Source organism: Lontra canadensis, unplaced genomic scaffold (genome assembly GCF_010015895.1).
Source record: "Lontra canadensis isolate GAN:19392208 unplaced genomic scaffold, GSC_riverotter_1.0 scaffold3, whole genome shotgun sequence".
NCBI classification, from domain to species: Eukaryota; Metazoa; Chordata; class Mammalia; order Carnivora; family Mustelidae; genus Lontra; species Lontra canadensis.
Genome location: NW_022630997.1, coordinates 1,034,394 through 1,293,731, shown reverse-complemented (window position 1 = coordinate 1,293,731; position 259,338 = coordinate 1,034,394). Strand labels below are relative to the sequence as shown.

At 41.7% G+C, this 259,338-nt stretch overlaps 3 protein-coding genes, 1 non-coding gene and 1 pseudogene across 7 annotated transcripts; 4 read left to right on the top strand and 1 right to left on the bottom strand.

Annotated features, from left to right (window-relative positions):
* The first annotated feature begins 26,500 nt into the window (after positions 1 to 26,500).
* INPP5F (inositol polyphosphate-5-phosphatase F) lies at positions 26,501 to 108,327 on the top strand. Of its 2 annotated transcripts, XM_032878500.1 has the most exons (20): positions 26,501 to 26,646; positions 48,154 to 48,234; positions 66,884 to 67,020; positions 76,470 to 76,598; positions 76,825 to 76,992; positions 77,095 to 77,151; positions 79,627 to 79,825; positions 80,372 to 80,551; positions 81,457 to 81,524; positions 87,623 to 87,747; positions 88,501 to 88,578; positions 89,694 to 89,814; positions 91,032 to 91,160; positions 94,409 to 94,526; positions 96,251 to 96,449; positions 101,805 to 101,876; positions 102,866 to 102,939; positions 103,378 to 103,506; positions 104,060 to 104,147; positions 106,053 to 108,327. In XM_032878500.1, exons 1-20 carry the CDS (start codon positions 26,550 to 26,552, stop codon positions 107,203 to 107,205), a joined length of 3,402 nt encoding a protein of 1,133 aa, XP_032734391.1. In that variant the 5' UTR covers positions 26,501 to 26,549; the 3' UTR covers positions 107,206 to 108,327. The 2 variants fall into 2 exon arrangements, with proteins under 2 accessions (XP_032734391.1, XP_032734393.1); XM_032878502.1 differs by lacking the exons at positions 26,501 to 26,646; positions 48,154 to 48,234; positions 66,884 to 67,020; ... (10 more) ...; positions 94,409 to 94,526; positions 96,251 to 96,449 and adding an exon at positions 100,366 to 100,612.
* Positions 108,328 to 110,141: 1,814 nt separating this feature from the next.
* MCMBP (minichromosome maintenance complex binding protein) lies at positions 110,142 to 157,830 on the bottom strand. Of its 2 annotated transcripts, none has more exons than XM_032878506.1 (16): positions 157,514 to 157,830; positions 138,219 to 138,304; positions 137,449 to 137,589; positions 137,286 to 137,327; positions 135,228 to 135,329; positions 130,777 to 130,921; positions 128,063 to 128,214; positions 126,018 to 126,118; positions 122,040 to 122,218; positions 121,539 to 121,662; positions 120,265 to 120,382; positions 116,889 to 117,054; positions 115,830 to 115,963; positions 114,743 to 114,907; positions 111,591 to 111,679; positions 110,142 to 111,232 (listed from the first exon to the last, which is right to left on the bottom strand). In XM_032878506.1, the coding sequence occupies exons 1-16, from the start codon at positions 157,569 to 157,571 to the stop codon at positions 111,106 to 111,108; spliced, it is 1,929 nt and encodes a 642-aa protein (XP_032734397.1). In that variant the 5' UTR covers positions 157,572 to 157,830; the 3' UTR covers positions 110,142 to 111,105. The 2 variants fall into 2 exon arrangements, with proteins under 2 accessions (XP_032734397.1, XP_032734408.1); XM_032878517.1 differs by having other exon boundaries at positions 122,046 to 122,218; positions 157,514 to 157,828.
* On the top strand, positions 132,219 to 132,416 carry LOC116858518. The gene has a single exon (XR_004380935.1). It is a non-coding gene; the product is annotated as a U2 spliceosomal RNA (small nuclear RNA).
* Positions 140,082 to 140,707, top strand: LOC116858432 (annotated as a pseudogene).
* A 13,760-nt stretch (positions 157,831 to 171,590) lies between the features above and the next one.
* On the top strand, positions 171,591 to 205,517 carry SEC23IP (SEC23 interacting protein). 2 transcript variants are annotated; one of them, XM_032878498.1, is made up of 18 exons: positions 171,591 to 171,822; positions 174,873 to 175,402; positions 178,504 to 178,726; positions 180,385 to 180,578; positions 185,158 to 185,247; positions 186,754 to 186,874; positions 188,209 to 188,298; positions 189,412 to 189,553; positions 190,871 to 191,079; positions 191,420 to 191,538; positions 192,078 to 192,230; positions 194,230 to 194,325; positions 196,875 to 197,072; positions 201,521 to 201,676; positions 202,085 to 202,187; positions 203,920 to 204,105; positions 204,787 to 204,946; positions 205,430 to 205,517. In XM_032878498.1, the coding sequence occupies exons 1-18, from the start codon at positions 171,660 to 171,662 to the stop codon at positions 205,509 to 205,511; spliced, it is 3,015 nt and encodes a 1,004-aa protein (XP_032734389.1). In that variant the 5' UTR covers positions 171,591 to 171,659; the 3' UTR covers positions 205,512 to 205,517. The 2 variants fall into 2 exon arrangements, with proteins under 2 accessions (XP_032734389.1, XP_032734380.1); XM_032878489.1 differs by having other exon boundaries at positions 204,784 to 204,946.
* Positions 205,518 to 259,338: the final 53,821 nt, after the last annotated feature.

The window sequence follows — 259,338 nt, the reverse complement described above, 5'->3', positions numbered from 1 at the left end:
TCCTGCTCACACTTTCCCCTTCTTCCACTAACAGAAGAACCTCAGTTTTACTCTGAGAAAACTCTGACCTTCCACTCTCAACCCACGTGACTCAGGTGACGTGAACTCCTTCCCCTACCATTTCTCAGGCTTGGCTAATCAGAGCCCCAGCATTAGCTCCATGGCTTTTGCTGAAGCTTTGAGAATCAGTCTTTTTCTGGAGAATCTGGAGTTTCCAGGGGCCACCGTGCAGAGAAAACAGGCCCCCCAATGAAGTCGATCAGAGGAAAACAAAGCTGAGAGGTGGAGTGAGACCCAGTTCTAATGACATAATTTGAATCCCTGGATCTAACCATGCCTGATGGCTATCTACTCCTGGACTTTTCAGTGTGTAAACCAATGCATTTTATTTTTTGTGTTGTGTGTTACTTCAAATGCGCTGGAACTAAGACATTTCTGACTCGCATTTGTTTCTCTTTCTGACCCACAAGTGTTAATCCTTGGGCTTGTCTGGCAGGCCACTTGAGTTGGTGACATAATTTCTTTCCTTCCCCATCTATAACTGCCTCCTGCTATGGAGACCCTACCAGCAAGATGATGTTGGCAACAGGGTGTATGTGAAGGGGCAAGCCATGGTTCAGCAACATGGAAAGGAGGCTTGGTTTCTAAAGACTCTGGCCCACATTTAACCATAAATATGAATGGATTTCTATAGTGACATCAACATTAGTGGGAATACAAACAACCCGTTCCAATGAGAAACTAATCCGGATGTACAGATTCATCATTTCTGCCTCTTTTTTTTTTTTAAAGATTTTATTTATTTACTTATTTGACAGACGGAGATCACAAGTAGGTAGAGAGGCAGGCAGAGAGAGAGAGATAGGGGGAAGCAGGCTCCCCGCTGAGCAGAGAGCCTGATGCCGGTCTCGATCCCAAGACCCTGGGATCATGACCTGAGCCGAAGGCAGAGGCTTTAACCACTGAGCCACCCAGATGCCCCCATTTTTGCCTCTTGTTTTCAAATATATATGTATTTTATATGTGTATTCAAGGGTATGTATGCGTGTGCAAGTATATTATAGATCTATGAAAATATGTATATGTATCAATTATCCATACACGTATATGTATATTCATATATATACTGATTTTAGAAGTAATGTACTTTTGTTGCAAAAAAATTTAGAATACACAAAATATATAAAAAGAAAAAACTTTTCCATGCTGTTAACACTCAGGGATAATCGCTATTCGCCTATATTTCCTTTTATTATTTTTTTATGCATATATACTCTACACAATTACTAGGCCATCTCTTTACTTCTGAGTATTGTTAAGTGAAAAAGGATGCGGAGGAGAAGGTTCATGACAGCATTTAGTTTGCATTTATGTGTGTATCTTATGTTTGTCCTCTCAGGTCTGGGAAAAACAAATGTCAGATTATAAATAGACGTTTTCTCTGGAAATGAAATGCAGAAAAGTTTTACATTGTAAGTTCTACATTTCAGTACTCTCCCAACTTTGGGGGAATAAATAAGGAGTGGTATTTTCTTTAGCATCAATCCCTCCCTCCTTGTTTTATATCACATACCCAGATGAACATTGCTGTTTATCCCCCAACTCATCTGTTAAAACCAGTGTTTATAAAGTTTAAGTAAGCTGGATCACAGAGCACAGATATTGAAAGATATAGCTAGAAACAACCAGAATATAGCACTCTGCCTTTGAAGCAGAGTGATACAGGTGATACTAATACCTGTATTAGTATCACCTATATTAGAGCCAGGTGCTACTGACATCGATGGTAAGTAATCATATACAGCACCCAAACGCCTGCAGGCTGTGACTTAGCGAGTCCGTTGGGCATTTGACATGATACACTGAACCCGAGCAGCTACAAGCCTGATAGAAAGGCACCGTGGACTAAGAGATAGCAACAGGGTAATAGCGACTCCCTCCTACTGAGGAGCCATGAACACAAGGGCAGTGGGCAGGGGACCCACCCCGTCCTGGGGTGCGTAGGGCCCCATGCATTGGTGCCAAGGACGCTGAGCTCAAGGGCTCTGTTTGAGGGTGATCTTACCGAGTACCTCTCCTGAGACCCCGCTTTCCCATTTTCCCAGCTCTCTTATGTATTCAGCAACTCTCTTTCTCTTGCTTTCCCTGGCACCATTAGAATATCCTCAGGCTACTCTCATCACGCTATCCAGTTCTTGCCCCACGCCACTCCTCCCTTGCAAAACCATATTTCTTGAAAGAGTCATCTACACTCACCACCTCTGCTTTCTTACTTCCTGTTTCGCCCAAGTGTTTTGGGAGTAGAAACCCATCTGGATGGCTCGGGGGAGCTGCCCCAGCCATTGGAAGCCACATGCAAGTCTAGAAGCACATGGTGTCATAGCTGACGCCCAGCTGGTCTCAGAGCAACTTGGAACAGCGACTGCAAGTCCATCAGGATCAGATACTCCTCGTCTCCCCTTCCCTCCCTTCCCTTCCTCTCTCTTTCTTTGTTTCTCTCTGAACATCTTTTCCTTTCTGCCCCTCTCTCTACTTAACCATCTAGCACCATCCCATAATGGCCACTGCAGTGCCAGTCAGCCTCAGGATTTCGGCTTCCACTATCAACAGACGAATGCCTGAGGAGATCGGACTTAATTTGCCTGATAATTTCCTCAATCGAGACAAGTCATAGGTCACTGGCCTCATATTACAGGATACAGCTATTTTGGGACCACTAGATCATGGACAGAGCAACCTGCCTTAGAAGGGACTGCGGGGAGAAGAACAGGCCATGAGAAGCATCTTTGTTTCCTCCCATGCTCCTCTTTAACCCAAGGCGATTGGTGCATGTGCTTGGCCGCCCGAAATCTGCTCTCACTGAGGTCATGAACAAGGTCTTTGTTGTTGAATCCAATGGAGAGTTTCAGTTCCTTCTGTATGTGGACGTTTAGCAGCTTTGAAACTATTGACCTTTCTCCTGCTCCCTTTTCTATGGCCTCCATAAAATGGACAGTCCTTCATTCTTCTCCTGCTTTGCTGTCTGCTTCCTTCCAGCCTGTTTTACGGGCTCCCACCTCTCCTCTCAGCGCTGACCTTCCTCTCAGCCCTGATTTTCCTTCCTTCTCCAGACTCCTCTCTTCCTTTCTAGTCCCTCTCCAGGCAGTCTCGTTCTCCCACATGATTGTAATCACCTGCTCGGCACAAATAGGTTCTAACTTCATCTGCCTGACCTCCTTACAGATCTCTTCACCACCTGACAGCTGCCCTGGATGTCCCACAGGAATGTTGAAGTCCTTGTGTATACACTTGAACTCACCACCTCCTCCCTCAGACTTTCTCCTCTCCCGCTGTTTTCCACTTCTGCAGATACTGCCACCTCCTCCCCCAAGCCGGAAATTGGACACCATAGTCAATGTCTATCTCTCCATCACTCTCCACACCAACCAAATACCCAACACAAAAGAATTGACAATTTCTTAATATACCAAACACTCAGTGGTCTACTTTCTATGTACTTTTCTTTCTCCCTCCTGCCTCCACCATCATTCCTGGGGTCATTCGAACAGCCTCCTAACTTGTCTCTGTACCTTCAGTTTTTCAAACCCAAACCCAGATACTCCCACAAATAGCCAGAGTGTTCTTTTCCTTCATCCTTTTTATTACCCATTTATTTATTTATTTATTTATTTATTTTAAACCCAATATTCAGCTATTTATTTTTTTTAACTTCAGATTTGACCCTTGCCTCTTCTAGCTGCCTGTGTGGAATCATCACATTATTAATTTCTCTGTCTCACCATAAGAGTCACATTTGACAGTGACACAGAGTTGGAACCTTCGTGTGGCTGTTTGTTACCTTGCTCCATTGATTCATTCTTGTGATCTGGGTTTTTAGCAATATGTAAGAATAACCCATTTATTTATTTTTATGTAAGCTTTATGCCCAGTGTGGGGCTTGAATTCATGACCCAAGGTCGAGTCACATGCTCTACTTACTGAGCCGGCCAGGTGCCCCTCCTTCCTCCTTTTTAAAAGAAATATAGTTTTAATACTTTTGTGTATGCACAAAGATGCAAACCATTACCAAGCAGTGAAGGCAGTCTTCCTTATCCTGTTGCTTAAGTTAATGAGAATGCCTCTAGTATTTCATGGATAAATATGATGGCTGCTTTAATAGCAGTATATACTTTGTTACTTTTTAACTTCTTGTTATGCCGAATTTTGAACATACACTAAAAGGGACAAATTATAATGTTCTTGTGTTCCTTCCCCTCCAGCCCCAACAACCATCAACCCAGGTTAGGCTTGCCCCATCCCTATCCCAACCCACTCCCCCCTCACATAATATTGTGAAGAGAAGCCCATATATCCCTTCATTTCATTCATAAATATTTCAGTAAGGATTTCTAAAAGAGATTTTAAAATACCATTACCACACATAAAAATAATTAATAATTATTTACATCATTAAATATCTAGTGTTCTGTTTTCAACTGTCTCATAAATGTCACACATTTTTAAAAAAATTAGGAGCTAAGTAACGTCCATACATTGTGATTAGTTGCTGTGTCTTTTGTTTCTTTAAGATTTTGTTTATTTATTTGAGAGAGAGAGAGCATGGGTGGGGGCAGTGGGAGAGGGATAAGTAGGCTCCATGGAGCAGGGATCCCAACACGGGTTTTGATCCCAGAACCCCAAGATTATGATTTGAGCTGAAGGCAGACACTTAACTGAACCACACAGGTGCCCCAACTGCTGTGCCTTTACAAGTCTTTTCATCTGTTGGTTCTCCATCTTTTTTCCTAGCAGTGTATTTACTGAAAGAAAAACAGAAACTTGTGGTCTGTGGTGTAGGGTTTGCTGATCTGGGTTTTCACTGATTTCATCCCCACAGTGTCATTTCATTAGATCCTGTCTTCTGTATTTTCTGTATATTGGTAACTGGATTTAGAGAATATTCTAGTTAGGTTGGGCTCCATAACAAAATACTGTGGATTAACCAATAAAATTTATTTCTCACACCTCTAAAGGCTGGGAAGTCCCAGAACCAGGTGCCAGCATGGCTGGGTTCTGTGAAGATGCTCCTTTCAGCTTGCGAACAACTGTCTTCTTGCTGTGTTTTTGTGTGGTGGAGAGGGAGTTCTGATCTCCCTTCCTCTTCTTAGACAGACATTAATCCCATCATGGGGAGAGGGGGCACGCTTATGACCTAATCTAACCTAATTGTGTCCCCAAGGTTTTACCTCCAAATAGCATCACATGGTTGGGGGGAGGGTAAGGTTTCAACATGTGAATTCTGGGGGGACACAAACATTCACTTCATTACAGAGCATATCTTTTTTTATTAGTAGCATCATTGAGTCAGACTCTTAGTACACTGGGTCTAAAGGTTAATTGATTTTCCTTAGTAATTTAAACTCCTAAGTCAAGTAAATGTTTCTAAATCTGACTTTGTCCACCCCTGTGTAAAATCCTTCAGTGATTCCCTCATTTTTCTTAGGCTAACATTCAAAGCAGTGATCATGTGACTAATCCGGGCCACCATGTTACCCAAGCCGGCCAATCTGAGCCCTTTACCGGCTTTTTCTGCAGGAGCAGCTGGGAATCTCTTTTACTATGGGCTCACCCTAAGGGAGACTCAGAGAAATTCCTCTGGAAGTTCTGTCCTTTCTATGAGAGGACTTCTGCTAGCCCAGTGGTGCTTAACTCCAGCTGTATGTTAAGCAAGATTCTCCCCCCCAAAAATTACGCAAGCCCATGAAAAAAGCCATACACAGAAGGCTGCATGTTGTATGATTCCGTTTTTGTTTTTTTTTTAAAGATTTTATTTATTTATTTGACAGAGAGATCACAAGTAGGCAGAGAGGCAGGTAGAGAGAGGGGGAAGCAGGCTCCCTGCTGAGCAGAGAGCCCGATGTGGGGCTCGATCCCAGGACTCTGAGATCATGACCTGAGCCGAAGGCAGAGGCTTAACCCACTGAGCCACCCAGGCACCCCTATGATTCCGTTTATATTAATGTCTCCCACAGACAAATCTCTAGAGAAATAAAGTAAATTGCTGGTTGCTGGGGGTAGGGGGAAGCAGGAATGGGGAGTGACTGCTGAAGGGTCTGCGGCTTCCTTACAGAATGATGAAAATATTCTGGAACTATATATCAGTGATAGTCACAGAACTTTAGAAAGGTATATTTTGTGGTATGTGAAGTGTATCTCCATGGAAAAAAACGTACCCAGGCCCAGGCTCCCCCAGACCAGTTACCTAAAAAATTCTGTGGGCGGGGTCCTGGAGTTTACAACTGTAAAGCTCTCCAGGTAATTCTAACGAGCAGTCAGCCCCGAGAACCCGCAGGGAGGGTAACACACCTGCTCCCTTTCTTTCCCACTTGCTCTTCCCAGGACAAGTAGAGAGACTGGCGGGGGGGTGGGGAGTGCTTCGCCTGCTTGCTCGAATTGGGTCTCTGTCTCTCTCCCAGTCTCACCGCTCTCTTTGATCAGTTCAGGAGAGAAGATCTCCAGAAGCCCCGTTATGGCCATAGACCTTAGTCTCTGCTATGAACTGAATGGCATCTCCCCCAAATTCATACATTAAAGCCTTAATCCCCAGTGTGACTGTCTTTGGGCATATGGGGAGATAATTAAGGTAAATGAAATCTTAAGTGTGGGGCCCTTATGGGGTTTTCCATTAGAAGAGTAAGAGACACCGGGGATGAGCTCACACACAGAAAAGGCCGTGTGAGGGCACAGAAGGCAGCCAGGAGAGACGCCTCGGGAAAACCCAAACATGCTAACGCCTTGACTGTGGCCTTCCGGCCTCCAGAACTGGAGAAAATGAATTTCTTTTGTCTAAGCCCCCTGTCTCTCTTATTTTGTTATGGCACTAATAGAGTCTCCAATTCAGCCGTTTCTGTCCTAAAACAAGAGATAGGCAATCGCACCTGTAAATGATGATAAGCTTGTCTTATCTTTTCTAATTGTTATGCCTGTTCTTTTTTTTTTAATCGTGTTTTGTATTATCTAGAAACTCCAGAAAAATGCCGACTATCAGGAATCACAGGCGTCCTTGTCCTGTCTTAAGTTAATGAGAATGCCTCTAGTATTTCATGGATAAATAGGATGTCTGTTTCTCATTTTTTAATTCTGTCTCAGTCCATCCAGGCTGCTAGATAACAAAGTGCCTCAGACTGGGTAGGTTATAATTCACAGAATTTTATTTCTCACAGTTCTGGAGGGTGGGTGTCCTAAATCAGGGCCTGGTTGGATGAGGACCCTCTTCTGGATTACAGACTTCTTGCTGTGTCCTCACAGGGTGGAAGGGGCTAGAGATCTCTCCGGAGCCCTCTTTTATAAGGCACGAATCCCATTCGTGAGGGCTCCGCCTCTCGCCCTCCTCTGCTCTCAAAACCCCACCTGCTAATACCATCACATTGGCCGGGGGGCGGTCAGCATTGCAACACATGAATTTGAGGAGGACACAGATATTGAAACCATAGCAGACACATTTCTTTAACTTAGTAAGTCTTGACACGCTGTCTTGTTCCTGCCCAACTGTTAAGACCATTCTGTTGCTTCCTCTGCACACTCACTATGCTTTCAACAAAATTCACTACAGACTGTTTTCTGGACTTGCCACACTCACTGACGACTCCATACCTGTGTATACCCTCTTCTTCGCCCAGGAACCTCCTCCCCAACCTTCAATGCCCGGCAGCTTAGAGAGAACCGGATAAAACTGTAGTTCCTCTTGAGACCCAGGACGTAAGGGAGAAAATTCCTGCTTCTCTCCGCCTTTGGGAAAATATTGGAGGAAACAATCTCACCACTGTTCTCCTCTGCTTTGATCGCTTCCTCCTGGGGAGATGGCCAGTTTGACAGCACTGCTCACTTCAGCGGGGAGGTGTGGGTGTGTGGGATGGTAACTCGTCTTAAAGGCAGGGCCCCAGGCTCCTCCCTTCTTTCATTTCCTGAATTTGCATGTGATGCTCTTATATGGTTAGCTCTCCGTGACATGGCCACCCTCCTGAGGAAGAGGAGAGTGGGGATCTGTCATTCTCTCATTCCAAACACCTCCACGGTGGCAGGGAGGGTAGGTCCAGGGACCCTTGCCCTGTGGGCCCCGTCGGTTCAGTTCAGTGGCAGAGAGGAGGACTACATCTCCCTTAGGCCTTGGGTTAAGCCATGGTCAAATCCAGTTTTGACTGGAGCTTTGCATTAAGGTTGGTTTTTGGTTTCCTCTCTGGCTAGAGATTCTTGGACATATATCCCACTGGTGTGCATCCTGGAGAGGAGTAAGGTGAATGACCCTCTTACAGACTCACTTGGGGCTCTCATGAAAAATTTGCCAGATAAAAAGTGAACTGATTTATGTACCCCAGCCTTTCCCTCCTCTAGTAATGGCTGCTGTTGACTGGGTACCTTTAATGAGCCAGACAATATGATCTCATCGCTTCCACCCAACATTCTACCAAATATGTATCATTATTTCCGTTATAAAAGAAGAAATCCTGTATACCAGTACCATACTATCTTAAAGCAAACCTTAAAAAAGTAACAGACCCCGCTCCTCACAAAATCTGGCCTGAGTTTCTAGTTAGTCTTCATTCTGGCTAGCTCCTTAACGTGCCTCTGTATTGGTCCTATGCCTTCCTGATCTTTCCGAAACATGCAGTCTCCTACCTTAGTCCCCACAGTCATTCGATCACAAATATTTGTTGAGCACCTACTGTGTGCCAGGTACTGAACTAGGGGCTGGGGACATGGTGAGTGATCAAGGTGGACACAGTCTCTGACCTTAACGAGTTTTTCCTTTACCAGGTCAACACACTTGAATAAGAACAGTGAGTGCTACAAAGGAGAACTTCAGACTGATGGGTGTGAGACAGAGGGAGGTAAACTAATTTGGGGAACCAGGCCGGATTTCCTGACAAAGTGATTAATTTAAGTGAAGGTCTCTGTGTGCTTGCTCAGGCTGCCTTTTGGGCTGGAATGCTTTTCCCACTGATTTTCTCTGGCCCCGGTGCATTATTCAACATCCAGATGCAGCAAAATTTCCAGAAGTCTGTCCTTGATTTTTTTGTTAAAATATAAAATAAGAGACTAGGAAGTCAACAAACAAAACCCAAAAACCTTTAGAAATATTTCATCGCAGGGGTAGAAACTGTTCATTGCCTATCAATATCTCTTCCCCTCCTCTTCCTTGGTAATAGCAACCTAAGTTTTAGCTGAGCCGTTGCCCACCCAGAGTAACTTCTGCAGCTAGGCTTGGCTATGGAATGCAAGTGGGTGCTACCACAAGATATGTCCTTAAAAGGAGGGAGTGAGCTCCTTTTGCCCTCCTTCCCATCCTAATGCTCAGTGACTATGAAGACTGGTGATCCACGCTGGACCATGCTGATGAGGGCTACCTCCTGGGGATGATAGAAAGGAAGCTGGAAGTAGCGTGGGTCCCAGATGCTCAGAGAAACACTGAATTAGTTTCCTGGGGCTGCCATAACAAATCACCACTATCCATGTGGCTCAAAACAGCAGAAATTTATTCTTTCACAGTTCTGGGGTCTATGTTTTCTCTGAAGACTCTAGAGAAGGATCTTTCCTGCCTCTTCCAGCTTCTAGATCCCCAGCTGTACCTTGGCTGGTGGCAGCATTGTGTCACTCTCTGCCCCTTTGTCACATGGCCTTTTGCTCTGTGTTTCCTGTGTCCTCTCCTCTTATTACCTTTTTAAAAGATTTATTTATTTATTTTAGAGAGAGAGGGGGCGGGGAAGGGGCAGAGGGAGAGAATCTTCAGGCAGACTCTCCGCTGAGTGTGGAGCCCCACGTGGGCTGGATCTCAGGACCCTGAGACTGTGACCTGAGCCAAGACCAAGAGGCGGACACTTAACTGACTGAGCCACTCAGGTGCCCCTCCTCTCCTCTTATTATAAAGACACCAGTCATTGAATATGGCGCTTACCCTAAATCAAGGATGATTTCATCTTTAGATCCTTAACTGATTACATCCACAAAGACCCTATTTCCAAATAAGGTCATATTCTGAGGTTCCAAATGGACATGAATTTTGGGAAGACACTATTCAACTCACTATACCCACTATACAAGTCCTAAAATGCCTTTTCAAGGGAAGAGAAAAAAAACCTGTTTTCTCTTCTTTATGCCATTATTATTTTGGATCGTTGAACCCATACCCTAACCATGAGAGTCATTCTGCAGGGCTTGCCTTCTGCAGGCTGCTGGAGACTTCTCTTGGGTGACTGCTTGCCCCAGTCACAACAGGGGCGAGAGGAGGGTGAGGATGAGATCCTCCCCCAGTGACCGTATTATTAGACCACAAACAAACACTTGACCCAAGCTAAGCCAGTAGCATCCTTTCTTCAGGGGACTCAGGACAGTATCTGAACTTGTCTCTTGACTGGAGGAGATATAAATGTCTGAATTGTGGGCTGGTTAGATCCTGTTTATCACGCAGAGAGAGAAAACTGGTCTCTAAATGAAAAAAATACAAAAACAACAGAAGTTCAAAGAGAGGAAGAGATATGAGTCTGACAGGAAGTCTAAATGGTTTTTAGTCCTTCTTGGTTCCAGGGCTGTAGGAGGGTGCCTGGCTGCATCTGTGCCCTCCAGGTTAGAGACAAACCGAGCAACAGGTCCTGAGAACGTAGCATGGTCCAGACCATACTACATCAGCTGCTATATTGGTCAAAGCACTCTACCCTAGTTTCCACAGCATTTCGGTGCCTTTTTTTTTTTAAGATTTTATATATTTATTTGACAGACAGAGATCACAAGCAGGCAGAGAGGCAGGCAGAGAGAGAGGAGGAAGCAGGCTCCCCGCTGAGCAGAGAGCTTGATGTGGGGTTCTATCTCAGGACCCTGGGATCATGACCTGAGCCGAAGGCAGAGGCTTTAACCCACTGAGACACCCAGGCACCCCAGCATTTCAGTACCTTAACCCAAATTTATTTCTTGCCTCCCTTTGAAGTCTTAAGCAGTCTGGCAGCTCCTTCTCTTATACCTACGTCATCCGGAAGAGGTGGCCTGCAAGCTTACTGGAGTAGAGGAAGAGAGAGAGAGAGGAGATGCTGCCATCTTTTTTTTTTATTGTTAATTTTATTTTATAATTATGTAACATATCTGCAGAGTTTCAAAATCCAATCTACAAAATATATTTAGATAAATCTAATTTGTTGCCCTGTTCCCGCTACCCTGTTCCCTCCTTTCCACTAAAGTTAACAATGAAAAAGTTATGTTTATTTTCCTTTTAAAAATGGAAGCAAATATATGCGTGTAATTTCCTCTCCCTCTTGATTCGGTGCCATACAACTTATCTCCACCTTGCTGTTTTTTTTTTTTTTATTGTGGTGAGAGATATATAACATGAAACTCACCCTCGTAGCCATTATTGGGTGTACTGTCCAGTGTCATTGAGCACAATCACATTATCATGCAACCATCACCAGCATCATCTCTAGAACTTTCCTCATTTACCCAAACTGAAATTCCATACCCCTTACCCAATAACTCCTCATCTCCTCCTCCTCCCCGAGCCTTGGCAACCAAGTGTTGACCATTTTATGTACTTCATAGAAGTGGAATCAGACAATATTTGTCCCTTTGTGACCGGCTTATTTCACTTCATGTGAGCATAATGTCTTCGAGTAGGTAGAGTCACTCGTAACTGCCTCAGTCCAAAAGTGAGGCGTGTCACAATCTATTGGTTAGGTCCAGTCTCATGGCCCCAAATGGACTGCAAGGGAGGTCGGGGAATGTGGAGGAACACATGGAATATTTGGTGAGTACCAGGTTCCATTTAACACACTCATGTCACATGAGAAACTCTCTTTTTTGCTGAAGCTAGCTTGAGTTGGTTGCTGTCCTTACACCCAAGGGATTCAAATCATATCCATTATATACATGCATCTCAACATCTGATAAGTGGAAGAAGTTCATAACTGCAGATTCTTTATTGCTAATTGGTAACATTTTGGGACTGCTTTTCAAAATTAGAGTTATGGAATCTTGCTGTTAAAAGAACCCCGAGTCCAGCTAAGGCAATCTTCTGACCTAGCTTTCTGTAGACTATGTATCTCCTTCAACCAGCATGTATTAGACAAGTGCACTGAGCACTTATGATGATGCATCAGGAACTGTGAGGACCATCGGGGACACAACACAGGCTAACATTTGGTCCCATTCTAGTTCATGGAAAACAGTGCTGTTGATTCTAGTTACTTGCTTGACCTATGACCTAAATGTTTATTATTAGGTTGTGCTCACAAGGGAAATTTATGAGTATACCATGAGTATATTTTTGAGTCATATAATTTCACTTCCTCTTACTTTCTCAACACTTTTGCTGTTGGTATTACTGTATCAAGATTTCCCCCCATTTTTTTCTCCTTTGTAATTCTCTTTTTTTGTAAAGAATAATAAGGATGTCACATTTTACAAATTTTTGTGACTACTTTTGCCATCTACCTAGGAATGACTCAAACATTTTAAGTACAGAATAACTTTCCAAAATTGGTCCTTTAGGACCCAGAGCCTATGATTTGACATTATTGCACAGCACAAACGATCAGTACAGATGACAGGGATATGCAGATTTCTTATATGAATGTGGAATTAGGTACGGAGAAAGAATCAGTGCTGCATTGTAATCAAGGCACCTAAGTTGTAGGGCTTGGTCCTTCCACAAATTAACTGTAGCACTTTGGAGAAAATCTCTCTCTCTCTCTCTTTTTTAAGATTTATTTATTTATTTATTTGACAGAGAGAGAGAGAGAGAGAGAGAGTGCATAAGCCAGGGGAGTGGCAGACAGAGGGAGAGGGAGAAGCAGGCTCCCTGCTGAGCAGAGAGCCAGCTGTGGTGCTCAATCCCAGGACCCTGGGATCATGACCTGAGCCAAAGGTAGACACCCAGCTGACTGAGCCACCCAGATGCCCCACTTTGGGGAAATGTCTTAAATTCCCTAGATCTTAACCCTTCATCTGTAAAACAATGCCATCAAACCACCTGAAAATTCCTTTTTTCCCTTAAGTTCTCTGTTTTTATGATTCTGCAGAGAACCAGAAGGAAGAGAGAGTCAAACATCTGGCATGATTTAGAAACTGTTTGAAGAGAGAAAAAAGAAAGTGAGGATACAGGAAAACTCCACAGAGAAAGAAGGCAATATAAAATAGTTCGGAAGAGCAGAAAGTGAGGAAGTAAAGTAACACAAGTTAAAAAGGAGAAGTGGGAGATAAAAAAAAATTTGGGTTTTAAGCTGCTTTAAGCTGTCATCAGCTTGTGAAAACCACACATAGTAGCTATTGAGAGAATAGATGCTTTTAAGGAGAAGGTGGACAAAGAATGTTATGGGGTAGAATGAAACAATGTGGGGTCACCCATGAATGAATCATTCAATTTTGCTGGTTCTCCTCCAGACTAAGAAAGAATGATTACATTTCATGATTTTCTCCAGCCTCACAACAAAGCATGGCACAGTCGAGGAGAATAATGCTTAGGTCACAGTCACGTGACTCACATGACAATGGGCCCCTATTGTAGGGTGTTGCGTGAGTGGCTTACTCTGGTTCTCTTCGTCAGTGGCCATACTGCACAAACAGAGACAGCAGCTCCTAAACAAACCATTGCTTGGTTCAGAGGGAAGGAAGGATACTTCCATTTCAGGCCCTTCCCACACCATCCTCTCTCTTCTTCTCTCTAGTTCCAGTTGTCTTGCTCCTAGGGTCAAAGGAAGGATGCACCTGTCTTTAGCTCACTCTCTACCTTCTTAGGGCCTATGAGACCTTGGCAAGGTCTCATGTGCTCTGCCTCTCATCTGCCATATCCCTTAATGGGGATGGTTGTGTACATGACATTAAGTAGACTGATGGAGCGATCACACAGTCTTACGCTGAATAGAAGCTCAAAATATCCATTTTATTATGTTTTTTCTTCTATAGACATTCTTCTCCTTTCATTCTAAAGAAGAGATAAATAATTTAGAGCAGACCATCCCATTCTGGAAGAAGTTTCCTAGGAAAAACACTGATATCAGCTTTAGGGATAGGAATGTGAATTTTTTGTAATGGAAAAGTCACATAAGACATTATAGACAGATTCTATCTATCTATAGACAATAAATTACAAGTCACAGAATCATGAATATTAGAAAAGGGAAGAACTCCTAGAGTTTATTCAGAGAGAGAGATGCTGGGTCCTTTCACCAGTAAACACAGTGTTGTCTCCCTTTTTGCCTGGAGAGACATGGCCCTTGGTGGCTTTGAGTATATTTACCCCTGGATACCAATGTCCTGTTCTTAAAATGACTGTTGTGGGTTGAATTATATCCCCTCAAAAGATATATTCAAGTCCTGACCCCTCGTACATGTGAATATGACCTTATTTGGAAGTAGGGTCTTGGAAGATGTAATCAAGTTAAGGTCATACTGAAGGCCTAATGCAATGACTTGTGGCCTCATAAGAAGAGGAAAATTTGGACACAGACGTATGGGGACAATGGAGACAGAAAGTGGAGTGATGCGTCTTACAAACCAAGAAACACCGAGGTTGCCAGCAACCACCAGAAGCTAAAAGAGGCAGGGAGGGATTCTCATCTAGAGACTTCAGAGGGAGGGTGGCCTTGCCAACAACTTGATTTTGAACTTCTAGCCTTCGGAAGTTGTAAGAGAATAACGTTCCATTGTTTTAAGTTACCCAGTATGTGGTACTCTGGCAGCCCTAAGAAACTAAAATGCTGACCAAATGACCATATCTTTCTGTCCCCTTTCTTATTTTAACCTACAGAATAGGACTAATTATTGCTCTCAGTAGCTTTGAGATTTTTGATGGAAATTTTAATATAATTAATAATTTTATGGTATTTTACATAGTATTTTTATGTTAAACTAATATATATTTGGCTGGGGAGATGCTTCCAGGACAAAGAGAGACATTCTCTCTATAGGTGCTCTCCTGTGCTGCTCCCTCCAGGACTGGAGATCCTGCCAGGAGAACCCAGGCATCACAGAAACCATCTGTACATGCTGCTAATACTTACCTCCTATTATCTCAGAATAAAAATAGGTCTTTTAAGTAATTTGAGCTCTCGGGGCTGCTGTGGAAAATCATCAGAGGTAGCGTTATTATCTCCTTTGCCTCCTTTTTTTTAACTAAAGATATTATTTATTTACTTGACACAAAGAGAGGGAACACAAGCAGGGGGAGTGGGAGAGGGAGAAGCAGGCTTCCCACCAAGCAGGGAGCCCGATGTGGACCTCCATCCTAGGACCCTGGGATCATGACCTGAGCCGAAGGCAGATGCTTAACGACTGAGCCACCCAGGCGCCCCCCGCCCCCTTTTTAAAAAATGGACTTTCCTCAGAACTTGTTCGTATCTTTTCTCTTAACACCTCTTCCTTTTGGTACCTGACAATAATTCTTGCTCTAATGTCATGGGTGTCACCTAGGCAAAGGCGTTATTTTCCCATTCTATCAGGAGCTCAGCTGTTTTCTTTCAATCCATGCACAGACTTAGAACAGAGGAAGATATTTAATTGACTATATTCTCTCACTGGTTGGGTTGCAAAGATGAGTGTAAATGGCATGCATCCCTAGCACTGTGGGGTTTTGTGTGTGTGTGTGTGTGTGTGTGTGTTTATTTTAATTCCAGTATAGTTAACATACAGTGTTATATTAGTTGCGGGTGTACAATATAGTGATTCGACAATTCTGGAGATTATGGTTTTTGTTGTTTAATCTGTGAAGTTGATATAAATCTTGTCGACCTCATGGGTTTTCTGGTTTTGGGTTTTTTTTTGTTTTGTTTTTTTTTTTACATCTCTTACTGCTACAGGCACATACAGCCTGGAATTGACATTGAGCTGATGACCCGAGAAAGGATCCATGGCTTAATTACATCATCATTAGTGATAAGCTTGCCTATCTCATACTTTCTACCTCCAAAAATTTTTTTGTTTTACCTGCTGAAATAGGAATCCCGTGTCCTGGGTGCCTGGGTGGCTCAGATGGTTAAGTGGCTGCGTTCCGTTCAGGTCAAAATCCCAGTGTCCTGAGATCAAGTTCCGCATCGGGCTCTCTGCTCAGCAGGGAGCCTGTTTCTCTTCTTCTCTCTCTGCCTGCCCCTCTGCCTACTTGTGATCTCTGTCTGTCAAATAAATAAATAAAATCTTAAAAAAAAAAAAAAAAGAACTCCTCTGTCCTGGTGCCAGGCATGTTTTTTGCATGCCTACTTTGCAGCATCACTGTTCACTCCTTCTAGAGTGAATATGGTTAGCTGTTATGTCTTTTTCTTCTAGGCATACAACCCTTTGGCTCTCATTCTGTCTCTGAAATTTGAACTTTTTATTGCCCTTTCCTTACCCTTTTTGAATACTCTAAGAAGAAGACTCTTTCTCATAAGTCTTCATTATGATTGACGCTTTTATGATTTTTCTAAAAAACTGATTATTCTCAGTCATCTGGCTCACTCAGACATGGGTACTATTTTTAGCACACAGCAAACCTATTGTTTTCAATTAGATTAATAATGAAACTAAATTTCCCGACTCTTGTTTTTTTCCATTTTCTCAGTTAATAAAATATTTGCAATATGCCTCTGAAATGATCATTTTAATAGGTATTCTCAATGATCCAAGAACTTCACAGAATACATTAGTCATGGGTAGATTATTGCAAGTATCTGGTTTATATCTATCTATCTATCTATCTATCTATTTATCTGCTTAGAGAAAAGATTCCATATCTTGTAGGGTGATTGGATGGACCCCCGAGCATGGCTAGGATTGATGGGAAGAGGAGTATGTAAGCTGAAGAAATCTTTGACTGTTATTATGGGCTGAACTGTGTCCCCTACAAATTCTTACAATGAAGTCCTCAGACTATGACACTATGACTGTATTTAGAGATAGGGTCTTTAAGGAGGCAGTTAAGGTAAGATAAGGTCATATGAGTGGGCTCTGATCCCATATGACTGGTGTCCTTATAAGAAGAGGAGATTAGGACAGTCTAACACATGGCAGAGAGATAATCATATGAGAACACAGTGAGAAGATGGCCAATTGCAAGCCAAGGAGAGGGGCCTCAGAAGAAATCAACCCTGAGGACATGTTGATCTTGGACTTCTAGCCTCCACAACGGTGAAGAAAGAAATTCCTATTGGTTAAGCCACGCAGTCAGTGGCACTTTCTTGTGGAATGCTGAGTTGCTAAGACTGCTGGGTACCAGCCATAGCCCTTCCTTACTCTGGGTCTCAGCTTCAAGGGCCGTGGGTGGGCAAAGAGGAGAAGGATGGGTGGCAAAGCCATCAGTTTGGAGATCTGCTCTAGGTACGTCACCATGGGACCCTCCTTGAGGGCAGGGAAGGAGAAGCAGTTCAGGGAACAGCCCACTTCCAACAGAGACTCCTGGAACAGAGGGAGTCAGCTGTCGATATTCACACTTTAATAATGTGGCTGCTGTCATACTCAATGCCCTTATGACTGATGTTTTACCTTTCCTTAAGAGAAAAATCTTTTTTCTCTAGAAACAGAAGAAAACGAGACAATTAATTCATATAGGTTTCTGTTACACTCTTTATGGCTTTTTCTTCCCACGACATAAGGAATTGGTTGGTGTATTAAAAGAGGCAGTGAAAGAAAATCAAGCCATCCAAAGAGACCTACAAATGTTCCTTGGGCAAATGTACTTGGTTGAATCGTGTCTCCCCAAAATTCATGTCCATGAGGAACCCACGAAGGCAATCTTATTTGGAAATAGGGCTTTTAGCAGATGTAATTAGTTGTTAAGATGATGTCACACTGGATTAGAGTGGGGAGGGAAGGACATGTGACAGTGATGGCAGAGATGGCAGGAACACAGCTGCCAGCCAAGAAGTGCCAAGGACGGCCGGAAGTCACCGGAAGCTAGGAAGAAGCAGGGAAGGATCCTCCCCTACAGCCTCCAGAGAGACATGGCCCTGCCAACACCCTGATTTTGGACTTCTGACCTCCAGAACTATGAGAGAATAGATTTCTGTTGTTTGAACCGCCCCTGTTTGTGGGAGCTGGTTACAGCAGCCCCAGGAAAGTGACACAAGAAGTGAGCGGGGCAGGGAGAAGCACAGTGCTTGACACAGGCTCCAAGGCTTGTCAGTGCTATAGAGTAGGGACAGGTCCAAATAAGAGATTTCAGCCCTGTGGCAAGTATGACACAAGCAGCGGTAGCTACACAGACCTCAGAAAACGGATCTCGCCTTCCAGGATTAGGATCTGATACCTTTGAGGGCTATTACTCAGCTGGCTTGGGGTAGGGGGAGGTTCATCTGTGCTTTTAGTGAAAAGTCCAATATGGCATCTAAAGCAGTCCTGTAGAAGGGCTGGAAGCTCTGCCTTCATCTGACTTAGTCTTTTCCTCCTGCCACTGAGGGTGGGGTGGTGTGAAGTCTAGGCCTTCAGAGAATATAGAATGGATACTACCTGTGTCCTCAATTCCTCTCCAGTTTTTCAGTGTCTGCCTCCTGCCTTCATTCAATCTTCCCACCCAGTCTGATGTCTCCCAGTCCCTCTTTTGAAAATTCCAACCCTGGAGCGCCTGGGTTGCTTAGTCAGGTAAGGTCATGATCCCAGGGTCCTAGGGTAAAGACCAACACTCAGTGGGGAGTCTGCCTCTCCCGCTCTTCTTCCCCGCACCCTGCTTGGGTTCTCTCTCTTTCCCTATCTCTCTCATAAATAAATCTTAAAAAAATAAAATAAATAAAATAAATCCTAAAAAGAAAGAAAAAGAAAAAGAAAATTTCAACCCTTCTAACAGGTTAGGACCTACATCTACCCTCTTGTCTCCCCAAGTATTTACTACTTTGGGCTTCAGCCTGTGTTCCTAAGAGTGTTCCTCTCTTGGCTCTGGAGTGTGTGTGTGTGTGTGTGTGTGTGTGCGCACGTGCGTTTTGGAGCTTGGGGGGTGAGCTTGGGTTTCATGAATTAGGAGAAGACTGGGGTGTCTGGCGTACTTCCTGAGAGTTCCTGGACCAGGAAAGGGTGTGACCAGGTTCCTTCTGAATCACTCAAGGGCAAGCACACCTTGCCTCAAGGAATGTTCCATTTTTTCCAGAGACAGCCTAGTCTGATATCACATGATGAAAACACTTACTTCCTATTAATAGCACTTTTGAATCCTCTCCTGGAAAATCTATAAGCCTAGCATTATCAAATCAAAGAACTCTTCCTAGCTCCATTTTCACCAGAAAGGCTCCCCATGAACTGGAATATCTCCGTCTGAGTCATTTGGGATGAATGGTGCTATTCTTGAACACGCTGTTTCCGATCTCCAAATTTATCTCTTGATGGAAGTGAGTGTGTGGGTGCATGTATACATGTGTTCCCCCACCACGTGATTGTTAGTGGCTTAGAGAGTTGGAGGTGGCAGAAAGAATATCTGAGTTTAGAAAGGAGAGGAGAGGCTCAAATGATACCAGAGAAATATCTGAAGACAGAAGGACGGATCAAGAGAAGACAAAGAGGAGGCACAAAATTCTCCTGGAATGCAGAAGCACAGAATGTTCTTTTATGCTAGTGTTGGGAGGAAGGTTTGTGGTGCCTATTGCTTTTTAAAATATGGAGGGTCCTCTTTAGAAAGGAAAATACAAAACAAGTACAGAATTTGGTACAGGGCTTTGGATGAAATCCAAAAGTCCCAAAGCTTATGTATCATTAGCCTCAGGGCGAATTCTGTCTCTAATGTGAATTAAGGCCAACATCCACCTTCTAGTTATATGATTAATATCAATCACTCCTATTCCCCAATAATGTGATTTGAGCTAAAATATCTGAATCATGTATATATCAACATATTTCTTCTTTTTATTTTTTTTAATTTTTGAAGTAATCTCTACACCCAAGGTGGGGTTTGAAATCACCACCCTGAGATCAAGTGCCCCATTCTCTACCAATTGAGCCAGCCAGGTGCCCCTATTTCTTCTTTAATAATATATATTATACTATACATATAACATATATATTATATAAAAATATAAATATAATATATTTTAATATTTATTAACATTATATGTAAATATATATGTATATTTTGTAGGTTCCTAACAGGTAATATTCTGTATATATGACCTGTTAGGAACCTATGAAATAAACTGAAATCTAGTGGGGACACTTTACACATAAAGTAGATTTTTACAAAATTATAAAATGACATTTCTATAACAGTTTATAGCTCAGAACACCCTTTCAGACTTCATTGAATCCTGCTGGGAAACTTGTAAAGAAAATTTTATATTTTCTCCACATTTTACATGAAGAAAGCCAGGCTTGGAGACAAGTGAGAGATTTGCCTGCCCACACAGCTTTGGTGAATGGAGGAGGTGGCCAGACAGGGGCTCCCCACTTACCAGAGCTGATGAGGTCACATGCAACTGGAAAACACTTCGGCATACTGGGCCTAGAGCAGGGTGCAGGGCTGGTAGGAGGGTGGGCAGGGGAGAAGAGAAGAGAGTCCATCAGAACTGCCTGCATCACACTGTCTCTCCTGCCTGTCTCTCTCCATCTCCATCTCCCTTGGATTTCTCAGCTCCAAGGTCAGCAGGCAGATCAGTAAGTACTGGACTTCATAGTTAGGGCCAGCAGGAAACGGGTCTGGTGGTGAATTGCGAAGTGTTTTCAGATCCGGAGCTTGTCTATTTCTGCAGGTGGACGCCCATCCCTGAAGCTTGCTATCCTCCTCAGAGCCAAACTCTTGAGTTCTCATCATAAACTCACAAGGGGAGAAAAGTCCACATCTTGGTCTTTGGACTCTGAATGTAAGCCCTGCCCCCACCTCCAAATTGTTTACAGGGACTTTTTTTTTCCAGTTCAAAATGAAAATAATTATGCTGAGTCCCAAGGGAGTAGCAGGCTCCTACTGCAGGACAGTGTGGTTAGTCTGAGTGTTCCCAGCCTGCCCTCTTTGCCCCACAGCTGGAGAGCTTTCTGGCTTACCCTTGTGCTATTTCGTTCCCTCTCCCATCCTCTAAGAAGGAAGGTATCTTTAAGTGGTCAGATTTCATGGCAAAGAGCTGAAAAAGAGGAAGGAGCCTGGAGAGGAAAGGGACAGGGGTATCTGTGCGGTATGAGGACAATGAGGAGAAGAAAAGTAAGACTCAAAAAACAGTTTACAGAGGGCTTTATAACAACTGAGAAATATTCACGAAGGATTGCATTTCCTTAAATTATTTTTAACTGTATGGAATGGGTCCTTTTTTAAGTTCGGTGCTGCCCTGGACGGAGTCCCGTGGGCTGTAGCTTTATAAGCATCACACCTACAACCTAGAATCTTGATTAATTCATAGAACAGTGATGGGAAAAACCGTGAGAAATGATGCACTGCTTATGGGCAACTTAAATGTTAGGATCTCACCATATTTGAGATCAGCAACAGCATAACTCTAATCCTAAAATTAGATGAGGACCGGATTTTGAAAGATGTTTGCCACATCTGCAGCTGGTCTTGGGTTACTCATCATGGGCCTTGTTAAAAACATCATCTTAGAGACTTTGCAAATCTCATTCCACTCTTGGCTTCCCCCAGCTCTGTACCCCACCCCCTTGCCCATCAAGGGCAATGGGAGCCCTACAAACACCCATCCCCCAATACACACCTTCTCTGCTAACTCAGGCTCAATGAGGAATGACTAGAAAATTGAGGAAAAAGGATGGAACAGTAGTAGGAAAACTGCAATCCTGTATTTCCTTGTTGCCAAGTACTACCCTTACAAAATGGTGGTAGACTGGGAGATTTTCTTTTTCTTTCACCAGGAAAAGAAACAGTGGATTTAAAATCTACTGGGCAAGGTGCTTGGGTGGCTCAGTGGGTTAAAGCCTCTGCCTTCAGCTCAGGTCATGATCCCAGGGTCCTGGGATCGAGCCCCACATCAGGCTCTCTGCTCCATGGGGAGCCTGCTTCCTCCTTTCTCTCTGTCGGCCTCTCTGCCTACTACTTGTGATCTCTGCCTGTCAAATAAATAAATAAATAAATAATCTTAAAAAAAAATCAAATAAAGTCTACTGGGCAGCAGTTCCAAATGTGTACCAAGTTTCTCTAGGAGCAAGTCCCCCCATGTTATTTCCTGGGGCAGTACAAAGCATTCTTTTAAAAAAATCTCTAATATGATTATCTAACAGACAGCATTTTTGACCATTGTTATTGATTTATGATGGTACCAACCTAATAGGTCATCCACCTGAGAGTTATAATTGGTAGAAGGAAAGAACAAGCCACGGTTATTGCTGTGGTTTCGAAAATGTGCTTAAGAAAATCTCTGTTCCTTATGCTCTGTTTAAAAAAGTATACAGTGCAGGAAAATGGCTTATCTACTTAATCATACCTCACTCTGACAGCATTTAAGATGTTAGGAAAGCTCAAAAGTACTAAGCAGCATATGAAAAATAAAAAGACCCATGCCGGGGCGCCTGGGTGGCTCAGTGGGTTAAGCCTCTGCCTTTGGCTCAGGTCATGATCTCAGGGTCCTGGGATCCAGCCCCACATCAGGCTCTCTGCTCAGTGGGGAGCTTGCTTTTCTCTCTCTGCCTGCCTCTCTGTCTACTTGTGATCTCTTTCTCTGTGTCAAATAAATAAATACAATCTTTAAAAAAACAAAAACAACAAACCCATGCCTTGGATTTCTGGTTGTCCAGACAAAGGTTCCAGACCCTTAGGCAGTAGATTACCTAAAAATGTTTTTGTGTGTGGTGGAAGGACTTTTATACACACACATTTAACTAGTGTTGTTGTTGTTTTTTATTTAAAGCATTAAAAACACATGGTTCAAAAACCAAACTGTATAGGAATATAAACTGAAAAGAAGTTTCTGCCCTCCTTGCATTTCTCATCCACTTCGCTTTCACATTGCTCTGAGGTAACTATACTTCTTCATATTTTATTTCAGAAATCTTCTGGGCTTATAAAAACATCTTTCTCTCTCATTCTCCCCTTTTAAAAACCCAAATGGCATACTTTAAAATACTATTCTGCAATTTGGACATTTTCTATTTAACAGTATATCTTAGACATTTTTTTCAAATTAGCTTTTTTAGAACTAATTTTTTAACCATTTTATTTAATTGAAAAATAAATGCCTAACGGAGAGGAAGTGAGAGAGAGCTGGCTTTAGACAAATATGAAATGATCACTGTAAAGGGTAATTATCTTCCCTCTGGAAGGAGATTAGATGCAGAGAGATTAGATTCATTTTTTTCTCTCTTAGACACACATGAAAGAATTATCATAGCTGGTTAAACAATGACTTGGGTGGACAAATTTATCAGGCCAATTAAACACTGAGTACTTTTTAACCCCCTAAAGTATAGAAATTAAAGAGATGGTCTTCTCCAGTGAACAAAGCAATCTCTTTCTTTTAGACCAATGTGACAGTCTCCTGAGAGGCCTTTCCCCTTTTGTCAAACAATTTTATATATGTCAAAGTGCTCCAGAATGGCTGTCACACTTTCCAGTTGTCCCTGGTGAAATTATGGGAGGAGGTAGCAGAAGTTTACTGGCACGCAAATCCATGAGAAATTGGCTGAGCATTGGTCAAATATAAACATTTGGCTTATAAGTGCCTGGGGCCTTTAACCACCTCCGCTGCGGAGCTAAGAATGAGCAGCCTCCTGGCAGGCAGAACATGTATTTTGTTAAAAGTCCCTCCTTCGGGAGATTTCTCATATACAAACAAGACTGAAGAAAGTTCTCATAGACAGCATACAAGACTGTGGACAAGAAGACAGGAAATGATGTTAAAAGTCAAATTTCACCAGAGGACACTAGAGTCCAATCAGAACCTCAAAATCTCAGAGACAAATAATAAACTTGATACTGAAGGCCAAATCAATAATCAGAGTTGAGTCATTTACCATCATTATTTGCGGAGGTTTAACTATGTGCACACGTTTCCTCACATTCATTGATTTCAGGGCTGGAAGAGCCCTTGGTAATCATCTCTTTTAATAAATAAACAGACTAAAAAAAGATTTCTGACTTGACTGGGATCACACAGAGCTGGATAATACAACCTACCTCCCTAGTGAATATGCTTAAATGAGTATAAGGACACCATACACGGAAAAGAAGATAGGGTTGTCCCTGTTTAAAAAGCAGAACAGCATCCCATGGACTTTCGGGTACAACCTGGGTGACATCATTCAAGGGCAGAAGGGCCTCGAATTTGGAAGCTGGAAGAGAGTGATGGAGGCTAGCAGGTAGCCACAGGCCAGAGACGGGGAGGCCAGCCACAGAATGGGGAAGCTGCAGGGTCTGAGGTTCAAGAATTCTGTAGCAGGAGCAAGGCAGGGCGGGTGTGGCAGGAGACGGGGGACCTGAAATCTGCTAAGGACAGAGTATTTCCTCTTTTCTTTCTTTCTGCTCAGCCAGGCATGCATTTAGAGAGAGAGGGAGAAAGTCCGTTTCCAGGAGCAACTTTTCTTCAGGTTTTCTCTCTCCTAAAGATTCTGCTTGTTAACTCTGGATTTATAGGTAACCGACCCCATAGAATGGTATTAGTTAATGATTGACTGCTGTTTTCAGCTAAGCTGCTATCAGACAGGTTTTTTCCAATTAATTTCATTTTTAAAAGTGTTGCTTAACTCTGGCTGCACGTTAGAATCCTCTCGGTAGCTTAGGAAAAAATGCCGACGCCAGAGCCTCACCCAGTTAGATTCTGATTTCATTGGTCTGAGGTCTTAGCATTGGTGTGGTTGGAAAAACTCCCCAGATAATTCTAATAGGTAGCTAAGGTTGGAATCATTGATTCAAAACACCAGGAAAAGTTTCAATCAACCAGCCAATTGTTTTCAAACAATTACAATAGCATTGTTTTCTTCACATCTGACAATGCGATTAATTAAAAAAAAAACAGAATAATTTGTAGAACATACAGTCATCACAGGACTTTTTCATTACCTATTCATTTTTGCTGAGGAAAGTCAACATATGGTTGAATTCAACAGTAAAGCTGAAACTGATGGTTTTACTGAATCTTGTCTCCATTATCTTCTGTGTCCAACTCACATCATAAAGCTTTGATATAGTATCACTCCTCTTGATTTTTATGTTTAAGATATCTGGGCAGCCCAGGAGGCTTGGTACTTATCAGAGATTGCAGGACAGTTTGTCATCATGGGTCTTTCTGTGCTATGGAAATTCAGCAGAGAAATCAGTGTGGGCTAATATGGAATTCCTTGCTGCTTTGGGGGCCCTCTCACTTTTATCTAAGCAGAAGGTTTAAATTATTGCCTTCCTTTTCTTGTGTCCTACCTTATTTTCCCCCTTCCCTTCTAAAACATTACAGAATGCAGGAGACAGAAGTAGCAAGACTCATTGGTATATAAAACTGAGAGTGTAATTTAAAGACCATTTAGTTCAACCACCATCTGAGACCAGGAGAGTTCCCCCAGATCACACACTAGATCATGGAGCTGGACCTGGAACCAGGGACCTGACTCCCAAGCCATATTCGGTTCAACATACCAGCTGGACTTCCAAAATAGCTCAAAGATTTTGGGGTTGGGGGAGCTTTGTCAGACTAGATCCCTTCTACTTCACTGATGACTTATTTTTTTGATGTCTAATCAGACCCATCTTACTTAATTCGGGACACGATAGCTTCTGAATTTTGCTCCCTTCTTCCTCGCTAGTTAGAGCCCTGTGCCAATACTTGTGTGTTTCTCACTGTTACATGCTCCTGGATGTGTATTTGTTGAATACCTGCTGTTGTCAAAAGTCACAAGCTTCTGAGAGTAAATATCAACACAGAGGACGGCCCTGCTCTGGGGCTAGACCCCAGGAACCAGCATTTCCCGGCTCTCCTGGTCTGGGTCTCTGAGGGCAACTCAGGCCCCCGGAGGAGGGGGTTTCAGGCTGGATGTAAGGAGTCGGCCGGGCTTTCCTCAGGGCTGGTGAAAGTAGTTAATAACCCGCTGGTATGGGAGGGACGATCCCACGAGAGAGCTTCTGCTCCCGAAGTTACACAGCATGAGGACGGCTGGCCCCTGACTCAGCCAAGCCAGCCCTCGCCTCTGGAGGGAAGGAGGGCCCGTCAGGGGCGGGGCCTAGGAAGAGCCGAAGGAGGGCTGCGGGAGGAGGAGAGCAGGGAGGAAGAGCCTGGGGGAGGAGCCAGGAGGAGAAACCCGGGAGAAGCTGGAGGGCGGCGGGAAACGGCGGAAAGGGGCACCGAAAGGAGAAAGAGGCGCGCGGAGGCGACAGGGAGGGGGAGGAGCCTGGTTGAAGCCGGGGCGGAGCCACGGAAGGGGGTGGGGCCGGGAGCTGTGCCAGGGGCGGAGCCGGGCAAGGGGCGGAGTTGGGGGAGAGGCCTCTAAGGCCGCCGCCGCTGCCGCCGACGCCGCGGTCGCCGGTGCGCGTTCTCCTCCCGCGGGCCTGGCCGCTGGGGCGCTCCCTCAGTCGCTGTTCCTCGAGGCGCGGGCTCCGGCGGCCCCGGCCGACTAGGACGCCCCGAGCGCCTCCCGCGGGCAGCCGCCGCCGCCGGGGCCGGGGGCCGCGGGGACAGGGGCGCGCCTGGCCGCCGCCGCCTCCTCCCTCGGAGCCCGGAGCCGGCATGGAGCTCTTCCAAGCCAAGGACCACTACATCCTGCAGCAGGGCGAGCGCGCGCTGTGGTGCAGCCGCCGCGACGGCGGCCTCCAGCTCCGACCCGGTGAGGCTGGCGGCGCGGGGTGGCTCTAGGCCGGGCCCGGCGCGGCGGAGCCGGGCGAGGCGGGGGGCGAGGAGGGGGCGCGGCCGCCCCTCAGCGCGGGCAGCCGGGCGGGCGGGCGCCGCCTGCGGCCCAGGCGCCCGGGGCGGGGTGGGGCGGGGCGGGCGCGAGCCGAGGCGCTCGAGCTGTCATTATTTCCTGACGGGAGGGAGCGCCTGTCTCGCCTCTGCCGCTCCGCGGGGGACAAAGGGCCGGCGACCCTCGTTCCTCCGAGCGCGCCTCCGCGTTGAGATCCGCTCTGCTGCCCGGGCGAACGGACCGGAGCCGAGCCGGAAAGTTCGGGCGAGGGGCGCCTGGCCTTAAAGGCCTCTTCCACTCCGGAGCGGCTCTGGCACGTCCTTTGAGACAAGTTCTGGGTTCGAATCCTGGCCCGATCTTGGGCCAGAAACGATCGCGCCGGTTCAGTGGAACGTCCTGCGGGAGGGTCACTCCCTGTTGACATCTGTGTGTTTCTGGTCCCTTCTTGTTAGAGGTGTGACTTCGTTCTGGTTACCTCATTGGCACCCGATTTTAAAGCTCCTTTTCTTTGACTTTAGTATTACAACTGAACTGCGTTATAATGTTGAACTTTTAATAGTTTCGTATGACTCAGTGTTGTCATACAGGATGTATCGTGGGGGCCGTGTCTGGGTGTCGCGTAAGCTGGTAGGAGATGCCTAGGTCTGCCCGGATTAGTCTGCGTGAGGAAAACTAGTTGACAGCCGTGAGTCAGACAGCAGCCCCTGCCCTCAGAGAGCGGACAAGGGTCCAGGAGGCGGCTTCCTTTGTGGGGGGGACTCGGTAGCACCTCCCCGTTTGAGGTTGCCTGTTCCTTTTCCTCGTCACCTCAGAGAGCTTTCACTTTAGAAGTGCGAGAATAGAGTTCTAAAGAAATAGCCAGAACATTTAAAAATTTATGTGTAATTCTTGTGTGTGATGTAGACAAGGATTACATGGTATGAATTGAAAGGTAGAGAAAGTCCAAACGAGCGTTGCTTATCACAGCTGTTACTGTGTAGAAGAGGGTGTCCAGGGACCTTTTCCCTTAATGTGTTATTCCCAGTCCCCACAACAGCCTTACAGAAGCAAGTGCTGGCATCCTCTTTTTCAGGTGAGAAGACAGGTGTGAAGCTTGAGTAACTTGCCTGAGCTCACAGAGAGAGCCTCCAGAACACTTTCCGGCAGGTTCTCCGGCTTTCCTAAGAAGACCTAGCTGATTTGTGAGAGCGGTGAAGGAGAACTTGTTTTTCCCGAGGCTCTGGGTGTATTTTCCAGCTATTACATTTTATTTCCTCTATTCAGAATAGAAGAGAAATGATTACACCCAGAGAACGTTCCTGATGATCTTGGGACCAGAGTTGTAGATAGGATAATTGTGACCAGTCTCCAGTCATTCTGGTCTCTGTTTTTCCTGATTTGACCATTTGCCTGGCACCCCCCACCCCGCACCCTGTTCCCAGGTTGGGGTAAGGCTTCAGTTGTTCCTTGAGGAAAGGTAGATTGCAAAATTCTCCAGGCTGCCAATGAGCCAACTCTTCAGACTCCTAGGGCTTGATGATTACAGCTGCACGGAACTTGAGATCATCTCCAGTTCATTGGACAGAACACTTTTCTGTGCCTCATTTCCTCAACTATAAAATGAGGGTTGGGCTTTTGAGTCCTTGTACATCACAGAAATGTTTTTTAAAACAAGACCAACAACAACAACAAAACACCAAAACCAACTGGGGCGCCTGGGGGGCTCAGTGGGTTAAAGCCTCTGCCTTCAGCTCGGGCCATGATCCCAGGGTCCTGGGATTGAGCCCGGCATAGAGCCCGGCATTGAGCCCCGCATGGGGCTCTCTGCTCAGTGGGGGAACTTGCCTCCCTTCCTCTCTCTCTGCCTGCCTCTCTGCCTACTTGTGATCTGTCTGTCAAATAAATAAATAAGTAAGTAAAACAAAAACCAATACCAACTTGTTCAGTGTTTGTTCAGTGTACATCTTGGAGGACCAGAATTAATGTATTTTGTAAAGGAACAGGAGCTCTCTAGGCGGTCACCTGTGAATTTGGGCAGTTGATTAAGACCTATATAAATAGGGAAGTCTTGGTTTTATTTCCATTTCTAGTGCCACTCTCCTTTCTCTTAGCCTCTAAGATAGACAGAGGTGAACCAAGCTAGTGGATTACATGCAGTGAGGTAAGGTCACAGGAGTCCTCAGAATAGGAGGGGTTTTAAGTGAATTATTTGTCTTTTCTTTGGTTTGTGTTTGTTTCTTGTACCAGGAGGCTCTCCAGTCCTAATGGTTGCTTGGGGATAAATTACTCCCCTCAAGTGAAGTAAGTCAACTCTTCTTGGATGCTGGCTAGCAGCTTTCAGTGGAAGGCTACTGAGACGCATACTTCTGAGCTAAAGAAACTGAGATGAGTCACAGGATTAAGCCTTTAAGGAATATTCACAGGGTAATCTGGGCCTAGGTTTTTGGAGTAAGCCATGTGATTTGTATTACTGTATATATATCTGAAGTCCATATCAAAAGGCAAATTAAAAATTTTTTTTCAGAATAAAATGTCTGTAGTCTTTGCAGTTAAGTTTATATCACTTCTGAGGATATAGGAGACCACAGAGAGAAGGAGAACAAAAATCTAGAGGAAGGAAGAGGCCATTATGTTTCTGAAGTAACAGTCTGTTTTGATCTTTAGGTGTTCAAGGGTACCCAGTGAGTAAGGGGTCCCATGCATTAAACTTCACCAAATAGTTTTTCCTATGCAGTGCTCAAGATCCTTTCTAAAGAATGGCTATTAATAATGGTATTTTAATTGGATAAGTGCTTTTCAGATCTCTTTCTATAGGATCATTTAATATTGTTTTCATTTTATTAGATCTTTCCCTCTGCTTTCATGGACAGTTTTGCTGTTGTTTGTAATGACAGCATTTAAAATCTCATTGCTTCCTATTGGCTATTTAACTGAATAGATTACTGACCAAGTCCTTTTCTTTTCCAAAGGGCAGTATTATATAAAACCAAAAAAACCTGTGGGCGTAGTGGTTTTTGTTTGTGGCTATTGAACAACCTGAAACAGTACTTTTCTTTTTCCTGGAGACATCAGAAGAATCACTATTGATATTTAAAGTTAAAATGATCATTTCCTGAGCCTGGAATGCTTTCAGCCCCTTTGCCTGCCTAATTTGTTAGGCACAGCTCAGATACTCTGCTCACCCTAGCCCACGTTCCTGGGGTAGAATTATTGGTCACTTTTATTGTGTTTCCAGGTGCTTTTTATGCCTAGTGCACACTTCTCTTATAGCCCATAATGCATCATCATATGAAAATAGTTTGCTTGCTTCTTCCCTAGTGGACAATGCATTCCCCAAGGCAAGAACCGTACTTACTCATCTTGGTGTCTGGACTTTAGAGTAATTAGGACGAGGAAGGTCTTTTTGGTTGAGCTGAGGTAAAGTGCAAGTTTTTTTCTCCATAATATCATTGCCATAAAAATAGGATGTTGTGTTATGCTTAATATTAATTTTAGGCCCTGTTTTAGAATATCTTCTAATTGGAGCAGAAAATCTCTGTCCAGCTGGGTGAGGAAGTAAATATGAGGAAAGTGAATTTCCACTTATGTTTTTCTTCTATCTGATTTAGCATCACCTTTTTTTTTTTTTTTTAAAGTCTTTGTGGTAGTATTCCTTCCTTTGTGGTAGTATTCCTTCTCTTCTTTAACATTATTTAAATTTTTTCAATTTTTTCTTTTAGCTAAACACTTGAGTACTGTTATTTTTTTTCTGGTCTTTCCAGTTTCTTAAGGGTAGTGAGGAGTCTGCATTCATACCTAGCAACTGCTTTTTGGTGGATGCTTATGTCTTTTGCAGGGTAATGACTACCAGAGATTGTTTTATTTTCTACTAGGAAAAATGATAAAGCTCTGTGTGAATATTCAGTAATCTCCTGAGAGTGGTGTTTTACTATCTGAGAATAAAGATTATAATTTAAAGACTTAAAAAGGACTATAATACAATCTACTATTGGGGAAGGGTGATATAGTCTTATCTCTTTAGTCTTAAAATTGCTTCCACTAAGTCCTTGTGGCTTTGTCTGATATGATGGTGTTATGTAATTTCCTGCTGAGTATTGCTTCATTCTATTCTGAGACTGACCATAAAAAGATGGCAAAGCATCTGTCATATACATAACATTCATAAGCATGTAAACTATATTTATAGATATGATACTCTAAATGATGAATACCAGAGAACATTTTTTTGGAGGGGATAGTAGCTCTCAGTTAGAATTCACAGAAACCTTAAAAAGTGTTCCTGTTCTTCTTAGAGATTTGTGTGTGTGTGTGTGTGTGTGTGTGTGAAAATTATTTTTAGTATGTCCTATGAAGTTAACTTCTTTTGAATGAGAAATTATAGTTATGGAATTAAAATCCACATAGAACTTTTATCTCTTTTGAAGAATCATATGAAACTAGATTCAGTTTATTTAGAGTTTTCAGTGTCATTTGGTATTTACTTTGGAAAAAAATGATTTTGAACTTTATCTTTTTTTTTTTTTTTTGAAGATTTTATTTATTTATTTGTCAAAGAGCAAAAGAGCAATTGAGCACAAGTAGGGACAGCAGCAGGCAGAGGGAGAAGCAGGCTCCCCACTGAGCTGGGAGCCTGATGTGGGACTCGATCCCAGAACCCTGGGATCATGACCTGAGCTGAAGGCAGACACTTAACCAACTGAACCACCCACGCATCCCTGAACTTTTATCTTTAAAAAAAAAATCATGTTTTCTAAAAATCACAAATTACCATGCCAAACATAATAGGGCATTTAAATTTATTTTTTTAAGATTTTATTTACTTATTTGAGAGAGAAAGAGTGTGTGAGAGCATGAGCAGTGAGGGGCAGAGGGAGAAGCAGACTCCCTGCTGAGCAAGGAGCCTGATCCCAGGACCCTGAGATGGTGACCTGAGCCCAGGTGCTGTAGGGCATTTTAATTTAAAAATTGATTATTTGGGCACCTGGGAGGCTCTGTTGAGTGACTCATTCTTGATTTCAGCCCAGGTCATGATCTTGGGATTGTGGGATCAAGTCCTGCGCTCAATTGAGGAGTCTGCTTGTCCCTTTCCCTCTGCCCTTCCCCCTGCTAGTGTGCATAGGTGTGTGCTTGCTTGCACTCACTCTCTCTCTGGAATAAATAAGTAAAAACTTTTTAAAAAACTGATTATTAAATCTATTGTAGAAATCTTTTTAACCATTTGGTTGAATAACTACGTTTTTCTCCTGGTGTCTTTGGTCTTCTTTTGAATCGCTTAGCAGTTTTATACCCCAAACCACTTTTCTCCCATTTTTTATATATTATATTTTATATTAATATTTTATATTTCTAACAGGCTAGTAGTTAGGTTGATTGTACATTTGTTTTTATGAACATTGATGCATGCAAAGTAGAAAAGACCCCTCTTTCTAAAGTAACCCCCCACTTCTTTAGCTTCAAAAAAATAGTCTAAAGTGAATGATGACATTTGCAATCAAGTAGTACAGATTTGGGGAAGTTTTTATGCATATTTTGTTGTCTACTTTGTCAACCAAGTTTAATAGTAGTAATAGCAACAGCTTTTATGTATTGAGCATTTTTCTGAATCAGATACTGTTCTAAGCCCTTGATAGGTTCTATTTCATTTCATCCCCACCATAAACATCAGGAGGAGAGTTTTGTTATCCTCATTTTCTAAGTGCGGAAGCTGAGGCACAAAGAAGTAACATGTCCAGATTCACAGAGTAAGAGGATGAGGCTTCTAATTCAGTATATGACTCCAAAGTCAAATTTTCCTCAATAATGACAAAAGCGTTTTACAAACCTTTCTACTTTTTTTTTCCCTGTTTTTTTTTTCTTTTACCTTTCTGCTTTCTTGACTACAGTTACAGGATTTATATTTTTATAGGTAATACCTGAAATATATCTTTAGCTATCATAATCATTGTAGGGCAGCATATGGAGAAAATAAAAAAGCCTCAAATGTCAAAGCATGCATATTGAGAAAGGATCTATATGGAATGAAAGGCTGATAATGGGACTACTGGTTGGTTCTTCGATCCTACCCCTGCCCTGACCCCTTGTTGCTAAATTCGTTTATGTAGTTGCAGAGAATGTTGTCATAGAATAGGTTGCCAAGTGCTTTTTCCAAGTTATGGTCAGTTGATCAGGTTTCTCTTAAGTTTTCAGAACATCTGCAGTTTGGGAAGGGAATAGATACAGGTAGATCTTGGAGCAGAAACACTGATATGTACTGACTGGGAACTAGTTCAGCCAGTGATGAGCAACCTGAAGCCTTTAGCAGTCTATCAAGAGTCCCAGATCCAATTTCACAGGCATCCTTGCAGAGCACATAGAGCAGAGAGGGAGTGGAAGAGAGAGGTCTCCAGGAAAACCACCTTTAAAGCGGGCTAGAACTTTTGTAGAATCACTGTTTCCTAGATGCTTATGTTCTCAGGCCTGAGCCAGCAGATGCCAGGACTTGCCAAAGGCTGGAGTCAGAGAAGAGGCAGTGTCGAGGCCTTGTAGGCTAGAGCATTTAGGTGCCAGAGACCAGGGAGCCCTGACAGCTTGGTGTTTCAGAAATTTGGATGCATTCATGCAGCTCCCAGATGCCCAGCAGCATGACTCCCCTTTGTCCTAACTGCCTACCTCAGCCCCAGTAAAGAAAAGGCAGTATAGATGTATCACCATTTCCCTAGCACCTGGCCCATAGCAGGTATTCTGTAAAAATCCTATTGAATGAATTGAAATGATTCTAGTCCCTGGTCGACCCTGCATATCTTCAGCAGCAAAGGGTCTGTTGGGAGGATTAAACCGAGAGTATAAGAATAGAAGACCAGAACATTGCCTCTCTTGCCAACCAAAAAAAAAAACAAAAAAAAACCACAAGAAACCAAAACCCATTCTTGTCATTTTACTCATAGAGGGGGGAAATCTAACTTTTAAGTCTGGGATTCAATAAATCTCTTCTCGTTTTGAATGAAAATAAATGGGATACAAAGACATTTTTATTTTTCTTGAACTGGCCCTTATGCAAAACAAAACAAAAAAATCACTTGTTGCTGAATTTATAACAAAATTAGGTGACCTATTTGCAGATAGATACTAGACTATTGGAAGATCAGACTAGTTTTGCTGTTGGTTGGTGGTTTGGTGTGGTTTCATGGGGATTTAAACGTGTTAGATCTTTGTAAGCTATATTACTATCTTTGTACAAATAAACTGCAAACTGGTCTATTTCTGTTCAAATGTTTTAAAATATAACCTTTAAAGATTTAGTCTTGCAAATACAAGCCCTGAGAAATAACAGCAATGTCCTAGAACCTCTAACAAATAATTACTCATTAGCTAGCCTAAGTTATAATCATTATGTATTAACTGACCATATTGAGCTGAGAAGAACATTTGGAGTATATTTAACAAAATAGAGAAATAATACATGTTAAAAATTATCAGTAGCTGTTGATAATATTAAGTAGTATTTTAGAATTGATGATAAACACCGAACATTTAGCATTATAGTACTATCACAACACATACTGGTAGGATGTTAATTAAATCCCATGCTCTGTTAGGATGACTCATTTTCCGGTTGCTGTGAGACCCTTACAGAAACTGCTCTCATTCACAAAAAAAGCATCCACTCCTGCCTGCTTTCTTTGGTAAGGCTGGTTGAATGAAATACAGGTTGATTTTAGGTCTGTGTTCCTTGTTTTTTCTTTTAAGTTGATTCATTTTATTTCAGAATCCTGCATTTCTATAACTTGATAGTGGGATATTTAAAAGTACATTTTCTTTATGAATCTTTTTTTTTTTTTTTTGAAACAACTTTTCACTTACATTGAACTTCAAATTTCACAGTTTCTGCAATGGTCAATATATACAATTTGAAAAAGTCACAAGATCTGAAATAATTGGGAAATTTTAAACCCTGCCTTAATGCTTTTAGTTTTAGTAGTTTGCAGTATAATATCACTAATGCTCCTGAATATCATTATGCATTGTTTTTATGCCAGGTGTATACATTCTTCTCCCTACTTCAGGCACATAGACCTCCCGCACCCTCAGGGTACAGAAGTTGTTGAGCAGAGTCATAGTTTGCTGCTCTTTCTCCTGGGCCGCTGTGCTTCCTGACTCCAGGATTCATTTCTAGCAGCTATTTCATTTGTTCCCCTTTACCTCTTTCCAGTGCACATCTCCCTTGACTTATGATGGAGTTGCACCCTGATAACCCATTTTAAGTTGAAAATATCGTTAAGTCAAAAGGGCACTGAATACACCTAGCCTCCCACACATAGCTTAGCCTAGCCTGCCTTGAATGTGCTCAAAACACTTTAGTTAGCCTACAGTGTGGCAAAATCATCTAATGCAAAATCTATTTTAGAGTCAGGTGTTGACCGTCGCCTGTAATTTATTGAATACTGCACTGAAAGTGAAAACAGAATGGCTGCAGAATGGGTGTTCAATGTGTGGGCTGTTTACCGTTGGGATCACATGGCTGGCTGGGAGCTACAGGTAGCCGGGGCTGCCCGGCATTGTGAGCATATGATATTGGCATAACACTAGCCGAGGAAAAAAATCAAAATTTAAAATTCAAAATACAGTTTCTACTGCATGAATATTGCTTCTGTACCATTGTAAAGTCAAAAAGTCAGACCATCAAGAGGGGGGGGACCATCTGAACTCCCTTTTCGCAGAGAAGCCTCCTCATTTTCCCCCTGTAATTTTGTGTTCTGTTTCTTTCTCCTTCCAAATTCTACTCAGTCTGAAATTCTGTGAAGTCACTTATTTATTCTTTAAACATTTATTGAGGACCTGTCTGCTGGGCATTGTGTCAAAGAAAAAGGTGGCTAGAACGCTGTACCTTGTAGCTGAGGCCGAGGTCCAGTGGGGGAGAGACCGACACAGGATTCTAGAGTGACAGATGCTGTGACAGAGCTTAAGGCCCAGTTCTGTTGGGAGGCTTGTGTTGGGTATTAAAATTTGAGGATTTAGTGTTGTCTTTTTTTCAAGGTAGTGAAAATCTGTTTTCAAGGTAGTGAAGAATCTGTTTTTCTTCCTAATAAAGAAAATGGGAAGAAAGGTGCTCTTTTTTTTTTTATTCTGTAAAGTTTCTTCCAGCTCTAAATAGTAGGGTTGCTTCTGTCTGTAATAGTGGAAAGCCCTGGAAAAATAGCTGTATACACTGGTAGACTTTTAAGGACTTTTTTTTCTTGGCAGACATAACTCTCTGTATGCATAATGACTTCATCCTAATTGGGTACTCAAAGAAAGAAAAAAAGGGTTTATGAGAATGAGTAGTGCCTAATGGCCAGACTGAAATCTTACAGGCACTCCCCCTTACCTCCCACTCACAGGGCACTGTGTTTGATCTAGAAGCATCTTCATTTGAGGCCAATTAAAAGGGCAAATTCTAGACCTGGTGTGGGTTTGAAGGCTGAGCTTTTCGTTGGGGACATATGGTGGCAGAATAAACAACACAAGCCACCCTCAATGGAAGAGAGTAAGAGTTTTGAACAGAGTTTTGGGAAAGGCTAGGAAATCATTTGAACACCAGCTGGGAGAAAGGTTGCATCTATTTAATTATTGAAGTGTTAATTTTATGCATCTTGGTTGAAAGCTCTAAAATGAGGAAAAGAAATACCAATTGTTAGCTCTGATTTAGCGTTCAAGATCCTATTTCTGAAAGATACATCAAAGAACAGTTTTGGGGAACACAGAAGGTGTGGGGTATATCCCAACCCTTGGGTAATGCATTAGGAGTTTATTATTTGATGATTTTATCTAATCCTTATTTGAACTGACTATAGTGTCAGCTTCTTAAAGTAATGAGTTTGGAAAGTTGTAATTTAAGCTGTACTTGCCTTCATTTATTCTCAAGCCATGTCTTTTAAACATGTCTCCTATGCAGTATTCTGAATGCCCTGTGAAGTCCATACCTTCCATAATTTTGTACGTTTCCATCTTCAGCAGGTCCTCCCAGAACCTGATTACATCGTCTGACCTTTCACAAAAGTATTTTTTATTTTATTGTCCTCTGTTCTTTTTTGAGTTGCATTGGCCTTTTCTTGAGATGTGACAGTTGGGACTTTGCATGTCAGAGAATCATAACAATTTTTAGATTGGTTATTGTAGAGTTTAAAAAGCCATTTCTGATATCCTTTATGATCATAGTCAAAACTTTGTGGCTCTGTTACTGTACCATAATTAGATCCCCATCTTAATAGAAAAGTCTAGAAATTCTTAAGATCCCTTTCCTAAGTAGTGTCTCATCTTTTAAATATTCTTAAGGTTATTTTTTTGAAATATTTCTTTATTCTAGTTTAGATCAGCTTTTATGCCAACTAACTATGTTATGTGATCTTTATGCAGTTCCTAGTACTTTATTTCATGGGAGTGTTTCCGGGTCCTACATGGCGCAGTCATCATCTAGAATCAAACTGATAGGATAAAATTACTAATGCAGGTTGCACCCAATAACCCACAATCACTTAGACCAGCAATTCTCAATCTGCTGGTACATTAGAATCACCTGGGGGAGATTAACAAAATACCTGTGCCAGGGCCCCACCCTACTAACCAGCTGGCTCAGACTCTCTGAAGGGGTGGGGCCCAGGCATCTGCATTTTCTAAAGCTCCCAGATGATGATCCTGAGAAGCCAGGATCATCAGCAACCATTGAGCTGGAGTTCACCCCACAAAATCACCAGCTGCTGGAACTTTTAAACTGGGTTAGCTCTTTAGCTTGCTGAATGCTGGAAAATAATTAAATAACTAAACTGTCTTCCTGTGTGATCTCCTCTGCTTCCCCTCCTTCATCCTCTAAATATAGTTTATTACAGTTTTTGATTAAAGATTCAATTTTTACATTATCATGCCAATACCTCTTCAGAACTGAGCACTGAACTGGACCTATATTTTAATTTTTTCAAACTGTTCCTTAAATTAATATTTGCTTAGTTTTACAATTGCTTCATTCTTTATCTGTTGCTTATTATTCTTAAGTTAGAGAGTTCAAAAAAATATATATCAAACTTTGCAATGATAAGATAGCACCTGAGTCAAATTATTCCCTAACATTTTTCCTTGCTTCATTAAATTTTGAGAACTGAAGCGTGAGCTAGGATTGGGAACTTTCCGTTCCTCATGTTAGAAGCCTTGTCCTCATCTGTTTGAATTTGGTGTTGGTGATTGTCTTTTCAGAGCAATAATATCCTTTGTCTTTAGCAGGAAATGAAACTTGGTCTGATTATTTATGCATACTCTTATTATGCACCTTTTTTTTTTTCTTAAAGATACAAGTGTAACTGCCTATAAACTTCAGTAGATGTGTGAGACCCAGGCTTATCTTGGGCTGAGGGAGCTCCAGTCACTCTGGGCTCTTGGAATGAATGACTCATGGGCTGTGCAGGCACACCGTATTTAATCACTTGTTTTCTGTGTACCAGGAAGAGGAGGGCATGTGAAAATAGAAGCCATGTACTGCCCGATGGGTCTGAAATAAGCGTGGAAATATTGACCTAATGGGTCAAACAATTGAGCTATGACAAAATACCCAAATGTCTTTGGGTATATGTTACTTTAATTATTTCACTAATTTAAATTTGGCATTATTTCTAAAGTGCTGTACTTTAGTAATTTGTAAGCAACTCTACCAGATAAATTTGAAATTCCTAAATTTTAAAACCTATTTGCAAATTTCAAATGTTTCTCTTTCAAATTCGCATGACACATGGGACTGTACTTTTTGAAGGAAAGATTAGGAAGCAATATGTTGGCTGGAGCAGATCCATTACACGGCTGCTCTCTGTGGAAGGATGGTAGAAGCCCACTGGTCACGCTGTCTGCAATGCCATTGTCTTCTGCTTCCAGAGTAGCCGTTAACATTGCTGACAGGGTGTCTGTTACCGAGTGTAGTTGCCACATATGCTCAGACTAATAGCTGCGTGTGTCCTCTGTACCCACAGACTCTGCTAAGGCCACTTCTTATTTCCTTGGTGAAGAGTAACAGGTTAAAAAGGTATATACATTTTGAGGCGAACTGTGTGCAAGGTGCTGTACCCAGCAGTTTAGAGAACACCACTTCCTAGGCCTGCCAGTTCCATTGCCTGTTTAGGACTTCCTCTGTTGTCTTGTCTTGTCTTTACATGGGCCAGGGAAGCTATGTGCCCCTGCTAACCCTTTTAAGATAATTTAAAGTGTCCTCGAATTTTCAGGTAAGTCTTCCATTGTGAGAAATCACAACTGCACTATTATATTTATTGAAAGATAAATGCTTTTAGTATTAAAAGCGCCATATTGGAAAAGACTGGTCTTTGGGGGCTTCTTTTAAAGACAGTAAAAATGAGATGTTAGTCTTATTAAATATCATTGAAGATAAGCAGTTGGTAGGAGAAAATCCATTTTCCATTTCAATCTTTCATGTTTACTTTTACTTAATTATTCATTCATTTGGTTCAATAACTATTAAATGAGTATCTGCTACCAGTGGCAAGTAAAACAGGCATAGAATTAAATAAACTGAAAAGCTGAGACTTAAGTCTCTCCTTTAAGTGGTTAATTGAAACTGTACATTTATTATAATCATTAATATATTAGTAGTTATTTCTACCTTTTATTTATGTTTTCCATTTATTGTGTATATGTGGGAGGTTTTTGTTGTTTTTTCTTTTTCCTACAACTTTCTTTGTCTTTCATTGGATAGCTTAAATTTTCATCAGGTGTCTTTCTGTTGCTGACTAAAAGTTATACATTCTATTTATATTTTTCTGTGGTTTCTCATGATTTAGGACCCAGTACTTATTTTCACATGTATAATATTTGTGTCTTTTCTCTAAGTATATTTTTACCTCCTTTTAGATTTTACCTCTTCTAGAGTCTCCCTCTCTCTTGTGTGTGGAGGATCATAGGAAGGGAGAAAGCTGGCTGTTGTGCTCAGTTTTGCCATTTGGACCCAGATGGGTTCCTGGGACGGAGACCAGATGCCTAGTTGGGAGGTGCATCAGAGCTATAGGTCTGTGTTTCATGATTTAAGGGAACAGGATTCTGGGGCATATCTAGACATTGAGATATTTTCATAAAACATCTATTACTCTGAAAGGGCTTTCAGGAATTATGGTCCTACCATAAGATTTAATAAGTAAAAACATATTGAAGTTTTTTTTTCTTCTGTTCTCTTTAACAAAATCCATATGTAAGACCCTTGAAATAAAAATCATGGAGATATTTGAGTGGTAGAAACCTGGAATTCTAAACACATACACATTTCCCAACTTGAGCTAAAGGTTATTGAGTGTGCCAGACGTGTTGGGCACTTGCATAATTTCTCATTTGATGCTTATTACAAACTCTGCAAGTTAGACGGCATTTCCATTTACAGCAGAGGAGCTGTTGTGAGAGGAGTTCGGGGACTGCAGTGGAGATGACAGTCTTCACCTGGGCCTCAGAGAGCAGGCGGTACCCTCATTGTGCCCACATCCCCAGACTGTCTGGTCTCATGGTCCTCACATTCTGTCTCCTATGCAGATCTGCCTCATCTGGATGGAACAGCTCCTGCGTTTACTCTTGGTTGTCCGCCCCCAAGTGGTCCCTGTGTAGTTCTTCAGCCTCCTCCTTATAGCTAGCTCTCCACACCACAGGACCAAACTGTCTGGAGTTCTCCGTGCATTCAGTAAATATTTGCATGCCTGTTATGTGTTGAGCAGCCTGCCAGATGTAGGGCTGACCAGAGCGTTTTGAATGATCTGAATGGGGGAGGTCTTGGCCTGGACAAGGGTAGTGGTAGTGGGGTTGAAGAGAAGTGAGACATTCATCAGATATTTAGAAGATCAGTAGGACTTGGGGAGGAAGAAAAGCATTTTGGATGTCTCCCAGGTTCTGGCTTGTGCAACTGAAATGATGTTGCTGAGCTGAAAGCCCTGTACAAATATGAAATGAGGGTGTTACACTCCAGTACTTTTTGTAGGGAAACTTATGGTGATAGAGGTACATTAAAAAGAATCCTCCACTAAGTGGGAAATGGTGTTCTGATTTTGACAAGCCTTTGTCGCACTGGGCACAGCCAGCCCTGATGTCTTTATCTGAAATAGACCAAGTGACTGCAACTTTGCCACTGTTAAGTAGTGAACCCTTCTGTGTGATTCAGTGTTAATTACCGGACCTCAACTTCCCTCTCCATTTCCATGCCGTACCTTCATTTGTCCATTCAGCATTTTGGAACCTGCTGTGTACCATGTACTAGGGACATCTAAAGCTCAATGAGACTAGGTCTTGATGAGCTTACTGTTCAGTCAGGGAGATAGGGAAGTCAATAATGCCAGTAATTAGAAACCAGAATAAGGTGCCATGATGGAAATACAGGCAAGGTTCAGGAGGGCCACAAAAGACTGCCTGATGAATTCTACTGGGTGGGTGGAGTGGGGAATAGATCAGGGCACACCGGTGACTCTTGTTCTGAGTCTGGAATGAAAAGCAGGCAGAAGTGGGTGGGGAGCAGCATTCCAGACCCAGCGTGCTCACACTTCTGGATGGTTGTAGGAAGGCCAGGATGCTGGGGGTGGGGGAATGCAGGAGGAGGGTGGACAGGACCAGCCCATGCAGACTTTTCCAAGGAATTTGGACTTTGTGCCTAAGGCTCTGGGGAGTATCAGTGATACATTCAGATTAGCAATGTTCATATTTGTCCTTTTCTAATGCCTACTGTATTTGTTTCACAGTATTAATGTTAGACAAACTTGAATTCAGGACAAAGAGCACTATTTAAAAGCAGTTATTACATCCTAGGAAACAGCAGTTCTCCAGAAGGGTATATTAATCCTGAGTGTGTATGTGCCTAACAACGCAGTCTCAAAATCTCAAGCAAAAATTAAGAAGGAGAAATGGAAAAATATACACAAGGTGTGAGAGTAAAAAAGAAAAATAAGCCCTCTCTCAAAAACTTTAAAGTTAAGCAGTTGAAAATATTAGCCAGTACATACAAGTGTTGTTCAAAATAATCAACAAAGTTGAAATAATGAGCCCCAAATTTAAATAGCATGTTCAGATGTTTGAGATCCATAATAAGGAGTACTTTTTAAATCATGTCCTGGTGAACATATGGACCTGGAAGCAAGAAAATTTCATGGAACCTTTCTTTTTACCTGGTGCAGTTTTCCAGTTTTCTGTTCTATTCTGTTTCATTGATGTTAATGCTGATCTTGTTATACAAAATAGATTTCATGACCCGCTAATGGATTGACACTTTTCTTGAAAACACCAAGTTTCCAAGCACACATAGAACTTCTAAAAATTGACTTTCTGGATTTCCCTCACCATACCAAGCCTCTGGTGCCCTGCTCTGTCCCCCTCAGTCCTACCTCCCCGCAAAGGAAAGAGATCTTCCACTCCTGTTTTTACTGAGTCAAGGCCATCTGATCTTTTCCTTTGCTGCTTTTCCATTGCTATATTTACAGCCTTTCACCTTCCCGACCTGGAAAAGGTAGTGTCATTCCTTTCCGATGGCAGCTTTTACACCTGTACTTTTGACTTCATCATCTTCTGTTTTCCTCCTTGAATATCTCTTCTGCTTCATATTTCTCCTTGATCATCCCATTAGGAACACAGTCTTTTTTTTTTTTTTTTTAAGGTTTTATTATTTATTTGACAGAGAGAGAGAGTACAAGCAGGGTGAGCAGCAGGGAGAGGGAGAACCAGGCTCCCTGCTCAGGAGAGAGCCTGACATGGGACGGGATCCCAGGATCCTGGAATCATGACCTGAGCCCAAGGCAGAAGCTTAACCACCCAGGCACCCCAGGAACTCAGTCTTAATGGGTTCAACTGGCTATCTCTGGACCTCAAAGATTATCTGTGACTGTTCTTTTTAGTCATTAGAGGACAGAACTTGGTCGTCTTGATAGTTTCTTTCTAGTTTTTATTTATTTTTTATTTTTTTTAAAGATTTTATTTATTTATTTGACAGACCGATCACAAGTAGGCAGAGAGGCAGGCAGAGAGAGAGAAGGGAGGAAGCAGGCTCCCTGCTGAGCAGAGAGCCCGATGCGGGGCTCGATCCCAGCATGCTGGGATCATGACCTGAGCTGAAGGCAGAGGCTGTAACCCACTGAGCCACCCAGGCGCCCCTAGTTTTTATTTTTAAAGTTTTTAATTTTTTGAATGGCTGATGTATTCCCCTGGCCCCAATTGCCAAAGATGGGAAAGAATATTGATTTAGGAGGTTCTCACCCACCTTCACTTTCAGCTGCTGTATACCCTGTCCCTTCTGTTCCTTCTCCCACTCTGGAGAGAAGAGATATTTCAGTGGCATTTTTTATTTTACTTATTCCCTTCCTGTCCTTTCCTGGCTTCCTCTGTGGTGATTCATGTTAATCTCCTATGCATTCCTCACTTACTGCCCACCCCACTCCCCTGGGCTATGTAGCTCCAGGTCGTTTTAGGCCTGCTGTTCCTTTCCCTACTTTCAGGCTCTACCTCCTGTCAATGCTGTCAGCCAGTCCGTGGCTGCAGTCTTGTTTTATTTATGCCATTATCTGCCTGTGCTGGCCTCCAGGAAGCACATGCTCATTAGTTTTTTATTCACATCTTCGTATTTGGCCTCAGTTTACTTTTTCCGATCTTATCAATCCACATCTCCACCGCAGTCACTGGTCTTCTGTTCCAGGCAGCTTGCTCCTTAATTTTTATATCTTCTTAGCCCCGTACAGCGCCTGGTTCCTGGCAGGTACTTGCTAAGTGTTTGACCACTGAAGGGACAAAGTTGAGAACAAACTTTGCACTTTCCTCCGCACTATTTTTCTTGCTGCTTTCCTTCTGCCTAAAGTTCCACTTCTGTGTAACTGTTCTTGGCTGCTTTACCTCTAACGTTGTTTTCCTCTTCCATGTTTCTGGGCTCATTTGGTACCCAAAGGGTAGAGTCCTCCAACTATGGTCTGTTCTTCTGAGGTCAGGGTACAGGGTTATGGGTAGTTGGAGCGATTTCCATAGAGGGGCGTCTGTGCTGGTCGATGTTGAGACGTGGCTTGCCTGATAAGGAGATTCTGGCACGTTTGAAGAGAAATCAGGGTATTTTTAGTCTATACACCAACATGAATTCCAGTAGAGTAGCTAGACTTTTAAAAGTTAACAAGGAAGTAAAATTAATAAATAATTAATACTGGGTAAAGAACTTTTTTTTTTTTTTTTGGAAAGAATCTTTTTTTTGTTTGTTTTTAAAGATTTTATTTATTTATTTGACAGAGAGTGATCACAAGTCAGCAGATAGGCAGGCAGAGAGAGAGAGGGAAGCAGGCTCCCTGAGCAGGGAGCCTGACGCAGGGCTTGATCCCAGGACCCTGAGATCATGACCTGAGCCGAAGGCAGAGGCTTAACCCACTAAGCCACGCAGGTGCCCCAAGAACAACTTTTTTTTTTTTTTTTAAAGATTTTATTTATTTTATTTCATAGAGAGAGATCACAAGCAGGCAGAGAGGCAGGCAGAGAGAGAGGAGGAAGCAGGCTCCCCGCTGAGCAGAGAGCCCGATGCGGGGCTCGATCCCAGGAGCCTGAGATCATGACCTGAGCCGAAGGCAGAGGCCCAACCCACTGAGCCACCCAGGCGCCCCAAGAACAACTTTTTAAGTATAAAGATAATGGAAAAAGGAGCAGTACAAGAATTAAAAATTGAAAATAGGGGCAAACACGTCAGAGTCAACATCTTTAATAGAAAGGGGTTCAAATCAATAAAGAACATACAGGATGCATTAGAAGATATGAATGAGAAAATTCTAGAAGAAGAAACATAAGCAGCCAATTGCATAATTGTTAAATTTTACCTGCAATGAAAAGAAAATAAACATCATTTTAGGCAATGGATACCAACAAATGAGAACAATTTATAAAGAAATCTAAATGGTGGCAAGAGTGCTTTAAAACAAGCATTTTCCTATGTTTCTGGCAGAAGTCTAAGTTGGTATAACCCTGTGGAAAGCAATTTGGTAATGTCTGAAAGCTTTAAATTTTCTTATGTTTTCACCTACTAATTTCATTCCCAGGAGTCTGTCCTAGAGCTCTTAATTACAGAGGCAATAAAATATTACAGGATGTCCATTATTTATCAGTATTTTTAAAAAGATTTATTTATCTTTTTTTTATTAACATATAATGTATTATTTGCCCCAGGGATACAGGTCTGTGAATCATCAGTCTTAACAATTTACAGCACTCACCATAGCACATACCCTCCCCAATATCCATAATCCAGCCACCCTATCCCTCCCCTCCCACAACACAGCAGCCCTCAGTTTGTTTCCTGGGATTCAGAGTCTCTTATGGTTTGTCTCCCTCCCCAGTCCCATCTTGTTTCATTTTTTCTCTCCCCACCCCCCATGACCACCTGCCCTGCCTCTCAAATTCCTCATATCAGAGAGGTAATATGATGATTGTCTTTCCCATATGTCTTTCCAATATGATGATTGACTTATTTCGCTTAGCATAATACCCTCTAGTTCCATCCACGTCGTTGCAAATGGCAAGATTTTGGGGATTTTTGATGGCTAAATAGTATTTCATTGTGTGTGTGTGTGTGTGTGTGTGTGTGTGTGTGTGTATGTATCACATCTTCTTTATCCATTCATCTGTTGATGGACATCTAGGTTCTCTCCATAGTTTGGCTATTGTGGACATTGCTGCTATAAACATTCAGGTGAACGTACCCTTCAGATCACTACATTTGTATCTTAAGGGTAAACATCCAGTAGTGCAGTTACTGGGTCGTAGGGTAGCTCTGTTTTCAACTTTTTGAGGAAGCTCAATACTGTTTTCCAGAGTGGCTGCGTCAGCTTGCATTCCCACCAACAGTGTAGGAGGGTTCCCTAAAGATTTATTTATCTTAGCGGGAGCAAGTATGTGTGGGGAGGGGCAGAGAGAGTCTTTTTAAAATAATTTTTTTTATTTAAGTTCAATTTAGTTGACATATAGTATATTCATAGTTTCGGGGTGGAATTTAGTGATTCATCAGTTGCATATAACACCCAGTGCTCTTTAAATCAAATGCACTCCATAATGCCCGTCAGCCAGTTACCCCTTCCCCCAGCCTCCTCCCCTCCAGCAACCTTCAGTTTGTTTCCTGTAGTTAAGAGTTTTTTATGGTTTATTTCCCTCTCTGTTTTTATCTTATTTTTTTCTTCCTTTCCCCTATGCTCATCTGTTTTGTTTCTTGAATCCCACATATGAGTGAAATATGGTGCCTTTTTCTGACTTATTTTGCTTATCATGATGCCATCTAGTTCCATCTGCATGGTTGCAAATGGTTAAGATTTCATTCTTTTTATTGGCTAAGTAATATTCCTATATATAAGAATATATATTTTCCTACACACACACACACACACACACACACACACACGTGTGTGTGTGTGTGTGTATATATCTCCCACATCTTCTTTATCCATTCATCTGTCAATGGACATCAGGGCTCTTTCCATAGTTTGGCTGTGGTGGACATTGCTGTTATAAACATTGAGGTACAGGTGCCCCCTTTGATTCACTATTTTTCTATCTTTTGGATAAATACCTAGAAGTACAGTTGCTGGGTCATAGGGTTGTTCTATTTTTAACTTTTTGAGGAACCTCCATACTGTTTTCCAGAGTGGCTATACCAGTTTGCATTCCCACTAACAGCATAAGGGGACTTCCCTTTGAAAGAGAGAATCTTAAGCAGACTCCACGCTGAGGACAGAGCTCTACGTGGGGCTGGATCTCATGATCCCGAGGTCACTACCCCAGCCAAAACTGAGCGTTGGCTACTTAACCGACTATACCACCCAGACACCCCATCACAGTTTTTTTTTTTTTTTAAGATTTTATTTATTTATTTGTCAGAGATCACAAGGAGGCAGAGAGAGAAATGAGAGAGGGGAGAAGCAGGTCCCCTCCTGAGCAGAAAGTCTGGTGCGGGCCCTATTCCAGGACCCTGGGATCACAACCTGAGCCAAAGGCAGAGGCTTTAACCCACTGAGCCACCCAGGCGCCCCATGTATTTTTTAATAATACGGGGAAAACTGGAAATTGCTTAAATGTCCAAGAGTAAGGAAGTGCTTCCTTTAGTGGAAAATTATGTAGTCATGAAGTTAAAATTTTGAAGAGTATTTTAAAGACATAAGACAATACTCAAGAAATGTTACAAGAAAAAAATGAGCATACATTGCTATATTTGCGGTCTTGTGATGCAGTAGCACACAGACATATGACCTGAACCGTAGCAAAATAAGTTTTCTGGCTGGAGGATGGGAGTGATAAAATATTTTTTCCAATGTTATACAGTATGACTTTTATAATATGAATGCATATTATTTAAGATGTAAATATTGTCTTATTGGTTGGTTCCACGTATGGGTTCTGTAGCTGAATGGTTAAGAGCACAGGCCATGAGTCATGCAGGCCTGGCTTTGAATTGCAGTTCTGCCCACAGAGAAGTCAACTTTATTTGCCTCCCACTGAATGTATCATTAACAACAAAGACATTCAAGATACAGTAGTCAAAACTCAAATGAATTTGGAGACTATGGATTATTAAGTCTGTAATTACCCCATGAGTTACAGATTGATTATAAATTTCCCTAAAATAAAGTTTAAATAGTAATAATTAAAATGTAATTTTAATTTTCTACTAAGGGAAATACGGTTTTCGTCCTTGGTAATTTTTTCCAGCCATGGAGCTACTACTAGTGTTACATTTATCTCCATGTATATAACAGCCTTTTGCAACCTGGGTTTTACAAGAGAATTAAGCCCTGATGTCCTCATACATCCACTGAGTGTAATGAATTAGGCTCTTGCCTGGTTGATTAGAATGGTATCAGTTATGTGCCGTCTTTGGGAGAATTGCGAAAAGTTACCCAGAGCATTGTGTTCTGTTCTGAGGAACCGTCATTGGGATGTCTGGCACAGAGTAGGCACTCAGGAAATGGCAGTAGCTCTTAGTGGTTTTGCCACAGAAGTCACATAAAAGAGCACTGGTTTTCTGGATTTTTTTTTTTTTTTCTTAGTGTAAGGTTCTCTGGGAAAGGGCGTTTTCCAAGGTGTGATCCAGTAAGTGGCCTTCTCTCTGGCTGTTTCTCAACTCTTTTGTCTTTGAATCTGGGACTGGCTCTGGGCTACAGGACCGCGGAGGACTCCCCTGATTCGCCCTCTTGCAGTGTACCAGCCTCTTTCCTCCACTGCAGGGCGCCCGAGTACTGCCTCCTATCCGAGAAGCGTGTCGGCTTGTCATTTCTCTCCCTGTAATTGTCCTCAGAGCAGAACCTCATTCAGGCCTTGGATTTAATACTTTTCCACAAATTGCTTTATAGTAATGTATTCAGTTCTGGATATTCGTAACTGCCCTTTGGCGATGTTGATCATTTAAAATAGACTGCTGAAGATACTGGTTTAATATGTTTTCTGATGAATATTTTCTCATGATTGCTTCTTATTTTCTTTTAGCTACTGATCTACTCCTTGCCTGGAATCCCATTTGTTTGGGATTGGTAGAAGGTGTTATTGGGAAAATTCAACTTCATTCAGGTATGTTTCCATAAAGTCCTTCAATCTGTTAAATTTAATGGCGCATCCTATGACATTTTCTTCTTTGAAGATGAATGTGGATTTTGTTATGGCTTTGATTCCTTTGCCCTAATTTTAGGTCTGCCCAAAGTAGGTATAAGTATCAAATAACCTGCTATGTGTCAGGAATTATGCTAGTTGGTAGAATACAGCAGTGAGAAAAAACTGACCTCACCCTTGTTTAGGGAGATAGACATCAGTAAGTAAGTAAATCACTGAAATAAATATATAATAATTTGGTAATTGTGGTACATGCTCTGACAGATACACCAACTGCACTGATTTCAAAGGAGAAGGTGGTAGGAAGAAGGCTGGTGAGGTAGGCAGATGGCAGACCATGACTGTCCAACTTTGGGTCAGCTGTCCATTCTGGATAGTCAACTCTGTCTAGGGAAGTGTGTGGTTCTCCTGGCATGCAGTGCAGCCCTTTCCAAGTACCCTCACCAGGGCAGGCAAATTGGTGAAGGGTCTAGGTTGTTCATCAGGCCCTTGCTTAGAAGACAGACACTTGTGTCTGAGGTTCAGAGGGAATTTTGATGATGAGAAAAGAGAGATTATATAGGTAGGTTCTAAAAAGTCCTGAAAAGTACTAACTGAAATATTGTTTTTTAAAGATTTTATTTATTTATTTGACAGACAGAGATCACAAGTAGGCAGAGAGGCAGGCAGAGAGAGAGGAGGAAGCAGGCTCCATGCTGAGCAGAGAGCCTGATGCAGGGCTCGATCCCAGGATCCTGGGATCATGACCTGAGCCAAAGGCAGAGGCTTTAACCCACTGAGCCACCCAGGCGCCCCCTAACTGAAATATTTTAACACTGTATTTAAATATCTGTTTTTCCTTTGGCATCAGTTTTAATGAGTTATGAACTATAGACGACTTTACCATTATCATGTAATTGAGAGTCTAGCTACCTCTATAGTATTCCCTTTCTTACTCTTCTAAAATAAAATTGTTGTGGGGCGCCTGGGTGGCTCAGTGGGTAGAGCATGTGACTCTTGATCTCAGGGTTATGGGTTCAAGCCTGAGATTGGATGTAGAGATTATTTAAAAATAAAATCTTTTTTTTGAGTAAGCACGAGTGGAGGGGGAGGAGCAGCGTGAGAGGAGGACAGAAAGAATCTCAAGCAAATTCCCTGCTGAGCAGGGAGCCCTACATGGGGCTTGATCCCAGGACCCTGAGATCATGATCTGAGCCAAAGGCAGATACTTAACCTACTGAGTCACCCAGGTCCCTAAAAATAAAATCTTTAAAAATAAAATTGTTGTGTATTTGGGAGCTAAGTTGATTTCTGTGTGTTAAAAAGCATGTATTACTGGAGACTAATTTTCCTTTGCTAGATTCTTTGGTTATTTTTTAAAGTTTGCTTTTATTATGAAATATTTCATAGATACAGCTACTTACCACAGATGTACAGTACAGGTTGTTGTAAAACACACATATATCTGCCACCCAAACTAAGAAATGCAACGTAACTAATGTCTTTAGATCCCTCACTGTGCTTCCTCCAAGTGTGTCCTGCTTTCTGCCCTTCAAGAGCGGCTACTATTTTTGTGTTTATTCCCTTGATTTTCATTAGTGCTTTAATTACATATGTTTTCCTAAGTAATATGATGCTGAGGTTTGTATTTGAGGGACTTTACATAATTGATATTAAGCTGTTGTGTTCTTCTCCTTGTTTTCCCTGTCCCCCCTCCATTCAACTTGATATTTTTGAGATTTATCCATGTTGATGTATGAAGCTCGAGTTCTTTATTTTCACCCTCGTATGAATATATCGTCATTTGTCCTTTCAGCGGGTAATTTTTTGATGGTTTATTTTTGCTCTTGGAAATAAGACCACTATAAACATTGTTGTATTGTCTTTGGTAGTTTTGTAATTCTTCTGGTATGAGAAGAAAAGCATTTAGACATTGTATAACCATGCTAAGTATTTTAGTAACACTCTCCTACCTGTCCACATTTACATAAATATATTTTTAATTCATTTATATGCTGACAGGATAATTTCATAGCTGAGTGTTCTGAGCTAAAACTCATTTTCTATTGTTTAAATGAAGCTCATGAAACTTCTGAGTTATTTTTCTTCAGTTTCAATCACATCCTGGAACAATGAATAAATCACTGAAATCAGTCAGGAGATGTGAATCCAAACTTTATTTATTAGCTTTGAGATATAGAGGGGGTTACTTAACATGGGTTTCATTTTTCTATTGCTAAGACCCCAGGAATTCTTTAAAACAACAACATGTAATATTATATGATTCTGTGGATTGACCTAGAGGCTCTTTTGCCCTTTATCTTCTGTTGTGTGAGGTCAGCTGGGACTTTGCCTGGCACATCTCTGTCCATGTAACTCATCTCACAAGGCCTCCCCTTGTGTCCTCTTTCTATACTGGATGCCTGGACATTTTTCCAAGGTGGGGGCTGGGTACCAAGAAGACCAGTCCCACTATGCAGAGTTTTATCAAGCCTCGGCTTATGTCACTGAGCTTGCTAATACTCCACTGGCCAAAGGAAGTCACGTAGCCAACCCCAGAGTGAACATCAGAGTGGGCTTCCCAAAAGCTGTTTCACTGGGGCCACGATGCCCATGAGCCTCTACTTTGTAAGCTGTAAAACTAGAGTAAAAATAACTGCTCTCTTTTTTCCCCTGCAGTATTAGGAGTCTAAATGAGATAATATACTGGAAGGTACTTAATAAATTACCACCGTTTTACCAAGGCTCTTTTGGTTGCAATTATGTGTATCTGCATACACAAACCAGAGTTTTATTAGGAACCCAAGGGACCAAAACCAAGAAGTGGATGCCTTATGGTGTCTGAGATTACATTTTTGGGCGGGTAGTCTCTAAGTATCACTTCTCCTATATATTTCTTTTATTTTTCTACTCTTGGCTTTCTGTTTCTGTATATTATAGGACAGAATTTCTGCTCTTGCATGGTACCTTCAACCCTCAAGCCCCTAACACCGCAGGAGCCTGCCTAGCCATCAAGGACTGAGCAGTGAGTCTAGTTCAGACCCCGGGGAAAGAGCTCCTTAGCTGCCCTGTCTGGGCCAAGGGCATTCCCTGGTCACAAAGTTCAACCACGCTCCAGAGGTCTACTTCTTCAGTCAGAGCAGGAGGCCTTGGACTTGGCAGAGAACCCAAACGTTTCATACAAACAGCAAACAAATATAAGTTGTTGATTGATGAATTTATGATACAGTAAAAGTCTGGTCATTTTAGGTGGTAAATATGGGCATCTCCTGCCGTCAGTCTTTGGTTTACATGTGCTTCCCCTCCTGGCACTGCTTGCCTTTATTTGGACTCTGAGCAAGTGGTTGATGAGCAGTGGGGGTTCCTGTCTGCAGGACATTTTGGAAAAGGGAGAGGTGAAGAAAGAAAATATAAGAAAGGCAGGAAGAAGTAATCTCTGTACTTTTTTTTTTTTCTCCTGTCACATCACTTTTAAGGCTTGGCTCTTAAGAGAGGGAGTGGGGAGGAAACAAAGGAACATCTTTTCTGGGCCCCCTGCTGCTCTTCCTTCCCTCACCCACCACCCACCAGAGACAACTGCAGCCACACCCCAGTGTGTCACTCTGCCTCCACGCAGCCCCCAGCTCCCCGCCCTTCTGCATCCATCTTCCCCCTTCTCCCTTGGCTCCCTGCATCTCTGCCCTGGGATGCCTCATCCCCATCCCTTCCCTCCCTGAGCCCTACTAAAACTCCTGCTCTGGTCACACCATCGGCCTGGCTGGTGGGAGATACGCTCCCAGGATGGACTAGAACTAACACTGTCACTTCAGGTGCGTTCTCCCCTGGGAACATCTTATCTTCTGGGGGTAGAGGTTGGAGAAATAACATGTCTGTACTTAAACTCTTTCTCACTCCCATTTCCCTCCTACTTATTCTCCATATTTCAATGCACGAATTTTTGTTCTTGCCTAGTGAGATGGGAACATAAGTTTATTTGAACAGCTGTCATTGACAGTCTAACAGCGGCGTGGGTGAGCCATGCCACTGTTCCTGATTGTCACTGAACTCTGAGCTCTGTGGAATGTAAGCAAGCATGACTTAGGTACCGGATTAGTTTGTGAGGGCTGCCATAGTGAAGGCCCGTAGACTAGGGGACTTAACAGAAATTTATTTTCTCACAGTTTGGAGGCTAGAAGTCCAAGATCAAGGTGTTGGCAAGTGGTTTCTTCTTTCTTTCTCCTTGGCTTGTAGATGGCTGTCTTCTCCCTGTGTCTTCACATCATCCTGACTGTGTTCACACTGCCCTTTCTCTGAGTGCATCTATGTCCAGATTTCCTCTTCTAAGGACACCATTGCATTGAATGAGAACCCCCCCATAACCTCATTTTAACTTAATTACCTCTTTAAAGACCCTGCCTCTAAAATAGAGTCACATTATGAGGTACTGAAGGTTAGGACTCCAGCATATGAATTTTGGCAAGACATAGTTCAGCCCGTAACAGAAACTTAATGTCTATAAGAATGCTTATTACAAAAGTGTACCAAAGAGAATTCTTTCCCTTTATTTCACGGTGAGATAGGCCATTCACCAGATATCACTGATGAGGCACCCACCCCAGAGTTGGACTAAACTCGAAGATCACATAGTAGCCTTGGGTCGGGTTACTTCACCTGAACGTCCAGTCACCCACTGTAAGACAAAGCTAACACCTCCTTGATATGATCATTGTGAGATTTAATTAAACTCCTTTAAGTGCTTAGCATGGTTTCTGGTACTAGTAAGCATTCAAAAGATGTTGGCTATTAATTTTCCCCCTTAGTTTTAAAGGTCACTTAGAGGTGTCAGATATTCTACTAGAGAACCACTTAAGTCCCGGCTATATAAATTTTAAACTTAGATTGTTTTTTCCAGTAATGTTAATATTGCTGAAACTAATGATATTAACATGTCATTAAAAGACTACATGGTGGGGATCTATAAAAAGGCATGTTTTTAGTGGTTAAATATTAGCATCAGGGTAAGTGATGTTCCATAATCCATGAATCCCTTTTTAAAAAAATGTGTGGCGGAAGAATTTTAAAGTATTATTTAGTTGCATCCATGGCTGATAATTGCCCTTCCTTTTAGCAGGCTCTGCCAGAAAATTGTTGTTAACCCTGGTGTCTAGGAAATACATTTTTAGAACCATTAGCCTTCCTTGGATGTGGAAAGCCTCTCTGGCGGGCAGGTGGACTTTAAGCTAGGGCATAATGTAGTGTCTCCACAATTTGAATGTCTGACTTTGGTTTGATCAGTGGGATTTATCAATATGAAGAACAGAAAATAGAAGGAACGTGTCATGTGCTAAATAGATGAAAGAAAAGCTTCATGAAATATCAACATATTTTATCCATTGTCGGGTCCAGGAGGACTTAAGAATGATAGTTAGATTCTCATCACAACTATAATTACTCATTAATTTTTTATTTTCCTTTTTTCTCTTAGTCGCCTCCTATCCCGTCCCCTAAGGATAAGCTGCAGGGAGCCAGGGGCTGTGTCCCTCTCTGCTGGCCTACAGCAGGGCTATTCATAAATATTCAACAAATACTTATGACTTTAACAAATAATTATGGAATGCCTACTGCATGTCAAGGTCTGTTTTCAGTGATGGGGACTGTGGGGTGAATAAAATTTGAAGCTTCCAGGAGTGTAGTATTGGATTCAAGAGGTAGACCTTACTTACCCGGTCACACTGTGTGATCATTAGGCTTAGGCTTCTGAAGAAGAGTGTGGGATGTTGTAAGTACATGATAGAGGGCCCTGACTGGTGCAGTGGGGGTCCTGGATGGACAGCATCCCTGAGGATGTGATGTCTGAGTCCAGGCCTGAAAAATGAGTGAGATAATCTGGACAAGGCCAAGGTAAGGGCAGAGAGTGAGAGGAGAGATGATTCTTGGCAGAGTCAGCAGCCCTGCAAAAGGCCTACATGATTGATGTTTTCTCTGTTTTCTGTGGGATGTTGGGGAGATTGCTGTTATCTTCACTCAGATATCCATGAAAAGGTTGCATTAGACTGCAGACTTTAAATGGGTCACAAAAACTCTTTCAAATCTATTTTGAAGGTTGAGAAGATAAGCTCAATTAGGGTAAGACGTATCAGAACATAAAAACTGAAAGTATATATTCCATGATATTTTCAGAAGTAGTTTGAAAACTCTCAGAAATCTTGATTAATTTGGCAATAGAGGCTCTTGGTTTAGTGACTGAGTTACTACTCTAAGTGTTGTAGACCCAGAGACACCATTCACCCAAGTAGCTCATTTGTTAAAATAGTGCTTGCCATCTGCTGTTTTTCTACTCTTGAAGTCATGAAGATGTCTCAGTCATTAAAATGGTAAAATGTATTATGCATATGGTTTACAAAGTGTGATTTTAGTCTGCTGGGGAGACTTTGCTGGGATAATGACATAAAATATTTTTTATACTTCAGTGATGAGTGAGTGGTTACTAGCCTTGCTTCAGTACTTTCCTGAAAAGCCATTAGAAAACCCCGGTTTTTGAGGATATTGTAGGGAAAGGGAGAGAAGCTGGCAGGGCTTTTTATGTTTAAATACTAGTATAATTGCTCACAGTTGCATTGTGAGAGAAGTAGATTGTTTTATTGTCTACCTACAACTCACTATTACAGACACGTAAGGATTGGGATAATGGTCGTACAACTCCATACATGTATTAAAATCGTTGAGTTGTGGGATGCCTGGGTGGCTCAGCCGGTTAAGCGTCTGCCTTCAGGTCAGGTCATGATATCATGTCCTGGAATTGAGTCTCACATCGGGCTCCCTGCTCAGTAGGAAGTCCGCTTCTCCCTCTCCCACTGCTTGCTCGGCCTGTTGTTCCCCTGCTTGTGTGTTCTCTCTCTCTTTGACAAATAAAAAATCTTAAAAAAAAAAATCATTGAGTTGTATACTTACAATGGGTGAATTTTATCGTCTATAAATGATATCTCAATGAAGCCATTAAAAACATTTAAATCAGAAGGTAGCTTTTGATGTACTCTGTTGTCATTACTTCTGACTCTGTCTTAATTAAAAAGTTGAACACTTCTCTCGGTAACTTCTGGTGATTTTTTTCACGTACTAAAGTTGCTTTGAGAGAAGTATTCAAAGGCAGTATTATTTCTGACACTATGTTTCTGCCAAAATAGGAACGATTTAAAATGTAATTCAAATCCAGTCATTTTATATTCATTTTGTTATTAATGAGGATCTCAGAATTATTTATTTTGGAGGTAAAAGTTTCATTAGTGACTAGGTTCCTGGCCAATGCTTAAAAGACTCTTTACTTGTAGTTTGGGGCACCTGTTTTATGAGTAGCTTTGGGTCTGGGAATTAGGCAGCTAAGTGGCATCTTCTCCTCACTCTTCTCTGCTTCCTTCCTCTTCCTTTTACTCTCTCCCTGGTACATAGGTGCTGAGCGGCCCCTACTGCCTCTCTTGGCTCCCTTCAGCCTCTTCCATTATTGTACACTTCAGAATTTTCCATTGCCTCCCTTGTCCCTAATCTGAATTCCATTCTCCTTGGTGCAGATGGTTCCACCTTCCTGGCGGGGGCAACCCTTGAACTAGCCACATGACTGTGACCCATAGCTCTGGGCTTTCCTAAGCGTTGGCACACAAGGAAGTTTCTTGTTGCTGAGCCCGTCTGTCATTGGCAATTATGTGTATTTTCAGGCAGAGAAATTCTCTAGAGATGGGCCAGCGTGCCTCTTAGGCTATTCCACTATCATTCCAGTTTCCAGTTACAGACCCATTTGTTCTTTTTTTTTTTTTTTAATATTTTATTTATTTATTTGTTAGAGAGCAAGAGAGAGAGCACGAGCACAGGCAGACAGAGCGGCAGGCAGAGGCAGAGGGAGAAGCAGGCTCCCCGCTGAGCAAGGAGCCCGATGTGGGATTTGATCCCAGAACACTGGGATCATGACCCCCGCCGAAGGCAGCTACTTAACCCACTGAGCAACCCAGGCGTCCCCAGACCCATTTTTCCTTAAACTCCAGTTCTCCTCAGTGATTTCTGTGGTGGTGATATTAAAAGTTTTTAGCTTTGGGGGGCACCTGGGTGGCTCAGTGGATTAAAGCCTCTGCCTTCAGCTCAGGTCATGATCCCAGGGTCCTGGGATCGAGCCCTGCATCGGGCTCTCTGCTCGGCAGGGAGCCTGCTTCCTCCTCTCTCTCTGCCTGCCTCTCTGCCTGCTTGTGATCTCTGTCTGTCAAATAAATAAATGAATAAATAAATAAAAGTTCTTAGCTTTGGGAAAAGAAGAGGATTGTTACAGTAAGAGTGACTGTATGTATGGACCACCTACAAAGGTGCTTTATATATTTCCTCTCATACTCTTTTTGAACTTTTTATCTTATTGAACTTTCTGAAGTCGTTGCAATCAAATTATTATCAGGTCTAATTGTTGAAGAAAAGAAATCTTGATAAACCTAGTAATTTCTCATTTACTTAGGTGTGGGCCAATGTCAGACAGCCAGAGCAGAAAATACAGATTACTGGTTGAATTGACTTGGTTCTCAAGTTGGTTACAGCCTGTGGGCTTGGGGACCCCTCTTGTAGGTGGCTTCCAACCTTGAAGCATGCTTGTGTCATCTCTCCAACAGTAATTTATCTTCATGATGGTAGATAGTAGACCAATTATGGGGCACCTGGGTGGTGCAGTCAGTTGAACATCCAATTGTATATTTTGGCTCAGGTTGTGATCTTATGGTCATGAGGTTGAGCTCTGCATCCAGCTCTGCTCAGCACGGATCTCTCTGCTTGAGATTCTCTTTCTTCCTCTCCCTTTGCTTCTCCCCACCCCCATTCTCTCTCTCTCAAATAAATAAATCTAAAAAAAAATACCAATTATACTTTATAAACTTATCTGTAATTATACTTAGTAGGCAGGAAAACATGTAACACATTGAAGTTTTTCAAAAAATGTAAGAAAACATAGCACTTTAAGGAGGATAAGCTATAGTTATATAGAAAATGTTTTTATATACAAATTCATTTTGCCCAAGGATACTTTAAGTTTGACTTTTCTAGTTCTCTAAGATTATTACAGACAAAAAAGGGTATAAGAGATTATTTCATTTTATGGGCAGTCATTATTAGGGATTTAAATTCATCATAAGCATTGTGAGCTGACCTGAATATGCTTCTGATTCCACCATTTGTCTATAACAAGCCTCCTGCCCTGGATACTCTCCTTGTGAGTTGTTGTCAATGTTCTGTAAACCCAGACTTGGGGAACCTTTAGTAGGCAACAGAGCAACCAGTCAAGAAATACTGAATAACTGCTATGTCTGAAAGATTAACAAATTAATGATTGGCTTTTTGGTTGGTAAGAGAATTAGAAGCCAAGTATGACGTGCTTTTAGGTACCAGGTACCTGACTAAAAAAAAAAATGGTGCTGGTGTAGTGTTAGTATTATTTGTAACTCCACTTACTTGATGCACGAGGCTTCCTGAAAATATTCAGAGATGTATAGTGCTCTATTTCTATTAGGAGGGACAAAAGCATTTCTGCTAATATAGCTGAAAACAGAAATGGCTTTATTTGTTTATTTACTTATTTATTTACTGAGCTTTATGCCCAATATGGGGCTTGAACTCATAAGCTTGAGATCAAGAGTTGCGTGCTCTACTACCCGAGCCAGCCAGGTGCCCCAGAAATGGCTTTAAATATAAAACAAAACATTATATTAGATATACTATGAATTCATATCTTTAGAAACTTAAATTCAGGTATGAATTTGCATAAAACCTACCCTACAGATTCATGCTTATATTCATATAAAAGTAGTAATTGGAATCAATGAAGTAGGTTTTAAACTTTTTTTTTTTTTAAGATTTTTATTGGTTTGAGAGAGAGTGTGTGAAAGAGCACAAGAGAGCACATGGGGGCAGTGCCCCAGAGGGAGAGGGAGAAGCAGACTCCCTGCTGAGTGGGGAGCTGGATGTGGGGCTCAGTCCCAAGACCCTGGGATCATGACCCTACTTGAAAGCAGAGGTTTGACCATCTGAGACACCCAGGCGCCCTAATGAAGTAGCTTTTAGGCATACATCAAACTGAATTTAAATTCCTACCAAAGATTTGTGTTTAAAAAAAAAAAAAAAGGCAACAAAACAGGATCTCTTGAATTGAAACATAATTTATCCTGAGATAAACCATTAAGATTTCCCAATTATTAGCTTCTCTTATAATGTATAGTGTGTTAATATATAATGGATCATTTAAAGAGACTTAATACATTCAAAAAACTGAGATCAAGAGAAATTAGTCTGTTTCTGACAGCAAAAGACAAGCAATATTTGAAGAGATAATAGCCAAGAATTTTCCAAAACCAATTATGAATACAAGTCGCAGCTTTAAGAAGTACTTTGAACCACAAGGGGGAAAGTATTAAAAAAACACACACACTTTGGTGCCTCATAATGAAACTGACGAAAACTGAAGACAAAGAAAACACCCTGAAAACAGGCAAAGAAAAAGTGCACATTAAGTTCAGAAGCATCAGTGAAACTTGAGAGAAACAATGGAAGCCAAAAGATAGCGGAACAATATTGTCAAAGTGCCTGTCTGGCATTTTGTACCTTTAAAATCTAAGGAAAATAAAGACATTTTGAGACAAACTGAAACCGAGAGAACTTGTTACCAGTAGTATCTGCACTAAAAAGAAATACTAAAGAGCGTTCTTCAGGTGAAAGATAAATGACACTCCATGGGAGCATAGAGATGTGAGAAGGGATGGAGATCCATGGAAAGTGTAAATAAGTTGGCAAATTTAAAGGAATTTGGCTTTATATGGAGTTAAGATTAATATAAATACACAACAATAGAAATGATAGGGAGTTGACAGGGGTTGCTGTTCTAAGGTTCTTTCACTGACCAGAAACTGGTAAAATGGGCAAAAACAGGGGCACCTGGATGGCTCAGTGGGTTAAATCCTCTGCCTTTGGTTTAAATCTCTGCCTTCGGCTCAGGTCATGGTTCCAGGGTCCTGGGATGGAGCCCTGCATTGGACTCTCTGCTCAGCAGGGAGCCTGCTTCCCTTCCTCTCGCTTCTCTGCCTACTTGTGATCTCTGTCTGTCAAATAAATAAATAAAATCTAAAAAAAAAAAAAAAAAACCTGGTAAAAATAAAAAATAAGCTTTGGTAAGTCAGGGTTCTTGTCATCATTCCCTTGATATAACCACTAACAGAAAAATAAAAGATTGTAAAATGTGAATGAAGGAGAACATAGATAATTTTTGAAATACCCCCAAAGGCTATTAAAGTATGTATAGAACAGGTAAGACAAATAATAAGATGGCAGACTGATTTCTAAATATACCAATAATTATATATGGATGGATTTAATACTCTGTTAAAGCAAGAGCTTTTCATTGTGGAAGAACAGTCAAATTCATCTACAAGCTGCTCTCAAGGCAGACACCTTAGGTATATCTATAAGGGATGGTTGAAAATAAAAGTATAGGAAAAATAAATCTTGTAAATGCTAACCTACTGAAAACTGATGTAGCTATACTAATATCAAAGCAGACTTTATGACAAGAAGGATAGAGGGATATACATTTTCAATAATTATAAAAGGCTTAGGTTACCAGAAAGATGTAAACAAAACTTCAAGAGACCTAAACAAAACTTCAAAATATATAAAGGGCAATGAGTCATTTGACTGAAATTGGTTCAAGACTGTCACTTTGAAATGACAGAGAAACGTGTATTTTTTTTTTAAGATTTTATTTATTCGAGAGAGAGCACAACAGGAGGAGAGGGAGAGGGAGAAGAGACTCTTGGGGGGAGGGCAGGGAGCCCACTGTGGGGCTCTATCCGAGGACCCTGGGATCATGACCTGAGCCAAAGGCAGACACGTAACCAAATGAGCCACCCAGGCATGCCCACATGTCAGTATTCTTGATGTCAGTTTGACACAGAAGAAAGGAAAGGCGAGCCAACTATAATCCCCTTTCCCAATTCTCATTTTCCTTCTTTACCAGCACGTTTCCATCTTCCAGTGTATGTGTGGGAATGCAGAGCCCTCCCTGAGGCATCATCAGCAGAAGCCCTTTAAGAATTTAAATATCTGTATTTGAATATTATGTTACAAACAACTATGGAGTATAGGGATCCCCTTTTCTCTGGATTCACATATGGCCACAGTTAAAAACTCTAGTGTGCTGGCCCTTCCGTTCACAATGGACCATGTCAAGGCAGCAGGTGCTTTCTGCTTGGCCATTTCCCCCACCTCCTCCGAGAAGCAGACCCTGCAGAGGTGCAGGACATGCTTTGTCTTCGAGAATATAGTCTGCTGTTTGGGGGCATGCTAAAGGAGGTAAATGCATGAGAGTCAACAGCAGACTTCCCTGTGGTCATGACATGAATGGTTAGAGAGAGAGACAGAGAAAGTGGAGGGTGTCCAAAAGAGCAAAATGCCGCAAAATGCTTTTTTTTTTTCTCTCTCTCTCTCTCTCTCAAAAAAAATAAAGTCTGAACAAAAAATCCTGCTGAACCAGTTCCAGTCAGAGCCAGTCTTTGGAACAAGTGAGCCAGAAGAAAAGAAAATAAGAAAAGCAAAATCTTTTTCACACAAATATTTCGTTCACTTCAGTTGTCCGGCATGTATGAGTCTGTATGTATTTCTGTCAGGAGCTCTCTTCATTGAATCTCACTTAATCTATTACCAAATTAACCAGCGTGCCCCACTGCCTCTCTGCAAAGCCTGTTGGTGGGTACCCAGGCTGCTCTGAAGGCTGAAAGCTGCTGGCTGGTGGGGGAGCCGGTAGGAAGCCCCCCTCTTGGCTGGTGCATGGTGGCTTGTGTTTGATCCCAAACATGTTTGTATCTGTTTAACTCATTATTGTAATCACATAATTTAATTAGTCAGTAAGCACATCAGCTCTACGCTCAAAAGGAAGCTGAGCTGAATACTCTGGAAATACTAGATAAAGCTGTGTTGCATTAAAAAGAAAAAGCCTAAACAGCAGCCCCAAATACCCATCAGTGGCTCATCCTCAAAGAAAAGTTCTTGGTAAATCAATGTATATCTGAATGTTTCATAGGAAAAATAAAGTTGAATTTTTTTTCTTAAGTCCTCTTTAAGCTTTCAAGTAGGATTAAAAGGACTAATGCCAAAAATGGTAACTAATTGCTCTCACAAAATTGGGAGTTTGGATTTGATCTAAAGAATATCCATGGAATGGAGAATAATGGTCAAATGGAACTTTAGTTTTATCCGTTAGCATTCACATTTTTAAATAAATAGAATGTATTCATATATTCCCTATAAAATTAACATAAATAAAAATAAGAAGGATTGCTGGACACTCATCGTTGGATCAAATGCTGATCTTTTCTTCATGTCAGTAGGATGGATGGCCATGTTGAGAAACATGTAGATGGAATACTTCCTACACGTGAGGTCATGAGTGTCTCTCTAAAAACAGTTTTTTCTGAAATTGGATGAAAAAATTTTTTTGATGAGAATCTTTATTCCACAATCGTTTGTCCCCCTTTAAGTTAGTCAGTTCTTGTATAGAGCGAGCGATTAAATCTTTTCCGGGACTATTGTTTGAGCTTGCTCTACTGGTCATGCTTTTCAAGATAATGCCTTCCTTCTCAGTTTTCTTATCTCGCTGCGAAGTCAGAATTCCTTGTCTGCCTCTTCCTGGAGAAGCCAGGGTTACAATACTGACTTTTTCTTCCACCGTAATGTGTTTAAAAGGGTGAAAGAATATCTTTATGCCAAAGGACCTTGCTAGCCTAAGTTACCCTTGACTCTTGGCTCTCCCACACATCCGCATCTCAACGTGGCAGCCTTAATTGAGCCAAAAAAAATTTCTTTTCCTGGTGGTTGATATAAATTAATACAATAGCCTGACTTGGTGCTTTTTAAAAATTTAATTATAACATTATGCCTGACACATCCTGGGACTGCTAAACACTAGTGCCTGGATACTTCCACATTTTTGTTGTCTTAAAGTTCAAACTATAAAGCATATATTTGAGTCATTTAAACCTGTTACTAACATGCTCGTTCTCACCAGACTTTCCAGGCTTCTGTGGTTGTTAAGTGCTGTTTTACCTAAAGCAAAATAATTATAGCATAGACGTTGCTATTGTTTTACATGAGGTTTTTTGGTTTTCCTTTGTTTTCTAGAGTCACTGATTTTGCCTGAAGATAACTGTGTCCAATTCAAAAATCTTCATTTTCTTTCCATTATGATAAATTTTTAAAGCTTATTTATTCATTTATTTGACACAGAGAAACAGAGCATAAGCAGGGGGAGTGGGAGAGGGAGAAGCAGGCTCCCTGCTCAGCAGGGAGCCCGATGTGGGGGTCAAGCCTAGGGCCCTGGGATCACAAACTGAGCCGAAGGCAGATGCTCAACTGTCTGAGCCACCCAGGTGCCCTTCCATTGTGATAATTTCAATTCATTTTTTGAACACTAGTGAGAAAAGGTAGCTGTTTGGAATAGTGTTGATGTATTTCAAGAATTAGTAGGCTCTCAGGGCACCTGAATGGCTCAGTTATTAAACCTCTGCCTTTGGCTCGGGTCATGATCCCGGAGTCCTGGGACCAAGCCCCACATCGGTGTCCCTGCTTAGCAGGGAACCCACTTCTCCCTCTCCCTCTGCTGCTCCCCTGGCTTGTGCTCCGTCTCTCTTTCTGTCAAATAAAAAAATAAAATCTTAAAAAAAAAAAAAAGAATTAGTAGGCTGTCCTAGCTTTACCTTTGTTTTTGGCAGAAAATACACTTTTTAGTTTTTTATTCTCTGCTTCACTAGGTTAAAACTCCTAACAAGTTCTTCTTCTTCTTTTTTTTTTTTTTTTAAGAAGGAGCTTTAAAAAGTTTGATATGTAATCCACATGCCATAAAACTCACCCTTTTAAAAGTGTACAATATATTCTCAAAGTTGTATGACCATCAGCACTAAATCCAAAAGTTTCATCATCCCAAATTACTTTGATTATAACTAGCCTATATCTATTCCCGTATTTTACTTTTCATGGTTTTGTTTTTGTTTTTGTTTTGTTTTTGATCTGTGTGTGAGACTGAAAACAGACCGGAGATTAAAAGATTTAAGAGAGCAATTAACCCAATGCCGCTCGTAGGTCTGGTTGGAAGTCGACTAAAAAAAAGACATTTTTTTTTTTAGTCCATGATCCCCACATGCCCAGCTGCTAAATTATTTCAAAGCAGACTCCGGATAACCTGTTTAACCACAAATGCTTCAGTATGTGTTCCAGCACAATTCATGATATACTCTCTTCCCGCCCGCTGTCGTCACGTACCAGGTGCCGGTATTCTGGGGTCTGTTTCTGTCTGCTCTGTTCTACTCTGGTATTCATTCGACGGTCCCTGTACCAATACCCCCACTGTTTTATGTACCTAGCTTTATAGGACGTTTTGCTACCAAAGGATGGTAAACATTCGTTGTTAGTAACAATCACATCAATTATAAAAATTATTTGATCCTCATAGCTATTCTCTGCAGCAGGCAGTTTCGTCGCATTCCACAGACAAGAAAACCAAGAGGTCAGTCAAGTATTGTGCTGCCAAGTGCAGGGTAAAAAAGCAGAGTCGGGGGCACCTGGGTGGCCCAGTCGGGTAAGTGTCCGACTTGGTTTTGGCTCAGGTCATGACTCAGGATCCTGGGATCGAGCCCGTATCAGGTCTGTGTTCAGTGTGGAGTCAGCTTGGGATTCTCTTCTCCCTCTGCCTCTACCCCTGTGTTTGCTCACATGCTCTCTCTCTCTCTCTCTTTAAATAAGACCTTAAAAAAAAAAAAAAGTGGTGAGTAAAATTTAAGTCTGAATTCTGACCTCAAAGTCCAAAACATTAAAGCCTCCCTGAAAAGGGAACGCTGCTCTTTAGATTCTTTTTCCATTTTTGATCATGTACATTATATTTTCTCAGATTTAATCTTCATCCTAACTTCCCAGATCTATTGAACTTCAGTCTATACTATATGTATTTTTTGAAAACACCTCAATTTTTCACATTTTTTTCTGTTGAAGTAGCTAACTAAACTCTAAAAATATGCATATTTCATTTTAAAGTGTATTTGAATTTGTAAGTTGTATTTCAGTATTGGCAGTATCAGTGTTTTTGGGGAAAAAAATGATGCCTTTTGGTTTCCCAAGTGAGTTTATGAATGGAGTGAAACCTCTGTTAGAAGGTTAATATTTTTATATTTTGTCACTGTGCCATTAAATGGTTTATTGGCAAGATATTTATTGCATTTGCTTATGCACATTGTGTTATTCATTTCTGTGATTTATTAAAACTATAATTTGCAATGTTAATATGAAATGTATTCAAAGTCAACTCCAGCAAGAAGGCATAAAGTAGGAAAAGGTTTTCGTTAGGGTTGGCTTGTCTGGGTAACTGCCAACACTCTAATTTGTTCAGTGTAAAATAGAAATTATTCCTGTGAGGTTAGGAGACCTATGGTAAGGGTTTTATTTTGTTTTATTCAACAAAATGTATTGACATTTAACATATGTTGTTTGTTGCTAATTCCTACCCTTCTGAAGCACAAGTATCATGTTGCATGCTTTATTTATTATGTGTTTGATTTATTATATGATAGGTGGTTGATAACTGATCTTGATCCATGCCTGAAATACTCCCTAGCCTGTGGTAGGACCTTGGTTAATGTTTAATGATAATGAATAATGAAATGGCCTGTAAAAAACTTGAAACTTTGGAGTAAATTTCCACCCTACTTTATAAAGAATCATGAAACTCTTCCAAACTCTTGCTTTTATGAAATGCCTAAAGCACCTCTTCAAAGCACGATCCCTAAAATGAGAGTTGATTGATATTTGGGGGAAATTGAAATACTATATATCTCTTTTAAGAGTGTTTTTCATATGGTGAATATGTATGCTGGTTTTTCACAAGAAATTAGTAAAACACTATTTCAATTTTTTTTTTTTTTGGTGCTAATTAGGTAGTATTTCTTTTTTTTTAGGTAGTATTTCTTAAGGGTATAATTTCATAAACTGAAAAATTACATTTGCATGCTATCTTTCATAGAGCATTTCTCATTTAATTAAAAATCTTTGTGAAAAGTAAAAATGTGGATTGGAAAGATACTTGTTGAGCCTCTGGGTGTTTTCTTTCCTTCTTTCTTGTATTTATTAAAGATTTCTTTAGTTTGTTTTACCACATTACCCCCCCCCCGCCCCACCCATTGTCCTCAATACATTATTTGCTCAGTGCTAGTGTACACCTAAAGTAATTTTGGAATTGCTAAATCATACCCTTCCAACAAATTCACTATTATACTATATATACAATATTATATATAATTCTTTTTGTCTTTATCCTTAAAAAACATGTTTTCCAGAGTAACATTGTCCATTCGAAGCAGAGTTGAGTTGCTGTTTGCGTTTTGTTTTGAGTCCCCTTCCCAGCCCCACAAACACATTCTAGAACTGTTTCTTTATTTTTGAAGAAATATGAAACATCACCATGGTTCTAAGAGTCGGAACTATACAAAAGGATATACTCAGAGAACTATCATTTTCCCTGATCCCCCTTCTTCTATCCTGTTTCTGCCTACCCTCTGTAGGTAACCAGTCTGATTAACTTCTAATTTATTGCTCTTATTTTTTGTGTAAATTTGCAGATGTATGGATATTTTCTCATATCTTCTTTTTTTTTTTTAAGATTATTTATTTGAGAGAGAGAGAGAGAGAGAATGAGCCTGTATGGGGGGATAGGGGCAAAGGGAATCCCAAGCAGACTCCCCAGTGAGCACAGAGGCCTCCATCCCCACCCTGGGGCTCAGTCTCAGGACCCTGAGATCACGACCTAAGCTGGAATCGAGAGTCCGGTGCTTAACTGACTGAACCACCCAGGCACCCCTCAGATCTTCTTTCTTACATAATGGGTGGCACATGCTAGATATTCTTTTGTGCTTTGATTCGATAATATAATTCTTATATGATTTTATTATCTCCTTGTTCTGTAAATGTGTCTAGTTTATCCATGTGCTGTGTCCAGGAATCATTCCTTGTCAGTTGCTAGACCAAGCCTCATTCTTTTCTATATCTGCATAGTACTCCACAGAGTGGCTGTGTCCTAGTTTATTGAGCCATTCTCCTATGTCTGGACAATCAGGTTGTTTCCAATATTTTGTAATTACAAACTGATGCAATGAATAGACTTGAGTGTACATACTTTTAGGTTGATTGTGTATCTTCAAGGTAAACTCACAAGAGTGGGATTAGTAGGTTAAAAGTAAGTGCATATGTTTTATTACTAGGTATCACTTAATTTCCCTCCAGAAAAGTTCTACTTTTATTCCTACCAGCACTGTATGACATTTCCCGTGTCCCCACAGCCTTGTTAGGGAATGTGCTGTCATATCTCCATATTTCCCCCCAGTCTGATGGATGAAAATGGTATCACTGTATTTTAGTTCCCATCTCTCTAATTTAAGTGAGATTGAACATATCTTCACATGTGAGATTTATATATTTATATATCTGTCATGTGCTTTACTTTGAAGGGTTATATCTAATGTGTATTATGTTAGATTATTCATCTTCAGCTTGCCAGGATAGTGGTCCTTTATGGATACCAGACATTGGTGTGACTTTTCTCTTTCAGATCTTCCATGGTGGCTTATTTTAATTCGGCAGAAAGCACTGGTGGGCAAACTTCCAGGAGACCATGAGGTGTGTAAAATTACCAAAATTGCTGTGCTATCCCTTTCTGAGATGGAACCTCAGGATCTTGAGCTAGAGGTAAGGTGGAAGTCTAAGGAAATTTTATGGAAACTTGGTATAAATATAATAACAAATATGAGTATTTGGTTTAATTAGGCCAAAATCACAATTATAGAGCTGGATGATATTTTTGAAGTAATTTAGTCCTTATTTTTCAAACTTGACTTTAGTAGTAGAAACTTTGTTTCAAAATCTGTGAAATCCAGTATATCAGATACATAAAAGCTGAGCTGCTTTGGTTGAGGTGGTGATGCGGGGGAGGGGATCTTTGGGTCCCTGCCTATGTGGCCTCTACCGGAAAGCCACCTTCTGCTTCTGGGGAACCCTAGGACTCTGCATAGTACAGTTTGAAAACTCCTAATTTGGGGGAGAGAAGGGGTAGTCAAGAAGGTGAGATTTAACTTACTCTATATGCCTTTTATCTCTATTTCTTGAAAATTTTCAAGCGTATATTTCTTGTAATTTTTAAAAGTTTTTTTGTTTGTTTGTTTGTTGCTGTTGTTTTGAAGAAAGAAACCACCAACCTAGTGCAGTCTTTTAATTTTCAGGAGGAAATCAAGCCTATACTAGAGGGACTTAAGTCCGAAATAATGAGATTTCCCAGGGCTAGTATTTTTTTTTTTTTTTTTAACCACACTGTACTGCCACCTGGTGGAAGAACCCACGGAAGAATTTGTATCATGTTTGCTGTTGGTGTGGATATTGGCTTCTAGGGGTATCATCACTCTGCCCTAGTCCTACGCTCCTTTTTTTTTTTTTTTAAGATTTATTTATTTTAGAGAGAGAACAAGCATGGGGGTGGTACAGAGGGAGAGAAAGAGAAAGAGGATCTCAAGCAGACTCCACGCTGAGCAGGGAGCCCAATGTGGGGCTTGATCCCATGACCCTAAGATCATGACTTGCGTCGACACCTAGGGTCGGCTGCTCAGCCAACTGAGCCGCTAGGACCACTCCGTGAGGTGAGCACTGTTGGGTCCAGGCTGGACAGATGAAGGAAGGAGGCTTGGCAAGAGTTAAGTCCCAGCTGGCAAATGGTGGGGTCTGGACCCGGACTCAGGCTGTCTGGTCCTGTATCATTCTTTCTGAGCTGCCTCGTTGTTACCTAAGGAGCTGGTAACAGCATAGCAGCCACCGCCCCACAGTTCAATACGTGTTTTTGCAGGCTGGGCTCTTGGGGTGGAAGTTTAGAGACAGGGTTACATTGTTTTAAAAAATAAATAAAAATATAGCTGTTTTTATGCTTCAGATTTTACTGGTAGTTTGACAATCTAATTTTAAGAAATCAGCGTTGAAAAGAATTTAAGAGGCACCTGCGTGGCTCAGTCAGTTAAGGCTCTGCCTTCAGCTCAGGAAATGGTCCCAGGGTCTTGGTCCCGCAGCCAGCTTCCGGCTCAGTGGAGAGTCTGCTTCTCCCTTTCCCTTTGCCCCTCCCCACATTGTGCTCTCGCTCTCTCAAATAAATCTTAAAAAAACACGAATTTAAGAGGACCCTGATAGTCTCTTTATTACAGGAATAAAAAAAAAAGATTAGAGTACTTCCTGTTCCCCTTTATTGGTACTAGAGCCAGAACATTATTCATTATTGTTGACCCAGAGACAAATAACTTCGGTAGCGGTTAGGCCTATTAAAAGGTCTCCGTGGTTTTGTTTGCATTTTATTATAGGGAAGAGCAGGCAGACAGACTAGCAAAAATTATGTTAGTTTACTGAGCCAATAGATGTGTCATCAGTGTCTTTGGATGGCTTTGCTGACAAAATGAAAAATCGGCATGTCTTTCTGTCACCAATCTTCGCCGTGAGGGGGAGCATCCCTTGGGCTCGCATTCTGGTCAGCATTAAGCCTGGGGACCCTGGAAGTTAGATTCAGAGCAGGCGACCGGCTTGTCTAATACTTACCCTCCTGTCAGTCATCAGCTTGCACATCCGCACTCCCAGCCCTGGGGAAATGTACTGTCACTCCTGGTCCAGAGAAGCTTGGACCCCGTGTTGGATTTTTCAAGGTTTTCTGATGCCCTTTTGCCCACCAATCTATAACATTTTTGAGATTAGTAGATGACTCTTGGTTAAAGCTTGGTGGGGGGGTGGTTAGATGATGACCTTTACATGGAATTTTTAAGCACAAAAATGTGAATATTATGAAAACTTGATGTAGTTTTTCATTTTTCACATTTTCCTCTTTTCTATCTTGATATTCTAAAGTAAAACAGATTATCTTTAAATGAAAATGAGATTTCCCTCCACATGAGATAGTTGAATTTTTTTTTAAGATTTTTTATTTATTTATTTGACAGAGAGAGAGAGATCACAAGTAGGCAGAGAGGCAGGCAGAAAGAGAGGGGGAAGCAGGCTCCCCACTAAGCAGAGAGCCTGATGCGGGGCTCGATTCCAGGACCCTGAGATCATGACCTGAGCCGAAGGCAGAGGCTTAACCCACTGAGCCACCCAGGTGCCCCAAGACAGTTGAATATTTCGACAGCTCTTTTGGACCCTACAAACTACAGGGCTTATCAGGAGACATTACGGGTATGGTTTATGTTCGGAGTTGAAAATCTGTCATGATCCTTGTTGATTGGGGGATAACATGACATAGAGAAAATAATTCCAGATCCAATTTTAGTGAATAGTTTGGCACACCTATCTGTCAAAAGTTTATCATTTTAGAAATTTGGACTTAAGCCTTTTCCTCTTCTTTTAGTCCTATATTATGGTAGAAGCAGTTTCCAACAGTGAAGAATGGGAGGAAGGGCTATGTTGAAATCATGAATTGTTCTCTTATTTTCTGACATGTTAATTTAAATATTTGGGATCTTTATTTCAATTTCCATATAAATCCATTTAAAAGGTTTTAGAAGCTTGGTAGTTTTGTTATTTGCTTTGGTTTTTGTGGGGTTTTTTGGTGTAGTAAATTGTAAATGAGAAGGGAAAAAACCCACTACTTAGGAATAATCATTGTCCATATTCCAGTGAGTCTTAATGGTTATTTCCATTCACCCCAACCACTTTGAAGGAACAATGTTACTTTTAAATTTTCCGAAAAGTTTTCATTTTTTGCGTTTTATATATTTTTCCTACTTCTATTATTTTTCATAAATATACAGAACGTATGCACATGAAAAGATGTTTTTAAACAACACCAAGTCTTACATTTCTTTCTACATCTTTCTAATTTGGCTGCCTGTGTATCACTTTCAGTGTTCTCACCCTTGCCCAGCAGAGCCCTCAGGCTCTTTAGTGTGGTCACTGTCCTCAGATTTGCTAGGGCCTCGTCTGTCTTCTGTAATTGGAGCAGAAGCAATTTTATTATAGAGACTAGAATTAATAGATTTTTCTAGTTTTCTGCCTTGGTTGCCTTTTTACCTCAAGTATAAGGCTTGTTTGCCAATTTAAAAAAAGAAACAATTCACATACTACACAGTTTACCCATTTGCAGCTTATAGTATATTGGCTTTCAGTGGCTTTCAGTATATTCAGTTTTGTGACCCTCACCATAATCGGTTTAGAACATATGCGCCTATGTTCTCCATGAAGAAACCCTGTTGGGTTCAAACCTCATTGGCAGTCATTCCTCATTTCTCTCCAAACTCCAGCTCCATCAGTCCTAGGCAACCTCTGATCTGCTTTCTGCCTCTCTAAATTTGCCTCTTCGGAACATTCCTCATAAATGGAGTCCTATAATGTGTGGCCTTTTGTGACTGGCTTTGTTTTATTTAGCACAGTGTTTTCAAAGTGCGTGCTGGTCGTTGGTATATAGCATATTTAATTCCTTTTCATCCCACTCTGTGGATCTGTTGCATTTTCTCACTCCATTCATCAGTTCATGGATAGTTGATTGTTTTCACTTTTTGGCTGTGATGAATCATTCCATGAACATTCATGCACAAGTGTTTGGTGGGCATTTGTTTTCGCCTCCTGCTAGGGCATCCACCTAGGAGAGGAATTCCTGGGTCATATGGTAACTCTGTGTTTAACCTTTTGAGGAACTGCCAGACTATTTTTCAAAGCAGTATGGCATTAAAAAAAAAAAAAAGAAAAGAAAAGAAAAAAGATCTATACAAGGTTATGAACAATCTGTGGAGTTCAAAGAGATGAGAACATAGATGTTCTTTCTTTTGAGAAAACATCCTTTAAAGTTTTATAGGCTACTGTCCCGTCTGCATATCTTATTTGCTGTATCTCATTGCCTTAATAGATAACTGCATCATTTTCCACATTTGATTTCCCTTTAGATGTCTGTTTAAAATCTTAGCTCCAGGGGCACCTGGTGGCTCAGTGGGTTAAAGCCTCTGCCTTTGGTTCAGGTCATGATCCCAGGGTCCTGGGATCGAGCCCCGCATCAGGCTCTCTGCTCCGCAGGGAGCCTGCTTCCTCCTCTCTCCCCCTGCCTGCCTCGCTGCCTGCTTGTGATCTCTGTCAAATTAAAAAAAAAAAAAAATTCTTAGCTCCAGATGGATATAGATACCAGCTTTTAAAGGAAAATAATTTATTTTCCTTTTCTTAAACAGCAGCAGCAACGTCCCTTAATCTTGGTTGTAAAACGTAAGCTCCTAGAGTAATATGAAAACTAAGGGAGCATCATGGGGCTTATGGTGGTGGTTTTCTTTTTGAGATTGTGTGTATCAAAGTTGTAAGGACCTAAGCACACTGTACAGAACTGACTGGGCCTCTGGAAAGGGGAAGATGATCCCACTATCAGAGCGCTTTATGTTGTAATCCCAAGAGCTTTATCTAAACAAAGCATCTTTGGACTGGATGTGATCCCAAGAAGTTATTTTCTCTATCCTTGTTTTTCAGTAGGACTAATTTTAACCCTTTTAGGATTAAGGAATGTACTTGTTGGGATGAACATTGGGTGATTATAAAAATTACTTAGGAAAAAAATGGTAGCTTACTTTAAAAAAAACATGTAACCCCTTAAAAAATGATAACATATACCTTTCTAAAGGTAATGACATCGAAGATTCTAAAATATTTATTGTTTAAAGTAAATTTAAATCTCTATTTAGAAAAATTGGTTTTAAGAGACAGAACTAGACTTCCAGATTAAGATGGTACTGTGAGTCTGTGTTCTGCTATACAGATCACAGTCCTTATCTGAAAAATTGGGGGCTGTATTTATCTTAGAATTCAGGATTTGAGGGTTAAAATGAACTTGCAGGTTTCAGAGAATTTTAGATTTGGGTGTTATAGATAAGGAAGTCAACGGATATTGGGATTGGAACCAAGCCTAGGAATGGGCTTGCTTTCTTTCTTTCTTTTTTTAAAGAAAGAGAAAGAAAAAAAAAAGAGAAAAAGACCTTTCCAGGCCTAAAGAGAAGCAGCATCATGGACCATGCATGGGTGGTAGATTGAACTGAGACCCTAGGCCTCCTGGGTTCTGGGTCTGGAATGAGGCAGTGGGAGCAAGAGATTTGGCCACTGCACAGTAAAGGGAACTTAAATGGGGTACAGGGAACCTAAAAAGGGTACTTAAAAGGGGTCTAATGCTGGAGTGTGACTCCCTAGCTCAGGAGAGGAAGCCTGTTAGGTTGTCTGCGCGGTGTGGGGTAATCATGCACAAACACTTCTCCTGTCTGTTATGTAGTAGCACCTGCCTTGAGAAATACTGCTCTGGGCAACGGATAATGAACACTCTAGCATCAGCACGAGGCAGTTGGGGTTGATAGGGAGATGCTAGGGGAAAATAATGGAAAATGATCCCTTGGTTTCTTGCCAAAGGGGTCCAGTAGTTAGTGCCGTTAGTGAGGTGGGGCAACCAAAGGAAAAATGATTTGGGAAACAAATGTTGATCAGTTTTGGGGATGCTGAATTTGAGGGACTAGTGTGTCAGTAGCTGGGAGATGTTCCATTTTTATGTCATGAACTCAGCTGAAGAGTGGCGTTAGAAATGTGTAGTTAAACATACCAGTCACTGTTAAAATGAGAGAGAAAATGTTTTCTAGACTGCATGAAGGGGAAGAGAGCTAAGGGCAGAACATTGGGAAACACCACTGTCTTTAGAGACAGAAAGAGAGGCCAACAAAGAAAACTGAGAAGGATCAGTCAGAGGTGGGGGAAGAGCCAGAGTTGTGGGGACCAGAGAAAGAGACCACAGCAGTGATTGTCAGTGTCCTGTTCTTAGAGACAAGGTGTATCCTCTTTGGAGTTGAGGCGGTCCTTATTTTACCTTGCGTGAGTGGTCCCATTGGGCTTTCACTCTTTGACCTACCCCAACCAGACCACGTTCTCACAAGTGACTATGACACTGATTGTACCCTGCTAACTCATAGGAGATTCTAGAGTCGAGGAATGGATTAAAACAATACATGTTCTGGTAAACTCTAACAGTGTTAGAAGATGGTAGGAACGGAGGAGAGGGGGATGAATGAAGGGAAGGTCCTGGTCCTAGAGGGGACACAGCAGGAAACTAGCCTTGCAGAGAAAAAGGGACTTCTGAGAGAGTAAGCATCGCCTGGGTACAGATGGGATGTGCTGCAACAAAGTTACTTTAGAATAGCTAGGTCTTGAGCATGGGCTTCGAAACATTCCTTGGGGGAAATTTTGCTAGCTTGAATACTCTTAAGGAATAACTGTCTGACAAATGTTTTAGAAATTAAAATTGCAACAGTTTATAAGTACTTTGGGCATGTTTTCAATTTCGTTAAGAGTATTATTAATATGACTAGATAATTAGTAACCTTCTATATAAAAATTGCTAACCCACAGCTGTTCAGTGTTGCAAGCAGGGGCAGGGGACTAATAGGAGAACCTCTTTTTAAAACTGCTTCCTGGGGCTCCTGGGTGGCTCAGTCAGTTAAGTGTCTGCCTTTGACTCAGGTCATGATCCCCGGGTCCTGGGATCAAACCCCACATCAGGCTCCCTGCTCAGTGGGAAGCCTGCTTCTCCCTTTCCCTGCTGCTCGTGCTCTCTTGCTCTCTCTCTGCCTCTCAAATAAATAAATAAGATCTTAAAAAAAAAAAAAAAACAACTGCTTCTCTACTGCCCTAGTAATTCTGGGCCGACAAAGATGGGGGTGTGTAGGAGATATTCATGGAAGATGGGGAGTGACTTTTCACGGGACTACTTACATGCATGCCCTGCCTATGAATCTGGAGGTTACCATTTATATTTTAGCATCAGAGATGATTCATTCATTTAACAAATATTTCTTGAGACCTTCTTGCCAGGTGCTACGAAGGCACTAGAGATACAGGAGTCCACAAGACAAACATGTCTGCCTTACAGAGCTTCCATTATAACAGGGGGAGTACAGATCATAAACATCAGGATAGTAATTATGTAGTATGTTGGGAAGTAATATGTGCTCTGGGAAATAAAAGCTGGGCAGAGTAAGGGTGATGGGGGGAGTGCCTGGGGTGGAGATGGTGGTAGGAGGTCTGGGGAGAGGACAGCTAGGACAAAGTCCCCAAGGTGGAAATGTTCCTGATGTGTTGAGGTGCAGCCAGGAGGCCAGTGTAGATGCGCTGGAGTGAGCAAGGGGCGGAAAGTGGTGGTGGTGGGGCTGGTAAAGGCAGTGGAAGGAAGATGAGCATCTGGTTTTGGACATGTTGAGTTTGAGATGCCTGGTGGAAATTCAAACAGAAATATTGGGACTTGTGAGTCTAGAATTTTGGGAGAGGGCTGGGCTGGAAATACCCATTTAGGAAGGAGAAGCTGGCATATGGAAGATATCCGAATCCATGATATTGGGTGAAATCACTGAGGGAGAGAATGTAGATAGAGAAGAGGGTCAAGAACTGAACCTCCTGGTGGCCAAGACATTAAGAAGTCAAATGGTTGGAAAGGAACCAGTAAAAGAGGTAAGGGAGAGCAGTGAAAGCCAAGTGTACAGTGTATCAGAGAGGATGAGGGAGTAACGAACTGTGTCAGATACTACCGAGAGGTTAAGATAAGGACCAAGATTCCACCATTGGGCTTAGCAAAGGGGAGGTCATTGGTCACAGTGAAGGTAGCAGTGTACGGGGGAGCAGCAGGAGGTTGGGGGTAGTGAGGAGTACAGAGGACTAGGACACTAGCTGGCAGAGGAAGAGGTGTCAAGAGGAACTGTAAGAGGAGAGCTACATCAGTGTGTTTCTGTGCTGATGGGAGTGTCCCGTACAAGGTAGGGAGGAGATGCTGGAGCAGTGTCCTTTTGCTTAGTTCTTCTCGCCTTCCCTGTCAACTTGAGATCTTGTTCATTTTGCTTATGTTTTGGGAAACCATGAGCTCAGTTTTGGCAGGATGACTGTGAGTGACTCATCTTCAGTCCCCTTGTGTTCACTGGTAGAGCAGGAGCAGCATAAAGTTGTAATCAGGTTGCAGAACCCATGTGAAGAGAGGGTTTGGTAGCCATAATCTTGAAAATGCATAAGATCTGCAAGATTCCATTATGTCGGAATACAGCCCAGTCCTCAGTCTCCACTTCCGTTTCCCCTCAGTTTTATTGAGGGATGATTGACAGAATTGTCCACTTCCAAATTTGATAGAACAGGGATGCCTTTACCCTTTTTATTCAATGTAAGATCAAAGTTTGGACTAGCTTTTGCTCTTCTCCTTAAGGTTTTTTTTTTTAATCCTGTTTATCATCTAGTAATCATTATTTAGTAAGACACCACTTATAATGGGCATTAACTGTTTGTTCTCAATGAGAGCCTACTGCTTAGTATAGTAATACAACCAGTGTGTTGAAAAAATGGAATTAGTTTGCATATGGTTAATAGAATCTTTATGTACCTTTCAGAATATTTGCTTTGTGTGTTGAGCTGTATGAAATTATTTGTAAGACCTTTGACTTTAACCAGGTAGCCTTCTTTAAACCTCTGTGCCCTTCTCATAATACGTTCTCACCCTCTTCCTCATCTTTGTCAGCTGGACTGCACATTTCCTGTAGCCTCTGCTTACAGCTTCTTCAAATTTAATCTGTGGTCCCAAAGAGTATGTTTTCATGTTGATTCTATTCGTGTGTGTGAGGATAGGTGGAGAGAGAGTGGTTGACATGTCCAGCTTTCAAGATTCCCAGTAGAACAGACTCTTGACATCTTCTTGACCAAAACACTCAGTTAACCAGCATGAATGAATGTTTAGCACAGATGGCTGGAAAGTAATGACCCTGGAGCATAGCAAATGTGTATTTCGCAATATTTTTAGTCTTAGATGCCAATTTTCAGAGCATTAACAACCAGAGATTTTTTTCAGTTGTATTTGATAAGAATTTACTGTAATTATGACCTTAACCTGAATTTCCCACCCCTAAATCCCAAGGATATCCTGTCCTTTATTCTTTGCTTATCCTCTACTATAACTTTCTAAACCTTGAAACCAGAGCTGTGCTTTCTACGATCAGCTAGCTATTTGGTTTTTTTTACTAATAAGCCTTGAGGTGTTCTTTTGACCAAAGTGCACGAACGGTAGCAGCCCCTTCTGCACTCATACCTGAACATTTAACAAGCCGATACGAATAACAATTTTCTTTCTCTTCCTAATTATTTAGCTCTGTAAGAAGCATCATTTTGGAATTAACAAACCAGAGAAGATTGTACCATCTCCCGACGACTCAAAGTTTCTACTGAAGACCTTTACACATATTAAATCCAATGTGTCTGCTCCTAATAAAAAGAAAGTAAGAGTTTAACTGATATGGGCTTGGAATTCATCTTTGATTAGTTTTAAATCGAAGGGTAATTTTCTCCCCTGTAAATTTGTTTTCGAACTGCTTATCCTATGAAAGCACTGTCTGTGCGTGGTCCTTGGGATCATTTTCCCTTGTCTCCTAGGAAGTTGGATATTATCCACATGCTGCTGCACGTTTGAATTCCTGTGGTAATTAGTAGCTGAATTTCTTACAGGTTAAGGAAAGTAAAGAAAAGGAGAAGTTGGAGAGGAGATTACTTGAGGAGTTGCTAAAGATGTTCATGGACTCAGAGTCCTTTTACTATAGCTTGACCTATGACCTGACCAATTCAGTGCAGAGGCAGAGCGCTGGGGAGAAGGATCCCCGTCCTCTCTGGCAAAAGGTACTTCTCTCATAGCTCAGAGCGGAACAATTTATGGACCTGTTTGGCTTCTGTAGGAAAACTCAGACAACATGTTTCTGAACTGTTCTCTACCTTTTCCAGGTTGATGACCGATTTTTTTGGAATAAATATATGATACAAGATCTTACTGAGATTGGTGTGAGTAATTGTTTCTAAAATATCCTATAGTTATAGTTATGAAGCAAATATTTTTCATTTGTATTAAGATGAATTAAAAATCTCACTAAAATGGACATTGGGGGTGGTGTGTGCTGTGGTGAGAGCTGTGAAGTGTGTAAACCTGGCAATTCACAGACCTGTACCCCTGGGGCTAAAAATACATTATATGTTTATAAAAAATAAAAAAAAAAAACTTAAAAAAAAAACAAAAAACAAAAAACTTCACTAAAATAGGTGCCCTGGTGGCTAAACTGGTAGGCCATGTGCTCTTGATCTCAGGATTGGGAGTTTGAGTGGGTGTGCAGCCTACTTTTAAAAGCTTTGTTTTGTTTTGTTTTAATTAAAAAATCTCACAAAATGTTTTCCCCTCTAGAATGGGAATCATTTAGCTAGGAAAGCCAAGGCATAATTTAAGGCAATTCACAAGTCCATTGCCTAGCCAAAGGCCTAGCTTTTTAACAGGCTCCCATAGGATAGTAGTAATTTAAGACTGTGGGACTAATGTCCATAGGGGTTCCTATGAAAGACAGGATTTTTTTGTACTCATTGGAAATGTTGAAGCCCAATTTTCCTTTAATGATACCAGTCATTTAACTTTTCTGTCTCATTTGGGAATTGGAGGAGACAAATCTCAAAGGACATTCCAGTACTGCCAGTATTTGAATCTGGGAAGATAGGGAATATGGTGAGATTATTGCTTGAGGTTCCTTCCAGGTTAGTGATTACTTTGTTCCTTTACTTTGTCACGTATTTCAAAGAGTTATGACCGTCCGAAGACAATTCATTCACTCAGTTAGTCCTCAAATATGTATGGAAGGCTTGCTGGGTGCTAGTTACTATTCTGGACACAAAGTAGGCAAATAGCTGAATGGGTAACATATTGTCTTTTCATTAACTTTTCGAAAATTTCAAACCCTTTTTCTCCTTTCTTCCTCTCCCCCTTGGCAGTGGTTAGTATAAATGATTTTGGACTTGAGCAGTGTCTACCACTAGATATCCACCATGCCTCTCTTGAGAATGAGGCTTGAAAATGCTCTCACCTCTTTTTATGAGGCTGCTCAAACTATGACCACAGAAATTCAGTGATGGGGAGAAAAAGGTGACTGTAATGCGAATTTTTGCCGTTTGCTGACATACTGAGTTCTAATATGTTTGGCAGAGTTTTTGTCAGACACTTGGAATTACCATTAAAACCGATGACTTGCAGTCGAGATGCATTTGGCAGTGTACATTTCTCTTTTCCTGTCAAGAGTTTTGCATGATTGCTGGAACAAAAATACAAATAACGAGGATGGTGGTAAGAATAATGAATGCAAATAGACACTTCACTTCACTATTTTCAATTCTAACCACCTTCCTAAGATCCTATCTGCGTGCTCTGTAAAACAAAACATAACCGTGGGACAGGTCCTGGCTTATGTGGCTATGAACAGTGAGGGGGCGTTTGAAGGTCATGCCAAGGCTAAGGCTGGATACAGTTGTGGAGATGCAAGAGAAAGACCGAGAACAGCTACCTAGAGCACTTTTTACCTTTACTGTCCCTGCAGACAGTCAGCTGGGAAATTCGAGTATTCTTAGCCTGAAAGGCACAGAAGCGGACGTGTCTAAGTGTAATTAATATACTCCTAATTATGTTGGGTGGCTTGGTAAAATAAGATACTCGTGGAAGGATTTTTTGTTTTGATTCATTTGCTGTGTGGATTTTAGCTTGGCAAGGCGAGTTTTTTTCCTAAACTAGAAAACAGAGTCAGTCTTTGCTCATAACAAGGTGATCAGAGTTGGTTGTATTTTATTAAAGCCTTGATGCAATGGGGAGTTAAAAATCAACCTCTACGTTGGTTTTTGTTTGTCTGTTTCTGTGCCAAGGGGAATAATCACAATCGCTACATTTGTTAAATACTTAATGATAAGCCAGGAGCTAAGCCAAGCCCTTTTTACATTTTACTCTTCTACACATTCTAATGAGGTAATTGTCTCTCCTCTTTCTCAAAGCAGGACATTGAGGCACGGTGAGGTTAAGTGATTTACCTGAGTGAGTTAGTAAGTGGTAGAGCTTGAGTTTGTTACCCAGGCAGTGTGGTGTCTATGTTGGGGGCCCTCTCAGGCAGCTTTTTTTTTTTTTTTTTTTTTTTTTAAAGAAATCTCTGTACCCAACAGTGGGCTCGAACTCACGACCCTGTGATCAAGAGTCATGTGCTCTATCAACCAAGTCAGCCAGGCACCCGTCAGGCAGCTCTTTTTGAACTGATCACCACAGAGAAAAGGAAAGGCTCTCCCCTTTGTCCTCCTCCCTCCTTCCATCCTGCCATCCTCCAATATGCAGGAAACATGGTTAAAAAATAGAAGGTTTCTGCTTCTGGTAAACTCACAAATATGTGCTAGCTTCTGTATGGGTTTAAGGGAGCAGCTGTGCTTTACAGAAGGGAAGCAACGTGATGCTCATATTGTTTTCAGACACCAGAGGTGGACTTTTGGATTATCCCCATTATCCAAGGTTTTGTGCAGATTGAAGAACTGGTGGTTAATTATAATGAATCATCTGATGATGAGAAAAGCAGCCCAGAGACCCCCCCTCAGGAGTCCACCTGTGTAGATGACATTCACCCACGATTTCTAGTGGCTCTCATTTCACGCCGAAGTAGGCACAGAGCAGGTGAGTAGAGGGCAGAAATCGTATGCAAGTGAAATTTAGATGAGAATGGTAAAGCTGCAGATGTGTTGAAATGCTAATGACAATAATGGATTTGGAAACATAATTGGCTTCAAAGTGCTCAGTGACTCTAAATAGTGTGATGTAATTGGGGACCAATTTCTGGTGGGAGGTGCATGGGGGAGAGTTAACAAAAGCAGAAAGAAAAGGAGGTATATATATGGAGAAGAGAAGAGAGTCACTTGGGATGTGCTTCTAAATACCATTGTTCCCACTGACAGCCTGGATCATGGTAATAAATCCTTCCTGAGTGCTAGCACCCTTGGGAAAACCCTTCCCTTTCAGTTCACAGAAAGTATCTTTGCTTCAACTTTTAAAAAACAATGATGCATATCGTTATGAGTTTGGGGGAAGTTGTTACTGTTCTGCCTGCTGGTTGCACATGAGATCCTTTCAGCTATCCTAAAAGACGTCCTTGGTTAAGGAGCATATCTGATCAGACTAAATCATTTCTTTACGTTGCTGTTTTCTGTTTTAATTGTCTTTTAGGAATGCGTTACAAACGGAGAGGAGTGGATAAAAATGGGAATGTGGCGAATTATGTGGAAACTGAGCAGTTAATTCATGTTCATAATCATACTTTGTCCTTTATTCAAACACGAGGCTCCGTGCCTGTCTTTTGGAGCCAGGTTGGGTATCGATATAATCCGCGACCCCGGCTGGACAAAAGTAAGCTTGTCAGTTACTCGGTTTGCAAGTGATGATTTCAGAGAGAATATTTTTAAAAATATTAGTTACTTTATGGGTTTTGATTTGCTGGGCTAGATACTTCATTTAAAATAATAAAACTGTGTGAAATTTAGTAGTGATACAGTATTTGCAGGAATAATAATGATTATTGATAATCTAAGTAAGTTATTTAACAATAAAAAAATTCTGACAATAGAGTAAAATATAACTTATTTCACAGATTTTAAACTATTGTTTCCTTGGAGAATACTTTCTTAAATGCTTACTTTTGGAAAAGGGTAAATGTAGCCAGTATTATAAAAGTAGGAAATATCTGAAGATGGCATCTACAAAAAATAGATAAGATGCCTTTACTCAGATGTCTCACTGTGAAAGGTTTGTTTTTGTTTTAAATATTGAGGATTTAACTTCTTCCAGTATTTTAACTGTAGTACAGGAATAGCTAAGTCATGTCAGTCTAATCAGATTACTCAATGAGGTTGATTTTGAAAATTGTTTACAGAATATTTTCTCTCAAAACTCAGTATATTTTTGTGAGAATCCAGTAGACCTTCAGTTTTTAATATTCATATCTGTAGGAGGTTTTTTAGTCTCTTACTATAAATTACATGGAGCTCTTTCTAACAATAAGCCGGATGCATGAACAATAAAGGTCCTAGTTTCACAGTGTGTACTTCCAGTGTAGTTCAGTTCAGTCTGATTGGGGAAAAAAGGAATCTAGGATCTTTGGCTTTGCATTTTATTTTAAAATAGTGGTTTTGGACCATCTTAGTTACATTTGGTTGTCAATAAATTATTGAAACATAAAAGTAAAGATGGAATAGACACTAATTTCTGTCTCAAACATTAGAAGGAAAAATAGATTTTGTATCACTTCTTTGTAGGTGAAAAGGACACTGTTGCCTATTTCTGTGCCCATTTCGAAGAACAACTGAAAATTTACAAAAAACAGGTGGGCTTTGATCTGTAGTAATAAAATGTTCCTTCATATTCAGCCATGATTATATATCTGTTTCTTTAAATTTCATGAAAATAACAATGTACTATTCATAATTAAACAAAATGGCATCTTGTCATGAAGTTGAAGAACACATAAGCTAAGAGTATTTTCAATATTCCTTAAGAAGAATTATCACCGAATCAGCTACTTTAGACTGTTTTTAGATAAGAGATCAGTCTGTCAGTTAGTTACCACAGGCCAAAAATTATCTAGAGTAAGAAATGAAAGGCATCTCTCAGTACAACTATAGTCTCACCTCCTGAAGATAACTTGATATGTATCTCTCAATGTCTTTTTTCTCTGCCCATCTTTCTTACATATTCATATGTAGGAATGTGATCATATAGACTAAAATCAAGTGAAAACTGTTGAGTAAAATTCCAAGTTCAGTAAGATGACTAGATTTCAGATGAGATTCATATAGAATAATGAGTAAGTCTTACCCATCAGCAATGACCAGTCTGAATGTGTAATGCTATAGGATGCATTTTTCTAACAGTAACAACAAATAGGAAGAAATAACCTAAAACCTAATAAACAGACAAAAAAGGTACCATGTGTATGGAGGCGGGAAGTGGGAGAAAGAATGACTAAGAACACAAAAGAAAACCTGAATAAACAGAGAGAAAATACCATGTTCCCAGGAGGAAGGACTAGTACTGAAGAGATGTCAGTTCTTCCAAAATTAACATATACATTTTGCGCAATCCTTGCAAAGACAGCCTGAGCAGAAAAATAAAGCAAGCCCTCAGACTGAAAAAAAGTATGAAGTTGATAATAAGAGATAAAGACAAGTAATTGGGGAAATGAGAACTCTCACACATCACATCGCTGGTGGAAACAGAAGTTGGTACAGCTGTTACAAATGGCATTATCAATCAAAATATGCTTAGATAGTCCAGTAGTTTTGCTTTTTGATATCTATACTACATATTATATATAGAAATCATTTCTGGGTGGATATGGATCTGACTTTGAAAAGTTAAACCATGAACCTTTTAAAGGAAAATAGAGAAGTTCCTTTTTTTTTTTTTTTTTTTTTCTTTTTCCTTTTTAAAGTCCCAAGGCCTTCCCCCAGCCTCTCTTTGGTGCCCCTAGAATACCTTTTTGACCTCAGGTCTTAATTAGGGCTTAAAAAGTGCTAACCAAGGGGCGCCTGGGTGGCTCAGTGGTTGAGGCCTCTGCCTTCGTCTCAGGTCATGGTCTCAGGGTCCTGGGATCGAGTCCCACATTGGGCTCTCTGCTCAGCAGGGAGCCTGCCTCCTCCTCCTGTCTCTCTCTGCCTACTTGTGATCTGTCTGTCAAATAAATTTAAAAAAAATATATCTTAAAAAAAAAAAAAAGTGCTAACCAAGAGGCACCTGGGTGGCTCAGTGGGTTAAAGCCTCTGTCTTTGGCTCAGGTCATGATCTCAGGGTCCTGGGATTGAGCCCCGCATCGGGCTCTCTGCTCGGCGGGGAGCCTGCTTCCTCCTTTCTCTCTGCCTGCCTCTCTGCCTACTTGTGACCTCTCTCTCTCTCTCTCTGTCAAATAAATAAAAAATATCTTTAAAAAAAGAAAAAAAAGTGCTAACCAATACCCCAGTCTCTTTTTGAGTTAGCTAACACAATCATCTATGACTTCTCAATTTCAAATTCACCTATGATTTCTAGGGTCAGACTTTAGAATATGAAGGCCTAATTAAAATAATTCCTGCCCCCTTGCTTTCAAGGAGACCACTTTTCCTCGAGAAATCTTTATATGTTTGTATAATTGATCAAACTTGACTAAGTTTGATCAGCTTTGCTGCTGACACCATAGAAACTAATATATGCAATTAGAATGTTAAAAATAAAAATTTTTAAAAAGCACTAACCATAGTGAAAAATAATAATATATTTGACTTTACTAGATTTTTAACTCTATTGAAGTTTTATCATGTATTTATTGAAACTGCATTAAAATTAGATAGGACTTAAATCAGCAACCATAATGAAAATATTTTAAATTAGAGTGAGTTCAAGCTCCATGTTGGGTATAGAGATTACTTAAATAAATAACTTAAAAAATAAATAATGGGGGCACCTAAGTGGCTCAGTCATTTGAGCCACCAGCTTTTGATTTGGCTCAGTAGGGATCTCAGGGTGGTGACATCGAGCCCTGTGTTGAGCCCCATGTTGGGCTCCCCGCTCGGGGGCGGGGGGGGTCCGCTCTCCTCCCTCTCCCTGTTCACTCTGCTCACACTATTCAAGCACACTCTCTCTCTCTCTCTTAAATAAATACATCTTTTAAAAAATAGTAAAGAAATAAAGAACTTCTGTTTATTAAAGGCACCATGAAGAGAATGGAAAAGCAATTCACAGAGTAGGAGAAGATATTTCAGATTTTTTTTTAAGATTTTATTTATTTATTTTACAGAGATCACAAGTAGGCAGAGAGGCAGGCAGAGAGAGAGGGAGGAGGAAGGAGGTTCCCCACTGAGCAGAGAGCCCGATGCGGGGCTCGATCCCAGGACCCTGGAATCATGACCTGAGCTGAAGGCAGAGGCTTTCACCCACTGAGCCACCCAGGTGCCCCGATATTTCAGATTTTTAAAAATACATATCTAAGACAAAAGACTCCTATCTAGAACTCTTATTTAAAACTTATTTCTTAAATAAGTCTTATAAACCCCTCTCCCCAAAAAGATGTCTGGCCTGAAAGAAAACTAGACAAAACACTTGAGCAGAGTTCATGGAAAGGTATATTTAACAGGCCAGTAAACATGTGACAGGTGTTCCATTTCATCAGCCGTCCGGGAAATGCGAAGTAAAACCACTGACACACCAGAAGGACTAAAATAAAAAGATAGTATAAGCCAAGTTTTGTTAAGGACCTGGAAAAACTGGAACTCCAGGACAAAAAAATCTGAAGTCTACCTGAGAGAAACCGACGTTCAATCCACGAGGTCTCTCCAAGAACGTTGATCGCAGCGTCACAGAACCCCGACTGTTGATCAGGAGGTCAGCGGATGAAGTGTGGCACATGTAAAGCATTGAATACAATGGCTTAGAAACGAGATAGAGATGTAGATCTGTCTGTACTAGCGTGGAAAGATCTTGAAATCACACAGTAGAGTGAGTAAAGACTGTAACAGCATATGGTGTGTTGCCATTTAAACCCCACAAAACAAAACCATGTAATTCTTTTCCATGTCTGTGTTCTCACACATATGTGGATGCGCATTTATATCAGCATACCTTTATATGGGCTCAAAGGGCACACGGCACGCTGCTAACCCTCATGACCTCTGGGGAAGGCTGTGGGTCTGTGTTGAAGTGAAGAAGGATTTGACCTTTATCTACATTTGAACTTTTTACAGTGTGAATAAGTTCATGTATCAGCAGTATGTGGAGTTATCACTAGCATTACAGAAATTAAGCCACGATTCCGATATAACACATAGGGGCACCTGGCGGCTCAGTTGGAGGAGCCTGTGACTCCTGATCTCAGGGCTGTGGATTCGAGCCCCATGCTGGGTATGGAGATTACTCAAAAATAAATAAAAACTTTAAAAAAATGTAACCCATAATCATTGTGAGAACTGTAACAGTACTGAGATGTGTAAAGGAAGCAGAAGGAGTCACCTCCTCAGCACCTTCATCCCTGCTCTGTGTTGACTTTCAAAACCTGTTTGGACACATCAGTTTTACCTGTGTATGTTCTGAGCAGACACTTCCTCCGTTCTAACAGTACCCCAGTCATGTTCCCTTATCCACCTGCTCCGCGCCCCCCCGGCCCCCGTAGTCGCTCTCTGAGAGGCGGACCCGCAGGTCGGTCTGACTCAGGGTGGCTCCACTGTTCCTGTCGCCGGTGACCGGTTTGGGCACTGACCTGTGTGTGTTCATTGGCAGCTGGGCCAGTGAGGTATGATGTGAGGGAAGTCTGCTGGAAGTTTCTGGGAACGATTTCCTGCTGTGATAAAAAGAGATACAGGAATCAACAGCCCCTCCGTGGCGGTTGTATTTGGACTTGATATGCTGCTTCGGCAGTGTCGAAACTGTGAACGAACCAACCTGAGCCCTGACCAATATGCCAAAGATGGCAGAAAAGATGGAAAGACTTGGTATCGGTACCACTGAATTAAGCAATTCTAGAACCATGCAACCTCCTGACTTCTTGTTCTAAGATCTGAGTCAGTGATTTGTCATTTGCAGCAAAAACCATCTTGCACCTGCATAAATACACATTTATAAAATTAAGTCAGTGGAGGGCTGTACGATATATACTGTTCTGCAACTGTTTTCACTTAATGTTTCATGGCTGTTTTTTCTCTATTTCTCCATTGATGCAGCCTTAGGATATAGTTTTTGCTAGCGTAAAAATTTTCCAGAAAGCAACGTTCATATATTTGGGACTCTATGTGCTTCATAGAATATGCTTCTAGAAGTAGAACAGCTAGGTCAAATAGTAGGCGTATAATATTGACGCCTGCCCCTCAGTTGATCCCCAGAAGATCACAACAGTTTATACTCTCAGCAAGAATGGGAGTCAGTGCTCACTTCCTCATATACTCACCAATGCTGACTCTGTTTAGGATTCAATGTTTGCCTCTGTATAGGTGAAAACTAGTTTTCTGTTATAAATTTGTATTTCTTTGGGCTTTTTAAAAAGTTTTTATTTAAATTTCAGTGAGATAACCTACGGTGTAATGTTTCAGGTGTACACAATAGTGATTCAGTACTTCCACACAACACCTCGTGCTCATCCCAACAAGTGTCCTCCTTAACCCCGGTCACCTGTTTCTCCCGTCCCCCCCAGCACCCCTTCCAATAACCATCAGTTTGTTCTCCATAGTTAAGAAGAGTCTGTTTCTTGGTTTGTTTCCCTTTCTGATTATTAACAAAGTTGTAGCCTCATGTCTGTTGGCTCTGTGTATTTTCTCTTGTGAATTTCCTCTGTATCCTTTATTCTTTTTTTCTAACTAAATGTATAACACTCTTATATCTTATTGGTTTTGTGTTACAGGTATATTCCCCCAGGTAGTTTTTTGTTTCTTTTTGTATTGTTGTTTTACCTTTGCTGACTTGTATTGTCATTAGTTGCAGCGGTTTTAAATTTTCATGTTGTCACATTTGTCCAACTTTTTCTTTATGCCTCTGGTTTTTATCTTATGCTTAGAAAGTCATGTCCCATTCTACACTTATGGAAACATCACCCCAAATATTCTTTTTTTTTTTATAACTTAAAAAAATATTTAGGTCCTTAATGCAGCTATAATTTGTGCAAAATGAGATGTAGGGGCTAAAGTAAGTTTCTCCCCACTATTCTAGAATATTCTGTACTTCTCCCAGAATTATACTGTTACCATAGTTTAGATTCCTCAATGTACGTGGGTCTGTGTCTTGGCTATTTGTCCTGTTCTATGGGTCATTCCTCTGTTTCTACACAAGTACTACCACCATCTTAACTGCTATAGACTGGAGTATGTTTTGCTCTTCAGTGGGTCTAGTCCTCTTTTATTAATAGTTTTCAGAGCTTATTCTGCATATTTATCCTTCCGGATGAACTTTAGAATTAACTTGTCAAGTCCATAGGAAGAGCTGATCAGATTTTGATTGGGATTGTTAAATGTTCAAATTAATCTGGAGAGACTTGACATCCTTACAGCATTGAACCTTGCTCTCTGGCATCATAGTGTCTTTCCATTTACTCAGATTTTCTTTTTGGTATTTCAGCAGTTTTATAGTGCCCATATGTAGGTCTCGTATGTTTCTTTTAAAAATTATTCTAAATAACTTAAATATTTGCTATGATAAAGGACCTGGTTTTTATTATGTATCCTAATTGGTTATTGCAAATACATAATGCACAAGATAGCTATTAATGCTATTTACGTAAATGATTCTCATAAACTGAAATATAACAAGTGAAAGTCTAATTTTATGGAAAAAAATGGATGCTTGAAGGGATAAATTTCTAATTGTGGCTATAAAATATTTCTAAAACATAATTCCAAATAAAGTGATTAAAAACCACATTGAGTTTTTAACGTCTGACTAAACTGAATTTGTTTTTCCTTGCTCTCACAGGTTATTATTAACTTGGTAGACCAGGCAGGCAGGGAGAAAATTATTGGTGATGCTTACCTGAAGCAAGTGTTACTCTACAACAGCTCACAGCTCACTTACGTCTCATTTGACTTCCACGAGCACTGGTAAGAGGGCTTCCTGACGGGAGTTCTGACCGCTCCGGTGTTTGTGGCACGTGCTGCCATGGTAACCGTAGCTTCTCGTCTTCCTATCGGAAAGAAAAATCTCTTCTTGTCATTGTTACTTTGTTTTGATTTTCACATGAGCTTTACTTTGGCTAAAAATTTAATTGTTCCTGCAATATTTAGTCCTTCTTTTCCAAGACAACGTGAGAGTTCCATTTTTCCTTTTGTCACCCGAAGAACTTCTGGAGCTTTTCCTTTCTGCTTGGGTCCAAGCCTGGCAAAAGTAATTGAGTCCCCTTACTTAAAAGTCATTCTCTTGTCTTGTCTTTATTGCGTATTAGTAATACTTCTTTCCCTATGGATCAACGTCACCAGCGTTTGCTCCAGAAAAAAAATAATTGGTGAATCATTTTGATGGTAACTTTAACCTGTGTGTACTCTGAAAGCCGGTTCTTTTGTCATAATCCTGGCTCTAATGTGGGTTCCTCTACCCAGGTATTGAAAATTTAGTGGGGGAAAGAAGCTTCTGATACCTGTGATATGTTTCGGTGTATTCTTAAATATATTTTCTTTCACAAGGCAAATTAATTGTAAGCATTTATATAGTTGCCCATATAATTTATAGTACTGTTAACCGTATGTACTTAAAGCAATAATTTTAATTTTTCCAAGCTACTTTAAATATTGTATCTTAAGATGAAAAAAAACCCTGTTATTAAAGTTTTTTTTTTCCCCCTTTGGCATGTATTTTAGCCGAGGAATGAAGTTTGAGAATGTTCAAACACTAACAGATGCCATTTATGACATTATTCTTGACATGAAGTGGTGTTGGTAGGTATTTCATAAGTCCATTTGATATAAACTCTTAGTCTGTGAAATCATATGTATTTGGTACTACTAAGTATTAAAATAATAGCAGCAAGCTGAAAAAGCATTTTTCTTTCATTTTGCTTCCCGATTCCTATTTTCCTTTTCAAGAGAGTGGCCGTCATTGGGCAGTGTTAGCTTAGAACAGGGCAGAGGTGTCAGGAGGTCAGGCAAGATGGAGTGACACGCTCTCTGGCTGTTCTTTAACTCCAGTAGATGTTCCGTGGTCTACATTTCCTCTTTCTCTTCTCTCAGCATCCCTAACATGGCTTCGAGGTACTTGGTCTCAGTGTGCAGGCATTTCAGAATTACCAGAGAGGGGAAAGTGAAAATTATCAGCAGGAGGGAGCTGTAGGAATAAGAAACTGGATTAAAGGATTGGAGAGAACATTTGATTAGATAGAGAAATTAGACACACAAGGCATCTTCAGGAGTCCTCACTGAGTGGTAAAGTGACTTTGTCTGCTTGAGCTAGATGCACTGAGATGTATTTCTCCTTGCAGTCAAACGGGACGGACAAGATGATGTTTTAAAGTGCCTTTTGGGGGCGCCTGGGTGGCTCAGTGGGTTAAAGCTTCTGCCTTCGGCTCAGGTCATGATCCCAGGGTCCTGGGATCAAGCCCCAAGTTGAGCTCTCTGCTCAGCAGGGAGCCTGCTTCACTTCCTCTCTCTCTGCCGGCCTCTCTGCCTACTTTTGATCTCTGTCTGTCAAATGAATAAATAAAATTAAAAAAAAAATTAAAGGGCCTTCTGGCTTTAATGTATAGAAGAGCATAATTCAGGGTTGTGTCAGCTCTGCTTAGTAGTCAATGAGACTGAAGACAAGTCATTCTGCCCTTCAGTTTTTATTTTCTTTTGTTTGTCTTTAAAACGGGGATAATAACGTCTTATCAACTTATTGTGTGAATTAACAACAGTGTCCGCAAAGTGCTCAGTAATGCCTGTCACATAGTATTCCAAACAAGTGGATAACCAGTGCTCCTGGTTAGTTATTGCTATATTCTAAGGAATTGTGGTTTTTGAAAACCTCATTAAGGTATTTCATATTGTAAAATAATCCCAATCTATTTTTGAAAAAGGGTCGATCAAGCGGGGGTGATATGTAAACAAGAAGGGATTTTTCGTGTCAATTGCATGGACTGCCTGGATCGCACCAACGTGGTCCAAGCCGCCATCGCCCGCGTGGTCATGGAACAGCAGGTAATTGGTGGGGGCATGTCGGGGTGCTGCATTGTAAGTATTCATTTCTGCTTCTTTCCCACATGTAAACATAAAATCGTTCTGTAGAACATTTACAGCTTACAGTTGCATTAAAACCCGGAAAGTAAAACCTTCAGTAGAAATAAGTTGATTTAAGGGGCATTTTCTTAAGTACTCATTTCAAAAATGTGAGGCCCAGCATTTCAACGTCGTCGACCGGGTGGGCCTGTGTGGCCACACACCTTTCTCCTCTCAGCTCCACAGCAGGCCTTGTGCCTTTTGGGCTGGGAGTCTGCGGCGCCTTCTGCTCAGCCTGCTGGCGCTGTGTGAGACGCTGCCAGTAGGAGGCGCCAGAGGAAGACCGTGAGGCTGGAGGAGGAGGAAGGGACAAGCTGCTTCGCCTGTCTTGTGGCGCCTTCTCTGCAGCTGTTGGCTCCTTCGGTGCCACAGAACCAGCTTTTATCCTCCACTCCTGTTGGTGGCGGCTGCTTCCTGCAGTCCCAGCATCTGTTATTCAGTGTCCCCCTTTAGATCTCCAGCCCCACAACACCTGAGTGTTGCGTTCTCAAGGTAGACATTCTTAGCATGGGGTCTGGGCTTTTTTGATGGAACCTCGGGACTGTGTTTTGAGATGGTGAGTCTGTTCCTGCTCACTGCGCACTAAGCAGCCAGGTTTTGAGTCTAGGCCCTGGGTCTACCACGTATTCGGTGTTGACCCCATGGGAAATCTCGGCCTCTCTCAACTTCCATCTCTTCATCCTTAAAATGGATGTAAGAGTATGGACTGCAGCAGGTTGTTACCAGGAGCCAATGAGATCATTCGTATAAAAACAGCTCTCAGAACCCCATTCTCCGCGCAGGCTCACACCTTCTGGGCACTCATGGCTCTGCTACTGCTAATGTTGTTGTTGTTTCAACAGGCTTTTTTGACAGTCTCACTGCATCGGCAAATTTAAAACAAAGACAAAATAGAATATAAGCCTACACGTTAAAAATGACACCAAGACAGTGAAGTATTTCATTCTATTTAATCATGTGTAGCAATTGATAAAACTCTCTCTCAATTGTGCTCTATTTTGGAAAAGTCCGGAAACACCATTTCTTTTATTTGAGGGTCCAAAATTGTACATGAACATGCTTCCTTTTGCTGCAATGTATATTTTATGCTATGGTTTCCTGCCTAATATGCAGCTAATCCGCCAATGTGTTAATTTTAGCTGAAAAAATTAGGTGTGATGCCCCCAGAACAGCCACTACCAGTGAAATGTAATCGGATCTATCAGATAATGTGGGCCAACAACGGGGACTCCATTAGCAGACAGTATGCTGGGACAGCTGCTCTGAAGGTAAACACCGACAGCCAGCTTTTGTGGATCATTCTGTGGGACACAGGATGGGGTTTTAAACCGACCTTATTTTTGAGAGAAAGCTACCTGGGCTACAGATGGTAGTCTATGTACTTGACTCCTTTCTGGAACGTTTGGCTCATGCAGGGGTCACATATTCCAACTCTCCTAGGGCCAGGAAATGGGACCACCCATTAGCTTAAAGGGGGAAATGGGACAGACCTAAGGAAGAGCATATGTTGTCTTGGGAGGGGGCTGTTCTGCTTCCTTATGGGGACAGAGGCCCAGTGTGGCTAGATCTTCCAGTCTTTCAAGGGAGTTTGGAAATCTGGAATTCTGTGTGACATAATTGGTTTTTGAAATGTTACACGGATAGAACACGTCTGTTGCTAGAATACGGTCCCGAGTATATTTGCTTCTGCTGAATTTGAATCCCAGTCCTGCCCCTTACAAGCTTCGCAGTCTTGAGCAAGTCACTTAACCTCTCTGTCTCCTCATTTGTAAAACCGAATAATGCTAGACACACTTCAAGACTGTCATGGGATTGTATGAGTTAATGCCTATGAGGGCTTAGACCATTCCCTGGAACACAGTAAATGCTGACAAAATGTTTTATTATCTTTTTGTGGTTGTTATGAATAAGTCTTTTGAAGATCCTACAGAGCTAATCTTCACAGAATTCATTTTAAATATAAACCATATTTACTAGGCACCAAATACTCCTGTGGCCAGTAAGAAATGGTGGAATTAGTTTACATTAGTTTTATGTTAATTTTCCTTCAAGGTAAGTTCATCTCAGGATATTTCTTTCATTTCTTTTTTTAAAAGATTATTTATTTATTTATTTATTTGACAGGGAGAGAGAGAGAGATACAGCAAGAGAGGGAACACAAGGAGGGGAATGGGAGAGGGAGAAGCAGGCTTCCTACTGAGCAGGGAGCCTAATGCGGGGCTGACCTGAGCCGAAGGCAGACACTTAACGACTGAACCACTGAGGCACGCCTCAGGATATTCCTTACAAAAAATTGTATCAAGTCTCAACAGGCCATCAAATCCATCTTTTGGTTGAGTGATAAATATAAAAAAGCTTTTTATTAACTAAAGAAATTGGACTTTCGAAGTCCTTGTACAAGTTACTGATTAAAGAGAAATACTTTTATGCACCCAATATCAGAACACCTAAATATATAAAGCAATTACTAACAAAATTAAAAGGAAGAATAAATAGCAGTACAATAATAGTAGGGGACTTTATTTTTTTTAGGATTTCATTTATTTGAGAGAGACAGAGCACAAGCAGAGAAGGGGAGAAGCAGACTCCCTGCTGAGCAGGGAGCCCAATATGGGACTCGATCCCAGGACCCTGAGATAATGACCTGAGCCGAAGGCAGACGCTTAACTGACTGAGCCACCCAGGCACCCCAGTAGGGGATTTTAATACCCCATTCTCCACAGTGGATCATCCAGGGAGAAAATCAATAAGGAAACAGTAAATTTGAGCAGGACTGTAGACCAACTGGACCCAGCAGACGTATATAGAACATTTCATCTAGGAACAGCAGAATACATATTCTTCAGAAGCACACGTGGAACATTTTCCAGGACAAATGATAGGTTAGGCCACAAAACAAGTTTTAACAAGGTTCCAAAAGATAGAAATTGTTTCGGGTATCTTTTCTGACCACAGTGGTGGTCAGAAATGAATGAAAATGAATATGAAATGAAAATAGAAGTCGGTAATAGAAAAATTAGAAAATTCATAAATATGTGGAAATTAATACACTCCTGAACAATCAATCACTGGGTCAAAGAAGAAATCAAAAAGGGTTAAATTTAAAAAAAAAACAACAACAACCCAACTTGAAACAAATGAAAATGGAAACACAACTTAGGGGATGTGGCAAAAGCAGTTCTAAAGGGAAAGTTTATAGCTATAAATGCCTACATTAAGAAAAAAGAAAGATCTCAAACAACCTAACTTTACTAGAACTAACTTTACAACAAACTAGAAAAAGCAGAAAGTAAGCCCAAAGTTAGGAGAAAGAAGGAAATACTAAAGATTAGAACAGAAATATTTGAAAGGGAGACTAGGAAAAACAATAGAAAAGATCAACAAAACTAAGAGTTGGTTTTCTGGCACAACTTTTTTATTTTTTGTTGTTGTTGTTGTTTTGAAGAGTTGGTTTTCTGAAGAGATAAAATCAAGAGACCTTTAGCTAGACTTACCAAGAGAAAAAAGGACTCAAAATTATAAATGAAAGTGACATTACAGCTGATATCACAGAAATACATAGAATCACAGGTGCCTACTCTGAACAGTTATATGACAACAAATTGGACAATTTAGAAGGAAGGGATACATTTCTAGAAACATACAACTTACCAAGACTGACTTTCGAAAAAATAGAAAATTGGAGCAGACCAACGAGTAAGGAGATTTGATGAATCAGTAAGTAAAACCTCCCAAGAAAGAAAAGCCCAGGACCAAATGGTTGCACTGGGAAATTCTACCAAATATTTAAAGAAGAATTAATGCCATTCCTTCTCAAGTTCTTCCCAGAAATGCTGCATGATCTCATTTATATGAAGGATCTAAAAAAATCAAACTCAAAAACAAGACTTTGGTGCTTGCCAGGGGTTGGGGGAGATGGAGAGATGATTAAGCGGCACAGACTTTCAGCTAAGTCACTGCCCTCTAGGGACTTGCTCCGACACTGTTGTTGTGAAAAGCAAGAGAAACAAAACAAAACCATTTAAATTTTCGTTGGATCATTCTACAGCATTGTAATGGGCAGCAAGGGACAGAACTCTCTGCTCTTGCTCCCCATATACACACGTCCACACGCACTGGTTAAATCCCATTGTAATAAACTCTAGGGCACTGTCCACACTTTCCCACATCAGAAATTTGTGATTTTTGAGTATCATACCAGTTTGAGGCTTGAAAATCTTCTTGTTTTTTGTGATATAGGAAGTTTTGACCTGTAAAGTATAGAAATTCTACGGACTGCCAGGAGAGGATTTACTTTAAAGCACCACCCAACTGTGAAGACTTGATGCCACAAATAGCACTTTAATTATTTGATGTGCTTGGGTCACAGCCAAATACTAGTAGATATTTTAACTTAACTACATTATTTAGAAATTATAAAAGCCTACAGAATTTTGGTCTTGTATTAAAAGCCCACACTGACTGGGGACATTCTTGTGTTTTGAATCAATTGTCAAAATGACTTTTTCCTTGACAGGGTGACTTTACAAGGACAGGAGAAAGGAAGTTAGCAGGAGTTATGAAAGACGGTGTTAACTCAGCAAATAGGTATTACCTGAATCGGTTTAAGGATGCTTATAGGCAAGCTGTTATAGGTAAGAAACCTAAATGCTTTTCTTTCTTTAAAATTTGTTATTCCTCTGTGACTAGGGTTTCACAGAAACCAACTTCATTAACATAGTTCATGTTTTATAATATACTTGTGTTTCTATATTCAGCATCTTACCCAAGAAATCAAGTTCAGATTTTTACATGACTAGAATTTGATGAATTTTTTAGGCTGAAGCAACAAAAGCAACCGCTCATTTCCATACGTATTTGTCGGGTTGCTGTTCATGTCACAGAAAGCAGAGTTGAGGTTCCTAGAATATGGAACGAGGTAGCCTAGAGCCTCATCAGCTGAACACTCCACATTCAATTTGTTTTTCCATTACTCAGGGCTGCAAGATGTAATGAGAGGTCTTGCTTTCCCCCATGTGACATTTATCATGTGTTCTTGCTGTGGACAACACAGCATCCTTTCCTGTGAGAATGAATGAACATAGTATCAGGCTATCAGATTTAAGGATAATCCTAACCAATTCTTATCATTATTTGGAAGAGGAAATGGAGGGTAGCTTGCCCGGTGCAATATATATGTTGGCAAATTTTTTTAATTTAATTTGCATGGAAGTATTACCTCATAGGATTAAAGTAAATGCAGAGCCTTCTGGACTGAAACCAAAGTAACAGCTTGTCCTGTGGTCTCTGGGAATATTTTTTAAATCCTCTTTTTTAATCTGATTTTTTTGTCATACATGACATAGTAGGGCCTCAGCACAGGCCAGTTAGGAATTTGAGATGTCTAGTGTAAAGAAGTTTGGTTTTTGCCACAGCTGGGATTTGTGTTGACTGGAAAACCGGATTTTAGCAGTTTAATCAGGGAAAAATAGGATACCTTTCCTCTGTTGATTGACCTAGTGACTGTTATGTCACTGCAGACCCAGGCTCTGTGTCTCTCTTTCTCTGTCCACAACATTAGCTTCACCTGAATCTTGAAGCTGGATTTCTTCAGAGGTGAGAGAGAGAGAGGCCAGTAGCAGTCTGGGCCTACTGTTTCCCCTCGTAAGGCCAGTGGTCGGCATCTCTGTCCCAGAAGCTGCCAGTCTCGCTGTCCTGCCCGTCTGTGGGGAATGGATTACAGTGCTTCCTGAAGCTAGAGCTGCATGCCACACCACGACGAAGTTAGCTTGTCTGTTCAGATCCTATGCCCATTTTCTTTTTCTTTTTTCTTTTTCTTTTTCTTTTTTTTAAAAGATTTTATTTTTTATTTATTTGACAGAGAGAGAGAGTACAAGCAGGGGAACAGCAGGGAGAGGGAGAAGCATGCTCCCACTGAGCAGAGAGCCCGACGTGAGGCTTGATCCCAGGATTCTGGGTTCATGACCAGCCAAAGGCAGACACCCAACTGATTGAGCCACCCAGGCACCCCCCATGCCCATTTTAAAATCGGGTTGTCTTTGTTATTGAGTTGTAGGAATTCTTTATATATTCTGAATCCAAGTCCCTATCAGATGATTGTAAATACTCTCACCCGTTGTGTGGTTGTCTTTTCACATTCATGATCTTGTCCTTGAGACACAAAAGTTCTTAATTGTGATGAGATCCACTTCGTTGATTTTTCTTGTTTTTGTTGCTTGTGATTTTAGTGTCATATCTAAAACAAAAAAGCCATATCCAAGACCACCAAGATTCATGCCTATGTTTTCTTATGAGTTCTGTTGTTTTAAATGTATTAGCCAAGTAAGATGATGATAGATATTAACACTTTCTACTCTAGATTTGATGCAAGGCATTCCAGTGACAGAAGATCTTTATTCCATATTTACCAAGGAGAAAGAACATGAAGCTTTGCACAAGGAGACTCAGCGAAGCCACCAGGAACTGATTAGCCAGCTGCTACAAAGTTATATGAAGTTACTGCTGCCTGATGATGAAAAGTTCCATGGGGGCTGGGCCCTCATTGACTGTGACCCCAGGTGAGTTGGACTGATGTTCTAGTGACTAAGGACACTTAAATTTCTGATGGTCTCATCATAATTAGTACTAGTGTTCATCCATAAATCTAGGGACATGGACGTGTGATGCGTGGCAGTTTTCAGATACAGGGCTGGTCACTAAGGCAAGCCGACTGAGGCACTCACCTTGGGTGCAAAATTAAGAGGGCATTACAACAACACAGTAATGAAGAGAAATACTTTAAAGCAGTATTTGATTTTTTAAAAATCCAAATTGTAGAACTGCCATTCACAGCTGACTTGATTTCCGATCCTATAATTCCCATGTAAAGTTGGTATCCTGAGTGAGGAGGTTAAAACTATGTGAAGTGTGTTTAGCTCTGCTATTTATTTATTTATTTATTTTTAAAGATTTTATTTATTTATTTGACAAAGAGAGATCACAAGTAGGCAGAGAGGCAGGCAGAGAGAGAGAGGAAGGGAAGCAGGCTCCCCGCTGAGCAGAGAGCCCGATGCGGGGCTCGATCCCAGGACCCTGAGACCATGACCTGAGCCAAAGGCAGAGGCTTAACCCACTGAGCCACCCAGGCGCCCCAAGCTCTGCTATTTAAAGCTTGCTACAAGCAAGGTGTTAGCTGCTTGCTAGTTTTTGTCTTGCCTCCTGTGTTTCCCACTATTACTGTTTTACTAGAAACTGCTGCCTTTGAAGCTGTGAGATAAGGTGATGTGGATGGAGTAGATAATGAAGCTGGTGCTTTGGAGTCAGTGACTTTGAAGGTCATGTTTTGGCTTGTTGTCTTCGAGAAAAGGCCGAGACCTGCCTATCAAGCGTCTTGATATCTTTGTGGTAAAGGGAGACACTTTGCCACCCTGTGGCTGGTCCCAGTGTTGGCCCCTTTGGGAGGCACAGGCGATCTGGAGCCTTCCATTTGGGCCCTGGAGGAGCCGGAGCAGGAGCCAGCAGTGTTTCAGAACAGTCTTTTCTTCTGCCTTTCATTCCAGAGGAGATGCTTTTTCAGATACAGAGTAATTACCGTCTTCAGATCCACTTCATTTTCGTCTCAGGTGGATGATTCTCTGATGGGTATCACGTGTCCGTTGGAATTTCCAAAATTAACTGTGTGTCTGCATCTTGATTACACAGTTCTTTAAGAACCCGCTTTGTTAGCTCCTCTCTACTTCATCTTGTGGTTGCCATGCTTTATAATACTGATAAAATTTCTTTAAATTCGCCACTGGTATTTTTATTCATTTGCAAAAGCTTGAATATTTTGTAGATGGTGGACAGTTTTCCCCTGAAGGTATATGTGGAAACTGGCTCTTTGGTTAGCTGAGTTGCTACAGTACACTTGTACAGTCTATCAGCTGAGCCAGAGCCGTGGACGACTCTGACGGAGCAGGGAGAAGCAGCTCTGGGAATGCCTGTGCCAGCTCAGGTCCTGAGACAGCCAGCCAGCCAACTGTCGGGCTTAGGGTCTTCAGTAGTTAGTACCTGTCTGCCTTAGCCATTCACTCCTGGGTTCTGTGTATATGTTTTTAAAAACACCTTTAAGATATAATTCATTATCCATCCGCTTAAAGCATACAATTCAATAGCTTTTAGTATAGTCACATTTTCACTACTCTCAAAGAAAGCCCTATACTCACTAGTGATCACTCCCTCCCTATTCTCCTTTCCCTATCGCCAGACAACCACTAATCTACTCTTTGTTTCTATAGATGTCCCTGTTTTGGACATTTCATATAAATGGGATCACATAACATGTTTCCTTTTGTGACTGGCTTCATTCCTCCTTATAGCTGAATGGTATTCCGTCCTGTGGTTAGAGCCCATTTTGTCTGTTTTCTTTCACGATGGGCGTTTAGGTCGTTTCCACCTTCTGGCTCTCATAAATAGTAATACCGTTTTGGTTTGAACACCAGTTTTTATCTGGGGGTACATATCTAGGATTGGAAATTGGTGGGTCATGTGTAATTCTGTGCTTAACTTCTGGGAAACCACCAAGCTGTTCTCCACAGTGACTGTACCATTTGACATTCTCACCAGCAGTGTATGAGGGTTCCAATTTTTCCACCTCCTCGCTAATACTTTTTCCTTTCCCTTTTTTTTTTTTTTTTTTTTTTTTTAATTGTACTCCTCCTAAGGGGTGTGAAGTGGTATCTCACTGGTTTTGGTTTGCATTTCCCTACTGACAAAGGATGGGAAGGATTTTTTCTTGTGCTTCTTGGCCATTTGTATATTTTCCTTAGAAAACTGTTTAAATCCTTTGCCCATTTTAAAAACTGGGGTCTGTGTTTTTTTGTTGTCGAGTTGAGCTACGTGTTTTGGTAAATAAACTTTTACAGGGGCTAGGGCTAGGGTTTGCGTGAGCCAAGTGAGCAAGCTTGTACAGCCGCAGGGTCGGATCCTGTCTTTATCTAAAACGCTGGTGTTTTGTTCGTCATATTTTGGAATTTTGATTTTTTTTTTAAGTATTGCACTAACAATTATCTTGATGGCTGGGTGTTTTTGACGACCTCCAAAATTTTGCGCCAGAGACTTGCCGCACTGCAGTCGCAGCCGCTTAACTCTCTGGCAAAAAACCAGTTCCGGCCGCAGTTGGCAAACACACGCAGCCCTGCCGCAGCGGGAACGGCCCGCTCCTGGCGCCTGCTCTCTTTGCCCTTCCCTCCCGGCGCGCCACCGCACCGTCCCCACACTGCCCGCGGGCCTCCCCGGCTCCGCCGCCGCGGCCTGTTCTGTTGCAGATCTGAGCTCAGTTAGGACCGCCGGTGGCCAGCCCCCGGCATGGAGGCCTGCGGGTCCCGCCGCTCCTTCCCCCAGCCCTGCGCCCCGTTGCCACCAAAACACTGGGCCCTCGGTGACAGGTGCCTGGGGGCGCGCTCCGGGTCCCGAGAGGAGCCTGGAAAGTGGAAGGACGCCGGGCGTCCTGCCCAGTGCCCATCGGGACCTGCACCGGCTACTCCTTATTTTGCCCAGCTCTACCGGACCCGCTTTTTCCACCCGGAGTAGATGACCACTTCCCCCCCCCCCCCCCCCCCCCCCCCGTTTCAGAGGAGCAGCCGCGCTGTCGGGCGTGTGAGTGCAGGAGAGGGTCGCTCGCAGTGCCGCGGCCACCCGCGTCCCTTCGGTGACGACCCCTCCCCGTGGTGTGGGCGCGGTCCGGTGGGGGTCCGGTGATGGTCCGCCGGGGGTCCCGGCCACTGCGGGCTCCTCGGCGCCCCACCCCACCGCCGGCCGGGCGTTGTGCGGGGGCGAAATGGCGGGGGCGGGTGCGCATGCGCACTGGGCGGGTGCCGCGGCAGCGGGGGCGGCCGGAAGCGAGCGGCGGCTCCTGGGCGGGGCTTGGCTCTGCAGTTGCCGCAGTTGCCGCAGTCTCCGCAGTCGCTGCAGGCGCGAGGTCTTGTGCTGGCGGCTCTGACTGAGCTTCGACTTCTCGACGGACGGACTGACTGACTGACGGACGGACACCATGCCGCGCTCCCATAGGCCTCCGCCGACCGCCCAGCGGCCCGCCAACGCCACGGGCAATGCCACTGGCAACGCTGCCGAGCCCAAGCCCGAAGGCGGCAGCCTGGCCACGACTTTCAAGATTTTTCTTCTTTTTGCAGGACTGATGGTTAAAGTTCCTGTGGGCTTGTATTTTTCCTGCAAATTGCTCCTTTTCCAGAGTCTCCTGTTAATGTCTCCTGACGACAGTGGCTTTTACGCGACCATCGTGGCGGTGGTGGGGCTGCATGTGGTGCTGGCGGTGTTCGTGTTCATCGTGTGGAAGGAGGGCATGCCCGACTGGCAGGAGAACAAGAACGAGTAGAGCAGCCCGGGAGCTGCGACCGCGGGGGGCGGGGAGGGGGGTCTTTCTTTTCTCATCCGTGTTGACAGTTGTGTCCATTGTGCGCTTTGGGGGAGGGTGGGGGGAGGGACTCTTTACTGCGGCGGAGACTCCAGTAAAGCCGCGGGTGGGGGGGTGGGGGGCTATTTCCTGACCGCCTGTTCCGTGCCCAGTGCTTTGTGTTCAGACATAGTGTTTGTGACTGAGGATCCCGGAGGACTGGTGTAGATACGACCGCCCGGGCGGGGGCGGGGGGGCCGCGCTGACTTGGAGACGTAGACTTAGAGCCGTGAAAATGTGTGCTGACGCGACTGCGGAGGCTCGGCGGGGGCGCCCGCGGCCGGCGCGCGTGTAAGTACCGCGGCGGGCGCGGCGCGGGCGGGCGCGGGGCTCCGCACCCGGAGCCTCGGGCTGTCGGGTCCTGGTGGCTCAGTCGTCGTATTTTTCGGTATTATTTTGGGTGAAAATTGAGGCGAATGTGTTACGTTAGCATGAGACCGCCGGCGGTCGGCTGCGACGAGGTGCCGCTGATGTAAATTACTGCGGGTTCCAAGTTTGGTGCGTTTGTCCCCGCAGTACGCAGGAGACAGTGACCTCACTCTGACGCAGTTGAAGGATGTGACTTCCATGACAAGTGATTCCCCCCTCCCCTACTGTTTTCCATTTGTTTTTCAGTAGCATTTTGGTAAATCTTGGCAAATAGGGATGAAATTCAAAGGGAGTATAGTGGAATTTTGAGACTAATTAGAACGTAGACTTATTTCCACCTTGTGATTAGAGGTTGTTATTACATGACTTAGAAGTTTTGAGTTCACATTTTGCCTGCTTTATCTGTTGGTTTTTTGTAGATTTTATGTCAACCATTTTTTAATTAGTAATCTTACAAAAATGTACATTTTGCTGTACGTTTAATGAATTCATCAACACTCATCTAGTTTCTGACCCTTACTTTGTGAGTGGTGGGAAAATACAGCAAAACGGACTTAGAAAAAGGAAATGTTTACTCCTTCTTTAAAAGGCAAATAAATTGATAAATCTGGAGTAAGAAATATAGAGTGGTTTGGGCTCGGTCCCAATTTTTGCATCTAAATCTATGTATTTTTATCTATACATATCTATGTTAACTTTTTTTTTTCCCCAAAAGATTTATCCTACATGTGTGTAAAAATATCCTTCCTGTGCAGTGTCCTTTTGATGGTTAGGTCTTGTGAGATAATCTAGACATTTTCTTCCTCTGAGCCTGAGGGTTTTCCTTTCTTCCCAATCCCCTCTCCCTGGAAATTATCTTACTTCCCTGAATCCTCCCACCTCCTTGACCACCACTCTCTGAGAAGGGACCTCTTCTCAGCTGCAGCCCTTTCCTGACAGTCCCCCCCAAAAAACTCAAACTGCCCCCCCATGGATAGATTGTATGCATCTGACTTCAAAAGTAGGATTCACTGATTGATTTTCTACCCCCCCCCAACGATCTTAAGTGGTTCTGCTATAGGGGTAATCTTGATGAAAATGAAAATATTTAATTCCCTGTATCATGTCTGTTTAGCCTCATTGATGCTACTCACAGAGATGTGGATGTGCTGTTACTGCTTTCTAACTCTGCCTACTACGTGGCCTAGTAAGTTGCTTAATTTAAAGCTTTTAATGGTTCTTGTAATATGAGTACATTTCCTTATTAGGGTTCATGACATTAAGAATCTAGTTTTATATATTTTAAGGAACTTCATGGAACCCTACATAACTGTTCCATCACTGTTAATTTGAGAATGTGATTTTAGCACTTAGCTTATTTAATATTCTTTTAGCACTTAGCTTATTTCCTATATATTTTTCATGTTTTGATGTACTCCATATACTTTGTTAATAAGTATACATTTTTTATTACTATACAATACATATTTCTCCATTGTTTAGCACTGATACTTCCATTTTATTGCTATTAGCAATGAAACAGTTGTCTTTGTGCAGATAATTGTGTTTGTACACACACACGCACACACCTGCCTCTTTGGTTACAAGAGTCTGATCAATTATACTTTTGTGGTTTACTGCCAGATCTCCAGAAACACTACTAATTAACAATGCCACCAGCAAAAAAAAAAAAAAAAAAAAGTACTTGCTTGTTTGCCTTACCAAAATTGATTTTTTTTTTCTCTAAGTAAATTCTTTCTTTCTGGACTTTAACGAACAATTTTTTAAGTCATTGGCCCAGGTGCCCATTGGCATTGATTATATGGATTTTTTATTCTTGAGTTTGGACAGCAGGTTTATCTGCTGTGTTAATCACAAACACATCCTTTCAGTATATGTATGTGTTTGCCTTCCTTTTAGGTTTGTTGGTTTTGTTTTGTAGAAGTTTTTATAAAACAAATTATATTTTGTTAATTGATTTTAGTTTAAGATCCATAAGCTGATTCTCCTTTAGCTACTAAACTACATATATGTCAGTCTCATTTCATCTAGTTTTTAAATGTTTAAACTCTTTACCCAAGAGTATATTGTGCCCTGGAAGATTTTAACTGCGTAGAAGTTGCTCCTATTCTGTCTCAATGAGCCAAATACGGTTTTGATTTTAATCCTATTTTTACTTCCTTTCCCTTTATCCAGTTATGATGATGAAGTTGATAAAGTAAACCAGTATCAACGACTAAGTCTAGAAGACCTGGAAAAAATAGAAATAGGTAAATTTTAACATGCTAACCAAGTCCTAGAAAGCAAATACTGTTCTTCCAAGAGTGGGCCACATTGTTTGAGCAAGCAGTACGACTTACTAGAATCAGAAAAGGATACTGACATTGCAGCTGGTCTGTTTCTTAGGACTCTCTTCTATTCTTTAGATTAGCGGTGAATGATATGGTCTAGTAATTATTTCTTTAATTGCTTTCCTTATGAAGATTCATGCACGGATCAAGAAAGTTTAAATACTTGAGACTGAAGAAGAGTCTTTATTTAGTTTCATCAAACCAAATCATCACAATAAGCTTGTATTGTGTACTCTTATTTAGAAGAAATAAGAAAAATGTGCTAAAACCTAACTGATGAATAAGTGTTAGTATTTTGAAGATACAGAAAAATGAATTTTATGTGAAAGGTTTAACCATATTCATTTGGGTTTTTAGGTCCCGAACCCACTCTCTTTGGTAAGCCGAAGTTCTCCTGCATGCGACTGCACTACAGATATAAAGAAACAAGTGGCTATTTCCACACACTGAGAGCCGTAATGCGCAATCCAGAAGAGGATGGGAAAGGTAATGGAGATGACCGTATTTGGTGCTAACTTTTGATCTGCTCTTCAGACAACTTTGATCTGCTTCTGGAAGTGAGGACAGTCCATACCATTATAAACGGAACATAGCTTTATGACCATGAAGTAGCCACTCTGTCCCCCAGAAAGCAGGGAAATTATTTGAACTGATGTAGCTGGGGCAAGGAAATCTCAGTGTTTGGCCACGGGGTACCAAGGCTTCTTCCTGCCACGTGTGCCTTTCACGGACAGTAGTCAGGGGACATTTCTGTCTTGTTCACCGCTGTTGCCTTGGCATCTAACACGGGACAAATGAGAAGAAACTTTTAGTTCCAATTGATTTGGTTATTTGTCCTTTATTAACTCTTCTGTTAAAATACGTTTTAGAACATTTTGAATTAGTGGGGAGAGGAGTAAACAAGCAATTTTCTGTAAATTTTAGCAAATAAACTTGTATTTAAATGTATGACCACAAATTTCATTTAGGGGTCTGAACTACAAGTGCTATTTTAGTATGTTTTTGGAGAAATTGGCAAGCATTTGTGTTTGCGTTTCAGATACCCTGCAGTGCATTGCAGAGATGCTCCAGATAACCAAGCAAGCCATGGGATTAGATGTACCTATAATTGAGAAAAAACTTGAGCGGTAAGTATACCACTACAATTTTCTCAAGAGTAAAAAGATTATCATCCGAAGTCCCATATCTTTAGAAGTATTTGTAAGATGGGGAGGAATCACATTATGGTCTAACACGGTGTTTAGACTGAGACGTGGCACATTTCTGTGGATCAAAAAGTAATACTTTTAAAGTTTGCTCTTCTGAGAGTCTATCTAGAAATACGTTACTTGTGGCCATAATTTAAACAACTTTAAAACATACTGGCTGTCATTTTCTCTATGAACGTCAGTGGGTTAAGAATGCCTGTAGGTTATTTCACATTACAATTTGGATTTCCCATCTGCTTATGTTTCATGGTCCACATTCAGCTAAAGAGCAATTTGCTCATCTAGAGAAAAACTGTTCAGTCTTGTGTTAGTAGAGAGAATTGTTTCCATAGCTCTTTAACATCCTAATTTTTATGAAATGCTCATGACCAGTAAGTCCATACTGAGGCATGTGGCAAATACCAGTCACTTTTGCTTGTATTTGTAGCTATCATGAGGGATTCCAAATAAGAAAACCCTGTGTTAGATATGCTGTATCTTTTAAAATAATTGTAGGTAATCTACAGGAAATATAAAGAAACAAATTCTCCCCCCTCCCACCTGAATCCAGCCAAGTTGGAATGGGTGCATACAGCTTTAGTTAAATTGCTGTACATTCCCATTGATGGTCTGTGTTGGCTTGGCTGGTTGTTTAGGTTGTCAGTGTGGTAGACCTGCCCCAAATGGTAGCCCCTGGCCATGAAAGTGACCGTAGTAGTTCCCCTCCTCCCCCATCCGTGGTCCTGTTAACCTGTGGTCAGCCCTGGTCTGGGAGCTCTTGATGCACTGTCCCAGGGCCTGTGTCATAGACTTCTCACCGTGTAGACATTTATCATCTCACATCCTCACCAGAAGGGTAAGTAGAGTACAATAAGATATTTAGAGAGATTAACTTTTATTTATAGTCTTATAAATTATTCCTGTTAATCTCTCACTCTGCTTAGTTATAAACTAAACTTTATCACAGGTTATATATGTATAGGGAAAAACATAGTCTATATAGGACTTAATCCTATCCGTGGCTTCAGATGTTGGGGATCTTGGAATATATTCCCTGGTAAGGCAGGTGTTGTCTGAATTTTGGATCGGGTTTTTTGGTTTTTATTCTCAGAATATACAAAAATGCAGGTTGAGGCAGCCATCGAGAGGCCTCTTCCCCTTCCCTTCCTCTACTGCTTCCTCCTCCTCTGAATGCCAGAGAGAACCCAGTTGAAGGAAACATGCAGTAATAATGATCAAATCCAAAGACAAAGTTTTGATCCAGAAGAACTCAACATGATTACCCAGCTACTGCAGGGAGCTTCCGAGTAGGATTAAGATATTACAGATGTAGTGTTTCCACAGGCTGGCTCTTCACTGCATGGGCTGCTTGAGGGCAGGATACGCAGGAAACTGCTTGCTGGACTTAAAGTCACCCAGCCAGGGCACTGTTCCCATTCAGTGCCCGGGGACAACTTGTCGATGTCATTCATAAAGGCTTCTGATGCCTAGCTGTAAACTACTAACACAGTGGTTGCTTCAAAGACTTAGTACCAAAAAGAATAAGATCTCTCATTAATCATCTTTTAATAGGGATTATATGTTGAAATATTTTGTATATATTGGATTAAGTATCAAAATTTCATGTTTTTAATATGGCTAGAAAAATGTAGAACTACATCTAGCTTACATTTCTTTTGAACAGTGCTGTTCTAGCATCAACTCCAAGGGATTATCTGCATTTATTAGCAGTGCGTGGTTTCAGAAATTGGGCCCAATCAAAGTTTAACAGCTTCCTCTTATAGTAATTAGAACTGGTGTATTGGATTTCAGAGGGAGTGAACTTTTTTCTCTTCTAATTTGTAGGAAGAGCAGTAAACCTCATGAAGACATCATTGGCATCAGATCTCAAAACCAAGGCTCTTTGGCACAGGGAAAGAATTTTTTAATGAGCAAATTTTCATCTCTAAATCAAAAAGTGAAACAGACCAAATCTAATGTAAATATTGGCAATCTACGAAAGCTAGGAAACTTTGCCAAACCTGAAATGAAAGTTAACTTTCTAAAACCCAACTTAAAAGTGAATCTTTGGAAGTCAGATAGTAGTCTTGAAACCATGGAAACCACAGGTGTGCTGGATAACAAAGTCCAGGCAGAGTCGGATGGGGAAATGTCTTCGGAGAATGACTCCTACCACTCTGATGAATTCCTTACAAATTCCAAATCTGATGAAGACAAACAGCTAGCTAATTCTTTAGAGAACGTAGGGCCAAGAGACTATGTTCTTCCTAGTTGTGGTATTATTGCTTCCGCGCCTCGGTTAGGCAGCCGGTCCCAGTCCATCAGCAGCACTGATCTTAGCATTCACGTTCCTTCAGAGACTGTTGCCCCTGGAAGTGGGTCTGGAAAAGGCCACGAGTCTCCTTTGAAGAAAAGTCCTTCTGCTGACAACATATACATATTGACTGGCTTTGCCAAGCCTGTGGACGTTTACTGCCATAGATTTGTACAAGACGCACAAAACAAAATGACCCAGCTGTCAGAACCAGGGTCCGTTTCTCAGCAGGTTAGTGAGGAAGGCAATCAAATGACCAATCAAATTTCTAAAGAAGAAACACACTCTGAATCAGCAGCACAGATACCTTCTCGGCCGTCTCAGTTAGATGTGTCTTTTCCTGCAGCAGGTCCCCAGTACTTGTCCGTCGAACCAGTGCATCCAGCTGTATCTCAAAAGACCCCTGGTTCTGGCTCCAGCATGGCTGAATTTGAGACAGGCCTTCACGTAACTCCTTCTCCTTCAGAGGGCAGTAGCAGCAGAGCAGTCTCTCCCTTTGCAAAGATTCGAAGTTCCATGGTCCAAGTTGCTAGTATCACCCAAGCTGGCTTCACCCAGGGGATCCACTTCGCAGTGGCAAAGGTTCAGAAGAGCCCTGCAGAACCTGAAGGGGTTAATGAAGTCCAGCAAAATGAACTTAAAAATATGTTTACACAATGCCAGACACGAATAATTCAGATTTAATTTTTAGCCACAAAGAATCCTATGGCTTTTATTTAATCCAAAAAGGGGTTTCACATATTAGGCTATTTTAACCTGTTGTTTTTGAAGCTAGGGATCACAAATTCTAATTATGTTTATCGGGAAAGTTTTTAAAAGGAGCTGAACTTGGGCAGATTTCCAGATTTGAGAGCCAGGACGGAAGAAGTGTGTCATCCTAGAACGTGTAAACGTGAGTAGCTCATACACTACAGAGCAGTTGGGTGTCTGAAAGTAATTTGGGGATAATTACTTAGAGACATAATAACCTGAACCTTTTGTGCAGTGGGTGGATAAGTGAAGCATAGGAAGTAAACACGAAGGATGAACATGGACACATTTAGGGGAATAGCTTTTTCATAATTTGTCTTCTGTTTGTCCATTCATTTCTGTGTTAAATATTTAGTTTTTAGTGACTTTTGAATGTTACTAGTACGAAGAAGCATTTGAATATTAAAAAACTCTAGTTTAGTTTTGATGGCTTAACCATTCCCTATTAAGAGTAAATTGAGGGTTACTGGCACTGCAGTCAAGAAAGGTATATGCCCATTTGATCCTGATTTTCCCCATAGTTTACTTAAATTTAAAATACTCTGCCCCTTGTACACCCCAAAGTCTAGAATTAAAGACCTGTCAGTCATAAAACCTGAGACACCAGATGTAACTACCAGCACCTATTAAATTATTCTGTTTTTAGGAATGGAAGACTACATTTATCAGATACTGGTAATTCTTGAAATGAATGTTCAGGTTGTAAGTTTTTGCAGGGGAATATTCCTTAACCTCTTGTCTAGACTATAAACCGCAGAAAATTTAGTCTGATGCACAGCTGTACTAGAACTGATTCATGACTATAATCCTGACCCCATGGAACCGTGGCCTCAGAAAAGCCCATACAAGAATGTTGCACACCTTATTCCAAACAAGTATTGGTTTGTCTGGTATCTTTAGAGCCTTACTCTGTTGAAGTGATTCTCAGCTAAACATTATGTCTGTTGTAACTTTGATAAGTATTTCAACATTTGTTATTTATTAGTGGTATCTTTTTTTTGGAAGTGTCAAATCTTGTGACTATTTAAAATAAAACACCATTGTAATTTAAAGTGACAACGTGTATGAGAATTCCTTAAATAATACTTTAAAGATAATGTTGATCTCTAAATCAGGTTAAAAAATTCACAAGGTAAATTTGCTATAACTGATCACTTGGGTCTCAGCCTTTCCAGTATTTTTCATTCTTAAGTTTTTATATGTAGACTTTAAAAATGAAATGCATCACAAACCATCAAATTTTAAACATCCAAACACTGAAACTGAACGCTTTATTCTGTTCTTTTCTTCTGGTCTTGAAAGTATTAAAGTGTGGCACAATGGGAGAGAAAATAAAAGCAAAGGTCAAGTGATAAATGTATCTTTTAAGCTCCACGAAATGTGTCCCAAAGAGATTTGTGGAAACTAAAAAGAAGGCAATGTTTAATTCCAGGCAGGGTGTTATGTTCAGTTTCCCACTGACTCAAATAGGAATAGCAAACGTTCCTGTGCAGTGTGTGGGCAAACCAGGAAAGAAAGGTGGTTCTGAAGCCCAGGTTCCAGGCTCGTTCCCCAGTGGGAACCCAACAGGAGACTGCACGACCACCCATGGTAAGCTTTTAGTAAAGGTTTCCCATAAGGAGGGCGTCGGACCTTTTCTCACGCATCATGGGGTAAGTCTTACAATAATGAAAAATAACCCAAAGTACTAATAATTGGGGAAGTTTTGTTTATTTGAAAGAGCATTTTCCTTTCAAGGGAACTTTTCTGCAAGATCAAGCAAATTATGTACTTCCTTTGGTAAATTACAATTCACGTTTGCACAATAACCACAGTAACTAATCTACTCTCTGGAATTTTGTTCCCACAAATCCAGTTGAATCTTCATTTTGTTTCTAAAAGATTAAGGAAGTTTACTCTACCAGTTATAAAAATGAAAACCAGTTAGAATTCTAAATATAAACATTATTTACATTAGTTTGTAAAAACAGATTGGAGTTTAGGAAAAGTTAAATAGTCGTTTCTACTTCAGTTCATTAGGCATAATGAATTCCTTGCTTTTCAAGGCTGACCCTGTTTCCTTGTTTAGCAATATCAATTTGGAGGGGGCGGGGGAAGGGTGCCAAAACAATACTTACAGGATCATTTAGCTGATCTGTGTCCCACTAGGTAAGTTACTGGCTTTTAAAAAAAAAAAAAACAAAAAAAAAACATTAATCTTCATACATAACCACTGATAACTTAAAAAAATGGTCTAAACTTTCCAAACATTCTTGATACCACAATTACACTACTATACTGTATTAAATTGCTTTCTAAGTATGGGTAATGATATTTTTGTTACTTTAAAAACTTTGAGCGGTGCCTGGGTGGCTCAGTGGGTTAAAGCCTCTGCATTCGGCTCGGGTCATGATCCCAGTTTCCTGGGATCGAGCCCCACATTGGTCTCTCTGCTTGGCAGGGAGCCTGCTTCCCTTCCTCTGCCTGCCTCTCTGCCTACTTACGGTCTCTCTTTGTCAAATAAATAAAACCTTTAAAAAAAAAAAAAAACTTTTACGTTAGGGGCACCTGGGTGACTCAGTCACAGTTAAGCTTCTGCCTTTGGCTCAGGTCATGATCCTGGTGTCTTGGGATAGAGCCCCGCATCAGGCTCTCTGCTCAGCAGGAAACCTGCTTCCCCCTCTCCCTCTGTTTCTGTCAAATAAATATAATCTTTAAAAAAAAAAAAATGTTAAATCTGTAATTGGTCTGGGAAAAACTTACCTGTGGCTTTCTTGAGTATTCCTGGATTCGCAGATATGTTCGTTGACTAACACATCTGGAACTAATGGAAAAACTTACACAAAAGTTTAAAATCCAACACCATCATCAAAGCAACTAAATGACAATTATTAGGAAAACAATTGAAAACTTTATTTTCTACAGAAGGCATATTTTAAAAAGTTAACTTTGCTTTCTTCCTATTTGGGCAAAACAACCTATCCTAGGGCAGCATTCCTTTAAGTTCCATAAAACAGTGGTTCCCAAATGCACGGGGGTGAAATGAGAAAAATAAGGACAATGTAGTGTTTTTTTTCCAAAAAAGCTATATTTATTCCATTTAAAGGACTCTCATTCTGAGACTGTCCTTTCATGAAAAAAAAAAAAAAGTGATATAATACAGTGGTTTCTTTCAGATTACTTGGCAAAATACATTGGCAACCCTGTCCCCCAAATTTTTGGAAATGTTACTGGTCCATGGAATCCAAAAGTCTGGGAACCACTGCCATGTAAAAAAGACTAATTCTGTAGGTTATTAACAACTGTTTAAGTGGAAAAAAACTTCTGTGGTCAAATGTTTGGGAAACGATACTACAGAATTTCACACAGTTATGTGAATTTAATGGCAGGTACACCCCATTCCCCAAACTTCGACCACTAAACACATTCAGACCCACTGTTAATTGGAAAGACATTGTAAAAATCTCAAGTGAACAACTCCTCTGACTTTGGAATTCCAACAATTTTCAAGTGAAGCTGACATTAGCATCAACAGAATCTGACCTATGACTTAGCTGAAACTAAGGAAATGGTATCAGCAACATTATCGTCAATATTAAACTTTTAATATCAAATACATTTTTGTACATTGTTACTAATTTATATAATTATAAAACAATCAAAAGCTCCATAAAATCAGTAAGGTAAAAGCTCTTACTGAATATTATATAAACTTCAGATGTTACCAGGCTGATTTCAGGAAAAGTCATTGGTTTTTGATACAAATTATCTACAAAACAATGTGGTATAAATGGTATTTGAATTTTACAATAATGTGGCCACAATCTGCCCACCACTCTACTAGGCGTCAGATCTTTAAAGTTCATTTCCATTCACACATTTCTGCTGCTGAAGCCTGGTTCTTCTTAAAGACTCCAGCTGCTTTGCTCTGAGCCATCGCTCTCTTGACAGTGTTGTCTGACCGGCACTGAGAGACAGAAACCTGGCGTGAAACATAGAAACAGATTTAAGTCTAGACCTAGGACAGGATCTAGTTCTTTTTCTTTCTTTCCTTTTTTTTTAATTTTTTTTAAAGAACCTCAGAATATGCTGGGTTAGGGGTCAAGACCATCTGGCAGCTACAGACAAGTCAAGAGCCAAGTTAGACTTCCACGAAGGGATCTTTGAAGGTTAGAGACAAAAAAACAAGCCTGTTCCACTGGTCACTGGCCAAACAATCCCCCTTCACTAAACCCTTAAAGGAAAAACCTTTCCACTGGTACAAATCTCAGTTACTCCTAAAAATCGGAAGGTTCACACAGAGCTTCCTAAAACAGCAATTACGGACACGGACTACTCACCGAGCCACAATGAGCAGCTGGTGGAGGTCATCTGCAGTGATGCTCTGAGGGTCGTTCTTGCGCATTTCCACAAAGTCATCTTCAACTGCCTGTACCGAGAGAGTAAGCGGACTTGAACACTGCTTATGAACAGTGTATTACGCAGGGAAAAAGTAACACGGTCCACTGGCTGATGTGCAAACGAGGTATCAGCCCTTCTGCTTAGGCTTCTTCGGAGAAAGGAGGGTGAAAGCCCCGCCTCACCCACAGGCCAATGCTGCCGACAGAGCCGGCGGGCGGCCAGGCAAACATCTGGGTCAGCAATGTGCAAGGCCAACGGGGCAGGGTGACGTCAGCAAAAGTGGCAGAGTGAGGGAAGGCCTCAGAAAATTCTTTCCACCACTGAAGGGTACAAGAACACTAGCAAAAACTATCAAAATTGCTTCTTCTGATCTGAATCTGAAAATTAACCAGAACACAGGGAGCATTCGGTCAAGAACGAACACTGGGCTCTAAGGCATTTTCATTTCCCCACCTACCCACCCCACGCCCTGAAAAGGGACAGCCCAGAGGCCGCAGGAGACGGTTCCTTCAAAGCACCATTCCTGAGATCGGTCACACTCTGCCGGCGGCTCCCGGCAAGAATCCACGGGCAAGGCTGTCTTCATTCAGCCACACTCCGCTTACCCAATGTGAACAGCCTCTTCTCCCAGGGAATTTATCAAAATCAGAAGCAATTACTAATCAACCCGGCTGCTTCATGCACTGGATAGTATTTGGGACAGACAACCCACCAAAATCCTAGGAAATGAAAAATTTCCCCCCAAAAGCCTCCAAAGGACGATCTCTATCTCCCCAGGAGTGCAGGTCACCGACGTGCAAAAGGCCGCGTGCACACTCAGATCGGAAGAGGCCCTAAGCTAACCTGAGTGGGTGCTCTGTGCAGGCAGAAAGAGAGGAGTGGATCACAGCTGTACGCTGTGTGCCAGAGTGTTGGAGGCCTGCCCTCATATGCACACAGGGCCCTTGGCTTTGACTGGAGACCTGTTCCCAGGCATCTAAGGAAATTCAATCTCTATCTGATCACTGACCGCTGAGCTCGCAGACACTCCAGGAGCCGCATACAAAGAATGCGCTTCACAGAGTTCACTGGAAGAGTCACTAAGCAACAACAAACCCTAGGGGGGAGGATACCACCCCCCCCCCCCCCCCCGCAGCAGAGCAGAGCTATCCTGGCTTCCACATATCTGGTTTTCAAAACAAAAATGAGACACAGAAACAAGAGTATCTGGACCCCTTCACTGGAAACAAAGAAGTCAACAGAAAAGGTCCTTGAGGAAGCCCAAATATTGGACTTGCTAGACAAAGACTTTTTTTTTTGACAGACAGAGATCACAAGCAGGCAGAGAGGCAGGCAGAGAGAGAGGAGGAAGCAGGCTCCCCGCTGAGCAGAGATCCCGATGCGGGGCTCGATCCCAGGACCCTGAGATCATGACCTGAGCAGAAGGCAGAGGCTTAACCCACTGAGCCACCCAGGGGCCCCGACTTTTTTTTTTTTCCTGAATTTTATCTAGTTATTTGAGAGGGAGAGAGACTGCGCACAAGCACACACACGAGAGAGCACAAGCGGTGGAGAGGGAGAAGCAGGCTACACGCTGAGTAGGGACCCTGGTGTGGGGCTCGATCCCAGGACCCTGGGATCATGACCTGAGCCAAAGGCAGATGCTGAACCCACTGAGCCAGCCAGTGCCCCTAGAGAAAGAGTTTAAATCAGCTCTTTAAATATATTCAAAGAACTAGAGAAAACCACATATAAAGAACTAAAAGCATGAGAATGATGTCACCACGAATAAAAAAGTATCGAGAGAGAGAGATTATTTTAAAAGCAAGCAAGAGGGGCGCCTGGCTGGCTCAGTGGGCTCAGCCTCGGCCTTCAGCTCAGGTCATGATCTCGGGGTCCTGGGATCGAGCCTGCATCGGGCTCTCTGCTCAGCCGGGAGCCTGCTTCCTCCTCTCTCTCTCTCTGCCTGCCTCTCTGCCTACTTGTGATCTCTGTCGAATAAATAAATAAAATCTTTGGGGGGAAAAAAGGCAAGTAGAGGGGTGGCTGGCTCAGTCAAGCGTCTGACTCTTGGTTTCAGCTCAGGTCATGACCTTGGGGCTGTGGGACGGGGCACAGCAGTGGGCTCCACGCTCAGTGTGGAGTCTGCTTGGGATTGTTTCATTCTCCTCCACTCACTCACTTGCTCTCTCTGAATAAAGCCTTAAAAAAAATAAATAAATAAAAAGCAAACAAACTCCGAAGTTGAACAAGGTGACTGAGACTTAAAATTCACCGGGAACGAGGCTGAGCTTCGTGCGGCAGCGGAGAAAGTCTGCAAATGTGCAGAAAGGTCGGCCGCACGTGGCGGGTCTGGGCAGAAGAAAGCGAAGGGAGGAAGAAAAATGAACGGAGCCTCCGCGACTCGTGAGCCGCCATCAAGCGCGCCCACACTCACCGCAGCGCTGGAAGGAGGAAGGAGAAAGGCAGAAAGGAATTTCAAGAAGTAACGGTCAAAGCCTCCCCGAACTCCTTGCGCGCTCCCGCACGACGAGCGTCCGCGCGCGCGCGCGGCAGCCCCACAGACGGCGCCCGCGGGCCGGCCGGACGCCAGGGAGAGCCTCGACCGCACGAGCACAGGGGAGCCCCTGAGCCCGAAGAGCGGCTCCTCGGAAGCCACGGGGCCAGCGGGCGACAGGACACACGGACCAAGTGCTGAAGGAACACGTCTTCACACCGAGAACTCCACGTCCGGGAGAAGCGCTCCTCAAACGCGGAGAAACCAGGACCGCCCCAGACAAGCAACACCCGGACGGAACCGCTCGGGCGGATCAGGCCTACGGGGACCGCGCGGCTCCTCCGGCCCGAACGAGAGGACGCCGCGCGGCGCCGCGAGCCCACGCAGGGGACCGTCAGGGCAACGACGCGGCAAAGGTACAAAGCAGTACCGGGTCTTTCCCGCGCCGGAGGGACGACGGCAGCCAACGAGGCCTGTGAACGCGGCGATGGAGCCGGACAGACGGACGACGCCCGGAGACGCCGCCGCCAGCTCGGCCGGCCGGGAGCCGCGGGAGCCCGAGCGGACCGAACCGTCTAGGGCAGCGCGGCCGCGGTTCCTTCAGCGCACGCGCACCTTGGTTATCTCGTCGGAGATGCTGTAGTCCAGGAACCTCAGCAGCGTCAGGTAGATGCGGAACTTGTTGAGCAGGGACGGCAGCACGGCCGACAGGAGGCTGTCCGTGTACTCCTCCATGTTGGGCGGGACGAGCTGCGGCTGCAGGTGGATCTGGCAGTCCGCCTGGGGAGACAAGCGCCGCATCAGCCCGCGAAGGAATCGGGAACGACGGTCCCTCACGGCGGGGGGGGGGGGGGGGGGGGGGGGGGGGCGGGAACTTTTTAACACGAACCCACAAGCGCCGGGACGCCCTCAGCGCTCATGGCTAGAGTGAGCCCTTCTTTGGTTACTGACACCTCCTCGACAGGACGAGCGGACACAGAAAGGCAGCCAGCCTCTGAAAAGCAGCTCCTTAAAATTCTTTCAAGGTTTCTTAATCTTGGAATATGTACTCTGTGTCTTACTGGATCTGCCCTTCTAGAAACCACATAAAGCAAACCACACTTTCCCACAGAAAACTTACACACGGGCCACTTCATTCTCGTTCACAAGCAATTTCTCATAAATCACAGTGACCACGAGTTCACACAGACTGTACACCTTTGCAAACAACTGGGCGTACTTCTCAACATGAAAAAACTCAATTAAAAGCTCTCTTCATCAGTCACTCTGATGATTTACCAGAGCATTTCACCATAAAGCACAAAAATAATTACCATGTCATCGGGAACATTTTAAAAGGAACTCCAAAGTATTTCTCACGTTAGATTGACAGAAAACAATGGGACCGAGACAGTAAGAACAAAGGTCTAGATGTGAATCAGGCAATTTATAGACAGCTTCTACTTTCTATGCCTGGATGTGGGAGTTGCTGCGCCCAACAGCCTTCCTCTGCTTGTCTTGTGATTTGCCATATCTGGTTCCTCACAGATGGGTTTTCATCCTCCAGGCAGGAACAAAATAATCAATTCTCTTACTAATCATCAGCAGCCCCAATTCTGAAACAAGTTTAACCTCTCAATAACAAGTCGTGCCAAGAAACAAAACAAAAACACAGGTATCTTTCCAAGGTAACCTCCCTCCATCTTACAATACCTCACCGTACCGGAAGGAGTGACCGCCCCTCCGAAGTAATAAACACATTAATATTGCAGGGGAATTCCATCTGGTGGTAACTGAAGTCATAATCCACCTTTTGCCACGTTATTAGGTTGCTCAGGGCAGTCACATTATGAACACCTAGGGGAAAAAATTTTTTTTTTTTGCTTACTTGATTTTAATCACCTAAACAAATGCTGTAAGACATGACATTTCTACTGCTTTAAAAAAAAAAAAGAAGAAAAGTATCTCACGCACTGTTCAACTTCCTAAGCTAAATGTTCACTAAGTAATAGGCTTCACAGATAATACTGGTCACCCTCCATAAATGTATTTTGGGGCCAAGACCCCCCAAAATCTAATCTAGCATCTTGTATGCAACTGGGCATAAGACAGGTTCCCAGTAAGCACAATCACTTTCTGTATGGTGTGTTCACAGGTCTAGAACAATATGGTAGAACTAAAATGATTTTTATGCAAAGAAGTAAGGTTACTGAATTTTACTGATTTTTTATACTCATCTGTGTCTTAAGGATACCCGTCCACGCTACTTTTTTTCTTCTACCTCTACCTTTTGAACTTACCGCCAGCAAAGTGTCTTCTCAGACGTCATTTGAGCACAAATAAAGCAACCAGTTTCCTTGCCAATTTATAACAAGTTCCAAAACTGAGGTTAGTTCAACCCTTCCAACCTTTTTCCAGAGTCTTTGATAAAAAAAATTTTAAACTTCACACTCACAGTAAAAAATGTTTTATTAGATCTTCTCTACACTTTTCTTTTAAGCTAACATATGACTGAAGGCAAGATCTCCTTCTCAGCCTTTCAAGAGCAACTTGCAACGTCCTTGTCCCGTCACTGTACCATGTTTATAGTAGGACAAAACACAGCTGATGGACACAGTCTGTGAGCTGACAGTTCCCCCATTAGACAAATTCACATGGCAAGCCTTGATCTTAAATACTTGTGAAATGTGAGTGTCTCTCGATCAGTGATTCTTCTACAAGTCATCACCAGATCTGGCTTTCATGGGAGGTTAGACATGAAGGGAGACACCCGTGTCTGTACCTGGTGTATCCAGCTGCCCTTGCTCGAGGAGAGTTTCGTCGATCACGAGGGAAGTGTTGCTCGGGAGCTGCAGGAGCCCGCTGACCAGGCGGTTGGCTGTATAGTCTTTGTGGGGGATGAATTTCAAATGGTTCATGTTCTCTATAGTCATTTGCAGACGAAAAGACTGCAAAGAGAAATTTTTTTAATGAGCGAGGAATAAAATTTCCCTGTTTTAAGAAAATACATATTTGGGGTTAAATACTTTCCATTTGTGTATAAGGAAAAATCTTAATTTCTAAGGATGTAGTTTCGTGGCTTCTTGAGCTCTTAAAGCAAAAATCTTACATCTACACCTTAAATAATAAATCTACACCTTAAATAAGAATTTCACTATTCCATGTGCTGTTTTATTCTCAACTGTTTTGTGCAGTATTCTTAATTTCTAATTTACCAGCAAACCAGAAACAAACGATAGATAATTCAGATGCATCTGCCAAATATTCAGAAGCTTGAATTCTTTTATCTACCACAACCCCAGGCTAGCAAAACAGAAAATATTTATTTATTGAAAATGGGGAGAGAGAAGCTTAATTTTCTTCAGTGCTCCTGGAGTTAAAATCATTAAAATCACAGTCATTCCTCAGACTCCCGCTGTCGCAAGGAGAGCTGAGGAGCAGAGCGCGCTGCGCGGGGCCCGGGCGCTGCGGGTCCTAGAACGCACTGCAGGCCGCCTCCTCATCCAAGCCTAGCCCAGGATCTGTCAGACCCCTCTGCACCCCTCCGGCTCTCCGAGCCCACCACTCAAGGCCCTCTGCACCCTGCTTCACACTCCACTCTCCCCGCTATCCCTCCAGCCTAAATAGAAGTTCGTGTGGTAAGGGTGGGGACTGGAATTGGGAAGAAGGGCGCCGAGGAAGAGAGAAACTTTCAGAATTGACGGGATTACTGTACTATGGCTCGGTGATGCAAAGCAAATGGGGCAGAGGGCTGGGACCATTTTATAGATAGAGGCCAACAAGCCCTAAAGAAGCCCAGTCTGTCAAAACCCAAGGGGCACACGGCAGGGTCTAGCTCCACGTCAGCAGAAGCGGGTCGCGCATACGGAACCCACCGTGAAAACGAAACAAGATATGAGCGAGCCAAGTGCTCAGAAAGAGTTCGGCACCAGACAAACACACAAGAGGAATGGAAGGGAGTGGGATATGGTAACAATGAAAGAGTGAAACCCACGAACCCACTACGAAGCGATGCAAAATAAAAAGATCAAAAAGGAAGTAACTCTTATATTTAGAAACCTAACTCGTGCCCGTCTGCGCGCTAGGCTGCTGCTCGGACTTTACTTCCTTCCCTTCTCCCCAGAACTCACTCCACGCCAGCCGCACCGGCCTGTCTGCGCGCCTCCACGCGGCAGAGCGCACAGCTGCCTCAGAGCCTCCGGGCCTGTCCTCTCCTCTCTCCCTGCACGGACATTCCCCCCAGCAGAGCCATGCGGCTTTGCTCCCACACTGCATCAAGTCTCTCCCCGAATTCCTGGAAGGCGAGGCCTTCCCCGACCACACTGCGCACGTGAGCGACTCTCCCCCAGCCCCGTGCTCCCCCGTCCTCTTCTCCTGGGCCTTTATTCTTCCTGTGGCACTTCAATGACAGATTCTGTATTTACTTATTATCTGTTGGTCTTCTACCACGATAATCTAAAATCTATTTCAGCAATTCCCAAAATGTGGTCCAGGGAACCCCCAAGGAGTTGCTGACACAATTTTTATAGAGTCCACGAGGTCAAAATCATGCATGGATAAAAGACCCATTCGATATGCAAGACAGACCAATGAATTTACTACAGCAGAGTATAAAAAATTCATTGAGGACATTACAGATTTCACATTTGCAACTATCCTTCAAGAAAACGTTATATAGGGGGACGCCTGGGTGGCTCGGCTGGTTACGTGTCTGGCTTCGGCTCGGGTCATGATCCCAGTGTTCTGGGATTGAGTCCCGCATTGGGCTCCCTCCTCAGCAGAGCGCCTGCTTCTCCTTTTCCCTTTGCACCCCCTATGCTTGTACGCTCTCTGACAAATAAATAAAATCTTTCAATTAAAAAAAAAAAGAAAAAAGAAAATGTCATGTGGGCATTTTTAGTCTAGTATCCAAGAAATCCACAGCTATCCAAAAAGGCCAGCTTTCCGTCACATACTTTAATCAAAACATCCTATTATAAGAGACTGAATGCAGAAAGGGATCTTCAATTCAGCAGTCTTCTATTAATCCAGATATTAAAGAGATTGGTAAAAATTTTAAACCATGTCACTTTTATCACTAATGTTTTTTGAATTGGGAAAACACTATTGTTACACAATATTTTATGTTCATACGTAATCGATATATTGATATATTTTCATGAATATTTTAGTCTATTTTTAGTTTTAATTTCTACTATGGCAAACTGGTAATAAAAACAACCCAGATAAACTACACCTCTTTGAGTCCTCCATAATTTTTTCAGAGTGTCAAGTGAGGCAAGGAGTGTGAGAAATGCTAATCTGTTTGGTCCACTGCTGTTTACGGGCCTGGAAGAGTGCTAGCACTTACCCTCCAACGGCACGGTCACATGAATGATCTATTTTAACCTCTTAAATCTCCAAAATAAGCGATCAGCATTGTCAGTCATATGACGAGTCAAAAGCAACTCCCTCATTCCCAGTGTCTCACCACCACACAAACCCTGCATTCCACACACCCTGGCAAACAAAGGCAGCTCGACTTTCTAAACAGGAATTAAAACTGGGGCCATGGAGATAAAGATCTTTATTACCTCAGCTAAATGAATTATGCTCTTGTAATTCAGGCTTATTTAAAGACTTAAGATTTTAATGCACACAAAGGATAGATACCAAGTTGGCACAAGCTGGGATCAACCAACAGCATAATTTTAAGGGATTTACTTGCAATCGTGCCGTAAGAGTCACAGAAATTTGTGCTAAGGCAATAAAAGAAAAGCGAAGTGTTTAGGGGTGAGTATGTAAATTGTGGAACCTGACAGGCTTTGTTTCCCCTTAATAAGATCTATTACAATTTCAAATTGAAATACTTGGGTTGAATGAAAGACAATTAGATGAGTTTTTAAAGTGCGCTCAGCTTTTCTTTTTGTTTTAATTTATCTGAGAGAGAGACCAGAGCGAGCAAGAGAGAACATGAGTGGAGCGGGGAGGGGCAGAGGCAGAGGGAGAAGCAGGCTCCTGAATAAGGAGCCCAACATGGGGCTCAATTCCAGGACCATCGGATCATGACCTGAGCCAAAGGCAGATGCTTAACTGACTGAACCACCCAGGCGCCCCAGTGTGTTCAGATCTCTAATAATTATTATTTACATAATAATTAATATTTATATTGATCTTACTGCTGGAACAAGATGTTGAATAATCCGGTACAAGTGTTCTGTGAAGGTACTATTCCTTGGGCAACCACTCAAGTTAACTGTGAATTTTCCCAGTGGAAGAACATCTCTTCTTGTATACCTAGAAAAAAAAAAAAAGATACCAACCAGTAAGATATTCAAGTGGATTCGCAATTTCCATCGAAAAGCAACCAAAGATTAGCAAAATACTGTCATTAAAAATAAAGCAAATTACTCTGACCAGCTCACTTATCAGAATAATAACAGTAACAGCCAGCGTTTGCACATGAGCACTGTGCATGCGCTAGGACTGTTCGGAGTGCTTAACTGTCTCGTGTAATTCCCAGGCTCTCTGAGGCAAGTCACCTTCGCTGTACAGGTGAGAAATCCGAGACAGAAATCTGAAGTAACATGCCCGAGTTCACACAGCAGGATGTGGAGAGCTGGATTTGAACCTGCAGGGTTTGGTTCCAAAGCCTGTGCACTCAACCATTACGTGCTGCGGTCTGAAACCCGAGCCGAGGGAGGATGTGGAGAACAAAGGCACTGACTGCAGGGTCATTTGGAACTGAGGGAAGTTAGGAAACCAGCATTTACGGAACTAGGACAATGGTCTACAATGAAATACCGTACAGCCATTGAAAAGTTCATGAAGAATTACAAAGGAAGAATGTTTAAGACGTAGTAAATGATAAAAACAAGATCGGCATTTAGAGTACCACGGAGACCTGTGCAGGGATGTACACATGTCAACAAAAAAGATGAAACAAACATGAGCCAAATGTGTTAACGGAGATCATCTCTCAGTGGGTGAGATGACAGTTTCCGGTTTCTTTATGCTCCTGGAACTTGTTGAAAACACTCATTAATTCTGAAATCAGGAGACAGAGGCCTGTGGAGGGGTGGAAAGGAGGTGAGCACCTTCACCTACAAATTACATGTGCGCCCCGTGGGCCTGGCAGAGCTGTGGGATGTATAAACCAAGAATTCAGAATGCAGAAAGAATAAAACAGCTCATTTTACTTATCAGCCAGGTTCTTCGTCTGACTGCGGCTCTTCTGTTTAAGGGAGGCATAAACAAAAGGTTACATGTGAAACAAAAAAGGTGGACAAAGAATGTGTGATCTCATGTAACCCTTGTCACACTGAATAAAAGCTGCCTGATGATGCAGCTAATGAACTGTGACACCAACGGCCTGAGCGACCTTCCCGCTCTTCTGCGCCGTCAGCACCGCCCCCCACCCCCCACCGCCGGCCGCCGGGAGCTCGGCACTTACACCGTGGAGATGAGATGCAGGATCAGGTACTCGGCGGCCAAGCTGTCTCCCAGAAGTGCATGCGTGAGGAACCCAAGCAGCTCTGCTCGGACGGGAGACAATTCAGACATGAAACCTGAAACGACTGGAGGAGGGAGGGAGACCACACTCAGAACACACACACCAGCTCCTCCTGAGTGTCTCAGGCTAAGAAGGAAAAAAAAACAAACCCAAGTGGAACAAAGCACTAAAGTCACTAGACAACTAGTGTAGAATTAAATACTGGTCGTTAAGTGATGCCAATCTTTGAGACAAGACAGCTTGTAAACTCTTTTTTGGCCTCATCTTAATAAAGAGAACTAACGGGAAGGAAAACGGGCCAGGGTCACGGCCACTACTAGAGAGACTGAGGCTGAGCACGAGGATCTGGCTGCCTCGGCCCCACCGTGAGCAGAGCATGCGCCGCAGGCGGCTCCCGCCCAGGGGCCCACGGTCTCTGGCTCCCAAGGCATTAGCACTTACACTTACAGGTTTTGCTCTCCTCCTTGTTAAGGCAAGCAGGCAGTAAAGGATTGATGTGCTGCAACTTCTGGGCTAAAACCACATGAATTCTTGGCACTAATGAAGCGGGAGGGCTGTGCACTCTTTGCTCCTCGGCCGTGTCCGTGCATTCCATCGGATCCAGGAGTGAAGAGGCATCTCTGTAGAGAGAGGAGAAAGTCACAAGTCACAGCCACATCTCTGAACATGAGAATTCAAGCCAAGAACAGTTCCACCTGCACGTGTCCCTAGAGAACGGAAAATGGCTCCTCATCCTCAATGGTCAGATCACACAGTTCTCGGGCTAGTTAGGCCACACAAGGATATATATGTGTTTTCAAGAAAAAGAACACTTTCACTGAGTATGCGGTAGCTGTGGTTAATGGGATAGAGCACATCACTGGTGAAGAGTGTCTGTGTTTTGAAATCACTTCATCGGCGGAGACATGAAACGCTTCACAGCATGTCTCAAAAACCAGGGTCTTTTTCTCATAAGCCATTAGGCATCTATTACTCAGTGTGGAAGATCCATTCATCTCTTACCTTGCTAATTGTTTTTCCTAACTTTTATTCCTCCACAACACCTCCCTTGAATAGTGAGTAGTCAAGCAGTGAAATGAAAAAGTGTTGAGTTTTTCAGATTTGCTAAATAAATTAGCAGACAATGGATTTACTGTGATGCAACTGAAACAAATCACGAAGATGTGTTTAGAACTTCAGACTTCACAGGTTGCTCTACAGTTACCCATTCACATGGCCGCCTGCCTCACACACAAGGACGACAACAACCGTACGTGGTCTGGACCACGTGCCAGGCAGGGTCCTTCTCTATGCACACACCAGTTCATTAACGCCTCACCTACACTGGTCTCCAGTGGGAAGGTGAGGCCCTGCAGAAGTCACGTGGCCGGTAAATGGCCACACCAGGTCGGCACGCCAAGCCATCCGGCTCTCTCTGGGCACTAAGCGGCTTCAACCAATGAAGTGACTGAAGCAGGAAAACCATCATCACCAGAAACAGCCAAGGCAAGCAATTTGCAATACTATTATTAAGGAATGCTATTTAAGTTTATTTAAAGTTGTTTAAATATGTCTGTGTCCCCCCCTTTATTGTAAGAGTGAAAAACAAGTTCTTCTTATAGGGAAACCAAGATGAATGTCCAATACCCAACAAGAAAACTATTATGTTGTGGGGGGGAGGTTATGACTCCATTCCTTGGCAAACTCAAGACAAAACAAGAAGAATAAGGAAGATCTGGATTTTCAGGATATATTGTTAGCTGTGAAGAGAAAGTGTAAAGGAATACATATAACATGCTATCTTTTATATAATAAAGGGGAATAAAATATATACATGTCTACTTATTTTTGCAAAAAATACAGTAAAGATAAAGGCAGAAACAGGTTGGTTCTCTATGGAGCTTGAGTGGGAACAGGGCAGGGGAGATGGCACCCCTATATTCTTTGTATATAGCTCTGATTTGGGTAACAATGTCAATGTTTTCTATACTTAAACTATCAAAACAAATGAGAAAATGTTAACAGATTTTAAAAGTTTAAAAATTAAACTCTTCAAAACATGTACCACCACTTTTCATACAAAATTAGTGTATGCTCTAATAAAAACTCATGAATATGGAAAAAAAAAAATCAAAACAGTAAGGACAGAAGAAACACTCTGAAGAGAAATGCAATGGAAACCAACTGAACCTAACCACATAGAATGAATAATGAGCAAAAGGACCAAAGGGGAATAAAACTCACCCCGGTAATTTTAGACACAGCACTCTAACTGTACGCCTCATTCTAAAATAAAAAGAAATGGAAACCAGTCTTGGATGCAAGTTACAAGGTTTGTTTTTTGCAGCGGTGTGGACTGCTGATTCTGAAATTCCCTCCTCTGCACTATGGAAATACGTTGAGAACAATCAGAGTCAAGCTTCTTTCTGTTAGAAGGGGGGCTACAAATATGGGAAGGGAGAAGGGAGAACATCTGAGTGCAGAACTGGAACTGGAAACACTGTGAATGTTCTGTTCAGTTCTGACAGACTTGAAAATACATGAAAATGCATGTGTACGGGCATATAAATGTGCATTTATTTGTATGCGCACAGTGTATGCGTCTATGTAGTTCCTAGCCCCACCCATTAAAAGGGCATAGAAGCAATACCAATCCTGATACCAGTGAGCACACAAGCACTCAGATCTTGACTTTTAAATAAAACTCCTCACTAAAAGAAACTGATGCTCCTTAGCAAAATGGCTGATACTGCAGCCGGAGTAGAGGAAGGACAGATGAGGTTGAAACAGCGTGTGTGCCAGGAAAGAAATTTCCAAAAATGAGGTCACGTCAGCAAAGACGCAGAGCCTGCTTACAACGACTCTCACTAGCTAAATGAGAAAACCTGAATCTCGAGCACCAGACTAACAGCCACACTGAAATAAACAAATTACTTAAGTAAACAAATGAGAAGGAAAATCTCTCTTCTAACAGAATGCCAATAAACAAGTGCAGAAGGAATGACTGAGATAGAAAATCACCATCTAGTAATAACCGATCAAGAATCATCAATGGACAGGGGTGCCTGAGTGGTACAGTCGGTTGAGCGTCTGACTCTTGGTTTCATCTCAGGTTGTCATCCCAGGGTCGTGGGACTGACCCCTGCACTGGGCTCCGTGCTCAGCGCGGAATCTGGTTGAGATTCTCTCCCCCTCTCCCTCTGCCCCTTCCGCTCATGCTCTAACTAAAAATAAAATAGAATCATCAATGGATATTAAAGTAAGTGGATGAGGGACACACATGGGTGGCTCAGTCAGTTAAGCGTCTGCCTCTGACTCAGGTCATGATCCCAGGGTCCTGGGATTGAGCCCAACATGGGGTTCCTTGCTCAGCAGGAAGTCTGCTCCTCCCTCTTCCTTTGCCTGCCACTTCCCATGCTTGTGTACATGCCCATGCACACTCTCTGACAAATAAAATTTTACATAAATAAGTGGACAAAAGTTAAATAAGAAACTGGATATTAATGTAATCTCCAAGCACCTCCTTCCAAATTACTTATTACAAAGTGAAAAACAGTAACTTTATAGGACAGAAACCTGGCAGATGCCACCTTAACCAAACGATCAAAATTACCACCACCAATAGTACAGCACACTGACATCAGATGCCTCCTCATATGACAGCCTGATTCTAAGCATGAGGAAACACCACATAAACCCAAACAGATATTCTACAAAATGACTGGCTATACTCTTCAAAGGTGTCAAGGCTCTCTGCCATGTGAGGACAAGGAAAGACAGCCATCTGCAACCAGGAAAGGGGCCCTCGTTAGACACTGGATCTGTCAGCACCTTACTCATGGACTTCCCAGTCTCCAGAACAGTGAGAAATGAATTTTGGCGAAGTTTAAAAAAAAAAAAAAGGTGTTTCAGGTGTTGACTTGAAAAGGTGTCAAGTTCAGGAAAGACAGAAGTCAAGGACTGTTCCAGATTAGTGGAACATGTGACCCTACGGATCCTGACTCACGGAAAAGAAGGAAAAATTAAAAAAAGAAAAAAAAAAAGAAAAAAAAAACATCAGAAGAAACAAGATTGAGATAATTGGTGAAATTAAGTATGGAGTATGGGTTAGTGTTTCTAATTTTCTAAAAGTTCCTAATTTTGATGGCTGTACTCTGACTGTATAGGAGAAAGTCCTTGTTCTTAGGAAATATGGACTCAAGTATTTAGGGGATAATGTATGCAACTTACTCTCAGGTGTTTCAAAGAAACATGTACATACACAAAAATGTGCACATGTGAGAGCACAAATGAATGACAGAGCAAATGGGGCACTAAGGGTTAACAACTGGTAAATCTGGGTAAAGGGAGAAAGCTCTTCGTAACATTATCTTCCAGCTCTTCTGTAAGTTTGAAATTTTATCAAAATAAAGTTACCCAAAAAAGAACAAACAGACTCACCTTTCATCATTATTCAGTATACTTAGCACAGGATCCACAGATAGGACACCATATAACTCAAGAACATCATTGACTTTGAAACAATCCCAGTCTTCATAGACCTGACAGGAGATCGTAAGAAACCACGTTGTTAGGACTAAATAACACCAAAAAAATCATAAAAGATTAGTTTTAAGGCTAAAGAAATAGTATTTTAGATTTTTAGGTCAGGAAATGGAATTTAAAGCCACTCTTTTGTTTCATAACTTGAAACCAAGAGAGATAAAATACTTGCCTAAAGTCATTCTCCTAGTTAGCAATTAACACTAAAACAGAGGACTCCTGACCTCCAGACCAGGGTCTGCTGTCAATACACCACACTACTTTGAAGAGGCTTTCCCAACGATGACTAACATTACAAATGTGCATTATTGGGTGCTTGGTGGCTCAGTCAGTTAAGCGCCGGCCTTCGGCTCAGGTCATGATCCTGGGACAGAACCTCATGATGGGTTCCCTCCTCAGCAGAGAGTCTGCTTCTCCCTTCCCCTTTGCCCCTCCCTCCGCTTGTGCTCTCTCTCACTCACAAATAAATGAAAAATAAAATCTTAAAAAAAAACAACAACAACAACAACAAAAAAACCCTGCATTATCTCAAAATCTATTCAGAACACCAAGAGAAGGGGGGGTGCAGGAAACAACTGCAGGATTACTAACTTTGGACTTATTCACCAACTATGCACCATTAGGAGGGTTAACACAAAACTCAGAAAGGCCATGAGGGTTTTCGAAAGTTTCAAAACTTTCAAAGTTGTGTCTTTGATGGACGCTAATAACTGTCAAAGCCTCCTCTTGGTGAGGCTGAACCGAAACATGGCAGGAAAGCCGTCCTCACTCTGGTCCCTATGGTACAGAACTGAAGTGCCACTTAAGTTAAAACCACAAAATAAAAGAATGGAAATTCTCAATGATCATTTCTGAAACTTACATTGCTTGCTTCACCTATCAGGATCAAAAAACTAGGGTAAGCAAAATAGAACAAACTGCCAACAGATTTTTTGCCTTGATTTTATTTTAAATACAAATGAGAAAAAGATTTTGAGGAGAAGAATGTTGAAAAAGTTAGATATTGTCGGAAGCTGGAAATGACATAGGAATTTACATGAATTAAAAAAACTGGGGGTGCCTGGGTGGCTCAGTGGGTTAAAGCCTCTGCCTTCGGCTCAGGTCATGATACCGGGGTCCTGGGATCGAGCCCCGCATCGGGCTCTCTGCTCAGCGGGGAGCCTGCTTCCTCCTCTCTCTCTGCCTGCCTCTCTGCCTCCTTGTGATTTCTGTCAAATAAATAAATAAATCTTAAAACAAACAAACAAAAAAAAACCTGTTTTACTTCTGTGTTCAAAATATTTTTCAATTCTTTTTTTAAGTGAGCTCTACACTCAACATGGGCCTCAAACTCAAAACCCCAAGACTAAGAGTCGCAGGCTCCACCGACTGAGGCAGCCAAGTGCCCCATATTCTTCAACTGAATTTAAGAATGCCGTGGTAGACAGAACACGGCCTCCCAAAGAGGTCCACATCCTACTCCCTGCAATCTGTGAATAGGTTACCTTATAAGCAAAAGGGGGTATGAATAAATTCAAGACCCTGAGACGAAGAGATTATCCTGGATGATCTGGTTGGGCCCAATCCAATCACAAAGTCCTTTCCAGGAAGAGGTAACTATGAAAACACTCTGGCTTTGAAGATGGAAGAAGGGGCCCCAAGCCAAGGAATGTGAGCACTTCTAGAAGCTGGAAAAGGCAAGAAAACAGATTTTCCCCCAGATCATTTAGAAAGGAATGCAGCCCAAAGGAGACCTTGATTTTATCTTCAGTGAGATCAATGTTGGACTTCTGACCTAAAGCCTGTAAAATGATAAAATTTTTGTTGTTTTAAAAGCCACCGACGTGGTGAATATTTGCTCCAGCAGCCACAGAAAACAAACACAAATGCTAAGAGTAGTCCATGTTAACTTTGAGACACATTCCACATCTACATCAAGGTCAGGTCTATAAAAGGTTTAGTACCTTCACAAGGCATGCAGGGCCCTTCTCCCCTGGCAGTGGAAAATTCAGGTCAAAAGGAGAAGAGAGGTTCAAGAAGTTCAGCTGTTGGCCAGCAGAAGCTTCAGTTTCTAAACGTTTTGGCTCTCCACACCACTGAAGACCACCAACACTCCCTAAATTCAAAGAACAGCACTGCACTTAGTCATTTTTAAGGCTTCCTGGAGAGAAAGAACATTTCTAAAGAGCCTTTCAAGTCTGATATAAATGATGCTTCTGAACACAAAAAAACTTCAAGTTGTTACAGTTCTTAAGGAAGTAAGATATGCTAACAAAACCCTTTGTCTGACCTAAAAGAGAACAAAGATTATGAAGATCTAAAAAATTTAATCATTTCTCCCACACAACAAAATGGCAAAAAACTCCCCTCTTCAAATCTCAAGTATATTTTAAAAGTTAATATTTACAGTTACTTTGACAACTTTAATCTGAAGATGTCTACTAACAACAAACCCGCCTTGGTAGAATATATTTTTTTCTACTTATTACTCAGAATAAAACCATATAGCAATACATTCATTTACCAAATATTTGTAATATCCACTGTGTACTAGGAATCAGACTAGTTGTTGGGGACACAAGGATGATTTAAAAAATGCCCTCTATCCCTGAAGTGGTCACAGTTTAGGGCCTATAACTAATTAAAATCAACATATAGCCTGCCACACCATAAAATATTGCTCAGCAATAAGGAATAGACTACTGATACACAGATTAATCTGGATGGATCTCAAGTTTTGCTGACTGAAAAAAGCCAATCCACAAAGTGTACATACTGTATGATTCCATTTATGTAACTTACCATTATTTTTTAAGGTTAAGCTAGAACGGGATCTTTTATTTTTTTTCTTAACTGAAGTATTCCCGACTATGCAACACTCTTGCAATAAAATAACATTAGTAGAGATGAAGAATGGGTTCGTGTTTGCTAGGGGTTAAGGACTTCTGGGGAGGGGAGAGGCAGGAGAGCAGTGGGCAGGACTCTACAAGGACAACTTTGAAAGATGTGGGCAATGAACCATTTTGGATCCTGACTGTGGTAGTGGTCCCATGAGTCTACACGTGACGACACTGCCCAGAACAAAATACATGCACACAAATAACTGTGTGTAGGAAATATAAATCTAAGGTCACTGGGCAGTAGCAATGTCCATTTCCTGGTTACGATATTCTACTAGAATTATACAAGATGTTACCATCAGGGGAAACTTATTTCTTACAGCTACATGCGATCTATGCTTATCTCAAAAATATTTTTAAAATATATATAGCTTGAAAGATTACTGAGAAACCAACAAACAAGTTACATTGTAAATAAATGATGCGCCCAAATGTACAAAAAGCCTACAGTAGGACATCCAAATGAAAGCAAAAAGGAGGAGAGATCATCAGTTGCTTAGATAACAGAATTACCATATATCCTGGATTCTAATGTTACTTATTATTATGATACACCATTAATTTTAATAAGCATTTGGGGGGGTGGAGAAAAAGACCACCACATTTGCACAGATTTACTATAAAACATTCCGATGTTAAAAACATTAAAGTATGCCTTAGCTCTAAGGAAATATATATAAAGTAGGAAAACATATGGCTAAATGAAATTCATTAGTAATTCTTTGTTTACCACTCTCAATCCAATCTTGCAGATGCCCCCTGACTAGACTGATTTGTCAACCCCCCACTCTTCAACTTGCCCTCTGAGGATGGTGCTACAGAGAAATGACTGGCCACAAAAGGAGGAATAATGACAAACTTCTCTACCTGCCGCAATAAAGAAATTCACTATTCTTAAACACTGTGATTGGTAAAATCAAGAATGAAATATGCCAATTCTGAAACTATCTCATGCTCTTAGGACATCCCAAACTTTGGTCCCCGTGTTAATCAGAATTTACCAGGTTTTCAGCATGTTTCAAGATAAACCACTACAAATGTGTGTATATAGAATAGAACTGTGACTATTTTAAGGGCTCTCCGGTCTCAAGTTGAGTACGAAGTTACCTAGTGCCCCACAATTTCATGGTTTTCCTCCGATGTTTTCAATCTTACTAAATTAAAGTACCACTATCTTGGGGCACCTGGGTGGCTCAGTCCGTTAAGCATCTCCCTTTGGCCCGGGTCATAATCCCAGGATTAGGCTCCCTGCCTTGCAGGGAGTCTGCTTTTCCCTCTCTCTCTGTCCCTCCCCATGCTCGTGTGCACACATGCACACACTCTCTGCTCCGCTCATGAATAAATAAAATCTCTTAAAAAAATAAAAATAAAAAATAAAGTTCTACTTTCTCCAAAGGAAAATAAAAAAGGATGTTTTCAGATATTTAAAAAAAAAGACATTTTCAGGATAAGCTACTAGACTTCCATATTACTTAGGAGCTGAAATAAAAATATAAAGAATGAGAAAAAGACCTTTGTCCACTAACCACCTGAGACTCTTAAAGACTAACAGGAAAGCAGACACTTCTCACTAAGTGATGCCTAACTGCTCAGTTATGAAGCACGGTTTGACCAGAGTATTGCAAAAACTCTCAAGACTATTTATAACAGCAATGAACTTGAATGCAAGGTTGTCAAATCGCTGTCATTTCCTAAATATAGAGCTGTATCACACAACAATTAATTCTGGAAATGGACCTGAGGGAGAAATGAACAGAAAGCCTGTTGACACACACTACCTGCTTGCCTGGCACCTGCATGTTGGTCTTTCTGTTTATTGGGCTGTAGGTCCATATCTTCATCATCTTCGTAACTCCTCTTGTGACGACTGGGAGTGTAGGACGTAGACGGACTGACTCGAGCTTGGTTTGCATTAACATAGGCGTTAAATGAAAAGTTAAGGAAAATCTACCAGGCACTGAGGAATATCCTAAGGTATGCTAATTCTAGGGCTAATAAAAGATTATTGGTTTGGCAATTTGGCTAAAATTAAAACATCCTTTTAAAAGACTGAACTTCCAGCTTTGATCATGAGAGTAGCAGCTTAACCTCATGCCCCCTACCTGTGCTATAAGGAAACTATACAACTGGATAAAAGATATGAGCAACTGTTTTCAGTAACTGAACATCGTAAGGGAACATAAGGTTATAGTTCTTCAATAAGGAAACACACCAGTAAACTCCGCACTCTTCCCAGCTTTCTCTTGGGAACATTTCCCAAACTGCACAAAGAGAAGCAAGGACCCTGCCCTTGCAGGACAGAGAAACAGAGCACACAGTTCTGGGCTCCTGAGCAACTGGAAGCTGCAGAAAGTAACAGAGGCAAGAGTTGCAGATAAGACCAAGAAACCTGTGCAGGCTCCATATGGGGTTTTGGCTGAACATAAAACCATGGATGTACAAGTCAGGATTCCTTGAGGGCTAGCAGGGAACAGCTGCTAGTTGGCTGGGAGCTAAATGGAGATTCAGGACTTCTACAATACTAGAACTGGACCCTGATGGACAACCTGGGCACTGAGGTGTGACCAGAAATAGCACATTTCATGAGTAAGGACTGTGTCCTACAGACCAAGGGCTATTCCATACCCACCTTAACAAATCGCAAAACCAAGCCATGACAAGGTCAAAGTGATCCACTTATATCACCTGCCTGTCAGAATAAAACGCAACATTCTTGGAAGGAAGACAAAACCGAACTCTCTACAATGTTGTACATCAGCATACAGTAACACATTATTAGTTATATATGAAGAGGCAAGAAAATATGACCTACAATCAGGATTAAAAATAACCAATAAAAACAAACCCAAAGATGACTCAGATATTGGAATTAGCCGACAAGGACACTAAAAAGGCAATCTAAAATTCACTATTTTTTCATATATATATATTGAGCTATGTTCCCTTTAAACCTTATTATGTTGAGATATGTTCCCTCTAAACCTTAAAATTCACAATTTTAGGGGCACCTGGGTGGCTCAGTGGGTTAGGGCCTCTGCCTTCGGCTCAGGTCATGATCCCAGGGTTCTGGGATCGAGCCCCGCATCGGGCTCTCTGCTCAGTGGGGAGCCTGCTTCCTCCTCTCTCTCTCTGCCTCCCTCTCTGCCTACTTCTGTCAAATAAATAAAAAAAAAAAAAAAAAAAAAAATCTTTAAAATTCACAATTTTAAAAGAAAATACAATCGCTTCTCGGCCTTTTGGCGACGATCAAGTGTAGTACCTGTTCTTATCAGTTTAAAAGAAAATATAGACAAGATCCATCTAAGTAGCTCAGTTGGTAATGTGTCTGCCTTTGGCTCAGGTCATGGTCTCAGGGTCCTGGGATGGAGCCCCACATTGGGCTCCCTGCTCTCTTGCCCCTCCCCCCCACAAACTCAATATCTCAAATAAATGGTTAAAATCCTAAAGAAAGACTGATGAGTCAAAGATGAGGCATGTTAGCAGAGAAATGGGAACAATGGAAAAGAACCAAATGAAAAATCAAGAACTGAAAGATAAGATATCTGAAATGAAAACAAAAGAGAACAAAAATAAACAGAATCTCAGTTACCTGGAGGTCAGTAACATCTAATGATTATGTGACTGAATCCCCAGAAAACGAGACAATACAAGAGACTGGGACAGAAAAACATTTGAAGAAATAAAGGCTGAAATCTGAAAAATACCAGTCCACAGATCCAAAACCTCGAAAATACCCAAGCAAAAGAAACACAAAAATACCCACACTGACCCACATCACAGCCAAACTGCCAAAAACCACAGAGAGAGAGAGAACATCAGAAGTAGCCAGGGGAAAAACAAAGATGTCACATACAGGGATAGAGTAAAATGACTGCTAGCCCTTCATCCAAAAGCAATGGGGACCAGAGGCACCTGGGAGGTGCAATGGTTTGAGCATCTGACTCTTGATTTCAGCTCAGATAATATCTCAGGGTCGGGGACTGAGCCACCCATCAGGCTCCCCACCCAGCATGGGGCCTCCTTAAGATTCTCTCTCTCCCCCTCCCCATACTCACACTCTGGATGCAAAAAAGAAAAAAAAAAAAAAAGGCAATGGAGGCCAGAAGACAATGGAACAAGACCACCAGAGTGCTGGGGAAGGAAAAGAGCTGTCAACCCAGAATTCTATAACCAGCAAAAACATCCTTCAAAAACAGAGGTGAAACAAAGACATTATTCCTTGAACCAAAGCTGAAAAATTCATCACCAACAGATCTGTACTTAAAGAAAAGCTCAGTTAAATGACTCCATTAAAAAAAAAAAGAACAATGAGCTAGAAATGGTACATACCACAAACACATACAAGACACTTTTCCCTCATTTCCTAATTTATGTAGAAGACACATTTTTTAAAGTTTTTTTTTAATGATTTTATTTATTTGACAGAGAAGAGAGTACAAGCAGGGGGAATGGTAGGAAGAAGGAGAAGCAGGCCCCCGCTGAGCAGAGAGCCCAATGCAGGGCTCAATCCTAGGGCCCTGGGATCATGATCTGAGCTGAAGGCAGATGCCCAACTGACTGAGCTACCCAGGTACCCTTTTTTAAAGATTTTATTTATTTGACAGAGAGAGAGAGAGAGAAAGAGAGAGAGAGAAGCAGGCTCCCTGCTGAGCAGGGAACCCAATGTAGGGCTTGATCCCAGGACCCTGGAATCATGACCTGAGCCAAAGGCAGACGCTTAACTAACTGAGCCACCCAGGCGTCCCAAGAAGACAAATGTTTAAAGCAAACAGGGTAATATACTGTGGGCTCTATAGTTTAAGTACAAATGAAGTGTAGGACAACGGCAGCACAAAGAATGAGGGGATGAATGGAAGTAAACTGCTGTAAAGATCAAGGAACAAAAAAGAAATCACAAGGGCAATCAGAAAATATTTTGAGTTGAATGATGGTGAAAACAAATCAAAGTCTGGAATACAATCAAAGCAGTGATTAGAAAGAAATATATAGCCTTCAATGCTAATATAAGAAAGGGAAGATTTGAAATTAATGATCTGTGCATTCACTTTGAGAAGCCAGAGAAAAATTAAAGCCAAACTAGCATAAAAGGAAATAAGAGCAAAAGTCAATGAGATAGAAAACAGAAAATTAAACAGTTGGTTCTCTGACAAACCACTAACAACACTGATCAAGAATAAAAAAAAATTAATGAACATTATTATATATGAAAAGAGATCATTGCTAGATATCCTCCAGACATGAAAAAGAAATTAAGGAAATATTATGAAAAGCTTTGTTATTGACATAAATTCAACTAAGACTAGATGATTTTGAAACAATTCCTTGAACAATACAACTTATCACAACTGATACACAGAAAAAACTGTTAAAAAAAACTAACTAAAAATCTTCTCACAAAATGCCAGCCCCCAAACTGGAAAAAACCCAAATTCTCATCAAGTGGAAAAAATATAAACAAATAAAATCAGCAATAAAAAGGAATGAGCAACACACACACACACACACACACACACACACACAAGGATGAATCTCAAATGTGTTATGGAGAACAAATAATCAGACACAAGACTCTGTATGATTCCATTTTTGGGCATACAGAATAGGTAAAACCAAGCTACAGTGAAAGAAATCAGGACAGTGGTCACAAAAGGTGAGTGAGGTGCCTGGAAAGACACAAGGGAACTTTGTGGAACAAGCACTTTACTTTCACAGGTGTTATTAAATGGGTATGCATTTGTCCACTCAAGTGCACCCTTAAAATCTACATATCTCAGGGTATATGAACTACGCCTAAAAAAAATAAAAAAAGTATACCAAGATGTTTCCACATCTCTCAGTGAGCCAACATGTTGTTTCCCCTTAAGAAATCTAGAATTAGTTCTAATTTGAAACTATGTTTTTATTTAATTATGGTACTTTTTCAGTACCTTTAAATCCACGGTGGGCTCAATCTTTTTAACAGTATTTCACTACAGGAATGTACCACAATTTTATCATTTCTCAATGACGCATACTTTGGTTCTTTTATAAACTTTTTTGTTTAGGACAAACGAAAAACATTTCATTAAAATAAAGCCAAGTTCTGTAAATGAAGAACAATTTTTTTCCAGCTTATTTTGTTGGTATAAAAACACTAAGTTTCAAAAACTCAAAATTTAATTGTGGTTTTTTCAATTAAGAATATAATCAGGAACCACTCAACACAGAAGAAACTTTAGATAAAGGATATTTCTTTTACCCACGTAGATTCCCCAGGCACTGGGACACAATAGAAAGTCTGTCTTTCCAAAGTGGTAGTTCGTGGGGAGTTTAAATCAACTTCTTGTTGAGGCTGTGATATACACAAAAAGCATATTTAAAGTTTTATTAAGAAAAACAAAAACAAAACTTTAATTAGCAAACCACATATTCATGTTATTTACAAAACCACAGTAAATACTTCACATTAAGAATTAAAAACTAAATACCAAACCCAAACCCATTAAAAAAAAAAAGGACATAAAATCATTTCACATGCAACCATCAATATACTACCTTCCCTTAAGTCCATAATACATCTCACCCTGTCACAAAATTAAATCTTTTAATAAACAGGATACTTTATTTTTTTCAAAGACAAAGCACTGTCTCTTTCATAGACCATAGCAGTATCAGCCTATAAAATAGGAACTTAATGAAATATTCATTAGCAGTAACTCTGACATGAGATTTCAGTCAGATATTATTCCCCAGAAAAGGAATGTTCTCCATTTCAAATATAATGAGAAAATCCTAAGACACAGAAAGAACCCAAGATGTAATATTAAAATATTACTTCAATAAGCACATATTGAGTACATATATTACCAAAAAATCTCTTAAAAGTAAAATAAAATGTATATTCCATTTTGGTGGTGGGGGGAGGGACCCAAGACACATCAAGTTTCACCTGAGCTAGTATGTACAAGCAGGGCTTTCTATGTGTTTCTTTCTTTCCAGGACCAAAGTATTCCTGGTTTGGTGCTTCTACTTATTCTTTCTAGCAACACAATACAAACTCTTTGCCTTCAGCAGTGTCACACGTGGACAGACTCACCTATTTTACTTTCCTATTTCCAGATGCTGAGATTACTAGTTTATGGCGATACTCCATTACCGTGTATTGATAGATGAGGCTAATATGGCTAAGGGCTCCTCAAACAAGGGCCACAGCAACTATTTGTAAAGTTGACACATTAGACTTGGCACCACATTTTACTTTATGGAAACACTCTCAAAGAAAAAAGACACTGGGAGACCTCGAGTTCATTATGTGTTAAGATTAGCAAATCCAACTCTCATGAGTTCCCCTAAATAATTATATGAAGTTACATTTTTGTTTTATAGAATCTTTGCAGCAACCTTCCATATTAGGGCTGTTCTGCCATCCAGACTGGCCCTGAGCTAGGACATTTTAATCAGGCACAGCTTCTACTATGAGTAAATGTGCTGGTATTAGGGCTTACAAATCAATCTCTTGAAGTTTGGGTAAGCAGGAGTCAGACTCCCAGTATGTAAAAAGCCCCACATAATGTGATTAAACTGGGAGTCTGGATCACCAAAGCAGAGAACTAGACCCAGAATGGGGGGGGGGCCTCCACCAATGTGCCACCTTTCTACTTAAGCACCTGCTGATCAATCCCCACCTGTGATACTTGTTTTTTTCCCCTCAACAACTGACAATTACCACCAGTTTCAGTAGAACCACACAAAAAAACAACTTTTAAAAAATGCAGATATACTATAGTGCCTCTATAACTGCTTTTCTAGTAAGTTTCTACCTCAAGACTATCCCTTTCATAACCACAGTTATATCCAGTGTCCTCTACCTTCTTGCCTCTCCCATTACTGATATGTAAGTTTCCCTTACTTCTCTTTATCAAAGAAAGTTTAAATTTATTAAAAACTTTCTTCCTCCTAGGAAAAAGCTGCAGGACTTAATGAAATTTAATTAAGCAAGTGTTAAGCCCTAAGTTAATCTTCCACTTTTACTTTAAAAGAATTTACCATAACCCTCTAATTTTGAAACCAAGTGTACAGATATAAGGAAAAGAAAGGAATTAGTTATTTACAATACTCCACCTTTTAAGAGATTTTTAAAAGATCAAAAACTTTAACAGAGAAGCTTAAATAAAAGGTAAATAAAACATTTCACAGGACTTCTTAGAACTTATTTACACACAAAATAAATACACTTAAGATCAACCAAAAGAAATAAATTCGCTGCTTAAGAAGTTCTTAAGATGTTTTATATCTTAAGGATACATACCCCGCACTCTGCTACATCTCTGTATTTTCCAAAATGAAGGACCTATGATCCAAAACAAAGGATAACAGCATATCAGTACATCTGAATCAAAACTACCATAAACACAAGGATAAAATACCACTAATTATAAACAGAAATTTTCATGAAAAAAAGCAATACATACACGTGCTTTTGTGTTTCGGTTAACCGTTTCATAAACTCCCATGTAAAACTCAGGGTCAAACATATCCTGAATCATGCAACGAAACTTCACAAAACTGTTAGGTTTCAAATAATGAAGGGGAACTTCATTCAGTGATGGTACCTGAAAGGAAAACAAGTCAATAAACTATTCTTATCTGTAGAATGTTAAGCACATATACAGAGGCTGTATATCCAGAAACGCCCCCCCCGCACCACCTCCCACCAAGCCCCATTAGGAAGCCAGTGATCTCAACAGTCAACATAACAAAAGTGCTGGACACAAAAGTATTTTTTATGTTCTTCCAAGTTTGTATAATGACATCTGACTTTAACGTAAAAGGACGCTCTTCCTTAAAAACACTTCTCAAGCAGCAGAAGGGCATTTGCTTTGTTGAGCTCTTCGCTTAAGAGTAGTACATGCCACTTTTCTTTAAATGAAGGTAATAAAGGTATTCAGGACTCACAATTACTGATTTTTTTGGTCTTAGAAATTAACACGGTCAAACACTGCCACCTAGAGGCTCCAACACAGAAGCACGGAATCGCTTGAATCTAAAATTTCATTTGGAAAAGTGCAAAATCTTTTAATACATATGCACTTAAGCGGAAGACACTACACATGAATATATACAGTTTAAAATTTTAGCGCTTACTTCAGCAGCACATATACTAAAATTCTGTGTGGATTACCACTCCACTGAGAGAAACTGAAAGCCCAACCCTCTCCTCTGAAAATAGCAATAAACTTACCCATTTAGGAGCGTTATTTTCCTTCAGCTTTTCCTTAAAATATTCAATTACTTTCTTCTCCCAGTCAGGATTAACTCCATTTTGGGCTGAAAGAAAAACGGACTTTTCAGAGCCAAAGGGACAATAGCTGACAAGACTATGTTCAGGTCACAACCTCGTGGAGCGCTGCCACACTGGGCACTCGGGAAGCTGTCCTGTTGAGGGGTTGGTACAACACTGGGCAGTGCTGGCCTGGCGCAGGCTCTCAGGAGCCAACAACCTAGTTGAGAATTCCCACAGAATGAGATAGGAAGCTACCTGGACAAAGCACAGTGCTCTTTGGAAACATTTTTATACAGATTTTCTCTTTATAACTACCCTGAAATGAAAAGGTGTTCTAATTTTTTTTTTTCAATTTGGGAATAATTTCAAACTTTCAAGAAAATCACATGAATAGTACAAAGAATACTTTGTACTTTCTGCTGTATCTTTGCTCCATTTGCTTTATCTCATCCCTCGTATGTATTTTCCTGACCCGTCTGAGATTAAGTTAGACACATCATATACCCTTGCGTCTAAGTATTTCCATGTGTGTTTCCTAAGAACAAAGAGATTATCTTACATAGCTAACAGTACTGTTACCCACCTCGGGAAATTCAAAACCGATACCCCACTTTCTCTCTAACCTACCACCACACTCCCGACGCTGCCCGACTGCCCTTTTTCCTCGTCAGTACAGGAGCCAGTCTAGGATCACATATTGCTCATAGCTCTCATGTCCCTCTAATCTCCTTTAGTCTGAACAGTCCCTCAATCTTTCCTTATCTGTGTTTTATGACATTCATGTTTAAGGAGTACAAAACCTGTAAAAGAAATATAGAATGCTCACTTTGGGTTTGTCTGATGTTCACTAGGATCAGACCGCGGTTGTGCACTATCAGTCAGACTGTTCCATTAGTGATGCTGTGTCCTTGTCATGGAATCATCTAGAGACAAGAGGTCCGTCTTCCCTCACTGATGATGTTCACTTTAATCACCCAGTCAGAATGACAGCCAGTCTCCTGACAGTAGGTTACTTCGTTCCCTTTGCAACCAGTAAGTAACCTGCCAGAGACACTTGAAGACCATGCAAAAAGTTTTATGACTCTTGCCCCAACCCAGTTATAGCAGCCACTGACAACTCTTATCATGAGTGAAAAATGATGAGAAAGCTGTTTTTAATGTCATATTAAAAATAAGAAAACCAGGGCACCTGGCTGGCTCAGCTGGCAGAGCATGTGACTCTTAATCTCAGGGCTTTAAGTCCAAGCTGCACGTTGGGTATATAGATTACTTAAAAACAAAACCTTAAAAAAAAAAAGGTAAGAAAACCATGGCTTTGGGGAAAAAATTATGGGAACTGGTCAAGACCAAAGAAAACCATTGCCAGAATCAGGAACACCTATTTTGAGAGAGCGAGCAAACCACGCAGCTAGCCGATACTTCCGCCATTTATATTCATCCCTAGGTGCTCTGCAGATGTGAAGTAAAGGAACTGTCTCTATTTGTTACAGAGCTGATTGTTAGAAATACTCATAAAATCCCACTAACACCATGCTTAGCGGGGCTTCCAAACACTTTTACAAAATTGAGCAAAATCTAGTTCTGGAAAAGGGGCGGGGGATAAACTCCTCAAGTGATTCTGATGTGGAATGAGGGTTCAATTCACTAGTAAACTGGTCCTCGACCACCAGCATTAGAATCACCTGAATAGGTGTTATAAATGCAAAGTTTTCAGCCCATCACAGACACACCGAATCAGAAATTCTGGAGGTGAGGCCTAGCATTTGATGTTCTAAAGTGCCTGCTAAGTGGTTCTGCAGTGCCGGTCCCTTTCTGCTGGCCATGCCCCCTCCGTGGGGCAGCCTGGCACCTAGCCAGAATGGCATGACTCTGGAGTCCCACTTTCACAAGGACTGGCAAAGGTGCATGGCCACATGGTTCAACCAGCCAGCACGGAAAATCCACAGACAAAAGGCCTGACGCATCACCCAGGCCCTGGACCCCTCCAGCCCAAGGTGAGGTGCCCCACTGTGAAGCATTACACCAAAATGAGAGCTGCCAGGGGCTTCAGCTCAGAAGTTACGAGTGGCTGGCATCTACCAGAAGGTGGCATGGACCACTGGGATTTCAGTGGATGCAAGAAGGCAAAACAAGTCCACAGAGTCCTTGAAGGCTAGCACACAGCAGCTGTGGGGCACTATTCGAAGCCCACCCCTTCCCAGGAAGTCGTTGGTCCCCAAGCAAGGAGAGAGGTCAGCTGAAGACCTCAAACTGGCTACCCAGCTGACAGGACCCGTCATGCCGACATGCAATGTCTATGAGAAGGAGAAAGCCAGAGGCACAACGGAGGAGAGCCGCAAGGCGCTGGCCAGCGTTCACATGGCCTGCGTCCGTGCCCGGCTCTGGCACCCGGGCAAGCAAAGAGGGCCAAGGAAGCTGCAGAACAGGATGCTGAGAAGAAAAAATAAGTGCCACTGGCAAATTGTGACAAAAAATAGTACAAATATATAAATAAAATGCCCTCTGATTCTGATGCACACTAAAGTCTGAGAACCACTATGACTAAAGCCAATAAAGGACAACTGAATTCGAAAAAAAAAGAATGTGTGTTTTTGCTTCCACTGAAAATGGGTATTAAAGAAAAGGCCGATACACAGTCATGACAGCACACCAACACTGCTGTTCTGACTGCACTTGTGTAAGACACATGAACATGCTTGGGGAGGCTGGTGGGCTGGCTGGCTGGTTCGACTGGTGGAGCATGTGACTCTTGATCTCAGGGTGGTGAGTTCAAACCCCACACTGGGTGCAGATAAAATAAAGGAAATAAAGGGGAAAAAAAAAGAAAGAAAGAAAATGAACAAACAAACATGACCATGCCACCTAACAGATGCTGAAGCCTTTTCAGAGACCGGCCGGGAGGCAGGAAGATGTGTGTATACAGACCGGATTTTCCCCAAGGCCACCTTACAAATATCTGGTACTGCTAGACAATTAAAGGACTGCAAACAGGTAATTAAAAAAATCAAGCGTGCAATAACTGTCCATTATTTATTAAGCCTACGGTGTGTCTGGCACTCCACTAGGTTCAATAAGGACATTGAGAGCTGACAAACTTAAAGAAAAGTGGTGAACAGAGAATAACAGCCAAAAGCAAGGAGGTCAAATAATCTCAGAGAGGGTTTCTTGATGGAGGGGGTACTTGAGCTGGGCCTTGAAAGAGGGGTAGACCTGAAACATGCTGATGTCTAAGAAATTTGTGTATTCCAGACATAAAGCCAGGACAAGGATGGCCCTACCAGATATTCAAGTACACAGAGCACTCAAGGTCGGAAGCTGCACGTCACACCCAGGACTAAGTTCTGCCTCAAAATTAAGCCATTTCAGAGGAAAACAGCAGACACGGCTTAATTATTTGGCTTAACTGACAGCCTGACCTAACCCACTCATGAATTTGATTACCCAAGATTATTTATTCACCATTTTGAGTTTAAGTAGGATCAAGTTGGGTCACTTGCAACCAAGAATCCTGGTAATTAGCACACGCATATCACTTTATCATTATTTGCTATGAATTCTTGGCCATCTGAATTTGAGCATCATCACACTCAATCACTCAATCTTGATCTAGTTTAAGAGTCAAAGGAACTAGGAAAAAATATATAGGCTCTCACCAACAGTGTATGAGCTTTAGTTGGTTCTACCTCGCCAATACTTGACCTTGTCAATCTTAATCCTAGTCATTCTGCTGAATACATACTGATATGTCACTGTGGTCTTAATATGCATTTTCCTAGTGACATTGTACACTTTTCATGTTTATTGACCATTTCAACGAATTCTTTTGTGAGATGCCTAGTCACAATTTTGCCCATTTTTTAAAAATGGTTTTGTTGTGGCATCACTGATTGTACTAATTCTTTGTGTATTCTAGACATGTCTTAAGTCAGATATATATGTAGAGCACATTTTTCTCCTAATCTGTACTTTGTTTTTTAATATTCTTTTATGTCTTTTGATAAGAAGTTTTTCATTTTGATTAAGTCCAATTTGCCAAGTTTTTCTTTCATAGTTACAGACCCCAAGGTCATGAAGATGTTCTCCTAGGTTTTTTGTTTTTCACATTTAGGTCTGTAACTGACACCAAATTAATCTTTTTGTTTATATTGTGACATAGGGGTCAAGGCTCATTTTTTGCCAAAAAAGATCCACTTGTTCCAGCATTAATTAAAAGGCTTTCTTTCTAGCACCGAATTGTTTTGGCATTTGTGTCAAAAATCAACTCACTGTACTTGTTAGCCCATTTCTACATTCTCTATAATGTTACACTGATCTATTTGTCTATCTTTATGCTGCCTTAATACTATAGTCATACTGTGTTAACCACTACAGCTTGACCTTGAGTCTTAAAATCAAGTACTTAAGTTCTTCAAGTTTGTCTTGATTATTCCCATCCTCAACATGTCTAATTTTGAGGACCACGTTATTGACTTCTGTGTAGTCTGCTAAAATTTTGATAAGAGTTGTGTTGAATCTACAGATTAATTTGAGGAGAACAGACATTTTAACAAAACTGAGTCTTCCAATCTATGAATTCTCCATGGGAGAGAAAATAAAGGGGCCTACACACAGATTCCTCGACTCTACCTGTCTCTTTTTCCCTTATGATCCAGCTGTATATCTTCACTATTCTGCTGTAATAAATCTTAGCCTTGAATACAAATATATATGGAGTCACAGTAAGTCCTTTTAGTGAATCTCTGAAGAAAGAAGTGACCCTGGGAACCCCAACACATGAGTATATTAATGGTTCATTTCTTTTAATTGCTGAATAGTATTCCATGGTATAGCTGAGTGACAATGTTTCTCCATTTAGTTGTTGAAGAACATTTGAATTGTCTCCAGATCTAATAGCTATGAACAAAAACAAATACAAACATTTGTCAACAAGTTTTGTGTGAACATAAGCTTTCATTTCTCTAGGTAAAAACCTAGGAATGGGACAGTTGGGTACATGGTAAGTGTATGATTAATTTTTAAGATTTTGCCTGTGTTCCAGAATGGCTATACCATTTCGCATTCTCATCAGCAACGTATTAGAAATCCAGCTGTTTGTATCCTCACCAGAATTTGGTACTGTCACTGTGTTTTCCAATTTTAGCTGTTCTAATAGGTGTGAAGTATCTCATCATGGTTCAAATCTGCATTTCCCTAGTGGCTAATGATGCTGAGTTAGTGAAGCATCTATTTAATGCTGGCCCTTTTTACAATTGGGTTAATTACCATCGTACTTTTTTTTTAATATATTCTGGATACAAGTCTTCTCTGGGAATCTCAAACATATTCTTCTAGTCAATAGCTTAACAGTATTTTTTGCAGAACAAAAGTTTTTAGTTTTGATGATTATCAAAGTTTTGTTTTATGCACATCTAAAAACTCATTGCCAAACCCTGAGATCTTCTATTTCTGAAAGCTTTATAGTCTTAGGTTTTATACTTAGATCTGTGACCCATGTTGAGTTAATTTTTGTATAAGGTATGAGATCTTTGGTTAAAATTCATATTTTTGCAAATAAATATCTAATTGTTCCACTATCTTTGTTGAAAAGATCCTTTTCCATTGAATTACCTTTGTACTCTGTCAAACAATGAGGACAACAAGGATGAACCTTACAAACATTATGCTGAGTAAAATAATCTAGACACAAAAGGACAAATATTATAGGATTCCACTTACATGAAGTACCAAGAATCAGCAAATTCATCGAAATGAAAATTAGAACAATGGCCCTTAGGAGGACACGGGAAGGAGGGGGAACTGGTGGGGAGGGGTATCTATTTCATCTTGGGTGAGTGTGCATAACATGTGATTGTGGTGGGCAGAATAATGACTCCCCCCCAAAGATGGGCACATCCTAATCTCCAGAAACTGTGAATATGTTACCCGACAAAGGGGGAATTTAGGTAAAAGATAAAACAGGGAGATTTTCCGGGTAGGTCCAATATTATCACAAGGGTACTTAATGTGGAAAAATGAGACAGAAGCAGCAGTCACTAGTAAGATGAGAAAAGAACTTGAAGGGGGCCGTAACCCAAGAAACACTGGCAGACTCTAGAAGCTGGAAAACGACAAGGAAACAGATTCTCCCTGAAAGCCTCTGCCAAGGAATGCAGTCCTGTTGACAAGTTGATTTCACCCAGTAAGACCCACATCATTCTGGCCTCCATAACTGCAAAATAATAACTCTATGTTGTTTTAAGCCACTAAGTTTGTGGTGATTTGCTACAGTAAAAATAGCAAAAAGTAGTGTTTTTTGAGGAATTACTCCACTAACTTACTGAGTTAATGTTCATAGAGCTATCTTGTATCATCCTTTCCATGTCCATACAGTCTATAGCGTTATCTCCTCTTTCATTACTGGTACTGGTAATTTGTGTCTACCCCCCCCCCCTTTGCTAGTCTGGCTATAAACTTATGAATTTTACTGAGCTTTTTGTTAAAAAAAAAAATACAGCTTTGGCTTTTTTGTTTTTCTTCTGTTTTCAATTTCGTTCATTTCTGATCTATCTTCAGTAGTTCCTTCTATTTGACTTGGGTTTACTTTGCTTTCCTAGTTCTAAGGTAGTAACTTAAATTATTGATTTGAGACATTTTCTTCTAGTAAGTGTACTTAATGCTTCTTAGCACATCTTTGGCTGTATCCCACAAATTTTGATATGCTGTGTTTTCATTTTCATTTAGTTCAAATATTTTAAAATTCCCTTTGAGACTTTTTGATCCACGGATTGTTTAGAAATATTATTTCCACAAGTTCGAATTTCCTTGTCATCTGTTACTGATTTCTAATCTAACTTCATTATGGTCAGAGAACATACCTGATGATTTCAACTCTTTAAGATCTCTTAATGTTTGTTTTACAATCCAGGATGTGGATTATATTGGGGAATGTTCCACGTACACTTGAAAACTATAATATCCTGCTGATGTTGGTGGAGCATTCTACAAATGGTAATTAGCTGTACTTGGTTGGTGGTGGTGTGCAGTTTTTTAATATCCTTGCTTATTTTCTGTTCACTAATTCTGCAGACTACTAAAAGAGAAGTGGTAAAATCTCCAAAAGCGATTTCTCTTTTCAGTTCTGAGTTTTTACTTCATGCATTCTAAAGTTCTGCTGTTAGGTACATGTACACTTACATCTTCTTAGCAAACTGTTTTATCATTGTGTGATGTTATCTCTTGTTCTCTTCTCACACAACCTTTCTTAAAAAATACTTTTAAATTTAAGGGGCATCTGGGTAGCTCAGTCAGGTAAGCATCCATCCATCCGACCCTTGGTTTCTGCTCCGGTTGTGAACTCCGGGTCCTGGGATTGAGCCCTGTGTCAGGCTCCACACTCACTGTGGCATCTGCTTGAGATTCTCTCTCCCTCTGACCCTCCCGCTCATGCTCTCATGCTCTAAAATAGTCTTTAAAAATACATTTTTTAAAATTTAAAATGAGGAGTCCACTAAAGAGGAAGACCTGAGGTCCTAGAAACAAAATTAACTCATGAACGCAATGGGGGAAAAAATCCAAGCATAGCAGGGGGTGCCTGGGTGGCTCAGTGGGTTAAAGCCTCTGCCTTCGGCTCAGGTCATGATCCCAGGGTCCTGGCATCGAGCCCCACATCGGGCTCTCTGCTCAGCGGGGAGCCTGCTTCCTCCTCTCTCTCTACCTGCTTCTCTGCCTACTTGTGATCTCTGTCAAATAAATAAATAAATAAATAAAATCTTAAAAAAAAAAAAAATCCAAGCATAGCAAACAACAAACCTAAAAAGCAACTGGCACAAATTAAGAGGAATAATCCAGAGGGCAAAACTGAAAAATACCCACAAAGAAATCGTAGTTCTCAGTAAATAATACAAATGAAATGCTGGAAGAACTTGATAAAAATGTCAAATTTTTGCTCAATAAGAATGCAGTAATACAAATATAAGTAAGTTAAATTTTAACACAGTCCTGCTCAAGAAAATACACATATGCCTGAAAGCATGGCCTCAAAATACACAAAGCAACAACTTCCAGAACTAAAGAGAAAAACTGAACAGAAACCACAATTAGAGAATTTTAAGAGCCCTCTCAGAAACATAGATCAAGCATAAAACACAGAAATAACTATACAGCAGGTATGAAGATAATAAGCTCTCCAATGAATACAAATATTCAGGGTACTGCTTTAGCACATGTGACATTCACAGAAAGTTCTATGTGCTAGTCACAGAAAAAACCTCAACAGATGACAGGTATATATTCTCTGTCCAAAACATTGACAAGAACTCCTGACAAAAGGAAAGCTTAATATACAAGCACCCTTATGTCTACAATGATTTGTTTTTATTTATTTGAGAGAGAGACAGAGCATGCATGCACAGAGGACGAAGGAGCAGCAGACTCCCTACTGAGCAGGGAGCTCTCCACTGGGCTTGATTCCAGGACCCTGAGACCATGATCTGAGCCAAAGGCAGACACTTACCCAACTAAGCCACCCAGGTGCCCCTTTACAATGATTTTTTTAAAAAACAAAGAAGCGCATTCTAATAAATAATCCGGAGAGAGGAATTTGTAGGGTAATTATGAAATTCTCCCAGATGGTTAACAAAGAAAGTTACAAGGGTTAATGTTTGTGGGTTACTAAGGTGGTGTTCAGAGAGGAAGTTATAGATTCAAATACATTTTTATCAAGTACCAAGAAAGAGTGGAAATGGATGAGCTTATCAGTATTCAACTTAAGCAGAGTTGAAAAAGGGGGCACCTGGGTGGCTCAGTCGTTGAGTGGCTGCCTTCGGCTCAGGTCATGGTCCCAGGGTTCTGGGATCATGCCCCACATTGGGCTCCCTACTCTGTGGGAGGCCTGCTTCTCCCTCTCCTACTCCCCCGACCGTGTTCCCTCTCTCACTGTGTCTCTGTCAAATAAATAAATAAAATCTTGGGGGGCGGGGGCGGGTAGAAGAAGCTAGAAAAAGAAAATAGAGCAAATTCAAAGAATAAGAAAAATAACAGAGTTAAGGGCAAACATCAATGAAGTGGAGAACAAAAACACTAATAAAAATCATTAATATTAAGATGGACAAATTTTTTGACAAGACTGTTCAGAAGAAAAACAAAGAAGATCCAAAAGAAAGAATTGTACAAATAAGTAAAAGCAGAAAAAACAGAATACAATACTAAAAGAAACAAACAACTATACAAGAACAAAATGAAAAAAGGAAATGTTATATAGATAACAGAAATATTAAAAACTGTGTGAAATATTATGAATTAAAAACATTTGAAAATTCAGGTGAAATGGATAAATTTTTTAGAAGATTTTTACTTATTTATTTGGTTTTGTAAGAGAGAGGTGGGCCCATGGGGTCAGGGGGTGGGGAGCAGACTCCCTGCTGAGCAGGGAGCCCGATATGGGGATGTAGGACCCGATCCCAGGACTGTGGGATCATGACCCAAGCTGAACGCAGATGCTTAACCAACTAAGCCACCCAGGCACCCAGAAATGGATAAATTTTGAAAGAATATAAACTGCCAAAATGGCCACAAGACTGGCAGAGTTCATATTGTTACCACAACTTGGTCAAAGAACATCGTATGTTTAATATCGATATGAGAGGAAAAAAAAAACCTGCTGATTCTTCCTCTCAATTCCATGAAGTCCCAAGTCCAGATAATTTTGCATTTTGAAGCAAAGTTCACAAAAGATAAAGATGCAAAAATCCTACATAAACTGTTAACTGAATCCAATGGAGTATTCAAAAAAAAGAAAAATTAGACCAAGCCGTACTTATCCCAATAATACAAAAACAGTCTATTATCTTTGAGTGTAACCTAGGACATTGAAAGATTAAAGAAAAGGGGCACCTGGGTGCCTCAGTGGGTTAAATGTCTGCCTTCAGCTTGGGTCATGATCCCAGGGTTCTGAGATCAAGCCAGGCATTGGGCTCCCTTCTCAGGGGGGAGCTGGCTCCTCCCTCTCCCTCCACCTGCTGCTCCCCAGTGCACAGACACTCTTCCCATTTAAAAAAAAAAAAAAAAAAAAAATCTATCTTAAAAAAAAAATTGAAAGAAAAAACCATAACCCTCTCAAGGACAGGAAAATAGGTATTTAATAAAGTATAAAACCTATTTTATGATGAAAAATTATAAATTATGGCTTGATAGTAAACTCTGGAGTGTAAGAGAAACCATTCGACATTGATTCTTGAAACACTGTCCTTAAAGCAAAATAATTTAATGACAGGATTGTACTTCCTTCCCTACTGGTACAAACACACTAGCAGGTCCTGCAGAGAAAGCAATTACACAATCATAATAACGTAAATGCTATTCACTGGTTTTTGACCTTTATATTATGATAAGATAAAGCACTAAAGTATTGTAAACTGGTAATGCACAATGACTGACACGAATGAGACAGAAGCAATAGAAGGTTGTAGAGATACTAATTTTCTCAACTTATGAAACAGAAACCCTGAAATAGTATCTAAAGTTGCTGGATAGAAAAAGTAATTTTAGAATATGCCTTTACATTCAAAAGGAAAGCAATCGAAGAATTAAAAATAAGTGAAAAACCAACAGCTTCCCAGTTAAGATAGGAAAAAGGCAAGGATGTCCCTCTCACCACTCCTTTTCAACACAACTAGAAGTCAAATGCAGTAAGACAAAAAAAGGAAATAAAAGGTATACTGACAAAGAAGAAAAAAAAAAGTGTTTGCAGATGAAATGTTTCTACATAGAAAACCCAAAGGGAATCCACAAAAAAAACCTCCTGAAACTAATAAGCAATTATAGCAAGATTGCAAAATGCAAGGTTAATATACACGAGTCAATCATATTCCTACATGCTATCAGTGAACACGTAGTTTGAAATTAAAAACACATACCATTCACATTAGCATCCCCCAAAATGAAATTCTTGTGTATAAATCTAACAAAATATGTACAAGATCTGTATAAGGAAAACTATAAAACTGATGAAAGAAATTAAGGAACCACATAAATGGGGAAATATTCCACATTCATGGATAGAAAGATTCAATATTTTCAAGATGTCAGTTCTTCCCAACAAAAACTCAGCTAAGTACCTTTGCTTGGACGGTAAATCTTAAATGGTCCAGAACAGTCCAAAGTTGCTTAGGGGCAATAAGCATCCCCCAACCCCTGCGTGGCAATCTAGAGTCCCACATGCATACGACAGATTTTAAATAAACAACACAGTGATTACAAAGATGAAGGAACAAAACTTGAATCATTCAATTCTATCTTCTACGAGGTAACTTGGGAGTGTTCAGTAGTGTTTAATATATAAAACAGTGTGAGGGCACCTGGGTGGCTCAGTGGGTTAAAGCCTCTGCCTTCAGCTCAGATCATGATCCCAGCGTCCTGGGATCAAGCCCCACATCAGGCTCTCTGCTCGGTAGGGAGCCTGCTTTCTCCTTTCCCTCCCTCTCTCCCTGCCTCTCTGCTTACTTGTGATCTCTGCCTGTCAAATCAATAAATAAATCTTAAAAAAAAAAAGTGTGAAATAAGAGGTATATAATAAGTGCAAATTTTAGCTCATACATGAACTATTTCACTAAATTTGAATAATAGATTTAATACTGAAATGTATTCTTCTCAGTTATCTGCTTTGTAACTAAAGAATGAATCAAGAAAATACACAAACATCAGGGGCATGATTTGGTAACTGCCTCACTTATGTCTTTTGCAGTTGTCTGTTCTGTTAGAATTCACTTACTAATTATCAGACAATTATTTCCTTTTTGTACTGCAAGAACTTGGGAAGTTATTTTTATTCAAAGAATTCATTATACAATTAAAACAAAAATTTTCTAATCTCCTGTGTGGTACCCACCAACATGAAACAACATCCACAGTGATATCAAACAAAAAAGTACTCAAAAATGGGGGAGCAGGGGACAGAGGAAGGTGATAGAAGCAATGCCAGAACCATTTTGAAATGTGGAATACCTTAAGCATTGTATATGGCTTCATTTACTGATTATTACTGAAAATAATTCTGTAGTAAAAAGGGAAGTATCTTTAAAAAATGATCCAGGGAGCCAAATATGGTCCTGATTAAACAGTCTAGTTCTAGAGTCTGTAATCTTAATTATCTCTATTATCAAAAGAACTAAAAGCACTACAGATTCAATGCAATCTCTACCAAAATGCTGTCACTTTTTGCAGAAATGGGCGATTTGATTCTAAATTTATATGGAAATGGAAGGGACCTGAAGAGCTAAGACTGTATCAAAAAGGAACAAAGCTGAAGGGCTCACATTTCTTGATTTTAAAACTTACTGCAAAGCTACAGTAATTAAGACAACATGGTACTGGCATAAGGATAAACATATAGACCAATAGATGGAATTGAAAGTTCAGTAAAGCTATATATCTATGATCCAGTGGTTTTTTTGACAAACGTGGCAAAACCATTCACTGGGGAGAAAGAAGTCTTTTTGACAAATAGTACAAGAGCTTCCAGGTTGGTGAATGCAACCCCTGCTGGGAGCTAGCTAACATACCCCAGTTCCCTGGAGACAGAAGCGTGAGGTACCATCCAGACCTCACCCTATGTCCCTCTTCATCTGGCTGCTCATCTGTATAGTTCATCATATCCTGTATAATAAACTGGTAAATGTAAAAAATAAACCAAAACCAAATGATACTGGGACAACTAACTATCCACATGCAAAAGAATGAATCTGGATCCCTACCTCATACCTTATATAAAAACTATTTCAAAATGAATCAAAGATCTAAATCTAAGAGCTCAAGCCACAAAACTCATAAATTTTTATGACCTGGCATTAGACAATGGGTTCTTAGATTTGGCCATCAAAGGGAAAAGAGATAAACTGGTTATGACTTTGTCAAAATTAAAAACTTATACAAGTAAAATGTTATGGAAGCTTTTCTGTTGCTTTCTGTCCTTTACATAAATTATAGTATATTATGTACAAAATAATTAAAACTTACATCAAAAGATACTACCAAGTGAAGACAATCCAAAAAATGGTAACAAACATTTGCAAATAATATATATCTGACAAGTCTAGTATGCAGAATCTTAAAAAAAAGTCTTATCTCAACAATAAAGACAAAAACCTAATTAAAGGATTTAAATACACATTTCTCGAAAGAAGATATACAAATGGGGGCACCTGGGTGGCTCAGTGGGTTAAAGCCTCTGCCTTCGGCTCAGGTCATGATCCCAGGGTCCTGGGATCGAGCCCTGCATCAGGCTCTCTGCTCAGTGGGGAGCCTGCTTCCACCTCTCTCTCTCTGCCTGCCTCTCTCTCTCTGCCTACTTGTGATCTCTGTCTGTCAAATAAATAAATAAAATCTTAAAAAAAAAAAAAAAGATATACAAATGGCCAACATGCATATTAAAAGAGGCTATTATCATTAGTCAGTAGGGAAACGTAAATCAAGGAGTTACCACTTCACACCCACTAGGATGCCTATAACAAAACAACAGAAAATACCAAGTGTTAGATGTGAGAAAGTGGAAACCTCACAAATTACTGATGAGAATTTAAAATGCTGCAGCCACTTGGGACAACAGTTTGGCAGGTCCTCAAAGAATTAAACATAAAATTACCTTATGACCCAGCAAGCCCATTCCTAGGTATGTTACCAAGAGGACTTAAAACATACATTCACACAAAAATTTGCACACGGATGTTTACAGCAGCACTATTCACAATAACCAAGAAGTGGAAACAACCAAGGGCAATTCATCAATGAGCGGATAAACAAAATGTGGTACATCCACTCAATGGAATATTATTTTCAATCATAAAAAGGAATGAAGTGCTGATATATGCTACTGCATGGTTCCACTTTGAAAATCTTATGCTAAGTGAAAAGCCAGGCACAGAAGCCCACAGTATTATTCCATTTACATAAATGTCCATGCTAGGTTAATATTAAACAGAAGTCGACGGATTACCAGAGACTGGAAGAAGGAGCAACTGGGAGTGATTGGCTCACTGGCACAGGATTTCTTTTTGGGGTGATGGAAATGATAGTGAATTGTACATTTCTAAATGGTTAATTTCATGTTATGTGAGTTATATCTCAACAAAAAAATTTTTATTTTTTATTTATTTTTATTATTTATTATTTTTTTTTATTTTACTTTACACAAAGGGGGTGCCTGGGTGGCCCAGGTGGTTAAGCATCCAACTCTTGGTTTTGGCTCCAGTCATGATCATCAGGGCCTTGAGATGGAGCCCTACACAGGGCTCTGCACTCAGCTCTGAGTCTGCTTAAGATTCTCTCCCTCTGTCCTTCCCATTCATGCTCATGCTGTTTAAAATAAATAAAATCTTAAAAATAAATAAATACAGGCACTAAAAGCAGAAACAAAAGTGGTTACCTCTGTGGGGAAAGAGCATCCTTTTACTGATCATTTAATACCACTGTGATTTTTTTTGTAACCATGTGCAAGGTATTATTTAATAACCTCAAAATGCATATATACACATTTGTACTTTTTGCCCCAGGTACTTCTCAGAGAACTTGCCTCACTGTTGAAGTGTGGGCCTCAACAGTCAGGACTGTCCTACAAAACTCTGTGCCCTGGCCATAGCTGTTGGTGCATGAGTGGACTCCTGACTCCATGCTGGGCCAATCAGATTCTCTAGCCCTAGCATCGGGGATTAAGATAAAGATGCTACCTAGTGTGGAACTGAGAACAAGTGAATTTGGGAGTTGTGGAGTTGAGGTAATTAAATTCATGTACAGAGATGAATGTGGCCTAAGGAAGAAAAACTGATAAGAGTTGCTTAGATTCCAGCTATCTTTCCAGTTCCTGATTCTGCTCTTGGGATGCCAAGATGCCCTCCCTATCTCTGGGTTCTACAGCCTTATAACAAATGCCTTTTTTCAGTGGCCTACCAAGATCAGGATGATAGGAGAGATCTAAGGTGGGTACAAACAAAAGGTGATGAATTATCTAGAATCATGGTGACAATAAAAAAGCAGACTGACTTTTAGTCGATTTTATTATTGCTTTAAATTCTCTAAAATGATAGTGATCAAGGGGCACCTTGGTGCCGCAGTCAGTTGAGCATCTGACTCATTGTTTCGGCTCAGGTTGTGATTTCCCGTCCTGGAATCAAGCCCCTGCGCCAGGCTTTGTGCTCGGTGATGAGTCTGCTTGGGGACTCTGTCTCTCTCTGCCCCTCTCCCCCAGCTTACACTCTCTGTTTCTCTACCTCTCTCTCAAATAAATCTTTAAAAAATAAAATAAATAAAATACTAGTGATCAAATACTTCTCCCTATCTTCCTCCACAAACCACTGCTTTCTGCATGAGCTAGTCTGTTAGATACATAGTACCTTGAATGTAACCAGTAATAATCTTAACCCAACCAACAATCTAAAGAGAAAATAGTGAAAGAAATCAGAGTCGATATGCATTCCTGCTTTGTCCAAAATTAACAGAAGTCATTAATTCAAGTAAAGAAAATTTATTTTAAATATTAAAAGAGAAAAAAGTAAATAGAACTTTCTTAAAAAATTACGATTCCTGCCTTTGTTTAAAGGAAGTGATGTGATATGGATAACTAAATGAACAGTCACTGTAGGGACTAAGCCATTAGCACTATGCACATAACAGAGACCAACAAAGATAGGTTGAACCAAAGTATTTCTAAATCATAATTTAAACCTTTGGATCTCAATGTCCTGTACATAAGATCTTTTAGAAACTCTGAGGGAAACATTAAAGACATTTTATGAAAGCTTAAAGGAAAAAAATGTACATTATGAACAACTGTAATATAGCACATACAAAACCAAGATACAGATTGTATCACAAAAATGAATTATGATCCCTGTAGTTACGACTGGCCACTCACTGAATTTCAAAGTTTCCAATCTGAATGAAGAAGAAAGAATTAGGACTTGCATGGGAAGGTAACTCAAACCTGGTAGGATCTTGAATCCTCTGAGAATAGGAGGTCCACCAGGACTGTCCTAATCTGAGACTTGTGGTCACAGTACCATCCCAGTTCGCAACAATTCTGATTGATTCATCAGTCTTTTCACTGCCTCTATTCCGCACATATTCATTGAGCATTTTTAACGTACAAGGTGTATTCTAGGCAATGAGGATATACTGGTGAATAAGTCAGATACAGGCCCTCAACTTCCTGAGTAAAAAGCGTAGCAAAGGAATCCAGGAAACAAGTTCTTCAACAACTTACTTTACATATGTGAAAATTAATAAAAGGAAACCTCACTAAAGTGGACCTGGGGGGCGCTTGGGTGGCTCAGGTGGTTAAGCATCTGCTTTTGGCTCAGGTCATAATCCTGGGGTCCTGGGATGGAATCCATGGTTGGATTCCCTGCTCAGCAGGGAGTTTGCTTCTCCCTCCGCCCCTCCCACTGCTCATAAGAGCGCTCTCTCTCTCTCTCTCTCTCAAATAAGTAAGTAAAATCTTCAAAAAAAAAAAAAAATTAAGAAGGGACACCTGAGTGGCTCTGTCATTAAGCATCTGCCTTCGGCTCAGATCATGATCCCAGGGTCCTGGGATTGAGTCCCGCATCAGGCTCCTTCCTAAACGGGGAGTCTGCCTCTCCCTCTGTTTGTGCTCACACACACCCCTCTGGAAAATAAATCTTTTAAAAAAATTAATTAAGAAAAATAAGTAAAGGAGCTAGAAGAGGCTGAAAAGGGGAGCTGTACCACCCAATGTCAATTATAAGAACTGTCATTTACAGACCCCTAACAAGAAGACTCTGCAACAGGAAAGAATCAATTACAGGCACCAACAGGGAGAGTTGTACATCGCATCTCCTACAGGAAGTCTACCATCCTTACAACCCAACCACTGAGAAACCAGCATCACCTTCAACTCCTGCTTCTCTCCAATGGGCTTTCCTTCAAAATAATCCATCCCAACGTCCTCCTCTGTAAAATAAAGTTCCTCTCCTTTGTTTGTGGGACTTGTCTACAGTTTGCACAGCCTGCATGTCCCAAACTGCAGTTTCTCTGTTATTTCCTAATAAACCCATTTTTACTGTTAAAGTAACTGGCAGTTTTATTTTTTAGATTAACACATGTTACTTTCCAGGACACATAGGATCCTGTAGTAATCGAAGCAGGGAGTACCTAACTTATGTTCCCAAAAGAAAAGAGGTAGCCAGGAATGTACAAGTGGAACGAGGTGGGGATGAGGCAAAGGAAACAGCTGATGCAGAGGACCTAGAGGAAAGATTCAAAACAAAGAACTGAAAGAAGGTTCAACAGGAGAGGGAATGCCGTGATGAGGTCTGAGAGGAGGAGGAGATGAGGGGAGGAGCCAAGAAAGGTCTCATAAACCACTAGAGACATTTCTCTATCTGGGTGAAAATCAATTTAAAACAATTTACTACAAAACAGAAGTGAGTCTACAAGTTTAACACCTTGTGACTTACTTTTCACAGAAACATACCTGTAATGCTGTTATCATAAAAGCTTTCAATATATTCACGGTGATTAAAAAAAAATACAGTGAAGATGTATACTTCAGAAGAGCTTCTCCCCAAAAATTATGACTATAAAGCACATTATTTTCTTCTCTATAACACACAATCTATATGGGAAAAGAAGGCATCCTGTGGGGAAACATATCAACAAGGTCCAGGTGCCCACGACAATTTACAAAATTTACAAAATACCATAAAGCCAGTATTTCATACCCAAACATACCCTTTCTGCACTATAATGAAACGTGCCCCTTAGGATCACACACTTAGTATGCAAAATCTGACAAATACTTTCAAAACTACATCAAATATAAAATTATCCCATGTATCCGTCAAGACTACAGTATGGGCTATTTCTCATAAACGTTCTAAATATCTGTAACTGGAACTTTGCCCTTAAGCACCAAAACTTTTTACTTTTGATGGAATTTCCCTAAAAATTACCAATGCATCTACACCCACCAACTGTGCAGTTTAATCTTCACTCCACATTTTGGGGCCATTGTTTTGGACATTAATTATGGGCTCCAGTATTCACTGTGAACGAGAATTTAGTGGAGGTATAGGTGCCCCTTCCTCAAAGCACCCTATGGTTACAGTGATTTTTTTTTTTAACCTTTTAAAAATATATATACACATAGTTGTAGATTTCGTCTTTACCACTTGTCAGTGTTCACGGGCTACAATCCGGACGCCTATCCAGGCCTCCTTCTAATTTGCTGCTTGTAAGTTTCGGCCTAGGAAACCAGAAAACTAAACTAGCTCAAATTTTATGGAAAATGAATAAAGAGTTGCTGAGTCCCTCCTACCAGAAATACATGGATTTTACGCCACTGATCTGGCTGCTGGAGACTATCTAGCGTCTCCCTAGCCCTTCTCACCCATACCCCACGGTGTTTCCCAGGAGCGGAGGCCACTCCTACAACGCCAAGTTATCTCCAGGTGCTACAACCTAAGGGATTCCTGGTTTGCCTCCACCACTCCTAAGTGCAAAATGAGGAGGGAGGGGGCCAAAATGACCAGTTCACCGCACGCAAACCTAAAATTCCCCCCGTGGACGCTTCACGGGAAAGTAGCATTTACAAAAAAACTGCAACTAAAATGTACTAAGCTTGTCTGCAGCATTCTCGGCTCTTTCTGCGCAGGAGCTCGTCTGAGCAGTCCCACGTTTCTCGCTGGCTCTGGCACGAGAGCAGACGTCTACCTGGCAGGTGGAAAAGTCATCCCAAGAGCAAAATTAAGCCCTTACACCCAATCTCATCTCGGAAAGAGAGGATGTGTGCAATACAGTAGTTAGAGCCAACTTCGGCGGCGAGCGAGCACTCCCCCCAACACCGGAAGTTTTGAAATATCCTGCAGGCTCCCCGTAGGCAAAGTGCTTTTCCTCGCCCGGTCTCAGCGGGTCCCCAAGGTTCAAGGACCCCTCCGCGAACTGCCGCACGCGGGGCGCGGGTCCCCGGTGCGCCACGGAGAGGAGCGAGGCCGACAATCACGGCCGACTGCCGGCTCCTCGCCGCGTAACCTTGGCCGCTAGCGAATCGCGAATCGGGCAGGTGGGAGGCACCTGCGGCCGAGCCGGGAAGCCGCGGCCCGGGCCCCCGCACCGGCGCCGGCACCGGGGTGCCTCAGCGTCGCCCGCGCAGGCCCGGCCGGCCGCGAGAGCCTTCGGGGGAGCCCCGCGTGGGGCCGCGCGGCGGGGCCGGGCCCCGAGCTCGGGAAACTCGGCGGCCCGCCCGGCCCATCCCCGGCGCCGCCACTCACCGAAGAAGCCTTGCACGATCCCGAGCGGGTGGCTGAGCCAATCCTCCCCACAGGGCATCTCGCCGACGGGCCGGGGCCGCCGCGGCCCGGCGTCCCGCGCCGCGGCTCCTCCTCGGGGGCTCGGTCGCTCGTAGCCCGCGCCCTCCCACGCACGGCGAGCTTCGGGGCGCGGGCCGCCCGGCCTCCCGGCGCCTCAGGGAACCGCGGCTGTGGCGGCGACAGCCGAGAAGCAGCTGGCCACGGGCAGGCGGCGCGTGCGGGCCCCCAGCCTCCACTTCGCACAATGGCGGGAAATAGGCGCCGCCGACCGCGCTGCCTGCGACCTGGGTGGAGCTCGCGCGGGGAGGGGCGGCGGGAACGCGCGGCGCGGCCCCGCGGGCGGGAGGAGGGGCGGGTCGGCATGCGCGGGGGCGGGGCGGGACGGGGCGGGGCCGCGACGCGGCGGCAGAGCCGCCGCCATCTTGGAGATGGGCAAAAGGAAGGGCAAGCGGGGCTTTGGCGAGACTGGCATTGGGGCAGAGGTTGACGTGTCGCAGTTTATCACGCTGAGCGAGTGTGAAGGGGGAAACTGCCGATGTCCAGTTTATTAATTCATGATAGGAGGCCTTGCCCAGGTAGGAGGCCGCAGCAACCTGAAAGTACAAACCCAAGGAGAACCTGGGGTCCTCTCTGGGCAGAATTAGGGGATGAAACAGCCCTTGGGGTGCACCCACCTCCTCTTGGTGCTGATGTGATTTTGGTTTTGGTTTTGCTCCTTTCTCTGTAGCCCTGCCTGAAACCCATGCAGTGATTTTCCTTCAGCTACATAACGTCTTATCCCTCTGAGGGAGGTATGCATTTCGGTAAGGGGCACTTTGAAAAACCCCAAACGCCCTTTGCTTGTCATCTCCAGCGCTATGTTAGAGGGACCAGTTCCTAAATGAGAGGCAAGCTCATAACTGAAAACCTACCTGGTCTGCCTCTGCCTAGAAGCTGGAAACAGCCAGGGAGCTTTGACAGGTTCATGCAGAAGGTGTACAGGTACACAGCTGCAAAGCGAAAATCGTAGTAAGGCGAGTCAAACGAATTTTTTGGTGTTCCAGTACACACAAAGATTATGTGTATGCTATACTATAGTCTATTAAGTGTGCAATAGCATTATGTCTAAAAGAAGGTGCATAATTTAAAATATTGCTTAAGGGCGCCCGGGTGGCTCAGTCCTTTAGCGGCTGCCTTCAGCTCCAGTCATGATCCCGGGGTCCTGGGATCGAGCCCCACATTGGGCTCCCTGCGTGGCGGAAAGCCTGCTTCTCCCTCTCCCACTTACCCTGCTTGTGTTTCCTCTCTCACCGTGTCTGTGTCAAATAAATTTAAAAATCTTTTAAAAAAAATATATATTGCTTTAAAGATACTGTCCTCAGGGGGCTTCTGGGTGGCTCAATCGGTTAACCAGCCCAGGTCCTGATCTCGGGGTCACTAGATGGAGTCCCACATCCAGCGCTCATGGGGAGTCTGCTTAAGATTCCCTCTCCCTCTGTTCCTCCCTTTCCCAAATAAATAAATAAATCTTCAAAAAAAAAAAAAGTGCTGTCATCTGAACTTTCAACAAGTCATAATAACCCATCAGTGATCATCATAACAAACACATTAATAAGGAAAATGTTTGAAATGCCATGAGAATTACGAAACTTGTCACAGAGATACACAGTGAGCAAATGCTTTTGGAAAAATAACATCAATGGACTTGCTCAGAATAGTGTTGCCACAAACTTGAAATTTGTAAAAAGAAAAAAACCACACAAACAAAAAAAACCCCAAAAAACCAACAAACAAAAAAACCCACAGTATCTGTGAAGTGCAATAAAGCATAATAAAACAATGCATGCCTGTATGGAGATATCCTCAGAGTGGAGATGGAGGCATCAGTACACACAAAGATCAAATCTAGCGGTAACCTTTTAGTGAGGAAATTTGGAAAATATCCAAGTTTGGCGATGAAATAGCATGTTTCTCCTAGGCCTGGAATGTACCTGAGAAAACTGCAGTATCAACAGCCAGAAATAGAGCTCGTTAACAGAAGAATGATCTGAATGGAGTCGGCAAAGTGGGGAGCCCACGAACAAGAACTGAATTCAAATCTCAAGTCCCACTTGGGGCAAAGAGGGTGGTCATTTGTACATCTCATTATGAACTAATTGGTCGGCATACTGGATTATACATCTGGCTCTTGTGAGTCTGGGTGAGTTGAGAACACTGATGTGAACATCCAAAGGCACTACCACCACTTGGTTCATTTATTCATTTGTTTCGCCGAGAGGGTTGCCAAGTCCCTCGTAGCAAATGGAGAAATCCCATATTTTAGCTTTGTGACCAGTAACATGCAAATTAAATGTATACAGCCACAAAAACATCTGCGTTTAAGTCATGATAATCTAAGATTTGTTTCATAGGAAATTGCAGATGGATACCAAGTCAGCAGTGGCTAGGGACACTGCAGTTTTAGGTTTCTCCCTCTGTATGTAGTTACTTATAAACAGACAGTTGCTCAGATTTACTTAAAGAGACACTGTGATGTTTTTGAAATGTCATTATTTTATAATGTGAATGACTGCAACATCTAATTCCTTGGTGGGAAGATTTGATACTACTAATAAGTAGTTGTGAAAACATAAGTGGCCAGGGCAGGGTCCAAAAGAGTACATCTCCAGGGCACGATTTTTTCCCCACCACCAGTAACAGCACTTCTGCCCCCATTCTCCAAGCCTGTATTTTCAAGGAAGGCATTAAGTAATTCCTTTACCTTTGTGGGGTAAAGAAAAAGGATGCTCAAGGGCTTTCCTGAAATGTGACATTTACACTAGGACTTGAAAGATAAATAAGAGTTAACTAGGCAAAAAGTGGGGCGGAAGAGTGTTCCAAGCCTAGGAAAACAAAACTTGCAAAGAAAAATTAATGACAATGACATTGTATTGTCGTTGTAATGACAATGCATTATATGACTTGGCTACTAATAGTCTTTATATAATCATAATACTGTTAAAATTTGAATGTCGATCTAACCAGCATTATAATTTAACTTTAGTGAGAGGCAAAAGGGGAAAGGGCTCATATGTGATGAGGACAAAGATCAAAAGGGGCAAAATCTTCATTGTTTATCTGGGACATCAGTGCATAATGCAAACGGGAAAAATTTCAGAAGTGGCAATGTAACCACATTAATTTAAAAACAGAAATACTAAAAGAATCAGCTGAAAGAGTTGAATGTAGTTTCCTTCAGGGTGGGGTAAATTTCCTTTTAAGACATTTGCTAGTTTTCTGCATACTTGTTATTAATTCAACCCCAACTGCCCTAGAATTTCCACTCGATTGTAAGATCTGTGAAGCAATGATTTTGGTATTTATGTGTTATTTTATTCCCTAGCACCTAGAAGAGTGCCTGGCATAGCATAGGTGCTCAATAAATGGTTGCCTAATGGGTAACGCACATTTTCCATCAGTTGCCTCAATTTCCTCTCTAGGTGTTTAGACATATCTTCTTGGATATCTTTCCCAGAGACTTTGACTTGTTCCAATCTGGACTTCTTGCCCTCTACCTCTGGTATAAAACTGTCTTCCTAGGGTCTCCTATCACCATTATCCTAAGGATTCTTCCTTTCGTGTTTTCATTGAGACTTTGAAAAAAATCTGTTCACTTCTTCTTCCATACCTCCGGAGAGATTGCCTAGGGAAGAACTCTGCAATGCTTAGTTTCAGAGGTATAGCTGAGGCTGGTTGCCCAACTAGGGAAGTATAGCTGAGGCTGGTTGCCCAACTAGGGAGGTATAGCTGAGGCTGGTTGCCCAACTAGGGAGGTATAGCTGAGGCTGGTTGCCCAACTAGGGACTACATTTCCCAGCCTCCTTTGCAGCTGGGAGGGGTTGTGTGATTAGGTTCTCACCAATGTACTGGGATCTAATGAGGTGTATGAACTTTTATTTCAGTGTCTTAGCAGAAAACTTTTGGCCTGGATACGTTCTTTCCTCCTTCATGATGGATGGAATGGTGATGACTAGAATGACCCTGTGTCAAAGACAGCCTGGATTTTCATGGGAACGTTGCATTCTGTGGCCTCTTTGTTACAGCTGCTAACATTACTCTAAAGAATTCAGAGAGCTGGTATAAGTGGGGTGTTATAACGAACAGAAAGTGTGGCTCTCATTTAGTGGTTGGAGAGCAGGTCGCAATAAGGGAAAGAGGGATTGGCCCAGAACATGAAGGAGACTGATTTCATTCAGGCTGTTGTAACAGGGAGAACTTTCATCCAGAAACATCTGGAAGACGAGGGTTAAATGCTGAGGTTTTGTAAAGCAAGGGAGTTGTTGAGGAAGGGGAGATGTGAGTTTATGTTGGAATATGCAAAAGCAAGTTGGTCTTTTTCATTTATCCTTTTCTTGGAACACAAAGGGAGAAGGGATATCTTAACTATCCTTGTTTTCTGAAGAGTAAGTGGGGGCAACTAATAGGAAATCGGGACTCGTTGACCAAGTCCTGACTTTTCTAGGCCAATTGCTGCAGATGTTGGGGGTCAAAGTTCTATATAAATATAGTTAAATATGGTATGGCCACTGTTTGTATAGTCAGTCTCAGAAATAACGTGGAAGCCACATATATAAATTAAGTTTTAGTAGTGACATTAAGAGGTATTAAGAGGTACAAACTTCTGATTATAAAATAAAGAAGTCACGGGAATGAAAAGAATAGCATAGGGAATATAGTCAATAATATTGTACTGACTTCACATGGTGGCAGGTAGAAATTACACTTACAGTGGGGAGCATTTCATAATGTTTAGAACTGTGAAATCATTATGTTTTATGACTGAAACTAACATAATATTATATGTCAACTATACTTCAATTAAAAATTGAAAACAAACAAAAAACCATAGTGAGATACTATTACACACCCATTAGAATGGCCAAAATTTAAAATACTGGCAACACCAAGTATAGATATTACTGGTTGGAAAATAAGATGATATAGTCACTTTAGAAAATAAAGTGGTGGGGCACCTGGGTGGCTCAATCAGTTAAGCGGCCGACTCCTGATTTTGGCTCAGGTCATGATTTCAGGGTCCTGGGATTCAGTGCTGTGTTGGGCTCTGCACTCATCAGGGAGTCTGCTTGAGGATTCTCTCTCCCTCTCCTTCTGCCCCTCCCCCCCTACATGCACATTCTCTAAATAAATAAACAAATCTTAAAAAAAAAAAAGAGGGCCACCTGGATGGTGCAGTCAATTAAGCATCTAACTATTAGTCTTGGCTGAGGTCATGATCTCAAGGTCATGGGATTGAGCCCATGCAGGGCTTAGTGCTCAGTATGGAGTCGGCTTGAGATTCTCTCCTTCTCCCTCTGCCTACCGCTCCAGCTCCTGCTCCTGTTTGCTCTCTTTCTTTTAAGTAAATAAAATAAAGGGTGTCTGGGCAGCTCAGTCAGTTAGCACCTGCTTTCGGCTCAGGTCATGATCCCAGAGTCCTGGGGTCGAGCCCCACATTGGGCTCCCTCTTCCACAGGAAGCCTGCTTCTTCCTCTCCCTCTGCCTGCTGCTCCTCCTGCTTGTGCTCTCTTTCTCTGTGTCAAATAAATAAATGAAATCTTTAGAAAAATAAATAATAAAATAAAATAAATGGAATCTTGAAAAAATAAATAAAATAAATCCTAAAAAAAAAGAAAGCAGCAATTTCTTACAAAGTTAAATATACTTGACAATTCTATGCCTAGATGAAGTGAAAACATGTTCACATGAAGATTTTTACATAAATGTTCATTTTAGTCTTAATAACAATAGCCCCAAACTTGAAACAACTCAAATGTCCACCAAAAAAATGAATGGGCAAACAAATTGCAGTATAGTCATGCAATAAAACACTATTTAATAAAGAAAAAAGAATGAACTATGATTCACATGACCTGGATGAACCTCAGAAACATTATATTAATCAAAAGATGCTAAGTACAAAAGAATACATACTGTTTGATTCCATTTGTATGAAACTTACTAAAGAAAATTGTAGGGAGGTGGGGAGGTGGGGTAACTGGGTGATGGACATTAAGGAGGACACCTCCTGTAATAAGAACTGAGCATTATATAAGACTGATGAATCACTTACCTCTACCTCCAAAACCAATAATACATTATACATTAATTAATTGAATTTTTTTAATATTTTAAAATTTAAATTCAATTAATCAACATATAATGTATTATTGGTTTCAGAGGTACAGGCCTATGATTCATGAGTCTTACGTAACACCCAGCGCTCATTACATCATGTGCCTTCCTTAATGTCCATCACCCAGTTACCCCATCCCTCCATCCCCCTCCGCTCCAGCAACCCTCAGATTGCTTCCCATGATTAAGAGTCTCTTATGGTTTGTTTCCCTCTCTGGTTTCATCTTGTTTTATTTTTTCCTCTCATCTCCTATGATCCTCTGTTTTGTTTCTCAAATTCCGCGTATCAGTGAGATCGTATAATTGTCTTTCTCTAATTGACTTATTTTGCTTAGCATAATACCCTCTAGTTCCATTCATGTCACTGCAAATGGCAAGATTTCAACTTTCTGATGGCTGCATAGTATTCCATTGTATATATAAACCACATCTTCTTTATCCATTCATTGGTCGATGGAAATTTGGGCTCTCTCCATAGTTTGGCTATTGTGGACATTGCTGCTATAAACATTGGTGTGCAAGTGCCCCTTCAGATCACTAGATTTGTATCTTTAGGGTAAATACCCAGTAGTGCAATTGCAGAGTCATAGGGTAGCTCTATTTTCAATTTTTTGAGGAACCTCCACACTGTTTTCCAGAGTGCTTGCACCAGCTTGCATTCCCAACAGTGTAAGAGGGCTCTCCTTTCTCCACATCCTCACCGACATGTCATTTCCTGACTTGTTAATTTTAGCCATTCTGACTGGCATCAGGTAGTATCTCATTGTGGTTTCAATTTGTATTTGTATACAAATATGATCACTTTCCCTGATGCCAAGTAATTAATTGAATTTAAAATTTTTTAAATGGTGCCACCAAAAAAAAAAAAAGACAAATGTAAAAATAGAAAGTAGGTCAGTGGTTGAGTAGGGCTGGAAGTAGAACTTACAAAGTTATGTAAACGGCTGGAAAGAGGAAAACAAGGTAATAGTCTGGGGGATGGAATTATTCTACACTGATATATATTTTTTTGTCAAAACTCATAGAATTGTATACTCACAGTTCATGCATTTTATCATGTAAATTATACCTCAATAAAGTTGATTTGAAAAGTAAAAAGAAACTGGGATGCCTGGGTGGCTCAATTGGTTAAAGCTGCTGCCTTCGGCTCAGGTCATGATCCCAGAGTCCTGGGATCGAGTCCCAGGTCTGGCTTCTTGCTCAGCTGGGAGCCTGCTTCTCCCTCTCCCTCTGCCTGCTTCTCCCCCTGCTTGTGCTCTCTCTCTGTGTCAAATAAATAAATAAAATATTTTTAAAAGAAATTTTTAAAAAAGTAAAAAGAAACAGCATGTTTTTAAGATTTTATTTATTTTACAGAGAGAGAAAAGGGGGAGGGGCAGAGGTAGAGGAAGAGTGAGAGAAACTCAAGCAGACTATATTGAGCACAGACCCTGACATGGGGCTCAATCTCATGACCCTGAGATCATGATCTGAGCCATAACCAAAAGTCAAAGGTTAACCAACTGAGCCGCCCAGATATCCCCTCCCCAGATAACATTAATTTTAATAATATGTTTAATCCAACATATCCAAAGTATTATAATTTGAATAATCAATGTAAAGATTTTTAATGGATATTTTACATTCTTTTTTTTTAATGAATTCTTTGAAATCTGGTGTGTATTTTATACTTAAAGCACACCTCGATTTGGACAGACACATTTCTCCTCAATGGGCACAGGTGGCCACTGCAACCAGATTAGCCAGCACAGGAGAAATGAAGGCCTTCAGTATTCAGATCAGAGGAGGTAAGAATCTTTCTCAAAGATATTTTCAAGGGTCCTTTAAGATCTCTCAGGTAACTAAAGGATCTAGCTTTATGGCAAAGGTCAGATCAAGGTTGTAGCTTTCCCACCCATGCCTATGGGGTTGACAGAAAAAGAGCTAAGGTCAGATATGGAAGTAAGGAACATGGAGCTATCAGGAATAAAACACCAGGACCTTGACCTGAAAACGTCTGCAACTGGTCAAGCTTTATTTTTCTTCTTTTTAAAAAAATTTTATTTTTAGGGGCGCCTGGGTGGCTCAGTGGATTGAAGCCTCTGCCTTCGGCGGGGTCATGATCCCGGGGTGTTGGGATCGAGTCCCGCATTGAGCTCTCTGCTCAGTGGGGAGCCTGCTTCCTCCTCTCTCTCTGCCTGCCTCTCTGCCTACTTGTGATCTCTGTCTGTCAAATAAGTAAGTAAAATCTTAAAAAAAAAAAAGATTTTATTTCTATTATGTATTTGACAGAGAGAGAGACACAGCGAGAGAGGGAACACAAGCAGGGGGAGTGAGAGAGGGAGAAGCAGCCTCCCCACTGAGCAGGGAGCCCAATGGGGGGCTCGATCCCAGGACCCCAGGATCATGACCTGAGCCAAAGGCAGACACTTAACAACAGAGCCACCCAGGTGCCCCTGGCCAAAGTTTAAAGCGAGTCTCAAGCCCCATCCTGGTAGGAGCAGGAGGTGGGCGACCAAAGCTGTACAGTTCCCAAAGAGGACATGCTTCCCAGTGCCACTGCAGAGATGGCCACGGAAGATCCTGGACAAGGAGAAAGCTCCTGAGGGCAAAGCTGAGGCCTGGGAAGACTGTAGACTGGGGAAAGAGATCCAGAATCCCGAAAAAGAGGCAGCCAGGACTAGTGATAAATATTCTCCACTATCAGGGCAGGAAGTATTTTCAGTTTCTTCCTAGCAGGATTTCATTACTTCTGGGGCACAGTGGGAGTCTCCATGGCCATTACCCTCTCCTCTTGTCATAGCCCAGGAAGAGCCACATCTGGACCTCATGGAAAAGGCTGAGCTGCCCCCAGCGATCCTGGGGTTTTTAAGATGAATGCAGCTGGTTGCTTCCTTTGGGGAGTAAGTAAGTTCTATGTTTGCGAAGATGGGTTGGTATTTGGTGGCCAGAGGGACAGACTGTCGTGGTGCTGGTCATGTGCCCATTTAAATCTTCTTCCTCCCTGCAGAACAACTATAGAATTGTAGTTAAGATGCAGCTGCTCAGGTGGGGACGCTCTTCTGGCTGTTCTTGTACCGAGATCCCGCTGGTGGAATGTGAACAGAAGCACCTCGGGCAAGGGCTGCCTCACTTGTTAAGAGGAGATGTTTGTGCCTAAGCTCTGACCTCTTCCTGTGGCCACAGCTGGCAGGAATGAGAGCAGCTATGGAACCTTATGCTGAAGGTGAAAAGTTGGTTACCTACATGTACTCTTATGTGAGTGAGAAATGAACGTTTATTTTGTTTGAGCCATTGTTGCACTTTTGGTTTTTTTTTTTTTGTTATAACATCTCACATTCCCCTGTACGCTTGTGTTGGACACCGTGTTTCTTGTATCCCACATAAGAAGACTTTCTTGGCTTATTCCTTTATTTTGGTGGAGTTCTTCCTCTGTTTGCTTTCTTAGAAGGTGTGCTTGGTGGGGGGGGGTAAGTGTTTTGAGGGCTGAATTCCTTGGCATTTGACCTGTTCTTATCTTTCTGGAATCTTTAGGATCTTCTGTTTGTCTCCAATGTTCTAGTATGTGTCTATTTTCAACAATTGTGCTGGGTTCTCAACCCTTTCAACCTGGAAACTTGTATCCTTCATCTCTGGGAATAATTTTTTTTTCTTTGATGATATCCTCCTCTGCATTTTCTCTGTCTCTATTCTTAGCAGAATTCTTAATATACAGATATTGGCTTTCCTTGCCCGGCACTCAAATTTTCTTATGTTTCTCTTTTAGCTCCCATCTGTTTGTCTTTTTGCTTCACTTTTTGGGAAATTTCCTTATTATTTATCTTCCTTCTACTGATTTGCTTGTTTGTTCCCTGAACATTTCTTTTTAAAATAACACCCTAGTCTTGTTTCTTGGTTACAGACCTTCTTACGCCCCTGAGGATATTATTGATAGATTTTTTTTAAGTCTTTTTCTTCTTGGGTGGGTTGTTCCTTCTACATTGCTATTTCTTCTTCCTTTTTTGTGTGTCTTGTTTTGATCTCTTTCACATTAAAGGCTCTTCTCAACATGTGGTGGTTGTATTTAAAGTGTGGGGACTTGGGGTGACTGACTGGCTCAGTAGGTAGATCATGCAACTCTTGATCTTGGGGTTGTGAGTGTGAGCCCCACATTGGGTGGAGAGCATACTTAGCAAAAATAAAAATGAAAAAATAAAGTGTGGGTGATGTCGTCTTTTTAAATCTTGTTGCTGGGATCCAGAGCTGACGGCCAAGAAAGAATTCTTGAGGTGTCTCTGGTGCAAAATGGTGGTTTTATTAAATCCCAGGGACAGGACCCATGGGCAGAAAGAGTCACTGCCTGCTACTCTCTGCTTCCCTGGGATTGTGAGGAGCAACTGATTATATACCTTGGGGTTGGAAGAAGTAATGATAAAGGAAAGTTCCAAAAGGACTTTCATTTTTTTTTTAAATTTATTTGGCAGAGAGAGAGATCACAAATAGGCAGAGAGGCAGGCAGAGAGAGAGGGAGAAGCAGGCTCCCCACCAAGCAGAGAGCCCGACGCGGGGCTCGATCCCAGGACCCTGAGACCATGACTGGAGCCGAAGGCAGAGGCTTAACCCACTGAGCCACCCAGGTGCCCCAGGACTTTCATATTTTAAGAAGACGCAGGATCCTGGAGAAAAGTTATAATCAGCCTATCTCAAGTATTTGTCAGTGATCTGCAGGTTATAAGGAGATTTAATTTTTATCTGCATTTCCTCTGCTTTTGTGTCCCACATCATGGCGACTAACAAAGTGATTGGGAGCTCAGAGCATATAAATAGGGCTTGTTGACTGTGAGCTTAATTATGAGGCGATCTGGCTGGACTGTCTTCCTTGGGAACACTGACTTCAGCATCTCTACATCTCTCCTTCCCATGCCCCAGAGAGCATTCTTCTAATCTTCTGCCTAGAGGTTGAAGACCTGTCAGCCAGTGTTCTTAGAGCTGAGTAGAGAAACTCGGCTGGGGTTGTGGGAGAGAGTATTTGATTATTCAGTAAGCACATATTTGCTTAGTGTTCCTTCTGTTGCCCACTCCAGAAGGGAAAAGTTACAGTCTTTTTTCTAGAAGGGGGATGGTTAGTGGTCCAGTTACTTGGAGTAGGAGGAAGGGGCCTAACTTCTTGTCCAACAGTTTTAATCAATCTACCTAATTACAGGACCTCTCTCTAGCTTCTCTGCTCCTTCCTGAGGTGCCTGAGGTTATCAGGACCTGAGCCTTAAAATGATTTTATGATGCAAATAAAGTTGCCCCTGCGCTTTTCCCATTATTGGTTTGCTAAATCACCTACTACAGGTCCATTTCGTGTGTGTCCGCGCGCGCGCGTGCGCGCGCAAAATCTTATTGCTGTCAAATCCTCTCCCAACCACCTCATCCTTATGGGTTTAAAAAACAAACACACCTAATAGCGTTTTTTTTGGGGAAAGATTTTATTTATATATTTGAGAGAGTGGGAGAGCACAAGAGAGCTAGTGCAAGCAGTGGGGAGGGGCAGAGGGAGGAGCCGACTCCCCACTGAGCAGGGAGCCCAAAGCGGAGGAGTTGGATTCCAGGACCCCAAGGTCATGACCCTAGTTGAAAGCAGAGGTTTAACAGACTGAGCCATCCACGATCCCCCACCTATTCGTGTTTTCAGTAGGGCGTCGGGAGGAAGAAAATGACACTTTGGTTCAATCTGACGTCTTTCCCCAGAAGTAACTCCTATTTCTGTTCATTCCTACGGCCGTGGTCTAATTTGAGCCTCTGCCACTGCTTGCCTGGTCCACAGGAGCAGCCTGCTCGCTGCTCTTCCTACTTGCAGCTTCCTCCTTCCTCCTCTATGCTACTACCCACGAGTCAGAGTGGACCCTCCCCAGAGCAAATGTTATTTCTCTGCCCTCCTTTCAACCCTTTTTCAATTCCCTTTTGCTCTTGTAAGACCCCGCATCATCTGGCCTCGCCGAATTTTTCATTCTCATCTCCCAACTTTCTCCCAGTTGGTCATTGGGTTCCAGCCCGACTCTAACACGTGTGTCTCTTCACACCCAAACGTGGTATCTCAGGGTATCCCTACCTACTGCGACTTTACTGAAATGACCTCTTACCGCTTCCTCCAAAACCGCCCCACCAAATTTTCCAGTTAGCTTCTCCTCATTGTCTTCCAGGTTCCGACTTTAATTTTTCTTCAAAGAAGGTTTTCTTGTCACTCAACACTATGCAGGTCCTTTATTGATGGTCTGATTGGTCTAAATATTTGCTATCTCTCTCCACAGAAGGGTTAGGCCTCCCTCCCCTGGTGCTGTCCATATCCCACATGACATACTGGGAATTTCTATATTACAACTTTCATCACACTATAGTTTACTGTCAGTATGTGTTTAGTTTTCTGTCTTCCCAGCCAAAGTATACGGTCTAAGAAGGGAGGGTCTTGTATCTATCTTATACACCACCGTACTCTCAATGTTTAGTATACTCTTTCCTACCCCATAGGAATGACAAAGATACTCTCCTTGACCAAATTTAGCAACCTTCTAGCAGTTTAAGGTCATGTCCCTAGACTGACCCCAATCCTCCTAAAATGCCTGCCCTGAGAAAGACCAACACTGCCAGGGGAATTTACTGTTTGTTCCAGCCCAAACTTGGTGCTAGGCATATAGGCCCCTGAGCTCCCTTTCAGCATAGTTATTTTAGAAAACTTGCAATTATCAATCCCTTATAATTTTGAGATGCAAATCTGCCACACAGAACTGTCTTCTCAAGGCCCATCTCCTCCCTCCCTGGTGGTGTATTGCCCTAACTTGTGTAACTGGCTGTCATAAAGACATGAGAAGTTTGTTTCTCCTCCAGGTACATGCCAATTAACAAGCCCAGGTGGCCTAGTCCCATGGACCAACACCCCTTGGCACCTCTCAATGCTTTCCCGGTAGCACCCCAGACTTTAAAAAGTCTCAGTCTTTTTATTTTTGGGGAAGTTCAGTTCAATTCACTATGTACCCTCTTTCCTGTTGTAATTGCTGTTACTGAGTAAAATCTATTCTTACTGCTTTAGCCAGTGTCTGGCTTTGTTTATCTCTGACAGTAAGCACACTAAATAGTTACTGAATTAATTGAATAGGTTCTCTACAGGCTTGTGAACGGCTGTGGGGAGGAGTTTCGTTATTTCAAAGCCTCTTTCGGGGTCTGTCTTCCTCTCCCACTCTTCAAAAAGCTACTTATCTGTTACTTTTTGTTTCATAATCTCCAACTACATGAAAGATGACAATTACATCAAATCACCCCCAGTGCATTTTGGGATTCAGCTAATCTGATTACTGCAGACAGATATAGAAAGCTATTTTAAAAGTAGCACCTCTAAATTTCAATTCTCTGGATCCTCTTTTAAACGCGGCTTAAAAACTTCCAAAGTTTTTGCCATTTCTATTTCTGGGCCAACAGAAAGAGTTCAGTTCAGTCCAGAAAGACATGTGGGCGGGCTGGATGTGAGTACGAGCGTGGGTGAACTGGGCTCAGCTTTGGCTACAAATGGCTCACACACCTCTTCTTCCCTCCCAAAGCGGGTAGCACTCCGCTGCCTGCTCCTGCAGCCTTCTGCCGTTCCTTCGAAATCTTTGCCAGTTACACTCGCCCGACCGTACTTTTAGGAAGCCCAGAGTGCCCCCCGCAACCCGTGACCCTCAGCATCACCGCGCGCCTAAATTCAGAACTAGCAGCACCGCTACACCCACGTTCCAGCCCCAGCCTCGGCCCCGGCAGCGCCGGGGAGTATTACGTGCTAGGACTCGGGCTTGAAGCCAGCGCTGCCATGTTGCTTTCTGGCGGCGCTTTCCAGAGGAAGGGAAGGAGGCTGACCAGCATCCCGGAGTTCCGGGCCTTGTGCGCAAGTGCGGAAGTGTGTTGGCCCCGAGTGTGACCGGTTTCCGGCCGGTGGTAGTGCACCGGCTTCCAGGAGACGTGTAACGGACGGTGGGCGGCAGCCATGGCCGAGAGGAAACCTAACGGTGGCGGCGGTCCCGCCAGCACCTCCTCATCGGGCACTAACTTACTTTTTTCCTCCTCGGCCACGGAATTCAGCTTCAACGTGCCCTTCATCCCAGTCACCCAAGCCGCCGCTGCCTCGGCCTCCTTGCTCCTGCCCGGAGGTAGTAGGGAGAGGGGAATCCGGTGGGACGAGTGTGTGTGGGGAGGCGGGTGGGGGGCGTGGGGCGACGACGGTCGGGTGGGAGGTTTTCCTTCGTGTGTACCCGACTCCTGTTAGCTTGCCTGGGCCATCAGTGACCAGGTTTGAGTGGCCCGGGGGCTTTGAGATATCCCAAGCGGGGGCTAGATCAGGAGGCTTGCTCATCGTCCAAGGAGCCCTCTGTCCCGAGGGCTGGCCGCTCCACGCTGGCACTGACATTACCCAGTTTTTTGTTGAACACCTACTGGTGTGCTAGGGAATGCAGAGAAGTTAGTGCTTCTCAACTAGGATGCAGTAGGGAATGTCCTGGATGGACAGCTTCCCTTTCCTGGGATAGACTTGTAATATTTGCAAAGCAGAGGTACAGAATGCAGTACTCGTCTTTCAAAGACAGTGCTTCCCTTTGTCTGAGAAGCTTTTTCTCGTTCTCCTTGTCCCCCATTCCCATGCTCACCCTAGCTCTTTCACTTCTTTATTATTGTCTAGGGGTATTGCTGTTTAATGATTGTGTGGCATAATACAGAGTATGGCATTTGGGAGCCCAGACTGTGTTCCAGCCTAGGCTCTGCCGGTAACTTGCTGTGTGACCTCAGGCATGTTACTTTACCTCTCTGTGCTTCACTTTCCTTATCTGTACGGCCTCATAAGGCTGTCAGGAGAAGTGAATTGATTTTTGTAAGGTGCCGACTGTAGTGTCTGGCACCTAGTGTTATGTAAGTGTTTGTGAAATCAACGTATCTGCCTCTGGATACTGTGTACATGTTTCTTGAATGAGTATCTGAATGATTAAATGAAGGAATTGAGAAATGATGGGAGGGGAGGAGTCTAGGGGATGTTTTGATTTGAGTGTCTGAATGGATGTTGACAAACATCTGTTGAGATAGTATAGTAAAAGCACAAGAAGGGAGACGGTTAAGGTGACAAATTCATTTCCAGGCTAAGTTTGAGGTGTATGTGGTTGAGCTGCCGGCAGTGTCGAGGAAGCAGTTGGCTAATAGGTTCTGGAACACCTGAGAACAGTATCGGTTTGAGACAGAGTTGGGAGTGTCACAAGTGTACAAGTGCCCATTAAAGTTGTGGGTGTCTTTACCAAATGTGTCCACGTGTAATCAGAAAGTGCCCCTGAGGTGAGCTGGCAGCACGTTGAGATCAGCATTTCATTTACGATGGATGCTAATCAGGAAAAAGTTTCTTAGATCAGGTTGATCCCAAGTTGTCTTAAAGGAAGAAGGATACCACAGAGGTTTTCTCCACTCCATGTTTTTATTTTTTTTTAATTTATTATTTATTTATTTATTTATTTTTTAAAAGATTTTATTTATTTATTTGACAGAGAGGGATCACAAGTAGGCAGAGAGGCAGGCAGAGAGAGAGAGGGAAGCAGGCTCCCTGCTGAGCAGAGAGCCCGATGCGGGACTCGATCCCAGGACCCTGAGATCATGACCTGAGCCCAAGGCAGAGGCTTAACCCACTGAGCCACCCAGGCGCCCTCCACTCCATGTTTTTAGTTGTTGAGAGATAAACTGAGAAATACAGACAAGTGAGGTCCAGGCAGTTGAAGAGAGAGAGTGGGAACTGAAATATATCTGAAAATGAGAATAGAACCAGCAGACAAAGGGCTTTGTGCAGGAGGTGATATTTTATTTTTAGTTACAAAGAAACAACTGAGAGGAGTATTTTAAATAGTGGAGTATCTTAGTTAAATTGATGGGTGAGAAATATAATGGGAGCAACCTAGAAGCTCAAGCCAGAATCTCTGTGAGCCAAGTGGCCTCCTTCAGCAGAGGTCAAGAAGGATCCTGGAGCTTGAAAGGCCACTCGGGAGCAAGGATCACAGCGTGCTGGGTGTGGGTCCTCTGCTGGGCTCCGTGCCTCCAGCAGCAGGAGATAAGAGGGAATGAGACTGGAGGAGGAAAAGACGAGGGAGAGGAAAGTTTCTACAAGCTAAGGTAAGGGCTTATAAAAACTTAGTAAGGAAGAAGAGGCTGGACTTTTTAGGTTGTGTAGAGGAAACATGCTTTTTTCTTTTTCTTTTTAAGGTTTTATTTATTTGTCAGAGAGAGAGAGTGTGTGTGCACGCGGGCACGCACACACACGCCCACAAGTTGGGGGGAGCAGCAGGCAGAGGGAGAGGGAGAAGCAGGGAGCCCAATGAGGGACTTGATCCCAGGATCTCCGGATCATGACCTGAGCTGAAGGCGACACTTAGCTGACTGACCCCCTCAGGCGTCCCAGGGAACAGGCTTTTATTTTATAGCTTGGTCGCAGAAGAGAAGATAATTTGGGGTTGACAGTACCTGCAGTGAAAATCATTTTTGGCAAAGGGAAGTGAAGAGAACTTCCCTTGGTTAGAAAATGACTTTTCTCCCGATTTGACATTCTCTAAAGGCTAGTTACCTGGATGTGATACTGTGTGATTTTAGGGATGGTAATAAATGGTTGACCTACTTTGCCTTGGGAATACAAATGCCACATGTTCATTTGTACAATGAGTGCTTTGTAGTAGGTAGCAGACCTGAAACACACCCTTCTTGTCAACACAGTCATATCTGCACTTCAGTTGTAGAAATAAAATTATGTGTAATTTGATAGTAGAATAATATTTGAATTATTTTTTTATCAGGAAAAAATGAGATATAAACATTGTAGATACAAATTTCATTTCCTTTCTTGAAAACATCCTTAAACAAATAGGTGTGATCTGTATATATTTACAAAAGAAATACTTAACTATATTTATTCAAAAAATGTAAAAGGTCATGTACCAAAGTGATTATCTCTGAGAGGTTGGCTTATGAATGAAATCTAATTTTTCCCTCTTTTTCTTGTTTCTTGTTCGTATTTTCTGGTTTTTCATTTCGAAGAAAAAAAAAAGGTTTTCATCTTTTTTTTTTCTGTAATGCAGAAATAGAACAATAAAATGAGGTACAGTTGCTAGATCTGCCGTGTTGGATCCTCTCTGCAGAGCCGTAGACGAACCTTTAAACCGTTTGCTCTCCCGTTCCCTTTCAGAGGATTCCACGGATGTCGGTGAGGAGGACAGCTTCCTCGGTCAGACTTCGGCTCACACGTCTACCCCACAGACATTTAGTTACTTCTCTCAGGTATCAAGCAGTAGTGATCCTTTTGGGAATATTGGACAGTCACCGTTAACGACTGTGGCAACGTCAGCTGGGCCCTCCGCATTCTCCAAGTCCCCTGCTGCTCTCCCTTTTACAACTGGACCCCAAGATGGGTTGAATGCGTGTTCACCGCCCATTTCGAAGGCTCAGTATGGTGCTCCACCTTCACAGATGGGAATGAATGCTTACCTGCCTTCTCAGCCGGGTAGTCTCCCTCCTTCCAATTTTGGGAGCCCACCGCAAGGAGCACCCCAACAAGGACACAATCCGTATCGTCATACCCCTGTGAGCAGCAGGGCCAATCCTTACATTGCACCACCGCAGCTGCAGCAGTGCCAGACACCAGCCCATCCCGCCCATCCTCCAGCCCCGGGCCCCCCCGTGCAGATGTACCAGATGCCTGGAGGATCTTTGCCACCGGTAGGAGACGTGTTTTTAAATCCTACCTATTCACTCTGATTTGTTAATCTGTCTGTCATTTTAGCCTATGTCTTTTAAAACACTGCACTTCTACTAATCAACGTGATGACAAATTATTTTCAGAGGCCCTTCTTTGTAAGCTACATGCTTTGAAGGAAACATTCTTTCAAAGGTAGCTTGTCAGGGGCACCTGGGTGGCTCAGTGGGTTAAAGCCTCTGCCTTCGGCTCAGGTCATGATCCCAGGGTCCTGGGATTGAGCCGTGCATCAGGCTCTCTGCTCTGCAGGGATCCTGCTTACTCCTCTCTCTCTCTGCCTGCCTCTCTGCCTACTTGTGATCTCTGTCTGTCAAATAAATAAATAAACTCTTAAAAAAAAAAAAAAGGTAACTCGTCGAATGGTTCATATATTGGTTTATATTATCAGTGTATGGAAGTAGTTCTTGATTTTAATGAGTTAACTACGTATCAGTATTCCCAGATTTTAGTGTAAGAGATCAATAATAAATGTCATCTGGGGACCTGTGAGAGTTGAAGCAATTATGAACAGACTGCCAGCTTCTCACTTTTTAATTATTCTATTCAATCAAACCATTCAATTACAGGAACTAAAATTGATTACTCCAATAATTTCTTTTATTTACACTATGAAGTTTGGGTCTAGACAGTCAGATTCTCTCTCAGGAGGGTGATGGAACAACATTTGCATTGGGTAAATTTTATGAAATTCCCTTATGCTCTTTTCCCAGCTAATTGCTCAACTGACTTCCACAGGGAAATCACCTGAATCAAAGAAATGGAAGTGATTAAAAGGAAGAATTAAGAACCCAACCCAGTGTGGCAAGGGTAGCAGTATTATCGTTAGAGTATAACCTCACTTCTCTCTTGGGGATAGAGAATGGGCTGTTTTATTGTTTAATTTAAATCCTTTCAACATGTAAACTCTTGGCAATGTTAGATTTCAGCATATTGGAACATAACTGGATTACAGTATGCAGTATAGTTAACATACTAGTTTGCTGATTAAACTCTTGCAAAGATATCTAATTTAAGAATTTTAAAAGTGGTAATTTCAGACTTAACGTTGCAGGGGTCCTGGGTGGCTCAGTTGATCTCAGCTAAGGTCTTGATCTCAGTGTCATGAGTTTCAGCCCTGCATTGAGCTCTGTGCTAGGCATGGAGTCTACTTAAAAAAAAAAAAAAAAAAAAAAAAAAAAAAAAAAGAAGCGCCTGGGTGGCTCAGTGGGTTAAGCCTCTGCCTTCAGCTCAGGTCATGATCCCAGGGTCCTGGGATTGAGCCCCGAGTTGGGCTCTCTGCTCGGCAGAGAGCCTGCTTCCCTTCCTCTGCCTCTCTGCCTACTTGTGATCTCTGTCAAATAAATAAATAAAATCTTTAAAGAAAAAAAAAAAGAAGAAGAAGAAAGAAAGTTGCAAAAATACAAATAGCACCCTGGTACCCTTAACCCATGTTTATCTGTCATTTCATCTTACCCCATTTGTTCTTTCGCTTGTGCACACATGCAGTCACAGGCATTTGGTCATCCTCTCTCTCCTGTTCTCACCATGTATGTGTGCAGTTGTTTTGGGAAATACTTGGTCAGTTGAATACATGATGACTCTTTACTCCTAAATATTTTCATGCATATTTACTTTTTTTTTTTTTTAGATTCTATTTATTTATTTGAGAGAGTGTGCAAGAGAGAGAGCACAAGTCAGGTAGTTGGGGAGAGGCAGAGGGAGAAGCAGACTCCCCACTCAGCAGGGAACCCAATGTGGGACTCAATCCCAGGACCTTGGGATCATTACGTGAGCTGAAGGCAGATGCTCAACCAACTGAGCCACCCAGGCGCCCCTTGTATATATTTTCTAAGAGTAAGAAAGTTCTTTCATATAAGTACTGTACAGTTAACACCTCAGTAGCTTTAATATTGATACATTCCAAAATGATTTTCAATTAAAAAATTTTAAAATAGTTATACTCTGATTTTAAAAGTATTTCCAGTATAGAAAATTTGGAAAATGTAGAAAAGTCAAATGATTAAAAACTGTCTCTCTGTAACCCGTCTTTTCATTTTGTTATGTGTCTTTGTTATATTTTTTCTAGACAAACATATTTCCATGCATATTTTTTAGATGTTAACTTTTTTTCTACAACATTTGTAATGGCTCTAGAGAATTTCAGGATTTAAGTAACATAATTTATTTAATCAGGTCTCTGTAAGACCTGTTTTTCTTTGAAGATTTTATTTATTTGACAGAGACACAGCGAGAGGAGAGGGAACACAACCAGGGGAACACAAGCAGGGAACACAGGAGTGGGAGGGGGAGAAGCAGGCTTCTCACTGAGCAGGGAGCCCAACGCAGGGCTCGATCCCAGGACCCTGGGATCATGACCTGAGCCAAAGGCAGACGCTTAACTAACTAAGCCACCCAGGTGCCCTTCTGTAAGACATTTAGATTGTGTCCAGTGACTTTCTGTTATAAATCACCTATTGTGTACATCTTTATAGGTAAATTTTTACTTGTTTTTGTGTTAAATCTTTAGGGTGAGTTCTTAGAAATGGAATGGTGGGGTCAAGGAATGTGCACGTTATAAAGATTTACTAAATCATAGAAGACACACTGCTAGGTTGCTTTCTGTGAAGGTGCTAATTTACTTTGCCATGAGTTTGAGAAAGCCCAGTTTACTTTTTTTTTCTTTTTTTTAAAGATTTTATTTATTTATTTGACAGATAGAGATCACAAGTAGGCAGAGAGGCAGGCAGAGAGAGAGAAAGGGAAACAGGCTCCCTGCTGAGCACAGAGCCCAATGCGGGGCTCGATCCCAGGACCCTGAGATCATGACCTGAGCTGAAGGCAGAGGCTTTAACCCACTGAGCCACCCAGGTGCCCCTGCCCAGTTTACTTTTAAGACTGGTGTTGGATTTTGTTAGATTTATCAAAAAAATTTTAGTTGCTTTCAGGCCTACTTATTAAATGAAACAGTTGTCTAGAAATACATGTAGGATAATCATTACTAATGTCACTTTGGGTCCGAGGCATGTATGGAATTGTTTTCTTGGACAAACATCATAGTTCTCTAACTTTTTTTTGTGTCCTCCAGATTCCTCCTTCAGTGCCATCAGGGTTGACCCCTCCAACACAACAGCAGGCCCTGGCTAGACCAGCAGGTCCCTCTGCGCAAGTGCCATCTCCTTTTCTACTTCAAAACCAGTACGAACCTGTTCAGCCCCACTGGTTTTACTGCAAGGAGGTAGAATACAAACAACTATGGATGCCTTTCAGTATGTTTGACTCTTCAAATCTTGAAGAAATCTATAACTCAGGTAAGTACTGATCGTGTACAGATACATTTGTATCTGATTTTAGGAAGAACAGAAATAAAGAGTATTTATCCACGGCTTATTTTTTGTGAATGTCAAATTCCTTAGTAGTCCCTGTAGACTCCACCAGACTCGGTACCTTAAGACAGTGATATGAACACAAGTCCTGAGTTATTTGAGCAAGGTTTTTAAAGAAATGTTTTAATAATTTTCTTCTTTGTTTAAAGGTGTTTTAAGTTAGAGAAATAGACTAGTTCGCATAATGTGGGTGTCAATTTTTCTATTTCCCTTATTCATTTGTAGCTATTGGGCATTTATAAAACATCTTTGGAACTCTTGTTCCTGAAGATGCTCTGAAAAGTGTTCTGTGGTCAGGTGAGTTTTGGAAATGATTTAACCTCATTCACCTTTTGAGATAGTGCACCGTAGTCTTAAGGCTCTCTGAGAATTGGGAGTATAGAAATATGTGTATTCATCCTGATGCTATTTCTTTTTTTTTTAAGATTTTATTTATTTATTTGCCAGAAATAGAGCATGGGCACAAGTAGGGGGAGTGGTAGGCAGAGGGAGAAGCAGGTTCCATGCTTAAGCAAGGAGCCTGATGCTGGACTCGATCCCAGAAGCCTTGGATTATGACCCGAGCTGAAGGCAGATGTTAACCGACTGCACCACGCAGGTGTCCCTTCCTGATATTCATCATGGGACTTAACAATCACTTGTTAGGGGCGCTGGGGTGGCTCAGTGGATTAAAGCCTCTGCCTTCGGCTCAGGTCATAATCCCAGGGTCCTGGGATCAAGCCCTGCATCGGGCTCTCTGCTCGGCAGGGAGCCTGCTCCCCCCCCCCACCCTCTGCCTGCCTCTCTGCCTACTTGTGATCTCTGTCAAACAAATAAATAAAATCTTTAAAAAAAAGTCACTTGTTAATACCCCCTAGAAATATACTTTATGGAGCATTGCTGCTTTGATTAAAAAAAGAAAACCTGGCAGTTATTTGAATTATTTTATGATTTTTTTTTTAAATGGTCATTTTTTTTTTAAAGATTTTATTTATTTGAGAGAACATGTGTGCATGTGCACGCGCACAAGCTGGGTGGGGACTGGAGGGAGAGGGAGAAGCGGACTCCCTACTGAGCAAGGAGCCCAGTGCAGGACTGAGTCCTGGGACCCTGGGATCATGACCTGAGCTGAAGGCAGAGGCTTAACCAACTGAGCCATCCAGGAGCCCCTTAAATGATTATGTTTTAAAACTTCACTCTGGGGTGCCTGGGTGGCTCAGTGGGTTAAGCCTCTGTCTACAGCTCAGGTCATGATCTCAGGGTCCTGGGATCGAGTCCCGCATCGGGCTCTCTGCTCAGCAGGGAGCCTGCTTCCTCCTCTCTCTCTTTCTCTGCCTGCCTCTCTGCCTACTTGTGATCTCTCTCTGTCAAATAAATAATAAAAAAAATCTTAAAAAAAACCCAAAAAACTTTGCTCTGGCTATTTTTTTCTTCAGTTAAGAAGAGTCCTAATTTTGTACAGCACAAATTAATCTTAAAATTCTGTTTTTAAACAAAAATGAACTTAGTTGTCTTTTAGGATCAGCCAATCACCATATTCATTATTTATTACTTTTTAACATGCCTTGTTACTGTTGGGTTAAAATGTGAACTTTGTGCCCCAGTCCAGCCAGACCCCGAGAGCGTGGTTCTAGGCACGGATGGAGGGCGCTATGACGTGTATCTCTATGACCGAGTGAGGAAGGCTGTGTACTGGGAGGAGGAGCCCGCTGAAGTGAGACGCTGTACTTGGTTCTACAAAGGGGACACGGACAGCAGATTTATTCCCTATACAGAGGAGTTCAGTGAAAAACTAGAGGTATGTGGGCTTATTTCCTTTACCCATTTCTTTAAAAAACATAGGCCTTTGTATATATTGGAGCCTCCTACAACACCACTCACAATGGAACTGACTTTATTTTTTTTTAAAGAATTATTTTAGAGCAGAGGGAGAGAGAGAATGTGCACATGTGTGTGTGTGAGGGAGGGGCAGAGGGAAAGAATCTCAAGCAGACTCCCTGCTGAGCGTAGAGCTTGACTTGGGGCTTGATCCCAGAACCTGGAGTTCCTGACCTGAACCGAAATCATGAATCAATAGCTTAACCGACTGAGCCACTCAGGTGCCCTGAGAGCTGGCTTTATTGATAAGAGCTTGTTTTGATCCTGTTCACAAAGAGGATTGCTTTTTAAGTGGTGCCGTTGTTCATGAGATGCTAATTGTGGCTGCCCTGTCTGAAGATAGACTGTTTTTCAGGGACATATCACAAATCTAAAAAGGTACTCGTAGCAAACCTTAAAATCAACTTAGTCTGCTGGGATCTGTTGTTAACAGCAATTGCCAAGCATATGGATGCTTTTCAAATTACTGTTCAGTAGAAGGCTTGAGATTAACTTCTGATTTTTGAAAATAAGTAGAAAACAGAATAGGAACACATGTCTCAAGATTTACTAGCCATTCTGAAACTACTGGGTAATGTTTTACATAATTGTGTTAATTTCTTATGATTAGTCTACTTCGTGGTTGAATTAAATGTTTGAAATAAGTTAGGTGAATTCAATTTGCATACATGGAAATGAGATACGGAACACTGTAGTTACTATTGTTTAAAGTTGTAGTTATTAAAACTTAGGTAACCTGTTCTAACAGAAAACATTAAAATAATACTATGTTATCGGTAAAAGGGACCTCTAAAATGTTAACCTTTCCTAGTTCATATTTTGAGTAGCTTCAAGTAAGGACTAGATTTTATGTTTTGTTAGGAGCTGACAGTCAAGTTTAGCAGCTAACTATTAATTATTAAATTTTTGTTGTGCTTGATGTAATATTTAATAGAGATAAGAAAAAATTAAATCACATTAATGTGTCATCCTTTCATATTGAGCCCTTATATTTAAAAAATATTTTCTTCAACAGTTTTCTATCCATATATATATTTTTCTAACATAATATTGTAGATTTCTTGTGGCGTATTTTGTTTTTTAAAAATAATTATAAATGCATTTTTTAAAGGGATTTTATTTATTTATTATAGACAGAGCATGAGCAGGGGGAGGGACAGAGGGAGAAGCGGACTCCCTGGATCAGGGAGCTTGATGTGGGGCTTGATCCCAGGACCCCAAGATCATGACCTGAACCAAACGCTGATGCTTTGCCTACTGATCCACACAGGCACCCCTATAAATGCATTTCTTAGGTATTACCAATTGTACCTGTTCTGGAAATACTAATCTCTATAATAGTGATGAAAAACAATTTTATAACCAAATTGACACTGAAAGATAAATGTCGACCTAAAGAAAGACAGAGGTTAGTTGGGGAAAGTAAATTGGAAAAGAAGCTTGTTGAGAGCACAGGGTTCACATTTTTTTTGTTTCAAGCTATAGTAAAAAATACATTTGACATTAAAATTTAGTATACGTATTTTATACACACACACATACACTTATGATGATAATTTAATTATCAGAAATAGTCATTTGTGGTAACAGGCTCTCTGGGGAATAAAAGCCCCTGATTTATAGAATTTGCTGATTTCCATGATAAACATAGTCCCTCCGTGGCCAACTTTGAGCTACCAACAGGACGCTAGTAGCCACAGTTGGGAAGAGTTGTGTTGCGTGCTTGTGAGCTGCTGTCAGCCTGCTCTCACACACCACTAAAAACAAAGGCCTGTAGAGCAGTACTTAGACTTATCGGGTGCCACTCTGATATTTTCTGTTTCATCTGAAACACTGATTTTATAATCTGTTACTCATCATCATCCACAGTTTGAAAAACACTGATACAGAACAGAGTCAGAACCCAGTTAAGAAGAGCAAAGACTGAAAAGAAGGCATTAAATTAATTTTGTTCTTGGAAATATCATGTACTAGGAGGCACCATTCTCCTAAAACATAATCTTAGTTATTTGAATGAGGAAAAGAATGTGTAAAAGAATGCTGATATCTGTTGCATAATTTCAGACCGAAATTATTACGCAAATGTATGCTATAATTCTATAATTTTTGGTCTCTCTGGTAGGGCCCTACTGAAGGTATAACATCCCAAGTTTAGTCCTGTTATTTTGAAGCTAAGGCACATAGTCTAAGTATAAAGTCTAAGCAGTTTTATCTCAGTGGATTCACTTTATCTCAACCGTGTTGCAAATGGATGACACAGGCTTTGAGGGTGGGACAGCTGTCCACGGACTGACCATCGCAACAGCACACGGCTGTTCATAATCTAGGGAGATCTTAGCTTCTCTTCAGCATCTTTCATGGTGCTTAAACCAGATCAGGGAAGATGCAGAGGAAGTTAGGAGATGAGAAAGCCGATGAGAAGAAGAGAAGCAGACATATTTCTCAAGATCGTGTAGGTGATCCTGTACTATCAGAGCACTGAGACAAAACAGGGTTTCGAAACAGAAAACACCTTCTCTTTGGTGATGACATGATTAGGTACATAGAAAGTTGGGAGAATTTTTAGAAATACCATTAGCACTGCAAGTCTGTAGGTATAAAATCAACATATACGAATTAATGGCATTCCTATATAATAGAAATAACTCACTAGACGGAGGCGACTGGCTGGCCCAGTTGGTAAAGTGTGTGACTCTTGATCTCAGGGCCGTGAGTTCGAGCCCCACACTGGGCATGGAGCTTACATTTAAAAAAAGAAAGGAAGAAAGGAAAGAAAGAAAGAAAAAAACTAGCACCCATAATAAAAAGAAGATGCTATTTATAACATTAACAAAACTATAGGCTATGTAGGAAAACGTCTGACAAATACCTATGGGAACTTGTGGGAGCAAACTATAAAACAGAATTGAAATAAAAGGTGATCTCAAGAAGTGGAGCTAAGTATGTTCACAGATACACAGTTAAGATGTCAGTTCTGCCCAAATTATTTTATAAATTGTATGTAATCCCAATCAAAATTACATCAGAGTTTTTAAGGTAAAAATTTGTAAACTGCTCCTGAATTTTATACGGAGGGTCAAAGTGTCAAGAATAACCAAGACCCTTTAAAAGAATGCCATGTGGAAACTTGGCTCTAGCAGACAACATTTATTCTAAAGCTGTGGACTGAAAGGGGATATGTAAAAGTGCAAAGAATTCTTAAGATATTGAAACTTCTTTCTTTAAACATTTTTATTTGTAATCTTGCTTTTAAAAATTATAAGTACATATGGTAAAAATTACAAAAAGTCAAGTGAGGAAGAGGCAGAGGGGTAGAGGCTGATGGAGGGGAGTCATTAATCAGTGACTGTCCAGGAGACAAAAGGAAACTTGTCTATTTTGACATGCTTGTCAAATAATCATTGTTAATAATTAAAAAAAAAAAATTCAGACAGTGGGTGTGGCAGCGGTTCCACATTACCTCATCTTGAGTCTCTGTCCAAGAGGCCCCCAGGCTTTTTTTTTTCCTTGTTGGAAGCAGAATACTATATCTAGAGGAAGAGTAAGAAAATAGTTCAACAGCCTTTTTTTTTTTTTTTTTAAAGTATTTATTTATTTGACAGGGAGAGAGAGCACAAGCAGGGGGAGCAGCAGGCAGAGGGAGAAGCAGGCTCCCCACTGAGCGAGGAGTCTGATGTGGGGCTCAATCCCAGGACCCTCATGACCTGAGCCAAAGACAGACGCTTAACTGACTGAGCCAGCCTGGCGCCCCTCAACAGTCACGTCTTTGGAGTCAGAAAGTTGAGGGTGGGAGTGAGCTGCAGTTCTGGCGTGCTCCTCATGGTGTGCAATCTTATGCAGCTGTGAACTGGGCGTTCAATTGTGTCGTCCTTTGCAGCCTCCAGAAGATGTGTTAAAGTCCTAGCCCTAGTGCCTCTGAATGTGATCTTATCTGGAAATAGGGTGCTTGCAGATGGAATTAGCTACGATGAGATCATTCTGGAGAAGGGTGGGCCCCTCATCCAATAGGACTTGATGTCATACCCCGTGAAAATAGAGAATGGGAGGGTTGCCTCTGTAAGCCAGAGGACACTGAAGATTGCTGGTAAACCACCAGAAGCTAGGAAGAGGCAGGGAAGGAGTTCCCTGTAGGTTTCTGAGGGCCATGGCCGGCTGATACTTGACTTCAGACTTCTAGCCTCCACAACTGTGAGATAATACCTTTCTGTTTGCAAAGCCATTCAGTTTGTGATACTTTGTTACCATGGCCCTAGGATACTAACAGGCTTTGTAGACCTTTGTTTTCTCTTCTATGTGATGGGGATAATCTTATTTAGGAGTGATTGAGAGTAATTAATTAAATAAGGTAGCCTATATAAAGTGACTGTCAAGTGTGGCAATTAGTACGTGAGAGCCTCTCTTACATTATTTTTATTATCATCATAGTTATACTTTTGTTCCACACTTTTTCTCAATATGGTATAAATTTGTTTTACTGGATTATGTTTCCATTATTTTAGGCTGAATATAAAAAAGCAGTAACCACAAATCAGTGGCACCGTAGATTAGAGTTCCCAAGTGGAGAGACAATCGTTATGCACAATCCAAAGGTAATGTTATTGTTTAAGATATTAAAACGTTAAGTTCATTTTAATAATGATTTTGCTGAATGTGGTTGATACATGTTCATCTTAATTAACTTTTGTAGGGATATATTTATAAGAAGTGCACCTTTTTAAAAGCTTACCATAGTTTACATTGATCATAGAAACAAAAATAAAATTTGAATTTTTCTCATGAAGTTTCTGCTTTTATGGCAGTGTGTTAGCTGAAGTTCATTATACACCACTGAAGTTGTTTGATAAATGTTTGCACTTGAGCAGAGGTCAGCAGGCTTTTTCTGTCAAGGGTGGGAGAGTAAATATTTAATTCTTCATAGGCTGTGCGATCTCTGTTGCAGCTGTCAGCTTGCCGCTGTAGCCTGAAAGCAGCTGCAGATAATATATGAAGCAGGGGGTGTGTCTAGTGTAGTAAAACCTTATTTATATATGCGGTAGCTCACATTTGGTTTGGAGGCCATGGTTTGTCCATCCTACCCTTGATGGTGGTTTGTTTCAACTTTTAAAAATAATGTCCTTCCTTTTCTTACTTGTGTTGTCTCCATGCACTAGTTTTTTTTTTAAAGATATTAATTCGGGGTGTTCTTTCATTTACCATACTAATCACTCTGAGTCCCAGGTTCCTCACATGTAGTAAGTACCTTCCAAGGTCATATTTTAGATAAAATGAAGTAATTTATACAAAAACATCTAGCATCGTGCTTGGCATATGATAATTTTTCAGAACATAGGCTATTTATGTCAGAGAAGTATACAAGAAAACAAAAGTAATTTTAATGTCATCACTTCTGTAGTTCTTCCTGATACTGAAATAAAAATATTTATATGCCAACAGAATTTAAACAGTATAAAAAGGGGTCAAATAAAAAATAAAAGCCTCTCACTTCTGCATTTCCCATTTCACCCCCTGATGGTAATTACTTTTAACTTATGTTTTTATTTGTTTTTGATGCAAACACAAAACTTTGCATACCATCTTGCATGCCTCCTTTTTTTTTAGTAGAAAAATTTCTGTGTGACTTGTGACTAAATTTAATTGATTTAACAGAATGTATTTTTTCCTAAGAAGTGGTGGGTAAATCAGTTTATGGCATTGAAATTGAATTAGTAGATTAATTGGGAATCTTGCTACTTAAAGAATTACGCCTTAAATATTTTTGTAAGATGAAGATTTTTCCATTCTAGGTAATTTTTCTTAATTTGTTATATGTAAACCTGGATTTTTATGTTACGTTTTTTAAGGTGTACTGCTTCTGATTTAGTTGTAGTATTTTCCAGTGTAAGCATTAGAATTGGTGGTATTGAGTTGCCTAGTTTTAATGGTTAATGTGAACCCTAGCAGGATTGTTACAAAATTGTTTTGGGAGAATAATACTAGTACTAGACTTGTAACTGTTGATACTATGAAGTAATTATGTATTGAAGTAATTTATTTAGCCTGTCATGGAAATCAGTTTGCTCATGAGGTCTTCATAATCTTTCTGTCCTGTCTTCAAGGTTATTGTTCAGTTCCAGCCTTCATCAGTGCCAGATGAATGGGGAACCACACAAGATGGACAGACGAGGCCCAGGGTTGTGAAGCGTGGAATTGATGATAACCTTGATGAGATTCCTGACGGTGCGTATAGGTTGTTTAGGGCCAAGGTCATTTTTAGACTCCTCTATTTTAGCATCATTTTTTAGGGAGACAAAAAAAAAAGCATTTCTTAGGCCTACCTGCCATAACATGCAGAAATCAGCCAGGTTGGCATATATCTTTCTTTTTATTCTATTACTTTTATATCTGTTTATTTTAAAATTGAGAATTCTGTTGAAGATATACAAACCATGTGACATAGATTCTAAAAAAATGTATTGTTCTGAAGAAGCGCTTTGCTGGTTGAAACTAGGCTTTTGGCAATATTTTTGGGCTTTTGTGGTCACGTTTCGTCTAATGTGTATTCCTCCAGTGGCAAAGGTGGCAAACTTTTTCTGTTAAGGGCCATGTAGTAAATATTTGAGGCCCTATGGACTTTGCTGCATCTGTTCATCTCTGCCAGTGTAGTGTGAAAGCATCTGTAGATGGACTGTAAAAAAATGAGCGTAGCCGTCTTCCAGTAAAGCTCTGTAAAAACCAGGCGGTGAGCAGGATTTGGCCTGTTTGGCCAACCAGTGCTCCAGTGTATGGGCTTTGGTTTCTCCTGTTACACTGTTGAAAATACAGATTTTACTTTGACAATTGCAGATTTCATATTTGTTTCATTGTCTTATGAAATTACAAATATAAGTAAGTGTTCTCATATTATGAGTGTGAACAAAATAACCAGAGTAAAATAGATTGAACTGTAGTTGTTTCTATATGCCAGAGTAAAATAATAGATTTATCTTGGTTTTCCCATATATAACTTAAAGATGTTGCACTTTGTAGAATGTATATTATATAGGGAAAGGGAAGGATTTGGGGAAAATATTTTATTCATTTATTTATTTTATTTAAATAATCTCTACACCCAATGTGGGGCTTGAACTCATGACCCCAGGATCAGGAGTCGCATGCTCTTCTGACTGAGCCTGCCAGGCACCCCATTGGGGGAAATATTTTAAAGTTCTGTGTTGGCATATTGCTTCTCCATGTGGGGCTTAGTCTCCTGGGGAGTTCTGAAGAAATCACGAAGGTTATGGAGTCTCGATAGGTACAAAACTGCTGGTTATCATGTGCTCAGAGCCTCTGGGATCAGAGGTGGCGTGCTTCCTCCATCTCTCGGTCTAGTTCACTGTTATTTGCCAAGATGGACCTTGAGTTTGTTCTTCTCATTTCATAGAGAGTAATGAAGTTTATTAGCTTGGAAGGGCCTTCAGTTTCTTTGCCCAGTTTGTGGTGACAAAAGGGATATTTAGAATATTGCTATTCACATACGAAAACCCAAACAATTTCCCAGGTTGTATGTAGGCATGTATGTATTTCTTTTGTAGGGGAAATGCCTCGGGTTGATCATTTGGTGTTCATGGTACATGGCATTGGACCTGTGTGTGACTTGCGCTTTAGAAGCATTATTGAATGTGGTAAGTATTAGTCATTTTATTTCATGGAATGATTTGAGAAGTAATAGAAGAACTTCTTTTAAAAATTTTTTAATTTAAAAAATTTTTTTAAAGATTTTATTTATTTGCCAGAGAGAGCAAGCGAGTACACACAAGCAGGCAGAGAGGCAGGCAAAGGCAGCGAGAGAAGTAGGTTCCCTGTTGAGCAAGGACCCTGATGCAGGACTCGATCCCATGACCCTGGGATCAAGACCTGAGCCGAAGGCAGCGGCTTAACCCACTGAGCCACCCAGCTGTCCCAATAGAAGAACTTTTAGATGTTAATTTTTAAGATAGTTTCCAGCTGTTTACTATTATCTGAGGAACTGTTAAGAGGAGATTTAAATGGTCACTGGGAAATAATTTATACTTGATTTGCTCTTATGATGTATGTAACTCTTAAAATCTTAGACTGAAGGGTTAGAAGGGATCTTGGAAATAATTTAGCCTTTCTGACAGACAGCCTCTGCCTAGGCACTTTCGGCAACTAGGTATACCTGTGCATTGAAATGATTTAAAATGAATTGTTTGAAAGAAGTCGTTTAATGGAACAATGAATGTACCTGGTGTACTTAAAGTTTTGAAGCTTTATTTTCATATCTGTATAATAATAATTCATATTTATTACCTGATTTGTGCCAGGCATTTTGCACGTATCGTATTACTCACCTCTCACGATAAACCTTGGGGGTGCAGGTGCTGTTGCTGTTCTCCTCTCTCTTAGGTGAGGCACTGAAGTCCACAGGCTTAAGTGAACCTCTCCCGTATCATGGTCTATGGGTTCCCGAGCAGGGATCCTGTGGCAGACAGTTTGATTCCAGAGTCTGTACCCATAGTGCCATGCTGCCTTCCAGGAATGGTAGTTAAATAAATGTTTTTCAGTCATTTATACATTCCTCCAAGACAATGAAAAAAAAAAAGTTTCCAAAAGGTTGGGTTTTTTCCTTTTTGGACTGACTTTGTCGTTTTAATTTTTTTTCTTAAAAGTTTTGTTATATAAAAAGTACTAGTGTATTTGAGAGAATTGATAAACTACCCATCAAGTCAGGAAATTTAATCAATTTAATTTGTCTTCCCTGATTTTTTTTTTTTAAGTGGATGATTTTAGGGTGGTTTCTCTGAAATTGCTGCAGACACATTTCAAGAAATCTTTAGACGATCGGAAAATAAGCAGAGTGGAATTCCTTCCTGTTCATTGGCATAGTTCCTTGGGTGGGGATGCCACAGGTGTTGACAGGTGTGTGGACTTTGATAACTTGTTGTTTAGATTAGTCAAACTTAGATTCAAAATTTAAACCAAAATATGAAGTCGTTTATTTTAACTTCAACATATGTGCTAAAAAAATGTATTCCTTTATTTAAATGATATAGTTGCTCAGACGTATGATTTAAACACTGGCTGTTAATGATTATATGCCGCTTTTCTGTGTGCACGTGTGTGTGTGTGTGTGTGCACATGTGTGCATGCATATGTCTGTATAGATATTTAGGAGAGTCTGAGAAACGTCATCCAGTTTTAGAATGCTGTTCTAATCGGTAGCAGTTCAGACGGGGCTGTCCTGTAAGTTGCAGAATGTTTGGGAGCACCCTGGCCTCTCCCCACTAGACAATACCCCAGACCCCCAACAGCCAAATATATCTCCAGTCCTTGTTAAAAGCCAGCGAATTCTGTAGGCACTGTGACAACGAAACGTGCCCTACTCTGTTTTGCATACTCTCAATTGAGAAACACAGATTTAGATAATATTTACCGTAGGACACGAGTAATAACGTATCTGGATTGTAGTGAAGATTATAATGTTTCAGGGCACGTGGTTTATAACACTAATTCTACAAACAGCATTCTGTGTTATTCTGTATATTCTTTCATGGTAGGTCCTATTATGATGAGGGGCAGTCTTTCTCTGTGGATGTTCGTGAACTTTGCTAAATTCTCAAATCAAGAAAGATTTTCAGTGCATGAAACTCCTTTCTGATTCCTTGTTATATTCCGTGTCATCCTTCCTACCACAATTTTTGTCAGGTATCCTGATTTCCAGTTAATTAGAAGAAAAATGGAAGAATAGAAGAAAAATAAATTAAAAATTTTACATATGCCTTGTTTTATGTGATAACTCTTTGGAGAATCCCCAAAGTCGCAGTATAGTTGTATGCACACTTACACCTTTTTGCTTTATCTTGGTTCATTTATAATAACTTTGTCTACAGAATCAACTCATAATTAGTTTGTAAGGTTTTTTTTTTTTTTTTTTTTTTTTTTTTAGATTTTTTAAATTTATTTTTTTGACAGAGACACAGCAAGAGAGTGAACACAAGCAGGGGGAGTGGGAGAGGGAGAACAGAGTTCCGGCAGCGCAGGGAGCCCTGTGCAGGGCCATCCTAGGACCCTGGGATCATGACCTGAGCTGAAGGCAGGCGCTTAAAGACTGAGCCTCCCAAGTGCCCTAGTCTGTGGGATTCTTATACTCATTAGAAATCACTGTCTAAGCTTTAAAAATGTCTGTAGATGTAAGGTGGCTAGTGACTGAATATACTTTTTTTCTTTCTAAAACAGGAACATTAAGAAAATTACTTTACCAAGTATTGGTCGGTTTCGTCATTTTACCAATGAAACCTTGCTAGATATTTTATTTTACAATAGCCCCACCTACTGTCAGACAATCGTGGAAAAAGTGGGAATGGAGATAAACCGTCTGCATGCACTTTTTATGAGTCGGAATCCAGACTTCAAAGGAGGAGTCTCTGTTGCTGGTCACAGTTTAGGTAAAACTGTCAAATATTCACATTTTAAACATAATTTTTGTTGAGTTATCACTGCTTTTAGTGAGGGTGACATTATTAATACAAGATTTAGAATTAAAGATTTTAACTTTTATAAAGGGTGGACATGAATATGTTGTTTAGGTTCTGCCTTTGCTTTTCAGTTACCTAGGAATGCTTTATATTTTAATTTACTCTGATGTTTGGGAAAACAATATTGATCAGATCTTGATTGACATTTAACTTTTGTATGACTTCTGCCTAGGGAGTTTGAGGAAAAGAGAATTTACTTAGTGGTATAAAAGTATTAGTCATTATAAAGCAAAATGTAATTTTTTTTTAGGTTCTTTAATATTGTTTGACATCCTGTCTAATCAAAAAGATTTGAATTTGTCAAAGTCTCCTGGGCCTTTTGCTGTAGCTAATGGAGTTGTGAAGCCGCCACATTTTCAGGAAAAGCAGGTATAGCCCATTTAACGTATTTAGATTAGAGATAAAGCCAGACAGTTTTCTAAAGTCTGAACTGTTTCCTGAATTTCTTTTTTTTTTTTAAAGTTTATTTAAGTAATCTCTACACCCATTGTGGGGCTCGAACTTGCAATCCTGAGATCAAGAGTCCTATGCCTTTCTGACTGAGTCTGCTAGGTGCCCCTGAAATGTTTTTATAAATCAAAGTACCCTGAGGTTATAAGCATGATAGAATCATCTTAGCTCCTTTGAGTCTCTCACTTGTCTTCCTTATGGATTATAAATTTAAATGTGAGAGAAAGCTTATGATTAAAAAAATGTTAAGTAAATTATTGTAGAAAATGGGAATGAGTGATTTCTTCAATTGATACACTTTTCTTAGAATATTCAAACTTTGGGTGATAAACTACCTAAAATTGTGATTTCTCTATGGAGCAAACTTGTTTAGGATTTACTGTAGATCAGGAGACATTTTATGGGAGTTTTTCTGAGGTTTGCAATGTTCCCCTGACATTTTTTTTTTTTCCCTTAAGATGCCTGAAGAGCCAAAGTTGACTTTGGATGAGTCTTGTGACCTTGACGTTGAAAATGAAGAAGTCCTAAGTTTGCAAGAGACTCTGGAAGCACTTAGCCTCTCTGAATATGTCAGCACTTTTGAAAAGGAAAAGATTGATATGGAATCTCTGGTACTGAGGATAGTTTGATCCATTCATCCGTCCTTCCTTTCCTTCCTTTTCTTCCTTTCCTTCCTTCCTTGTCTGGTGGGCCGCAAAGCAAAGTTTATTGAATGACAGTAAAGTGATCGTACAAAGCTCCGGAAGAGGAAGGGGACCCGAGAGGGTTGCTCTGATCCATTTTTTTAAAAACTTTATTTATATAAAAAGATTTTATTTATTTGACAGAGAGATCACAAGTAGGCAGAGAGGCAGGCAGAGGGAGAGGGGGAAGCAGGCTGCCCGCAGAACAAGAGCCCGACACAGGGATCGCAGGACCCCAGGATCATGACCTGAGTCGAAGGCAGATCCTTAACCGACTCAGCCTCCTGGGCATCCCAGTTTGATTCATTTTGGTTTAAAATTGTTTCTCTTATTTATAAGATCAAAAATTATGAATCATTTGAGTACTCTTATAATACATTTCAGATAAGGCAGAGACTTAAATGTTTAAAAATTGAAAAACACAGTTTTGTTTGTTTTTTAGTGTAATCTGGGAGGGCTTCTAAGTATGCCACAAAACCCAGAAGCCATAAAAGAAAAATTGCACAGCAGGAGATGCCCTAAACAACATCTAAAGGCCAGTGATAGATTAAGAAGAATATTTGGAGCACACGTTAGAGACAAAGGGCTTATTTCCTTATTATTCAAAGCTCCTATAAATGAGTTGCACAAAGACCATCAACACACTAGAATAGGCCAAGACTGAACAAATGACGTACAGAAAAGGAAGTAACAAATGGCTTCTTGTCATACGAAAACTCATGAGAAAAAGGCAGATTGAAAGTGCAATGAGTTTTTTTTAACCTTTCGGTTTGGCAAAAATAAGCTTGTTCATATAATATGGGGCCAAGATGAGGGTAACTGGGCTCGGTTTACATATGGTTAGTAAGACTGTAAGTTGGTACATCCTCTATGGAAAGCAGTTTAGTAATACCTTATTATTTTTTAAATTTTTATTTATTTTCTTTTTATTGCAGGATTAACTTTCTTTTTGATGAAGGTTTTTTAGTCTAAAATGATAGCGTTGGAAATTTTTATTTTATTTTTTTAATTTTTTATTTAAATTCAATGTAATTAACATATACTATATTATTAGTTGCATATTATTAGTTTCAGTGATTTATCAGTTGCGTTTCACACCCAGTGCTCATTCCATCACGTGCCCTCCTTAGTGCTCATCCCCCACTTACCCCATCCCTCCCATCTACCTCTCCTCTACCAACCCTCAGTTTGTTCCCTGTGGTTAAGATGGTAATGCCTTTTAAAATAGAAAAAAGACCCCCCCAAAAATGCAAAAAATACAAAAAATATTTTGCTCCAGTAATTTGCCAGGAATAATTCCAAATATAGGAATATTGACACAAGAGTATCTAAGGGTACTTGTGACAATGCTGTTCATGATAGCAAACCCTGAGAAACACCTACCAGTCTGCTGGTAGGGCACCAGTGAAATAGTTCAAGGCGCATGCATGTAATGGAATGCAGCTGTTGAATAAATGAGGCAGTGTCCGAGGTATGAAGTGATTTCTAAGATATGTTATGTGAAAAGAGCGTAGTTCAGTCCCATTTGCCTCGCAGACTACACACACAAGGAAAACCACCGAAGTGCTGTGTATACGGAAGGTGTCTCTGGAAAGAGCAGATTGCAGAGGCTGTGAGAGAGCTAGGTGGTTGGAACAGGAGCAGAGGGAAGAGACTTCGCTGTCTGGTTGACCGTGTAGCTTTTTAATTTTGTACAGAATGCATGTATTTTCTGCCAAAGATGACTAGAATGGTTTAGATGTGGAGGGCTCAGAGTTTATAGCCTAAGTTAATCGAGGATTTAAAAGCAAATTAACTTTTTTAAAAAATCGGCTGGATCTTAGATTGCTTTCGTTCGTCTAGTTTCTTTTTATCATTTCCTGATTTCAGTTTCATCAGTCATTAAACTGATTAACTAATGTGCTTGTTTGTTTATTTTCTTTTCAAGCTTATGTGTACAGTCGATGACCTGAAGGAAATGGGCATACCCCTTGGACCCAGAAAGAAGATTGCTAACTTTGTAAAACAGAAAGCAGCTAAACTGGTAAAGTTTATTTGTGCCCTAAAAACAGAAACCAAAATTCATCTTTGACTCTCTTATTTAGATTTTGGGAGTTTTTGTTAATACAGTATGGTTAGGCCGGCTAACGTGCTCCCTGCCCAAGGGCGCAGTGTGGAACTGATGTAAGCGCAGACCTTGGAGTCCGCCAGAACCGAGTTTCAACCCCAGCTAGGACGACTGATCTGTTTTCCTGGGACTGAGAGAATTCCCAGGGTGAAGGACTCTGAGTTTTAAAATTGGTATTTGGGGATTTCCTGGTGCAAAATCCGGGTAAGCCCTGGACAGATGGATGAATCAGTCGTCCCAGTTCAACTGCTTATTAACTCCTTATTCATGAGCAATTTGCTTAACTTTTTTGATTCTTGATTTCCCTAATTTCTAAAATGTGAATGATGCTACCTTCCTTATAGGGTTGGATTAATGCATGTAAGCTTAGCCCCTAATAAATATTAGCTCATTTTCTCTGTTCTTAGTTCTCACCATCTAAAGAGATAAGAATAGCCTCGCTAAAATCTCATGAAATAATAACCAAAAAAGCAAAAATTCTTAAAAATACAAAACAAAACAACAACTAAAAAGCATGTAGAAAGAAAGAAGAGCAGTTGGGAAAAACTCACTTGTTTCATTTAATTTTCATTTATTTATTTGTTCTTAGGTTTTATTTATTTGAGAGACAGAGTGTGAGCACAAGCAGGGGGAGTGGCAGAGGGAGAGGGAGAAGCAGGCTCCCCACTGAGCAGGGAGCCCAATGCGGGGCTCGATCCCAGGATCCTGAGATCATGATCTGAGTTGAAGGCAGATGTTTAGCCAACTGAGCCACCCAGGCGCCCCTAATTTTCTTTTTCTTTCTTTCTTTCTTTTTTTTTTTTTAAAGATTTTATTTATTTATTTGAGAGAGAGAGAGAGAGAGAGCATGAGAGAGAGCATGAGAAGAGAGAGGTCAGCGGGAGAAGCAGACTCCCTGCAGAGCAGAGAGCCCGATGTGGGACTTGATCCCAGGACTCCAGGATCATGACCTGAGCCGAAGACAGTTGCTTAACCAACTGAGCCATCCAGGCACCCCAACGCCCCTAATTTTCATGTACTAATCAAATTAATTTTATAGAGATTCTCTAAGTACTTAGAAAAATTAGTTCTTAAGGTGGCTACTTTATTGTTGTAAACATGGTCTGTGTTATCTTTCCATCTTTTGAACTGCTGTAGTTCTTTTATTTGTATTATATATTTACACCTTAGTGTATATCACTTTGCATGTAACAGGACTATAAAGTCGGGACTGATTTGTTTTGATTAGCCTAAGCAGTTGAGTTATTTAAGATTTAATTAGTATCTTTTGGCTCAGGTACCATGTCAATATTTGGGATTTGGAGATGAATTGAGTGTATGTGGTCTAGTTAGGGGCAGAGATTTGACCACAGGTGACTTACTGGTCCTGTAACAGTGCTATCCATGCTGTCAGAGCCAGGGGAGTGGCATTTCTGGCCTGGGGAGAGGGGTGAGGGGCTGAGGAAGGTCAGAGAAAACTCCCCCAAGTGTTGATGTTTGAGGGGGAAATAGGCCTTCCAGGAGTGGGCTTGTGTTTACCTATGGCTGAAATAGCAGTTGAGCTGGGAAGAGGATAGGACAAGGGGATGGAGGCTGGTTCCACAGAGGCTCCCAGAGCTTTGGTTTACTTCCTCCTTTATGGAAGTACTTGGATCCTAAGTGTTCAGCGTAGTAAGTTTTGAAACTTTTTGCATCTGTGTAATCACCACCTAGAACAAGAGTTAGAACATTTCTGTCACCAGATAGTTCTCTTCTGCTCCTTTCTCGTCCGCTCCTCCCTGTTTTCCTACTACTCTGGTTTCCGTCACTGTTGAGTTTTGCCTGTTCTGCCTTTTCATATAAATGGGATCAGCGCCATGTGCTCTTTTGTATCTGGCTTCTTTCCCTCAGCGTTTTTGAGATCGATCCAGTTATTGCGTCATTTGCAGTTCATTCCTTCCTGTTTGAGTAGTTACTCCGTTGCGGGACTCTAACCGCAGTGTGCTCATCTGTTTTTCCCAAAATGGGTTTGAGGAAAACTTGTCAGTGGCTCCACGCAGACATCTTGGGTGCAAACATGTTGAATGAAGACATTTCTCCTCAAATCCACCTCTTTATAGGAAATATACGTATTTCACAATTATATGGTACTTTATCTAAAGTTGAGTTCATAAAGGAAAACAGTTGGCATTTTGTATTACAATTTTAAGTTCTTTAGAAAAGTAGAGTGAAAAGTGTAGTGATAGCCAGTATTCAGATTTAACTGTAGCTGTTTTGCTGTTTTTTCTCAGTCTCTTATCATTTTTTTTCTTAGGAATTTTAAATAGTAGAAACCATGGCATTTCTTCCCTAAATATTTAGTGTGTGACTCTAAGAAGGATATTTGTCTGACACCACTCTGCCTAGGAAATTACTGAGCATTCCTTAGCTTTGAGATAGCTTGTTCCATAGAGCTAGCTGATGAACTTTTTCTCAGGGTCGTGTTGTGAAATGTTGCTGTTTCACAGGAACAGAAAAAAGCAGCAGCAGAGAAGAAGGCAGTGATGGCCGCTTCGACAAAGGGACAAGAGGAAAATGCTCAGAGAGCTAAAGAAATGACTTCCCTCCCCTCAGACGCTAACGAGTCCAAGCGGAAACTTCCAGTTGGTGCTTATGTGTCTTCTGTGCATGTTGATTATGAGTCTTTCGAAGTTGGCACTGGACAGGTAAGTTTACAAGTTGATTAGGGCTGCACATTTTATGTTGGAATCACATATCTTTATTATTGGGGTTGGCTTTAACTTCTTAAAATAGTCAGTATTTATGGGGGGGGTGGAGAAAACATTTTCTCTCAGTAAGATTGTGTGCATCTCTCAATTAAAAAATATTTATTTTGAAGTAAATTTATTTTTAGTTTTTCCACTGCTCATTATTTTATAACATTAGTCTTTCATAGCTACTAGCAATGGAGTGACGGTAGTTTGAAAATCATGTGAATGCAGTTGTCTCCAGTTACATGCAGTTTGGCTTTCTGTGGTTTCAGTAACCTGGTCATCTGTGGTGTGGAAGCAGATGATCCTCCTTCTGACATGTGGTCAGAAGGTCAGTAGTAAGCGAATGTTACTTTCCAAAGCCTGCGCCACTCATCCCGCTACATCTCATCACGGAGGCCTTCTATCTTACATCATCACAAGAAGAAGGCCAAGTACAGTACAAGAATACATTTCAAGAGAGACAGACTACATGCACATAACTTTTATAGTATATTGTTGTAATTGTTCTGTTTATGATTATTGTTGTTAATCTCTTACCCTGCCTCATTTATAAATTAAACTTCATCATAGGTAAAGACATATGTATATGTCTTATGGCAAAGACATAGTGTATAGAGTACGGTCTTATGTGAGGTTTCAGGCATCCACAGGGGGTCTTGGAATGTATCCCCTTGGATAAGGGGGGACTACTATATTCTTAAATTTCTTTGAGAGAAACTTGTTGCATTCACTTAACTTACATTTTTTAGTATTCACAATTCTTCCCTTGCAGAAAAATCTTTTTTTTCCTTTTCAGAAAAATTCCTATAAAAATTGGCCAAGAAATAGACAGTGCTACATTTAATAATACACTTTAATATACTTACATCTCAATGGCTTAGAAGTATTAAAATCTTTTTAGACATTGTTACTTTCAGTATACTTACAGTTGTGTCTGTAAAGTTCCATTATCCTAAGTGAATTCATGACTGATTTAAAGAAGGCAGAAAATGGAACAGGGTGTTTGTAATAGCCTGTTCAAACTTTTAAACACAATTCATTGATTGCATTCTAAAAATGTCTTTCTTTTTAAATACGACCAAATTTGAACATACTTTTTTTTCTTTTTAAGATTTATTTGGCAGAGAGAGAGAGAGGGAGCGAGAGAGTGAGCATGCGTGCACTAGCAGGGGAGAGGCAGGCAGAGGGAGATGGAGAAGCAGCCTCCCATGTGGCAGGGAGCCTGAAGTGAGGCTCGATCCCAGGACCCTGAATCATGACCTGAGCTGAAGGCAGACAGTTACTCGACTAAGCCACGCAGGTGCCCCACCTTGAACTTCAGCAAATAAAGGGCAGATATTTTCTCACTTAACTCTGAAGGCTCAGAGTATAGATTTGTGGAACGAGGGGTTCCATGTGACCAGGACACTCTCACTGTGTGTCCCTCTCCGGGAGCTGACCTTCTCCATGAACCTGGAATCATGGGTGTCCTTGTAGGCTCATCTCCTTACAGCTTTATGACCACAGAGGAAAAGGAATCTCCCCCTGTAGATCTAGTTAGGAAAATGTGCTTAACCTGGTATGAGTTATAGGTCCATTTTAGCCAATTCGTACTCCCTGGGGAATGGGGCACAGGTTGTTTGTCCCAGCCCAAGTCACGTGCCACCTCCACGGTGGGTGGCCCAGTGTGGGCAAGTAGGGTCTATTATCCAAAAGGTTGTGGGGCAGTGTAAACAATAGCCCGTGTGCATCATTCTTTGCCAGAAAGCCAGGAAACTGCTAAGCGAGAGAAAATAAAAAATACCATACTCTTCGTAGCCAGAACTAACCTCTGAACTCTTTGAATAAGGCTTTCTAGACTTTTATTTAAGCATGTATTTATATATATGTTTTAACAAAGATGGGGAAATACTACATAACATGTTTTACCAAAACATTTTCATTTTCATTGCCATTTTCAAACACTATTATGAATATATTCCTTTGTCAGTAAGTATTTCTCTCATTTTAATGACTGCTGTTTTACTGTTTGGATGGATAATTTATTTTTTCGTTTACTTGTTACTGGGTGTATTAGTTTATTCATGCTGCCATGACAAAGTATTACACATGGGGTGGCTTTAAACAACAGAAATTTATTGTCTCAGTTCTTAGAAGCTCAAACTCCCAAGAGCAAGGTGTCAGCAGGGCCACGCTCCCTTTGAAACCTATAGCGGAAAACCCTTCTTGGCCTCTACCAGCTTCTGGCGGTTTGCCAGGTGCTCCTTGGCTCCGAGATGCCGCTCTCCAGCCCTCTGTTTTTACATGCTCCTCCCTGTGTCTGCGTCGTCTTCCCTCTGTGTGTCTGTCTCTGTGACCTCATTTCCCCTCTTTATAAGAACACCAGTCGTCTTGGATTAGGGCCCACCTAAATACCTTAGTTTAACTTGATTACCGCTGTAAAGATAGTGGTAGTTCCGAATAAGGTCTGAGGTACTGGTACACGTGACCTTTTTGTGGGGGACACAGTTCACCCATGACATTGGACATGTAGGCAGTTTTAGGTTTTTCACTCTTTTAAGCGGTCCAGTGATGAACACTTTTAAACCAATTTTCGGTGCACATTCTTATTTCCTTCAGTTAAATAAGTGGAAGTGGGGTAGGTAGGCTCAAGAATGTACACATGAAAATTCTGGTAGTTACTTCTACTTGCCCCTGAAAAAGTTTTGTTGGTTCGTACTCTCGGAGGCAGTCTATAAGACTAACCCCGCTCCCCCCCTCAGTAATTCTGCTGCTGTCGTTCTCCATTACAGATAGGTAGTGTTCTCACTTTTATCACTTTCTTCTGAAAAAACGACTTTTATGAAAACAGAAGATTCTTTCTTTCTTTTTAGTATTTCATTCATCTCTCTGATCACCTTGTAGGAAAAATGGCATCTCGCTGCCTTTCTGAGCATTAGAGAAGGTAGATGTTTTCTCATAAGTCTTCTAGGCATTTTTCTTTTGTGAAGTGTTGATTTTACCTACTTTTCTCCTGAGTTTCTTTTTCCTTTTTGGATATTTAAGAATTTCTGTGTGTTAAGGATATTAGCTCTTTGTCATCTATGTTGTAATTTCCAGTTGGTAATTTTTCTCTTAACTTTCTTTTTCTTCTTCCTTTTTTTAATCTGGAGCTGGGGGAAATGTATAATCTTGAGAGCATGTCCTGTGTGGCCCTCATCAGTAGCAGAAACCATTGAATTTGCAAATAGAAGGGCAAGCCAAGGGATGAACAGCCTAGACTTGGTTAGAAGGGGCAGCCTAGTGTAGTAGAAGGCACGTTGGATTTGGAATTCGAAGTTCTCATTCTGCCACTCACTGGTGAGTGCTCTTCGGTGAGTGATGTCATCTCTCTGAGCCTCACTGTCTCCATCTGAGAAATGGACACGATAATCTTGCTGTACCTCCCTTTCAGGGGGACTCTGTCACGCGGTCGGATTATGCCGCTCATCGTTCTTCATTGTCAGGATACTCGAGTGACAAAGACCTCTATCCTGCCGCTGAGCAACAAACAAAAGAGCTTTGTAAACCATAGAGTGCCACGAATGTAGGGGCTTTCTCTTACTCTGGGCCATTGTCAGTGAGGTGAGGGGCTAAAAGCAAGCTGCCAAAACAGGGGCTCTCTTGGGAAAAAGCATTTTTCTACTGGAAAGAAGCTTGCTTGGACAAACAAAGGTGGTAGTTACAAGAGAAGTAACAGTTGTGGGATGCTTAAAATAGGCCAGGCTCTGTGCTAAGCACTATATGTGGATGAGGTTATTTATTTTTCGACTCCATTATGAGTTTGGCATTGTTATCCCCATTTTGTAGATGAGGAAACAGGCGGAGGCAAGAGAGTTTAAGAAACTTGCCCAAGGTCACACAGTAAGTTGTGGAGCCAGGATTCAAGCCCAGGCAGTTTGAATCTAGAATCTGCAGTATTAATGGTATTTATAATTATAATAAATACAATGCTTACTATATACTGTGTATGTTATGCTGTACAACAAGTAAAATATAGACAGAGGATGTAATAGTCTATGCAGATTTTACCTTTTTTTTTTGAAGATTCTATTTATTTGACAGAGAGAGACACAGTGAGAGAGGAAACACAAGGTGGGGCAGTAGGAGAGGGAGAAGCTGGCTTCCTGCAAAGCAGGGAACCCTATGCGGGGCTCAATAGCATGACTCTGGGATCATGACCTGAGCCACCCAGGCGCCCCCAGTCTATGAAGATTTTAAAGAGAAATTTTTTGTCCCTTTAAAATAGCTGACAGTGATTATAAGCATTATAAACCATACCTAGAATGGCACCATCTGTGTTAACATGCTTTTAATTAAGTGCAGTTCCAGCTTGAACTTCTGAATTTTTTATTCTGTGACCTTGGAATGATGATCTTATATTGTTTTTTGATTCTTTCTAGGTTTCTGTTGTTTACAACGCGTTAGACTTTGAGCCAGAGATTTTCTTTGCCTTGGGATCTCCAATTGGTATGTTTCTCACTATTCGAGGAGTGGATAGAATAGATGAGAACTACAGGCTTCCTACGTGTAAAGGATTCTTCAATATTTATCATCCAGTGAGTGACTTGAACTACTTTTTATTTTGAAAAAGATGAAATACCTACATAGAAACACTTATTAGATCATCCTTATAGAGTCTCAGATTCTTATTTCTTAGGAACTAACTCTCATTTTGATGTACAACTCAACTCTTTGTCCTAATAGAGCATGGTCTGATGCTGTCCAATAAACTTTTCTACCAGGAAGCCTTTGTTCAAGGAAATAATTCTATTGCTTTGCTTACAAAGCCAGCTTTACTCACAATTTAGAAGTCGTCTTATAATTACCAGTAGTAAGTCTTCTTATAATTACCACTTGTGAAAAAATAAAAAATCTCTGGTTTGTTGATACCTGTTTTGTCACCCAGTCAAGATACATAACTCAAGATAAAAGAACTTTTCCTAAATTTCCACTTTTCTTTACAGCTTGATCCAGTGGCTTATAGATTAGAGCCTATGATTGTTCCAGATTTGGACCTGAAAGCGGTTCTCATCCCACATCACAAAGGCAGAAAAAGACTTCATTTAGGTAAAAAGCAAATACTATAAAAACTTGTTTCCTTTCTGTCATTTTGTAATCTGTTAGTCATAATGAATTATGTTCTTCCTGTCATTTGTAATTTAATCATGAAAATTTTAACACTAGATCCTTTCTCATAAAATTAATGTTAAGTGCCTGCTGTGTTTGGAACCTGTTTATTAAATGTTCAGAAGAGCTATAAAGAAAGTTCTGAATGAGTCGCTTCTTCTTGATGACTTTCTTCTTGGTGTGGTGTTCTAATGGTTGAGATACTTAGGAATGGGGGAAGTCAGTACTAAAGGGATGAGATGCAAAGATTGAAAGAATTTGGTCATAATTTCTGGAGTTAGGAAGCAGAATAACACTTGAACTAAGGACCAAGAAGAAATAAACTTGATGCTAAGTCAAATGAGCTGTTACTTCCTTGCTAACTATATAAACTTTTCCAATTAAAAACATCCATTAAACATAATGGATCAGTAATAATTCCAGGTGGGGTTTATGTCTCTCTTATGCCTGTTAATGATGTATATCATCCGTAGGTTTAAAGGTTTGGGTGGAAGGGATGGGAGTGCAGTGGAGAAAAGGGGAAAGTGATCATATCCTTTTGTTGAAAATTGGATTTTCTTTCTTTTTTCTGTTCTTCCTTCCTTTTTTTGGGGGGGGTGCTTACATCGTGCTATTAAAAAATACTTAACTCTTTTGGAGTTAAAATGGGAAGTTTGAGACTCAAATACCTTGAATGCAAATAGGATTTATTAGACCACAAAGTAGAAGAGGTGAAAGGGCAGGGGTTTCTTCATTTTTAAATCAGAAGTTTATATTGTTGTTACATTAAAATCTCAAATTCTCAAAACCATTTTATGATTATAGATTAAAAAAAGCAGTCATCTTTTTAATCTTGTGGGCCCATGTCTTTTTTTTTTTTTTTTTAAAAGATTTTATTTATTTGTTTTGAGAGAGAGATTGAGAGACAGAGTGAGAGCATGAGAGGGGAGGTCAGAGGGAGAAGCAGACTCCACATGGAGCTGGGAGCCCAATGCGGGACTCATAGATCCCAGGACTCCAGGTCGATGACCTGAGCCGGAGGCAGTTGCCTAACCAACTGAGCCACCCAGGCATCCTTTTTTGTTGTTGTTGTTTTTAGAGATTTTTATTTATTTATTTTGAGAGAGAGAGAGAGAGAGTGAGAGAAAGCGTGAGAGGGGAGGGGCCCATATCTTTTAAGTTACAGAAAAAAGGCACATGAACGTGCCTACATTTTTACGATATTTGAACTCCACCTTCCCACCCCTTTTTTTTTTTTTTTCTTTTGTGGAGAGAGGAAGCTTACACATTTTGGCTGAACTAGTTTTAGTTGTTTAAAAAAATGACAGAATAAGGCTCTATAAAACTTTTTTAAAAATTTTATTTATGTGTTTGTCAGAGAGAGCTCACAAGCAGGGGGGAGCAGCAGGTGGAAGGAGAAGCAGCAGGCTCCCTGCTGAGCAAGGAGCCTGATGAGAGACTTGAACTTAGGACCCTGGGATCATGACCTGAGCCCAAGGCCGACCTTAACTGACTAAGCCACCCAGGTGCCCCTCTACAAAACATTTTAATATATTGAGAGTTCTTGGCAGAGAAACTGTGGCGTTTAAAAGAGGACTTACCCTGTCTGAGAAGAGTGTTTAGTTTCAGTTTTTGTGGTGCAGAATTTTATCCAGTGACTAACTGACATGATGTGTCATCTTAATCTCCTTAGAGCTGAAAGACAGTCTCTCTCGTATGGGATCTGATTTGAAACAGGGCTTTATTAGCTCCCTGAAAAGTGCTTGGCAGACGTTAAACGAGTTTGCCCGCGCTCACACCTCTTCAACTCAGCTGCAAGAAGAACTGGAGAAAGTGGCCAATCAGATCAAAGAAGAAGAAGAAAAACAAGTAGTTGAAGGTAAATTTGACATTTGAGAAGCATTTTCTAGTACAAATGTTATTTGTAAACATATTACTTATGAATTATTTAATGATGCTTTTCCATTCTGGTCCTTTCTGTTAAAATGTTAGAGGTTCTTTTGTAAAGGAAAATCTGTTAGGATAAACTGTACTTCACAATGCATGTCATTTCTTTTTCTGGGTTTTTGCCTGATAGTTGCTGGACTTTTTACTCTGCATTCTTAAGTTTTTGTTGAGATTTCTAAGGCCAGAGTGGAATATCAGAGTCGAGAGCTAACGTATTCAGGCATTTTAAAGAACCACTGTAAGAAATTTTCGTCCTGACGCTGCTGTTTCACGGTGTCCTTATATTCTAGACTGTGTCTGTGTTGTCAGATCATTGTGCCAGGATGTTTTTGACTCTTTCAGATTCTAATTCTGTTTCCTTTTTTTCTACAATGTTCTCTCACCCCTTTTCTTCAAAACTTCTGTCAGCTCGTTGGCTCTTTCTCCTCTCTCTCGGGTAACCAGCCCCTCTTCCTTCCCCTGGCTCTTTGGAGGAATGGGAAGTGAGCCTGGTAGTTCCCCAGGTTGCTACGTGTGTCAAGCGATACTCTCTTGAGCCCAGAAAGTCAGCTAAAGTCAAAGGATAATGATTAAGTGATTGACTTTGATATTGAAATGGTTTAAATTCTAGCAGAAAAGATTGTTGAAAGTCCAGATTTTTCCAAGGATGAGGACTACTTAGGAAAGGTTGGAATGCTAAACGGAGGTCGCCGAATTGACTACGTTCTTCAAGAAAAGCCAATAGAGAGTTTTAATGAATATCTTTTCGCTCTTCAGAGTCATTTATGCTATTGGTAAGTGGTTTCTTCTTTGATAATATTCGCGTGGCCTTTAGGTGCTAGCACATACGTTTTAGGGAGACTCTTTAGCTGATTTATCATTTATGATGGAATATTAATTACAAGTGCCATATATTCAAAATCAGTATTTTCCCCCTTTATTATCCACAAGATGGCAGTGTGTCATCTCATTTTGACCAAAGGCCTTTGGTACTCGCACACTGGTGTTGTAGGGATACCTTTCACAGAATGGGAGTGGTAGGGACTTTGAAAAGCCATCCTTTCAGATGTCCCCTGTCACCGTGGAGGATTGCACACAGCTGTTTTGTAGCTGATCGGTGTCCATCCAGTTTACAAGGACAGCTTTAAGACTACGCTGTCATTTGCCTTTCTTAGGTAGAGTTGACTAGAACAAGGGCTGCATTTTCCATCTTTATGCATAGAGGTTAATTTCTACTAGTGGTCACTTAAGTAAAAATGTTCTTTTCTTTGTGATAGGGAATCTGAAGATACTGCTCTGTTGTTACTTAAAGAAATTTATCGAACAGTGACCATCAGTCCAGAACATCCCCAGCATTGATCGGGCTTCGGTTTCACTGTGTGAGTCTATCTTTATTGTGTGCATACACTGTGAATGCTTCATCCTGAACAAAAACATTTTTTTTTTTTTTTTAAGTAATCTCTATAGCCAACGTGGGGCTGGAACTCACGAGTCGCATGCTCCAGCTGGGTGCCTCTCTGAAATCCTTTTTATGGAGTTGATGTTGACTATAATTTTCTCTTTTCTGTTTCTTCCTAGTGTTTCTTTTTTCTTTTTTAACAAAAATTCAGAATAGAGACATTAAAGAGGGGGAATTGGTTTGCAGACTACATTTCTGACATGTTATAATTTTCTTCCTAATTCTGCATAAAATTTGACTTCTTTTATTTTCAGTTTCTTTCTGAAAGATATTCCCAGGAATGTCAGTTAGGAATTCCTTTGGTTGTAGGTAACAGAATCCAAGTCACAGTACCTCAAATGAATAGAGGTTTATTTTTTTTATTTAACGGGAAGGGTTCATCTGTTGAATGATGTCACTGGACGTTCACATTGTTGGCATCTTTATACTGCATTTTGATTCTTAATCCATAATTATGAGATGACACCCGTAGTTCCAGACACTATGTGTACATTTAAGACATGAGTAAGGGGGAAAAGACATTGGCAGTTATAGCTAATCCTTGTATTTTTTTATTTTATTTTAAAGATTTTTATTTCTTTATTTGTCAGAGAGCACACAAGCAAGGAGAGTGGCAGGCAGAGGGAAAAGCAGACTTCCCACTGCGCAGGGAGCACAAGGCAGGGCTCCATCCCAGGACCCAGAGGTCATGACCTGAACTGAAGGCAGATGCTCAACTGACTGAGCCACTCAGGCGCCCTGTTCCTGACACTTTTTAATTTTCAAGCAATAAATGTTAAGTTCAGCTTCCACCTTCTTATTTTTGGAGAGATAACCACTTTCAGTAGGGTTTCCTTGGATTGCCCCGTGCACATCCAATCAAATGCGCGTGCATGTAAAAACAAAGGGATCTCACTGAACGTATTGTTTTGCAACTTGATGTTTTCCATCAGCCTTATAACTTGCACAGCTTTCTGTGTTAGCGTATATCTTTTTCATTCTCTTTCATGGCTACATAGTAATTTCTGGCTACATAGTAATTTCTTGTGTGGCTGTGTTCCATCTTATTTAGCCAGTTTCCTGTTAGTGTACATTTAGATCATTTCCTAATGTATATTAGGGAGTCTTAGTCAACAGTGTAGGTAAGAGGTCCGAAAAGCCATTTTATCATCAGACTCTTGATACAGTTTTATCAGTTCTCACCATTTCTGGAATTACAATAGTAAAATAAACTAAAGGTAATGTCAAAAACTATCCCAGTTCAGATTTTCAATTACAAAATAGTCTCTTATTTGGTCCTCAAATATTTGTTTGGTACTTACTATGTGCCAGACACCAGTTTTCATGCTGTGGATAAGTGGAAAATAAGATAGGATTCTCACCTTTAAAGAATTTATCTTCTCCTGGGAGGAGATCGATAGTCAACCTGTTCTCTAATCCATAAGTAAATTTCAGATATTGATAGGTCTCATGGAGATAAATTAGGAAGATGTGGGTGATGGGTTGCTTCTGGGGAAGGCCTGGCTGAGATGACAACATTGGAGTTGAAATTTGAAAGATGAGAGGGAGGCGGACATCTGAGGATATGAGGAGAGCGATCCAAGCAGGAGGAAGGGCAGCTGCAAAGGTCATGAGATGGGAACAGACGTGGCACGTCTGCAGGACAGAAAGCAGGCCAGTATGGCTGGGGGTAATGAAGGGGAGCACAGGAGGAGAGGAGTCAGAGGTGGCAGGCCTGCTTATGAAGAAGCTGGGAAGGCCTTTGTATTCTACTCTAAGTATAATGGAAACATGGAGGGTTTTAATGGGAGGAGTGATGTGACTTGGCTTAGACTTCAGAAGGAACGCTCTGTCTGGGTGTTGGGTGGAGGGCAGATGCTGGCAAGGAGAGAGGAAGGGAGAATTATTAAGAGGCTGGTCTGGTGGCATTGACTAGGCCTCTAGTAGTAGGGGTGGTGAGAGATGGTTGAGTGCAGATCTGTTTTGCAGGGAGGGAAGTCCAGGACTTCCAGATAAGTTCATCGTGAGGGAGGAAGGAAAGAAGTTGAGGATGAGTCTTAGGATTTTGGTGTGAGCAGCTGGGTGGATTATGGTACCTTTTTCTGAGAAGGCTTGTGGACAAAGCATAGTTTTTTGGTGAGGTGTGAGAATGGGAATCTGTTCTGTTGTGTTAAGTCAGTGGTTGATGTTCTGGAGCCGGTGGTCTGAAGCTCAGAGCTCAAGGTAATGACCTTAAAACCAATCATCAGCATATATGTAGTCATTTGAAGCCAGAAATGGGATGAGATCACCTTGAAGTATGTATGTAGAGAAGAGGTCTGGTGGACAAGGAGGAGCCATTGAAGTGAGAGAAGATTTGGGGGCTTGTGAGCTCAGGGAAGCTGAGAAAAGATTGCTTCAAGAGAGAGTAGTTAGCAGTGTCCAGTGCTGCTGAGAGAGAGGTCAAGGTCAAGAACCAAGACTTGGCCATTGGTTTGAGGCGAACGTAGGACATCATTGGTGACCTTGAGCAAAGGTGTTTTCATGTCATGGCTGAGGTAAAGTGGGTGGAGGAGAGGTAAGGGTCAGAGAGGAAAGAGTTTTGCTGTGAAGGATAATAGAAATGAGACGGGGACATTTTATGATATTAAGGTGTGTTTGTTTGCTACTGAGAATGATCTAGTATTGGAGGGTGAAATTGATAAGGCAGAAGTAAAAGGGGTAATTGTGGGGGGAAATACTTGAAAAGGTAATGCAGGAAGGGGCCAAGGCCATGTGAAGCATTTAGCCTCCGGAGAGGAGCAGAGATACATCTTTCCTGGAACAGATGAAGGAGGGGAGTGTGGGCACTGATACAGGTAAGATCTTTTTTCCTCTGGGGGAGAATGGGCAGTAAATAAATGATTGCAGTGTGCCAGATGGTAAAAATAGAACAGCAGGGTAAGGGAGAGAGGGAGCACACGTGGGATGGGACAAGTTGCTATCCTAAGATGGTGAGGGACACTGTCACTGATAAGGTGTTGTTGAAGCAAGTAAGCCGGGTAGTTATCTGGGGAGAGAAGATCATTTCAGACCTAGAGAAGTAGAGCTGTCAGGACGTAAGAGCTGTCTCGTTGTTTGTAATGATAGTGTAGTGTCCCACTGACTGCTACACTGTAGTTTTTTTAGCCAATTCTTTGTTGATGGGCATTTAGGTTATTCTAATATTTCACTAGTATAAACAATGCTCTGGGATATGTAATATTTAATAGTTGCATTGTATTCCATTTTATAGTTCTATTAAAGTAAGTTATTTGCCATTGTTAGGTGTTTAGATGTATTTCCAACTTTATTATAAATCTGACTTACAGTTGCATGTACCTTTTGCACAAATCTGTTCGGGATAAATTCCTACATGTAGCATTGTTGGATCTAAGCATACTGCACATTTGCAAAGGATTTTGAATCTACACCTCTTGTTAAATTGCATTTCAGAAGGGTTGCTCAATTTTCATGTCTGTATAAGTGCTGGTTTTCCTGTATCCTTGCCAACACTGGGTATTACCATTTTAAAAAATTTTGTTGATCAACAATTGCATGAATTGTTTATCATTGTTTTAGTTTGTATTTCCGATGCTAGTGAAATATAGCATTATTGGTATATTTCAGTGGCCATTTGTCTTTGTTGTCAGTTGTCTAGTCTTGGCCTTTGAGCAAAAGGTGTGGAGGTGTGGTGTAGGGTTTTTTTTGTTTCTAACTGATTTATAGTTAATGATATTTTAAGGATATTAGCCCTTTGTCACTGCGGAGTTGTTTTCCAATTTGACATTTGCCTTTTATTTTTGCTGAGATTTTGGGGCGTTGGGTGGGTAAAGAGCATGTTTTAAAAATAGGTGGGCCGGGGGTGCCTAGGTGGCTTAGTTGTTAAGCATCTGCCTTTGGCTCAGGTCATGGGATCAAGCCCCGCATTGTGCTCCTTGCTCAGCAGGAAGCCTGCTTCTCCCTCTACCACTCCCCCTGCTTGTGTTCCCTCTCTCCCTGTTTCTCTCTCTCTGTCACCAAAAAAAAAAAAAAGAAAGAAAAAAAAGAAAAAAAAATGTTGGCCAGTCTTTTGAGATTATCATTTCAATAATTATGCTTAATTTTTTCTTAAATGAGTTTGTTTTTCACTTAACTTCATAGTTTAGAAGAACATAGTTTAGAAGAATAGAGGGATTTAACTTTTTTCTTAGTTTTTGGCTGTGCCATATATTAAAATGTACCCTTTTGTCATTGATGTTTCTATGATATGCTCTGGTTTGACATTTTTATTATATGCCCAGTGTTTGTTTTGTTTTGTTTTGATGAGAAAATTGATTTTTTTTTTAAATTTTTAATTCCAGTGTAGTTAACATGCGGTGTTAAATTTATTTAAAGTGTACAATGTAGTGATTCAACACTTCTAAACTTAACTCAGTGCTCATCATGATAAGTGTACCCAGTATTTGTTTTCTAGGCTTTTGGACATCTCTTCTACTGGGCAGGAACTTATCTGCCTACCGTATTTTACTGATTTCAAGTCATATAAATTCCACATTTTATCTTTAAATTTGGATTACCTCTTCTAGTCAGCTATGGCCTGGATGGCAGTTGAGTTCTTCCCCTGATGGTTTGCATTTTTTTTCCTGCCATTTATGGGGCTGGGGGAGCAGTACCAACTCGAATCTTCTTAACCTAATTTCTGTGCTTGAGATATTTTGGACTTTGCTGTTAGTGTGAATTCAGACCACAAAATTTGTGGGTTGGCAGGGCTGGGGGACCAGTTCAAATAGCAAGGGATATTTTTTCTCCTCTTCCCATTGTCAGAGACTTCTCTGCTGTCCCTTGTAGAGGAAGGGTTATTTTTTTCTACCCCTCATTGAGGCTGTAGCCATCCAGTGTCCCCACTTTCTGAGGTGGTCCCTGTCTCCTTTTAGACTCCGTATCCTGAGCTACTTTCCGTTTCTTTGTGTGGGTACATAAAATAACAGTGCATCTTAACGTTTGATGGTGTCTTAAACTTCGTGAAATATGGTATTTTAGTGATTGTAACTTGATGGATTTTACTGTCTGGCAGTGCAAGGTCTTAGTATACTGTAAGTCTTGGCTCTTGTTCCAAATGAATTTTGAAATTACTTAAGTTCCCCTGACGTCTCTCTCCGCAAAACAAAGCAAAACAAAACCCAAACAATGTAGTTCTAGGATCACCTAATTCTATTAGGATTCACCTAATATGAAAAACTAAGACCTTTCATTTCACACATTATTTGTTCATTGTTCATTGTTTTCTTTCTTCTTACACTTGGTTGTTAAAGTTGGGCAGGAACTTAAGTTCCTGATACTGGTTTTTTTTTTTTTAAAGATTTTTTTTTTTTTTTTAAGATTTTGTTTATTTGACAGAGAGAGAGATCACAAGCAGGCAGAGAGGCAGGCAGAGAGTGAGGGAGAAACAAGCTCTCCGCCAAGGAGGGAGCCTGATGCTGGACTTGATCCCAGGACCCTGGATCATGACCTGGGCGGAAGGCAGACACCCAACCGAATGAGCCACCCAGGCGCCCCCTTTTGGAATAATTCTTTATGTTTATCTCCTTTCATCCTTTTTAGAATTGTTCTTTAAAAAGCCTCACATGAACTTGACAGAAGTTTTTTCTTTTACCTTCTATACTCTTTTTGTTCCGAAGATCTACCACGCTAGTTAATCTCACTGAACACTCCCTCCCGCACTCTGTCCCTTCCGGGGCCCCGAGGTCTTGGGCTCACATGCTGTGTTCTTTGGAGGCAGTTAACGGTGCACGTGTGGTAAAGCTGAGCACGTGATAGAATATTCTTTTACTTCAGGAAGGAGCAACAGTGCATTAGTATATTATTACTGTAAGTTTGCAAAGTTCACCAAGGATTCTTTTTTCTTTTAAAGACTTTCTTATCTTTCCAGAAAGTTGGAGTAGAAATTACATTGCTGAGAAAACTCTCAGAGGACATTCCCAGTTTGCTCTTGTGATGGATGACGAAAAAGTGGTTCATCAACATTTGCTCAGAAAGAATTCTCACAAGTAGGAAGTCATTTAAAAGATAACACGCAGAACAAAAAGACAATGAAGAAAATCAGTACCACGTTTGGACAGTATGGATAAGAAAATGTAATTTTAAAAATGATGCAATTAACAATTCCTCAGATCAGGTTAGTTGTGCAGCTGTCAAAGTAATGCTTGATATCGATGAAGAAATATTTGTGGCATGCAGACGGTTATTTCGGTTTCTTAAAAACTTACTGTCAGTGGGTTATTAAACTTGCATTTTTTAAAATTAATGTAGTATGTTCTTTTATTCAAGTATGGACTTCTTGAGAAACTGTAGTTATATGATTTTCCAAAAATTTGCGTTCTACTTTTCTACTTTAAATGTGAGTTGTAGTTCTGAGCTGCTTTACTGCGGGGTCATTTGTGTCTAAGAGGAAGTAGCCAAGATCGCTTATATTCCAAGTTGAATCTGAGGTTTTATGAAGCCTTTCAAGCACTGGCTGAGCACAGAGTGGTGGACATGAGATGCTCCTGTGGCCCCGAAGTCCTGGGAAGTGCTCTCCCGGCACATCCATGTCAGCCAGCGGCGGCACGGGGACGGGGGTGCAGACGGGAGGTTTTCCATTTTGTCATCTGAGGTAGCTGTGCAGTTGCCTCGTTGCTAAACTTTCAATTAATGTGAACCAAAGTAGAGTTTCTTGTTATTATTTTTTTTTTTGCTTTGTATTAATTTCACTTATACCAAAGTGTTTCAGAGTATGAAATGTATTGCTTCTAGACTATAACATCTACTTCCTGAAAAGACTGTTCTGTAATATTTCACTTTGTTTACTTATAACTTCAAATTATCTTAAATATTTTCCTAATACTACATGGGAATGCTGATTTTTCTTCCTTTGTTATGCAGTAGAAACATTTTACACTGTTTATTACATAGTTCTCATGGAACATAGAATTTTTTGAAAGCAACATATGATACACATTTTTTTGTGTATATGTTCTAATTAGTGTGAATAAAATAGTCACTGCATTTTTAAAAAGCAGCAAATGTTTCTCTTCTTTCTTAAATATTCCTCTGAGTTCAGCGTTCGTTTACTTTTCATGGTGAGTGCCTGCCGTATGTAGTTAGTTCGTAGCATTTATGCCTAATAATTGAATTAGGACAGAGCAGTTTTAGAGCGGCACGTGACCTTGGGCAACATCTGTTTCTGCCGACCACCTCCTTCTCCAGCGAGGACGCGGCACCGCTTGCCTTTCGCTGACCGCAGATCTAGTGGCAGAGCGGGCTGGAATACAGTTTCACTGTGACTCCCTTTTGGCTGTCATGTCTCTACACCTAGTAGTACTGCTTTTCACCTAATCTCCACTTAACTTCCCCAAAGTGATGAAATAAAGAATAGGGGCTATTTATATATACTTAATAAAATCCAGTCTAGTTTGATTTTTCAACTTACAGCTGGTTTCAGCAGCATCCTTCAGCCTGTCGTCTTGAGTATTTGTGGGCAGAGGAGGAGAAACACTTGAGCCAATGTCCAAAGAAGAAATATGTACCAGCTGGGTTTCAGGAATCTTGAAATTTTAACACTTGAAACATAAATTTTTGGGTGGCTCTGCCTGTGGATGTGTATTTATATTACTCTTCAGTTTTTTTTTTTTTTTTTTTTTTTAAGATTTGGGGCGCCTGAGTGGCTCAGTGGGTTAAAACCTCTGCCTTCGGCTCAGGTCATAATCCCAGGGTCCTGGGATCGAGCCCCGCATCGGGCTCCTTGCTCAGCGGGGAGTCTGCTTCCCCCTCTCTCTGCCTGCCTCTCTGCCTACTTTGATCTCTCTCTCTCTGTCAAATAAATAAAATCTTTAAAAAAAGACTTTATTTATGGGAAGGGGGTGGTCAGAGGGAGATGCAGAGAATCTCAAGTGGGCTCCATGCTCCGCACGGAGCCTGACTTGGGGCTCAATCCTACGACTCCCAAGATCATGACCTGAGCTGAAACCAAGAGTCACTGACGCTTAACTAACTGAGCCACTCAGGTGCCCTACTCTTCCATTTCTGTAAACAAAACAAAAAAGGAAAACTTAGTAGGTTCCATGAGGGCAGAATCTGTCCTTGTTAGCATGCTGTTCACTTTTGGAACGGTGTTGAACCACCATGCCTAACGCAGTCTTATCACAGAGTAAGGCACTTTCCAAATAATCTTCTGAATAAGAGAATTTTAAGAATCAAAAACATGATCGAACACTTAGAAAAGACCGTGGAAGATTATCCAGATCTGTGGTTTGTAAACTTTATAAAAAGAGGCAGAAGCCTTCTTCAAGTGAGAACTTTCACCAGATTCTGGAACATAATCTAGATGTGAGCATAGCTTTTGAGTCAAGCTTGACATTTCCCTTTTCCCAGGAAGAGCTTATCCCCTCCTGCAACCTTCCACTCCAGCCCCTAACCTGGGTTAATGCCCTCACTTTCCCCAGATGGGGAAGGTCGGGTCTCTCCTTGTGAAAGGGTTTCATATGCCAGGTGTGGGACAAAAAAGCATTAGTGTCTGAAGTTGGAGGCTGGAGTCCTCACAGCACTGATGATGGTGACCTGCCTGGGTCACCTGATGTGTGACAACGGGGAAGTACTTTCCAGCTGACAGACCCGTGTGTTTTTTGAGTCTACAAAGTAAGGGTGTTTTCTCAAAACCGGAGCACAATTATAACGAACTACACAGTTATATTGGTTTTTGAGGTAAGTATGTTATTCGAAAGGTGTGATCCACACAGCCTTGGCAATGAGGCAGAGGGTAGATAACCACTATCCTGGCAGGAAGGTCATATGTGTGAGATAGTGACTCACGACAGACGGCCTGACTATAAACAGGGTGCTGGCGACCAGAACTGTCCCAGAAACCCAGGATGATTGGCCTTGGTATTGTCTTGTCACTGCTCTAGATTCCTATGACATGAGGCATCCCACTACCTTAGTGTTTACCAAGCAATACGCCAGTGGTGACTTGGTTTCCCGTGTAGATTTTGCTGTCTGGGAGGAGGGTGAACTCAACTGCAGACCCTGAGTGTTTGGTTTTCTTCCAAGTTGCAGTTCTCGTCACTTGGTAGGTTGGGCTTCTGGCTTCTTAGGAGTCCGTTCCGTAGGTGGGTCCTCTAAGAGGAGTTGATAGAATTTAGCTCTTTGAGGAGCTGAGAGGCCGACTCGGTGTTCCATCTCCCTGCAGACCATCTCCCCAAGATGTCTGTCCTCCTTCCAGCAGGTTATCAACCTTGTCCTGGCATTTCACCTCTAACTTGAGCTTTGCAAAACCTCGATAGCATCATAAAGAGCTCTGGTGCCCACCCGCCTTTGTGTCCTGGCTCTTAGCTGTGGCTCCTTGTGCAAGACTTTCCCCCACTCTCGTCTCTGCAGGCAAAGTGGTTTGTTTGTTTGTTTGTTTTGGTTTTGGTCCATTTCCTCTGCCTTCGTGGCGGGCACTTCCTGCCCCTGGGCCTGGTGTCTCGGAGCTGAGAGCTGCTCCTGGCTCCGCATGTGTGGAGTGGGGCAGCCTGGAGGAGGTGGCGGTCATTCCAAAGGAGGACGAGGGGCGGTGGAGCCAGGGGGGTGTGGGGTGGCAGGGCGGGGGTGTTCACGTTGCTCTGCCTGCTTCATGCAGGCCGGCAGGACGCTGAGCACCTGTGTGTAACTCCCCATGCCGTGATTCTCTAAGCTCCTTTCCCGAGAAAACATGTTTTTCGTTCTTAAATTCTCTCCCCCCACCCCGACGTTTTGTTTTCAGGTTTTAAAACACCAGCCCTTTTAGATTTTCCCTGAGCCCATCGTCCCACAGAACCCTTGGAAAATGACTTCGCGTTAACCTCAGTGGGAGCAGATGAGCTAATACGCTTTCTTCTTTTAGTCTCAGGCCAAGGGAAGCGAATGTGGACAGTGCACATGCTTACTATTCTAGAAAATTACTGTAAACCATGTTCAGCTTGTCGGAAACTATGATGACACATAAAACACGCCGGGGAGTCTCGAGAAGCCAGCCACCAGCCAGTGGACTGGTTTGAGGGTGAGCGGCACTTCGGGTTCATGGACAGGTGGAAAGGGTATACTCGGGACGACCCACCGTGTTTTTCTGTCATTTCTTATGCTAAAAAGTGACTTTTGAGAGACTGTATTATGGATTTTTTTTTTTAAATTTATTCGAGAGCGCCTGCGCCCTTGAGTGTGCATGCAGAGGGGGTAGGGGCAGAAACAGAGGGAGAAGCGGAGTCTCAGCTGAGCAGGGAGCTGATGCGGGGCTCGAACCCAGGATCCTGAGATCATGACCTGAGCTGGAGGCAGACGCTAAACCGACAGAGCCACCCAGGCGCCATGGAAATGGTCACCTACTCAGAAGCAGGGAGAACGGTGTAATGCAGCCCCGCGTGCGCTTCCCCTGGCTGCAGCCGTGCCGTCGGGGACGGGAGGATTCCCGAGCAGGTGGCCCAAAGGACAGGTCAGTGGTGGCAGCCAGGTGGCCAGGGGCGGGGAGTGCCTTCAGGACATGTGGTGGGAGGAGATGTCAGGCGGACAAGGGCATCGCAAGCTGGCGGGGGGCGTGGCGCTGGAAGAAAGTAGGTCGTTACTTGTGAAATGCGGAAAAGAACTGTACGAGTGTGTTGAGTGTGATTTTCATCACAGCGGTTTTAAAGACAACGTTCTAGCGGCGCCTTTTCTTCCTGTAGTGATTGAATAGCCCCCCTCGTGCTGAAAGGAGCACCGTGTGGACAGCTGGCGCGTGCTCGCTCCCAGCCCAACTGTATTCCTTTCCTGCGCCTCTCAGGTCTGTGCACCTGTTTCCCTGAGCCCTGGCTTCTCTTCCCAGCGTGTGTTTGTTGGTGAGCACTTACAAAGCTGTTTTACAGCGCACTGCTGACTGCGGGAGAAGCTTCGGGTGCACGCGGCTGCTGTCCACCCCGGAATGTTCCTCCCTGGGCTCGAGCTGCAGGGTGGGGGACCCCCGGGAGGTGTGGATGCCTTGAGGTTTTGGCGCTGTGCACGCTCTAGCTCTTTCCTGTAGTCTTTACAGGAGCCTGTTATCCACCCCATTTTACAGACGAGAGAACCGAGGCTTCTAGAAGCGAGCTGTTTTGCCAGGGCTAAAAAAAAAGTGCATTTAAACCTCAGAAATAAAAATAAAAATAAGGGAAGTCTTTTCAAATACTTGGGGATTGACTGCCTGCCTCTGGCTTATTTCATTATCGCATGAGCCAAAACATCTTGAAACGATACCTGTGGAAGAAAAGGATACATTTTAGGAGCTGTGGATTATAATTTGTTGTTTTTGCCTGAAGTGCTATTTTCTTTGATGGAGGGCTAAAAAGCTCTTGTTAGTGAAGATTCCCAAATCCTGGTGAAAGTAGGACCTAGATGTTTGCACAAATCCCCTCTGAACTCCACAGGGTGGGGTAAATGCAAGACGGTTTGTTGACCGCAGCGTGTAGACAGTGGCCTGGTCTGTGTGCCCACCCTGAGCTTCTCAGTGGCCACAGCCCGGTTGACCCTCCCTGGGCTGGTTCTCCATTCTTGCCTCTATTACGGGCTTTCCTTTCACTCAGGGCAGCCTCGACATTGCCCTGGCTCAGGCATCCGAAACCTTGGCCGTGCCAGCTTGTCCTCAGACGCCATCCCTGACTCCCCCATCCCACCCAGGGGCTTTCCTTCATTCCAAATCTCACGTCCTCCTCCTTGTCCTCCCCATCCTCTCTCCGGCTTTGCCTTCGGCTCCCTCCATGCACCCAGCCAGATAACTGTTCTACCCGGTTGCTTTTCCCTTGTGGGCTGTGCTGCCCTGAGCTGCATGTCCCGCCTCCATGTGGAACCAGAGCCCCGTCCCAACTGCTTCCACCTGCCTCGGCCCCCTGTGTGTGCCGCCTCCCCGAGCCTGTGTGCCTTAGTCTGGTCTCAGGTGTTACTCAGAAAGCAGAGTTCAGGGTGCCTGGGTGGCTCAGTTGGTTAAGCAGCTGCCTTTGGCTCAGGTCATGATGCCAGGGTCCTGGGATCGATTCCTGCATCAGGCTCCTTGCTCGGCAGGGAGCCTGCTTCTCTCTCTCTCTCTCTCTCTCTCAGCCTATTGCTCTGCCTGTTTGTATTCTCTCTCTCTCTGTCAAATAAATAAATAAAATCTTAAAAAAAAGCACAGTTCAACAGGGAGAAATGACTAACGGAATTCCTTCTTTTGCTCTCAAACGATGTTCGAGGGAGGCAAACAGAAATGCAGACCCTTCTCTGTTCCTCTTTGCTGGCACTTCTAGCCTTGCCACCCTGTCCGTGACTTGGCACCCTGCCCCAGACACAACAGCAATGTTAGAAGTATGGTTTCTCACCTGAACGTCCTTTCTGCTCTCCAGCCTCCATGTGTGGCTGATCACCTGGCAAGGGGAGGTCAGCGAGCCCCTCAGAGCCACAGGTGCCACCTCTTAACTCGAGGTCACCCCGTGAGGTGTCCCTGTGCAGCAGGGGATTGCACTTCACTCCGGGGGTCTGGATTGAATGTGTTGTGTTCCTGTGAATATAGGAACTGCGAAAAGATACAGAATTTCCTCCCAAAGTATCATCTGGTGTCAGAAACAGTTTCTTTAAATGGTACCCACGATCCCTTTTGCTAGGCAGACTTTTCTAGATACCATCTGGAAATTCCTTCATTTGTCTGTTTTGAAGTGTTCCTTTTCTATCATTCTCTTTAGAGCTTCCTTTAGGTGGTGTTTTGGTCATGTGCGTGAGCAGGAGGGATTTTTGTCCTTTCGTTCAGCTTTTGGGCAGGTGACTTTTTAGTCTTGTGTTTGAAACATAGCTATAATGTACAGTCATGTTTTTTTACCCCTTGAGACTATACCTGCCTTATTTATTTATTTATTTTTAGCTCAAACATCTTTCTCCGAATTGCCTTCAAAATTCAATTTCTGGGGCAACTGGGTGGCTCAGTGGATTAAGCCTCTGCCTTCGGCTCAGGTCATGATCTCAGGGTCCTGAGATCGAGCCCCGCATTGGATTTTCTGCTCAGCAGGGAGCCTGCTTCCCCCTCTCTCTCTGCCTGCTTGTGATCTCTGTCTGTCAAGTAAATAAATAAAATCTTTAAAAAAATTCAATTTCTGATGCTGCTTTTTATTTTCCAGCAAGTTTCAGAGTCAAACCCTAGATGGCCCTACGTTGTTTTCCCTTTTCCCAAATCAGCTTTGCCAACACCTGCATCTCGCGTGGCTGTGGGCTCTCTGCGACTGTGTCATTATCTTCGTCTGTCACCACTTTCTATTACCGGGACCCTCTGGAGTTCCATTCTCTATAAAATGACAGTGTTTTGTTACTTGAAAATGAGAGTTCACCTCAACTGTTGTCAAATATAATGAGTTCTGAATTGGTGATTTTAAGTCTCAATAAGCCTCTTCCAGGAAAAAACAAAAAACAAAAAACAAAAACCATGAAGATTAAGGTTTCTGACCCTTGGGCATCTCTAGTCAAACATGTGCTGTGTCTCATGCACAGAATGAAATCCAGCCTGCTGTTCTGAATTCAGAGCCACATCTGCTCTCTCTGGTGCTGAGAGAACATCAACAGTCTTCTCCTTGGCCTCGCTTAAAGTTCTGGAAAGCTAGCTTGTTTTCTTTTTTCTCTTTAAAGATTCATCCATTCATTTTAGAAAGAGCACGTACAAGTGGGGGGAGGGGCAAAGGGAGAGAGAGAGAGAGAGACCCCATGCCAAGTGTGGAACCCAATCTCATGACCCTGATATCATCACCTGAGCTGAAATCAAGAGTCTGCAGCTCAAGCAACTGAGGCACCCAGGCGCCCCAGGAAAGCTTTCTTGAATAGCAAACTTTCTTCTCGTGCAGAAAACTGGAATTATCTTGCTATGGCCAAGCTCAAAGGGAAATGAATATTTTAAGCCATTTTATTTCGTAGATGTTTCATTTTGCATGGTGTGAATCCTAACCACTTTAAAGAAAGTGGTGACTTTTTATTTTTCCGTCTCGAATTAAGTCTCCTGCTCCTTTTAGCTATGGAAGAAATTGTTCCACAAAGTTTCTCATGGTGAACTTGTAGCAACTTATATATGAAAAGGACATGAACAGATAATTCACTAAAAAGGACTAGTACACTTGAAATAAAACATTCATCCTTGTTACTTATCTCAAAAATACAAATTAGAAGATAAAAAGAAGGATTTTTTTTAACTTCTCATAATAGCAAATAAAAAAAAAGAAAGATGGGCACATAACTCTTACATTGCTGATAAGAATATCAATTTGTACTTCCTGGCTTTCCAGAAAACAATTTGGTATATTGTGTATCAAGAGCCTAAGAATGGTCTTTTTTTTTAATTTGACAGACAGAGGTCACAAGTAGGCAGAGAGGCAGGCAGAGAGAGAGAGGAGGAAGCAGGCTCCCTGCCAAGAAGAGAGCCCGATGTGGAACTCGATCCCAGGACCCTGGGAGGCTTTAACCCACTGAGCCACCCAGGTGCCCCAAGAACCTAAGAATGGTCTTAACCCTCTAGATAAACTTTCAGAAATAGTCTTAAAATGGACAAAGATTTATATACCCTGGATTATTCATCATTGGACTATTTTAAGAGTGAACTGGAAACAAAATTGTCAGTTTGGGAAGAAGTTGGAGAAGAGGGAGGAAGACTTGAAATTTCACACATTTCTAGTTTTGGGCATAAGGAGTCTTACTGGGCAGTAAAAACCTGTGGACAGGTCAGTACAAATCTATTTATTTGTTTATTTTTTAAATTTAAATTCAATTTAATTAACATATAGTATGTTACTACTTTCAGGGTAGAATTTAGTGGTTCATCACTTACATATAACACTGAGTGCTCATCACAAGTGCCCTCCTTAATGCCCATGATCCAGGTACGCCGTCCCTCCACCGCCCTCCCTTCCAAAAACCCTCAATTTGTTTCCAATTATTAAGAGTCTCTTATGGTTTGTCTCACTCTCTGGTTTCATCTTGTTTTATTTTTTCCACTCTTCTTCTATGGTCCTCTGTTCCCTGCCCCCCCCTTAAATTCCATATGAGTAAAATCATATGATATGTGTCTTTCTCTGACTGACTTATTTCACTTAGCATAATACCCTCTCGTTCCATCCACATCATTGCAAATGGCAAGATTTCATTCTTTTTGATGGGTGAGTAATATTCCTGTGTGTGTGTGTGTGTGTGTGTGTGTGTGTGTGTACTGCATCTTCTTTAGCCATTCATCTGTCGATAGACATTTAGGTTCTTTCCATAGTTTGGCTATTGTGGATATTGCTGCTGTAATCATTGGGGTGCATGTGCCCCTTCAGATCACTATGTTTGTATCCTTTGGATAAATACACAATAGTGCGATTGCTGGGTTGTGGAGTAGCTCTATTTCCAACTTTTTGAGGAACCTGCAGACTATTTTCCAGAGTGGCTGTACCAGTTGGCATTCCCACCAACAGTGTAGGAAGGTTCCCCTTTCTCTCCATCCTCGCCAGCATCTGTTGTTTCCTGGGCTGTTCATTTTAGCCATTCGGACCGGCGTGAGGTGTTGTCTCGATGTGGTTTTGATTTGTAGTTTCCTGATGCTGAGTGATGTTGAACATTTTTTCATGTGTCTGTTGGCCATTTGTATGTCTTTGGAGAAATGCCTCTTCATGTCTTCTGCCATTTCTTTTCTTTTTTTTTTTTTAATTTCTTTTCAGTGTAACAGAATTCATTGTTTATGCACTACACCCGGTGCTCCATGCAATGCGTGCCCTCCATAATACCCACCACCAGGCTCCCCCACCCTCCCACCCCAGCTGCTTCAAAACCCTCAGATTGTTTTTCAGAGTCTGTAGTCTCTCATGGTTCATGTTCCCTTCCAATTTTCCTCAACTCCCTTCTCCTCTCCATCTCCCCATGTCCTCTGTATTATTTGTTATGCTCCACAAATAAGTGAAACCATATGATAATTGACTCTCTCTGCTTGACTTATTTCACTCAGCATAATCTCTTCCAGTCCTGTCCATGTTGCTACAAAAGTTGGGTATTCATCCTTTCTGATGGAGGCATAATACTCCATAGTGTATATGGACCACATCTTCCTTATGGATTCGTCCGTTGAAGGGCATCTCGGTTCTTTACACAGTTTGGCGACTGTGGCCATTGCTGCTGTGAACATTGGGGTACAGATGGTCCTTCTTTTCACTACATCTGTATCTTTGGGGTAAATACCCAGTAGTTCTTCTGCCATTTCTTGATTGGGTTATTTGTTCCTTGGGTGTTAAGTCTGAGAAGTTGTTTATAGATTTTGGATAGTAGCCCTTGATCTGATAAGTCATTTGTAAGTATCTTTTCCCACACTGTAGGTTGCCTTTTAGTTTTGTTGACTATTTCCTTTTGTTGTACAAAAGCTTTTCATCTTTTTTTTTTTAAGATTTTATTTATTTATTTGACAGACAGAGATTACAAGTAGGCAGAGAGTCAGTCAGAGAGGAGGAAGCAGGCTCCCTGCTGAGCAGAGAGCCAGAGGTGAGGCTCGATCCCAGGACCCTGGGATCATGACCTGAGCCAAAGGCAGAGGCTTTAACCCACTGAGCCACCCAGGCGCCCCAAGCTTTTCATCTTGATGAAGTCCCAGTAGTTCATTTTTGCTTTTGCTTCCCTTGCCTTTGGAGACGTGTCTAGCAAGAAGTTGCTGTGGTGAGGTCACAAAAGTTGCTGCCTGTGTTCTCTTCCAGGATTTTGATGGATTCCTATCTCACATTTAGATCTTTCATCCATTTTGAGTTTATTTTTGTACATGGTGTAAGAAAGTGGTCTGGTTTCATTCCTCTGCATGTGGCTGTCCAATTTTTCCAGCACCATTTGTTGAAGAGACTGTCTTTTTTCCACTGGATATTTTTTCTTGCTTCATCAAAGATTAGTTGGCCATAGAGTCGAGGGTCCGTTTCTGAGGTCTCTATTCTGTTCCATTGATCTATGTGTCTGTTTTTGTGCCAGTATCATACTGTCTTGATGATTACAACTTTGTAATAGAGCTTGAAATCTGGAATTGTGATGCCTCCAGCTTTGGTTTTCTTTTTCAACATTCCCCTGGTGATTCGGGTTTTCTGGTTCCATACAAATTTTAGGATTACTTGTTCCAGCTCTGTGAAAAATGTTGATTGTATTTTGATAAGAATTGTATTGAATGTGTAGATTGCCTTGGGTAGCATTGACATTTTAACAATATTTGTTCTTCCAGTCCATGAGCATGGAATGTTTTTCCATTGCTTTGTTGTCTTCGTCTATTTCTTTCATAAGTACTCTATAGTTTTAAGAGTACAGATCTTTGGGGGTGCCTGGGTAGCTCAGTGGGTTAAGGCCTCTGCCTTCGGCTCGGGTCATGATCCCAGGGCCCTGGGTCGGAGCCCCACATCGGGCTCTCTGCTCAGCGGGGAGCCTGCTTCCTCCTCTCTCTCTGCCTGCCTCTCTGCCTACTTGTGATCTCTGTCTGTCAAATAAATAAAAAAATAAATATTAAAAAAAAAGAGTACAGATCTTTACCTCTTTGATTAGGTTTATTCCTAGGTATCTGATGGTTTTTGGTATAATTTTAAATGGGATCGATTCCTTGATTTCTCTTTTTCCTGCCTCATTCTTTGTGTCTAGAAATCCATTGCACTGATTTTATATGCTGCCACTTTGCCGAATTCCCGTATCAGTTCTAGCAAGTTTTGGGTGGAGTCTTTTGGGTTTTCTGCATAGAGTATCATGTCATCTGCAAAGAGTGAAAGTTTGACTTCTTCTTTGCCAAGTTGTATGCATTTTATTTCTTTTTATTGTCTGATTGCTGAGGCTAGGACTTCCAGTACTGTGTTGAACAACAGTGGTGAGAGTGGACATCCCTGCCATGTTCCTGATCTTAGGGGAAAAGCTCTCAATTTTTTCCCATTGAGAATGATAGTTACTGTGGGTTTTTTGTATATGGCTTTTAGGATATTGAGGTATGTTCCCTCTATCATTATACTGCAGAGAGTTTTTGTCAAGAAAGGCTGCTGTATTATGCTTTTCCTGCATCTACTGAGAGAATCATATGGTTCTTGTCCCTTCTTTTATTAATGTGGTGTATCACATTGATTGAATTTGTGGATGTTGAAACACCTTTGCAGCCCAGGAATAAATCCTTCTTGGTTGTGATGAATAATCCTTTTAATGTACTGTGTTTATTTTTGTAAGTATTAAAATAACACATATTGGGGTGCCTGGGTGGCTCAGTTGGTTAAGCATCTGCCTTTGGCTCAGGTCATGATTCCAGGGTCCTGGGATTGAGCCCCACATTGAGCTCTCTGCTCAGTGGAGCTTCTGTTTCCTCTATCTGCTGGTCTGCCTACTTGTGCTTTCATGCAGTCTTTCTCTCTGTCAAATAAATAAATAAAATCTTGGGAAAACTAACCAACCAACCCATGTGAATCCCTGTTGGTGGTAGGCTGGAGGTCATTTGTATATAAACCAGCCTGAGTGGATGAAGGATGTGTGTACCTTGAACTGTGGCGGGAGTTGGGGGCTCAGGATCCTCCTAACCAGTCCTAACCTGAGCATTATGGGGGGGTTGGAGTGGGCTTGGCCACAGTTGCAGATAACAACAAAGCCAAGGTTAGAGCCCCATCTCCCGAGTCGAGTCAATTTATGTCCATCTGGAACCCAAAAAGTGAATGACAGCCTCTTACATCACTTAAATGTTTGTGGCATAGAAATGGCACAGGCCCAATTTATAGATAAATAAACTGAGATTGGGAAAGTGGAGTAACTTGTCTAAGATCACACAGTGATTGAGTGGTGGAATTGTCAGAGTAGAGAAAGAAAATGGAAAAATGAGATGAACATTCAAGATTTTACTTCTGGCCTTTCTTATGTTCCTCCCACGTTTGGACAAAATCTCTCAGTGTGTTGATCAAAAATTCTTTTTTTAGTGGATTTTGAAGGGAGAGGAGTATGTTAATCATCTAAAAAATATCCGATCTCTCATATGGGGATGTATCTCCTAAAACCTCCTTACCTTTCCTGCCTTATGTAACTGTTGACAATATGCCACTGGGGCCAGGGACAGCTGTTTCTTCACTTTAGCGAGTTTTGTAAATACATTTTTTCCCCTTTATTGGCTGGTGCTACCCTACCTGTCCAACACCCGTGCTTTGGTCCTCTGTGCAGTGTCCCATGTCTACATTTGAAGAAGAGGTAGGAATGGATGTCTTATCTGATGCAAAATATAGAACCTTAACTTTATAAGCTTCAGTCAAGCCAACAAGAATGTTAAGAACATCTTTAATAAAGTCGCAACTATTTCTTTTCTTGGCTTGCACTTTCCCCGTGGCAGAATACTTTCATGAGCCTCACTGTATTTGATCTTTGTGCTACTTATGGGAGGAAGCAGGACAGTGGTGATCATCTCTGTCTTTATAGATGAGAGAATCGAGGTTCCCAGAGGCAATGGGACTTGTCCACAGTGACTCAGGAGTGGGTGATGAAGCTGGGACTGGAATTCAGATCTTCCCATCCTAGACCAGCCCTCTTTCTGTGGCACCATTTGCTTCTTAGAAATACATTTTTTTTACTTCTCTCTCTGTATCTCCTTTTTTTTTTTTTTTTAGACAGGGAGAGAACATGCAAGAGGGGGAAGGGGCAAGAGAGAGGGAGAAAGAGAATCTCAAGCAGACTCCCCGCTGAGCACAGAGCCCAACTCCGGGGCTTGATCTCACTACCCTGAGATCATTACCTGACCTGAGCTGAAATCAAGAGCTGGATGCTTAACTGACTGAGCCACCCAGGCGCCCCTGGAAACACATTTTGTATCAATATATTATTGGTAGCTCTGCCAGGCCCCGAAATGTATAAATATGAAGTAGCTCTTGACACCGTATTGGATTAGAAAATTCGGAAAATACAGAGAAGCATAAATGAGAAAATAGAAGTCACACCATTTTTTTCCCTTATAAAAATGAAATCACATTACAATATTTGGAACTTGCTTTTTTCATTTATTATTTCTTGAATTTTTCTCTGTTATTAAAAAAATCTTCCATAAAATTAAATCAATTTTTACTTAACCAATCCCCATTAGCTGATTTTTGAATTGTTTCCAAATTTCCGAATATATATGTATAAGTGCATGTGTTTGTGTGTGTATGTATGTAGAAAGACATGTCAGAAAAAATAAAAAGACATGTCAGATAGATCCTCAAGATCCTGTTCCCTGAGCAGCAGTGTTGGTATCCACCCAAACTGTACATTCCTTGTAGATTTAAACATCAGCTACTTAGCTGGGTAGTGAAGTGAAAATTTTTTTTCAAGCCAAAAATAAATTGTACTGAAGAGCCAAATTTAAAAAAAAAAAAGAGAGAAATGTGAATTCCAGAAAACATTCCTCTGTTCGAACCCAGTGGCCACTGAACACACCTACAGTGACTTCCAAGTCCGATTTACCTAGAAGGGATATGTTTACCAAAAAGTGACATTTTATATCTAACTCCACAAACTGTTTTGACCAGTGGATGTCATTTAAATGTCACTTGCCCATATGGTCATGGAAGCCTAGTGATACAGTGTCTGAGCCTTTCCAAAACTTCTGGAAAGGCTTTATATTTCAAAAAGTGTTTAGTTATCCCACGTGTGTGATGTATATGACTTGAGTTGCTTCTGATTGTTTTCCTTCAGGTGAATGAAGATTTAGTACTTGGTCTGATTCATGTAGCCAATGTTGACAACATTTAAAACTCCTTTGTAGTATCTGTGGCATTTCATTTATTTACTCTTATTTAAAAATGAAATTGGCGGGGCACCTGGGTGGCTCAGTGGGTTAAAGCCTCTGCCTTCAGCTCAGGTCATGATCCCAGGGTCCTGGAATCGAGCCCTGCATCGGGCTCTCTGCTCAGTGGGGAGCCTGCTTCCTCCTCTCTCTCTGCCTGCCTCTCTGCCTGCTTGTGATCTCTCTCTGTCAAATAAATAAATAAAATATTTAAAAATGAAATTGGTCCTTGAACGTACAGCTTGAATTTCAGAAAATGAAGTTATTGGCTGTAGATATTATTTCCAGATTCTCTAATCTACCTTCCAGAGGCTTTTAAATCCAAATTATGCACATGAGAGGGGAGGAGGGGGAGCAGAGTGGCCCATCCAGTGTTTCCTCTTGCTGAGCAATCTTGTCTTCCAGAACACACTTGTTCCCTTGTTGGTTCCCTGCTCCCCCGACCCCCCTGCCTCCCCACCCTTGCCCAATTTTCAATACCCAACTCATCACATTTTTCACTTATGATGCCATGAGAGGGGATTTCCACTATCAGTAATGATGGACTAGCTTATTGCATACCAGCCACCCTACTAAAAACAACTAGAAAATATGATATATAGAAAATAATGTCTTGCAGTAGCAGAGACCTACCAAAGAAGCAAGGACTGGAGGGACTGAGATTCCAAAGAGAAGGAAGTGTGGCAAAGTAAGTCTGACTCTTGGTGCCACTTCTCCCCTTGAGGTAATTCCAAAGCAGCAGGTGGTGACCGAGATACAGCTAAGGTGACAGCAGAGCTTTCAGCATTTTTATGAGACCAAGGGGACAAAATCGGAGTTGACAACACACCAAGGAGGAGGGATTCTGATAAAAACTGCAGGATTTCCTTTAGATAGTGATGAATAAGAAGTAGGGCAGCCCTGACAAAGACTGAAGCTCAGATTTTTCCTTTTAAGATTATTTATTTATTAATTATTTAAAGGGGGGGGAGGCTTGGGGGGGGTTGGAGGGGAGAGGTAAAGAATCTCAGACTCACTGCTGAGTGCAGACTGACGACCCTGAGATCATGACCTGTGCCAAAGTCCGGAGTCAGACACCCAACTGAATGAGCCACCCAGGTGGCTCTGAAGCTCAGATTTAAATCCGTTTAATCCCTGATTGTATTAAGGTGATTTGGCCCCATGTGAACTGCTTGTAAGAAGCAAAACATGTCCTTTTGGAAGGAAGATACTATCACCCAGAGCTTCAAATTTTCTGTGTAATTTTTCATATACAATGTCCAATTTGCATGACTGAAAACCAAAAGAAAAAAGCACACCTACAATAGATCCAGACACTGGAGTTATTACAGACTTAAAAATGATGGTGCTTTATATCATCAAAAAATTAGATGACAATTTGGAGTAGAGAATTGGAGATATAGAGTTGAATTGGAAATATAGACTTGGTTTCATGACTAAGAAGATGTAGCTGAAGAGAGGCATCCTGAATTAGAAGGTAGGTTAGAAAGAAATAGACTGAAGCACACAGTGGAAAAGGATAGAAAGCACAGGAAAGAGTGTAAGACACGAATGGTATATCATGAAAGATCTAACACATGTATATGGAGTCCTTGAAGGCAGGGAGGACAGAGGCTAGGGCAGGAGCAGTATTTGAAGAGATAAGAGGACTTTCCAAAACCGATGATGTTGTCAAGAAGCACCACAAACCCTGCGCTGGATAAATCCAAAGAAAATCCCAAGAAAAACACACACTAAAGCACATCATTGGAAATGCTGAGTGGCTTTACATCACTCCTTAAGTAACTACTTGACAAGAATGTCTTCTACTGAACAGACCTTCGCTTACATGGGCAAGCCCACTGCTGTGCATTTCCACAACTGCTTCTTCACCTTTACCTTTAGAATTCTTACCAGATACATCTCTCTTTGGGGGAACATTTTCCAAGGACCAGCATTTGCCCAGAGTGAGGTCCCTGTGCCCCCAGGGCTGATGTGCTCCTCTCGCTAGTCCCAGGGGAGAAATGCTTAGTGCTGTGTCTGTCTGGGCATGCCTTTCATTGAGGGGCTGGAAGGTATGCAGGGTCACAACTGAGAACACAGGCTCTGGGAACAGATTGCTATCCTCATTCACCTCTTCCTTCTACCACTTAGTCATCATATAATCTTATCTTTTGAGCCTTAGTGTACCGAAATGAACAATAAGGATGATAACAGTTACACTTTTAAGGGTTGTTATGAGATTTCAGTGAGCTCATGGATATAAAGTGGCTGACGTACAGAAGACAGTTAAGGGATGGGCTTATTTTAAAATCTCCTTGACCCATTTATTTCTTTAGTCTGATCACAGTCATGTATTCTTCTTGAAGAATAGCTGAGGCTTCTTCAAACCTTTTGTGCCTATTTTGCCTCAGTGGGAACTGTACATGAAAGAAGAGGAGGTGGTGTACATTTTATATCAGATGAGAGACCTTAAAAATTAATCTCTTTAAATATGTACAAGAGTCGGTGAACTTCAGCCTTCAAAGGGAGAAGCAAACATTAAGGTTTGAAAAGTTTCCAGAAAGCCAAAGAAATCAGACCCTGATAGGATCAAATAAACCAGCCGGATTGGCTGAGGGATTTTTCTTCTTATAGTAAAGGTCACTGCTCTTACTACTGACCCATTTAAATTTGCTTCCTAGTTCTGCCTTTTAAGAAAAATCGATGCACTGAATGCACCATTCTATCAGAAAATTCTTTAATAACGATTTCCATTAATTGAATCTTGTATTCCTGGTTCAACTGTTAACCTGACTACTGTTAACATCTTGGTTAATGCATTGAAAAATATATTTATATAATAATCATTATTTTTAAACAGGATTTTATTTATTTAATTGACAGACAGAGATCACAGGTAGGCAGAGAGGCAGGCAGAGAGAGAGGAGGAGTCAGGCTCCCTGCTGAGCAGAGAGCCTGATGTGGGGCTCGATCCCAGGACCCTGAGCCGAAGGCAGAGACTTGACCCACTGAGCCACCCAGGCACCTCTATTTATATAATTATTTACCCATGCACACACTAGGTGTTTTACTCCAATTTATTTTACTCACAATGTATTCCTCCATTTCCTTAGGTAAATACATATTTATACAATTAATATTGTAATTTTAGCTACATTGCAGAACATCGGAAAATAAATTTTATTTAATATCAAAGATTAAACGCATCCACCATTAACATCCACCTGTCTGATATTTTGGCGCTCCCTGGATTAACACAGAGGAGTATTCAGGAGAAATGAAAGAAATGACCATATCTGCCTTTCAGAGAGCACTAAATACCTACCAGACACCAGAAGAAGCCGTGGCCATGCAGGATCTCATCTCGTCCTTGCAACAACCTGGGGAAACCTTTCCCTGGGGCCATGTGCATCTTTTCTTCTCCATTTCTCCACTAGGCAGAAATATGATTTTAATAGAGATATCAATTTGGGTACTGAAATTGGTAGTCCTCCTTCATTTACAGGGTATAATTTTCACTTATTAGGTAGACTTGTGTTATAAGGAAGGTGCCCCAGAGTGCATTAACGTGCTGGGATAAAAGTCATTATAGAGATTTACTCTTCTTTCCCAGACTGACATAAGAGCTCTGCTGTTGCCTTTTGGGGGGAATCTAGGATCCTGTGACGCGGGTTTGGAGGCATTCACTAGTTCATTCTGCAGAGATGTGCTGCAAGCCTAGTCTGAGCCAGGCTCTATTCTAGACGCTCGAGATGTAGCCCTGAAGGACATGGAGATTGTTTCTCTCCAGAACTGCACCCTAGTGGGAAGAGCAGTAGCTAATAAGCAATGAACATAATAAACAAGTGATAGGTGCAGGGTTTTCTCGAATATGGCAAGTGCAGTGGGAAAACCCAACATAGGCTAGGGGAGATGAACAGTCCGGGGGGTGGGTGTTCTACCTTGCAGGGGTGGTCAGGTTTGGCTTCACACCAGGCGACTGCTGAGCAGAGACCAGAGGGAGGTGAGGGCGTGAGCCGCTCGGGGAGCCGGGCCACAGCGGGCAGGGCAGGCAGAGGGCACATGAGTGTGAAGCCTCCAAGTGCTCCAAAGGGGGAGGCTGGGGGGGCTGTGGGGAGGGAGCAAAGGGAGAGAGAGTTTGAGTAAAAACGGAATTTCCTTTATATTACTTTTGCCTCTATAGACTGTGTTTTCCTACCTCCCACCCCCTCCCCCAGGGATGAGTCTAACCTAGTGTGGTACTTGTCCCTGAGGTCAGGAGTTTTTGGAAAAGGCTCCTTTACAGCTGCTTCCACAAAGACTGACCTCAATCAAGGGGTTGCCAATGTTGTTATTTTTTTTTAACTCTTTTTTTTTTTTTTAAAGATTTTTATTTTATTTATTTATTTGACACAGAGAGAGAGATCACAAGTAGGCAGAGAGGCGGGCAGAGAGAGAGGGAGGAGGAAGGAGGTTCCCCACTGAGCAGAGAGCCCGATGCGGGGCTCGATCCCAGGACTCCCGGGATCATGACCTGAGCCGAAGGCAGAGGCTTTAACCCACTGAGCCACCCAGGCGCCCCCCCCCCACTTTTTTTTTTTAACTCTTAAACATTTTTAAAAAATGGTGGTAAAATGCACATAAAACTCACCATTTTAACCATTTCTAAGTATACAATTCAGTCTCATGAAGTACATTTGCATTATTATACACCACACCATCATCCATCTCTAAGCTCTTTTTACGTACAACTGGAACTCTGTACACATCAAACAGTAACACCCCCGCCCCGTCCGCCCGCTGCCTGCCACGCCCCCCGACCTTCTGTCTCTGGGAGTGTGACTCCTCTCGGTACCGCACATCAGTGGAATTACACAGTATTTGTCTTTTCATATTGGCTTATTTCATGTACTGTAATGCCCTCAAGGTTCATCCATATTCTAGTATTTGCCAGAATTTCCTTCCTAAAAAGGCTGAATAACATGCCCTCGTATGCATACGCTATGTTTTCTTATTTACTCACTGGTCAGGAGGCACGGGGCTTGCTTCCACCCCTTGGATATTGTGAATAATGCTGCTTTGAACACTGGCTGCCCGTATCAGTTGGAGCCCCTGCTTTTCATTCTTTTCAGTCTCTGTGTCAGTGGGGGGCGGAAAAAATTCCTGGGTGCCTCCCCCAGTGGGAAGAGCGGCCTGACGGGCACACCCTGGGCCTCTCAGGCTGCTGGGACAGAGCGGAGGGGTCTGCTTCTGATCGTGTCCCTGCGTGCTGAGCCTGCCCCATCCCCACCTGCTCTCTCAGTACTCAGGGCTGCAGAAGATGCTGGACAAACGTGAGATTTGTTGCTGTTGTCGCTACTTTTAGGACTTCCACAAGTATACATTTTTCTATTTTACTTTGTAATTCCAACTGCTAAACTGACCCTGAGCCATGTGCAAACGCAATAAAGCATCAACATTTGGCTTCCAAGAAGATAAAAATGCAGCAGGAAGAAACAGCGGTGGGAGAAAGGAATCACTGGGAAACACATAATGAAATGCCTGGGCTAGTTTTTACATTTCCCCTCACTGTTTAAACTTTGTGTATTATTCAGTGCAGGGTTGTTATAATGGTAGAAGTTCATGAACAACCTCAATGGTTGTCAGTGAGAGGTAGTTAGTTAAACCACAGTCCACCGTGTCATGGGATCCTGGGTAGAGGAAGAGAATGACAGACCTCTCTCTAGAGACAGATCTACCAGACATTTTAAGGGAGATAACAAAGGTTAAAATGCTGAGTAGATTGTACAGTATGCCATATTTTGTAGCAAAAGGGAGCAAATCAGAATTGTGTGTGTGTGTATGTGTTTGTGCACACACACATTCGAGTGCATTCTTATGCTTACTCGTGTGTATGTGTGTGTGTGTATACTGAAGTCCTGGAAAGATGCATAAGAAACCAGTATCAGTGGTTATGTATCAAGGTGGGAAGGAGATTTTCACAGAATTACTTTATATATTTTTTATTTCTGAGCCATATAAATATATCACCTATTGAAAATAAAGAAAGGGCTTGTATTTTCCCACTAGCCTGCCCATTGGCTCGAATCCTAAATTAAGGTGATTTATAGGCGACCAACAGTTGCAAAATTCCTTGCAAGAAAAAATACATCTCTTAGAAGCTCTTCAGAATTTGTCTTCTGGTTAAGGAAGTCAGCAACTTCTTTTTTTTTTTTTATTTTTTTATTTTTTATAAACATATATTTATTTTTTCCCCAGGGGTACAGGTCTGTGAATCTCCAGGTTTACACACTTCACAGCACCCACCATAGCACATACCCTCCCCAATGTCCATAACCCCAACCCCCTCTCCCAACCCCCCTCCCCCCAGCAACCCTCAGTTTGTTTTGTGAGATTAAGAGTCACTTATGGTTTGTCTCCCTCCCAATCCCAACTTGTTTCATTTACTCTTCTCCTACCCCATTAACCCCCCATGTTGCATCTCCTCTCCCTCATATCAGGGAGATCATATGATAGTTGTCTTTCTCTGATTGACTTATTTCGCTAAGCATGATACCCTCTAGTTCCATCCACGTTGTCGCAAATGGCAAGATTTCATTTCTTTTGATGGCTGCATAGTATTCCATTGTGTATATATACCACATCTTCTTTATCCATTCGTCTGTTGATGGACATCTAGGTTCTTTCCATAGTTTGGCTATTGTAGACATTGCTGCTATAAACATTCGGGTGCACGTGCCCCTTCGGATCACTACGTTTGTATCTTTAGGGTAAATACCCAGCAGTGCAATTGCTGGGTCATAGGGTAGTTCTATTTTCAACATTTTGAGGAACCTCCATGCTGTTTTCCAGAGTGGTTGCACCAGCTTGCATTCCCACCAACAGTGTAGGAGGGTTCCCTTTTCTCCGCATCCTCGCCAGCATCTGTCATTTCCTGACTTGTTAATTTTAGCCATTCTGACTGGTGTGAGGTGGTATCTCATTGTGGTTTTGATTTGTATTTCCCTGATGCCGAGTGATGTGGAGCACTTTTTCATGTGTCTGTTGGCCATCTGGATGTCTTCTTTGCAGAAACGTCTGTTCATGTCTTCTGCCCATTTCTTGATTGGATTATTTGTTCTTTGGGTGTTGAGTTTGCTAAGTTCTTTATAGATTCTGGACACTAGCCCTTTATCTGATATGTCGTTTGCAAATATCTTCTCCCATTCTGTCAGTTGTCTTTTGGTTTTGTTAACTGTTTCCTTTGCTGTGCAAAAGCTTTTGATCTTGATAAAATCCCAATAGTTCATTTTTGCCCTTGCTTCCCTTGCCTTTGGCGATGTTCCTACGAAGATGTTGCTGTGGCTGAGGTCAAAGAGGTTGCTGCCTGTGTTCTCCTCAAGGATTTTGATGGATTCCTTTCCCACATTGAGGTCCTTCATCCATTTTGAGTCTATTTTCGTGTGTGGTGTAAGGAAATGATCCAATTTCATTTTTCTGCATGTGGCTATCCAATTTTCCCAACACCATTTATTGAAGAGGAAGCCAGCAACTTCTGATCCCAGCCCTGGAGAGGCCCTGAGAGGAGATGGGAAGGGGACAGTGCTCAGAGCCTCACTCTACGATGGACTCTAAAGAAGGGGGAACATTGTGTTGCAGGGCATGGGGTTTGCAGTTGTGCAGGGCAAGAGACCAAAGCCAGGATGGACTAAGACTGGGTTTTATTTATGGCTTTCTCCCTCCCTCACCCTGCGCTGGGCGAACCAGGTGAGTAGCTAGGAGGCGCTCCCAAGTGCGATAGCCAAATCCTAGCTTGTATGGCTGGATGAGAACTTGGGTTGCTCAAAAGCTTATAGTCTGGAGCCGGTCCCAACAAGCAGACAAACAGACACCCTGATTGATCTGAGTGCCCACCTCCATGAGCCCAGAGCTGCTATCACTGCCCACCCCAGGGGTATCCGGGCAGGAATTGCTTGAGCCTGGAAAGTCTCGGTAGGGACTTTTGTCTCTGTACCCCAACTCACCTGCAGAGGCAAGGTAAGGCCTTTCTTCTGGAGAGCTATCACCAGCCAAGGAATAGTCTTTTTTTTTTTTTTAAAGATTTTATTTATTTATTTGTCAGAGAGTGAGAGAGCACAAGCAGGCAAAGTGGCAGGCAGAGGCAGAGAGAGAAGCAGGCTCCTCACTGAGTAAGGAGCCCGATGTGGGACTTGATCCCATCATGACCCGAGCTGAAGGCAGCAGCCTAACTGACTGAGCCACCAAGGCATCCCAGGAAAAGTCAGTCTTAAGGGAGTAAGGTGAACCCAGGACAATTAGGAGACATCTAAGGGGCAGGAACTCTGTGAAGGATGGAGTCAGGGTCAAGGACTCCAGGATGGACTAGTGAGAGAATCCCGAGATCCAGTGACATATTTGTGATCTACCAAGTCACACTTGAAACAAAAGGACACAGGTAAATTGAAAACGAAGAAATCGAAAGAAATGCACCAGGCGAATAAAGCTCAGGTAGCAATTTCAGTATCAGATTGAACAAACGTAGGGGAGAAACGATATCTTAAAGACCAAGCAACGTGTGAAAGACACAAATCAAGAATTATAGTTGGAGATTTTAACACTTTCTCTAAAATTACTCATTCTGTAATATTAAAAATGATACCAATGGGGGCCTGGGTGGCTCAGTTGGTTAAGCATCTGCCTTTAGCTCAGGTCATGATCCTGGAGACCCAGGATCGAGTCCCGCATTGGGCTCTCTGCTCAGCGGGGAGTCTGCTTCTCCCTCTGCCTGCCCCTCCCCCTTTGTGTGCTTCCTCTTTCTCTCTCTCATTCTCTCTCTCTCAAATAAATAAATAAAATCTTTTAAAAAATAAATGAAAATGATACCAATTAAAATAGAAAAGAAAACCCCAAGCCCCACAACCCTATATAGTTTCTAGGAATTAACATAATAAAAAGTCTCAGGACCTTTATGAAGAGAAATCTGAAATGGTTATAAAATAATAAATGAAGAGCTAGGGAGGAGATGACAATGTTATAAAACTGTTGTTCACAACGTTATAAAACTGTTGTTCACATAGTCTATACATGCAATCAACTCCAATTAAAATTCCAAGAGTACTTTAAGGGGGCTTAATAAACCGATTCTACAAATTTGATAAATGAATAAAGCTTCATGAATGGCTAAGACATTTTTAGGGAAAAAAGGAGCAAAGAAAGGAGACTTCTAATACTAGATATTAACATGGATTGTAGAATAAGTCAAAAAAACCTGGGCCCGATGGAACAGAAGAGCATCCAGAAATAGGCCCTACATATATGGAACTTGATATTTTAGAGCGATAGGAAAAAAGATGGAGGATTTGGTAAGTAATCCTGGGAAAATTGGGTTGTTACCGGGAGGAAAAACAAAATTGGATCCTCATCTCATACCATATGTTGGTGAATTAAAGACCTAAAGTTAAAGATAGTTAAAGATAAAATCGCTCCACTCTAGAAAAAAAAAGTAGATTATTCTTTGTGATCTTGAATGTGGGAGTATTTCTTAACAGGACCCTTAAATTATATACAATAAAGGTAGAGATAGACTTGAATGCATTAAAAATGGACTTTTGGGGATCACTGTTGAAAGGCCATAATCAAAGTGGTAATTTATTTGCAACATCTATGACTGAAAAACAAGAAATAGATTCTGGGATGCAGAGACAAATATCTAAAAATTGGCATGGAAAAAAATTAGAAAACGAATTAGAAAAAAAGGAAAATTACATGAACAGGCAAATCACAGAAAGGAAAACTGAATGGATGATGCATGTATGAAGAAGTATTCAACCTCAATCATAAAAACACAAATTTTGGTAATAATAAGACCCTGACTCCATCAGATAGCGTCACTCCCCCATGTAAAGGGGAGTTTCCCTATTTAGGGAGTAAAACACACCCTAGGTGGCCTGCATGATTGACCATGACGCTGAGGAGAGCATCTAGGAAACAAATTACTGCTGCTTTTTGAATACACTTTTCTTTTTGGAACAGTTAAATATATAGGCTGGCATTGGTGAAAAACTGATGCCACCAGCCAAAAGCCAAGCAAGATGTTAAAGCATCCAAACAACCACATGAGTGAGCTTGAAATCTGATTCTCTGGTCCCCGCTGAGCCTCGAGGTGACGGGAGCCTCAGCCTGCAGCATCAGCATCAGGGTCCCATGAGGACACTGAGACAGATTCCCTTGGCTAAGCCACTCTCGGATCTCTGATCCTCAGCACCTGTGTGAGGTAATAAATATTAGCTGTTTTAAGTTCCTATATTTTGGGCTGACTTGTTACGCAGCAACAGAGAGCTCCTGTAAGAGGTCAATCACAAGTGGAGATTTTTAGACATGTTAACTGTCACTGTATTTAGATACTATTTTGAGTTCTTGAGAATTCAAGTAAAGGTGTGAGCTAATTTTTTAAAATAGGCTTTTTATTTTGGAATACTTTTAGATTTACAGAAACGCAGCAAAGAAAGCAGAAAAAGTTTCCACGTACCGCACCCATTTTCTACCTTTGTTAACACCTTCCATCACTGTAGTACTGACCTTGGTACGTTGCCATTAATCAAACTCTAGACTTTATTTGGATTTGCCAGTTTTTCCTGCTATTGTCTTCTTCCTGTTCCAGGATCCCAACTAGGGCACCATATTGCATTTAATTATTATACCTCTGCAGCCTCCTGGTTTGATGCTGTCTCCATGTTGCCTTGTCCTCATTACCTTGACAGAGAGCTGAGCTATACTGAAATGACTTCAGTTTGTTGGGTTGTGTTTCTCTGACTGTGACACCACTAGGAAATTGAAGCACAGGAACCCACCCTTTATAATAGAAGGATTGCAACACTTATCCCATTTGATAATTAGTTTTACATTTATTTGTGCAAGTTCTTGGCTGTCTGCCTTCCCCACTAACCTGTAAAATCCATGAAGGTAGGGACTGTGTTGCAAACCTAGACTGATACTCGGCACATGGAAGTGTCTCTGTAACTATATGTTGAATGAATAGAATCATTCATATGTATAAGTCTACATACACAGTTAACGATCCATTAGTATTTTTTTTTGATACATTAGTATTTTTAATGAATGAATGAGTCTCAGTATTCCTCACAGGACTTAGAATTGTGTCTTAATTTAGTAAGCCCTGAACAAACAGTAACTATGTTGCAAACACACCGGCCAGATAGTTTCCCTACACTAGCTCAATAAATATGCACACAATTCAGTTACATAGAATGAGAATTACAAAGTTCTAGGAGACAATGCTTGGCCTTCTCTCTTTTTTTTTTTTAAGATTTTATTTATTTATTTGACAGACAGAGATCACTAATAGGCAGAGAGGCAGGAAGAGAGAGAGAGAGAGAGAGAGAGAGAGGAGGAAGCAGGCTCCCTGCAGAGCAGAGAGCCCGATATGGGGCTCGATCCCAGGACCCTGGGATCATGACCTGAGCCGAAAGCAGAGGCTTTAATCCACTAAGCCACCCAGGCGCCCCGCTTGGCCTTCTCTTGATGAGAAACTCTTATTTGGTGCCTAGGAATTACTATTACTTGAGTTAAGCCTAAAGCAGTTTGAGGGAAGAAGGCTTTCAGAATGGGCTCTCATGGAAATGGTATGCTGGGTGTGACAGGGTCTGGGTGCCAGGGAGAGCAAGGAGAAATTGTCAGGTTCTTAGAGCAGTGTATGCAGAGAAGAAACGTCACAAGTAAACAACAGGAGGGAATAAAATGCAAATAGCTCTGCCTCTTTGAAACCTAAAGCCTAAGTTCAGAAAACTTCATGCTAAGTATATACAAGGACATTTTAATTCAGTGCAAAATTTCATGCATCTCTTAATTTAAATGGAAACACTTCACTTTTTGATATTTACTATTCATGCTGCTAGTATCACTTTAGTTAAAATGTGAAGTGTGGGTCATTCATTGGACTTTTTTACGGTGGTGAGAGGTGAAGGGGGGTGATGGCACCATTTGGAAAAGTCCATCTTAATGGAATTTGGGAAATGAGAAAAGCCTAGCTGGTGACGTGTATGTCTGAAAACAATAATGCATTCCCGTGGCAGCTCCACCAACATTTTTATTAAAGGCTTTATGTGGTGCTTTATATATAATTTAGAAATAATAATAAATTGGAGTTGGACTCTTGGCTCCTCTCCCAGATTAAATCCCTTGAAGGTTTATCTTATAGAAGACACAGAAAGAATTCAATTTTAGACCTGTGTATTTATCTATCCTGTAAATGACAATTTTTTTTGTTTTCTTTTGTATAGGGAAAAAGTAAAAATGTGTCTCAGAGTAAAATACAAAAAAAAGTCATTAAAGGAAAAATTCAGGATTGGGACTCTGTCATATATTTTGCTGGTGGCAGTATAGTCCAATAAATCAGGTCTGTTTGTTTATTTTCCTCATTATTGATTTTCCATATATATTTTTTTAGCAAGCCACAAAGAACTCAGCTTTAAATGTGTCTGTTTTAATCTATGACCTTCTATGGGAAGAAATTACTTTTGTCCGTATTTTAAATTATTTACCTTCATGAAATTTTCATGGCCTTACCTCCAGATTGCTCTTCCGTAAAAGGGTTTACTTATTTATTCATCTCATTGCTTGTAAGGCCTCTCATTGGATTCCTGATGATCAGTACAGCATCTGACATATGGTGGCATGTTCTACATTTTTGTTGGATGGAGAAATGTTGTGTGTATGCATACAACATGGTTTTGAATGTATTTCCTATGAAATGGTCACTTGAGATGGCTCATTTTCTTATTTTCTTTCTTTCTTTCTTTCTTTCTTTCTTTCTTTCTTTCTTTCTTTCTTCCTTCCTTCCTTCCTTCCTTCAAGATTCTATTTATTTATTTGACACACAGAGATCACAGGTAGGCAGAGAGGCAGGCAGAGAGAGAGAGGGGGGGAAGCTGGCTCCCCTGCTGAGCAGAGAGCCGGATGTGGGGCTCGATCCCAGAACCCTGGGATCATGAGCTGAGCTGAAGGCAGAGGCTTTAACCTACTGAGCCGCCCTGAGATGGCTAATTTTCTTTCACTATGTGCTCTGCCTTACTTTGATGGTGAAAGATCTTTTAACTTGGTTCTGCCTTTAGAAGGCAGGGGTTTGCTCTCTCCCGGACCCCTTTCCTTCCCTTCCTTACTGGCTGGAATGCAGACAAGGGGTTGGTACACTGTGTGTAGTGAGAGGCAGCCCTTTGAGGATGGCAGAGTCACAGAGGAAGGTGCCTGGATCCCTGAGCAGCAGATTGGAGCGGAGCCACCCTCCAGCCCATGCACTCTGTCCCTGTCCCATCATGTCAGCGAGGAACTAACTTCCATCTTCCTTAGGCCGCTGTTGTTTGGAGATGTCTCTTACAACAGCACCCAGTCCGTCTTTAACCATACAGCCCTCAAGGCACTAGACTACAAACAATCACAATGCAAGTCAGGATATGAGCAATTCCATGACAGAGGGCAGGAAATGCTCTGAGGGTTTGGAGGAGGGAGCATTCACATCTGTTAGGAGAGCGAATTAGGTTTGCTTTAGAAACCAGGATGTCTGAATTTGGAGAGCAGCGTTACTGGAGAACCTGATGGTCATGAATATTATATCCTAACTGCCTGGCTTGCCTTGTCTGTCTGTCTGACACAGTTGCCACCTTCAGATTTGGGAATGAGCAGACAGATATTCCAGAGGGCCTGAGTCATGTGGGCTCCCTGCCCCAACCAAGAGGCTGATGGAACTTTCTCTCTGTAAATGATATGCGGCCCTTGCAAATGATCAGGTGGTCGAGAGCTTTCGAGTCAGATGTGGGGTCTAAATTCTCCCTCTACTGCTTGCCAGCTATGAGACCCGGCAGAAGCAGTAGCTGAGATCTGGCTGTTTGGGTTCAACTCCTCATTCTATCACTAAGGAACCAGGTCACCAGGACCTGGTTCACCTGTCTGCGATCTGCTTTCCTCCTGGGGATATTACCCACTGGTTAGGATTGTTGGAGAAATCAGGTGAGAACTCCGGATAATATGGAGCCATTAACACACATTTCATGCTTAGTATGGGCCAGGAACACAAACAAATGTCTATTTAATGTCTATAAAGAGAATAGAATCTGGTATATAGTAAATATTTAGTAACTATCACACATTATTGTTGTTTGTAAGGACCTAACTACTTGTAACTTAGTGGCCCAAGTTTACTTATGTGTAAAACAGACGTAATCATATCTCCTTGTCCTCATTTATAAGGGATATAAGGTTACAGTTTTAAAGCACTTGGAAAAAATGCCTGGTAAACAGTAGGGTCAATAAATAATTAAGGGCTTTTTGACGTAAGTCTCTAAAAATTGTTTCCTCACACATTGCCTATGTACTTTTTTTTTTTCTTATTTGAGAGAGAGAGAGAGACAGTGAGAGAGAGCATGAGCAAGGAGAAGGTCAGAGGGAGAAGCAGACTCCCCCCGGAGCCGGGAGCCCGATGCAGGACTCGATCCCGGGACTCCAGGACCACGACCTGAGCCGAAGGCAGTTGCTCAACCAACTGAGCCACCCAGGCATCCTGCCTATGTACTTTTAAGGCTGAGGAAGAGTTATGTGCTGTAAGTTAAATGCAGGCCCACGGAGGGAAGAGACCACGGGCATAAGCGCCATAGTGTCAGGACCTTGTGCCCTGCTGCGTGAGCTGTCTTTGCAAGGATGCTGTGGTGAAGATAAGGAGAATTCTAGCTGGTGTCAGGGAGAGGGAAATGGTGGGGAGGGGCTACCACTTACTGAGGCCTTCTCTGTGTTTTACCAAGGCCTTGGGAGGTGACTGTGCCCTTTCTGACAGTCAGGAAAGAGTGAGTCAGAGAAAATAATTTACCTGTCCGGTGTCCCCTCGTCGGCCCCTCCCGATCTTACGGTAGGTACTCCCTGGCAACCCTGTTCTGGCCTGTGTGCCAGCAGCAAGGCCAATGAGTCAAGCAAGGGGTGGGTGGGGAGTTTGACATATCCTCCCTGGAGATCCCCCCCCCCACCTGCAACTGTTGGCAAGCCCCCTGCCCCTCTGACAGCCTCTGATCATCCCAGATGTTCCCCAAGCAGAAAACTCCTGGCCTATGTGGCCCAAGAGACAAGATAGAAGGTGTCCAGGGTCCCGTGTGGGGCACATGACTCCTGATTCTTTCCACTCTGGGATTTCTGATCCATCTGGGTCTCTGCCACCAGCCCGCACACCTTCTCATCTGGGAGCAGGGCCCAAAGACAGACTGCTTCAGCTTCCCCCTTCCCCTTCTGCTCTCTGCCTCCTTCCTCTCCTAGCTCCGGGGTGAGGGAATGGGTGTGGGGTGGGGAGGGCACAGGATGGGGAGCTGCTTCTGCCAGATGGCACCTCTTTTTATATATTTTCTGTCTTTTACTTGAACTGTGCCTTTTGAGCTTAGAAACAAATAATTTGTTGACTCTGTTCTCTGGACTTGACCTGGGCACAGACCTTGGGACATGAGACCCACTTTTCAAGATCCAAAGGAACTGTGGGTAGAGGGAGGATGGGGCCAGACTGGACGATTTCTTTTCTTGTCTTTTTTGTTTGTTTGTTTGTTTAGAGAGAGAATGAGTGTGGGGGAGGGAGGTGGTTGTTGGTGGTGGAGGGACGGGGGAGAGGGAGAGAGATAATCTTCAGCAGGTTCCACGCCGAGCGTGGAGCCCAGTGTGGGGTTTGATCTCATGACTCTGAGATCATGACCTGAAATCAAGAGTTGGACGCTTAACTGACACATGCTACCCAGGTGACCCAGTGATTTCTATCTCCCAAGGTCACTCTGCTGCATTTCTTTGCTGGGGACCTGTTTGCATGCACGTGTGTGTGTGTGTGTGTGTGTGTGTGTGTGTGTGTGTTTAATCCTCCCTTTGCCTCATGTATCCTTAAAGTGATAAGACAGATTCCACCAACTTGCACAACTTGGTACAGAAACTGTATTGTGACTCCATGTTTCTGTTACTTGGTAACCATTTGGACTTAGCACATGTGAATTTTTCTGTGTTTAAGAGTTTTTAAGAAAATTCCCAAGCACCTGTAGGTCATCATTCATATCAAGAACATTCATCAGAGGTTTATAGGATTTAGGACAAGCCCCAGTAACAGATTCCATGAGTCTGGGTGGTGCCTTGTTCGGCCTCATTAGCTAGGGCAGAATTGCTGTACACTCTTTACCCAGAATTTGCTCTAGATGAAGCTAGTTGAAGCTATTATAGAAAAATAGCACTTTTCTTGTGGGGGGGATTTGCTTTTTACCCAATGGTCTGTATTCATCTTCATAAGCTTATAGTCGATGCTTTGAGTCAAAGGACATGTGCTTCAGTGGAAGCTCTTCTTAACACAGTGGATGTGGACATTTGGGGCAATGAGGGAGCACAATGAACTTGACCTCCTTATAGGTGTTGGGACATGAGACTCACCAGAGCTTGCTGCCTCTCTGGGTTTTCTTCTGAGCCAGTCTTAACACTGAGATTGTCTGAAATGTCACTTACTGACCATGTCAACAGATGATGGACAGCTATGAGTGACAAAATGTTGTATGGGGGGGAACAGTATATGGGAAATCAGCAGGGTGGGGCAGGGAGGCCAGTGGAAGCTTTCCGTTTTAATTAAAATATTTAGAGATGAGAGGATGAAGGTGAGGGATGATTTAAGATACAAAAATTTATCTTCAAATTTACTGTTAATGCTTATTATTTTTTATGGATAATAAAAGTAGATCATTTGAAGGATATCAATAATTATAAACAAGAAAACAATTACTCATCATTCCACTGCTCAAAGATAGGCTTTTTTTAATGCCTATATTCCTACCAACAGGATGTATTATATAAGAATATCTTATAGTTGGTATTTTATAAATATTTTATTCAGAAAGCTTTTATAATAATGTTTTTTTAAAAAATGTATTTTTTAGAGAGGGGGGAGGGGCAGAGGGAGAAGGAGAAATAATCTTTTTTTTTTTTTTTTTTAAAGATTTTATTTATTTATTTGTCAGAGAGAGAAAGAGAGTGAGCACAGGCAGACAGAGTGGCAGAGGGAGAAGCAGGCTCCCCACGGAGCAAGGATCCCGATGCGGGACTTGATCCCAGGACGCTGGGATCATGACCCGAGCCGAAGGCAGCCGCTCAACCAACTGAGCCACCCAGGTGTCCCAGGAGAGAGAATCTTTAATAAGACTCCCCGCTGAGTGCAGAGCCCGAGGCGGGGCTGAATTTCAGGACCATGAGATCATGACCTGAGCTGAAATCCAGTCGGCCACTTAACTGACTGAGCCACCCAAGTGCCCCAGCACTTTTGTAATTACGAAGCCGAACAGACTGGGTGAGCTGATGTAGTGAGCCCTGGTTGCTGCGTTCAGGCCTCTGTGTTCCTCGACCATGTCCCGGAGGGTCAGTGTTCACATTTGGTGTGCATCCTTCCAGACACTTTCTTTACAGGTGTGCTCTCAGCAAGTTGCTTTTTTCACTTCGCTTCTCCTTCCCACAGCCCTTGGCTATAGATTCCCAATATCTCCTTCCTGTTCCCTGTGGGGCTGCCCGATTGGCTGAACTGATGAGTTCATTATGCTACAGAGGCCAAGGCCACCGGCTCAACCTCCACCTAATAATGCCCCTTTGAATCACAGTCCATGATCGCACTTCCCCTGGATGGCCCCTGAATGTGGGGGATGGCTTCCAGGACACTAGATGGGAGCAAAAGTCCGTTTTCTTTCCTGGGAGAGAGGACATCTCACGGCGATGTCTGCAGAGGAGCACCCTCTTCCCTCTCCCCTCCATGTCCCGTCATCATGCTAGATGATTCCTGCCGTGTCACAGTGATACTCCAAGTGGTGATGGTGCTTGCTTGGTGGTGCTACCTGAATTGGGATTGATTTAAAGAAGTGAAAGATACGGTGTGTCTCGCATCTCAGCATCTGCAATTGCTCATTTGTACATGTCCCCAATGTGCCCTTGGACAGACTCTCAGGAGCTCTGGAAAGGTAGCTTCTGAGTTGGCTTCTAACTTGTTTGAAAAGTTGTGGTGGTGTCTGCAAGTGTGGGAGAGTTGGACAATCTAATCTCCTGGCAACCTGCTGTTGGCAAACTACCCATCTCCTAAGAAGGATGGTGGCCAATATTAGCACTGACCTGACCACTGATAGCATAAGTGTCTTCCCAGGGGCTCTCTTAATTCTGTACTAGCTGGACTTGCCCTCTTTCCCTGGCTCCCTCTCTCACTGACATTATGAGGTTAAGTTCAGTGTTGACAGAAATGTGTGTTTTTTTTTTTTTGAAAAAGATTTTATTTACTTATTTGAGTGGGGGAAAGAGCATGGGTAGGGAGGAGGGGCAGAGGGAGAGGGAGAAGCAGACTCCCCACTGAGCAGGGAGCCCGCCAACTGAGGCTCGATCCCAGGCCCCTGGCACCATGACCTGAGCTGAAGGCAGGTGCTTAACCGACTAAGCCACCCAGGTGCCCCCAGAAATGTGTTTTCAAAGTGTCGGTGGAAATCCACATTTTCTGCAAACTCTCCCAATTTTTGAATGCAAGCAATGAACTCAATTTTCCTAAACTCCATGCAGGTAGGAAAAAAGCCACTCTGTGGGCTACGTTTGGCATCTCTGGCACTGTAGGTGAGGGCAAAATTCTGTCTATCCATCAAGTTACATGGTCTTTCCATAGGTTTTTACAGTTTATCTCTGAAATCCTGAAGTCGTCATTTTGCCTACATCATGTGATTTATGGGCCAATCTGCTGACTAGTTATTAAACTCCCTTGAGGTTACTGCTCAACTCTACTGACAGGCTGACTTTAAACACTTAAAGCAAGAGGGGACTGTTCTTCTGGGTGTAATTTTAACGGATGCTCATGGGATTTCCATTTAAGGATGAGTTCTGTGGTCTTGTAAAGAGAAGCTGAGTGGAAATCAGACTTATTATGGAACAATCAGTGATCATGTTTACCTTCCTAACATTAATGGAAGCTTAAATTGATTTAAGAAAGTTATGATGGGGGCGCCTGGGTGGCTCAGTGGGTTAAAGCCTCTGCCTTCAGCTCAGGTCATGATCTCCAGGTTCTGGGATCAAGCCCCGCATTGGGCTCTCTGCTCAGTGGGGAGCCTGCCTTCCCCTTCTCTCTCTGCCTGCCTCTCTGCCTACTTGTGATTTTTGTCTGTCAAATAAATAAATAAAATCTTAAAAAAAAAGAAAGTTATGATGTCATTAATCTCTGAAGCAGAGTAAAATGGTAGCATAAATTATAAAACTAAGAGGTAGTGCAGTTCCTTTTTCTATTATTAGAGTCCAGAATTCCTTTTTAAAATATGAAATAAAGGTGACAGTTATAGAGAAAAATATCCATGTTTGCCCCGTCCTCCCCCAGTGACTGTGATACATAGTTTTCTCCTCCTCTTCAGTACATTCTAAAATTGCCTCCTGGGTCAACAGGAAATGTGGCCTCATGGCTATCAGCCCTAACTAGTGATTCTTCCATTTTCTGGCTCACCACCTTTTTCTTTCAAGGGATTAGCCAGCTCTTAGGACTCTAGGAACTACAAATAAGTCTGATTGTATAAGGATGATGAAGGGACCCCTGGGGTGCTCGGTTGATTACACGTCTGCCTTTGGCCCAGGTCATGATCCCAAGGTCCTGGGACGGAGTCCTTCATCCGGTTCCCTCCTCAGCGGGGAGTCTGCTTCTCTCTTGGCCTGCTGCTCCCCCTGCTTGTGCTCTCTCTCTCTGATCAATAAATACGTAAAATCTGAAAAGAAAAAGATGATAAGAAAAACGAGTGCATGAAATTTGGCCGTAGTTGCTGCCTTCAGGTCTTTGTGTTCTTGTCACTGGGATGACACACTACGATAAAAGCCGTGTCTCAGTTGAGAATTGCTTTTCGTAGGAATCTGGAGGCTCCAAGTGTCAATAACTTAGTTCCCAGACCAGTGGAGACTTGAAAACTCTGCCTTCCATGGAGCAGTGGGAGTTTTCCTTCCAAAGTCATCCGGAATAGCTGACAGCTAGAAAGAAAATGCTGGTTTGGGGGAAATAGAGCTTAATGAGATCCGGTTCCTCATGATATGCCATATTATACTTAATGTGAAGAGGAACTCTACGTTGGAGGGTCACAAACACTCCTCGGGAACATACTTATCTCTTCATAGTTCTTCTTGACAATTGATTGGGGTTTAAAACATACACACAGTTGGGGGAACTTGTTCTTCCATTTGTCTCTATCGGTAAAGACATTTTCATAAATACAAGGTTCCTGGAGGGCCTGGGTGGCTCAGTGGGTCAAGCCTCTGCCTTCAGCTCAGGTCATGATCCCAGGGTCCTGGGATTGGGCCCCTTATTGGGTTCTCTGCTTCTTCCTCTCCCTCTGCTCTCCTCCAACTCATTTTCTCTCTCTCAAATAAATAAATAAATAAATAAATAAATAAATAAAATATTAAAAAAAATTACAAGATTTCTACGCTTCCAGTAGAGACCTTGTCACTGATATCTTTTAACTCTCATTGTTCTGAAAGCCACAGTGTGGCTGAACATCTCTACCGTGGCATATGTCACCGCTGGTACCATAAGAAGCGATCTCAGAATGGATTTTGAATTTAAGTGGCTCTGTATTTATTTTCAACTTAGTTGGAAAAAATATAAAAGGCACACCAAACCAGTGAATTCAAAGATATGAAATGATCTTTCCAAAATAAAATAGATGATATCAATGGAAACATTAAGTAAATTAAGTATGAAGTAGTTTGAACGATAACTCGGATATGGCGGAAATCATGCAGAGGGTGAAGACATGACAGAAGGTTGGGCACCTCTGAATCCATGGTCAAAATAGATCACCCCCAGGATTCAACGTCTTGACGAGCCTGAAGAGAATGTCAAATCAGCTGTGGATCTTAGTTTCTCTTTTTTAGCATCTGCTGTGTTTCAGGTTCTGTTCTTGTGGGGCATCTGGTGTGTGAATGTGTAGACTCTGGACGCCTGATTCCCCCACTCTACAGTCATGTGAACTCAGACAAGTTTTTTCACCACTTTGAACCTATTTTTCTCACCTGTAAAATGGAGGAAAATCCTACCTCACTTGCGAGTTTCTTTCTAACGTTAATAAACCAAAACGCATCAAAGATTTAGGCCGTCACTTCATGAATCACTGAATAAATAGGAGTTATTATTATTTTACGATTCTGAAAAATTGTGTGAAGATGACGGTTTGCATGTAACCTTTCATTTATGATGCCGCAGTAAAGTTTATTTAAGAGAAATCCTTGGTGAGTCCCATTGTGAAGCAAATAATTACTATGAAATGGACTGCTTTCAGGGCTGTGTTTTAGGAAGGAATTGGTTTAAGGTGAGGTTGTTCTTAAAACTGGTAAGTCCCAGAAGGTTTGAAAGGGGTTTCTTTTCGCTGGTCCTCACTGTGACTTAGCATAAAGAAAGTTACTTTGAAAGGTAATACAGATTACCTTAGTATTCTCAAAGGCATATATTCCAAGCTGTACTATAGGATGCAGTACTGTAGGAGGACAGTTTGTGTGCCCAGAAAAAGGACTACATTTCTCCTGGGAAGCTTTCAGAGGGGGATTCGAGGTGAAGACTCCTGGAAATGACTTTTTGTTTTTTCTTCTGTGCAGTACCACCTGGATAGGATGCAATTTCATTCTCGAAGAGATTTGTAAGATAGGAAATCTTTTGCAATTAACTCTTTTTTTAAATTTAAATTTTATTTATTTATTTATTTGGCAGAGATCACAAGTAGGCAGAGAAGCAGGCAGAGAGAGAGAGGGAAGCAGGCTCCCCGCTGAGCAGAGAGCCAGATGTGGGGCTCGATCCCAGGACCCTGAGATCATGACCTGAGCCGAAGGCAGAGGCTTAACCCACTGAGCCACCCAGGCGCCCCTGCAATTAACTCTTTTATATACACTTACTTGGAAGGGTTTTTGGTTGTAGTTACTTAGGTGGGGCTATATATAGAATCATAGAATTTTTAGAGCGGGAAGAAACTCAAGGGATTGTCAAGTCATCCTCTCCTTCCTGTTTTCTCCCTCCCATGGAGCCCTAGAGAAGCTCACCAACTTGTCCAAGATTGCTCAGCTCGTTGGCATCAGGCTCAGTGAGGAAGAAAGTGTGAAAAACTCAGCAGCGTTCCCCCAACTGCATTCCTTCCCTGGACAACAAGCTTCTTGAGGTGTAAAACCACATCTTACTCACCTTTGTGTTCCTTGCCTTCAGCCCTGTTTTTGGCACATGATAATCTTCACTAAAATTGGCATAGAGATCGCCTCCTCCCTACCCAGAAACCATAGAATTCTCTTCATAATTAGGAAGCAGTTCTATGATTTACACTTTGAAAGATTCTTTTTTTTTTAACTAAATCCACACACATTTGAATTATAAACTGCTTTTCCAGATATTTCTAATGAATCATGGCAACGTGCTTTCAAAATGACGACCCATGGACTACTTGGCTCGGAATCTTCTAGAGTCCTTGTTAAATGCAGATCCAGGGGTGCCTGGGTGGCTCAGTGGGTTAAAGCCTCTGCTTTCAGCTCAGGTCATGGTCCCAGGGTCCTGGGATCGAGCCCCACATCGGGATCTCTGCTCAGGAGGGAGCCTGCTTTCCTCCCTGCCTGCCTCTCTGCCTACTTGTGATCTCTGTCTGTCAAATAAATAAAATCTTTAAAAAAAAATAAATGCAGATCCAACCTCAGAATCTTAGAGGTGTCTCAGGGTTTGGAATCCACAGGCAGTTTCAGCGTTTGCTCAAGTCTGAGGACCACCGTTCTAGGGAATTCTAAAAAGAGCTTTTACAGAGCACCATCTTTCAAATAATTCAGATTCCTGTATCCCAGGCACAGATTTCAGGAGGAGTTCTTTAATATTTTAAATACAAAACAGACACTTTCTAGTAGGAATGGGGGAATTGGGTGGATTTCCTTTTCATGTTCCAGGCAGAGGCTGCTTTGAACCTGCTTGTCTGGAACCAGCCTAAACACCAGTGTGCTTCCAAGACAGGCCAAGGCACTTGGGACTAGGAAGACTCCTAGCCTTTAAGATGGGTTATAGGGACTCCTGGGTGGCTCAGCTGGTTGAGCGTCTGCCTTCAGCTCAGGTCAGGAAGTCTGCTTTTCCTCTCCCACTCCCCCTGCTTGTGTTCCTGCTCTGGCTGTCATTCTCTCTATCAAATAAATAAATAAAAATCTTAAAAAGACCTCATTGGCCCAGATATGCAAGAATTTTATTTTCCTGTGATGGTGGAAAACTCCTCCAGTGAGAATCTGGGGGCAAATACGTGTTAGAAAAATTATCCTGGTACTTGTTTTACTTGTTTTTATGAAGAAACAGGAAGGTTCTCACATGCTAACAGCCAAGCCGTTGATTTATAAAGGAGTTGAGTTCCACTTTGCTATTAAAAGAAGAAAGGATAAACATATCTGTTTTCATTAAATCTCTGCATATTTTACTCCATTCCTCCTTTCCTCTCTGGCTCACAGGTTTATGGTCCCAACAGCCTCGGTTAGTTCGTGATACCCACTTTATTTGTTTATTTACGCTCAACCCTGCTCTGCACATCTCCCTGATTCTGGCTTCTTTGATGCATCATAAATACGGAGGAGCTCATCCGTCTTTTCTTCTGACAACAATAAAGAGGAGTAACCATCTAAGGGTTCACTCTGTCCCTCAGTGTCTGCCGCAAAGAGCCTCAGTTTCCCAAGTAGAGACTGGATTAAAACAAGACATTTTTTGGACAGTTTCGAAGGACAAGGATTACCCATTCACTCATTAGTGTGAAATACTTAGATTATTTTCCTTCCAGTACCAGGTTGAAAGTTACATTTAGGGAGAGATTTATCGACAGATTAGGTGGGGAACAAAGTGGGGGTAGGGGGCAGCCTTTGACAGCCCAAGGCTGGAGAGAGAATTGCTCGGGGAGCTGGCGCCCGGGAGCTGGGAGGGCGGAGGGGAAGCTGAGATGACTTTGGGTTCTCCAGTAGCTTAGTGGAGGGGAAGAGAAGCCTCCGCAGCTAAGGAATAATTATATAGGCATTACACTCTCTGCTCCTTCCCATTATTTATTAGAAAGTCACCCTGCAATAGCCTGGTGGGCTTTTGTCCATCTGTCATTTACAGAGCTGTCTACTGGGAGAAAAATGCTGCTGGCAGACTGGCATTTTTTGCCCGGGGAAGCTTTTGCCCTGGCCGGCTGGGGAGTTCCCCTTCCACCTGGTGGCTCATCGCCTGCAGATCTCAGAAGCTGAGACTAATTAGAAATGAAATTAGAAGTCTCAGTACATGCAACATTCCGAAAGAGTTTAGGAAACTCCTTTTCCCTCCCAAAGAAAATTTTGCTTACATGCACCTCTTGCTGTTAAGAAGGAAAGTGTAATTTAAGGGTCCTGCCACGAGTAGGCCTCCAAGATAGAGAAAAAGAACAAAGTAAGTTTCAAGACTAAGCCTTAAGTAGGATTCATTTTATGTTACACACACACACACACACACACACACACACACACACACACAGAGTTGTAGTTCGTCTGTAAGTAAATATATGAATATAGGTAGGTAAGCTCTCTCATGAGGTTGTATGGGGATTTAAAAAAGATGCTGGGTGCAAAAGGCTTAGAACAATGTCTAGCACCGTGTAGATACGTCACAAGGGTTAGCTATGACCGTGATGAAACCCATTTGGGAAGATTTGTACTGAGCTTGTAGCCAGACTTAGAGCAGTGGGATGAGGGGATGAAAGAATTGGATTTTAGCCTTACCTTTATTTACTTTCCATTTTTTAAAGGTTTTATTTATTTACTTGCGAGAGAGAGAATGAACAAGGGAGAGCATGAGTGGAGTGAGGGACAGAGGGAGAAGCAGACTCCCCGCTGAGCAGGGACTCCATCCTGAGACTCTGGGATCGTGACCTGAGCCGAAGGCAGACACTTAACTGACTGAACCACAGGCGCCCAAGCCTTACCTTTAATGTTCAAAATACTTTTAAAATAAAGAGGTATGTTCACAAATTACTGTATAATTAAGAATTAATTTGTATACCTGAAACTAATAGAACACTGTATGTTAACTAACTGGAATTAAACTAAAAACTTAGGGAAAAAAGTAAAAATAATTAATGTAACATTAACATCCTTAAAAAACAGGTGGATATATTCAGACTAAAAATTCCAGAGAGATTCCCAAGCTGTGCTGCTGGACAGCAGAGGGGACACTGGCCTGAGCCCCATGATTCAGAGTCCTGTGTACACCACACACACACACACACACACACCAGAAACACACACACACACACACACCCCACACCACATGTTGAAGAGCAAATGGGCAGCTCCCTCACAAAGGAACTCGTACTGGACATGGGCATAGCTCGATTTAACACTAATTTAAATGCAAATCTAAAACCTAAATATCTGCTTTTTTTTTTTTTTCCCCTTTAAATATCTGCTTTTGTCTGTAGCTGTGTTCAGGCCTCAGGGGAAATGCTTTGTGTCTTGGGAGCTCCGTGTCCTTGACCCGAAGGCAGCTGTCCTCTCTGATGCCGCGAAGGGCCAGGGCTGTGCGGCTGCCCGTGCTGGAGCTTCTTTGGGGCGTCAGGGTGATTTGAGCAGCAGAGCACTAAGGTAAAGAAAAGACAATTCAATTAATTTCTCTTTAATTAACTTACAATAGATGCTTGTAGAAAGAGCTATTGTTTCCCAGTGGTGCCAAGCATTTATTTCCCGGCTTCTCTTTGTGTTCCAGTTCTTGGTTCCAGAGGAACTCATCAATTAGCACGGAATTTGCAGCAGCAAACACAGCAGCTGAGCGATATTTTGCAATATCAAAACAATGCACACCATCCTTCAATTTGTATATATGTGGATCTAAGTATAGCACGCACGAAGCATGTCTGTTCTTCGTACAGGCAACGAGAGGGTAATTGAATGCTGAACTTATGAATAGTTTTGCTTCTATAAAATATATTTAATAAGCTATGATTACCTTTTCAAAAGATTAAATAAAACATCAGTTTTAAGTACTGTTGATTTAAACATTTTATATCCATTCATTAAATATTTTATTTTGCCCATGCATACTCCTTCATACACACTCTGGAATGTTTTAGAAGAAAAATAATCTATTTGAAAGCACAAAAATCATTTTATTATTATTTTTTTTAAGGTAAGCTCTGCACTCAGCACGGTGCCCAGTGCAGAGCTTGAACTCAGCCCTGAGATCAAGAGTCAGAGGTTTAGCCAACTGAGCCACCTAGGCACCCCAAAATCATTTTAATTTTTAAGTTCTAAGTTTTCTTTTAACTGGTATTTTAAATGAGAATTTGTTCTGATTTTGTATATGTTGAGGATTATCATATGTTGAGGATTATCACAGGATTATTTAAGCACTTAGGTCATTGCTATCACTAACATACACATTATGTGAAAGTCTTGATTGCAAACCTGTGATTTTCCTGAAATGATGTCCAGGAACAGAGAGGTTACGAAATGAACATCATCTATGAGTGGTGCCTCTCTGATTACTTATTAAACAACACTACCCCACTGACCAAATGTCCGGACACATGCAATCCTAAACTCAGCTTTTTTTTTTTTTTTTTTTTTAAGATTTTAAAATTTTATTATCAGAGAGGGAGAGAGAGCACAAGCAGGGGGAGTGGCAGGCAGAGGGAGAAGTAAGCTCCTTGCAGAGCAAGGGGCCAGATACGGGACTCCATCCGAGGACCCTGAGATCATAAGCTGAGCCAAAGGCAGATGCTTAACCGACTGAGCCACCCAGGCACCCCTTGGGTTGTGTTTTGACAGTTCGCCAACTTTCAGTTACATAAAAGCCTAATTTTATGAGTACTTTAGATTTTGTCATTATGAAGATAAACTTGTTATAGTAGGGGGGTAATGTACATTTCATTTAGCAGTTTGAGAGCTTGATTTATAACTTTAAATGTTTTGGCGTGAAGAACGCCAGCCTCCATGGGAACTCTCAGCCTGAAGCCCTATCTGTGTAAGGGGAGAGTCTGAGGACATGACCGCCTTTGGCTGCCACGGCTGCTTATTCGTGCCTATTTGCTGCGTTCCTTCCTCCACCCCAGTGTGTCCAGGTTGTCCCATGGGAGACTAAGGGCGTCAACTCTCTGAGCACCTAAGAGGATGGACCCTTCTGCCTTCTTTCTCTCTTTCCCCTGTATTCTTCGCTTCCCCCCTTGCCTCCTGGGGGTGCTCTTTGGTTTTGGTGAAACCATAACCTTCTTCTCTCTTCCATCCATGGCTACAAAGCCTGCCCTCTTGGGTGATTGCCAACGAATGCCGGCTAAATCGTTAGCTGATAATTGAAATCTGAACCAAAAATGGGTTTAAGGGAAGGTCTTTCCAGAGACAGTCGAAATTACAGAGGACAGTGTTTCTCACTGCATTCTCACATTGAAGACGTTGATTCAAATAAGGAAAATTTCCTCTCTTTTGATTTCTTTTCAGTTCTCTGATTAGCTCAGGAAAAAATTTCAGTTTGTTGTTAGTATGTATTTTAATGTCTCTTCTTGGAAATTCCCACTCTCCTTGGATTTTTATTTAAGAATTACCTTCATTGAGGTTAATTTACGTCCAATAAACCGCACCAACTTTAAGTGTGGTCAGTTTGATGAATGTGTGTACAAGTCACCATGACCGCAATCAAGATGGAAAGCCCCCCTCATGCCCAGCTTGCTTCCGCCTCTCTACCTCCAACACCAGGCAACCACTGACCCGTTTCTAGCACCGTAAGTACATTTTCTAGAACTTCAGGTAGATGGAATCATCCAGGATATGTATTTTGTGACTGACTTCTTTCCCTCTGTGTAATATTTTTTGAGAGCTATGTTGTTGTGTCTCTCAGTAGTTTATTCATTTTTATTGCTGACTGGTATCCTTTGTAAGGATATACCAAACTTTGTGGACCAAACTTTGTTCACCTCTTGGGGATTTCAAAGTTTTTCAGTTCTTGGCTCTTATGAATGAGGGTACTTTGAATATCTGCCTGCAAGTTTTGTGTGGACATATGTTTTCATTTTTTTGCATAAATAACTAGAAGTAGAATTGCTGGGTCGTTGAGTAGCTGTACATGAAGTTGATGAGGAAATGCCTGTTTTCCCAAACTGTATCCTTTTATATCCCCATGATCAATGTGTGAGAGTTCAAGTTGCTCCACATGTTTGTCAACACCTGTTATCATCAAGTCTTTTTAATTTCAGCCTTTCTAGTGGGTGTGTAGTTGTAACTCACTATGACTGACTGACTGACTGATTGATTGATTGATATTTTAAAGATTTTATTTTTTATTTAGCAGAGAGAGACACAGCGAGAGAGGGAACACAAGCCGGGGGAGTGGGAGAAGCAGGCTTCCCGCTGAGCAGGGAGCGCTATGTGGGGCTCGATCCCAGCACCCTGGGATCATGACCCGAGCCAAAGGCAGACACTTCACTGACTGAGCCACCCAGGTGCCCTACTTATTTATATTTTTATAAAAACTATTTATTTGGGAGAGAGAGTGAGAGAGTGAGCATGAGCAGGGGAAGGACAAGAGGGAGAAGGAGAGAGAGAATCTCAAGCAGACTCCAAGCTGAGCACAGAGCCCAACACAGGGCTCGGTCTCATGACCCTGAGATCATGACCTGAGCTGAAACCAAGAGTTTGACACTTACCTGATTGAGCCACCCAGGTGCCTCATCTCACTGTGATTTTAATTTGTATTTCCCTGATGATTAATGTGCTTATTTGCCATCCATATATCTTCTTTGATGAAGTGTCTATTCAAATCTTTTGCCCATTTGTCTTATTGAGTTGTAAGAATTCTTTATATATTCTGGATAGGTTTGAGTTTTATAAATATTTTCTTCCAGTCTGTGGCTTGCCTTTTTATTTTCTTAACAATGTTTTTTTTTTTTTTTAACAGCAAAATATTTAAATTTTGATGCAGTCCCATTTATTAAGTTTTAAAAATAGTTCCTGCTTTTTGTGTCTTACTTAAAAAATCTTTGCCTCTCAGTTTGTTAAACATCTGCCTTCGGTTCAGGTCATGATCCCAGGGTCCTGGGATCAAGTCCTGAATCAGGCTCCTTGCTCTGTGGGGAGCCTGCTTCTCCCTCCACCTGCCACTGCTCTGCTTGTGCTCTCTCTCTCTCTGACAAATAAATCCTTAAAAAAAAAAAAAAAAAACTTTGCCTAGCCCAGCCCTAAGATCTTCTTCCATGTTTTCTTTTGAAAGTTAGCCTTCATATTTAGGGCTATAATAAATTTTGAGTTATTTATTCTCTGTTGTCTGAGGTAAAATTTGAAATTGAATTTTTTTTTCTTTTGTGTATGGATAACCAGTTATTCCAGAACCATTTGTTGAAAAGATAGTTTTTTAACCCATTGCTTTGGCACTTTTGGTGTAATACCCAACTGATCATATATGTGCGCATCTAATTCTGAACAGTATTCTGACATTGGGAAGATACTGTATTAGGAGAATAAAAAGCCTCAGGTGTCTCAGAAATAAAACTCTAATGAAAGAATGGCTGGTGGCAAGTGTGTATTCTGGGGCATATGACATCACACTGACGATTCTATTTGCAGTAGAGAGAATCTCTAGGCTGGGATTAAACCTTCAGTTAAGTTTTTCTATAAGGATGCTCTGTGGCAGCCACATTCAGAAGTACCTCTGTATTTAGGGGACACTTAACACTGAACTTGGAGACAAATTGGCAGGGAGTTAGTGCTTGCTCTCCACCAGCAATGGCACTTTAAGGTTGAACTCAGGAGCTGAGTACAAAGCTGAGTCAGGGGACGCCTGAGTGGTTCAGTGGATTAAAGCCTCTGCCTTCCGCTTGGGTCGTGGTCCCGGGTTCCTGAGATCGAGCCCCACATCTGGCTCTCTGCTCGGCGGGGAGCCTGCTTCCCGCCTCCCTCCCCCCCTCCACCCGACTCTCTGCCTACTTGTAATCTCTGTCTGTCAAATAAATAAATAAAACCTTAAAAAAAAAAAAAAAGCTGAGTCAGGTCAGAAGGGTATCCTGTTCATGGTCCGAATCTATTTCCTAGAGCCTGTCTATTTCAGGAGACAAAAACATGATTAACCAAGTTCGCCCTGTGACCCTTTGGGAAACACTGAACAAGAGTAGAGTCATAACAGAGCACAGAGGAAAGGTGAGTGGGTCACCTGCTATATACTATTTGGCAAGTTAACGGAACCTGCGTTGTCCCCTTCCCCAACATCAGTATGGAAAATAGGGAGTTCACAACGATTTTGTTACATTTATGAAAGCTGAGCGGCTTTTACTTAGATTCGGGGAGCCACATCTCTTTTTGGCCGACATGCTGGTAGATATCTGTTGACTTGTACTCTCTACACCGCATTTCCTCACCAATCACTCACTGCATAAATTCCACCCTCACCTTCCAGTGGCCGTGTCGCATTGTTTATAGGGCCTTACCGTTTGGAGTCAGAGGCCTCCTGTTGTTTCTTCTCTCCTGTCCTAGCTCCTCTGGCCTTCCCAAGGCACATGTGTGGGAGACAGGGGTTACTATACATGAAAACAATCTTCTGATTTTTACCGATTATTTTATTCTGAAGGCATTTACCCCATTGTCTGTAAAATTCATTGAGACAGTAAAATTAGGAAACAGTAAAAATCTAAAAGAATCATGGTTAAAAAAATGGGCAGAAGATATGAACAGACACTTCTCCAATGAAGACATACAAATGGCTATCAGACACATGAAAAAATGTTCATCATCACTAGCCATCAGGGAGATTCAAATTAAAACCACATTGAGATATCACCTTACACCAGTTAGAATGGCCAAAATGAGCAAGACAGGAAACAACATGTGTTGGAGGGGATGTGGAGAAAGGGGAACCCTCTTACACTGTTGGTGGGAATGCAAGTTGGTGCAGCCACTTTGGAGAACAGTGTGGAGATTCCTCAAGAAATTAAAAATAGAGCTTCCCTATGACCCTGCCATTGCACTACTGGGTATTTACCCCAAAGATACAGATGTAGTGAAAACAAGGGCCATCTGTACCCCAATGTTTATAGCAGCAATGGCCACGGTCGCCAAACTGTGGAAAGAACCAAGATGCCCTTCCATGGACGAATGGATAAGGAAGATGTGGTCCATATACACTATGGAGTATGATGCCTCCATCAGAAAGGATGAAAACCCAACTTCTGTAGCAACATGGACGGGACTGGAAGAGATTATGCTGAGTGAAATAAGTCAAGCAGAGAGAGTCAATTATCATATGGTTTCACTTATTTGTGGAGCATAACAAATAGCATGGAGGACATGGGGAGATGGAGAGGAGAAGGGAGTTGAGGGAAATTGGAAGGGGAGGTGAACCATGAGAGACTATGGACTCTGAAAAACAACCTGAGGGTTTTGAAGCAGCAGGGGGTGGGAGGTTGGGGGAACCAGGTGATGGGTATTAGGGAGGGTACGTATTGCATGGAGCACTGGGTGTGGTACAAAAACAATGAATTCTGTTATGCTGAAAAGAAATTTTAAAAAAATATGCTAAAAAATAAAAAAATAAATAAAGATACATGTAGGTTTGCAAAAAAAAAAAAAGAATCATGGTTAAAAAAAAAAACAACCCTCCGAGTACTAAATTTATCTGAGTATATTTCCAATTAATTCACATCTCAAATGGAAGATAATATGCAACATGAGATTCTTTTCCCCCTAAATAGGAAAACTTTGGATAGGTGTGGATAGGTGTGTGTGTGTGTGTGTGTGTGTGTGTGTGTGTGTGTGTTTATGGTTAGGGGGTTTTCCCAGCACTGGCGTGGACTCAGGAATAATTGTTGGGGGCACCTGGGTGGCTCAGTTGGTTAGGCATCTGACTCTTGGTTTTGGCTCAGGTTGTGGGATCAAGCCCTGCATGGGGCTCTGTGCTCAGCCGGGAGTCTGCTTGAGGAGTGTGGCCCTCTGCCCCATCCCTCTCCTCCCTCCCATTCCCACTCTCTCTCTCTCTCAAGTAAAGACATCTTTGGAGGGGGGGGGGGAAGAATAATAGTTTGGTTATTAGCCCTGAAATTGCCATTAAAGAGCACCCAACTTCAAACCTTTAATTTTATAGGTAGGGAAAGTGGGCTCAGTGTGAGGGTGACTGTCCTAAGATCCCACAGCCTCTGTGTAGCAGTGTCCAGGAGCTCAAGTTCAAACGTTTTAGCGTTTTGAGGGGTCAGATTATCTGTATGACATGTGCATAGTATACACTTTGTTTTTTTAACTGTTTCTTTTGAAAAATCTCTTTCTCCTATGTGAATTTAACAAGCAGGGTAAGTAACCGTCCTGGTTTGCCTGGGATTCACAGGGGCCCTGGGACTTGGGACTTGAGTGTAAACACTGGGAAAATCCAAAACAACCGGGATGAGTCTGTGACCCTAGTCCCAGAGGTTTGCAGCTCTTCACCTGGGTGGTTTTGTCAACTTTCCTGGCAACACGTGGCTTCTGGCCCTAATTACATGAAAGGAAACAAATGACTCTGTCCCGTGGCAAAGAAGAGAAAAACTGTGACTCTTTCCTGGGTGTTGAGGAGGCTTCAAATCTTGCTCACCTTAACCCAATCCTTCTGTCCTCCAGGTTCTTCTAGGCCATTCCTGACCTTTCCTACCCTACCTGTCCACTCTGGTGGTCATCAAACTCCTTGCTGATTGTAGGACTGACTTCTGTATGAACCATTTCACTGTTTGCCACCAAGCACTGTTGAATATGATTTTGTGTGGACAAGTTTCATCTCATCAAAGGCCTTGTGAGACCCTTGAAGGCAGATCAGGTCTGTGTGTCCCAGGCAGGTGAAGGTCATGGACTCTGGTCCAGGTGAGAATCTTGGAGCTCCATGCTCTGTTAGCTAGGTGTCTGGGCAAGTCGCGTAAACTCTGTTTCTCAGTTTACTTCTGTGAAATGGGGGATCGTGGTACCCACCCCTCCGGGAGTCATGGGAATTACTGTGGTTGATACCTGCAGAGTACATATAGCAAGGGCCTGACACGTGACACATTCGCTATTGTAAAGTCTCTGTAGATGCG

Coding starts and splice junctions, on each gene's coding strand:
- INPP5F (XM_032878500.1), top strand. CDS start 26,550: ATGGAGCTCTTCCAAGCCAAGGACCACTACATCCTGCAGCAGGGCGAG. Junction 77,152..79,626: donor AAGATCTTACTGAGATTGGT/GTGAGTAATTGT, acceptor TATTGTTTTCAG/ACACCAGAGGTGGACTTTTG. Junction 80,552..81,456: donor GCGACCCCGGCTGGACAAAA/GTAAGCTTGTCA, acceptor ACTTCTTTGTAG/GTGAAAAGGACACTGTTGCC.
- MCMBP (XM_032878506.1), bottom strand. CDS start 157,571: ATGCCCTGTGGGGAGGATTGGCTCAGCCACCCGCTCGGGATCGTGCAA. Junction 138,305..157,513: donor GATCGTGCAAGGCTTCTTCG/GTGAGTGGCGGC, acceptor TTTTTCTTTCAG/CCCAAAATGGAGTTAATCCT. Junction 126,119..128,062: donor GCCCTGCATGCCTTGTGAAG/GTACTAAACCTT, acceptor ATCTCCTGTCAG/GTCTATGAAGACTGGGATTG.
- SEC23IP (XM_032878489.1), top strand. CDS start 171,660: ATGGCCGAGAGGAAACCTAACGGTGGCGGCGGTCCCGCCAGCACCTCC. Junction 191,080..191,419: donor TGTTGCTGGTCACAGTTTAG/GTAAAACTGTCA, acceptor ATTTTTTTTTAG/GTTCTTTAATATTGTTTGAC. Junction 201,677..202,084: donor TCTTCAATATTTATCATCCA/GTGAGTGACTTG, acceptor TTTTCTTTACAG/CTTGATCCAGTGGCTTATAG.